Source organism: Pseudorca crassidens, chromosome 8 (assembly GCF_039906515.1).
Source record: "Pseudorca crassidens isolate mPseCra1 chromosome 8, mPseCra1.hap1, whole genome shotgun sequence".
NCBI classification, from domain to species: Eukaryota; Metazoa; Chordata; class Mammalia; order Artiodactyla; family Delphinidae; genus Pseudorca; species Pseudorca crassidens.
Window position 1 is genome coordinate 34,354,507 of NC_090303.1, and position 288,358 is coordinate 34,642,864.

Sequence of the window (288,358 nt, forward strand, 5' to 3'; positions counted from 1 at the left end):
TTTCAGCCCATCACTAAACTGATCAACAGCTGAATACACAGATTCACTGGTTATTTTATGTGTACTTTAAAAAAATCATGAAAAATATTTTTATTGCTTTCTATATCAGCACCATTTTATAAAAAGAAGACACTTGGTTTCTAATACTTTTCATATCCTCCTTCACAGAAACAAATCTCGTACTATCTTATTGTTGCTTCCAATGAAACACAGCTGTCTTTTATTAGAGATGTTTAGCTTACTGACTGTATATAGGTGGAATTTTACATGCTTAACAGAAGATTTTAATACAGTTTTAGCTCCTGCTTGAGATAAATCAAACTCAAACTGACAAATAAGCAACTGTGTCTGCAAGTGGGGGCTGTCTAATTTAAAACTCCAAGAAGCTGAGAAAGCCTTCAATCTCAGGTTGCACAAAATACACATTTTATTCAGCAAGACATGATAGATACTTTATTGCAGTCGTTCTTTTTTGAATTCACTAGATGCAACTGAGACTAATCTAAAGCTACAGTTTATTAATAAAATTAGCCAGAAATAGAGAAAGAATAACTAGTAATATAAGTAGTATCATTTATCAATTGCTTTAGAAATTTTATGTAAACATCTTCCAATCTTAAATGCCTTACTTGGTTCCCTTGTTTTCATATTTCTGTTCTATTATACTTGGTGCCAAGCTCTTTTTTTTGTACAGTCCAAACATTTTCCTGATTATTACTGTGCATGATTGTGAATAAATGCAAAGCAGTTTAAGATTATGCAGGGGGAAATGGCTGATGCACGCATTACACTTCATAGACCTAACTTATTACCATTCTGCTGCTTGATGAAAAATTCAGAGCATTTGTTGCAATAGCTTCGTTCTTCAATGGAGTTATTCTTTTTTTTGCCTTTCCAGATTAATTACCTGTAGTAATACTGTGCCCTTCTTGTTGTCTACAGATGTATTAATCCCTATGATAACCTGTTTTACACTCTTTTTTAAAAAAAAAATCACTGGTAAAAATTTCTGCTTGATCAAAATTGGTAAAAATAAAATATTTGGTAACCAACATAGTAATAACTGATTTAGGCAAAAATTATCAGTAAATGTTACAGCCTCTGGGCAAAAGTTAGTTGGGGAATAGGACCTAAGTATGTCCTCTTGGTTTACATATTAGTTAGCAAAGGGGATGGCATCTTTAAGTAGAGACAGTTGCAGACACCTCCTTAGGAAAGTAGTAAAGTTAGCATCACCAATAATGAGATAAACTGGCATTGTGTTACATGGGGTCATATGTTTGAGAAGGACAACACCATGTAGACAGTACTCCTGACAGAAATGCACAACCTGAATCTAATCATGAGGAAACAATCAAACACAAATTCAGGGATGTTATACAAAACAACTGGCCTGTTATTTTCAAAATGTCATGAAAAAAACAAAAGGATTGATGGGCTGGTCCTGATTAAAAGAGACTAAAGAGACGCAATAACTAAGCACAATATGTAATTCTGGATTGATGCTGAGATAGGAAAAAGGGTATTTTGTTCTAGTTTTTTGTTTTTCTCTAAAGAACATTATTAGAACTATTGGAAAAATCTGAATATGGACTGTATATTAGGTAATTTGTGTTGTATTAATATTAAATTTCCTGAATTTTATAATTAAGCTGTATTAAATGAAATTAATACATGAGGCTGTAAGGACATATATGCTTCAAGTATTTAGGGGTGAAGAGTCATGACATCTTCAACTTACTCTCAAATAATTCAGCATGATTAGGTAGATAGAGATAGATAGATGATAATTATGCATATTCATAAAGAGATAAAAATGTGAGAAAACACTGATAAATCTAGGTGAAATGTACACGGGTGTTCTAGAATTCAGTAAAGTTTCTATAATTTTTCTGAATGTTTGAAATTTTTCAAAATTAAAAAGTAAAATAAGAATTTCTGCAAGTCATATCACAATGACAAAAGCATCAATATTCTTGGGGGAAAAAAAGGAGGAAATCAAGGTTTAAAAAATTAAGCATTCCACAATCTAGTGGACTTATTACCTTCCTTCAACATTGAACTATATTGTCAATGTGCTTGTTTTTCTGTAAGCGTTTAAGAATTTTCCATTTGTTCAGTCTGGTATATACGTCTATCAGTCTAAAGTAAGGTACCTTCTTAACTGCTGAAGTTTCTCATTTACTTTTGCCATAGTTAGCCAGTTATAGATTGTACTTTAGAGTCACAAACTTGAACACTGGAGACACTTTTCAAATTTTTTTTCTTGCTTACAACTCAGCTTAACTTTTTTAAAAAAACCTTTTTCTCTCATGGAGAAAGTACTGCTGCTTAAATACAAAAATAAAGTTTGGTTATCAGTTTTATGTCTTTACAGAATCTTCTTTTACCCCCACCCATGCATCTCTCAATTCCAATTGCGTGTGTGTATGTCAGTTTCTATCTATTTAAAGGGAAGCCGTTGATATATTGCTATATTCTTGATCCGTTGATATATTCCTGGTCTGCTTCCTCCATCCTAATCTTCACTTTGACCTAAGTTTCTGAAGAAAAACACCTTTAATAATTCTACTTCTTTACTCTTCTACTCAAGTCTAACTCCTTGTCACTTCTTTGCTAACTTTTCTGTGAATCCTTATAAATTACGTTAATCATGAAAAGCAAATATTTCATTCCGGAAAAATCTCTGTTATTTTCTTCTTTTGCATTTTGGGGTCAATAAAGAATGGATGAGAAATATGCAAAGAGAATCGCAATATGCTCTCTTCCCAAGAGCCAATTATTATACTAGAATGTTTTACTTGATAAAGGCAAAAGGAAAGGACTTCAGTTTCAGCTGGATTCATTATAAAGATGGAAACTGCCCCAAACAGTAATACTCATGCAGTTAGGAAATGGAACAAATGACCAGTAGACGCCAAAGTAAAGTGTAGTCCCCTACACTTTTCTATAAACTCCAACCTCCAACCAGTGATGTTTGAAAAGAGATCCCCTAATCCTTAGCACCATAATGTAAAAGCTTTCTCATTATACTGAGAGGAGGTCATGCTCCCTAGATCTAAAAAAAAAAAAAAAAAAGTGCTTTTCAAATTCTCAATGTTAATTTTTCTGTTGTTAAAAGAGATAATGACATAATCCATGAAAGCTACTAGCACGGTATCTGGCACATGACCAACACCCTGTAAATGTTAGATAGTATTAATTTTTGTTATTTTTCACGCTGTCTACCCTCAGAAGCATTTTTCTTTCTATCCCCTTGCATTTTTGATAGCTCAAGCTCCAAAAGCAGAGAAATCTATATAGTCCTGATATTCAGCAAGTATCATTTACCAAACTTGGAGCCATAACTTGAATTTTCCACGGCTGTATCAACGAGCTGCGTAACCAGTCACCCAAAACGTGCAATTTCAGCAAACTTAGTGACCTTTTAGCACGTTGGCAGCTCTTTTAGGGGCCAAGACATGCTGGGCAAAGAGTTAACTGTTCTTTATCTTCAATCTCCCCAGTCAGTAAAAAATTGTCAGAGTAATAAATAGCTTCAGGATAAAGATCAAATCAAAGTGTGACTGTAAGTCCTTTGTTAAGAACTCTAAAATTTTTAAGGACATTTATAGTAGATATTCTCAGACCAAAAAAAAAAAACAATGACTTTCAAAATTCTTCAGGGTGCTTCCCCAGCAGCCTGACACACCCAAGTAAAAAAGAAAACTGTCTCTGTAAGAATTGTGAATGTGGCTTCTAGACCTGAATCAGATTCATAGGAAACTCTCAAAATGTTGAAGTCAATTACACTGATCAAAGCACAGCAATCCTGGGTTGAAAGAGACCACGTCAGCTCAAACTAAAAAGAGCCTCTGGGCCCCTAAAACTCCATAAGAATGAAGAAGGCTGAGGACGATATTCAGCTGCATACACAATCCTTTTTTTTTTTTAATAAATTTATTTATTTTTGGCTGTGTTGGGTCTTCGTTGTTGTGCACGAGCTTTCTCTAGTTGTGGCGAGCGGGGGCTACTCTTCATTGCAGTGTGCGTGCTTCTCATCGCGGTGGCTTCTCTTGTTGCGGAGCACGGGCTCTAGGTGCGCGGGCTTCAGTAGTTGTGGCACGTGGGCTCAGTAGTTGTGGCTCGCGGGCTCTAGAGTGCAGGCTCAGTAGTTGTGGTGCATGGGCTTAGTTGCTCCACAGCATGTGGGATCTTCCTGGACCAGGGTTCGAACCCGTGTCCCCTGCATTGATAGGTGGATTCCTAACCACTGCGCCACCAGGGAAGTCCCACACAATCTAATTTTTATAAATAAGGTATGACATCTCAGAGGTCAGAGTAAAGAACTGTGAAGAACAATGGACTAGGGTACCACTCCCCGAGAGCTGTAAACAAAACAACAGACTGGAGAAACACTCCCAGGAAGCTGAGTCTCAGCCTAATCAAGGAAAATCTCCTGATCCTGGAGTACAGGGGATCTGGCAGCACACGCCTGGCAGGATTTCAGAATTTCTATGGACCAGTGACTGCTATATGTCCACCATTCTTCCCCTTTCAAATGGTTCTCTCTAGTGTAGTTATCATATTCTTGTCTTAACACTGTATGTTGTAACTTATCTTTTTAGTGTAACGAGATAAAGAAGAGCTGCATCCAAAAACTTACTTCAGACATCATTATATATCAAGAGATCCTGGACTTTGAGCCTGATGTTGTGACTAGATGAAATTTAGGGGGTTTTAGGAGGGAGGAAATGTATTTTGCCTATGGAAGGGATATAAATCATCATGACAGGGGCCTTCTATGGTAGGTTATGGCAGTAAGACTCTAACTGTTCACACTTGCCTGTATCCATACCTTAGTTAGTTAGTCCTCTCCCACACACCGGACTTGGCCAAGTGACTTGTATCAGCCAATGAGACAGTAGCAAAATGGACAGCACAGAGCCTCGAAAAGTACTCAGACATAAGGGCTTGCCTATTTTGGCTTCTCTTAGAACCACCATGTGAACAAGCATAGACTAGCCTGCTAGCTGATGAAAGATACATGACCTTCAATTGCCTTGATTACCCCAGCCAATAGCCAGTAACCCCTAGAAACAGAGCCAACTATATGACCAACAGCTGACCACAGACACATACATGAAACTAGACAAGAACCGCGCAGTGGAGCCCATCCAAATTGCCGGCCAACAAATGGCAAGCTAAATAAATAAACAGTTTTTGTTTTAAACCACTAAATTTGTGGTGCAGAATAACATGGCAAAGAATAATGTTCTAGTTCACATCCAGCAAATTACAGTCTGCAGGCCAAGTCTAGCCTGCTCCCTGTTTTGGTACAGCCTACAAATGACGAATGGTTTTTACATTTGTAAATGGTTGATAAAATCAAAAGAAGAATATATTTCAAGACATGTAACAGTTTGGGAAACTCACACTTTAGTGTCCATAATTAAATTTTATTGGAATGCAGCCACACCCATTTGTTTATCATTATCTCTGGCTTCTTTTGCACTGCAACAGCAAAGTTAAATAGACAGAGACTATATTGCCCGTGTTGAGGAAGAATGTCACCTGCCATATCAGTAAACAAAGGATGTTGCAGCCATCAAGCCCTCAGCCACTGCAGCCACCCCCAACGGTGCACCCTGAGAGGATTCAGGGTAAATAAAAGGAGGATACCCGGTCCTAAATAGTTAACGTGCATATCAAAGGAAGGATTTCAATGAGCCCAGACTCTTGCATCTTCCCAGGCATAAAAAAATGCTAAATTCACTATCTTGTGGTATCTGTTTTTCTTCAAATCTTCTTCAAAAGATTAACAGTAATCTTTTGCTGTTCTGACTACCTGTTTTGTCTTGTTTTGTTTTGTTTTTGCAAAAACTCCTGTATATCCTGGCTCCTCCCTTACCTCTTGGGAACAGTCCCTCAGAGCTAGCTGAGAGGCTGTCTCCCAGGCTTAAGTCCTCAGTATGTCCACTGAATAAAACATAATTCTCAACTTTTAGGTTGCACTTCTTTTTTTCCACTAGATAACTGCAAGCCTAAAATATTCACTATCTGGCCCTCTACAGAAAAAGTTTGATGACCCCTGTTTTAGCTATAGTTCAGTTGTTTACACATGGTCAAAAATAGCGCCGACAAAGTTTGGCATTAAGAAGGAAGGTGACTGTTCCATGTCTTGGCAGCCCAGGCACAAGCTTCAGGCTACCATCCACACCCACAGGACACCACCCATAAGTGGAGTTCAGTGAGATCCTATTAGAAGAGCAAGGGTACACCACAAATGACCAGGACCCTTCAGCAGTAAGTGAAATTAGAAGGAGAAAAGGAAACAAGGCACAAGTGACCTAAGAGACCCTGAGAGGAATCTGTGTTTGCTGTCACAGCTTTTTTCACCTCCTTACAATATAGCTGAAGCAACACAACTAGCAACAAAACTCCAACTTTAGCAATTCAACACAGTTATTTACTGTGAGAGAAAACCTAAGTTTACATCAAAAAAAAGCAAGCAACTAAGATTTCTAAATATTATAATAAATTATAAATTTATAATAAATACATTTATAATTTATAATAAATTATAAATATTCTACAAGTACAGACATGGTGAAAGAGAGGACAGTGCATTGGAAACAAATGCCTAATGTAACTTTTATGGCCTTACCCTTATTATTTCCATGGTAGTATCTTTGCTTACTCATTTTCCCTCATGTTCTTTTTCCCTGGCTCTTCCTTTTGATTGCCCCAACAAAAGAAAACTGGTAATTGAAACTCATTAAACTTGAGTTTGACCACCGATGAAGAAACCAGAAAAGTTACCAGTGGGTGCTCTAACTATATCCCTTCATAACTTCACTAGTAACTGATGATCCACTATTTTACGTATGGAAAACAGAGCCAGAAAGAAAGAACAGGCAGACATAAAATAAGAGAAAGAAAAACAGGAGGGAAATGAGAAAGAAAGGACAAAAACTAAAAAACAAACCCAGGAACCTATTCTGACCTCTTTACATGTGCTAAGAAATCGACATAGAAAGGAATTCCAGCTATCAGGAGGACAAGAACATTGTTCTCCACATTCCCTATTTTGGGAACTGCCTCCGATCTACAAGTACAATAGAATGGCTACAAATTAGGACCAAACTCACCAGGGACTTTGAAGCATATTGGTCACTTAGGTTCCTGAGACATCCTGTGAGTTGGTACAGAACATCTGAAAAAAAAAAAAAGAGTGATAAGCTTCTGACTGAAATTCCTACAACATTTGCCTTATTTTTTTTTTTTTTTTTTGCGGTACGCAGGCCTCTCACTCTTGTGGCCTCTCCCGTTGCAGAGCACAGGCTCTGGACGTGCAGGCTCAGCGGCCATGGCTCACGAGCCCAGCTACTCCGCGGTATGTGGGATCTTCCCGGACCGGGGCGCGAACCTGTGTCCCCTGCACTGGCAGGCGGACTCTCAACCACTGCGTCACCAGGAAAGCCCTACCTTACTTTAAATTAGAGTTTTTGCTTATTTCTAATGACAGACCACGGTAGGAGGGTGGGAGGAGCAGTCTGCCTGGATGCCTGTAATCAGGAGACACATTCGTAGCAAATTCAAAAAAAAAATAAAAGTGAAAAAAAAATCTGCTTTTTATTATCACCCGGCACAGAAAATTCTAAATGATTCTAAATAAATGATAAAATATTCCTTCCTACCCAAGCAAACTGTATTCTACTTCTTAGTATACCACTGCTTATTTTACCCAAAACTCTAAAAGGTTCCCACTCTTTTCATAGCCACTGACACTTTAAAGCCAGCCTCACACATACATCCAAAATTGTAAACAAACATAAACACTCCAAAAGCATGGACCAACAACTGAATTTTACTAGAGGTTTTCTGGGGTGGCTGAGAAAGGAGTTACATAATAGATGACACAACAAATGTTTAAAACTCTTTCCCTCCTACCCCTGATCCCTTTTATCTTTCTTTGAAATCCCTCAGATTATCCTCCCTTTTCCTATCACCTGAAACTCCTTCCTTTTTCTCCTCAAACTCCAATCTCCCTTTAGTGTCTCTGTCCTTTTCTTATTTAAAGACATTTATCCAATTTATATCTTCACCCATTAGCCCCTCCACAAAACAAATAATAAACATGTTCCTGGGATACTCTTTCCTTCTTAGCCTAAAAAAGCACGAGGTAGGAAGTGGTTGTAAATAACTAATACTAATCTAAACCATCTAGTTGATAAAATAACAATGTGTGACTACATTTTAAAAAATGTATAGGGTAAACTGCAACAGCTGTTTAAATACATCACAGGACTTCCCTGGTGGCGCAGTGATTAAGAATCCGCCTGCCAATGCAGGGGAAATGGGTTCGAGTCCAGGTCCCAGAAGATCCCACATGCCGCGGAACAGCTAAGACCGTGCACCACAACTACTGAGCCTGTGCTCTAGAGCCCGTGAGCCACAACTACTGAGCCCACGTGCCACAACTACTGAAGCCCACACACCTAGACCCCGTGCTCCACAACAAAGAGAGGCCACTGAAATGAGAAGCCCGTGCACTGCAACAGAGAGTAGCCCCACTTGCCGCAACTAGAGAAAGCCCGCACACAGCAACGAAGACCCAACGCAGCCAAAAATAAATAAATAAATAAATAAATTTATAAAAAATAATAAATAATTAAATAAATACATACATTACAGAAAAACATAGAAGTAATAAAGTATGAATGGGAAGTATTTTCTAAGGGTATTTTTAAAATTTATATTACACCTTCTGCTATGAAGATAACATATATTTTACCCAAATTAGTTTGGCATTTGTGGTTTTCAATTTAATAACATCTATAATATCAAGGGAAAACTCCTGATAAATTGAAAGAAGACTTGCATTTTGACATTATATAAACCATCTAAAATGCGTGCCACAGACTGTGTTTTTCTATATTCTCCCTCTTTGTAAAGTTGCTTATAGTGAAATTCTTCAATAGTGAAGTGGAGTAAATGGTCTAAATTGCTTCAGCACAGCTCAGCAAGGTTTCATTACAATTACTGAAGTATACTTTTACCTACAAGCATGTGCAGTATTAAGTGATATACTTGTCATGCACCACATGGGTGAAAAGTACTTATACTGAAATGCTCCCTTTCTCCTCTCCCAGAGTACAAGAATGGGAAATAAAACTGGGTTCCCTTCCCAAGGGTTAAAATGACCAGAAAACTCTTCAGGATGAAGTTTAGCTTCTCCCTGATAATGCTTCCTTCCCCCCGCAAACCCCTACTCAGCATCAGGCTAAAAGAAAAGAGAAAAAAAAAAAAGAATTAAAAAGTCCGTTTTGTCAGGTTTTCATCATCACGTGGTCTATTTTCAAGATAGAAAAGAAAACATCAATTCTAGACTGTAGAGGTAGTAGCTGACCCATTTGGAAATGTGTTATCCCTTGTAGTATATGCTAAATACAATTCTCCTAAGGTGCCATACATGCTTATCTATGTTATCTTAGAATAGATGCTAAAATTATCAAATCCAAGTGATCTGCCAAAAGATAAATCTAACCCAGAACCCCAGTCTTTTATATATGAAAGGCCTAAAAATATGTTCCTGCTCTGTAGACTTTTCGTCAACCAACAATCAGAAATACATTACTGGGAGACCTTCAGGATGGCGGAGGAGTAACATGTGGAGATCACCTTCCTCCCCACAAATACATCAGAAATACATCTACATGTGGAAAAGCTCCTACAGAACACCTACTGAATGCTGGCAGAAGAACTCAGACTTCGCAAAACACAAGAAACTCACCACGTACCTGGGTAGGGCAAAAGAAAAAGCAGAGTAAAAAGAATAGGGACGGGACCTGCACCTTGGAGAGGGAGCTGTGAAGGAGGAAAAGTTTCCACACACTACAGGGCCCTTTCTGGGCAGAGACTGCAGGTGGCAGAGGGGGGAAGCTTCGGAGACACAGAGGAGAACGCCGCCACAGGGGTGTGGAGGGCAAAGAGGAAAGATTCCCCAACAGACGATCAATACTGACCAGCACTCACCAGCCTGAGAGGCTTGTCTGCTCACCCGCCAGGGTGAGTGGGGTCTGAGAGCTGAGGCTCGGGCTTCGGAGGTCAGATCCCAGGGAGAGAACTGGGGTTGGCTGCGTGAACACACCCTGAAGGGGGCTAGTGTGCCACAGCTAGCCAGGAGGGAGTCCAGGAAAAAGTCTGGAACTGCCGAAGAGGCAAGAGACCATTGTTATGGGGTGCACAAGAAGAGGGGATTCAGAGCACCGCCTAAACGAGCTCCAGAGATGGGTGTGAGCCGCGGCTATCAGCGTGGACCCCAGAGACTGATATGAGACGCTAAGGCTGCGACTGCAGCCACCAAGAAGGCTGTGTGCAAGTGCAGGTCACTATTCACACATCCCTTCCTGGGAGCCTGTGCAACCCGCCACTGCCAGGGACCCGTGATCCAGGGACAGCTTCCCCAGGAGAACGCATGGCATGCCTCAGGGTGGTGCAACGTCACACTGGCCTCTGTAGCCGCAGGCTCACCCAGCATTCTGTACCCCTCCCTCCCCCCAGCCTGAGTGAGCCAGAGCCACCTAATCAGCTGCTCCTTTAACCCTGTCCTGTCTAGCGGGGGGAAGAGACGCCCTCAGGTGACCTACACGCAGAGACAGGGCCAAATCCAAAGCTGAACCACGGGAGCTGTGCGAACAAAGTAAAGGAAAGCTCTCCCAGCAGCCTCAGGAGCAGCAGATTAAATCTCCACAATCAACTTGATGTACACTGCATCTCTGGAATACCTAAATAGACAACAAATCATCCCAAAATTGAGGCAATACACTTTGGGAGCAACTGTGCACTTGGGGTTTGCTTTCTGCATCTAATTTGTTTCTGGTTTTATGTTTCTCTTAGTTTCATATTTAGAGTTTATTACCATTGGTAGATTTGTTTATTGATTTGGTTGCTCTCTTCCATTTTTCTTTTTTTAATATATAGATTTTTTTTTTCCTTTTTCTCTTTTTGTGAGTGTGTATGCGTATGCTTCTTTGTGAGATATTGCCTGCATAGCTTCGCTTTTACCATTTGTCCAAGGATTCTGTCTGTCCTTTTTTTTTTTTTTTTAGTATAGTTTTTAGTGCTTCTTATCATTGGTGAATTTGTTTTTTCTGGTTTGGTTGCTCTCTTCTTCCTTTCTTTCTTTTTTTTTTTTTCTTTTTTCATTACTTTTCAACTTTTTTAACTTCTTAATAATTTTTTTTTATTTTAATGATTTTACTTTTTCTTTCCTTCCTTCTTTTTTTCTCCCTTTTCTTCTGAGCCGTCGGGCTGACAGAATCTTGGTGCTCCAGCCAGGTGTAAGGCCTGTGCCTCTGAACTGGGAGAGCCCAGTTCAGGACATTCGTCCAACACAGACCTCCCGATTCCACGTAATATCAAACGGCAAAAGCTCTCCCAGAGATCTCCAACTCAACGCTAACATCCAGCTCCACTCAACGAGCAAAAAGCTACAGTGCTGGACACCCTGTGCCAAACAACTAGCAAGACAGGAATGCAACCCCACCTATTAGCAGAGAGGCTGCCTAACATCATAATAAGGTCCCAGACACCCCAAAACACACCACCAGACGCATTTCTGCCCACCAGAAAGACAAGATCCAGCCTCATCCACCAGAACACAGGCACCAGTCCTATCCACAAGGAAGCCTGCACAACCCATTCAACCAACCTTATCCACTGGGACTAGACACCAAAAATAAAGGAAACTACGAACTTGCAGCCTGCGAAAAGGAGACCCACAAACACAGTAAGTTAAGCAAAATGAGAAGACAGAGAAACAAACAGCAGATGAAGGAGCAAGGTAAAAATACACCAGACCAAACAAATGAAGAGGATATAGGCAATCTACGCGAAAAAGAATTCAGGGTAATGATAGTAAAGTTGATCTAAAATGTTGGAAATGGAATACAGAAAACACAAGAAATGTGTAACAAGGACCTAGAAGAACTAAAGAGCAAAAAAAGAATGATGAACAACACAATAAATGAAATTTAAAATTCTCTAAAGGAATCAATAGCACAATAACTGAGGCAGAAAAACCAATAAGTTACCTAGAGGATAAAACAGTGGAAGTAACTACCCCAGAGCAGAATAAAGAAAAAAGAATGAAAAGAATTGAGGACAGTATCAGAGACCTCTGAGACAACATTAAACAAACGAATATTCAAATTATAGGGGTCTCAGAAGAAGAACAGAGAAAGAAAGGGACTGAGAAAATATTTGAAGACATTATAGTTAAAAACTTACCTAATATGGGAAAGGAAATAATCAAGTCCATGAAGCGCAGAGACACTCATACAGGATAAATTCAAGGAGAAACACGCCAAGACACATATTAATCAAACTTTCAAAAATTAAATACAAAGAAAAAATATTAAAAGCAGCAAGGGAAAAAAAACATACCAGGGAATCCCCATAAGGTTAACAGCTGATCTTTCAACAGAAACTCTGCAAGCCAGAAAGGAGTGGTGGGACATATTTAAAGTAATGAAAGGGAAAAACCTACAACCAAGATTACTCTAGCCAGCAAGGATCTCATTCAGATTCATGGAAAAATTAAAAACTTTACAGACAAGCAAAAGCTAAGAGAATTCAGCACCACCAAACCAGCTTTACAACAAATGCTAAAGGAACTTCTCTAGGCAGGAAACACAAGAGAAGGAAAAGACCTACAATAACAAACCCAAAACACTGAAGAAAATGGTAATAGGAACATACATATCAATAACTACTTAAATGTAAATGGATTAAATGCTCCCACCAAAAAACACAGACTGGCTGAATGGATACAAAAACAAGACATGTATATATGCTGTCTACAAGAGACCCACTTCAGACCTAGGGACACATACAGACTGAAAGTGAGAGGATGGAAAAAGATATTCCATGCAAATGGAGATCACAAGAAAGCTGGAGTAGCAATTCTCATATCAGACAAAATAGACTTTAAAATAAAGACTATTACAAAAGACAAAGAAGGACACTACATAATGATCAAGGGATCAATCCAAGAAGAAGATATAACCATTGTAAATATTTATGCACCCAACATAGGAGCACCTCAATACATGAGGCAAATGCTAACAGCCATAAAATGGGAAATCGACAGTAACACAACCATAGTAGGGGAATTTAACACCCCACGTTCACCAACGGACACACCATCCAAAATGAAAATAAATAAGGAAACACAAGCTTTAAATGATACATTAAACAAGATGGACTTAATTGATATTTATAGGACATTCCGGGCTTCCCTGGTGGCACAGTGGTTGAGAGTCCGCCTGCCGATGCAGGGGACACGGGTTCGTGCCCTGGTCCGGGAAGATCCCACATGCCGCGGAGCAGCTGGGCCCATGAGCCATGGCTGCTGAGCCTGCGCATCCGGAGCCTGTGCTGCGCAATGGGAGAGGCAACAACAGTGAGAGGCCCGCATACCACAAAAAAAAAAAAAATATATATATATATATATATATATGTGTATATATATATATATATATATATAGGACATTCTATCCAAAAACAACAGAATACACTTTCTTCTCAAGTACTCATGGCACATTCTCCAGGATAGATCATACCTTGGGTCACAAATCAAGCCATGATAAATTTAAGAAAATTGAAATCGTATCCAGTATCTTTTCCAACCACAATGCTATGAGACTAGATATCAATTACAGGAAAAAATCTGTAAAAAATAAAAATACATGGAGGCTAAACAATACACTACTTAATAACCAAGAGATCATTGAAGAAATCAAAAAAATACCTAGAAAGAAATGAAAGTGTAAACACGACGACCCAAAACCTATGGGATGCAGCAAAAGCCATTCTAAGAGGGAAATTTATAGCAATAAAATCCTACCTCAAGAAACAAGAAATATCTCAAATAAAAAACCTAAATTTACACCAAAAGCAATTAGAGAAAGAATATCAAAAAACTGCTAAAGTTAGAAGAAGGAAAGAAATCATAAAGATCAAATCAGAAATAAATGAAAAAGTAATGAAGGAAACGATAGCAAATATCAATAAAACTAAAAGGTGGTTCTTTGAGAAGATAAATGAAATTGATAAACAATTAACCAGACTCATCAAAAAAAAAGGGAGAGGGCTTCCCTGGTGGCACAGTGGTTGAGAGTCCACCTGCCGATGCAGGGGACAGGGGTTCCTGCCCCGGTCCGGGAGGATCCCACATGCCACGGAACGGCTGGGCCCGTGAGCCATGGCCGCTGAGCCTGTGCGTCCAGAGCCTGTGCTCCACAACAGGAGGGGCCACAGCAGTGAGAGGCCGGCATACTGCAACAAAAAAAAAAAAAAAAAAAAGGGAGAAGGCTCAAATCAATAGAATTAGACAGAAAAAAGGAGAAGCAACAACTGACACTGCAGAAATACAAAGCATCAGGAGAGATTACTACAAGCAACATTATGCCAATAAAATGGACAACCTGAAGAAATGGAAAAATTCTTAGAAATGCACAACATTCCAAGACTGGAAGAAATAGAAAACATAAACAGACCAATCACAAGCACTAGAATTCAAACTGTGATTAAAAATCTTCCAACAAACAAAAGCCCAGGACCAGATGGCTTCACAGATGAATACTATCATATATTTAGAGAAGAGTTAACACCTATCCTTCTCAAACTCTTCCAAAATATAGCAGAGGGAGGAACACTCCCAAACTCATTCTACGAGGCCACCATCACCCTGATACCAAAACCAAACAAAGATGTCACAAAGACAGAAAACCACAGGCCAATATCACTGATGAACACAGATGCAAAAACCCTCAACAGAGTCCAACAGCACATTAAAAGGATCATACAGCATGATCAAGTGGGGTTTATCCCAAGAATGCAAAGATTCTTCAATATACACAAATCAATCAATGTGACATACCATATTAACAAAGAGAAGGAGAAAAATCATATGATCATCTCAATAGATGCAGAAAAGCTTTTGACAGAATTTAACACCCATTTATGATAAAAACACTATAGATAATAGGCATAGAGGCAACTTACCTCAACATAATAAAGGCCATATATGACAAACCCACAGCCAACATTCTTCTCTATGGTGAAAAAACAAACGATTTCCTCTAAGATCAGGAACAAGACAAGGTTGTCCACTCTCACCACTATTATTCAACATAGTTTTAGAAGTTTTAGCTACAGAAATCAGAGAAGAAAAACAAATAAAAGGAATCCAAATCAGAAAAGAAGTAAAGCTGTCACTGTTTGCAAATAAGATGATATTATACATAGAGAATCTAAAGATACTACCAGAAAACTACCAGAGCTAATCAATAAATTTGGTAAAGTAGCAGGATACAAACTTAATGCACAGAAATCTCTGGCATTCCTATACACAAATGATGAAAAACCTAAAAGAGAAATTAAGGAAACACTCCCATTTACCACTGCAATAAAAAGAATAAAATATCTAGGAATAAACCTACCTAAGGAGACAAAAGACCTGTATGCAGAAAATTATAAGACACCGATGAAAGAAATTAAAGATGATATAAATAAATGGAGAGATATACCACATTCTTGGATTAGAAGAATCAACACTGTGAAAATAACTCCACTACCCAAAGCCATCTATAGATTCAATGCAATCCCTATCAAACTACCACTGGCACTTTTCACAGAGCTTGAACAAAAAATTGCACAATTTGTATGGAAACACAAAAGACCCCGAACAGTCAAAGCAATCTTGAGAAAGAAAAATGGAGCTAGAGGAATCAGGCTTCCAAACTTCAGAGTATTCTACAAAGCTACAGTAAACGAGTCAGTATGGTACTAGCACAAAAACAAAAATATGGATCAATGGAACAGGATAGAAAGCCCAGAGAAACACCCATGCACATATGGTCACCTTATCTTTGATAAAGGAGGCAAGAATATACAATGGAGAAAAGACAACCTCTTCAATAAGTGGTGCTGGGAAAACTGGACAGCTACATGTAAAGGAATTAAATTAGAACACTCCCTAACACCATACACAAAAATAAACTCAAATTGGATTAAAGATCTAAATGTAAGGCCAGACACTATCAAACTCTTAGAGGAAAACATAGGCAGAACTCTCTATGACATAAATCACCGCAAGATCCTTTTTGACCCACTTCCTAAAGAAATGGAAATAAAAACACAAATAAACAAATGGGACCTAATGAAACTTGAAAGCTTTTGCAGAGCAAAGGAAACCATAAACAAGACGAAAAGACAACCCTCAGAATGGGAGAAAAGATTTGCAAATGAAGCAACTGACAAAGGATTAATCTCCAAAATTTACATTCAGCTCAATATCAAAAAAACAAACAACCCAATCCAAAAATGGGCAGAAGACCTAAATAGACATTTCTCCAAAGAAGATATACAGAATGCCAACAAACACATGAAAAGATGCTCAACATCACTAATTATCAGAGACATGCAAATGAAAACTACAATGAGGTATCACTTCACACTGGTCAGAATGGCCATCATCAAAAAATCTGCAAACCATAAATGCTGGAGAGAGTGTGGCGAAAAGTCAACCCTCTCGCACTGTTGGTGGGAATGTAAATTGATACAGCCACTATGGAGAACAGTATGGAGGTTCCTTAAAAAACTAAAGATTGAACTACCATATGACTCAGCAATCCCACTACCGGGCATATACCCTGAGAAAACCATAATTCAAAAAGAGTCATTTCCCACAATGTTCACTGCAGTTCTATTTACAAGAGCCAAGACAAGGAAGCAACCTAAGTGTCCATCAACAGATGAATGGATAAAGAAGATGTGGCACATATATACAATGGAATATTACTCAGCCATAAAAAGAAACGAAATTGAGTTATTTGTAGTGAGGTGGATGGACCTAGAGTCTGTCATACAGAGTGAAGTAAGTCAGAAAGAGCAAAACAAATACTTTATGCTAACACATATATATGGAATCTACAGGAAAAAAAAAATGGTTCTGAAGAACCTAGGGGCAGGACAGGAATAAAGATGCAGACATAGAGAATGGACTTGAGGACATGAGAAGGGGGAAGGGTAAGCTGGGTCGAAGTGAGAGAGTGGCATGGACATATATACACTACCAAATGTAAAACAGATAACTAGTGGGAAACAGCCACATAGTACAGGGAGATCAGCTCGGTGCTTTGTGACCACCTAGAGGGGTGGGATAGGGAGGGTGGGAGGGAGGGAGACGCAAGAGGGAAGAGATATGGGAACATATGTATATGTATAACTGATTCACTTTGTTATAAAGCAGAAACTAACACACAATTGTAAAGCAATTATACTCTAATAAAGGTGTTAAAAAAAATGAAATACATTATTTTCCACACAATAATATGCATGGAAGATACTACAGAATATCCTTAAGGTTCTAGAATGTTGGTTCTCAAACTATTTGGATAGCACAGTGCAACAGTAAGAAATGTTCAAGCATGAAACTCTAATAGTCAATATTTACTTATTTTTAAATTATATACATGTACTATATTATCTAAATATACATCTAAAACACAAAAATTGAAAATTTTTTGTAAAAAGCTAATGAAGCACACAATATTTTAAAGTATTTTATTGGTCATTTGTATTTCTATAAAATATGGTTCTCACTAAAAACATAATATTAAGTTATTAATATAATAATACACTTCAATTGTTTCACAAATTTTAGTTTAACACCTGATGACAGAATTTTAAAGCCTGCTTCTAAGTTGTTTCTTTTATTTATTTATTTTTAATTCTTATAAATATTTATTATAGATAACACTGCTAACATTTCATGCATTTCCTTCCGGTCCTTTCTCTCTGTAATTTTTTTTTTTTAAAACATCTTTATTGGAGTATAATTGCTTTACAATGATGTGTTAGTTTCTGCTTTGTAACAAAGTGAATCAGTTATACATATACATACGGCCCCATATCTCTTCCCTCTTGCGTCTCCCTCCCTCCCACCGTCCCCATCCCACCCCTCTAGGTGGTCACAAAGCACTGAGCTGACCTCCCTGTGCTACGCGGCTGCTTCCCACTAGCTATCTATTTTACATTTGGTAGTGTATATATGTCCATGCCACTCTCTCACTTTGTGACAGCTTACCCTTCCCCCTCCCCATATCCTCAAGTCCATTCTCTAGTACCTCTGTGACTTTATTCCCATCTCACCCCTAGGTTCTTCATGACCATTTTTTTCTTAGATTCCATATATATGTGTTAGCATACGGTATTTGTTTTTCTCTTTCTGACTTACTTCACTCTGTATGACAGGCTCTAGGTCCATCCACCTCACTACAAATAACTCAATTTCGTTTCTTTTTATGGCTAAGTAATATTCCATTGTATATATGTGCCACATCTTCTTTATCCATTCATCTGTTGATGGATACTTAGGTTGCTTCCACGTCCTGGCTATTGTAAATAGAGCTGCAATGAACATTTTGGTACATGTCTCTTTTTGAATTATGGTTTTCTCAGGGTATATGCCCAGTAGTGGGATTGCTGGGTCATATGGTAGTTCCATTTTTAGTTTTTTAAGGAACCTCCATACTGTTCTCCATAGTGGCTGTATCAATTTACATTCCCACCAGCAGTGCAAGAGGGTTCCCTTTTCCCCACAGTTTCTCCAGCATTTATTGTTTGTAGATTTTTTGATGACAGCCATTCTGACCGGTGTGAGATGATATCTCATTGTAGTTTTGATTTGCATTTCTCTAATGATTAATGATGTTGAGCATTCTTTCATGTGTTTGTTGGCAATCTGTACATCTTCTTTGGAGAAATGTCTATTTAGGTCTTCTGCCCATTTTTGGATTGGGTTGTTTGTTTTTTTTGATATTGGGCTGCATGAGCTGCTTGCAAATTTTGGAGATTAATCCTTTGTCAGTTGCTTCATTTGCAAATCTTTTCTCCCATTCTGAGGGTTGTCTTTTCGTCTTGTTTATGGTTTACTTTGCTGTGCAAAAGCTTTCAAGTTTCATTAGGTCCCATTTGTTTATTTTTGTTTTTATTTCCATTTCTCTAGGAGGTGGGTCAAAAAGGATCTTGCGGTGATTTATGTCATAGAGTGTTCTGCCTATGTTTTCCTCTAAGAGTTTGATAGTGTCTGGCCTTACATTTAGGTCTTTAATCCATTTTGAGTTTATTTTTCTGTACAGTGTTAGGCAGTGTTCTAATTTCATTCTTTACATGTAGCTGTCCAGTCTTCCCAGCACCACTTATTGAAGACGCTGTCTTTTCTCCATTGTATATTCTTGCCTCCTTCACAATGATAAGGTGACCATATGTGCATGGGTGTTTCTCTGGGCTTTCTATCCTGTTCCATTGACCTATATTTCTGTTTTTGTGCCAATACCATACTGTCTTGATTACTGTAGCTTTGTAGAATACTCTGAAGTTTGGAAGCCTGATTCCTCCAGCTCTCTTTTTCGTTCTCAAGATTGCTTTGGCTATTCGGGGTCTTTTGTGTTTCCATACAAATTGTGAAATTTTTTGTTCTAGTTCTGTGAAAAATGCCAGTGGTAGTTTGATAGGGATTGCATTGAATCTGTAGATTGCTTTGGGTAGTGGAGTCATTTTCACAGTGTTGATTCTTCCAATCCAAGAACATGGTATAGCTCTCCATCTATTTGTATCATCTTTAATTTCTTTCATCAGTGTCTTATAATTTTCTGCATACAGGTCTTTTGTCTCTTTATGTAGGTTTATCAGCTGTTTCCTTTAATACGTGGTTTTTATAAGTGAAAAAGATTTCTCATAAATATATGTATTTCCCAAATGGAAGAAGTGCCAACATTTGGTTGCTCTTACTAAATCATGATGCTCATTTTTCAATGCCACCCAAAAATTTTACGGTTTTTGGTGAAATTCAGCTAATAAATTTCCAGTTGTTACAAACGAATCACAAATGTATTCAAACACACAAAACCTAAGTTGGAAGATTTTTAAATGGATTTTTTAAAATTTTCTAAGTTCTTACATGCCAAAATAATCATTTTTTAGGTACCAAACACATCATTTTATGCAATACCATATGACAGTAGAAACATTACCCACTATTTTGTTTTAAAATACTCCTTTTTGAGGCCTTCCCTGGCAGTCCAGTGGTTAAGGCTCCGCATTTCCACTGCAGGGGGTTCGGGTTCAATCCCTGGTCAGGGAACTAAGAGCCCACATGCCTCACAGCATGGCCAAAAAAAAAAACCACCTCCTTTTTAAGAAAAGAAAATAATTTTCTCACTAATTATGAAAACCGTCTCTGTTTTGTTGGTACAGAGTAAATGTGTTCAGTGGGTATATGTTAATTTTCTATTAGGTCGGAGTCTACTCATAGTTACTTATCACAGAAAGGTTAGCAAACTTGGAACCTTGTATTTTGTAAAAGAAATATGCACTATTCATCTTTAAATTTGACAGCTCCTCCACGTGTTTTATCTCAAAATAACCACTGAACTTCTGTGAGGCATAAGAGATGCCCATGGTCACTTCCCACCTCAGTACTAAACATTATGAGGATTCTATTATTTAGGATAGTACACTATAATCCATATATCTGCTTAGGAGGGACACACAAACGGCAATATTCCGAGAAAACTGAAAGACAACAGCAACTTCTCCCTGCATTAGAAGTTCCCCTGTATTCGAAGAAAAGCATGCCCTCTGAATCACGACTACCCAATATACAGGGTATAGTTAAGCTTAATTTCTTTATAATTTTGTAGACTAGGGAAATATATAAAGAAAAATTCTAAAATTTTCTGCATACTTAGAAATAAATAACTTTCTTGAGCAACCCCTGGGTGTTCTTCAGAGTAATGGTTCCAAGCAGTGACTCTGAAAGTACTACCTGCAATTTGAATTATTCCAGGATCTTGTCAAAATAGCAAATCTCTAGGCCTCATCCAAACCTACTAGGTCAGAAACTCTGTGGAAGATGCCAAGTTATGTATTAGCATTAGTAACAAGCAGGTTGTTTTAGTTACTTGTTGCTGTATAACCAGTCATCCCAAAACATAGTGGCTTAAAATAATTATTTTTTTCTTACAATTCTGTGGATTGGCAGGACTTGTGATCCACATGGTATCAGATTTCATTTATACAACTGCATTCATCTGGGAACTGTACCAGCCTGAATTATCCTCAGAGGTCTCATGTAGTATGGTGCTGACCAAGGATGGGGCACCCCAGTCCTCCTCTTTCCCATGGTCCCTCATGGTATCTCTCTTTCCCATGGTCCCTCATCATTCACTAGGCTAGCCTGAGCTTCCTGACATGGTAGCTGGTTTCTAAGACCATGGAAGCAGAAATCTCTTAAGGGCTTGCTCCAGAACTTACTTAGACTCTTCTGCTGCATTCTATTAGTCAATGCAAGTCACATGGCCTGCCCAGATTCAGGTGGAAGGGCAACAAGATTCCACCTTTTTTTTTTTTTTGCGGTACGCGGGCCTGTCACTGTTGTGGCCTCTCCAGTTGCGGAGCACAGGCTCCGGACGCGCAGGCTCAGCGGCCATGGCTCACGGGCCCAGCTGCTCCACGGCATGTGGGATCTTCCCGGAGCAGGGCATGAACCCGTGTCCCCTGCATCGGCCGGCGGACTCTCAACCACTGTGCCACCAGGGAAGCCCCAAGACTCCACCTTTTGATGGAAGGAGCAGTATGCATGTATAGAGATAGGAAGAACTGTTGGTGGCCACCACTGGAGACAAGCTCTTACACAGATGATCTCACAGTTAAAATTTGAGAGCAGCTCTTATAAGGTGATAAATCTAGCCGAGACTGTTAGATTTAAAGTAAGAGCAGTTTTCAGCATTCATAATAAGTTGTTACATAACTTTTGCATCAAACTAGCCGTTACTGATAAGAGTAAAAACCCATATCAAAAAATATATACACGTATAGATATATCAAAATATATATACGTAATATAAAATATTCTTCTTTTCCATGATGCTAAATTATATGGTAATAATTAGTTTTTTAACCATTCTTTCCTAAGACATTGGTCTTATCCTTGCAAACAAATAAATTGTAAATAAATAGACTAAAATTTATTAATGAAAGAAAAAACAAACTATTTCAATGCCATTGTTTTACCTTAACCAAACCAGCCATATGATTGGTAAATCTGTCAGCTGTCCTCTGTGAAAAACCCTACCATTTATGGCCAAATAGCAGCTGAAATTCTACCATGAGAGGGTTAAGCTCACTGGTGGTTTTTTCAGAGGGAGGCCAGGCTGGCACTGGATAAGAACAGAAAGCAACAGAGATGGTCCTCCAAATCACCAAGGGTTAACCCAGTTTCCAAGTACAGGAGATACTTGGTTTCAAAGATTTCATTCAAAGTTTCCATTAGAGATCTTGAGACCCATGGCTTGTAGAGATGTGTCATTTTCCTAAATCGTGAATTTGAATCACATAATTATATAAAGGAGTATTAAAGATTGAGCCTGTATTATCAAAAAGACAAGAAATAACAAGAATTGGAGAGAATGTGGAGAAAAAGGGAACCATCATACACTGTTGGTAGAAACGTAAATTGGTACAACTACGATGGAAAACAATATGGAGATTCCTCAAAAAATTAAGAATAGAACTACCATACGATCCAGCTATTCCACTTCTGTGTATTTATCCGAAGAATATAAAAACACTAATTAAAAAAGATTTATGCACCCCTATGTTCACTGCAGCATTATTTACAATAGCCAAGTTATGGAAACAACCTAAGTGAAGACATGATATATAATACAATGGAATATTACTCAGCCATAAAAAGATGAAATATTGCCATTTGCAATGATATGGATAGACCTTGGGGGTACTATGCTAAGTGAAATAAGTCAGAGAAAGAAAGACAAATACCCATGATTTCACTCATATGTGGAATGTTTAAAAATAATAAATGAACAAACAAAACAAAATAAAAACAAACACAAATATACAGAGAACAGATTGGTAGTCATCAAAGGAAAGAGGGGCTGACAGAGGGCGAAATAGATAATGGAGGTCAACTGTTGTGACGGATGGAAACTAGACTTCGGTGGTGAGCATGCTGTAGTACATACAGAAGTTGAACTATACTGTTGTATACATAAAACTTATAAAGCAACGTTACCTCAACTTAAAAAAAAAAAAAAAAGACTGAGCCTGGCTGATTGTCCGGAATCTGCTCTCAATTAGGATTTGTTGCCCTCTACTTGTCATGAATGAATTTTCTAGGAAGAAATTATATGCTTCAAGTCAGATGTCAAAAACTAAAGACCCATAGGCCAGATACAACGACATGTATTTAGTTTGGTCTAAACTTTTTTTTAGAACTAGAATTAGTGGCAACTTTACATTAAAAAATAAAAACATAGCACTTCAAAATTTTTTTAAAACATCATGGGAACTTGCAATACTGGACTCACATTTCCGCATGGCAACACAAGACTGGAGCTGATTATAGCCCACCCCCTACAGACAGGGCATGTGCATTCCAGCTTGCCATTGTCCCTACTGCTCCCTATGAACTTACTCTGGAATGCTTCCTTCATTTACATTATCTACCTGACCTTTGGAAGTAATTTAGTTTTTTACCCCCATAGTGGTTTTTAAAAATTCAGGGATTTTAAAGTGACTAGAAGATGTCATTTGTAAAGACTTTTGAATATAAAAGATCTACTCTATTTAAGACCAGACTTTTCTGATATACATCCTAGTACATATTTAATATACAATACATGTAGTACAAATTGAAACTTTTTCTTTGTTCTTGTCACAAAAAAAAAAAGCTAATTTCACTTATTTAGAGTAATAGACTTTTTAGGGAAAAAATCAAGCTAATAACCCCTTTTTATGTAGTATCATTTTTTTCCAGTTGAAGAGATGAAAGGGGGAAAAAATACCCTGAAATTATGCAAAGGGCAAAAAGAGAGAAATGCAACATATGTGGAGTTTTTTCTATAAAACAACCAACCTACTTACAGGTCATTATCATTATAAAATCTAAAAAAATAACCCAGGAATTTGTCCACTTCTGTGATAGTTAACTTAAATATCTGGGTGCCCAAATATTTGGTTAAACATTATTTGGAGGTGTCTGTGAGAGCGTCTTTGGATGAGATAAGAATTTAATTTGGTAGACTGAGTAAAGCAGATTGCCCTTCCCAATCCAATCCATTTAAGTCCTAAACAGAACAAAAGGTGGATTAAGAGAGAATTTGCTCTCTCTGCCTGATTATCTTCAAATTGGGACAGTGGAGTTTTCTCCCCCTGCCTTCAGACTCAGACTTGGACTAGAACTTACACCACTGGCTCTCCTGATTCTCAGGCCTTTGGACTCAGACTGGAATTATACCATCCGCTCTCCTGGGCCTCCAGCTTGCGGACTACAGATCCTGGGGCAGATCCTGGAACTTCTCAGCCTCCATAACTGTGTGAGCCTATTCCTTATAATTTTAGATGTGTGTGTGTGTATATACATACATATATATACATACAAACATATATGCATATGATCTCCTTTGGTTCTCTTTCTCTGGAAAACCCTAATACAACTTAATATTTAATATCACCCCTACTGGCATTAATATGACTTCTGTGCTTACCAGAATTGTCTTTCTAACATAAAATTAACTTTTTAATCTAAAGGATAGAAATAGCAGAAAAAGCACTCAAATTGGAGTAATCAGAAGACCCGGATTCAAATCTCAGCTCTACCAGTTACTGTCGGCAAGACGTGGCAAATCAATTTACCTCCACGGATCTTCTTTATTAGTGGCAGGGCACAGCTAGGGACTCAATATTTAACGTCCAACTAATTCTTATGTTTTAAGATTTTATAGTGTATTGTTCTAAATAGAAACTTTCTCCCAGTCTGACTTGTGTGTGAATCTCCAAACCACAGGTTTCACTGACATCTTTGAGGAACTGAATGCAGTTACTGATCTCTTCTGATGTCCTCAAAGAGAGCTCTCTCAGTAAGTTAGTGTTTGTATTAGAAAGAGGCATTGTATTTTAAAGATACAGCACAAAGCACTGGCATTAGCATAGAATAACATTAAACTCTAGTACAAGATTTGAAAAGCCTAGTGGGGTAGAGGTTCCAGTGACTCTTAGCTAGAATAACCAGCTTGATAGGACTGAAGAGTCATTTGGCTACACGTGATTTTTACACATCTGTCAACTAAATAAGAGCTCCAAATGAAAAATCTGGCACCTAGAAACATTATGAGAATTTGTGAGTCCCCCTGGAGAATTCTGGGTCCATAAACCAATGAATAGATTACTATGACACATAGAGTATTTTCATCTGTGACAGATAGAATCTTGCTCTGGTATTCTCTGTGTCATGTTGTAGAAAACTATACTCACTGTCCTCAAACCAGCTTTAGAAAATGTTGAAAGATGAGCGACAACATTAAACATGGAAGCCCATCTGTGAAGACCTAAATCCCCAATCTTTTAATACCACTAACTTCGATCTTTGAGTTACTCCACTGACTCCAGCCCTAATGTAAGTACTTTACATTTCAAATCATTTCAACAGTTAAGATCTCATTCATCCTTCCAAAAAATCTGTGACATAGTAAGTGTTACTAGGAAGAAAACCAAGATTCACTGATTTTGTGACTTACCTAAAGGCCCACAGAGGATAAAGATGCTTCTATCCAAATCCAGGTATTCTTTCACCAAGTAATAAAATGTTTTTAATCCATAAAATGAGAATATAGCAACTCAAGTTTTGGATTTCATTTATCCATTCAGAAAATATGTTATTTATAAGTTGGATGGACCAAAACACGGGTATATAAAAAGAGGATTTATGTGTCTCTAGAAGACAAAGATTACAAGGGAAATATGTAATGTTCTTTGGAAATTACATTAGTATCAAGTGCTGCAGAAGCACCCCTAAATGTGGCAGTACCAACAAAACTGCACCCCAGGCTTTGGGAACACTTCTTAGGGAATTTTTTGAGGTCTCTCTAAAAATTGTCAAGGAATTACTTACAAGATAACAATAACATATACAAGTGCCTGAAATGCTATCACATATTTTCTTATCTATTTTTGGACACAGATCTATATGGATATATTATGTTAGCCTTTTGGAAAGCACGGTGTATAAGTCTAAGGTTTAATGAAAACAGACTGATGTCTCTCCTTTTTATCGATATTTGAATTAACGAGGTGTTTGAAATGTTGTCTACCTTCTACCGTGTCCAAACCCTGGGTCAGTGACCTGCCTTGAAAGCCAAGCTCCCTGGGTCTGTGACCAAAGAGAGAAACCTGTCTCCCTGGATGAGATCAAACTGCCACCAGATACAGCCTCTCTCAGACCCCACACTGCTCAGTAGCTCTATCTACCACTCCTGTGTTCTCTTCACAGCATTTTGTAGCTGTGGTTTTGATCATCATAGAGAAATATTAGAGCTGGCAACTACAACATTCATGACCTAGGAGAAGGTTAGAGCTGGGTGGAGAGAGTTAGCTTCTCAGTGTCTAGAGAACCCTGATTTCATTGTGCAGGGGAGTGTTTAACTGAACGGTGACATCTTTTTAGAAAGTCTCTGGAAGTGTGCTCAGTGCTCCTTGAAGATGGGTAAAAACTCTGTAAAAGTTTGAATATTCTGTAGGAGCAAATTACTAGCATTTTAGAGTAGAAAATTTACATTTGTCAAGAGGAATTTTCTATGGATTTTATATTCTTTCTTGGAAATGCTTCCACAAAGAGATAATGTACGGAAGACCCATTTTTTCAAGTTTAAGTTTTTAAGTTAAATAACAATTGAAAATAAAATCTTCCCATTGGCAATATTGGGATCTTGATTTTAGTCCTTTTGCCAACTTAACAATTATTGATACAGCTTAGCAATGACATACAGCTAATAGCAAAGTGCTTATGGTGTTACCCTCATCTCCTCGCCTCCCTCCCGCTAAAGAGCAAGATAACATGTTTCCCAAGCTAATGGTCCCAATATGGGACTGATTTTTTTTCACTTTTTATTTTTCAATAATTATAGAACCACAGGAAGTTACAAACATAATATAGCCAGGTTCCATGTACTGTTGACCCATTTTCCCTCAAAGGTAACATCCTACATAACTATGATAAATATCAAAACCAGAAAACTGACACTGGTACAATAAACAACCTTGTTCAGATTTTACCAGTTTTGACAGGCAGTCTCCTCTGTGTGAGATTCTATACCATTGTACCACATGCAGATTTACATAACTACCACACAGTCAAGGTACAGAACTGTTTCATCACCACAAGGATCCCAAGTGGTACCTTTTATAATCACACCCATGTTTCTCCCTCCCAGGCACTGTCCCTAACCCCTAACAACAACTAAATCTATTTTCCATCTCTATAATTTTGTTATTTTGATAATATTATATAAATAATTACTTCAGTACATAACCATTTGTTTGTAAATTTTTTCATTCAACATAATTATCATGAAGCCCCCCCCCAAGTTATGCATGTATTTCAACAGTTGATTTCTTTTTGTTACTGAGTAATTTTCCATGGTATGGATGCAACACAGTTTTGTTTCGTTTTGTTTAACATCTTTACTGGAGTATAATTGCTTTACACTGTTGTGTTGGTTTCAGCTGCATAACAAAGTGAATCAACTATATGTGTATATATATCCCCATACCCCCTCCCTCTTGTGCCCCCCTCCCACCCTCCCTCACAGTTTGTTTAATCAGTCATTCATCCATAGAAAGATATATGGGTCATTTCCAGTTTTTGGCTATTACTGTTGCTAGGAACAGTCACATAGATATTTTAATATGGACATAAGTTTTCTTTTCTCTGGGATAAATGCCCAGGAGTGTCATTTCTGGGTTGCATGGTAAGAGAATGTTTACATTTCTAAGTAACTGCCAAAATATATCCCAGGGTGACTGAACTGCTTTTCATTCCCACTGGCAATGCATGAGTGATTCAGTTTATCAGCATCCTTCCCAGGATTTGGTGTTATCACTTTTTTATTATTTTAGCCATTATGATTCCGACTGGATTGTTTCCTTTTTTTTTTTTTTACTGTTGAGTTTTGAGAGTTCTTTATGAGATATATGGTTTACAAATGTTTCCTTTCAGCCTGTAGCTTGCCTGTTCATCCTCTTAAAAGGATCATTCCTTGAGCAAAAGATTTTGAGGAAGCCCAATTTATTAATTTTTTTCTTATACGAATTGTGCTTTTGATGCCATGTCTAAGAACACTTCATCTAGTGCTAGGTCCTAAAGATTTTCTCCTACGTTTTCTTCTAAATGCTTACACATATACCATACCCTACGTACTAACACTTATCCAAATTCATATCCCATGTACTTAGGGTCTCAGCAGAAACAAATGACACACTTGAACAGATAATTGGAAAAAAGCTTAATAAAGTGATCATTTATGGGTATAGAAGGAGAAAAGAAAAATCAACAAGGGTGAAGCACCCAGAAAGTAGCAACAGTGGGACACTGTTACCACCCCTAGTCCTAATGAGGCAAGAGGGAAAGCAGGTACTAGGACCCAGAAGGAGCAGCTGTAGCTCAGAAAGTCCCCACAGCAGGAGCTGTGGCCTGCCTGTCAACCCAGCAGGGCGGGAGTTACCTGCTGTCACTAGAGGCCAAAGAAGCTAGTTCATGCAGTCCATAAAGGGCATGGTATCAAGACAAGTTGGATTTTAGAAAAGGTATCAGAATTCCTACATTTAGGTTCTTAAGGTACAAACATAAATAAAAGCAAGCAAGAGGCAGAAAGAAAGGAGAAATCAGAAATTCCAATCAATTTGTTAGACTCTTCGGATCACATCAATGCTGCATGTATTCACTGCATTTAAAATAAAGTATAAGTGACATAAGAAATGCTTACTCCAAAAGCAAAGCAAGAACTGCAAGCTTCACTGAAGCTATTTACTATCAACTGTTTTTCTTTTCTCCAAAAGCAAGCAACTCTCAGCAAGGTTGAGTAATGGCATTGCTTTCCCCAGCCTACAGGCACTTTCTGGACTGTCAGGCAGTAATTAACTTGAGTGGGGGTGGGGGAATAGGCAGAGGTTGCTAGGAAGGAAAGTGAGCCAGTGGATGGCAGATGGTTATCATCTAGGCATTTTGTCCACGTGGAGGGGGATCCTTGCCAAGAGACAAGGGGGTGTTAGAAAACAAGCAGCAGGATAGTCCTGAAAACTACAACCAATGGAGGAGGGCGTAACTGTGCCCACTGCAAGGTCTTAAGGTCATTTGGGGACACAGAGTTCCAGATCTAAGAGCAGCCTATAAGACTCTCTGTCCTGATCAGGAGAGGGGTCTGCAGAACCCTGTGCTGGGCTGGTGACCACTGCACCACCAACACTACACACCCACACCCTGGGCCCCACCTTGACCTGAAGGGGGATCTGAGGCTGTTTACTTTATACCTCTTTTAGTTTATATTGGTCTGGAAAATGGAGAGCTTGAGCAAATCAAATGTGACAGCTGAGAAAAGCAAGAATGGAGCACTGGATAAGAATTTGTTTTATTCATTTATTAAATACTTATTTATCAGGTTCCTACTAAGTGCCACATACTGTTTTGGGTACTAGGGATACAGTGTTAAGTAAGTAAGGTCCAGCTTCCATGGAGCTTACATTCTAGTAGGGAATGCCATCAAAGAAAAAAAAAAAAGATAACAGAGAGAATTTCCAGAGTGACAAATGCTATGAAGAAAATAAAACAGAGTAACTTGATCATAACTGGGAGTGAGAGATGGGAGGACTGCCATGCAAAAGACCTTTCTGAGAAGATGATTCGAGTTGAGATGGGATGAGCTACTGATGGGATGAGTTACTGATGGGATGGAGTGAGTTCCGCAGGGGAAAATCTGGGAGAAATGCAAACAGCTGATGCAAAGTAGCTGCAGCAGGCACAATCTTGCTCCATTTAAGAAATAGAAAGAAGGTGGTCAGGCTGGAGCAGAGTAAGCCAAGACGAAATCATACAAGATGAAATGAGAAAGGTAGGAGGCTGATACCAGATCTTACCAGCAGAAGGGCTGGAAGTGCTCCTAGCTCCATCTCAAACCTCAGCTGCAACACTCAGCCTAGCTGCTGATCAAGTGCAACCCACTGATAATAATGTCCTGTAGCTTCTGACAATTATCACAACCAAGTTGATTAATTTGTAGTCAAGAGCCACCTGAACCAAGACCATCATGCCCTATTACCCTTAAGCTACTCAGTATAAAAAGATAGTGCAGACCCTTGAGGATGAGTCGACACAGGTTTGCTACAAGACCACTCGACATTTGCCAGGCACTGGTGTCGATCATGTTCCCTCTATGTTCACCCACTGGAGCCTGTCCCATTTCATAATTACAGGGGCTCTACTTCAAAATTTGCCTCCATCCTAACCATCTATCCAGAACCGGGATTCAATAAGAATATACTCTGAATGCTGCTCTTAAGAAACTTTACCTTAAGACTTAGCTTTTGCTGGGAACTTCTCCCACTGTGATTGAAGGGTATGAAACTCACCAGCTGTGGACAGCAGATGTGCTGGCATCATGTTGTCACGTTAATCCCCTCTCAAGGTATTCATTCCAGGGAGACACAGGGACACAGAACCACCTGATGCACCACTTCAAGAGTTCTCTGGTGGTGGTTTCTTGACCAGGCTTCCCGAGGACAGCACAAAAGCAGACTAGAAAGGAAGAACTATGTCTTCCTTGACTGCCTTCACTGCTTAATGTAGTCACAAGACTATCACAACCATAGAGGTGTTTCTCAAATACCTACTCTTTTTTTTTTTTTTTTTGCGATATGCGGGCCTCTCACTGTTGTGGCCCCTCCCGTTGCTCCGCGGCATGTGGGATCTTCCCGGACTGGGGAACGAACCCGTGTCCCCTGCATCGGCAGGCGGACTCTCAACCACTGTGCCACCAGGGAAGCCCTCAAATACCTACTCTTCTAATTGGCTAAAAAATCGCGGAGAGTTCTGGTTCCACATAAAAGGAATTTGGAAGTTACCACTTGGTGCTAACAACATGTAAAAAGCTGAAGAGACTGAAAATTCAACAATTCTTCTTGGATCCATAAGAGAGAGGAGGACACAGGTCAAACTGCCACCCCCAAGACTGGAGACACAGACTGGCAAATACAGACGGTCACGGCGTCCTGGAGCGGAGACTCACAAGCAGAAACCGCGGTGGGAAGCAGTGCTGGGGGCGGAAAGCCTGAACTGTTAATTAATGAACTGCTGGAAGCTCAGTATGGAAAAGTCTGAGATTTTAAAACTTCAGGGGGCACTCAGAAGCAGAATTCCCACAACATTGTGACTTACCTTCACGAGCTCCACCAGGTTTCCAAAGTAAATAACGGAGAAAAGTCCCCTCATGCTTCTGACAGGAGAAGGGGAAAAGCAACCATTTTTAAATACGTGCCTGCGCTCAGGAAAAACTAGTTAACCAGCCCCTAAAGTGTTGGAGTATTATCAGAGCCTTACTGACCTGGGGGAAGAAAAATACACAACTCCAGCCCGCTCTAGCTATACTGTCCCACTTAAGGGGACAGAAAAAAAAAAAAAAAAAAAACAACTGAGAAACTCTTGTAAAGTTCACAGTACAGAGGCACAAGCTCACTAAAAGACTAAGACCTAAAAAAAAACCAAAAAGACTAAGACCTAATCACAGGATTATAGAATCCTTCCTCTCCCCCAATACCTCATCACCACATTACTAAATACTTATTTATTGCAGTTCCTTTTACCTGATACATATGTCTGGCTATCAAGAAAAAATTACATGGCATACCAAAAGGCAAAAAACACAATTTGAAGAGACACAGCAAGCACCCTACCCAGACACGGCAGGGATATCAGACTGGGAATTTAAAACAACTGTGATTAATAAACTAAGGACTCTAATGGGTAAAGAAGACAGCATGCAAGGACAGGCAAAGGAAGCAGAAAAAGGGAAATCTTAAGAAAGATCCTATCTTTCTTAATCTTAAGAAAGATCCTAGAGAAAAAAAAAAACAAACTGTGTAACAGAAGTGAAGAATACCTTTGATGGGCTTATTAGTAGACTGGATATGGCTGAATGGCTGAGGAAGAAATCTCTGAGCTAGAGGATATATCAATAGAGTCCTCAAAAACTGAAGCAAAGAGAACAAAAACTGAAAGAAAAAAAGAACAGAATATCCAAGGACTGTGGGACAACTACAAAAGGTGTAACGTATGTGAAATGGGATTATCAGAAGAGAGAAAAAGAACAAAGAAATATTTGAGAATATAACTGAGAATTTCCCCAAATTAACGTCAGATACCATACCACAGCTCCAAGAAGCTCAGAGAACACCAAGCAGGATAAGTTCCCAAAAAAACTACACCTAGTCATATCATTTTCAAACTACAGAAAATCAAAGATAAAGTCATGAAAGAAGCCAGACTCTTATCAGTAGAGGAACAAAGATAAGAATTACATCCAACTTCTCAGAAACCATGTAAGGAAGAAGAAAGTGGAGTGAAATACTTGATGTGTTAAGAGAAAAAATCACCAACCCAGAATTCTGCACCCTGTAAAATTACCTTCAAAAGTGAAACGAAATAAAGATTTTCTCAGACAAAAAAAAAATTGAAGTAATTTGTTGCCAACAGACCTGCCTTTCAAGAAATGTTAAAAGAAGTTCTTTAGAGAGAAGGAAAATAATATGTCAAAAACTTGCATCTACATAAAGAAAGGGAGAGCATCAAAGAAAGAACAAGTAAAGGTAAAATTAAAACTTTTCTTATTCTTTATTGATCTAACAGATAACAATATGTTCACAAAAACAATACCAACAACGTACTTGATTATGTGTGCTTATGTATATATCCACATGCAAAATATTTAATCTGGACAGACCTTATACCCTTCACAATAATTAACTCAACATGGATCACAGACCTAAAAATATAAACTCCTATACTACAAATAGATATAAAACTATAAAACTCTTAGAAGGTAACACAGGAGAAAACCTAGATGACTGTTTAGATACAATACCAAAAGTATGATCCATGAAAGAAACAATTAATAAGCTGACCTCATTAAAATTAAAAACTTCTCCTGTGGAAGTTAATGTCCAGAGAATGAAAAGATAAGTCACAGAGTGGGAGAAAACTTTTGCAAAAAACAACTGATAAAGGACAGTTACCCAAATATATATAGAACTTTTAAAACTCCACAATAAGAAAACAAACAACCCAGTTAAAAAATGGCCAAAGACCTTGGCAAACACCTAACCAAAGAAGATATACAGGTGGCAAATAAGCATATGAAAAAATGTTCCACATGATATGTCATCAGGGAAATACAAATTAAAACAACAGTAAGATACTACTACATTCTTATTAAAATGGCCAAATCCAGAAAACTAACAACACCAAATGTTGGTGAGGATGTGGAGCAACAGGAACTGTCATTCATTGCTGGTGGAAATACAAAATGGTATAGCTACTTTGGAAGACTGTTTGGTACTTGTTTATAAGACTAGACGTACTCTTATGATACAATCCAGCAATTGTGCTCCTTGGTATTTACCCAAATAAATTGAAAACTCATGTCCTCACAAAAACCTGCACATGAATGTTTATAGCATCTTTATTCATAATTGCCAAAACTTGGAAGCAACCCAGATATCCTTTAATAGGTGAACGGATGCATAAACTATGGTACATCTAGATAATGGAATATTATTCAGCACTGAAAAACATGAGCTATCAAGCCATGAAAAGTCATGGAAAAATCTTAAATGCATATTACGAAGTGAAAGAAACCAGTCTGAAAAGGCTACATACTGTCTGATTCCAACTATATGACATTCTTGAAAAGGCAAAACTATGGAGACAGTAAAAAGTTCAGTGATTTCCAGGAGTTGGAAGGGAGAGGGAGATGAATAGTTGGAACACAGAGGATTTTTAAGCAGTGAAAATATTCCATATGATACCATAATGATGTATACATATCATTAAAATTTGTCCAAACCCATAGATTGTACAATGCCAAGAGTGGATTGTAACATAAACTATGGACTTTGGGTAATTACAATGTGTTAATGTAAGTTCATCAGTTGTAACAAACATGCCACTTTGGTGGGGGATATTGATAATGAAGGAGGCTATGAATGTGGTGAGCAGGAGGCATACGAGAAGTCTCTGTACCTTCCTCTCAATTTTGCTGTGAACCTTAAAAAAAAGTTCTAAAAAATAAAGTCTTAATTCTTTAAAAAATCTAGGAAAAACAGTAATGTTACATAGACACACATGTCCATTGGTATTATGGTCCCAAATAAAGAAATTTTCTGTGGATTCCTACAGTTGTCAGCTATTAGTGGAATTCCTCCCATCTCTGCCCCAAAGCTCCACTGTTACTGAAGGATTGTGTTTAAGAGTTACCTCTTTGCTGCTGTCTCAATGCTTTTGTAGGACATTAAAATATCATAAGTATTTATGAATTGGCTTCCATTAAAGTATTTGGCACTATTCTTTAAGCAAATTTCTCCTGTTGTTTAAAAAAAAAATAGCGTTCTCACCTCTACAATCAGCAATTATACATATTTATAATTTTGAATATTTCTGCCAATCTGCGATCTAAATTATAAGGACTAGAAATAGGCTCATGAGAGAAAATTACGTGATTAGTAACGAGTCTAATAATATTTTTTAAAATTCAAAACTACAGTAATCTCTAGCACTGAATATTTGCTACATGTTCATGGAAATAAAAAGACCTATACAATCTAATATAATCAAAATACACTTCAAGATTAAAATCTTCATTTAAATGATCCATGTTGCCTGACCTTCCTTCATGAAAGTTCAAGGCTTTTTGTGGAAAAGCCTTTCTTAGAACGCCCCAAATTGAATAGCCACAATTGAATGGCAATTTTCTACCTTCCACTAGGAGTCAGGTTGGCCTGCCTTTTTCAGATGTCATCAGTTTATCTGGCTAAAACTCATGCCTCTCCTGATTGCCCCTTCCTACACCATGAAAATGTCAAATCAAAGCCACTTTTCAAGGAAATGTCCTTCTTGGGAGAGGTTGGCCCGGTCCCTTCCCTCCTGATGTGCAGGACCATCACTTCTCAGGAAGAAAGATAGAAAGGGATATGAGAGGGAAAAAGAAATTCCTTGACCAAGGCCTATAAGTAGACAGGAAAATTTTCTCTTTTCTTAGTAATTCAGAGATCCTGACTGGCATCACCTCCCAGGACTCCAAATGCTTCCTTTCTTGTTATAATCCTCTTAAGTTCTTTTTTTCCATTCCCCCTGTTATTCTGTCAGTGTTTCTCACTCATTCTCTGCTGGGCTTGGTGCCCCTCCTCCACCCTGCAAGCCTCACCCAGGGACAGGGAAAGAGGCCTGGGAGGCTTTCAAGTTTATGACCCATTATAGGTGAATGCTGGGAGGTGTTGGCAGGGCTGCGGAACTAATCAGTTTTCTTAACACTAAGGACAGTAGGGGTAGGGTTTGTAGATGGCTAAATGTCACAGCTTATTTTAATTGTAAGAAATAAAGAAAATCAGTTTTATGAATCATTGATCGGTGCTTTGAACGACAACAAAAACAAATCCCCAAAATCACCCACCAGAGCAGACCAATTAAGAAATGGGAAAAAAAAAACTCAAAAGAAAATTCTTCGCTTAGTGAACAAAACTAAAGGTAAGGTAAATCAGTGCTACTGCAGAAAGTTTAAATGAAACAAAGAGACATGCTCCATGTTCAGATGAGCCTCATGAAACCTACACCAAGATTCCATATTCAGAGTTAATCACAAAACCACAGAATTTGGATTAAGCTACTGTGAAAGGTAAAATACAAAGAAACAGGATAGAGAAATTTTAATCAGGAACAAAGATTACCATAATCCCCAAATGGGCTTACTTTTGAAAGAAGAGACATTTGTAGAGGACAAACATTCTTAAAACAATAGGAGTGGTGTATAAAATTAACCCAAGTAAGATCTAGGTTACTGTTTCCGTGACTAAGGAGAGGTACTTTCTAAAAGCAACACATTTTTCCATAACTTTATCTACTCATCTGTTCAGCTTGGTCCAACTTTTCTAAGATTAGAATGTGAGTTTTTGGAAGCAAGTGTTTCTTCATGCTTCAAGTCTTCTAATATGCAGGGATTACCTAATTAACAAAAACTTAAGTTATTCACTCTCTTAATACTCTCTTATATTCTTGGACACTCTAAAGGTATGATTGTTACTGTAAAGTTCCTCTTCCATTCGTTTTTCCTAGAGATTGAGAGAAAATTCCACATAAAGAGTGCAAAAATGAAAATCACAGGCAATTATAAGAAGTAATTATTGTTCGACAACAATCACATCATTCAACAATGATAATAGAGCATATTATAAGAAAAAAATGAATTGGTTATTTTAAAAATAAATGGCTTTTTTTTCCTTTTCCCAAGAAGAGGCAAAATGTTTACAGGTTTCTTCTCACTCACTAGAACAGGCACACAGCCACAGGACAAACAAGCTCCTTTTGTTGGGAGATCTGTCTATGGAATTGTTTCTTCTCCAAAGGGTTTCTTCTCCAAAGAACATTCTAAACAATTATGAGAATCTTGGATGAAAAAGACAGTACCACAGTAAACAAAAGTAAATTTTAAAGAAGATTTTTCTGAAAGAGTAAGACCAAATTGTAAGAAATAAACATAATTTTGGGAAACTAGTGTATTAACAATATAGGAAATTTTATGAGTTCAGTACAGGAAGGTAAAACTGCATAAATATATAGATTATGATAATGAAAGCAAAGGGTTTAGCTATATTATTCATTTCTGTGACAAAGTCTGTTATATTTATCATCATATTTTAGTCACCTTTGCAGAGCACATGGAACTCTCCAGGATAGACTGGAAAAGTGAACTGGAAAGGTCAAGAACAAAATGTCTGTATGTGGAGTTCAACTCTTTCTTAAGCCAATTCACATAATATCCTATAAAGAATATAACACTTTCACTTGTGTGATAATAATACTATAATAATAACAATCTTGCATTGGTACTAGGCTTCACACTTTCCAAAGTGCTTTTATATTCATTATAGTTTCTTGATATCCCCAAGTAGTAAGTATTTATCTTTGGCCCCTGAGGAAAAATGTATTCTTCATCCAGAACATTCCTGGGCGGGCTTCCCTGGTGGCGCAGTGGTTGGGAGTCCGCCTGCCGATGCAGGGGACGCGGGTTCGTGCCCCGGTCCGGGAGGATCCCACATGCCGTGGAGCAGCTGGGCCTGTAGGCCATGGCCGCTGAGCCTGTGCGTCCGGAGCCTGTGCTCCGCAGTGGGAGAGGCCACAACAGTGAGAGGCCCACGTACCGCAAAAAAAAAAAAAAAAAGATTCCTGGGCTATCTGGCTTTGCTTGAGAAAACTCGGCCCACATCAGTGAGTACTTTACTCCCAAGCATGAGTTTTGTTCTCCACATAGCATGATAAAATAGCAAACCAATGGACTATGAAAGCAGGTTTGAGTTGCTATGAATGAGTGAAAGAAAAAGTTTATTGAAATAACAAATTATTTATCTTGGAGATATAATTCTGCAAATCAACAAAATAATATATTTGGGGAAACTGCTAGCAATCTACCAAAATCTGTTTTCCTTCTATTTCTGGGCATATGACTATGGAGCTAGACATTTCCCAGCATCCCTTGTGGTTAGGTGTAGCCTCACAATGTGAGGAGAAAGATAAATGCCACTTGGCCTGAGCCTTAGGACACTGGGCATGTTTCCTCATGTCTTCTTTTCCTTTTCCAGTTGAAGGGAACTGGTTAGGAGGCAATCCCACTTTGATCAAGCAGATGGCAATAATGCCCTAAGGGATGCTTGTGCAAGCTGAAGAAAGGTACTTGGGTCCCTGAATGATCTTATGGAGCCAAGCTGCCCTGAACTGTTCTCCTTGTTATATACAAGAGAGAAAAATAAACTTCTATGTTCTTTAAGCCATTGTATTTAGCATCTGTTTGTTATAACAGCTTGACTTTAGCTAATATATTTCCCTTGAAGACTCAGATTTTTCTCATGATAATGAATGTCATATATTTGTGAGGACACAGGTAATGGATAGAGGATACAGGCCATAACTGTTAAATGGGGCAAAGTTCACACATCCACACTGGTATCCAATTATGATCAATGCTAACCAATTAAGTTAACCGTCCAAGAATCCTTACAAATATTAGTAATATTAATAAATGAATTTTGGTCTTAAGCAATTAAACACACAGTTTATTAAAGGAAACTAGGAAGCAAAGGGAATAAAAAGCCATCAGCGTTTCACACACAAAAAGATTTGGACCTTGTCTGAAACTTAACATCTGATAAGTGTTGCCAGAGTTAAATATTCAATCTTGGGATGTTTACAACGAGCTCCTTGTTTATCCAAAAAGTAGTCTGGGAAAATGTAAAGCATACTTTATATCTTACGTCTGACATTCATGTACTTATTGAGGTAATTTTCAGCCTCATTCATTTATTGCTGGCTCTGCAACCCTGCAAATGACAACCCTGATTTTGTGACATAGCAAGTCTTTGAGACCACTCATCCCCTAGAAATGTTTACATTTACTCGTGAAATGTTTACTTGCTTGTGAAATCTGCTTCTAGTTACTGGGGAAAGGGAAATGCTATGAATTTTTTAAGCAGAGAGGGGCTTTTGCATTAAAAAATTAATAGAAATTTAAAAGCAAAAGATTCTACCATGTCAGTCTACCTCATAAATAATAACTAATATTTACTGAGTGCTTATTATGTGTGAGGCACTATTCTAAATATTTTACATGTATTAATTCATTTTTCCTCACAACAATCTTGCAAGTAAGTGGCAGAGCTAAGATCCAGCTGAGACAGTCTGGCCTCTCTGACTACAACCCTCCTCTGTCTCGTTGGGGCTAGAAGACTAAAAAGAACAGTAATTAGTAACATGTTGTTATATACTACAGAATGTATATTATTAAACTGAATCCTCACGGCTCCATGAGGTAGAAGATATTATATCTGTTTCACAGATTAGGAAACATTAAAGAATTCCATCACTTGCCCAACATTACAGAACAAGAAATTAGCAGACTAAGGGCATAGGATTTGAACCTAAATTTTCTAATCCTAGTCCATCCTCTTTCATTTCAACAAGTTGTCAGAATTTTATTTGTCCAAAATATAAATAAGGTCTGATAATAACTTTGGTTTTGTTGTTTCCTATTGCATTCCCAGCACACAGCACAGTTCCTGGCACACAGTAGGGATTAAATATTGAATGCATAAATGCATGAAGTAGGCCTTGAAGGTTGAGTAAATTTTGGTTTACCCTGTCAGGTTTGGAGTCAGGGGCTCAGGGGTCATATTTAAACAAAACCAAACCACCACCACCCTTACAGAAGGACCTTGGCTGTATGTGTGGAGGCTCTTTGCCTTCTGAGCATTGGGAAAAAAGCCCTAGGGATATACCCAAAAGAAATGGAAACATATGTCCTCACAAAAACTTGTACTTGAATGTTCAGAGCAGCATTATTCACATTAGCCAAAAGGTGGGAACAACCCAAATGTCCACCGACTGCTGTGTTGACAAACAAAATATCATATATCCATACAATGGAATATTATTCATTCATGAAGATGAATGAAGTACTGGTACACGCTACAATAGAGATAAACCTTGGAAACATTATGCTAAGTGAAAGAAGCCAGTCACAAAGGCTACATGTCATATGATTCCATTAATATAAAATGTCCAAAACAGGCAAATCTATAGAGACAGAAAGTAGTAACTGTGATGGGCTGGGGTGAGGAAGAGATGGGAAGTTTGGGAAGTGACAGCTAAAGGGCATGAGTTTTCTTTTGGGGGTAATAAAAATGTTCTAAAATTTACTGTGGTGATCGTTGCACAACCCTATGAATATACTAAAAAACATTGAATTGTACACTTTAAATAGGTGAATATTATGGTATGTGAGCTACAGCTCAGTAAAGCTGTTATATATATTTTTAAAAAAAAGAGTTGATTAGGAAAGTCCTGGAAAATAGTAGAAACAATCCATTTCTCCCTTCCTTTCTTCCTTCCTTCCATCCTTCCTTCCTTTCTTGCTTGCTTGCTTTTCTACCATCCTGTAAGAGAGCCCTTTTCTGAAGAAATGCCCGATTTGTTTTCCTTTATTTTATAAACTCTTGTAAATCTGGTTTTCTCTGACCTCTCTCTGACAGCTTCTAAATCCCAGGGAGTTAGTTTCCTTGGTGGAATGATTTTTAATTGCAAGTTCTCTGTTGACTTTCAGTGGGTTCTTTGGTATTTGACAGTAGAGTCTGATGGTTTTGGCATTGGCCAATTCTTTCTCCCAGGTATCAACCAAACAAGTCTATGTATATCACAAAAGAATATAGTTCATGTTTACATGCAGCTTTTTAGGAAAAAACTTACTGCAATCCAGTCCTTTCTGTTTTCTCTGGAGTCATTTAAACAGCTATTTTGAGTATCAATTCACTATAAGAACATTGATCATGTATAGATTATATGTCACCCACTGTGTTATGCTCTAAGATTATAAACGTAAGGTCTCTTCCATAAAGATATCTCAATTTAGAAAAGAAAGTAATCATGAACTAACTCTACATGCCATAAGAGAAATTCAGTGCAAGAACCCAGGAGATAGGGCTGGCAGTCTTCAGACAATGAAGGGGCAGGATGGGAGAAGGAAGAAGCAAGGTGAGGAGGGTGTCAACAAGTAGGGCCTTAAGGGATACGCAGGATTCCACTAAGCAAGAGAGGAAGTGAAGCATTCCAACAAGTGAAGAGCATAGGCCAAGGGCTTGGGGTTGTTGGTATGTTCCAATACAAGGCAACATAGGTTACCAATGGTCCAGTGACCTCAACCACCCTCTTCTGTGCGTATATACCCTGTCCATATTCTACCCCTCTCAGTCTCATCCAGGTTGCCAAGGCCTTTCCTTCTACCCCATATCCAACAGTTCAAAAAGAGAACACAATAAGTGGATCCATGCTCTGCTTCATATATTCCTCATTTTCATGTACCCATAATTCCATTTAAAAGGAATTCCATTTCTGCCATCTGTCTAGCTCCAGAGTAGAGGAATCAGAGATGGAAAAACTTAACTCCAATACTTTGCCATTCAGATCATAGGCTTTATAAGGGTCCCATAAAAGCTCATTACCAGAGAGACATTTGGCATGGGGCACAAATTGGCATAGAAAGGATGCTGGAAACCTATAAAGGCAAGCTGAGGCAGCTCTAATATCACGCTGGAGCAGTGGTCTAGGATCACCGCCTCTGCTTACGCCCCATTGTACTGTTCAGATAGTGATGGCATATACTGACCTCAATTCTGCAGCAGCCATGTTTTCCAAGAGCGTTCTTCAACATCATCAGGGCAATGAAATTGAGTTACCTAAGGTTCTGAGGCCTTCATCTCTGATTCTTTGGTAAACTTGTTGGTACTAATTCCACTTGCACTCCCCAAAAGATCCTACCCTCGCTTAAGCAAAACCATTTCCCTATTTATTTTGGTAAAGTTGGGGATGCCTAGTTTAGACCCTATATCTGAGCACCTTCTTAGCAGCTATACCACTGGATCAGATGGTAGATGTTTAACCAATAACTAACCTCATATAGTTTAGATTCTTAAAATGTAACAGTGATTGAATATTAATACAAAACCAATAATTACAAGTATTAATATTAAATGGATAATCTAGGAAGATTCTTTAATTCAACTTATTAATTTTTCTTATACTCTGTAAAAATGAACTTAATTCAAATATGCAAAATAATTATTTTTCCAGTCATACCCCAATCACATTATTTATCATTCCTTCTATAGAAATCATCATGTATTGAAGTCAAAGATTTATGGAATCTCTTTAAAAAATAAATAATTCATTGAATGCAGGAGCTGAAGTACTGTAAACTTTATGAAAATCACCTGTACCGATCTTTCTTCTTGCTCATTCTAGTTGAGATACTTTTAGTCCTTTAACAGTTTTATGGAATCATGCTGCATCAATGGGGGGATAAAGAGTCAAAAATGGAAGGTACAAAAATGCATTTAAGAGGAGAGAAATGATTTATAAGATCATGCTAAATTGGTAGTGAGAGTGATAGATAAATGATATTTATTCAAAGATTAAATAACAAATTAATAAATGGACTATTTTAAATTTAAAAATTAAAAATTGCAGAATAAATTGGGCTCAGTTTTTTGTGTCCTGATTTGTTTTTTAAAGATATTTCAAGTTCAGTGATAAGAGCATGACGCAAAATATGTAAGTCAAAGTCAACTGACCACATAAACTGGCTTCCTGCTGCCTTGCAGACATAAAAGGGTTAAGATGGACTGTGATGAACTAGTACATTACATTTGAAATAACGATATTGTGGTTAATGTGAAACCACAATGTTCACTGACTTCTATAGGTCACTTTATAAATTCAAAATATTGGTCTCTCAGCAAGAGGTAGATGGTATAGTGAAAATAGATCAACACTCCCTCTGTGTCACTGGATGAGGCAGGAAGCTGCGATATTCTCCTCCAAAGGTCTTATGAATTATTTGGCTGGGATTGCAAAATCATACCCAGGGATCTGGCAGTAATTTAAGAAGGACTATACAGTGGGACCAGGCTGAATTTTCTGAAAGATGGTTTTTTGATCCTGAGATATGCTCAGTCACTTTAATTTAGTATCTATGTCTTGGAATTTGATTGTTGTGGTTGTTGTCACTTCATTATAAATGAGAAAGGTATTCAGTCATGCTGAATGAGGATATTTATATGTAAATAGAAGATGTTTTGCTTTGAAAATATCACTATTTCTGGGACTGAAGTGTATATGATTTTCCAAGTGCTACGGTAGCCATTTAAGAAAAAAAGGAAGAAAAAAAGAAGTCAAGATTTTAAAAGAACCAAAGACACTATGTATTTTGAATATTAATTTCATTCCATTTTATGTCTAATATTTAGTGTTCAAAAAAAAACAGACTTAGAAGCAGTCTACCTTACACAAATGATTCCATATGTTCATCCAAACCATTATTTTACAATGATAATGTTGAAGAGATATATGTTCATCAAAATATTTCACTGAGCATATCTTGTCCACAAACCCAGTGTTTTAATTGTTTTTTTTCCAAAACAACATGATGAACCCTGTCTAATGTTGCTTGATCTTCTACAACCTAACCAAAAGTGATAGAGGTTAAAAATAATATGAATAAGAATTATTAGACCCAGATAAAAAATTACATTAGAGTTCATTCCAAAAATTTCAGACCTCAATTTCATCATGTTTGATGTTCATTTAATTCATTTGAGTATTCATTTAGGATTTTCTACGTGCAAGGCAAGATAACATATGCTGGGAGGGAAATAAAGAAGCCTAAGATACTGTCATTGCTCTCAAAGAACTTTCAAACCAATGAGGGAGACATACATACAAAGTTCTAGGAGATGACTAATTTTAGCCTCTTAGTAACTCAGCAAACACCATCTTTGACTCTCGTACTTATATGTGTCATTTAGACCTCAAGTTGATTCCAGATCTACTTTCAAGGGGAACAAGTATTTCAAATTTTGCATCAAATATTCTTTCTTTAAGAGTTGTCTCATGAAGGGACTTCCCTGGCAGTCTAGTGGTTAAGACTCGGTGCGTCCACTGCAGGGGGCATAGGTTCAATCCCTGGTCTGGGAAGTAAGGTCCCGTGTGCCACAAGGCATGGCCAAAAAAAATAAAGGTCAAAGAGTTGTCCATGAAAAATTCTGTTTTCAAAAATTCGTAAAGCTTAAAACCACAATGAGATATTAACTCATGCCTGTTAGAATGGTCATGATTAAAAAGGCAAGAGATAACAAATGCTGGCATGGATATGCAGGAAAGGAAACCCTTGTGCACTATTGTGGGATTATTAACTTATACATCCACTATGGAAAACAGTATGGAGGTTCCTCAAAAAATTAAAAATAGAACTACCATATGATCCAGCAATTCCACTTCTGGGAATATATCCAAAGGAAATAAAAGCACTAACTCAAAAAGATAACTGTGTCCCCATGTTCATAGAAGCATTATTTACAATAACCAAGACACAGAAACAACCTACGGATTCATCAATGGATGAATGGATAAAGAAGTTGTGATATTGATATTACTCAGCCATAAAAAACAAGGAAGTTCTACCATTTGCAACAACATTGATGAATCTTGAAGGCATTATGCAAAATGAAATAAGTCAGACAGAGAAAGACAAATACTGTGTGATCGCATTTATATGTGGAACCTATAAAACAAAAAACCAAACACCAAACTCATAGGAAAAGAGATTAGATTTGTAGTTACCAAAAGTGGGGGTGGAGGGATGGAGAATTGGAGAAAGGTGGTCAAAAGGTATAAACGTCCACTTACAAGATAAATAAATACTAGGGATATAATGTGCAACATGGTGACGGCAGTTAACAAAGGGGTATGATATATGGGAAAGTTGTTAAGAGTAGGTCCTAAGCATTGTCATCACAGGGAGATTTTTTTTTTTTAATCTATGTGAGATGATGGATGTTAACTAGACCTATCGTGGTAATCATTTCACAATATATGTAAATCAAACCATCATGTTGTACACCTTAAACTTATACAGTGATATACTCAATTATTTCTCAATAAAACTGGAAAAAACACTAAGCAGATATTTAGAAAATTATGCTTGCTGATTAAAGCTTTAAAAAAATTATATAATTAGTAAAAACTGTTAAAGAGAAAAAATTCTTAAAGAGATGTAAAATATCTATTATCAAAATATAAGTAAGCAAATGATCATTTTTGTAGCTGAAATTTTAGCATTAAAATGTTGGGATTTGGGGGGCTTCCCTGGTGGCGCAGTGGTTGAGAGTCCACCTGCTGATGCAGGGGACGTGGGTTCGAGCCCCGGTCCGGGAGGATCCCACATGCCGCGGAGCGGCTGGGCCCGTGAGCCATGGCCGCTGAGCCTGCGCGTCCGGAGCCTGTGCTCCGCAACGGGAGAGGCCACAACAGTGAGAAGCCCGCGTACCACAAAAAAAAAAAAAATGTTGGGATTTTTATGGAATGTATGGTTAAAATATACATATGATTCAATAAAAATATTCCACACTATTCTTACTTGCAAAAAAATTACTTTTGTATTTTCAGAGTCACAACAATCCATTACTTTTGTTTATATAATAGAGAAAAAGCAATATTTGTCATACTCTTAATTATTAGGTACTCCATACTATATAAAATAACATTTAAACACACACTTTTGGGAATGATGTTACTAACCTATTCACAATTTTTGAGGCTCTGTATAAATTTTCGCTTGGTGCTATGATATACTTGTGGATGCAAGTTCAAATAAAAATATGAAAGGACTCCTGGGAAATAACCACCAGACAAGTGAAATTCAACAAGTTCCCAATATCCCAATTAATATATCCCCGAGACTTACTTATAAAATCTCACAGTAACTGCAATTTCAGGGACGGAAGGACAGTAGGAAGGTCTCCATCTGTAGATCCAGTCTCTGGAAATGAGGCAAATACCAAAGTGAGACGTGCTGGAGAAAGGGCACAATCCTCTGATCAACCACAATAGAGGGAAGATACAGAAGAAGTGCTAGCAACCTCTGCCTACTTGTATTCTCTGCAAAAATTCATGCCCAGCAAGGATAGAGCAAACAGTAAAGCCAAACAGTCTGCTTTAGGTACTTAGAATGGTTTATTCTTCACAACTGTATGAAATTAATACTACTATGCTCTCCTTTCACAGATAAGGGAACTGCACATAGAGAGTTAAGTAATTCACCCAAGATGACCGTGAACAAGAGCCAACATTCACATCACTGTACTCTTAGCCAGTACACTCCACCTTAAATTTTTGGATGATATATCAGCCATTGTGGTCACACTACACCTATCTGTAACACTCCAATATCAGGAAGTCACAAGGACAATGGACAGACCAGGGCAACACAAACAAGCTAATGCAAGTCATTAGAGGATCATTATGGAAATCCCATATTCCTCCTATTTATAGAGACACTGAAAATGTGGAGTCAGAGGTAGTATAATGTAGCGATGGAGCACAGAATTTGTAGTCATGTTTGTCAAGTGCCTCCATGAGCTGGACCCCAGAAAACTAATCCCAGTCTGCTATTCACTTGAAAATTGGTATCCAAAGCCAACAAGCCAAGAGCCTTACAAACTAGAGGCCCATTCATTAAGATTAAGATTGAGATTAGAATATTGACCCTCATAGTAGAGGATCCGAGAGAAACTGGGGGGCTTGGGGCAGGGGGGCAGGTAGTCAAAAGGGCTATTGCCAGAAAGGAGCGGGAAATGTCATGGCCCTTTCCCTGAGAAAAGTTTTTTTAAAGGGTAATGCCAATGCAATGTACCTGGGGTCACTTCTCAGAGAGAGGAGGACAAGTTCCAGAGGAGCGGTCCTGTGCTCCCAGAAAGTCTAGGAGGGACTGGCCTAAACCAGGTCTGACTTTCTCTGGATACACCTAGGTGCTAGTATTCTGGGAAACTTGTTCACATTTGCATTACGTCCTTGACAGCATTGTGCTGCAAATGCATACAGACAGATCTCCCTACTGGACTGCTTGAGGGTAAGAACCATACCTTTTCCACTGTGGATGCCCAGCCCCAAGCAGTGTGTCTATCATACAGTGAGCACTCCATAATTATTGAATGAATAAATGTACAAATAAACCAATCAAAGTAATAAATGGGGAAAAGCCTTACTGACCCTGCAGCAACCAAGGGTAGCCCTACAGCTCTTTAGGATTCAAAAATGTTATCCAATTTGTGGCACAAAGTTATCACTAACTGCATATTCAAGTTTTGAAACATTCTTTTATTAGCTATTCAGCAGCACTTATGATAGTGCGAAAATGATGAAATCAAAATGAATTAAGGCATATAAAGTATTATACTATAACAGAACAAAGTGCCTTTTTAAAGATATAAACTATATAGCCTATAAAAATTATATACCCTCTTCAAACCTCAGTTTTCTCATCTGTCAAATGGGGATAATAAATTACTCAAAGGTTTAATTGCATTTTATACATATAGCAATTTAAGCTTGACAAATGAAAGTCATAGATAATTATAATTAATATTAAATTTACTCCCTCAGAACATCAGAAACTAGTTACCTGTTCTTGCATAACATATAATTAAGACACAGTAAGAAATTAATTCAGTTGTACATCATACAATGGTCCATAATTCATGTGCTTATAAAAATAGATGTAGAGCTTCCCTGGTGGCGCAGTGGTTGGGGGTCCTCCTGCCGGTGCAGGGGACGCGGGTTCATGCCCCGGTCCGGGAGGATCCCACAGGCTGCGGAGCGGCTGGGCCCATGGGCCATGGCCGCTGGTCCTGCGCGTCCAGAGCCTGTGCTCCGCAGCGGGAGGGGCCGCAGCGGTGAGAAGCCCGCGTACAGCAAAAAAAAAAAAAAAAGATGTAGCTAGAGATAAAGAGACAACTATCTAACAGGCCAAGTTAAAAAGCATCTAGTTACCCAGTGGTAGAAGACAATGCATATTAATAGAGCTGTTAGAGAATATTCTGTTTTCTAGGAAGAAAGAAAAAGGGAAAGGAAAGGAAGAGTAAAAGCAGTTAGGAGTAAGTAATGCCTGTGATGTTCCAAACACTTTGCTAAGTAATATACTTCCTTTCATTTAATCCTCACAACTGCCCTATGAGATAGATACTCTTATCATCCGATTTTTAGAGAAGAAACTGATGCTTAGAGAAGTAAAACTACTAGCCCGAGATCACATAATCAGATCACATAATCAACCCAGGAACGTTGACTCCATTGTACTTCACCACTAAGAAATCAAAGAGGTGCAATAAAAACTGCAAGTAAATTATCTCCTTCATTGTTATAACCTGTTTCTTTTTTTAATTGTTTGATTAGAACTCTGAGCCCATTGAACTGAGTTTTTGAGGCCTTTAACTTTGCATTCCCAAAAATAACAACCTGAAAAGAATATTTTGAGTTGGGAAGGCTTAAAAACAAAATCACACATATACATGTTAACTGCTTTGGAAGTGAAAGATTAGTTTGAGGGTGTTTCTTCAAGCCACATGTTTGGGGTTTTTTTAAAGGTATTTCTTGAAATTAATTTTAATTTTTCTCTATGTAATACATGTACATGGTGTACAAATCAAATACTATTAAAAAGCCTTCCCTATCCCATTCCCACTTCTGTCCACCATCCCCCCAACAAAATGCTACAGCCCAAAGAAACCACTTTTAGTAATTAAGTACCTATTTTCAAATTGTAAGTATATAAAATTTTTTCGTATCACCTATTGATTTTCTAACATGGATGATATGAATGATGATTGAGATCTCTTATACCACCTCACCTCCCTTCCAAAAAAATACACATTTATCTCCCCCATCCACCCAATATAATTACCTCAAAAATTTTATTTAGATCAATAATTGATATTTACTCTATTACAACTACATAAATATCGTTTACTATTGAGCCAAGTGGTATTTTCTTATTATGTTTCCTCTCTCATTAAGCTTTTTTGTTTTTCCTGTAGGTATTAATTTCATTGATTTCACATTGATTTAGTTTTCTATGTGCTTATGGCTATTTTTTCCCCAAAGGCTATAACATTTGTCAAATGTTCATCAATTTTTCTAAAGGTTTATGCACATCAAATAACCCATTACTTCTGTATTTTTTCTTGAAATCCTCCCTCCCATAGCTTCCTGTTTCAATACAGATTGGTGGCTCTCTCTAAACCTAATTACCCATTTGTCACTCTTTCCTTCACCTATTTTCTTTGGTTGGATTGTTTCCTGGATTCCATGACTATTTTTTTCTTGGTTTACTTTCTGGTTCTACTTTGCTCTCTCATGTTCTTCCATTATTATTTTGATAGGTTTCTGAAGAGAAGACAAGAAATAATACATGTTCAATGTGCTATATTTAACTAGAAGTCCCTAAATCTCATTTACTTCAGAAACTATTCACATCGAGGTAGCTTTTGATAATGGAATTAGATTTGTTGTCTTTATTCATTAAAAAGAAACCAACATGATGAGTATAGGTGCAATTTAAAATAATCATCATCACCAGTAGTTAACTGACTAGATTAAGTATATAATTTGATTGTTATGACTACCTGCTATACAGCTGTATAGCTTCCCAGTGGCCTTTAGTTAGGTGAAGGGAGGATAAAAGTATTTCATGCTACTTTTCAGAGTCTATATGAGGGATTTAAACATATTTGGATAAAGGCAAACTCTAGTCAACTTTATTCTTTTGAGTACAATTTTTCTCCTTCAATACATAAAGCTTTTGTCGCAATTGGTGGCTGTTTCCTCTGCTGAAGAAATATGGCAGAATCAACTTCACCATCATGAAAAGTAGAAAAATCAACCTCATCATGACTAGAAAAGAACTTAGTGCCAAATGCATGCACAAAATAGTTATAATTTTAGATTAGATTTTCAATAAAAATTATTAAGTAGGGATTTAGACAGTAAATAGGAATGTAAAGAGGTAAAAAACTAAACACATCAAGGTAAAGGAATAAATACAGTCCACATTCTTTGACTCTGGGGTTAGATATATTCCAGAATTTAAAATTTTTCACATTTTAGAAAAGTTAATTTTCTACATACTACATAATAACAGAAACTGATGCGGCAGTCTGTAATCAACAATATTTCTACATTAAATTGTATAAACAGTGACACAAAGTGGAAACAAAAAACCAAAACAGCCTCACATCCATTCAAGTAAGGTTTTAGTGCCAAACTTACAAACTTTCCACTTTCAAAATTAAATGCAAATAAGAAATTGTAAACTATGATTAAAGGAGAGACAAAATTAGGATTACCAGTAGACCGCCCAAAAACACCTCAGAGGATTAACTGGAAAATTATAATAAGAATTTATAAAGGAGTTTTTAAGAATTATTATAAAGAATTTATAAGAATTTTTTTAAAAGATAAAGATCAAGAGTACAAGAGTAGGTTTCTACAGATAAAGTTCTGAGAGAGGATTCCTTTCCCTGTAACTATCAATGGAGAAATATTCAACTTCGACTTTTTTCCCTAATACAATAATAACAACATTAGGCTGAATTTATTGTACATGTGTCAGGGGAGGGGTATGATGAAAGAGAGCTGAAATAACTATTATTTAAACATATCTACAACGTGCTTCCAGGTACATGGTATTATATAAGGAAAGAACAATGCCTTTTAAGAGTTTAAAATCTAAAACAACACATTAGAACAGATAAAATTAATAGATATATAGAGAGAACATTACATCTTTTTTTTTTTTTTTTTTTTTTTGTGGTACGCGGGCTTCTCACTGTTGTGGCCTCTCCCATTGAGGGGCACAGGCTCCGGATGTGCAGGCTCAGTGGCCATGGCTCACGGGCCCAGCCGCTCCGCAGCATGTAGGATCTTCCCGGACCAAGGCACGGACCCATGTCCCCTGCATCAGCAGGCAGACTCTCAACCACTGCGCCACCAGGGAAGCCCTAGAACATTACATCTAAAAGGAGCAGAATACACATTCTTTTCAAGTGCACACAGAACATTCTCCAATATAGATCACATGATAGGCCATAAAACAACTCTCAGTAAATTTAAGAAGACCGAAATCATATCAAGCATCTTTTCTGAACACAACAGTTTGAGACTAGAAATCAACTACAAGAAAAAAACTGCAAAAAACACAACACATGGAGACTAAACAATATGCTTCTAAACAATGAATGGATCACTAAAGAAATCAAAAAAAAAAAAAACCTGGAGACAAATGAAAATGGGAACACAATAATCCGAAATTTATGGGACAGAGCAAAAGCAGTTCTAAGAGGAAAGTTTATAAGTGATACAAGCCTACCTCTGGAAATCAGAAAAATGTCAAATAAACAACCTATGCTAATACCTAAGATGATACAAACAAATGGAAAGATACACCATATTCATAGATTGGAAGAACTAATATTGTTCAAATGGCCATACCACCAAAAGTAATCTACAGATTCAATGCTGTCCCTATCAAAATACCAATGGCATTTTTCACAGAACTAGAACAAATTCTAAAATTTGTATGGAAACAAAAAAGACCCTGAATAGCCAAAATAATCTTGAGAAAGAAGAATTTGCTCCCTGATTTCAAACTATAGTACAAAGCTACAGTAACCAAAACCATATAATACTGGCACAAAAACAGACATAGATTGAGAGAACAGAATAGAGAGCCCAGAAACAAACCCACACTTCTATGGTCATTTAATCTACAACAAAGGGAGCAAGAATATACAGTGGGGAAAAGACAGCCCCTTCAATAAATGGTGCTGGGAAACCTGGACAGCTACACACAAAAGAATCAAACTAAACTATTTTCTCATACCACACAAAAAGAACTCAAAACAGATTAAAGACTTAAATGTAAGACATGAAACCATAAAACTCCTAGCAGAAAACACAGGCAGTATGCTCTTTGACATTAGTCTTAGCAATATTTTTTTTACATCTGTCTCCTCAGGGAAGGAAAACAAATGCAAAAATAAACAAATAGGACTACATCAAACTAAAAAGCTTTGCACAGTGAAGGATACTATCAAGAAAATGAAAAGATGGCCTATTGAATGGTAGAAGATCCCTACAAATAATATATTTGATAAGGGGTTGATATCCAAAACATACAAAGAACTCATATAACTCAACATCAAAAAAGAAACAAATTTTAAAAATGGGCAGAGGACCCAAATAGACATTTTTTCAAAGAAGACATACAGATGGCCAATACACACAGGAAAAGATGCTCAACATCACTAATCATCAGGGAAATGCAAATCAAAACCACAATGAGATATCACACCTGTCAAAATGGCTATCATCAAAAAGACGACAAATAACAAGGGTTGGTGAGATAAGGGAACCCTTGTGCACTGTTGGTGGGATTATATATTGGTGCAGCCACTATAGAAAAGAGTGTGGAATTTCCTAAAAAAAAATAAAAATAGAACTACCATAGGATCCAGAAATTCCACTTCTGGGTATTTTCCCAAAGAAAACAAAAACACTAATATGAAAAGATATGTGTACCCCTATGTTCACTGCAGTATATTTAAAATAGCCAAGATATGGAAGCAACCTAAAGTGTCCATCAATAGGTGAAGGGATGAAGAAGATGTGGTATATTTATACACAATGGAATATTACTCAGCCATAAAAAAGAATGAAATCTTGCCATTTGTGACAATATGAATGGACCTAGAGTGTATCATACTAAGTGAAATAAGACGAAGACAAATACAGTATGATTTCACTTACATGTAGAATCTGAAAAAACGAACAAACATAAGAAAACAGAAACAGATTCATAGATATAGAGAACAAACAGGTAATTGCCAGAAGGGAGAGGGATGGGAGATAAGTGAAAGAGGTGAAGGAAATTAAGAAGTACAAACTTCCAGTTGAAAACTAAATGAGTTATGGGGATGAACTGTATAGCATGGGGAATATAGTCAATAATATAGTAATAGCTTTTTGTTTGTTTTTTTTTTTTTTTTGCGGTAAGCGGGCCTCTCACTGTTGCGGCCTCTCCCGTTGCGGAGCACAGGCTCCGGACACGCAGGCTCAGCGGCCATGGCTCACGGGCCCAGCCCCTCCGCGGCATGTGGGATCTTCCAGGACCGGGGCACGAACCCGTGTCCCCTGCATCGGCAGGCAGACTCTCAATCACTGCGCCACCAGGGAAGCCCAGTAATAGCTTTTTTATGGCGACGGATGGTAATTAGACCTATCATGGTGATCATTCTGTAATGTACAGAAATAAAGAACCAACATGTTGTACACCTGCAACTAACATATTATTGTAGGCCAGTCACACTTCCGTTTAAAAAAAAAAAGAGTTTAAAATCTAAGGCAACAGTTTTAACACAAATGGAGTCATTTAGTGCAGGATATTAAGGTCATTAAATGAGAAAAGTGTCTAAACTACAGGGCTCTGAATCCTGTTTACTTTGGCCCCATTCTGAATTTATGTAACTTACCCTACCTGCTTCTCTCCTGTAGATATTTGGGATTGTCAGCTCTAACTGAAGACCTGCAGGAAAGACCTGGAGAGGAGCTGCCAAACTCCTCAAGTAAGCTCTTGAGCATACTCCAAACAGTCCACCCTTGAGTCCATGGTTTCCTACCTCAGCTGTAAATTAGAATCATCTGTCAAAACTCTTTGGAGGAGTTTTCAAAATTCCAATCCCCAGGCCACATTCCAGACGAATTAAATCAACCTCTGAGTGTCAGGCCCAGACATCAAGATTTCTGACACCTTCTCAAGAGAGTATGACAGTACAGCCAAGGTTAAAAACAACTGAGACTCAAGGGAGAAAGCAAAGGATGTGATGGCCATGCTTCAAGATTATGCATTCAAGTTCATAGCAATTGAGCAAGGACTATCAGATAGCACCCTCGCAGATGCCTTATTACAATGCTTCCTGGGGATTTGGGTAGAACATAATAGAGTAATTAAGGCAATTTTCTGATTTCTCTGCTGTTGAACATTTAACAGTTTAGAATAGAAACGAAGCTGAAAGAAAAAGAACAGGCAAACCTAAGAGTTACTTGAAGCTGAAGTCCGGATGCAGTCACAGCTAGCTTTAGGTTAAATGACTCCCATCTTGCTAAAATCTACAGTACAGTTGTAATAGCTGACAGACTGATCTTCCAAATAACAAAAAGTCTTCTCATTTTTTCTCAACAATTAAAAAGAAGTAATAAAGTTCTTTTCTTTTTCTTATTTAGTGTTTTATTTAGTTTTAATTCTAGTTACTCTGCTCAAATCTCTGGGTATGTATTCGTGTGTGTAGAAATCTCATATTCTTGGTTATTTATGTCACTAAGTCTCTGGAAGGTAAGTAGCTGGGCATGGTATTCTTTGGCAAAATACTCTTAGGTCTAGAAAATAATTTTGAATTTCTAAATGGAAAATATCTTCAGAATTCATGTATTTCTCCCACAATTTGTATTTAGAGTCTTCCTAGGAACTTGGTGTGCTGTTTGTTGGCTCTGAAGTCTGTGTCATTGGAACTGCCCCAAACCCACCTGTAGAGTGATCTAAATTTCTGGGGCAAGAAATTAGAATTACTACTTTTCCATCAAAAATTTGGGGATGATTAAAAACTAATTCAAACACACAACCACACACCAGCCAAGGAAAAAGAAAGTGCAAATGAACTTTGATTTTGTCTCCACCAATTCCATTCAACTCAAAGCTGCAGAGTTTAGCCAGAACGAGCCCAGTCACCAACCGATAGAAAAATCATTTGATTCTCTATATTCAAGTTCCTCTGACAAATCCAAGCCATTAATTCCGAATTAGTAGAATTTGCTACTTCCAAACACAAAAGACTCTTTGCTTATGTCCACATGTCTTATGTGGGAAGTCAACAGATTAGTCCTTATTTGGAAGGAAACCTAACCTGAACCTTGTCCTTTCCTCTTCCATTCACTAACTATTCCTGGCTATGCAAACACACGAATGTGCATGGTAGAACATAAATTATGGCTAACAGTTTGACATCATTGTTTTATTAACAAACACAACTCAAAGCAAAATAATTAAATAGGGACACATAGTAAAATAAACATTCCAATGACCTTTTAGACTGAAAAGTTCTGCTCTACAAATAAAGGGGAGAACAATACAATTACAGGATAGTACTTGTACAGAAGTACTGAATATGCGATAAACCCTTGACCAGCCAGCCAGTCATCTCATCTCTTCCATCACAGAAAAGGTTGAAAAGAACAGGACAGCTGTAGTGTCCTGACTTTGAGACTCACTGGTGAATGGAATGACAGATGTAGAGCAGTGTCCCAAAGTGGGCAGGACCTCACCCCTGACAAACAAAACAGAATGACAGTCTCGGAGCCCCATTTACTTCAATGAAAAAAAAAATTTAAGCCAGCTGTCTTTTTTATGTATACAAGATACTGGTACAAGGTAGTATTTACAGATTAAGTCTCAGAACACCATTTTACCCGATAATCCAAGCAAAACACCAACAATTAGTTTTTCCCTAACTCATTATTACCTTTTAATTATATGTGTGTGTATATATATACACATATGTATATATTATATGCTACAGCTCCATCTATAGCTTTATCACATGTGTCAAATAATAAGGGCAGCTCTAGATGTGTCTTAGGTTTACCCAAAAAAAAATCTGAAAAATGAAAATTTTAATCTTCAGAATGTTCCACATCTGTTACATGTATCTTCTTATAATCCACCAAAGACCCTTAGGTTTTGTCTTCTTGAAACTCCCTACTGACCCAAAGCAATGATTTGTACAACTCATTAAACACATATTCAATTCTCTACCATATGTTGTGCTGGTGACTTCCTGCACTTTTCCTCTCCTACTCAGTGACTGTAAATATCTTGAAATCAGGTGTCTATTGATTATTTTTTTTGTTTTGGGGGATTTTTTTCCCTACAGTAGGTGCTCCGTAAAAAGGGCTATTTCAGATACCTTATCTCATTGGAGCCTCAGAGCCATCTTGTGGAGTTGGCAGGGCAAGTAATAGCCCTAATTTAGAAATGAAAAACCTGAGGCTCAAGCAGGTTAAGTGATATGTCATCTAACCTAATACAGAGAATCAGTGGGGAAACTGGAAATAGAAACCAGTTTTCCCAATTTATAAGTCAGTATTCATTATACGTATAGCTTCTCCAATGTATGGACAAGTGTATCAATTGTAAAAGTACTTTTATTCTCAATTTCTTTACGTTAACTAGTACTAAGAAATTTCCCAGGGACAGAGACAATAACCATTACTAGTTGTCAAAAAACATGTTTTATAATTTAGGTCGTACATTTCTGAAGCTTAAATTCTGATTAAAATTATTCATTCTGCAGTTCTTGGCTTAATAGGATTAACACAACCATCAGCACTTTTGCTTTGCCTTGACAAATAGCTTTAGAAGATAAAGACTTTATTGAAATATAGTAGAGAGACATGTTTAAAAATGTGAGCTATTTACATAAGAATAAAAGAAAACATTAAATTACATTTAAATAGTTAAAGTAACAGTGATTCTAACCCAAGGAGGTAATGGTATGTATAAAATTTAAAGTTCCCGCTAATTCTTACATAAAGCTGTATGAATTTCACATCTGAAAAACTGCAAAAATTCATCAACATTTATTTGTAAGATGGCTTTAAGGTCCACGCAGTTAGAAGTTGACTTTCCATAGAAGAGAGAATGATGCTAATGAGTGAATATTAAGTATAAGGCACTAACACTACAGAGGTAAATATGTAATTATATACATTTCCAAAAGTGGGATAAATCACACATTAAGTTATACCATAATTCAAGCACTTGTAAGAGGCAAGAAGATGTACTTGATAGCCTTTGGATAATTACTTTTAATTAACATGCCTATATTATAAAAGATATAAGAATATTTTAAATTAGGAATGTAAAAATATTCAATACAAGAAAAATATGGATCTTTAAAGCTAGGGGAGGGCAACCATTGGAAAGAGGAGTGGGTTTACTTCTTCTGCTTACCCATAAAGGCCAAGTCTAGACATTCATAATTACACCAATTAATTGGCCATTTTGGCTAAATTATGTAAATTGTCTGCATACACTTCTCAAAGTACATAACTGCCAATGCTATTTTCAGTTTGGTCAAGTCTACACTAGCTAGCAAAATGAAGTGGATAATTAAGACAATTATTCTGCAAATTATATCAAACATTAATTAAGGTAAAAGCAGATTAAATTTGCAGGGGAGAGGGGCTTGGATTGGAATATAAATGTTCGTCTCGTGTTCCATAGCATGTCAAAAAGGTCTTCTGTTTCTTGAATTGTTTTTGAAATCTGATTTCAAAATACTTAGTATATATTGTTTCTATAATAATTCTTTAATCAGGTTCTTAAATTCCCAAGACACCTAGGTAATACAATAGTATTTTAGATTGTTTATGCCAGCATTGGCTTAAATCTCATTTCCTAAGTTCACAGACAACACTGATAAAATTTATGGACATTCTGAACTCAAAAATAAAGTCAATAGAAAGCTTTTTAAAAATCAACAATAAGAATATATTCTATATAGGCATTATAGGTAGACAAAAGAATGTCCTTTACCAGAAGTGTGCTGAAGCATTTAAGAGTGAAGTGCAATGATGTTCATAATTTAAATGGGTAGAGACAGAACTATGTGCATGTACATGAATATACAAACAAGAAAACAATTTTATTCCATATCTACCTATTTAGGTACAGTATGTTGACACCTATCTATCTATCTATCTCTCTATCTATCTATCTATCTAAAGGGAGAGAGAGAGGGAGAGAACCTAAGCAATTGTCACAAAATGTTAACAATGTTAACCTAGATGAAAGGAATATGGGTGTTCACTGAAATGTTTCATTGTACTATTATTTCAACTTTTCTGTAGGTCTGAAATTTTTCAAAATAAAAAGTTTGGGGAAATATACACTTTAAGCTTCACATTAAATAACTAATAAATATTCAGTACCCATCAAACCCCCACGAATATGATACCCTGAGATCGAACATTCGGCAGTACCTCATTTCTTAAAACCATACTGTGAAATCTATACTAAAGATTCTTTCCAATAGACCTTAAGTGAGCACTTTAAAATATTCCCAAGGTTTCCCATGCAGGGTATAGTTAAAGAGCATTCCACTTGAGATCTTTGCCTGAAAGGCCCTATAGAATTGCAAAGTATCATTATTAAGCAAATGTTCCTGGGCCCTTGGGTGGTTCACTTAAAACACATTTCACTGTATTGAATATTCAGTGCCAAAAGCACACTGTTCACTGTTAAGATTTGCAATTTAAACCCAGTTGGGAGAAGTAAAAGGTTCTTGTAATTTGCCTATACTGTATTGCACTGATGTAGTGGCTTTCATTGATAATTAAGTTCCAAAAATATGAGTTAGAGTGTGTGAACAATGGAGGAAAGCTAACCTTTCTATTATAGCTTTAGCTCTTGACTTCTTGTATTTAAGATTACAGATGCTCCATTAAATCGATTTTGTGTTTAATCTCCTCTTTAAAAACAGTGAATGCAAGTCCCCAACTTTCTTCCCTTTGAGAGAACCCAAGTATTTGACAATGAAACCTACAAGGCTCAAACCAGATGATTAACACCGCCCACTGGGGATAAGAAAACTTTAGCATGTCTCTTTTTCGGGAGTTTTCCTCAACTAACGCTCACTGGATTGGAATGTCAAAATACATTTCACACTAGATTTTCAAATAAATTTTTTGGCGGAATCAGATTTGAGAGTGCAGGGGGTGCATTTAAAATGATAAGATTAATTATGTTCCCTTTAAATACATAGATATGCTTTTAAAAAACAACAGAGAAATTTTCAACAGTAATGTGGCTTTTTAAAAAAGTTTCTTTCCAATATCTTTTCTGCTTACCTAGTTCTTGTGCCCTGTTTTAACACTTTCAGGTCCCTCAGTAAAATATAAAACAAAAATATGGAGAATATAGGACGGAAAAAAATCAAAAATTTAGAAAGAAAAGCAGACAGGAGATTGTCTTTATACCAAAAGGGAATTACTTGATTCCCTTTTGAATTTGTGCTGGAGAGGCAGGACCCATCTCTCTGGTTCAGGCTTTCAGTGTGGGGAAATGACCAGCTGAACTATGGCGTTCACATCTATGCAGCCTCACTTTCTCAAGCACCACTGGCGCTAGGATTACACTGCAGCATTTGGTCAGTCTCGAATTTAGAGCTTCTGGCAAGAAAATCCCATTCATACTCGATATACAGCTTACCTTCAGGAGGTAAGACTGCCTTGGCAGTGAGAACACAAGCAATGCATTTGGGAATCCCTGTGGAAGATCCTCTCCCCACTTCTACGGGAAGAGTGGTGAGGAAGGAATGGTGTAGCAGTGATTCTCAAGTGCGGTACCCGAATCTGCAGCTCAGCATCACGTGGGAACTACTTGGAAATGCAAATTAGCCGTCCCCACCCCAGACCTACTTAAGCAGAAGCTCTGGCGATGGGGCCCAGCAATCTGCGTTTAACTAGCCCTTTGGGTGATTCTGATGTATTATCGCTGACAGAGAAACGAGAATATAAATTTTCCAAAGGAGCTTTTACATCCAGTCGGGTCAAAACCTGGAGGGGGAGACGAGGGGAGCAGGAGGTTCAACCACCGCCCGGGTGGGATGGGTCCCAGGCCCCCTGACCTGTCCGCGACCCCTCCCGCACCCCTGCGGCCCCAGCGGCGGGGGGTGGGCACCCCGCCCCGGCCTCACCGCCCACCTCTCTCCGCCCCTAGGCCGCGCCGGCCGCCCAGCAGGAGTCAGGTCGACGGCCAGGGCGCGGCGGGCCCCTCCCGCGGCCGCGCGTGCCGGCCGCAACCCCCTTCCGCCCGGCCTGCCCCTTTGTCCGCCCCGAGGGCGGCACCTTCCCGCCCGCGGGGTGTGCGAACCCTCGGGGGGTGGGAGAGGAGGAGGGACCGGGGAGGGAAAGAGGAGGAGCGGGGCGGGCGGCTGAGTGCCAGGGTAAGGAGCCGCCGCCTCACACCCGACTCCCGTCCCGTCCGGCCCGCGGAAAGAGGCTTCTGTGGACGGCCCGGGAGTCCCCGCGAAATGACCGTCGCGGGGCGGGATGGTGCCTCCCCCTTGGCGGGAGCCGACACAGCCTTCCAGGCCGGGAAGCCGCGGAGGCCGGCGGCGTCCGAGCCGGGCCGAGCGCGGAGCCGGCGGCGGCGCTCGGCGGGAGAGCGCGGCTAAGCGGAGGGGAGGGCCGGAGGGTGGGGCGGGGCGGGGCTGGGCCGGGCCGCGGCGGAGCCCTGCGCCCGCGCCTCCGCCTCCCGCTCCGGCTGCCGCCGCAGCCCGGACCGCGCGGGCGGGCGGGGACGCGTGTGCCCCCCGGCGGGCGGCCTGCGCCCGGGGCCAGAAGGTGCGAGGCGGCGCGGGCCTGCGCGCTAGGCCGGCAGTGGCTGGCGCGCGGGTCCCGGGACGGCCGGCAAACGCGGTGGGGGCGGGGGCGAGGGGAGAAAAGAAGGGGGAGTGCAGATTCTGTGACTGCTGGGTGCCGGTCTGTCAGAGATTCCGGCTCCAGGCTCCGGAAGACTGCCGGGAAGGCCGACGACCCCTCGTTTGCAAGGTCTTCCTGACCGCCTCCCAGACAACCGTCGCTCATTTCTTCCCCACTGCGACGGGTGGGGAAAGTTGTCCACTACTCACCTTTTATCCTAGAGTCCCCAAGGACGGGATACTAAGCTGACTTCTTGGGGAGCTTCAGCTGCGGAAAAACGCTGGGCGGTTGCCACCTTTGCAGGCGGATGTGAGGGGGAGCGTCTCCTCTTCCTTCTAATCCCCCTACCCCACCCCTCGGCTACAGTCTTGGGTTTTTCCTTGCCTGTCTCCCGAACTCTTAGATAGCCACAGCACAGAGAAGGGACATGAAACCAAAAGTACCCTCTGGAGGGCAAAACACCCCGAGGATACGTGCAAGCCGAGAGCGGGAGCACCTTTGCGGTTGCCCGGACAATTAATCGCGGGAACGCAGGGATCTTCGCGGCTTCCTGTGGCTACGGCGGTCTCCGCGAGTCTTGCCCCTGCGCAAAGCGTGGTGGCTGGCGACGCATTACGTGATATCCGCGAGGTTCTCCCCTCCAGCTGAGTTATGAACTTGCACAGATCAGGCCTTTTTAAAGTCAACAATTAAAGTTGACTTTAATTTCCTCCCGCAGATTTCTAAACCTACAATTTTCCTACTTATTTCTGACCGTTCTGGAATTTCTGTTCTTAAATCTTAGGTACCTAAGGGGAAGGAAATTCGAATCACCGAAGCTTACGAGAAAGAACAGTTTTGGTCAATACTCAGCTGGTCAACCAACAGCAAATCGCCTAATAAAACAAGTTGTGCATATCTGTCTAAGGTTTATTTTGAAACTTTACGTATATCAATTGGCCTATTTTCAGTTCAATCTGCTAAAATCTGTTGAAACACTGAAATTGAGCAAAACACTCTTTTTAATGCCATAATACCAGTCAGTCAATAAAATCGATAGTGCGGGTGTCTTTTAGCAACAACAAACAATGCTTCTTTTGCTTTGACTTTGGCTTTTATTAGTTTGCTACAAGAGTTCCAATTGATAAGTATGCCAGAATTGCAGAAATCAGTTTTGTCTTCCTTTTGTTCTCTGAAGCTTCTTCTTGAACCAGAGCAGAAAACGTTTTGAAGTGGATTCCTTAGTTCTTCCAACATTTTTATACAGAAAGCTTCAAATAAACTGACCTTCGACAGTACTAGTCAAATCGTTTCAATTTGCAGCAACTGTTTTTTCCAGCTTCACGGTGGTGAGGCTGAGGTGAGGCGGGGGTTATGCCTCTGTTAGGATAGGTGTCATCTTGAAAAAACTACTTGAAGTACCACCTACAGAAAAATGAGAACGTTCTGCCGTTAATAGCTGCCCTTTTGAAGGTAATGGCCATTCCATTTCAGGGCTGTAAATGTAGAGTGTAGACTCCAAAGTAGTGGGCTTTGGTCCTTCCAATGTTTGCTTTCTTCAGTGTTGATCAAAGAGCTATGTGTTTGCCTTATGAGGCCCCTTTGGAAAATGTTTTTAGAGCAATTACAGACATGACAATAATTAGTTCAGCTTATTTATCTCACCTTAAGAAACTGCAAAAAATTTGAGAAAGAAACCTTTAAATAAAGACAACGGGGAAGGAAAAAAGGACTATATTGCCTATTGCGGGTTAAGTGCAGACATTTCAAGAGGAAAAAGTTGGAACCTCACTCTCCCACTCTCTAAACCCTGCAGTCCTGGTCTTGTTTTGAATTAAAATGGGGCAGCAGCCTTCCTTGGTGGCCAGCAGGGTCCTTGTTATTTAAGAGAGAGAATCTTCACAGCGACGTTGGGGGAGGGGTGGTGCTAAGTGTTAGGGAGAAACCGAGCTGCAAAATGCAATTCCGTGAGTCGGTTACGTTCCGGTGAGGCGATTGTGGAAAATTGCGTTCTCAGTATCTGAGCAAACTATTACTTTTCCAGAATCCATAAGCAAGAATCAAGGTTTTATTTCCTCTTGAAAAGTAACCTCTGCTGAGTACAGAAGTCGTTACTTGTCAAGCCTTCAATGAAAACGTGCCACCTCCTTTAGTCGAGATGGGCGTTTCTGTCTGGATTTGGAAGGGGGACCGCGCGGGTAAGGTAGACGCCCTTGAACTCAAGTGTTTAGCGCATCATGTCACGAATTTCCTAGAATTGCTGTAGATATTTTATTTCCAACACCTTCTAGAGTGCGGGCGGTATCTGCTAAGTGGGTCCCCCTCTCTGTAGGCTTGTATCCATCCTTCCCGCTAACCCTGCAGCCCTGAGCTCCTGGAAATGAGCCTGAGGTGGCTAGCGCCTGTCTGAAGAGGGAGGAGGACTGCATAGACGTGATGCCGTAAGCAGCAGTAACCCAATTTGTAGGCTGCGTTGACGAAATTAATCACTGAGGTTCCTTCCGTTTCCATCTAGAACTCTCCAGTCACAAGCCAAACCGTCTCTGTCTTCTCAGAAGGAGGACACTGGGCATGTGAGGCTGTTTGGGCCAAGACCACTGGGAAGTCCTGCAAAAATTCACTGAAAACAGGCATGAAAGGTGCTCACACATGACCTGGGCGATGCGTAGGGAGGAGCGGGGTATGGGGGTGTGGCGGCGCTAACCCCAATCCACTAGGGTCTGCGGGGGCGGGACTCACCCCGACGGCTGTGCGGGACCAAGCTACTCCAGGGTTCACAAGACACCCTTTGCAGTGACCAATGCAGACGTCCAGTTCGATTACCATGGAAGCTCTGCAGGCCGATTCAACTTGACCCAAACGCATAACCCATCTCTTTCACAAGGGAAAGAGGGACCCGTGACTCCCTTCACTTTGACGGCACTGGAACGCGTAGAGCTGTGAGCAACAGCTTGTGTGTGTGTGTGTGTGTGTGTGTGTGTGTGTGTAGGTGTTGGCGCACATATTCGATTTCCAAACATCTTTGAATCTGTTTTCTCCTTTGTGACTTACAAACCCAGTAAATTCCAAAGAGCTTGATGGTGTTATCAGACACCTAAATGCACGGTCAGCTTTCCTCCAAAATTGGGTTTTCTGTTTACTCTTCAAAAATCTTTTAGAAATGTGTGAACTCACCATATGAATCCCCCTATAGGAATCACTCAGTCAAGAGAAATGAGTTACATATATAAAATGACTGAGGTAGATTTTTAAATAAAAAGTTAAAGTGAGGCACACAAAAAATATTCCAATATACTGTACAACCTCATTCAGAAAAGCAGATATCTTTCACGTCCCCACAAGCATTCTTTGCCCTAGTGTCCTCAGAGTGACTTCTGATATCCCCACTTCTTCAAAAAAAAAAAAAAAAAAAGTTAGAGAAAGCCTGTACCCAAGTTTTGGGTGGGATTCAATATACTAAGCAAAATATGCTCAACAGATGATAGTAGAGATGAAGCCAGAAAACAACTCCAGCTATTTAAACTGCCAAATGAGACATAAAGCTGCATTGTAAAAATCATCTGGAAAACAGGTTTTCCCATTGAAGTCGCTATGTGTTAATTACTGTGAGCTGGAAGACTGGAGATCGAACGCCTGGAAGCCGACTTTCACCCCGCATACGTAAACGGAAAAAGTGCTGAACCGCAGCCAGAGGGCTTCTGCTCGGACTCATTGCCATGCATGCCTGGACATTAATATGTGTTCATGGAGGGCTCGTACAGTACGAGGTGTTATTTCCTTATAAAGAAACACCAGGTCTCGCTTTCCATTCTTCTTACAAAATTATTCGCATTATTTATGCTACATTGAGCGATCTAATTTCTTCGTGATAGTCAGCTAATTGCTCTGGCAGGTAATTAGAAGCGGTTTACAACGCAAAGGGCTTTTGCATTGCCCCTCGGATTATTAAGTTGCGCTGTAAATTATACCATATTTGCTGGGGAAAAATTCTTTTGAGCAAGTTCTGTTCCTGCGATCCGAGATGAAATCGGCTCCCCACCCCAGCTCCCCCTCATACACACCCCTCCCTAGCCACCCCCACTGCCACCACACCCCCTGCTTTTCCTGGACTCAGAGTCGAATGATTCTAAAGCACGCGATTTTGTTCGTGTTCACTGGGCCGAAATAACGTGGCCATTATGGCCTGAAATGGGCCAGGTTTGAAGCGAGCTTCCTGCGCGCCTGCAATATCCAGCAGGCATGTGGGAAAAGAACGGCTTAAATGGGGACATCTGTTCAGTGCTGCTCATCTTACTCTTAGAGCCAGGTCAGGTTAAGAGAATAACCTGTTCGCCACCTTTTTTTTTTTTTTTTGTTAATAAGACTATTAGAAAAAAAAAGCGAGCACACACACAAACAACACTAATTGAGCTGCCGTAGAAGCAAAGAATCAGACACACAAAGGTAGCAGCTGAGTTACAAGAGGAACTGTAAAAAATAACCATTGGGCTATTTCAGTGAAAATCTACAGGGCTGCGAGGAAAAAAAAAGAAAGAAAGAAAAGAAAATTGAATCTGTGAGTTTAGAAATGCTCTCTACAAAAATGGTTTTACATTAAGAGATTTTAAGAACTCAACAAAGACTGGTTTATTTTCAGGTTTTCATTTTCATAAAATTGATCTGAAGGTAAACGTCAATGGAAAAAAATTTTCTTACGCTTTCAAGTACTCTGAGGCCTCAACTTTTTGTTATTGGTGTTTTTTGGTCTGTGTTATCTCTGAGACAAACCCCAAGTGGGGGCATCCTAGTTTGTCCCCTGATTTTAGAAAAGCGAAATGTATCCCCTTTCACAAATATCACCCATTTGTAAACCTCGTACAATGATGTGAACACATGTGCAGTTAAACCTAGAGACCCGGTGCAGCTCCTAGATTATTTGTAATTAAACACAATTCCCAGAGTAACATTTATCTTCCCGAAACTGCGATTGCAATTGTCACCCGTCTGGTGGAGACGACGGGGTAATCTGGGAGCATTACCTCCTCTAGTAATAGAACAGAATGAAAAGAAATCAATATTGTTGAGGATAAGAATTTAGTAGTTTTTAAGTCTGCGTGTTAGCTGTGAGAAAGTGATATATAATACCAAAAGAGAAAACAGCCGAAACAAATCCACTCTAGGAAAAAATCAGGGACAAACTTGTCTGAATGTCTAAGCCTCTCTCTTTCTCTCTCCTGCCTTGCACAACAAGAATACACACACACACACACACACACACACACCACCCCCAAATGAGCAAACTCTCTTTTCCCTACATGTGTTTCCTTCATTTACGTGATGAAAGAGAAATATGAAGTGCTGTAGAATTAATTATCAATTTCATCTGTGGGCTGTCAGGGAGATGAATACGACATATACCATAGAGTACACGTCTGCCTGTAGACCTAGCACACGATCATATCAACATACTATGATGATATGAACATTATGCATGCATACAACAAATAAGGAATTATGATTTTTCTTCCTTTACTATAGGAAGAAATACCAATTTGGCTAAATATCTTCATATTTTTCCTATCTATGAATTTACCAATACATTCATATGATTGATATACTGGAAAACTCTCCCTTGTCTTTCTGAATATAGGCAATTTGAATGCCCTAGCTAAAGGGAATCAAAGGATGTAATATCCTAAGTTAGATGAGTCTCTTTCAATTAAAACGTCCCTAACTTTTGAATGTTTCGAAGCGTCAGAGAAAAAGAATAAATATTAAGCAGTGTGATGGTGGGGGGGGATCGAGTCAATTAAGAAATAATGTGCTTTCTCAAGCAGTCCTATTTATTTAAAAAGAGTCACCAAGGCAAGGCTTTGCATCCAGCCGGAGATCCTATGCAAGTAGATCAAGAGTCACTACTGCTTCGCTGTGGTCAACAAATGCATCCAATTAAGCAGTACCAGGAAAGTAAGGACTCGGCTGTAAACGTGGCCGGATAGTTTGAAACCGAATAGCCTCACTAATAGGGGCTATTGTTCAGTATGGAAGTTCCCATTTTCCAATCAGGAAAATACAGCCCTCTCTGGGCTCTGGCTGACTGATCCCTTCCCACCTACAGCTCAACAATCTGCCACCAGCGAGGGGCTTTTATTACCTCCCTTCCCAGGAAATGTTAGGCAACTTCCTAGTAAAGCTGCCCGAAAGCAGGAATGGACAGCAAAAGGGCACTCCTCAGGAATCCACAGGTCCATGCCTGGCCAGATTTTCTTTTCAGCAGGAAAGAAACTTTGACTAGAGAGCTCCGGGCGAGGAGACACCCCCAACCTGGCCCAGACCGCTCCTCCCCGCAGCCGCCGGCGGCGCTCGGCTCTCTCCCCACCCTACTTCAGGCTTTATTTAATAGCCAACGAGTCCGCGCACGAGGTCCCCGCACAGTGTCCAGGGATTGGGGGCTGTCTCCCTATTTGGGGAGAGGCACCCACCAGGGCACCTGGGTCTTCAGCGGGCACTGGCCGGTCAGCTTCCAGAGCTTGCGCGTCCCTGCCAACGCTCAGGAAAGCCAAATGCGAAGAGCCCGGTTTAAACGTACCCAGCAGAGACAGGCGCCTATATAGTTCATGTGTACTTTTTTTTTTTTCTATTAGGCTTTTTCAGCGCTGTGTATTTACCAGACCACACTTAATACGTTCAAAACCTTATTTGGTGTAGATGTGTGGCCGGGCACTTGAAAGCCTGGATAACTTTGATGTTTTCAACTATAAATCCCCACTTGTACTTAATGGTTACAAATGGTTTTATTTACTTGTCGTTCTATCTACACATTTTAATCTATTTAACCAAACAGCAGAGGCATATTTCATTCCCCACTCCCCGAAAAGGAAAAGCAGGGATCGAGGCCTCTAATTTTTTTTGGACCTTCCATTTCTTTGGTTGTGAAAGCGTAAGAGCTCCAGATTGCAGCATTGATTAGTCTTCAAACCCGGCTGCAAAAAAGCTCCCCTTCTCCACTCCATCTAAGGAGATGTTGATGTATATTGTAGCTGCAAGGTGTTAGATATACTTGAGCAAGTTGTCCCCAGGATGTAAATTAGGTCCCAAAAGCTGTTGTCCAAATCGAAGAAACAGAGAAATTAATCTGGGAGACTATCCATCATCACCGGTAATAAAGAGAGCGACATGGATGAGACAGATGATATGATTAAGGGGCTGTGGTCGTTTTAATTAACTTTTTGCTGTCCTGTAATGATCAAACTGGTCACCAGACCCGGTCAATAAGCATGTTAATATCAAACAAATAAAACCAGGGATGATTAAAAACCTCCTGGTTTATTAAATTTGAAATTCAAATGAAATTTATGCTGCAGATGCATACAGAATGCTAATAGATTTTAGCTTTATTGAAAGTGGATCTCACAGGTTTGCAAGAAACAGCAGAATATCCATCTACCCCTCTCCCTGCCAGCACTTAAACTTCATATGGGGTGGGGAAACTTTTAATTAATGTTAGAAAGGCTGCACTTCCTGTCTTTCTTCCCCTTCCAAACCTCCATATTATTATGGTATAATACTCAAGAGCAGTGATCAATATCACCAAAAGTAAACTGAACTGGATGTGCCATGAAATGCTTTGCTGGACAGGCTCTATCTACAATGGATTACAGATGTTCCCTCCTGTGGGCGATTCAAAAATAATAGAGTCACTTCTGCAAAGTGGAGAAAGAGCTGCTATTAAGACCAGTTTCACTGAAACCAGAAGCAAGATTATTGTTGTTTTAATTTTTGGTCAATTATATAATTCTCTTTGTCTTTCCTTTTAAATTCTGCTGTCTTATGCCTTATGACAAACACTAACCACTTCTTTTGGGGTGGGGGGGTAGGAGGAGAAAAAACCTTTGACACTACTACTATAAAATAAACACCTAACTTAAAAATGGGAAAAAATGGAATACACATATACATGAAAACATAAATATATTTTTCCATAATGAAGAAAGATGCACGTGCAAACCTTTGTGAAAATCTGCTGCGAGCCAACCTTACGCAAACTGAGAAATCCAGTGTGTTCATTAAATCCATACCAACACTGTGATCCATTGTTATAGGCAGAATTACATGATTCTAAAGTGAATTTATATAAATGAAATCTTAGAGGTAGATACTCAAAATTGTAATCACATGATGCTGTTTTTCTAATTCCTAGCATTTTTAAGGAAACAGTGGTTAATGCCTCTGTTTACTCTCAGAATCAGTATTTAACTTTTCAATAGTCCTGCCACACTTCCTACCAGAGATAGGAGGATAAAAAGATAAAATAAATAACTATTCATAGAAGAGAGTCTTCCCTCAAACCTTTTTTTCTCCACCTTTGAGGATGATGGTATTGATTAGAATTAAACCCCAAATTTGAACAACTGTATATTAGGTTCTTAAAATGAATATCATTATAGAAGGAGACCAAAGCAATGAAGTTAATTCTCTTTTATTTGTTAAACAGAGTTCCCTCCTTTCCCCCACCCCTTCCTCCTTCTGGGCTGGCCTGTCACGCCTTCTCAACACGCTAAAATCATTCAGAGTGGCTTGCAGGGAGAAACACGACATTTATGGTAAGCGTCAGCCTTCAGAGAAAGAAAGCAGTTCATTAATTTACTTCACACTTACTTCAAAGTATGAGAGTGTACCTTACCCCCTTAATCAATAGATATATATGATATACAGTCAATATCCCAACACTGTTAAAAAGGGGTCAGAAACACACTCTCATACCACAAACATCAGCCTCAACTCTGCTCCATGAAACAAATGCTACAACCTGACTTTGGAGTTCAGTAAACCCCAGGAGGATTTTTTTTTTTTTTTTTGACATCTCCAGAAGCTGTGACGTACTTGAGGAAGGTTCAAAAACAATAATAAAATTAACATGTTTCTCCAGTCAAAACAAAACACTTCTCTCAGCTAGTATCATTTTAATCAACTCCGACTTAAAATTAGATTTCTGGGAGCATTTGCAACTGCTTCAAAATGTGAATTACTTTTTTTAAACATATGAATATTCAATAGGGCTCCAAGGGCTGTGGACTTTTTGTTACACTGGTATGGTGCTTTCTGTAGTTTATGATGTTTCCTTGTGGTGGCAGTGAAATTGTAATTACATTTCTGAAGGCAACTAATAACACAAATGGCAAGCAAGTTCTAAAACCCACCAAATTTGAACTGTCTATTGACATGCATACACACTCATAGATATCCGGCCCAAACGCCATTAGACACAGACGCCTCCATACATGTGGTCCACGATTTGTCAACAGCTTGTTTCTATTCTCAGATAAATAAAACTCAAAGATTTCAGTCAAAATCCTGATTTTTTTTCTCAGAAAGAGGCGGCGGGATTTCCTGCGAAAACTCCTAAATACCATAAAACGCTCAATTTCTCACCCCCAGAAAAAACAATACTCTCCCACCCCCTTCTCTATCTAATCCTTTTGTATTGAAATTTACTCATCGCCACGGGACAAACACACCCTCTCCCCTAGAGTGAGACTTGCACTTCCAAAGCCGAATCCCACCTCAGAAGAAAAAACAAAAAGCTACCGCAGCAAAGTAACAACTCTTTGACGCAGGCGCACACAAGCCCTAACTCTCTTAAAAAAATACCCCTCAGCCTCCCTAAATTTCTACCCTTCGGCTGTAGAGCCAGGAAAGGAGAGGAAGGTATTAATACGATTTTCTTTTAAAATGTAGTGATAGTATCCATGAAATTAAGGGGGGAAAAATCACTCAACATTTGAGCTACAGGAAACCAGAGGAAGTTGGCGACAGTGATAGCGTTTGTGAATATTTATTTATTCAGCCTCACTCAACTTCGCAGTTTCACTCTTCAAATCACCATGTCTCTCTTTTACGTATGTGCACTTCACTGCACTGTTCCTGTTCTCCACCCCCAGTTCTGTGGCACAGACACACACAAGCAAACACGATTCCCCCTTCTCTCTCACACAAACATTCACACAGCCTTCGTCTCTCCCACATCAAGCGGACACACACTCATCCACCCTCCCCCTCTTTTCACACACTCATATTCACACTCCTTCCTCTCCCACAACACCAAACACACTGAGACACCACCTCCCCCGTCCACGCACACTTTACTGCACTGTCCCTCTTCTCTCCCGAGGTTTGTCACTCACAGTTACACTACACTCACACCCTTCCCCTCAACACTTTACTGGTCCGTCCCTCTTACCCCCCGTTGTCACACATGCAGCTAAACTGTCACTCACAACCCCCTCTCCCTCTCTGCACTGTCCCTCCCCTCCCCCCGTCACTGTTACACTGCTATACTCTTGCCCCCAACCTCCCCCCATCCCATCCCTCAGTCTGCAGTGTCTTCTTCTCAGCTTGGTCACACTTGTACACAGTTACACTGTTATACACACACACAACCGCTTTGCAACACACACACAGTAACCCGCGCCGCTCCCGCTCCAAACACCACCCCCCCACACCCCCCCGAGGCGGCCGGCGGCGGCGCCGATGACCTCACGGCGCGCGCGCGGCGCGGCCCGGCGAGGCCGCAGATTGGCTGGCCGCGCCTCCGCGGCACTTCAAAGCCGGAGAGGGAGCTACAATTGTGGTGGAATGGGCGGAACTGATCATTGTATTGCACACCTCTAAAAAAAACACTGCCTCTGATTTATCAATATAAAAAAGATCCTCTGAGAGGAGGAGGGCACTTTTGTGTGATGGCAACTTCACTTCTAGGGGTGAGTCTCAGGATTTTCTCTTGCTGGTTTAATTAGTTTCCTTTTATTGCCGATCGGAGGGGGTTAAAGTCGCCCCGGCCAGGCCACGGGCTATCAGTCTCTATTGAGAGCTTTTTTTCCCCCCTTTAAATACAAGTGAGTTTGGAGAAAAGAAAGAGGGGGAGAGGGGGGCAGAGTCACTTTTTTCAGAGCAGGAAAAGGTTCGAAGGGCATTTAGACAAGCCACCTCGCAGCGCCCGGCCTCTCCCCGCCTGGGAGACGTGCGCCCAGCCCATTTTACGTGCGACGATTTCGAGGGTAAAGAGAGCAAGTTTTTCCTCCTGGGCAAACTGCAGATTTTCCCTCTTCCCCTTAGAAAATTCCGCAGCCCGCCTTGTCTTGCAGGTACGTTGAACCCGTCTCTCTTTCTCTTTTTTACTATTGTAGACTTTTTTTTTTTTTTTTTAAAGAAAATCAGGAAGAGCGAGCCAGCCCTATAGTTTGACGTCTTTTGGCCTGGGAGAAACAACCCAGGATGGGTTTGTGGGGACCGGAACAGGATTTTCAAAGCTCTTCTGTGGATTACAGGGGTAGCGCTCTTAAAAGCAATCCAATGGTTTTTCCCCAGGCTTCTCCGCAAAGGAATCTTCCTTCCTCCCCAATCTGGACTTTTTGCTTGCTTGTTTGTTTCGAAGTGCCTGGGGCCTTGTGTGCGCAAGAGTGTTGTTTTAGCTGAGAATACTTGTCAAACTCTTCTTTAGCATGGCGCTTTGCTCCCGAATCAGACGCCGGCAGCCAAACTTGTCCCCTCCCGTAGAGTAGAAAGCAGCCGGGCGCCGGGGCTGTTGGGGGAGCCAGGTGAGTTGGTGGCGCCGCGCCGCAGCGAGAAATGGGGTGCAGTGGGGCGTTTTGGAGGCTACCGGAGGACTAATGCACATTTCCTTCCTCCCTCCCCCACTGGCCCTTTGCCCACCTCCCCTCCCCCACCCCGTCTCCTCTCCTCCTTCTCTCAGGAAGAACCGAGGTTGGGATCGACTCCTTTGGCCATGCTTGCTGCTACCTGTAATAAGATCGGCAGCCCCAGCCCGTCTCCCTCCTCCCTCTCGGACAGCTCAACTTCCTTCGGCAAAGGCTTCCACCCCTGGAAACGTTCCTCGTCCTCCTCCTCCGGCAGCTGCAACGTAGTGGGCTCCAGTCTCTCGAGCTTCGGCGTGTCGGGCCCCTCCAGGAACGGCGGCTCGTCCTCGGCCGCGGCGGCTGCCGCGGCGGCGGCGGCTGCGGCTGCGGCCCTGGTGACCGACTCGTTCAGTTGCGGCGGCTCGCCGGGCTCTAGCGCCTTCTCCCTAACCTCCAGCAGCGCTGCCGCCGCTGCCGCGGCAGCCGCCGCCGCCGCCTCGAGCTCTCCCTTCGCAAACGACTACTCGGTGTTCCAGGCCCCTGGCGTATCGGGGGGCGGCGGCGGCGGCGGGGGCGGCGGCGGCGGCGGCTCCTCCGCGCACTCGCAGGACGGCTCCCACCAGCCAGTGTTCATCTCCAAGGTGCACACCTCTGTGGACGGGCTGCAGGGCATCTACCCGCGCGTGGGCATGGCGCACCCATACGAGTCGTGGTTCAAGCCCTCGCACCCCGGCCTGGGCGCCGCCGGCGACGTGGGCTCGGCCGGCGCCTCCAGCTGGTGGGACGTGGGCGCGGGCTGGATCGACGTGCAGAACCCGAACGGCGCGGCGGCGCTGCCCGGCTCGCTGCACCCCGCCGCCGGGGGGCTCCAAACCTCGCTGCACTCGCCGCTCGGAGGCTACAACTCGGATTACTCAGGCCTGAGCCACTCAGCCTTCAGCAGCGGCGCCTCTTCACACCTGCTTAGCCCCGCCGGGCAGCACCTCATGGATGGCTTCAAGCCGGTGCTGCCCGGCTCCTACCCGGACTCGGCCCCGTCGCCGCTGGCCGGAGCTGGGGGCTCCATGCTGAGCGCGGGGCCGTCTGCGCCGCTGGGGGGCTCCCCGCGTTCTTCCGCCCGCCGCTACTCCGGCCGCGCCACCTGCGACTGCCCCAACTGCCAGGAGGCGGAGCGGCTGGGTCCGGCCGGGGCGAGCCTGCGGCGCAAGGGCCTGCACAGCTGCCACATCCCGGGCTGCGGCAAGGTGTACGGCAAGACGTCGCACCTCAAGGCGCACCTGCGCTGGCACACGGGCGAGCGGCCCTTCGTGTGCAACTGGCTCTTCTGCGGCAAGCGCTTCACGCGCTCCGACGAGCTGCAGCGGCACCTGCGGACCCACACCGGCGAGAAGCGCTTCGCCTGCCCTGTCTGCAACAAGCGCTTCATGCGCAGCGACCACCTCAGCAAGCACGTGAAGACGCACAGCGGCGGCGGCGGTGGCTCGGCGGGGTCAGGCAGCGGCGGCAAGAAGGGCAGCGACACCGACAGCGAGCACAGCGCCGCGGGCAGCCCGCCTTGCCACTCCCCGGAGCTGCTGCAGCCCCCCGAGCCTGGGCACCGCAACGGCCTGGAGTGACGCGAACCCCGCCCCTGCCCCTCTCGCCTTCCCCCTCCCACCTTGGTCCGCTTGGGCCCTGTGGGTCCTGGCCTCAGTTCCAGCCTCTCTACACTGCACCCTGCTCACTCTCTCTGTCTCTTTCTGCCCGTGTCCCTCTCTCTTTTAACTCCCTCTGTGACAACTTTGTAAAGGGAATGTGGACATGTAAGTAACACGCGTGGCTCTCCTGGGCCCTGGCTGTCTCTCTCCACCGGGTGACACTGTCGGAGCCCAGTACAGCCCAAGCCAGCGCCTTGCCGGGCCTTTAATTTTGGTCCTCTCCTCCTCGTCCTCCCTCCGTCATCCCCAGCTTTGACGGGCACATCTTTTAGAGGAAAGCGGCCACTGGAGGTAGAGCTGGACCGATCCAGTGCCTGGGAGACCGGGGGCCTCCGCACGTGCGGTAACAACTAGGCTGAGCAAGGTTGAGCAGCGCCGTGGGGAAGGCGAGGCAGTAGGCCCACCCATGGCCTCCCCCCGCCCCCCCCCCCCCCCGGGCTAGCGACTTGGTACCAGAACCTCAGTCTTGGGCGTCTAGGCTGCGGAGCGCCCTGCCCTGCCGCTGCGCGCCGCTGCCTGTCCTACGCTGAGCCGTCGGGAGCCCATCTGGCGGCACCGAGACCAGAGTTTCCTAGTTTAGCTCTCCGACGACAGCTCTGCCTCTTTTTCTTTGTTCCCTGGGGTGGAACCGAAGCAAGTTTTAGCTAAGGGCAGTCTTGGTGAATCGCTGCAGCAGCCTTCCTTTATCTTTATAACTTTTTTTTTTTAATGAAAAAGAAAAAAAAAAAACTAAAGAAAATAAGAAAAACAGCATCCTTCCATTTGGTTTCCCTTCTAGATAGCTTTTCCTCTAGCAGTGAGCAAGTCTTTCTCTCGAAACTTTGCTAATATTGATCCCAAAGTTATTTTGATCACATTAACTTAACTTATGGGTTGGGGTTGGGGGTGGGGGTGAGGGTAGGTGTCTTTTTCTTATGCAAAAATACCCCTTTCCGGTGAGACCAGATTAACTATCTCCGTGTTTGTCCTTTTCTACCTCGTTTTCACCACTCCCGAGCATAATCTCCTTTTTTTTTTTTTTTTTTTTGCTAGTCTAGCCGTCAATTTGTATAGTACCCATTTCTGTAAATTTTTGCAATTCGTTGAAGATTCTTAGGGTTAAACTTTTTTTGTGTGTGTGATTCAAACTTATAAAGAAGTGAAGAAGCTGTCGTTTATTTCAGACGAGGCTGTAGTTTAAATGCCAAAAGGGAAAATAGAAAAAAAAATTGTAAGATATATCTGAACCTAATGGTTTGTACAACTGGAGAATCGTTCTAGATTAGGTATCAATTAACTATAACTCCACCAATGTATGGGTGCGAGGTGCAGTTGTCCAGGAGACGATTTTGTATAGTATTTTTCTTGTACATTACTTCCAGTAAATATTTGAAAATATATTGAAGTAAACTTGATTTTTTTTTTTTTTTTGGTCACAAGAAAATATTAAGAGTTATTCTTGCAGTTCTGATGAGCTGCAGGTTTATTGAACTCACTTCTGGAGGTGCAGAGCCACAAACGCACTTTCCGGGCCTAGTTTTGCTCGAGTATGAATTTAGATAGGTATCAAACTGTAACTAAGACAATATTTGATAAATGTGGGATGACACTTAATTTAATGGAGCATGTACTTATTTGCATTTGCTGGCAGTTCAGGCATAGTTAAAGTGAGAGTTCACCTATATTTCATAATAACTGGGTCTGCCAAAACCCATGTGTTAAATAAATTGTCCAAGTGAATCTCAACTAATTTTGGCCTTTGTGTATTTCCTAAAGGTAATATTGTAAACTGTTAATAAACACTCCTGACACTACATTTAAATGTTTGCAGATTCTGCAAACTAATTGCTCATTGTAATGTTGAAATAATTTGGATATTTCACATTGAAATGAAAAGCCTTTCTCTGGAACATTTTAGACTTGCATTTTAAATGCATGAAATGTAATTGATTTATTTGTAATATTTTAAATGGTATTAATAAACTCAGATAAAAGACTAGGTCAGTTAATTTGTATTTTTTTTCCTTTTTAAACTATGGACATTTGCATTTATCTTCAGTTAAATGTCTAATTTAAACAAAATATAATCCTGTTTGTGGTAATATTTAAATAATTGCCTTTAAGATATTACTTAGATGGAATGCTATATTTGGCAAAGCTGTGTTTTCTCTATTTACCAAGATAAAGACTGTAGTGTCTAAGAAATGTAATTAATTATTTACCAGTAGATTTAGCTCCAAGCATCAGGATTTACTGACCTCTTAAAATTTGTACAAAGTCACCAAACAATCTAAAGAAATTTCTCTGTTCTGCTTCTTCTCACTCTCCAGAAGGATTCAGGTTGTTGGCCATTGATTGCATTTGGTATTTAAAAGGCCACATCTTACACAAGAAGATCAATACATCTAAAATAAAAACATGGGTTTGGGGATAACTTTTGTTGTTAGGGGGTGGAGGAGGTCAGGCTAACAAAAGCTGGTTTTTGGCATTCCATGTCTTAGCTAAAGATTATGTAGAGGTAAATATCAGTAGTAGATTCCTGTTGAAATGAGTTATCTGTTCTTTTAAAGTCTCTAAACAGCCACCAAAGAAAAGGAAGGTTAAACCTTAATCTATCTACTAGGCTACTGTCCATAGGTGTCAATGATGCCAATAAAAAAATATTGTCTTGTTATGTCTAAGTGCATTTAAGCAATGGGTGTTCCTTGAGCCATACTTTGAAACATAAAATACTTTAAATGTTGATTGCTGTTTTATCAAACTATTTCACTATTAGATTAATATTATTATTTTGAAACAAACTGAATAAAAAGTTAGAGTGTTCAGATTCTCATAAGTTTAGCTTCTTTCTTTCTGTTTGCATTCCCCCACCCTAAGTTCAGTCTCGGTGTGCATCTTGAACTAAAAATCTTCCAGTGAAATTTATATAGTCTTTATGATCCATAGAAATGGAAGTGAAAATAGAATGCTATAAATACTGTAAATTCAGAAGAAAAAAAACAATTAGGGATAAAATATTTTAGAATAATGCAGTTTGTGCCCAAGTAGCAGAGTGCCTTAATCCTGTTGCCTATGCTGATGTTTGAGACTTCCAATCCTATGGTTTTAGGCAAGCAAGTTAGCTCTGATTCTTTGCTGTACTATAGCTCTAAATAATGTTTTTAAAAAGTAAAATAGTCTCCTTCGTCACTTTCTTCCTAGGACTCACACACAGAACACAATTAAATGTTGCTTCTTTTTTATTGAAAGTTGCAGAGCTGAGGGATTCGGAGAAAACAGTTCTGAATGAGTTAAATGTAGTGGCAGGTAAGCAGAAAGCAGCTTGGTACATTTATAATATCAGTTGTATTATACACAGAATCACATTTGATTTACGAAGTGGGTGATGACAAGGAGAGATATTGTCTGGAAGAAGATTTCTTTGGGGTGGATGAACGGGGACAGATTTTTCTGTAGCATAGATGTTCAAACTTTCACTTTCTTCCTTTGGCTCCTCCTCTCTGTTCTACCTTTGGTTTATTTTGTATTGTTGGTTATTGAGCAATATTTCTAGATTCATTTTCTGCAGGGTGGGCAGGGTTCCCTTTTGGGGATGAACATCTTTTTGGAGGATAGAGGATGAAGTGCAAAATTGTGGTTTCTTCCTGCTTTATCTGTGCTAAAGCACCTCTTAACAGTGCCTGCAGGCTCACTCAAATGAAGCCAAAGTCTTGGTCTCACTTTGAACCAAGGGACCAGCTTCCAGTCTTACAGATCAAGGTAGAGTTAAACTAGTTGTTGACCCAGAGGTCAGGCCAGCATATATCAGTCCACCCTCTGGAGACTAGAATAGGACTGCAGCTCAGTCCAGCTTTTCCGTTAACCTGTCTCATTTCTTCCCCAAACATGAGTGTTTCTTCCTTATCCTGCTTTTTCCTGTTCTGGTCCAACTTCTTTTTGGATGATGTCTTTTGCTTAGGGACGTGACTGTGATTTGTTAAGGTTGGGCTATCAACAAAAATATTTTAGGCTAAAACTTAATTTAAACAAATGTGATGAGTTTTTCTCATCCCTCTCCTATAACAACTGATATTAGAAAAAGTTCCTGGATGGGTTTGCCCTCCTTCCACTGTCCTCTTAACTCCAATCTTGGTATAACTTCTCAACTGAGGTTCCCGTGGGGACAGAATGCTGAAATTAAAAAAGACAAGCACGTGATGAGACTGGACTCCTGGGCGGACAGATCGATAATCCTGCCATCAACATTTTCATCTCCCCGTGGATCTTTTGGTTTGATTATTGAATGGAATGTTACAGAAGGCCACTGGAGGAATTTTTTAAACAAATATTTTATTTTAGAGGATTAGCTCAAAGGTCAGATGATCTTTTAGGCTGGTAAATTAAGGTAGGAACTTTACAGAAAAAAAGTAGATTTGATTATTCTCTGGTGGCCTAAAATGGTAAAGATGAATATTATTATGAAAGAAGTTCTACATTTTGCTCAATTTTTCATACAAATAGCCTCAAAGAGGGGTTAATTTGATGCAGGTATTTTGAATAAACTGGGGCTTTTAATTTCCTGCTGGCTTTTGCTGCTTCTGTCCAAACAGGCAGGAAATATTATTTCTTCCTACACCCCTAAGAAAAACCCAGGTATGATCAAGTCTCCTCTCTCTCTTTTAAAAATATGGTTTCTATAGTTGTTTGCTTTTTTCCCCCCTTTCTTTAAAAAATGCCCCAGCAGATTAATTCTATCGCTGTCTTTAAAGAAAATCGTATTAAGGGATCAACAGGAGTGAAGTGTACTCATTTTTAAGTTAGGACTGTAGTTCTGGGTGGCATCCTTTGAAGACTTTGCTCGATATACAATTGTTGCTGTTGTTTAAAAAGTAAGATTCAGAATTTGCTTTCGCCCTATTTATTCCCTGCTTCCGGATTAAAGGAAAGCCGATAATTCCTTGCTGTCCTGGGCTCCAGCGGCTGAGGTTTAAGGGGATGCGCGTCAGTGGCCATCTCTTTAGGTTCGCTGTATTCCCTGCGCGCAGAAGTGTTGATTTGCTTGGGGGCGGGGTGGGGTGGGGTGGTGGAATCTATTTCTTTTCGTCCCTGGGCGCGTGTTTAATTTAATTTAATTTTCTGCGGAGTCTCCTGGCGGTGAGGAAGCAGCCTTATACATTTTACTTTGGTTCCTAATGACAGTCGGGGCTTCTAGAGCGCTAGAGACAGCGAGGAGAGCTGGTGGGGCGTGGGGAGTGACTGGGAACAAGAAATAAAGCGCCCGCTCAAAACTGCCGCTTTTCATGGTGTTCTTTCAAGTCCATCTTATTGGGGCTTCTTTTAAGCCCACTCCCTAACTTTACTCCTCAGACAAGCATTTCTTGCTGCGCAGGAGGGAAGGGTGGAGGCGCCCTCTGCATCCCTTGCGGGGTTCGAGGCGGAGGTCTGGTCTGCCCAAAGTTCCCCTCATTCTCTGTTCCATTGAGTTCAAGGGTAGGTTTTGAGCCCAGGAGAATTTCCCAGCCTTTCTAAACGCTACCTCCTCTTTCCTCTCACTTCTGGACGTGCCGGCTGCTCTCAAAATGACCCTCCGAGGCCCCCGGGAAGAGTTCGGAGGAGGCGAGGCGCGTCGTCCGCCCGAGGGTTGCAGTGAAGGGTGGGGCGGCAGTCGGGTCTACCCGCGAGCCCCGGTCCCCTCCCGCAGTCCCCCTCGTGCTGCTGGACAAGCCGCCCTGCGCGGTGCCAGCGCACACAAAGGCGTCGCGGCCGCCTCCGCCCGATGCGCGGACTGCGAGCGCCACCACGTGCCCCGCGACCGCGCTGCAGCGCGCCCGCCGCAGGCGACACCAGCCCGAGCAGCCCGCGCTTCCCGGAGCCTCTCTGGCTCCACAAAACCCACCGTGGGAATCGCCGCGGTGAGCCTCCCCCGCGCTCACCTCCCAGCTCAAAAGACACTCGAGGGGCTTTCCTGGTGGCGCAGTGGTTGAGAGTCCACCTGTCGATGCAGGGGATACGGGTTCGTGCCCCGGTCCCAGAAGATCCCACATGCCGCGGAGCGGCTGGGTCCGTGAGCCATGGCCGCTGAGCCTGCGCGTCCGGAGCCTGTGCTCCGCAACGGGAGAGGCCGCAACAGTGAGAGGCCCGCGTACGGCAAAAAAAAAAAAAAAAAAAAAAAAAAAAGATACTCGGGCCGGATAGGGATGGGGGGATTCCCTTCCCTTCTTTTTCTCTCCGAATCCCCAAGCATCCTTCCTCTGTCCTTGGCCATCCGTGCGCCTGGACCCTGGGGCCTCTGTCTCACCCTATCCGGGGCTGATAGGCCAAGTTCTGCGTCTTGCCGGTGCCACCCGGGCCTGCCGCGGCGTGGACGGGCTGAGGGTGTTCATCCCGAACTTGTTGGATATTTCTCTCCTGACTTTAGCAACGACTGTTCTCTTTTCTTGGCCAAACTACTTTGTTCACTCTCACCCGCCTCCTCCCCCTTTCCTCCCCCGTGGCAGATCAACAAACTGCAGCGTCCTCCGTCGGCAGGAAGTGTTCTTCTTGTCATTTTATTATGGGTTTGCCAGGAACTTGTGCACCTTTTCTCACACTGTTATCTTAAGGGAAGCAGAGTCAAGTCTGATTGGCTGTGATTTTTGATTTCAGGAATCAAAAGAACAGTTTAGCCACTTAAGGGACTATCTAGGGGAGAATCTTACCGATAGGTAGATATAGACATATAATCACTGTACCTGTTGAACAGAACTCAACTTGTCTTTACCAAGTTGTACCTAAATCCCAACAACCTCTCTTGGGCTTTCTTCCCTTCCCTTCTTGCCCCTCCACCCTTCGGGCAGCTGGATATTTGGGGAGCGCTAGCCACATTCTCCAGGCCCCGTATTTTGGTGACATCTGAAGGAAGGGGAGGATGGATCAATCTCTAGGAAAGAGTACCGTACTCCCTTTAAAGATCTTTACTTTGAAAACGTACCTGCCGCTCCCTGGGGGCGGGGGGCTGAGGAACAGAGCCCTCTCCCAGGAAGCCTCTCCCTGCCCCTGACTCTCTTAGGCGCCTCTAGGACTTGGGCCCTTTGGTCTTGAAAGCTCATCGTGCAGGTTTGGATCTATGGGTTCCACTTTGTACTCTCTAGATATGCCAGGGATTCAACTTGGCATGTATTTTTGGTTATGCATGCACCTTCTATACGCGTTTAAGGCACCCTGTGATGCGCTGCAGTATAAGCATCTTCCTTAATACTCAAGAGTTCTCAGAGCTGCACACCTGAGTGTGATATGGCTCCAGCCATTCCTGCCTGTGGTTAAATCCACGGGCTCCATTGACCCCAATCCCAGTAGCAGGGAAGGGAGGGGAATGGCCTATCTGGTCTGCAGTGAGGGCCTCGCGCGCCAAGCCCCTGGAGCCTCCCAGTAGAAGCAGTCTGGCCTCCTGGAGCTGCAGGATATATTTGACACATCCACCTCCGGAGCCTCCATCACCCTCCCCCCTCAAACCAGCCGGTGACGAGACCCCCACCTCCACCCCTCTCTCCAGGGTCCGGAAAGCCGGGAAGCGCTGGAATGTCGCGTTCTCTCACCCTATTGTGCCTAGGTGTTGCAAACCACTGGAGGACAGAGCTTCGGGCTTTGATCTCATGTCCCGGTCATTCTTTAGCACAGAGGGGTGAGTTTAAATTAAATTTCTTTCTCTGCTGATAAGTTCTAATGGGCCTCAGAAGGTGAATAATTATGCAGTAACATTTCATGGGTTGTTGGAGTGGGAATTCCCACTGCGCTGTCACCAGGAACAGCATTTCCCCTGTACCTCAATGGTAAATGAAGCTTCACAAGTAAGCTACAAGCGTCTTTCAAAATCTACGAGTGGATAATCCTTCCCTGCCCTCACCTTTCTTGCCCCTGCAAAGCAGTTTGGTGTCACTTTTTAAATTTAAGTTTTATTCGTGGCTTAAAAGTACTTTAAAAATCTCTACTAAAGGATCTTATGTCTGAGTGTAAAAAATTTTTGCTTTGATGATTAAATATGCATTCCTATCAAGACAAAGTACACATTGATGAAAGCGGAGGCCGCATTTTCCTGGAAAAAGGCAGACAAGACACCTGGGATTTGCCACCAAATACCTGGACTTAGTCTTGCTATCTCTCTTCACTTATTTTAGTGAATTAGTGCTTTTTTGCTTGCTTTCTGAGAAAAAGGGTCAAGACCTGGAACTGCTACAATCAGTGTTCTGAACCTACCTGGTTTGCAGTTCAGAAATGTACTTTCTGTGGGGGAGGGGGAGGCTAAAAACCATAATGCATTGCTGCTTCATTCAAAATAGCCATCTACCTATTTGAGACTGTGGGCTTCTTTAAGATTTTGATTTATAGTTACTTTCCCCCTAAGATAGATAAGAAACAGCATCAACAGTTTGAATATTTAAATGGATCACGACATTTTGACAGACATTTTAAAATCAGACTCTTAGCTTAAATCAAAGAAATCTAAATTTGTAATTTAAAAGCACAGGGGAACTCTTTATGGTTTTCTTCTTTAAAGAAAATCCTTTATACATCAGTGTTTCATTGCTTAGCATTTTCCTTGTTTACTTTTCTTCCCTTTAAATTTCTTCCTTTAAATGAATTGAGCTCCCACAAGTTTTAAGATTTCTAAATCAACACATAGAAACTGGAGCCTGCTTATCAAGTTTTCACTCCTCTCTTGGCAACTAATTTGAAAGGGCCCAAACAATGAGTTGATTTACATTATGCTCATTTCACCCTGTACTCCATGTGAATGTTGGAAAAAACCCTCAATACTTTATCTAGGGTTATCTTTACAGCTTTGAGGCGACCGATCCTTCCAGCTTTAAGTTTTTTAGCCACTCCATTTTAAGCACTGAAATAGAAGAAAGAAAGTAGATGTCGTGCCCTCCGCCTCCCCCAGAGTTCAGGTGATTGTCTAGTTCAACTGAAAATAAGGGATTTGTACTGCCCAATTTTGCACCCAATTTAATGTCCCTAATTATTCAGGTACCCTATCATCAGGTTTCCCATCATTTCAGGAAGTTTTGTGCTCATTCTTCTTCAATGCTTCGTTTCTCTCTTACATACCTGTCCCTTATTTTTTTGTTTGTTTTGTTGTTTTTATAAGCACTTTCCCCTTTCAATTAAACAAACAATGGCCTTTGTAAGGGAGGGGGAACCTAGTAGGTAGAAATGAATTTAAGTTATTCACATTGATTTAGTGAATGAATATTATCAAGTTATACATACTCTAACAGAATTTGACTATAGATATATGAAGTCTCAATGTAAGAGAAAATAATCATTTTTATAACATTAAATTCTATTTCTCCCAAACTTTAAGAAAATAAGGTTCTTGTAGGTGACAATTCAATAGCCTTTGTACTATGAGGCAAACTAAGTTTTGCTCTTTCTCCCAGTAAATATTTGCTCTTTCTCCCAGTAAAAAAAAAAACAAACCTGTAGTGGTTAAGTAGAGGACTGTACACATATATTTCCTATACCCTCAATAGTGACATATTTTAGTTTATTATCACAATTGAATGTTATAATTGTAATGAATAGGAAGCAGTAAAACCACCTTGTAAATATTTTGGCAACAGAACATTATATATTCTTCAGTTGCATACACTTTGTAGAAAGCATATGATATAATTTATTTAGTATATGGTGTAATGATTAAATTTGAACATACTTTGCTTAGTGACATGTTCATTTGAATGTTTTAATATGTATACCCAGGAAAATCAGAATCAGTGAAGTGTTCCATTCTTAAAATTCACCTGTTGTTTTGTAGAGAAAATTTTAGTTTCAAAAGAGGGGTATAATAGTGATCCCTGTTGTAGAGGAATGGCATTTATGTCTGTAAAGTGGTTTAGAATGACTTATTACTTTATACTCCAAAAGAAGTAGCAATTTTACTTCATTGTTTTAAAGTAAAGTTTTCATTTTGGAATAATTTTAGATTTACAGAAAAGTTGTAAAAATAGTATAGTGAGCTCTAGTAGTTTTCTCTGTTATTAACATCTTACATTATGATGGTATATTTGTCAAACCCAGGAAATCTATATTGGTATATAATTTTTTAAAATAAAGAATTAAAGGCAACAAGTGTTGCACTGCACATCAGTCAGTGGTAGACTGCAGCTTAGGAAAATGCTGACTTCTTTTTGCTCAACTTCTTATATAGCCAACTTGCCTATGCAGAGGCTATGTACTACATTAGCAAGTTATGTAGAAAGCTATTCCTCAGGAAGGTTTTTAAACTATAGTGTCTTAGAATAAAAAGTTTTTTATTTCTTTCATAGTTAATTAAAATCTAAGAAAATATATCTAGTTCAGTTTTCATTTTTTACTTTATGTATGGAAGCATCAGATTAAATTTTGAATGGTTGACAGTTTCACTTAAAATTATCAAAAATTTATTCTTAGCAATGTTCTACTTGTAGCCTAGACCTATTTTTTGTTCTACAATTTAAAATGACTTATTTACTCATTATTGTACTACAAAATACGAATAATCTAATGTTTCTATTTATTTCCTCCATATTTTTGAAGTTAAATTTTAGGATCATTTTTACTAAGGAACTGAGTTTGTCAGAATATAGAAAGCTTTAAAACTTAATGGTTGAGTCTTTTTTTTTTTTTTTTTTTTTAAGCACAAATAAATGTGTCTCTACACTCCATGGAGCAATACACTTGCATGGGTCTTTGTCTTGTTTAAGTGAGATTATAAGGAGTTTCAGAAAAAAGGAAAGTATCCTTTATTTAAAATGTATTTTCACTCTACATAGAGTTGTTGGATAAAACACAGGAAACGCAGTTATATTTGAATTTTAGATAAACAACAAATAATTTTTTTTAGCACGAGTATGCCCCATGCAATATTTGGGATGTAATTATACTAAACGTGATTTGATGTTTTTTTTAAAAATTCAGATTTAACTGGACGTCCTGATTTTTCATTTTTTTTTCATTTTTGAATGAAATTCATGTATCTATAAGGACAAATTTAAAAATAGAAGACAATATACAAACAAAGTAACTCATGCCTGTTCATGAACATGCTAAGGATAGCGTGCTGTACTATTTAAAAGGGAAATGCAAGACATAATGAAGTTAAAAGTTACTTGTTACCTGTAGGGTGAAAATATAAAATTGATTTTCCTATCACTCTTTTCTGTTTCTTATTTTTCAGCTTGTTTGGCTTCCATCTGGGCTTTACACTTTTAGAATGCTAGTACTACCTTGCCATACTAAGAAACTACATTCATCTAGCTTTCAAGAAAGTAATATTATACTGATGTGTGCACTCTTCTTTTTAATATTAATGCTATAAAAAAGGAGGTATCTAAAAAATCACCCTAATTCATTAGTTTCATGCAGTTAGGACCCTATACTGAAGTTTTGCTTTTGCAAATTCGATTCCGTAGATACTTTACACTACCCCCGGTTTAATTGCTCTTACTTAAACTGCATAAATGTGGATTCCTATATTTCCAGAAGTCATGTATAAGTTGTAGTAGCAGTACTGCATATGAAATTCAGTTGCCAGGTATTCCATCGATTACAACTAAATAACCAGAAGTTAAAGTTGTCTGTACCAGGAGAGTTTGTTTTTCCTTCTGTGCAAGTAGTGCTATTTAGGACATAAAGGTAATAGCCACTTATTATTTTTTTTATAGGGTTTTTTTTTTAAATATTAAAGTTTTGGTCTTTTTTTTTTTAATAAGTAATTCAGTGAGGAAGGCAGAATAATTCTTTATTTTATTTATTTATTTTTGGCTGTGTTGGGTCTTCGTTTCTGTGCGAGGGCTTTCTCCAGTTGCGGCAAGCGGGGCCACTCTTCCTCGCGGTGCGCGGGCCTCTTCACTATCGCGGCTTCTCTTGTTGAGGAGCACAGGCTCCAGACACGCAGGCTCAGTAGTTGTGGTTCACGGGGCTAGTTGCTCCGCGGCATGTGGGATCCTGCCAGACCAGGGCTTGAACCCGTGTCCCCTGCATTGGCAGGCAGATTCTCAACCACTGCACCACCAGGGAAGCCCATAGCCACTTATTTATTCATGACATTTTCTCAAGAAGCAATCCATTAACCTAATGTAAGAGTTTTCTTTCTTGCGATTCATTTATACTATTAATTTAATTTTTCTAACAATTTCCTATCTTTTGATAATTATTGTTTGTGATTATCCCCAGAAATAATGAGTAAAATTCTGTGTAGCTTAGACACGATACAGGCTAATAAAAAGTGAGGGGGAGAATGAACCTGGCATCTGAGGTTTATCCATCTTGCTTTCACACAGCTCAAAGGGTAAGTAAAAACAATATTTACAGGCCATGTATGCCAATCAGGTAGATCATTAAGAACAATACAGGCAGTCTTTTATCCATAAACAGGGAATTTATCAAAAACCCAGGCTTTAAAGGTAGCTGCTTTTACCAGGCAATACACCTATTACTGTAAGTGTCCAGAAGAAATGGGTAAGTGGGAGGTGTAGGAAAATTTACTTTGGAGGCTGCCTTGATGGTAGCACTCCCTGAAAATTAAATTGTAAGCAAGTTTCCACAAACTGCCCTACTTTTTTTCCCCACTTTACTTTGTTTTATAAAACTAATTAGATATTCATTTGGATTAATAAATATTTTTTAAAATGTAATTACCTCTGTGAATTTTGAGGGAGGCCTTCACATACAAATGCAAATTTGTCAACTCATAATACCTCCATCCTAATCCAAAGATTTTCCATTTCAACAGAAGTTTTCAACTTCATTTTTTTGGAGACTCTTAGATGCTCACTGAAGATACCCTAGAAAGTACAAGGAATTGTGAAGAAGCAGAGAAAACAAATACCTTAAAGCTACTTCTGAGAAACAAAAATTATGTCTTATAATCTTTGTTCCAAGTGACTTTTTTCTTACATGTATGTACAAGAGTATAACCTACTTTTTTCCCATTAATATTAAAATAAATTCCCCCCACTATTAAAAATTATCTGCAAACACAATTTTAAATGGTATGGACCTCATATATCAAAATTTTACTACTTCCCCAATATGGGGCATTTAGCTGTTTCCAAATGATTGAACATCCTTTTGCATGACTTTTTGTTCTAATTTCTGATTATTTCCTTAGGATACTAAAAGAGGAGGGAATTCTTGAGGGATAAGAACATTTTAAAGGCTCTAGATAGGGATGACCAGATTACTGTCCCTGTAGCAGTTTATACTTCAGGAAACAGCTGTTGAAAGAACCAGCCTTAAGTGCACTGAATTCTTTGTTCACTTAATAAGGAAAAAATGAATCTCATTATTGCTTTAAGTTGTATATTTTAGATCCCTAACCTTTTCTTCCACATCTTTATTTGCTATTTTTATTCCCTCTTTTGTGAATTGTCCTTCCATGGTTATGACCTTTTGAATGAGGGTCCACTTGGTTGCAAAATCAAGCAGATGATCTGGGCCAATGGAGAACATTGTGGGGAAAGAGAGTGCTGGCTCTGGAAGCAGAAACTCCTTTTAAGGCTTTGCACCATACAGTTCCAGTAAACTGAAACCTGCAGATCAGTTTCCATTTGTTAGTACCAGATTAATTACAGTAAGTGGGCAAAATGGAACATAATATGTGTTATCATTTTACAAAAGAATTTTGGGAAACAATCTGTTGTATTTCCCAACTGAGAGTGGACACCACTGTCACATGGTACTAAATATAGATTCACTTGAACATGTTAGCTGTAACTGGTTGAAAAGTTAAAAAAAAAAAGATTTCAATCAATGAGTCTACAGGATACCCCCCGAAAATGACATGATTTTTATAGTTTACTTTTTTAACTGAATTAGCCAGATGTTTTGGCCCCTGGCTGCACGAAGCCACAGAATTGACCTTTAAAGAGAGGTAATTCATTCATGGCCACCATACATAATGAGTCTGATTTGAATCAGCTGTCTTAGCGGGACAAAAAGATCTGTTTTAAAATGTTGATATTTTATGACTGTTGGAGAAGTAACGTCCAAGAGTAAAGTTACGTCTACTTAATCACTAATTAATTCTAAGTTTCTTAAAAAGGTTTTCATAATTCTACATAAGTTATTCTTTAACAAGCTTGAAGTAATACCTGCATGACATATTCATTAGCCCTTGAAAGGAATGCTTAAATGCAGCCACTAAAGAGGCTGTCACTCTTGAATTGTTGGGAAAAGAGAAGGAAGAAGGGGGTAAGTAGATTGGACATATACCGTATCTCTAATATAGCCTCAGCTTGTAGTAGAGTAAACTGTATCTCATAGTGATTTTTTTTTTTTTTTTTGCGGTACGCGGGCCTCACTGCTGTGGCCTCTGCCGTTGCGGAACACAGGCTCCGGACGCGCAGGCTCAGCGGCCATGGCTCACGGGCCCAGCCGCTCCGCGGCATGTGGGATGTTCCCAGACCGGGGCACGAACCCGTGTCCCCTGCATCGGCAGGCGGACTCTCAACCACTGCGCCACCAGGGAAGCCCCATAGTGATATTTTAAATGATACATTTGCTGCTGTTCAAAAAATTTTAAAAACAAGTCAACAGCCTACTTTGTGTTCAGTACTTTGGGTTAAAAATAACCCTTAAGCATGATCGTGAATCACAGTCATAATTGGAGAACTTACTTAAAATTGTAAAACAGAAGTAAAATATTTCTTGTGTCCTTTCTTTAAGGAAAAAATGATCATTTGAAAAAAATAAAAAATCACCCCATCATTCTGACCTTATGACTCTATTTAAAAATTTAATAATATGTACGCATTATAGCATTATAATTTTAAAATGCTCAAACTGTGTTAAAATAACTTAAACCTTGGTCTGTGAGTCTATATGTATTTACTTGGAATTAAGCCCAATCTATTTTGATCTAAAATTGTTACAAGGGGACAGAGGTTAATTTAGTTTGTCCTCCAAATAAAGTTACTTGATTATTAAGTAAATTTAAATATTCTATTGCGTATAACAAACTAATAGAGCTCACTGATGTTGCTAAATAGACTTTTGTAAAAGTAACTGCTCTTTCTTCTTTTAACTATATATAGGAAATTCTGAATACACCAAAAAAAAAAAAAAAGGATACAAGAGCCTGTGCCTTTTAAAAACTATACTACAGCAAAGAAAATAGGTGAACACTTATTGGACTTCATTAATTATTCTATCCATGCTCAGGTTTACAACTTTTATTTATGAATCCTATATTTAAAGTGGCTGGTTTTGGAGATAGTTTTTTTGTTTTTGTTTTTTAATTCTGGTCTAGAACAATGGTTCTCAATTTTGTTGTTGTTAATAAACCCCTTTGAGAATTTGATGCAGGCTATAGACCTTAATTTAAGAATATGTTAATCTCAAATCAACACCTCTCTGACACCTATAAATAGACTTAAGATTTAGAGCTAGAGGTGTACTTTTGAGTCCTTAGTTTGTATGCTCTACTAAAATGTTACACATTTTAGAAGAATTTTACCTGAGTAAATCAAAGAAAGTGTCTTTTATCTTTGGCTTTGTAATCTACCTTGGTAAAAATGAATGTGGAGAAAGGAGAAAGGTTAACTCTTTTCTGACGAGACTGGAGTTTCTCTGAAGATTCCAATATTCACTTAAGGAGCAACTTGAAATACAAAACATCAGCGAAGAACCACGGGATTGTTGTCCTTCACATTTCAGAAGTTAATGATTAACATTTTGTGATGTTTTGTACTTCTCTTGCTTATTCTGTGTATGCTGGGTTCCGAATGTTTTGTCTAGGTTAATGTCATAGACCTTCCATCAGTATGGAAATATATGGAATTTTATAGTTTTTATAGTCCATCATTAAATATCCCTTTTAAAATAATTTTATTACTGAAGCAGTATTTATTGTACAGTATTTGGAAAGTTGTTCTTATGAACAGGAGCCTCAGTATAGTTGAGCAAACCTGAACCACTTTTGATGGCTCCACCTTAGCCAATACATTACCCAGTGCATATGTTACTACGTTTTTTTTTTTTTTAGTTGCAACATTTGTAAATCTGTCTTAGTTTTTGTATAACATAGCTATCAAGATCTTTTTTATCTTACGCAAAGAGAGGAATGATGCATCAGCAAGTGGGCTGCAAATGGAACAAAAGAGTTATGATAAACACCCTGAAAATAAGATAGCAGGGGTGAGTCAACAGTGAGAGAAACAATCTATGTAGATCTCAGGGTCTAATCTTCCTCTACACTTGTGAGTGTGTGTGTCTGAAGGTAGAGTAAACTGAACACTTGTGGGGAAAATGTGCTATTGCCAGAGCAGCTATATTTCTAACCCTTCCGAATTGTAATCGGGTTGTGTACGAGAATTTTTTTCAGTGTGGGTGGGCAGAAAATAAAATCCAGCTTCACATCAGAAATTTAACCAAAGAGGAACCGTGCACCTTTGTATGTCTGCAGTGTAAGGGGGAGGCACAGTGCAAGTTGTTTTCTATGTAAATAATTCAAAAGTTCTACTTTACCACCTCCAGTTCCATCTTAGAGGGCTAATGGGTTAGTTGAGTGTGGGTTATAGAGTCAGATTTTCTGAGCTGAATCCTCATTCTGTCACTTCCTTGGTGTTTGACCTTGGGAAGATTCCTTAATTACTCTGTGCCTCAGTTTCCCCATTTGGTAAAATTTGACTAAAAGAATGAATCTTACCGTCAGTAAGTTAATGCCTATAAGGCTCAATTGTAGTGCCTGATAGATGAGTGCTCAGTGTGAACTTAATTTTATAAGTTCTATATAAAAACTATATATTGGATATAAAAACTAGAACTTATGAATCTAGCTTATTTTATATTATTGATCTTATTATTGCTACTACTACTGACAGGAACATTTCATTTTATAATAGAAAGCATTCTCTGTTACTTTGGAGGTTTTTTTTTTCCCTGTCTCCCTCCGTGGGAGCCCTGTCGACCTTGCTCTTATTTGGTGACCCCCTCTTGCTCCTGTTTTCCTTTGGTGTCCTGTACATACCATCCTGTGAGAGCCAGGCTTTTTGGCTTATATGTTGCTCTTAACCTATCTCTTCTCAAGGGATTTAGCCCTAGGAAACTGGGGACTAAAGGAATTTATGAAACTAATGTAGGCAAAGGTGTAATTCTGCTTTACCTGGGGCCATGGAAGTAAGAATTTTACATTTAAATTTGTACACCTTTTTTAGGTTTTCTGAGGATTTGATGGTAGAATATTTTTTCCTTCCAATCCTAAGCTGATTGCTTGAGTGTATTTCATTCTTTATTGTTTGAGTATTTTCAAATAGGTTTTTCTTCTTTCTCTAGTTCATTCTTTCTCTTGCTCTCTCTCTTTTTTGCTTTACAATTGTCCAGAATGTTCTGGTAATTTAACAACTTCAACTCTTTTCCTAGAATCTCTTCTTGACTTTCAACTGGAAAGAAAATATTTTAGCCATGTATTACATTACTGGATTGTAGTAAAGTTGATGATCAAACAAAATACCTCCATTCAATAGCAAATTTTACTTGGCTTATAAAGAATAGCATTCCATCATTTACTACATCTACAAAAACACAGATCAGTTTACAAGACCATTCTTTCCCTCAGTTTAATAATGCAGCAGTGATTGCATTCATTTACAGAATTTCACACCTAATTGTCTAACTTTTGCTTTTCTGAAATCTCAATAAACAGATCCTCAAGCAGTTTAAAAAGTAAAACATTTTAGAAGGATTAAATTGGACCTTGATAATTACGTATAAATCATTAAGAAAACATGCCTAACAAACTCAATTACATTGGTGATGCTTTTCAGCATATTTCCATAGACATTATAATCACAGATACCATGCTTTTGTCTAAGAAGTGTGACTCTTTCAAAAATTTTTTAGCTTGGAATTCTCATATTTCTACAATTTTACCAGGGTAAAACGTGTCCAAATCCACAACACTTATACATGTAAGTAAGCACAAAAGGAAAAACATATCTCGTAACTTGGGCTGAATTCAATCTTGTTTCAGCAGTGTGGATGTAGAGAATATTTTTAGGGTGTGGCTTGTTAATTTTATTAGACTACGTAACTGCTGGCAAAACTTTACTTTGATCCTCACATTGATATACTCCTGTGAGCAATGACTATACTCTCAGTTTGGCTAGCCATCTTCCTGAATAAATTGTGGACAGAAGTACTTGGTGCTATGATGGAGACTGTGGGCTCTGGAGTTAGATAACGCTGTGAATACCAAAGCCCAGGCCTCAGCAAATTACTTAATTCCCTTAAGCTTCAGTTTTCTTCTCTTTAAAGAAAGATAATGTTAATATTTGTCATTATAGGGTTGATATAAGGACTAAAGAGACAATGTACATAAAGTGCTTATCCCATGCCTATGTGAAAAATTTCACACAAAAAAAATAGCTCTGATTAGAAGCAGTAGTTTAAAATGGTTTTAGGAAAATTCAAAAGTATACTGAGTCAGAAGTGTGTGAAAGCTCATATATTTACAGTATTAAGGATGCTATTTTTACTTGCTAATGCATAAAGCATTTTAGTGGAAAGAGAAAAAGGTTAAGAAAGTAGAACTTAGTATAAACTTCTATTTAATAAATCTAGTCTCAGGATAAAAGCAAATACCAGCAACAGCAGAATCCAGTAGCAAAAGTGAAGGGAGAAAGACAAACACATTCCAAATCCTTGCCTAGCAATGAGGATGGGTAGCATGTTGCAGTGGAAATAGCACAGGGCTTGGAGGCAAGATTTGTGAGTTTTTGCTCTCTCATCAACATATAACGATGATGTTCGATTGGATGTTTTCAGGGTTCTTTTTTAGCTTTTATTCAGTGGAAATCTAAGAAAAATTGTCTTTTCTTTTCAATGGAATAAAAGTTTGAATGCTTTGTAGTAAGCTGGGCCTCCCAAAGATAGCCACATGTCAAAAGGGTCTTTGCAGATGTGATTAAGAATCTTGAGATGGGAAAATTATCCTGGATTCCCTACGTGGGCCCAATGTAATCGCATGGGTCCTTATAAGAGTAAGAGAGGAAGGACAAAAGCAGAGAGAGATGGATGGAGGTATGATGAAGGAATCAGATATCCTCAGGATGCACGCTGAGGAACGTGGGAAAAGAACAAGGAATAGATTTTTCTCTAGAGCCCTCAGAGACTGATTTTAGACTTTTGTCCTCTAGAACTGTAGGATAATAAATGTGTGTTGTTTTAATCCACTAAGTTTGTGGTAATTTGTTATAGCAGCAATAGAAAAGTAATACAGGCTTTATCAGTGTGGTTTTGCTAAAAGGTGGCAAGCTGTGTTACTTGAGGTACTATGTAGATATTTGATGATCCATGCATTTTTTTTTTTTAATAATTATGGCTTTTAAATGAGCTTTTTAATTTCTGTTTTATTACTTTCAATTTTCCCAGTTTCTTCCCTTCATCAGTTCTTATAAGTGAACTTTCCAGTCAGCCTATGATTCCACTTCAGTAGCCCTCTGGGAATAAGAGCTCAAATTAGAACAATGAATACACAGGTGGACACTAACAGGAAATATTTTCATATAATAGGTCATATGCAAAGCACGCTATACATACGATGAAACTGACACATTGAGTAGGCTAAAAACCAGGTTATTAGCTATGACCTAAGTTGACTTAACATAAAAACACACCACAGCTTGTTTTAAGGAATGATAAGATATAAGGTAGGTTGGTTGGGCTAGTTATAAAAGAGGTGTGACATAGTGGCTTATTTCTTTTTGTTAATATCTGTGCCTTATCCTTGCTACATTGGTTCAGTTTCACTGGTACCCTCATTGGTGTTTCAATTATTTTAAGACTCAGTGAACAGCCCTCCTTTCCAGGAAGGAAAGGTGGTGCAAAGGACAAGATGTGGTGATGGCTGAGAGCTACTACAACATACTAACATTTAAAGGATGACTCCGATGGATCCTGACCTCCCTGGTCTGCTGCCTTCACTATATTTAGGGCTTTCCAGGCCAGGTATTTAGAGGTTCTCCTGTACCCACCCCACTGCCCACCTTCCCCTGCTCACACCATCCCCCCTCCACTGGTGCTTCCTTTTTGTCTCCTGTAACATATCCAAGCCCAAAGGTCAAGTAGAAGCAGAGGGCAAGAGTGCTTGGACAAGTTTGGACTGAGGTCAGCCTAAATGAGTATTAGGCTATGAATCATGACGGCAGAAGTCAGTGTTTTCCTGAGACCAGGAAGTCCTCAAGACTAGTGAATGCCTAGTAAGATAGATAGAAGTCTTGTGGGAAGTTAGGCCCACAAGGATCTAAAAGGGATTTGGCAAGGTACACTCAAGTGCCAAATTATTTCAAAATTAAATAAATGAAACCAACTCAATCACTATGATAAAAGACCATAATTAATTAAATTAAAATTGAAGTTAGTTAAAGTAAAATTAAAATTGCGTGTGAGTGGAATGAAAACATTTTTATGGACTTAGGCTAGCCTAGAATAAAAGCTAACCATCCAATGGGTCACCAGTGATGGATAATACCCGTGACAAAGGGATGGCAATATGTGACTGTTGAAGCAAAAACCATTTGCAGCTCACCAGCTCATCCTTTCAGTAAAATGTAAGCCTCATTTCTGTATCAATAAAGCATACCTGCTATGAGAGACGTCCTTCTGAGCTGAGTCACCTAGTATTTATTTAATATCTACAATATCTAAGGCACTATAAGAAGATAATGCTGAATCAGCTAAATGTGCTGATTTGGTGCCCTGAATAATGCAGCATTCATTACTTACAGCCCTTACGTAAATATCAAGTTGGGAACTATAAACCTAAACATATTATTATTTAATAATTAATTTATAAGAGCTTTAAGGAGTGATTTAAAATTTAAAACCTAGACTTAAATCTGCTAAAGTACCTTTTCATTTCATTTTTTTTAAGATAAAAATCTCAGTTCCTAACTTAGCTTCTTTTCCAGTTATAGAATACCCCGATTTAAGAAAAAGTATACGGATTAAAAAGTCAGACTTACAAAACTGATAAGGTATGTGCAAATGGTAGTTCATTTTGAAAAAATTTCTACAAGTATTCCTAAAATCCTGACCTCACTGAAGTAATTCCATAGCTGGCTGGAATAATTTTGGGGATGGGGTGCCTTGGTTCTATTAAAACTAGTGTTTTAAATAAAATGATATATTTTAAAACCATTTTAAGAACAGTACAGCAACTTTAAACTTTTAAACTGCGGCAGTCCCTAAAAGCAGCTGGTCTCTACTTATTTTCTGCCTTCATCAGCTGATAACCCCACAGATCCTTGTAGACTCTCTGGGACCCTAATTCTCAGCATGGTTGCTTGTTCCCATGAAGGCAGTGACTTTAAGAGAATGCTGATGTGGAGCATCCTTTAAAATCTTTTGAAATAAAAATGCAAATAAAAAATTAGACAGGGCTATTAATTAGAAAGGAAAGTGTTTCTCTGACATCTGTAGGTATGACGGTAGGATTGCTATGGATAGGCTCAAGGGGAAAGTAGGCATTGCAGGTATTTGCTAATCTAGGAGGCATTACAGACTTGGGCCTGGGCTGCTCCTGTTCTGAGGAATTAAGCATATCCATAACATATTGCCCTTTCCCTCCTTCCCATCCTACTCTGGAAAGAGAAAACACCAAGGGCTCTATATCCACACATAGCAAAGGGGCCACAGGCTTTCAGTGCCAATGCTTTTAAACAATAATCTGGTTCTCAATCCCCTAAGCCTATTTTTATTTTGCATTTTCTAAAAAGTGGCATAAGACAAAAATGGTTTTAATTTTTTTCACAAGATTTCAGATTACTGGCAGAGGGTACTTTAGAGAGGCTGGCTGTAAGTATCACTGTAAATGGAAGAAAATACAATTAAGGATGGAGATAAATCATTAGATGAAATGACATATTTAAGTAAATGGAAAACATGATTCAGTTTACCAATATTGTTATTTACACAGAATTTTTAAATCATACATATATTACATAAAATACATATAAAGTTTAAACAAATTACTTGATTGAATAATAATAGAGAAAGGCATTTAAAAATTTTCACCCGTAATAAACGTAGCTCTTATTTTAAGTAACTAAGTGTTCATACACGGGTAAGCTTGTGACTTATTCTGCCTAACCGAAAGCTTGGAATAATAGAATCTTCAGAATGGATCATGTAAGGCATTTCACTTACTGAAGTGGAAGATAACTACTTAATTCTGCCAGAAATTTTACACTGTAATCCTATCCCCCTGACAAAGGAATATAATGGAATTTTGGGAAACAGTGGATATTCACTGAAAGAAGCATTGAGAGATATTATGAGAACGTCCTATGGTCTGGAGTGAAGGACTACCTCAAAGTACTCTAATTTGCTACAAAATTTGGGAAGTTCCAAATTAAAATCATTCTCCCTGCAATGCCACAGGCCCAACTACATCTTACTCTCTCTTTGCTAAAATCTTTTAATTTAGTTAACTGGGTAATTTTTCCCTCTGGGAATATATTCCCAATTTCATAGTGGAAGTTTAAAGGAAAATATTCACTTTGCAGCAAATTGCTTTATAAGCAAATGTGCTTTTTATAAAGTGAAGGATACAGGGATTATCTCACTTAAATGAATTTAGTAATTTTTGTTTCCTTTTAAAAATCTGAAGGGGGGCTTCCCTGGTGGCGCAGTTGTTGCGAGTCCGCCTGCCGAGGCAAGGGACACCGGTTCGTGCCCCGGTCCAGGAGGATCCCACATGCCGCGGAACGGCTGGGTCCGTGAGCCATGGCCGTGGGGCCTGCGCGTCCGGAGACTGTGCTCCGCAGCGGGAGAGGCCACAACATTGAGAGGCCCGCGTACTGCAAAAAAAAAAAAAAAAATCTGAAGGGAAGATGGTGTGTAAACAGAACATGTCTGTACTTGAATAGCATGATTCTATTGATACATGCAGTAAAGGAGATCAAAGCATGCCAAATAATTATTAAGTAATTCCTAATTCCTACTAATTATTCTTTGCATTACACAAAGATCAAAATATGGGTTAACTCCAACAGCATCACTGCACTGACTGTGCATTTACTAATTTAAAATGTATGTCTCGATTTCTCAGGAGCTCTTGATGAGTTCCTTGTTCCTTTATTTTTCCACTGTGCAGAACCACTATCAGATCTGCATTCTGTATCGTGGAGAGTCTGTGAGCCACAACTAGGCATGTCCTCCCCTTACTGGCCTTATCAAGGGCATGCTGAACCACCTGGAAGAGAGAAGGACCTGTGATTGCTACCTTGGGTTAAATGCTAATAAACTTGCACAAGTCAAATTAATTAAGGTAATCTAATAACATTCATTGTGTATTTGCTTATCTCCAAGGAAACTACCCTACTTTGTGAAATACCCTACTCAATAGAAATCTAGAAAAAGTAATTATAGACACATTAAGTAATACTTTTAATTTGAAGAGCTTTCATGACAATGAATAAAAATTAGGTGGTTATTTGTGTGTAAGTAAGTGGTTCCGAAGTCAAAGCTGGAAAGTAGTATTTCCATACCCAAGTGGAATTGTCTAATTTACTTACTTCGTTTCTTCTCACAGTTTTATTTTTTTATTTGTTTGTGTTGGGTTTTTTTTTCTTTTTTTTTAATATTTAGTTGTAAAACTGTCCTGGCTAAAACAGCATCTCAGCTACAATGAGGTTATAATGCTATATAAGAAGAAATGAGGGAATTCCCTGGTGGTCCAGTGGTTAGGACTCTGCACTTCCACTGCAGGGGGCATGGGTTCAGTCCCTGGTTGGGGAACTAAGATGCTGCATGCCATGAAGCACGGCCAAAAAACAAACGACGACAAAAAAGAAATGAAAGTGGAGGGTGAAAACCAATATTTGCTGAGTATATAAAACATTCCAATGATGGATATTTCATTTAAATTCTTTCAGTAACTCTGTGAGGATTATTTTCATTTCCCTGATGAGTAAACCAAGATTTGAAAAGTCCAGGTCCCTGGACCTAGGCCACACTGCTAGTAACTGATGAATCCAGGATTACAGCCCAAATATGTCTGGTTCCAAAAGTCCCATTTTTTTCTTTCATAACACACTGTTTCCTTGGAAATAAAGAATGACAATCATCTACAAATAGCAATTGTGTGGTGATTAATCACACGGGATCTTAGGTCAGACACCATCTATTAAAATTTAGGGAAGTTTCTTAACTTTTCTAAGCCTTGGTGTGCTGATCTGTAAAATGAGCATAAAATAAGCTAATTCATCAAGTTGTTGTGAGGATTGAGATAGTAGTATATAATAAGCACTTGATAAATATGAAAGATTATAATTCATTCAACCAACATTCATTTAACAAATAAGAACATGCTATATGCAAGAACTATTAGGGGACAAGGACATAGTAAAATTAAACATCTGAAGCACCTTGCAGTGTAGGTTTATTGTTACATGTCTGTTCGCCCCCTTGTTTCCTTCTCAAACAGAGCTAATAGTCTATAGAAGGTAGAGTAGCAGGCTCCAACATTGCAGGGTAGATCACTCTTTTATATATGTAGATTGCCTTATTATTTTGTTTGGTATCATTAAAATAATAATAAAACAGGAAAGTAATTTTCATTGGGCTTTTTCCTTGAGTGGAGAAACATTTCAAGAATTGGGTCCCTTTTGATAATGAGACCAATTCAAATGAGAAAACCTTTCTAAAACATGAGATGCCCTGTGTCCCAACTCTCTCCCACCTCCCCACCAGCCTCTAACCTTTTTATAAAGGCCAAAACTTTAATTACAACTGGTGACCCTATGACTACAATTCTCTCCAGGCCTTTCTTCCCCAAACTGAGCTTCATTTCTTCCACAATACTCCACTCTCATACTTCATATTACATCCTGAGATGAAAGAAGAGGCTGTTACCTTTTCACTCTCATTATCAAGGGCTGAAGTGGCCTCATCCAACAACAAAATTTTTGGTTTTCGGAGAAGAGCCCTTGCAATAGCTAGTCTTTGTTTCTGGCCACCAGAAAGCTGTGTTCCTTTCAGTCCAACTTGTGTGTTGTATTTCTATTACAGGAACGTGTAATTAAGAAAGCAAGGCTTGGTTATTTAAATTAACATGGCGACTGTGGGCGAGAGCCATCTAAATATTTCAAATTTTGCTACTCTCTAAAATTTGTGTCCCAACAAGTACTAAAATCTATTCTTGGGCTTTGTTGCTAATAAATGCTAAACCAGCAGTAAACACTACCATCTCATTTACATATCTAATCTGATCACAAACAGTAGACCTTTGCCATTGTGCTTCTACAAAGGAATTGTTCAAATTAAAGCATAAGAAAAAAAATTATTAGGGAAAAAAAGTTCCCAGTAAGCACAAATCTTTCCCCATTAAGTTAAATTGTCTTCTGTTTTCAGATCAAAATGATTTAAAGTATCATTTTAAAGGAAATCATTGGGTTCTGTAACTTTGACTTTCACCAACCCTCTATGGGCACATCTCTCCAGATGCCATGATGCCCTTCTCAGAGGTCCAGGTATCATCCTAGCAGTAAGTTAGGCTGACATCTTGAGACAGTCCATTCACCTTTTCAGGCCATGATAGTGACATTTAGCACTTCACAATGTTTCTACACTCTCCTATATACTAATGACCCCTTTTTCAGTATTACCCTCCATGGAAGGGTAAAGGAAGTTTTTCACTTATCCTGAAGCCATCCTAAATCACAATGGATCAGCAAGCAGGCTCCCACTTGCTTTCTAGGTTGTCCTGTTAACTCTGCTTCCCTCCAAGGTTTCACACTGCTTTCTAGTAGCCCTTGCCAGTTGTCTGAGAAATACATGCCATTGGTACCCCGACAAGGATGTGTGGATGGATGAGCTCCACTGGGAAAGTGAGTCCAAGTGTACAGCCTTCTAAAGGTGGATCCTTTAAAGGTAGCAGCATTATAGAGAAGATGCAGCACACGACTGATGTGCTATTTATCTTAGTGCCCTGGAGAAGCCTGATTCAATTGCTTTCCCTCCATACCTGGCTGCCTTTAGGAGGTGCCTTTCCAGCAGAGTGGGTTTCCAGACAGCCTATGATATAACTTTATAACAAATGTGTCTGCTTCATGTCAAAGTTCATTTTTCAACTTAAAATGCTCAGTTGCTTACTTTATATCAAACAATGGGTATCTGAATTACTAACGCCCAGTAAAAGCATCCTTTCTGAAGTGAATGCTCTACGAAGAAAACAGACTTTAGCTAGCTCCTCTGTGATTTTTATCTGGGACTGCTAGCACGCTGGGTCTCTTCCTCCTAAAATGCATTTTATTAAAATTGGAATCATAGGGCAACAGATAATCAGGTAAAACTCTGTAGTTCATTTCCACACACTGCAAAGTTCCCATCTCATTAGGGAATTCAATCTTAAGCCAAAAATTGAGAGAGGATTGGGTGGGAATGATAATGGGCTTGTAGCTCTTTCTGCCAGTCCAGCTTAAATTGTATGTGGATTCCTCTATTATAGCTGAAGAAGATACAATACTAGCTTAGAAATCACTTTGCATCTCTTGGCCTTCTCTGGCTTGCAGGGAGATGTAAGTCTCAAGAATGAATTGGTTGAAAATACAGTTCAGATGTTTTTGCCCATCATTAAGCAGAACAGATTATAAATGTGACTATACACGTTGTCTCAATAGCAACCCCAAAACATTTTCAGACACTTAAACTGAAGGCTTTTGTTTGTTTTTAATGAAGAACTATAGGATTTCATTCCTTCCTGTTTAAACTGAAAAGCTAAATTTTCTGGCAAACACTGGGATAGTGAGTGCCCTGAAATCACCTGTTTTATGAGACACTGAAGGGGCAATGGCTGTTCAATGTGAACCTGGGTCTAAATACCAGTTGGATCCTGGAGGGAACATCAGAAAGAGTCTAGTCCTAAACCAACTGCATTCTGGAGATCCCTGCAGGCCCTGGAAAGGAGTTTCAGTGTGGTTCCAGCGGGAGACATCATGTGGCTTGACTGAGAGCTGCCACCCTGTGAAATTGTGGCCGCTAGGGGACATCTACACCTGCTATGTTTCTCCGAGGATCCTCAAGACCAAGTCAGTGTTATGCCAACTCGTCTTCCAGGCTGATATTTCCAAATGCCTGCAGGTTATCTCCATGGCACATACCATAGATGTGTTACCCTTAGCATGCTCTGAGTTGATGCTCTGCTATTCACCCTCCTGCCTTGATCTGCCAGATAGGTCCATAATCCTTTATCTGAAACCCACAGGGCTATATTTGTTTAAGAAGTCTATTTTTTTTTTTTTACTTTAGAAGAAAATATACTGTAAATTGTACATACTATATATTATTTATATTTAATATGTGATATATATTATTTAACACCCCCAGAAAGGGCTGGGTAGCAACCAGTAATCAAATATATGAATATTTCTGTAGAAATATTTGACAATTCATTCTAAGTAGGACTAATAAAGATTTCATAAAGCCTCACATCATTTTGGCCACCCAACAAATTGATATCAAACACATGGTCTTTGTGCGTGGAGGGGAGAGGAGGGCATGGAGTTTAAGAACTTTTGGAAATTGGAGCTGGGGGAAAGAAAATGCGGACCTGAATTTCTCTCATCTAGACTGTTGTAATGTACCAGGACTTGCCCCTTTCATGCAGTGTATGCCATTGCCACAGAGACCACAGAGCCTCTTGAATGAGCAAACAAAAGGCTGAGCTGCAAATGCAATTATTTTCTTTAAAAATTTGATCATGTCAGTTCTCGGCCTAAAAATGTCTAGCGGTTTCCCATTTCCAAACGTAGCCTGGTAAATCAGAACCTTCGCATTTAGTCCATGTGCATATTTTGTTTGGCTTCTTCTTCTCAATTCCCCAGTTTATGCTTTATGCTCAGAATTTTAAATTTATTTTCCCCAAAATACCTAAAACCCTTTCACATATACGTGTTTCTTCATGAGCTTATTCTGCCTCCTAAGAATGGTGTTGTCCCCTCTCTGCCTAGTGAACTACTCATTCTTCAAAACCCAGTTGAAAGCAACATCCTCTGTGTGGTTTTCTCTGAGCTCCAGTGACACCATCGAGAACATGAAGGCCAAGATCGAGGATAAAGAAGGCATCCCCCCTGATCAGCAGAGGCTCATCTTTGCAGGCAAACAGCTGGAAGATGGCCGCACTCCTTCTGATTACAGCATCCAGAAAGAGTCGACCCTGCACCTGGTCCTCCGTCTGAGGGGTGGCTGTTAATTATTCAGTCTTGCATTCATAATGCCCAATGATGGCATCACTCTGCACTCTAGCCATTTGCCCCAATTTAAGATTAGAAGTTATCAGTTTTAGTAATAGCTGAACCTGTTCAAAATGTTAATAAAGGTTTTTTTGCATGGTTAAAAAAAAAAAAAAAGGAGACTTTGTCATTCCTTCTTCTGTACTCTCACCATATGCTCTGTGTGTTTTCATTCCAGCAAGCTGCCCAGTGTATTATGTACTTTCTTGCTCACTTTCTACAGACAACCTTAAGGTAAGTCCTGACAATCCACTTTTATGACATCTTTTACATCCTTTTCCTTGTTTTACTTCACTTTATAATTATTAATTCAGGCCTTCATAACTTAACCCTGGAAGTAGCTCCTAAGTGATCTCCCAAATTCCCTATCTTCTCTTCACTCCAAATGGTCATTTTCATTGCTGCTAGACTAGTAGTTCCACTGTCCTATTCCAGAATGATATTTTGGCACCAGATTTCTCTATGGTTGTATATATTTTAGGGGTAACAGTGATATGAAGGTAAACTAAAGTTAAAAACACTGAGAAACAAGCTATTCTTTCTTTTGGAAATAACATCATGTTGATTCTCAAAGTTTATTGTAAAAAGGACACTGAATCTCTGCAGTATGTAGTTTTGGGTAAATCTGAGAAATAGTACAATGAAAAGAATGAAAGATAATAAGCAATTTAAGGACAAAAGTCAAATGGTACAAATATAAAATGGATAGCATTTTACCATGTATAAATTAAAGAAAAAAACCTATCAGGAGTATGTGGATAATAATCTGACCCTGAATCAATAACGCAATGAATGCCTTAGTAAAAAAAGGGAAACACATAGGGTCACAATATTGATAAAAATATGTTACTCCTTCTATTATAGGTAGTAATGAAGAAACTTACTGGAGTTAGGGAAATTGTATTAAAGGCCCATTTATAGTTAGAGGCATCAATTAGTATGGACAGGAGATGGTGAGGGAAGATCTAGCAGTATAAAAGAAAGTATGGTGACCAGTATCCTCCCCCAAAGAACAGGGCACTAGATTAGTTGTTTGATATAATGCTTACTAAACTTTGGCATTTCCTTTTAAAGTGAGCTAGAAAATCACATTATAAAAGTTGTTTCCAATCAAAAGTAGGTATCTATATTTTTATTTTATCTATGTGTATATGTAGGTTTAAACAGATATTGCAAGAATTTTAAGCTGCAGTTACAGTGTCTCTATGCACTACTTCTGGATTTGTATCAATGCTTGCTATGCTAAAGGCTTCTCTACAGTTAGCCAAGATTTTTAACTTTTCTGAGATTTTGTGTCAGCCATCACAGCCAATACAGAGAGGTCACAAAAATGGCAGGCATTTACTTAACATTTGAGTGGGAAAAGGAGGCCCTAAACAAGTCAATAAGCACCAGGGTAATTTTAGACTGCGATGAGTGCCCTGAAGACTATGTGATAGGCTATAAGGGCTGGTGGGGACTCTTTCAAATAAGGTGGCCAAGGAAGGCCTCTGCAAGAGTGACATCTGAAAGATCTTGAAAGTTAAGGAGCTGCCTCTTCAAAGAGCCAGAGGAAGGGAGGCCCCAGCTGAAGAAATGGCAAATGTAAATGTCCTGTGGTAGGGAAGAACTTGGCCAACTGATGAGACAGAAAGAAGCCAGTGTTGCTGGAGCAGAGGGAGCACATGATGTGCAAGGCGCTGGAGAGGCAAGCAGGGCCAGATCATTGAAGGCCTTGCCAGCCACATAAGGAGTTTTGACTTCATTCTTCGTGCAAAGGGATGCCATTAGGAGGTTTTAAGCAGGGAGGGGTATGATTTACTTTATGTTTTTAAAAGATCCTTCCAGTTGCTCTGAGGCAGAATTAGAAAGGGGCAAGACTGGAAGCAGGAAAATAGATTAAGAGGCTACTAAGGTTGTCCAGAGGGGGATGATGGTGGTGTAGACATGGCAGAGTATAAATGAATAGAAGGTGTAGAATCAAAATATGAAAATTAATTCCGTGAATATTAATACAGTTTGGTCTTGGAAAAAATAGTCACACAAAAATCTCAAATTTTGCTTTTTATATCTAACTTTACATTAGATGCTAGCAATAACTACATTGTATAATCCATGGAGCACATAAAAATAACCACTTAGGCCCAATAAAATACTTGGGCTTACTTGACAGCTTTGTAGTTCAAGATTTCAGACATTTTCTTACCTCAGGGAGACTCTCAATAAAAGAGTGGATATTCGCGGCATTTGCTACTTCTTTTATCTCATTCAATGGCACGACATGGCTGTTATCACCATAGGCAATGTTCTCAGCAACGCTACAGTTGAATAGCACAGGCTCTGGAGAAACGATTGCTATTTGGGAACGGAGCCACTGTACGTTCAATTCCTTTGCATCCACACCATCAAAGAGCTGCCAAAAGCAGAACGGAAAATGGTATGTGAAGATCCAACAACTGTATCATGTTACGGTTCACTGTATTCAAACATATACAAATCATAACAAGAAGGTTAGGAATTCAAGTTGTTTCATAGTATAATGTTACCCAAGGAAGGTTCATAAATCATATGTTGTATAGAAACAGACAGCATGTAACTGACTAAAGTACCGACTCCTAAACTTACTTGACATTTCTAGGAATGGCTATATATTCTAGAGACCTGCTCAGAGTCTAGGATAAACGTCTGGTGCTCTGTACTGAAGTCAGATGAAAAAATACCAACCTCCACTGCAACAGGACCCCACTTTATTAAAGCCTGGTGAGAGAGTAGGTGCAGAATGATACAGTAGTCCACATGCAGCAATAAGTCATTTTGTACAAAGCCATGTTTATTCACATGGACGTATAACAAAATTCAAGTGACATTTGATGAGCATACCTATTATGTGATGGGGACTCTTCAGACACTGGGGAAACAGTAATAAACAAGACAAAGCTCTTACCCTCCTGTAGCTTATATTCTGGTGGAGAGAGGCAGGCAATAAGCACACAAACAACTCAATAACATCAGAAAAAGAAAGTGTCATGAAGACAAGATAATGGGATAGAGGGTGACTAAGGATGTGGTGAGGATTTGGGAAGGGGGCGACGGGATGCATTATATTCTATCTAAGGAAGTAGCATTTAGACTGAGACATGAATGATGAGAAGACATTGGCAAAGAAGTTAGAGTAAGAACATTCGAAGCAGGGGAATAGCAAGAACAAATGTCCACAGTGTGTTTAAAGGACATAAAGAAGCCAGTGAGACTGACACACAGTGCATAACGAGCTAGGAAGGATAGGAGAGGAGTTTGGAGAGAGAGGCAGGGGCCAGATCATGAACGACCTTGATTTGATGGTATGGACTCTGGTTTATTGTAGCTGTGGTGGGAACTCATTGGAAAGTTTAAAGGAGGGAGTGTGCTATGCTATGTGCAAATAGGTGAATGTCGCCTGATTTTCATACTCATTGTTAACTCATTGTTTTCTCTTGTAACAAGGCAGCCATTTTGGACTGTTCCATTTTTCAAAGAGTCTTTGAGACTCTGTGATGGGGAAAAGACTGTAAATTGCAGCAGAAGGATGACTAACATGACAATTTTTGACTTTTATGGACTTATGGTTTTTTGTGGCAGTAGGAGAAGGCAGAACAGGAAATTGTCTTTGTGTGTGTGTAATTTGGTGGTGGTTGTGGGGAGAGAATAATTGAAAATCTGAATACAAGTTAAAGTAAGAAAAGTGCCAGGTGAGAAAAACAGTCCTTGGAGTTCAAAGGAGGGAGAGGTTGCATTTTTTTGAGATCAGGATGCAGAACTTAACGGAGCTGATTCAAAGAAGCTCTAATCATGTCTAAGGTTTTGAGAGTTGGGAGGTGGAGACGGCCAGAGTGAATAGCAGGAAGCCTGAACCAGGGAGGCAGAACAGAGTGACAAAAGAGCCCAGATGTTGATATTACACCCATCTTCCAACACCTGTATTCTAAGAGAATTCCATGGCTTATAAGATCAAAATTTCTGCTCTATAATGGTTGAAGAATCTTTGGAGCTTTGATCTTAGCCTCAAAGTCCTATCCATCATTTCTTTTATTGGTTTGCTTATCCTCTTAGTTAAGGCATAGAGTTTTTTTTTTCTTTTTTTAACTACTGCACTGTTTGCCCTCCCCAAATCAGCGAGGATGCTTAAGCCCAAGGGAATGTTTAAGAATAGCCCCACTAACCCCCAGATAAGTTGTATTTGAATTCAGTCTTACTACTTGTCCTTTCACTGGGTCATAAAATCTCTGTAGAAGTTGGACAGAAGTGCTTTTCCCACAGCCACTGCTCCCAACAAATGCTACAGTCTTCCCTTTCTCAATGCTGAGGGATAAACTGTGAAGGATTAGAACATCTGGGCGGCATGGATAGAAGAAAGAGACTTTTCGGAACTCTATATTCCCTTCACATGTGTCCTGTGAAAGAAAGTTGGCAGTGTTTAGAGGATGACTTAGAAAGGCTGTAACAAATTATAGCACATTGGCTGAGTGCTTTCTGAAAATTGTGCATGTTTCCACAACCATTTTAATTTTATTATTTTTTAAATAAATTTATTTATTTTTGGCTGCATTGGGTCTTTGTTGCTGCGCATGGGCTTTCTCTAGTTGCGGCGAGGTGGGGCTGCTCTTAGTTGCGGTGTGCAGGCTTCTCATTGTGGTGGCGTTTCTTGTTGCGGGCCCTAGAGTGAGCGGGCTTCAGTAGTTGTGGTACATGGACTCAGTAGTTGTGGCTCGAGGGGGTCTAGAGCAGAGGCTCAGTAGTTGCTGCGCACGGGCTTAGTTGCTCCGCGGCATCTGGGATCTTCCCGGACCAGGGCTCGAACCCGTGTCTCCTGCATTGGCAGGAGGATTCTTAACCACTGCGCCACCAGGGAAGTCCAACCATTTTAATTTTAAACATCGTATTCCTTTCTATAGAGTTGCTGACTGCATATTTGTTTCTGTCACTTCTGTTGAGATTTTTATATCTGTAGTTCTTGTCTTCACTACGGGACTTCACCAAGTTCCTAAAATCACTAGTTTCCTTTGGCTTCAGTACCCAGTCACAGTGCAATCTGTAAATTAGCTGTTTGACCAGCTGCTCTAAATAAATACATTTTTTAAAAATTAGTTTGTGCTTTATAGACATTTATTGCTTAATTCAGCATAGCTGGGGTCCTCATCAACTGTACATATAAATGTTTTTCTTTTTGTTTTTTTTTTTGCGGTACGCGGGCCTCTCACTGTTGTGGCCTCTCCCGTTGCGAGGCACAGGCTCCGGACGTGCAGGCTCAGCGGCCATGGCTCACGGGCCTAGCCACTCTGCGGCATGTGGGATCTTCCCGGACCGGGGCATGAACCCGTGCCCCCTGCATCGGCAGGCGGACTCTCAACCACTGCGCCACCAGGGAAGCCCCTATAAATGTTATTTTTGTAGGTTGGACCATGTTTTACAGTTAGTATACATTGTATTTTGAATTCAGATTTATGTTAATGGATCATTTTTTGGCAGTGACACTTGCCTAAAAGTTTATCTTTCTCTCTATGCTTCTTTCTCTTTAGTGGTTGGTAATTTGTAAACCAATACTTATGTACACCAGGGATGTTTATAAAAGACTTTCCAGAATGATCAGTAAATGATGATTAACTTTCCATTTATATATTTGGTTCATAAGATTTTAGCTTCTTTTGAACTTCATTTTTGCCCTCAATCAACTGCATTTTAAGTAGTCAGGTTTAATAGTCATGCTCAGCATATTCCAAGCCCAGTATATAGGTAGGAGGCGGGGGTAGGTGGAGGGGAGGAGTACCAAAAACTGTTTGACAATGAAATTATTCTGTTGTCAAAGGAAAGAAATGTTAACATATGGTTAAGAGGTCTAGAATTAGAAAAAATATATCCTGGAAGGATATATGCCAAAATATTAAGTTATAGTAGTAGCTTATTTTAAGCTTATTCAATGCTTTTTGTTTTGCCCACTACAACACATGAATATTATTTGTGAAAAAAAAGTTTTTAAAATAACCTCAGGATACTGCAGAATAATGAGAGTGCAATTATTTCTGTGTATGCTCTGGTGCCTTTTGGAAAGGCATAGAGAGATGTTCTAAATTTCTAGACTTAATACGTTTAAAAATTTATTCCTACTATTTTAAACATTTTGTTATGGAATATTTCAAACTTCTATAAAAGTAGAGAGAATAATATGTAACAGACTGCTATATGCCTATCTCCCAGCTTCAATAACTATCAATATTTGCCAATTTTGTTTTATCAGACTTTAACTTTTTTAAAGCATAGGGACTGATATTTATAAGTATTCATATATTAAATAAAATAAAGATTAAATAACAATTTTGTAGTCTTTATAAGGAACATTTCCACATTCTATGTCTGGTATACAGTTCTATGAGGACATTTATCAATGAGATGCTCAATTCCTCTATTGTAATGTTTAGAAAGAAATGAGTAGTAATATTATTAAATATCTAAATTCTAAGATTAAAAAAGTTTCCTACATACTTTACTTTCCAAAAGACAAGTATAAAATCTTATTTTGACAATAATGTATCTTAGAATATTCTATTTTGAGAATTTCATGATCTTTTTGTTTCTAACAACCAGGATTCCTTCTAATAATTATGAAGTTCTAGTGATAATGTACTATTTTAAGCTATCGTACATATAAATCTACTGTTAAAATTCTAGAGGGAAATACTTTTAAATGAAAATTTTCTTTTAAGTATATACCTAATAGCTATTCTTTTAAATTTAAAATGTCTAGAAAAATTGAATATATGTTTAATGTATAAGACTACTACTGAGAGGCTTATTTTGAAATTATACAATCTTCCTATTGCTTCCCTTTTAATATTCACAGTCTTTTAGAGTTTGTGACTAAATATGTGCATGTGTTTTAATATTTAATAATTTAATAAATATAGTTCCCTTTTTCTCTCTTTTGTTTGCAGATATATTTCCCATGAAAAATGGCATCTGAAGTTGCAGGGCACTATTTACTTTGCATATGTTACCAGAGGCAAAAAATGAATAAATCCTAATGCAAATCTTTATCCCAGACTAAAACTTTTGCAGTCTAAGTAAAATGAAATATATAAATCAATCATTTGTTCCAGAATATTCTCACGGCATCAGGCAAATAAATAAACTAGAAGCACATATTTTTAAATATAAAGTCTGTACATTTTAGTAACAGAGGTGAAAATTTGATTAAGACCCCCTTTCTCCCTTTGTAGCCGTAACAATTATTTATACAAGCTTTTAATTCTTTATAGCACTCTCTTTTGCAGTTATCAGATAATGCCTTCATTTAAGTCTCTATTTAGAGAGCATGCATATAGACAATTAATAATAAGTGGACATTTGAAATCAGAGTTGTGCTTACGGGTTTTTTCCATTCTTGACTATAGCTGTCTATAGTTGGTTTCTTTTCCAACAAAGCAAACAGATGTGCAGCCCCAGATTTGGCTCTCGAATATTCAGGTGCCAAAACAAGTGTTTCTCCAATGGCCATAGCTCCATATGCAATTGCAGTAAAAACTCTATCAAAATATAAAGCATTTGAATCTCAATTAGGTCTGTTTTCAAACAAGAGCTGTAAAAGCGAAGGAAAAATCAGGCACTGGAATATAATCTTTTGGCCCAGACAATACTATCAATGCTGAAGGCCTAACAATGATATCTCTTTTGTAATTTTCTACCACATAGTGATCATCCCTTGCCTTGTACACCAAAATAACCTTTGGAGCTCAGGTAATCTTAAAAATTTCTTTTCCAATTAGAAAGATAGCTCAAAGGCTCTAACTAATGAATATAAAACTTCTTAGCCTCCTTGATATAAGGCTCATTTGCTTGGAGATTTAACAGAGAATTCAACTAACAATAGGAAGAATGTGTCACCAGTAGTGAGATCTGAATTTACACAGTAGATATGAATGTTTTTTTTCTTTTTTTGCATATAATGTAGTTAGAACAGATAACTGATGTCAGATGATTGGTTATCTGTCTGAAGTGCTACATGATTTAAAGAGAGCAAAGCATGGAGATTGTACTTTGTTAAGGTCTTCAAAACAATATCTGACTAAAATGTACCTTAGCCAGGCTGGAAGAAGAGCTTTGATCTTTGGTCTGCTATAGATTATGATCTCAGTCTTAAAATATGTTAATTATAAAATGGTAAGTGTGCAAATGATGTTTGGAAGCACACAGATTGTTCACAGAAATGTGGCATATCATGTGGCCATTGTTAAATATTTTCCTCTCATTTCCTTTTTCATTTCAGCCATGAAAACATATTACTAGAATGAAAAATAATGCATCTCAGTGGCAGAGCTAAAGGTATAATTCCGTTTCACTGGCAATATTTAAACATTAGGCAGTAAAAAGACATCACAGAACCCAGTTGTTTGTTTGCTCTGCTGGATCACAGCAAGGTAAACACACTGGTCTCCTTGTGAATTTCTTCAGAGATGGGACCTACTAAGCGCTGGATTTTGATGCAATCTCTTCAGTGACACAGACCTCAGATCTTGAATCTTGTTGTCTTTACAAATGTCAAACACAGTATAAAATATAAAACCAGTTTACTGGGATGTGAGACGCTAAAATTTTGTAGCCACTAGTTCTGTGATGTCAGGCAGTTTTAGTACTAATATTTAGTAAAATTATTTAGAGCTCAAAATGCCATTCAAAATACTTAATACTCAGCTATAAATATCAGAAGTGGTTATTGAATTTAGGTTACACATCAGAGGTTTTTTTTTTTTTAATGCAAGGAAAAAAAACCAGGCTGAATCAGACTCCAGCCTCAGTCTGATCCAAGAGTCAGCAGGTAAGATGGGAAGAGAATTGGATTATGAGTCAGGAGACCTGGATTCTAGTCCCACAGGGATGGAGGCTTCTCAGAACAACTAAGAAAATACCATTTTCCTCTGATTTGAGATGTGCCAAAATATCTACCTGTCGTAAAATTTGTGTCATTAAAAGTCAATTTAATCATTTGGCCTAAATGTACAAAGGCTGATGTCTTTGTTAGGTCTCCCATAAAATGAAATTTACTGAGAAGGGTAGAAGGGAGAACTTGTTTCTGTGAGAGGTAAATGATCCAAAGGATGCACAATAGAGCAAGAAGAAAAGTTTTAGTAGAGAAGGGAGAGTACCAGCTAAAAGCCCTGATGCTGTCTTTATTGTGTATATGTTGAGGGGAGGCTAAGTGGGATGGGGGTTGACGTTGATGAGGATTACATTGAGGAACCTAACTTTGTGGTGATGGGACTATCTGGGGGTTGAGTCAGGGACATCAATCTCCTTTATACTTTTTCCCCAGGTGGGTTCTTTATAAAGAGGCCAAAGCTGGTCTGCTATAGAATCTGTCCTAACCTAGTCTGGCCCAATTAGATAGAGTGAACTAAGTTGCATTTCACTTCCACTTAGAAAGTATTTATTGCACAATAACCAGTGCTCTAACTCCATGAGAGAGTTAAACCAGATCCTTCAAATTGGTCCAACCTCCTGGAGGCATCTGAGCCAAGAGCTTACTCCAGAGAAATGTTCAGGCCGACTTCCCATGCCAATGTCGGTCTTGGGAATTTCACCCATTTGGGATATACAAAGAGGAATGATTTGCTATAATGATGAATGTTTTAAAGTCACTAATAACACATTTGTCAAAGTATTAACCTATCATAAATGCTTATATAGCCCCTTCATGCCCAAATAAGATTACAAGAAACATTCCACCGTTCAGAAATGATTTTCACGTTGAAACAATTCTTGAACCATAAATATGTAAAGCAGGAATTCAAAAACCTAAAATTTAACTTCTACAACTTTCTTAATTTAAATTGTCCATGGAAGAAGAAATCTTATCTATAGTTTATCCTTATATGGATTTACACTGAGTTTATACTGCTTTACTGAATTTATAGCAAAAACCTCCAGGTTGGCTGGGGTTGAGGAAAGAGAATATTGAGCAGGAAGAGGTCTGGAGAGGGTTTTCACGTGCTAGGCTTCTTCTTTCCTAGTTTTATGGATTCTTCATGGGTTCATGGGGCCGTTGTCACTGCACCATTGCTACAATGATCCTTCCAAGCATTTTCAAGCAGTGGGGAAATCCCCTTGCCCATCATTGCTGCTGAAATAGAATTAGAATTTTTTTTTAAATAAATGTATTTATTTTATTTATTTATTTTTGGCTGCATTGGGTCTTCACTGCTGCACGTGGGCTTTCTCTAGTTGCAGCGAGCAGGGGCTACTACTCTTCATTGTGGTATGCGGTCTTCTCATTGCTGTGGCTTCTCTTGTTGCGGAGCATGGGCTCTAGGCGTGCGGGCTTCATTAGTCGTGGCTCGCAGGCTCTAGAGCACAGGCTCAGTAGTTGCGGTACACGGGCTTAGTTCCTCCGCGGCATGTGGGATCTTCCCGGACCAGGGCTCGAACCCGTGTCTCCTGCATTGGCAGGCGGATTCTTAACCACCACGCCACCAGAGAAGCCCGAATTAGAACTTTTAAAGGATCTTTTGGCTGGGAACAACGTAAAAAAGCATAGAAATGAATAATCCTAATTTTAATACAATTGATCCAAATAGAAATACCCAGCATAGTTACTGGTTCAGGTCTATTTGTCTCCCCTTAACTCTGCTCCCATATCCAGCTTGTATACCTTTGGTGACTTATTCTAAGAGGAAATATACTGGGCAGTTCAGAGACTGGACTCTGAAGCCAGATCACTGGGACTACATTCAAACTCCATCATTTATTTGCTAGTTCTGTGACCCTGTGCATGTTCTTTGTGCTTCTGCTTCCTTACTGACAATTGGAGATAACAAGACCATCTACATCTTATGGGGTTGTTGTGAGAATTAAATACATTAATAATATGAAGTGTTTAGTATAGTGCTCATTAAGTGTTTAAGTTATTGTTATTCCTCTCATAGAACTGAAAGTTAATGGGACACTTTCTGTTGGAAAGTAAGTTCTCACATTTCTATGGATGTAGATTAGCATAGCAGGTCACACCACAACTTCTGAAGTCCCCACTCAGTAAGTTTCTTTTTTTTGATTGGAAGATAGAGTATCTTTCCTCACAGGGGTGGCTATTACAATTATTCCCATACTCATACTCTTTTCCCCTAACATCCATATAACAGTACAAAGATCCTTTTCTTTTCACCATAAATCCCTTTCTCAACAGAAGGGAGAGAGAAAATATACAACTTATATTTATTTGGTACTTTGGGTTTTACAGAATGTTTTTGTATACATGTTACCATTTGATCACCTAGGAGTAAGGCACACACATCACTTTTTAATAAATAAGGAGACTCTTTATCTCAGAGAAATAAGTAATTTGCCCAGAATCACATAGCTATGAAACTGTAGGACTGGAACTTGAACCTCCTTGTTAACTGTTTTCCCTTACACAGTGCTCCTTCTAGTGGAAAGCTGACCTGAACTGTCTCTCCCTGCATGTTGGGGTTTGTTACCACTTGTTTCCCATTTTAGAATCTTCAGAGGACCCTAGATAGCAAATCCCCCTTGATTTGTCTCCTTTAGATCCCTTCAATGGTTGATCCCTCTATCTGGTCTCCTTATCTTTTCCTCCTAACCTCTGCATAATCTCTGGGGAGGAGCCTGGCAGCAGCTGGGTGGCTGCCATGGCAACGAACACAAAGAAGACTTTCCTGTTTTCCTTGTTTTGGCTAACTAAGGTTGTTTTCCTAATTATGTTAACACAGTTCCATGGCTGCCTGGCCTACCAGAGCAAAGATGATGGTGGAGACCTAGCTTGCTTTCTATCCCTTTTTATTCCAAGCTGTTAACCTACTATTAATATTCACTGAAAACCCACCTATTGTTCTTTTGGCCAATAACCACATTAAATATTCAAAGTTCAATATGATTTCCTGTCAAGAACTGCATTTGGATTTTTGGAGGACTAGGCCACAACACATAAGCTGCTTGGCTCTCTGCTTATCAGGCAGTTTTCAAAGCTGTGGCTTTTATAATTACTGTACTGAAGGCTGTCATGACTTGATTCTTTCTTACCCATCTGCTCTACTTAGCTTCCTGCTAATATGCGTAGCAAAGAAGGAAGAAACAGAGAGAGGAAAGTTCTGACGTGGGAGTATGGAGAATAACAGAAACCTCTGCTGGAACACTAATGGTTTCTGGACTATACTGCAAAGGCAAGTTAGCTAGAAACTAACCTAAAGGCACTAAAATTCAGATGGGAGAAAATAAATTTATGTTGTATTTCTCAAAGTCTGTACATTTAGACTGAAGTAAATCCAAGGTGTTGCCAGGGCTAACAGAAGCAGAAGGGGAGATTTTTACTACACGTATGTGTATGAGAACGTAAGAAAGAGATTTTCTGAATGCCTATGCATTGGCTGCAAGGCAGCAGAGGGAAAATGTCACCACCTTTTAAAAAATGCTCATTTCAGAGAAACTTCTACAATAATAGAGATGGATGGAGACAGTTTCTACCATAAGAAATGTATGTTGCCTATTTTTTTAGAAGAAAAAGCTAAGGTTTTGGTTAAGTAGCTTTGCTGATAACTTAACTTTATGAGCACATCAAGGGATTCTGCTGTTAAAACTCCCGTTGTGCATCTCCTTCTATAAGGCACACTGTCATTTCTGAAAGAGAGACAGCTTATCCATCCTGGTAGCTATAAATCATGAAAATACATTCACATTTTATACAGTGAATAAAGCATCTTTATTTTATACAATAAACTAAAATATGACTTCCCCAGTTCTTATATAATTCTAGAAAAGTTTCTGGTAATGGCCAAAAGAAAACCCTGAGGTTTCAAGTAGCTGTGGAGAGCAGCCTGGAATTCAGTCCCTATGCTCATATTTCTTAAAGAGTGATCTTCAGATCCTGTGCCTCAGAACAGTCTGGGATGTTTGGTAAAATGTAGTTTCCTGGCCCTACACCAAATCTACAGATCTCTGGGTTAGATCTGTAGGGTGAGCTCCAGGTATCTGCATGTTTAACCAGCTCCTCGATTGATGAGTTGGGAAACCATTGATTTAGAGAATGGCACAAAGTTCTTTTCATGTAAGGAGGGTTCTAGTAGGAGAGAGTTTTCTTTGTAAAATCTTCCATTCAATTAGCTGATTATATAGAAAGCTGTCTCTGTCCTTAGATTCTGGAAGGCACAGAGTCCTTTAGGCCAGGTGTAGTTTAGTGTGTCTAAAGGGACACTTGTGATATGTTTATGGTAGCTGGGGACCACTTTGGGTCTCTAAGAAAACTGAAGATTTTGCTATTGAAGACAAATCTCATCTGTTCACATTTTGCACAGCCCCATACCCATATTTCCCAGAGCCTCTCTTCTTTGTCCATACTATAAAAGTATGGGTATCCTTACTTTGTTTGTAGTCTGGTTGAATGAAACTCAAATCAAAAATGATACTCGTGGTCCAAGCTCAGATAGCTCCTTGTTTCTTCCTTCCCTCAGGGCACTAGGAAATACCAGTGTGATTACTGTTCATTAATCGTTGCTCTCATGTTAACAGTCCTACATATGTTCTGACAGCTAAAATTCTTACGTCTCCAGAAATGACCCTTTTCAATGAACTTAATGAAAAAAAAATTCAGGATATATGGTAGTCCAGCAGGAGGAGGAATTTTTGTATGGGGGCCTTTTGATTCTCCTATATTTTAGGGTCATAAACTAATATTAAGCAAGTTACTTGTTCCATTTATGGTAAGAATCAGCCCAGCTCTGGATATTTAAATGTTTGGAAAACTATACAAGAATTTTTAAAAAAACAATAATTTTATAGAAAGGTTCTATGAAAGTTTGTCACAGAATTAGTAATCATAATTAATAAAAATAAATGTCAACTAAGCAAAGCCCCTAGCATCTTGAGTCATGAACTTGAATCTGTGCTCTGCCACTTGCTGATTAACTGACTTTCGGCAAGTTAGGTAACTTCCTTGAGTGTTAATTTTCCCCATCTGTACAATGGGAATCATAGTATTTCACAGGGTAGTGGAGAAGATTAAGCAGAAAATGTATTACAAATCCTTAATACTAAGTAAGGACTCAATCAAGTTTGGTGTTATAGTGATTATCATATGAAACAGAATTGTTGGCAGCCTTGAGAGGCCCCATTCAAGAAATGTCCTGCCTGATGTCATTTGCAGCCATGATAGTGATTGCATGATTTTGAAGTTGTATCATTCTTTAACTAAGAAAATTCTTTGCTTAGTTTTAATCTAAACAAATCTCAGTATGGAGAAGTAGACTCCCAGCTACAAACATTCTACTTTTCTATAAATGGCTGTCTTTGACTTACATCCAGTCCTTATGCCAGAGCACTTGGATGTAGAAGGGAAGAAAAAGAGAAGAATCTGTAAAAAACAGGAGTGATGTGGAAAAGTTGAATCTGGGAATACATTTCCAGGAATGACTGGACTGCTTAATTATGCACCACTCCAAGTCTCTCCCTTTATTTTTGGTTCAGTCTTTTATTCAGTGAATATTTATTGCGTGCCTATGATGTTCCAAGCTCTTGTTTTTGGCTCTAGGGAAACATCAGTGACCAAAACAGGCTAAGCTCTGCTCTGACTGAGCTTACAGTCTATGCACTCAATAAATCTGGAAACAAAAAAGATAATTTCACATAGTGGTAAGTGCTGTACACAAACTAAACCATGGTAATGGGATAGAGAGTGATGAGGAGAAGGGCTAAGAGGACTACTTTGAGCCATCAGCAAAAGTCCCTCTGAGGAGTGGACTTGGGAGCAGAGGCTTGGATGGTGAGACAGAGGCAGCCCAGTAAAGAACTGAATGATTATTCCAGACAGAGGAAAGAGCAAGTGCAAAAACACTGAGAGTTCCAGGGACAGAAATGCAAGTAGGGGTCTGATGTGCAGATCACAAAAAAAGACAATGGTAGATGAGGTTAGAAAGGAAGGCAGAGGCCCCAATGTGTAGAGCTTTCAGGTCAGAGTAAGGAATTTGGTTTTATTCAAATTTCAATGGGAATTCATTACAGTATTTTAGTAAATTGATGGAATTGGATTTGTGTTTTAAAAGATTAGCCTAGCTACTGTGTGGAGAATGGATTACAGGGAAGCAAGAGAGTGAGTACTGGGACATCAGTGAGCAGGTAGTTGCAGTGGTCCAGTCAAGACAGGCAAAGAGATAAAATGGAAGGTAACATGGGTAGAGATGGTAAGAAGTATTTTGGAGTTACAGCTGTTAAGACTTGGTGCTGCATGTGGTGGGTGAAGGCAAGAGAAGAAATAAGGGATGACTCTTAGATTTTTGGGCCGAGCAACTGCATAGATGGTGGTGCTGTTTATTAAGATGGAGAAGTCTTGGAGAAGAGACACTTTGGGAAGGAAAAACTTCAAATTGTGTTCTGGACACATTAAGATATGATTAGATGCCTAAGTGGAGATGTCCAGTAGGTAGTTGGATAAGCATGTGGTATTTAGGAGTGGGGTCAGAGTTGGAAATACACAGAAGGGAGTCATCAAGATACAGGTAATATTTAAAAAACCATTAGATTGGATGAAATTACCAATTAGAGTGTGTGGATGAAAAGCACTGAGAACTCTAAAGCCCCCCAACACGTGGAGGCCCAGCAGAAAATCAGGAGCCCGTAAAGGAAATAGAGGAGGAAGGGCCAATAACAAAGGAGAAAAAGCCTAGAGAAGAAAATGTTTCAGGAAGGAGAGTATAAAATGCTGCTGAGAGGTCAAGTTAAATGAGATGGGAAAACCGGACACTGGATGGGTCATGGGTGGGCAAGATGGAGGTCAGTGGTGACCTTGATAATGAGTCTTTCTAGTGGAATGGTGGGAATCAAGGCTTGACTGGAATGAGTTTAGGAGAGGTTGGAGATGAAAAGGTGTAGATAACAAGAATAGGCTACTCTAGAATTTGTTTTGCTGCAAAGGAGAACAGAGACATTGAAAGTAGGCAGAAGGGGACTTAAGGTCATGGGAGAGATTTCTTTCTTTTTCTTATGACAGGTGATTATAAAGCAAAGAAACAGTAGTGACAGAAACTGATGTGAAGAGATGATTGCAGGAACCTACTGCAGACGAGGACCTTAGTTCTTGCATGGAGATGGCAGCATGGTGAGTCAGTGGTACCCTAGTGAGTTTGGTGATGGGAAAATGAGGTGATTCTCTCTTGATTGCTTTGTTACACTATCTTCAGCTAAATCCATTAGAAAGTAACTGGGATTATAATTGCTTTTATAAATGAAAATTCTTCTGTGAGAATTGATAAAATCATCAGACATCCTACATTAGTATAAATATATTTAATTGGCTTGCTCTCTACTAATACCAAGGAACAGTTATATGAAGGAATGGGACACTGGGAATTTAAAGATGGCTGCAGAAAGTTTAGAGCAACGTAAGGAAGACATGTTCTGAGTTTCAAACGATTGGCTTGCAAGCAAACTTTTGGAATACAATCAAATTTTAAGCTTGTGATTGCCTGCATTTCATAAGAACCAAAGAAACAACTTGCTAATTTAGTGCAGGCTGGTGAACTGAATGAAGTAATTTAGGTGATTCTACATTTGGTTTCTTGCTAATTTATCTCTGTAAACTAGTCTGTGTAATCAGAATGAAGTCCAAGGCTAAATGTCATAATTGTGATTTATATGTTCACACGGACAGTACTGCACACTGTTTTAGAGGGTAGGAAAACATGGTAGAACAGGGAGCCTAAAATTCCTGTTGACATTTTACATACAGATATTCCATTTTATAAGAAAATCTGCTTCATGAAACCTCTAAGTGGCCTCACAGATTCAAAAATATTAGGTTGGTGAACTGTGGATGCTTTCCTTCTGAGTGCCTAGCAAAGAAACTTCCTGGGAACTCAGTTAATGTTTGATAGATAAACAAACAAACAAACAAACAAACACATGAAGAGGAACTGAAAATTATTCCAAGTTATTCTGAAATTATTTGGCTTCAAATGACTTTTGGTCATTTCTTCAAATTGAATATATCCTCAAAGTACAAATATGTGCCACCAATAAGGATATTCAAAAGAATGTGTCTGAGTGTTGAGAGGTAAATCCCAAAGAGGAGTTCCCGACATTTTTTGCCAAATGGAAGTATCCTTGAAACAGGTGTAACCTCCCAAGTCATTATATTGAAGAGGCTGATCCTTGCTTTGATGTGTATGTTTTGGTGGGCTTCTTAAAAAGAAAATAACGTTACTTTTTGGAGTCAAATATTGTATGGATTTCTCTAGCTCTAAACATTTAGCAGTGACATTTATGATACAGATTAGTAACAATCTGACATTTTAGGGAGACTTAAGAAGCTCAGAATTAATACCCAAGATAAATTTTTCTAATTTCAGAATTTGAATTTAGGTGTTTCTGTGAAGTAAAGAAATTCATAACTATGTGAACAGAGTTCCAAATAGAAGCACCAACAAATGCTTTGGGAAGAGGCAGCCTCATTGGGATGCCATGATCAATTCTCAATGTGACTTTTCTGAAGAGAAATACTCATTTACATGTGTTTCTCTTGGAGTATTTGCTTAGCAAGGAACTTACCTCACTGATTTACAGTCACACTTGATAAAGCCATCTCCACCTTGGAAGACAATGGATAACAAGAAGGCTTTTTTTTTTTTTTTTTTTTGCGGGACGCGGGCCTCTCACTGCTGCGGCCTCTCCCGTTGCGGAGTACAGGCTCCGGACGCGCAGGCTCAGCGGCCATGGCTCACAGGCCCAGCCGCTCCGCGGCATGTGGGATCTTCCCGGACCAGGGCACAAACCCGTGTCCCCTGCATCGGCAGGCGGACTCTCAACCACTGCACCACCAGGGAAGCCCAAGATGGCATATTTTACCCCTACATTCCCAGGTCTAGTAAACTGAAGTAGGAAGCAATTCATCTGGGAGTTTAACTCAGAGTACCTGTTATATCAGTATTTTACCAGCTTGACTGCACTTATATCAATAGATATTAAATAACAAAAAATTTTAAAATTTCCCCAACATGTCTTTTGCACATATATGATTTAAATGATAATACACTCTAAACTAGACATCTTTCTGGTTAATTTAAGTACATAACCCATTTACAGGGTTTATATATTTGTCCAACTTACCTGAACATGCCCTCTGGGGTCATTCGTCCTGCTTGAATTAAATAAGTTCCAAATCGAAAACACGCCGCATAGGCAAAATATACAAAGGCATGGCTGAATGCGTAACAGATTCCAATGATCTGTGCTTTCTTCAAGGTATTTCTGAAATGCACAAAATTTACTAGATAATGGGGCATGAGGTATAGTAAGGTCCTTTAAATAAACGTAGAGTAATGAGTACAGAAGGTAAAACATGTTATCATTTGGGGGTATACACTTTTTCTAATTATTAAAGAGAAAATGACTTTTTTTTTCTTTTTTACTTTTTTTTTTTTTTTTTGCGGTACGCGGGCCTCTCACTGTTGTGGCCTCTCCCGTTGCGGAGCACAGGCTCCGGACGCGCAGGCTCAGCGGCCATGGCTCACGGGCCCAGCCGCTCCCGCGGCATGTGGGATCTTCCGGGACCGGGGCACGAACCCGTGTCCCCTGCATCGGCAGGCAGACTCTCAACCACTGCACCACCAGGGAAGCCCCGAGAAAATGACTTTTTAACTACTGAGAATTATTATAGAGAAAACAATAAATGTAATGATTTTCTCTATAGGTATATGCTCTATAGTTCAATGTAACAAAGCTGCCTCTATGTATTTTCAAATGAATGGACAAGGTCTGTGAAAGGATAGTTACTGAAAGAGTTAAAGAGATTTGGTTTAAAAATATTTTCTATCCTAATGTTGCACTAATAGAATAGTGGGAATTAAATGGCGGTACCAACCACAAGCGTGAGTGTAAAAGAGTACAAAGCTATCTTTCTGATAAAGTAATACAAAGAGTATCACTAAGTAAATGTGGTAAGGAGGACTAGTTTAAAATTAAAAGAATTGATCACATTTGTTGTGCATATATTCATTTTAAAATGTGAACTCTTTATAGAGATTCAATATAAAGGGCTAAGCAATATTATTTTCTTTCTTAAATATGTTATTTCCTCAATCATGTTTCATGGAAATAAGAAAAATATGCACACTTTGTTATAGTTCATGGCAATGTGGGAGGACCTAAAACATATATTCTAAATGTGCTTGCTCTCAATCCTCTTTCTAGTTTCCTCTTGGTGGAGTCATATAAGGAATTACGCTATGCCATTACTAGGAAAGATTCCAGAGCAAATGAGTTGGCAGGCAAACCACTGGAGTCACCCAGGAGTGCTGCCTTTATAGGAACAAACTATAGTTAACACAGTCAGTATGAATCTACAATCACCTGTGCTGAGTCTGAAGCGTCTCCTCATACATTTGCCTGATGGCTTTTTCTCTTGTTAATGACACTGTAGTGCATATATTCTCCACAGTTTCGGTTGCTATATTATAAAACAAGATAATAAAATAGAGAAATAAAATTAGTAATGGCTGAACTTCTGGTTGTGAGTTACAGTCACAACAGGGACATATTAAGTACATTAAGTCAATAAGTTTTTCTGATGAGTTTTCTTAGCTTCTTGTTTTTCCTTCCCCAAAATAAGACAGGAAAATAATATATTAGGATAATAAGCTCAAGGAAAATTCCTTTTGAAAAGATTTCGTCCACTGGTCTAAATTTAGCCCTCTTTAAGTCTTCATTGAGTTTCTATTTAAACTAGTTCCATAAGCAGAGAGATCAAACATTAGTGAGCATTATGTCCGTATGTAATTATGCAAAGGAGCTGTCCTATGAATTATGAGCTGATTTAAGAAGAAGACAGAAGAGAGAATCAAGTAAATAATTATTTTATTCTAGCACAGAAATGCAAATAGCAACCAAAGTTCTCAGAAACACTGCTGTAAAGTAACATGGAGTGTGGCTTTTGAATTCTGTATAAGATATTGTATAGCTGTTTTTCATGTTGATGTCTGTGAACTTAAAAAGATATTTAGGTCAAATGTAATGCTTCTTCATAGTTATATAGTTTTCAAAAAGAAGGGGGATCAAAAATGGAGGAGACTTTTGGCGCAGAATAACTTCTTGGACATGAGAACACATGTTGACTTGAAAGAGAAACTTTTTGCTTCCACATTCTCTTTCCAGGCTGGCAGAGTGGACTGTGGGACAGATGAAGACCTAGGTGGATACCCAAGGTTGTTTGAAGGAGAACTTGGGTTACGGGAGAGAACTGATATGTAGACCATGGTCAGGACACCTGGATTCTGCTCTAAATTCTCATAATTTCAAAATGAACTCAAAGAAATCTCCATCTGTAACATTTTGTAGTGCATGAGGAAAATCGATGAGAATGCTGAAATCTTGAGGAAAACAAAAAGAAATGAATGAAAAAGTCTTGTGATCATTTTTCACAATAAAGAAAGGACTGAAAGCAGAACCTTAGAAAATAGTCCTTTTTTAAAAACTAATATGGTCATTTTATTTATTTTTTACTAATATGGTCATTTAAAACCTGAAAAATAAAACACTTGATGATTTTTCCAAATCTACACATGCAACCAAAGAAGGACCAATATGTTTTATTGGTCCATATTCTAAGTTTTGGTGTTTGGTAAAGTGACTGATTGAAAAGCTAGTGGGAAAGGACACATTGCTTATTTGATTGCAGTTATTGATTGTATACTCTGAGGTTACTTTAATAATACAAAAAGGAAAAAAATCAAATGGCACATAAGCAACTAAAGCTCATGACATAAAAATTAAGATGAATAAAATATAATTAATTATGGCCAGATTAACTTGGAAATTGTGATAATTTGCTCACACGGAGGGCTGAACAACTTTTCTGTGTTTCTGAAGCAAATATATGCTATGTAGTTCAGTCTGTACTGCTCAAGCAGACATTCCAAGGGTCCTTATCTAGTGCAAGAAAGGTGGAAAAGTCCAAGGGTCATGAAAACCAGATTTCTATGAGTCCTGTGCTTGGTTGGATCCCTATTCATGAATATTCATGCTATTTATAATATGATACAATCACTGTGATACAGACCATAATGATATTAAAATCATCTTTATATTCAGGCCTTTCACCAATGTGATATAGATCTTTGAAACTATATCATGAGAGGAGTTGGGGCTGGGTGACCAAGAGAAGACTTGGCATTTACATGATGCGGCTTCATAGCGTCACGAGAAGCAGGTTTTGGACCTCAATCAAGATGAAAGGCAAGAAGAGAAGGATAGAAGGCCACCAAAAAAAAAAAAAAAAAAAGAACTCCTTACCATCTAAGGTGTAGGCAGCAGCCTGCGAAAGTAATGCACTGCCTGCCACTGGAGAAAAGGGTGGATAAAAGATGGATATATGCTCAACAGGGATGTTGTACAAGAGATTTCTACTTTGGGTGAGTGGCTGGATCAAATGACATCTCTTTCAACTTTTAGATATTATGGTACTACATTACTAATGTTTCTCTAAATCACTACTACAATGATTATCTTTATGAATATGATTGATTCTGAGAAACTTATATATGTCAAAAAATTTTCCAAGTAAATACATTGTTCATTTTGATCATTTTAAAAATGGTCCTTGTCTCTAAAGCTTTGTTTTAGGCACTACCAATATCAGTACCTTGCCTTGAATTTAGTAACTATTATATTTCCTCTTTATTTTGAAAAATAAAATACCCAGAATTATTCAAGACATTCAATTATTCAATAATCAGAGAATGTAGAATCACAATGTTAACAAATTCCCCCACGATTTGGTAACAGTAATAATGGCTGACATTACTGAGTGCTTACTGTTTTCCAGATACTATTGCATATACTAATAAGACTAAGTGTTTTCTGTAATAGTCATAAAGATCTCTAAGGGGATACTATTTTATTTCCACTTTACAGAGGAAGAAACTGAAGTCCAGAAAGGTTGATGTAACTTGCTCAGATCACACATTTGTTAGTGGTAGAATGTGGATTCTAATTCAGCCAGTTTGACTCCAGAGCCTATGCTCTAAATTATGCACCCTATTGCTATGACATTATCTACACCCCATCTTAAACTGATCTGTATGAATTTCAATACATATACATCACTTTACAGATTCCTAAGAAAGGAAGTTATGTATTGTAAGGATAGGAGCTCTTATTGATTTTCTCTTAAAAGGTTATGATGGGAACAACAGTCTTTATTTTACCTTTCCAGCATGCTTAAGTTCTTGCTTATCCTTGTTGGCAAATCCAGTCATTGCTGCCATTTCAATCATTCCTGTCAGAGCAAGTACCGGAGCAATACTCAGAATCAAGAGTGTCATCTCCCATCCATATATGAAGGAAATGATAACTGAAAGTCCCATGTTAGTTACATTTTGTGTTAAGACACCAACCCTTGAACCTGTTGCCTATAATCAGACATATTTTGGAAAAAAGTCAGCTAATTTTAAATTTACAAGAATTGCTATTATAGTTTCTTGCAAAATAAGATAAGCTTTCTTTTTTAGGATTTATACATAGATTTTTATTTTGAATTTATACTTAGAGATTAAATAATAGTTATACTTTAAAAATGTCCACTACTAAGGAGTCATTATGTTTTATTTGTCTATATTATGTCTGATATTGTCCTTTGACATGTTCCTATTATTTTTGAATATGTTCTTACTTTCTGGCACAAAAAGATTTTCCAGGCCCTACACCTGAAATCTGTCATTTCTCCAAGGAGTTCCAGTTCCTGTTAGTGGAGAATGTTATTTAGGACTTACTATATGAAGAAAAAAAATTTTTTAATTAAAAAAATCAATATATGGTGCTAGTTGTACTCATTATCAGTGGAATGTTAGTAGATAGAACTGGGGAGTGTGTGTGTGTGTGTGTGTGTGTGTGTGTGTGTGTGTGTGTATGTGTGTGTGCATAGATGCAAGCACATATTGAAATCTACATTTACTTCTCTATTTACATTTCTTGAAATCCATGAGTTCATACCAATACCTCCAGTTCCAATCCAAAAACACAAGGTTATTTCCAGCTTTCTCCCTTCTAATATTTGTTATCCCCTTCTTCAACAGTGAGAAACCTGGCTCCCATTTTCTTTAACAGAGTTCCTTGATCAATCTCTCTGCTATCATGCAGATCGTGACCAATCTGCTATCATGACCCCTGTCTCTCCCCTGCATGCATACCCTCCTCACTCTTCTCTGGCTTGGCTTTCCCACATGAGGCTGCTGCCTCACATGGATGCCCAACTTACCATATGTGGGCTCCAAAACCAACCCTGCCCCTTCCCCTTACACTGAAAAAGGGCCGGTACTTTTTAGTCACTACACTGTAGTAGTGCTGAATGGAATGATTGAGGATATTCATTGAAGTATATACTTTGGATATGATATCTTGCGGTCCCTTTTCTGCACTTCATAACTTGGTTTCACTCAGCAAAGGTCTAAAGAGGCAATATCAAGACAGAAAAGGAGTTGGAAACATCATGGTATGAGGTAACTTAAAAGAAATTTGGAAAAAAATCTTAAATTAAGTAGAAATATCTTCATAACTGCTTTACGAGAACTGCATGTCTTATGAATTAACTTTCAGTGGGACACATGTTAAGTAATAAACTGAAATGTTAAATTCCTTTATGCTGTGATGAAAATATGAAACACCTATTTACCTAGAAACACAGCTATAATCAACCAAGATATCAATTCACATTTTCAAACATATGTTTTGCTCTGATCATGAAAACATGGCCATTGGAAAAGGTCTAAATAATGTTAAAAATTACATCCTTCCAGACATAAATACATACACACATTCAGATTAGGATTATTGTGTGTATTCAGCTTTGTATCCTGCTTTTATCTCTTTACATTATACAGCAAGCTTTTTCCTGGGTCACTAAATAGTCTTCAAAAAATATCTAGTAGATTGCTTCCAATTTTTCACTATTGAAAGCAAAGATGTAATGAACATCTTTGTGCAAAATATTTGTGCTCATCTTTTATTTCCTAATGTTAAATTCCTAGCCTGGAGTTATATGTTAAAGGGTATATACTCTTACATTCTTCATAGATATTGTCAAATTGCTTCTCTACAAGGTGATATCAATATTCACTGAAGTATCCCCCAAATTAGTATCATCATTAAAATAACAATAAAAAGCCCTCTTTCTCCACAGGGCTCTGACTTATTCCTAAAAAACTTTTGTGGTTTTAGTTTCAAGACTGCATCTGATAATGATCCACTATTTTCCCATTTTTTTCACTGAACTATCAAAGAAAACCCCCAAAAAGTAAAAACAAATAACAATAACAAACACCAAACAAACCACTAAATACTGAAAACTCAGACAGGTAACCCATTTTACATGCTTTAGGGCGTTATACACTAACTCTAAGCTATGAGGCTGAAATAAAAATGTCATTTGGTACTAATGCTTGCTTACACTCTGCCTCTTGAGAGTTTAAGGATGATGCAGAGATAAATGATGCCGTATATTATGGACTGAATGGTTCTACACCCCCCACCCAAATTCATATGTTGAGGTCCTGAATCCCAGTTCCTCAGAATGTGACTGTATTTGGAGATAAGGTCTTTAAAGAGGTAATTAGATTAAAATGAGGTTTTGAGGGTGAGCCCTACTCCAATATGACTGGTGTCCTTATAAGAAAAGGAAATTTGGTTGCAGACATGCTTGCATAGAGAAAAACAATGTGAGTACACAACACGAAGAAAACTATAAGTCAAGGTGAGAGGACTCAGAATGAAACCAACCATGCCAACACCTTGATCTTGGTCTTCTAAGCTCTAGAACCATGAAGAAATAAATTTCTGTTGTTTAAGCCACTCAGTCTGTGGTACTTCGTTATGGCAGCCCTTACAAACCAATATACTGTACTTGCTCCTCTCCTCCCACCCTCACCATGAGTTTCAAAGTTATATAGGTCAGATAGCTGGATGAAGAGGCTGTGGAACTTAAGTACTTGTACTGTTGAAGGTCCCACCCCACATCAGATTAACTATGGAATGCTCCTACAGCCACATAAACATATATATTTTTTGCTGTAAAATAGAAGTATTTTTAAAAATTACAATCAAGTTTTGTTAAGAATAAGATAGTCACTGTTCTTTTAATGTAAAATTTATCTAAATATTACTAAGAAATTACTTGCCATCAATTACTTGATAGCTATGTTTTTAGGCCTTTATACATTCATTAATTTCCACTTTGTACTTTCTTATTTTGAGGTCAATGACTTTTCCTTTTTCAGATCTCAGTTTTTGGCACGATATCTATATTAACAAAAGTGGAAAACATATCCAGGGAACAGTTATTCTTTTCTGTTTGGGTATTTCCTATTAGGTGGCCATAATATAGTTCCTTTTTTCACCACCTTCCTCTGTTTTTATCCTATTTACTTTAAGATTACAGCTCTTTACAGGAAATCAAAAGAAAATGAAGTCAAAAGGTGAAAAATAGGAAAAGTAAAGACAGAAAGCATGCTGAGGATTGTAGTTTTTGAGTATAAAATTATGCGGCGTGTTGGAAAAAGAGGTAGAGGGAATTATCAGAGGCACATCAGATGAACATTTGATAGTCACTTAAAATTAGTCTAAGGAGTATGCAAACCAACCTCATGTCTAAAAACATACAAGTGTAAACTTGCCAAATTTTTAATGGAATGGTCTTGTATTTGAGCTTTTTGTTTGGGACATAAGAACTTTCTATAAAGTGACTTGCACTTGCATAACCTTGCTTATTCAATAAGCTTGATTTATTCACTCTTGTACTAATCTGCTTCTTGAAAGTAAGATCATATACCTTTCTAAATGGCATTTTAGTTTAAGCTACCAGAAACTTACTGAAATATTCAGTCAACTCAGCCATGGACAGGCCACAAACCCTGCCTTTTGGTGATGGTAGTAGGATAAGAAGGATCTGAATATATCTTTCCTGTTCCAGGAAGAATTAACAGAAAACAACAGACATCTGGCCTTGAGAAATACTACAAGAACTAAAAGACAATTTAAAATTGCCTTAAAGACCTAGAGAAATAGTGTAGCTCTGGAAAGAATTTAGAACTGCAATCAGAGGAAATTTAATTAAACTTCTTTAGATTCTTTATCAACGTGCATGAAGATAGAATTTTTCCTTGGAAATCAAGAGCAGAAAGTCATAATTAAATAGTTCTACAGATAACAATTATTTATGGAGTATCTACTATGTCCAAATACTATCCTAAATGTGGGTCATATAACTTTGATAAGAAAGTTCCAGAGGAATGGCTGCCATAAGGAAATAAATGGAAAGATACTCAGTAAGCAATTGTAGAAATAAAATTCTATATAGCAGGATTTCTGCTTCTGGCTAACATGAAGAGAGGGAATGGATTTGTCCTCCCATCTGAAACAAATAAAAAATAGACAAAATATATGAACCAATAGTTTTCAAGATACTAGATCTAAGGCAACCAAGGGTGAAATGGGAAACAAACGAGGTGAGCCCTATGTTTGCCACGGTTTACCCCTTAAAAGAGCTTCCAGGCTTCAGGATAGGAAAGGTAAACTGAGATAGAGCCTAACAGACTCCATAAGTGGAGTAGACAAAGCTGAGTCTGGAGAGGCCAAGGAAGCTAGAGTTTGCAGCACAGAACACTGAAGAAGAGAGAGGTATACAAAAAGAGAAATCTGGATATCTGCAGAGGGTCCTCCTTGAGTATTCAACTGAAAAATGCATGTGTGAGGGCTAGTCATACCAGTCATACCAAGACCATACGCTTGGTCATACCAGCCTGACTGAATAACCTCATGATTCACTGGTCATAGGGTAGAGTATATTGAAGGGTCTTGCCTCAGTTGTTGGCTCCAGTCCTGCTTAATAAATCTTAAAATCGAGACCCCCCGCAAGATCAAACTGTTCCCAAGTAACTTAACTGCATCCCAGAACAAAACAAGAATATTTCTAGAAATACAAAAATATTCAGCACCCCAAAATGCTAAATTCACAATGTGTGGCATCTACACAAAAATTACTAGGTATGACAAAAAGCACCAAAAACGACCCATAATGAGCATAAAAATCAATCAGTTGAAACTCACCCAGACAGACAATGACATTAAAAGTTATTATCATTGTATAACATACATTCAAAAAGTTAAGAGATAATGAAAATAAATGAAAACGACCCACATAAAAATTCTACAAATTCAAATGTCAGTATCCATAAAAAAAGTTTTATTGTAACACAGCCATGCCTCTTTGTTTACCTATTGACTATAGCTGTCTTAGGACTATAATGATGGAGTTGAGGGGTTGCTAGAGAAACCATATGTGCCGCTCTCCTTGCTTTGTACTGCTGCTCACTGTGATGACATTGTATATAATTTGGCAGCATGTTGAGTGCCCTGTGTGTTGCTGTACTGTGATATTTCATCCTAGTTTTAAAAATTACCATTGTATGCCCATTATCTAAAGACAAGAAAGGAAGAGAAAAGTGGACTTTGGATGTCCTGCTTTTAAGGAAGGCACAATGGACTGTGGATCACTTTGTGTTCTAATTAGATGTCACAGTGCTGTGTTTATTATGCCATGAGACTATACAGTCTTAAAAATATACAAAACAGGTCGACATTAGCAGACTAAGCACGCATCACAAAATTCCTATTTCACAGGAAAGTAACATTTATAAAAATTAGAAATGGGAAACAAATGGAATGGAAATAACACAGAATGGAATAACAGCAGAATTTCTTCATAAAACTAAAAAGTGAAAACAAGGCTGAATCTAAAGTAAGTTTCTGAGTGGCTCATTTATTAGCTAAGCAAAGAAAGTCACTCACAGATAGTGAGTTAATTAAATCATGTTTGACTGCAACAGTGGAAGAAATCTGTTCAGAAAGCATAAACTAATATCAGATGACTAGCGTTTTGATGAGAAGAACTGCTCAAAAAGTTGAGAAAAACGACAGCAATATCAATTATCAACTGAAAACCAACATAGGTCATTTTGAGTAGTTTTCCCTGGCTCTTGATGGGTTGACATATGTTACTGATACTGCTCAACTGTTGGCTTTTTTGAGGAGTAGATACTGAGTTTGAAGTGACTTTAAAATTAGCTGCTATGAATAGTCTGTGTGGAACAACTGAAGGTGAGAATATTTTCAAAGAAGTTGAGAGATAAACTAGATGAGTATAACCTGAAGTGTAATCTGCTAAGATGTATTATAACTGATGGTGGCAAAAATATTTGTAGAGCAGAAAAAACAAAAAGGTTTAGTTGGACAAATTACAAAGTTTGTGAAAATGTAAGGTGTTTAAGGCCTATTGTTATTCACCCTATTATTCATTAGCAAGTATGTTGTGGAAAATAAATGAATTTATCACACATTATTGGACCAGTGGCGAAGTTCATTTGCTCCTGTAGACCTTACTATCTTTATTTCTTTTTTTGTCAAAAGTGGAAGCTGAATTTCTTGACTTGTCTTCCCAGACAACAGTTTGAGGGCTTAGCAGTGGTAAAGTTTCACTGCAAAGTTTTGAGTTCAGGGCTGAGATTGAAATTTTTTTTTTTTATAGGAAGGACCACCTTTAACCACTATGGTTTTGGATATTAGCTTTTGCTGTAGACTTGATAATGTCTCAATTAATTCAACCTAAAATTGTAATGCAAAACAGCAATTATATGCCAACCTTATACTGTGGTAAAGTGATTTCAAAGACTACTCACATTGTTTGAATTATAAGTAATGTTAAGCTGTTTTATACACTTTCCATGTCAAAAAGTTAAACCAAAAGGTGAGGTCACCATTGTCCATGTAATGATACCCTAGCTCTACCTAATCAATTCACTGGGCTCTAGGAATTAATAAAGGAAATTTTTATTTCTTGGGGCAATGTAACTGTAGTTCTGATGAGAATTCTCGGAACTAACATTGTGTCTGTCGGTATATCAAGTGTACACTGTGGCATCAGTCACACACTTTCATGTGGACAAAAGTGAGGTAAGACTTCTGGTTGATGAAAAGGGGTTGCTAAAATATACAGAAATAATACTTTGTAACTTTGTGAAATTCAGTCTCCCAAAGAATTTAAAATGGCTTTATACCTTTAATAAAACTACATACTACACAGAAAATAGTCTGTTGACAGATGTACTGGCAGTAAGCCATTGCCTTGGGCTGAAATAATACCAGTTAAATTGGTTGTATTCAATCAACTATTTCAGGAATCATTTTGTCCTATAACCTTATTTCACTAACATGTTTTTCTCATGACTCTCAAAGTATCAGAACATCTAAAAATAGCCAGGAATTTATATTTTTGGTAATTAGTAAGGGCTTCAGAATAAAATTTACTGTTATTAAAGGGTTAGTTTATAAACATTCATCCTAATACATTTGATAAAATAACATGTAACTGAAATTACATGATGAAGAAACTGAGATGGAAATATCTTAAGTTGATATGATAGGATATATGACCCCAAATTATTGTTTACTGATTCATCTCTAGTGTGGTGTGTCTTTGTGATAAAAGAAATAGTGGACAACTAGGATTAGTAAATAATCTTCCTTCGATAGAAAGAGAATCCATTCAAGTTAGATATGAATCTACCTATATATGGCAAAGCAAGGGTTTATGTGAATTATATGCCAGTAGACACAGTCTTATTCTTGGAATCCTTCTTTGGTTGCTATGCTTTCCAAATTCTTCAACTTTAAATGTGCCATCAGTATTCCACCCATCTAGTGTTTAGCTACTACTTCTTATTTAATGAAAATGATTTGACTTGCCCAGAAGTTATCATGAGACCAACATTTACTAACTGAAACAGGAAATTTTCAAATGATTCAAATAGTATTAGTCAAAGGCTTATAAGGAATCACACTGACAAATATTCCCATTAATTTTTCTTGATGAGAGACAACATTATGTATTAGAAACAACTAATGGGTATTTGGAGGGTAATGTTCGTCTTTAGCACTAATTTGTTCTTTTCATTTAAGTAAATACTGAAAGAGATGTCTCACGTATCCAGTATAGCTTATAGTAAGAATACTTATTTCACTGGATTCTTAAAAGATCTGAATGATGATAGGTAGTAAGAGAAAAACGTGCACACAGCAAAGGAAAAAAAACCAAGTTTTGTAGAATGGGGATTCAAAGGGAATTATAGGGATTGATACTTCTGCCAAAAGTAGTGAACCATTGAATTTCTAAACACAGATGTTGTTATTTATCTGATTCTATTGTGCTATGGAAGATTAATGCTATGCTCATTAGTTAACTATTAAGTGAAATTTTATCCATCATTTTCTTCCCACTTATACAAGTACAATCCAGCTCCTCAGCCTTACTTTAAAATTTAAATACTATCTAGTGAAATTTAGAGTCTTGTTTTCAAAATTATCAAAAAAAGTTTTAGGAAGAGATGAAGATGATGCCCCCTTTCCTCTTGAGCTCTTTCTACATCATAAAATTAGTTTTCCAAACCAATACAGAAGCATGTGAATATTCATAATTGTAACCAACTTGTTTTATTCTCTAGTAATATAAATCTATCCTTATATGTATATATTGAACAAAGAAGTCTTGCAAAAGTTACAAAAATTAGAATTGTGGCCATGTCCTGTGGAAATAGCTTCCAAAAGAAAATACAATTTTGAAGAGCTGTTTCAGTTGACAATTTGTTGCTCTGGTAGCAATGCTGTAATCAACATTTCAGTATTTCTAACCAACAAAAAAATACTTTTAAGATTTTTCTGTCATTCAGAGGTGCATCATTGACTTTCCTTTTCTCCCACATGAATGATAAGGAAAAAGGAAAGTCTATAATTCTTGTAGAGTTCTTATTTTAACAGAGATCAAAAACTTTACCTCACTTAAAAGTGGGAAATCTTGTTTTGCATTCCTTTTCTCAATTATAGTAGAAATCCTGCTTGTAATATACAGGTTAATTTTATTAAAATAATTGGAAGAAAACTAATAAATTACCCTTCATCTCTTCCACACTACTCTACTGCCCATAAATATTTAAGTGTCACTTTGACGTACATTATGCTCGTCATTTCTGTCATTGATTTTGAATATGGTTCATAAACATGAATTTTATTTATATGTATTGTGACCAGTCATGATCACACATATCTCTTTAACTTGATCTGTATAACAACTAGCACAGAACCACTTCCAGATGCATATGAATTTAACATGTTACATATTATGCTAAATAAGATTTTATTTTCTGGGGGGAAGGAACAACTAAACTTCATTCTTTTATTAAAACTTCTAAGTTATGTGTGTGTGTTTTCATTTTGTTACTTTTTCTTATCTTACTATTTAATTCTGAGCTCTTTTCTCTAACTCATTCTTGGTATCTTCTTTAGTCCTCTGGTTATCCTATTACATGTCCTAAATCTCCTTTATTTTTGGTTAAAAATGTCCAGAACAGAAAGGCTTCTTTATATCTTTCACTGCGAGCTCCCTGTTAGCCCTGAGACAAATCTGGTCTCCTTAATGATGTGGGTCATCTCAGCATAGCTCACATATATGCACAAACACATGTGTGTACACGCATGCATGCATACCATATACATACACCATTTAAAAATAAAAGCAGGGACTTTCCTGGTGGCACAGTGGTTAAGAATCTGCCGGCCAATTCAGGGGACATGGGTTCGAACCCTGATCCGGGAAGATCCCACATGCTGTGGAGCAACTAAGCCCCTGGGCCACGACTACTGAGCCTGCGCTCTGGAGCCCGCCCCCCACAGCTACTGAAGCCCGCGAGCCTAAAGCCCATGCTCCGCAATAAGAGAAGGCACCGAAATTAGAAGCCCACGCACCCCAATGAAGAGTAGCCCCCGCTCTCCACAACCAGAGAAAGCCCGCGCACAGCAACGAAGACCCAACGCAGCCAAAAATAAATAAATAAATAAATTAAAGATAAAAGCAATATACATACTCCTTGAATTTGTGCTGTATCTATGGCTAATATTGTTGTCAAGGCTCCTGTGCTGTTTTCCTTATCATCAAACCAGGAGATATCCTAGAGAAAAAAAGGAATTAACATATGGTCATCAAAAAGATCCTTTTCTGACTTGCGATTTTGCTACATTAACTTAGAAGCCATTTGCCTGCCTCCTTACTCACAGGCGCTTAATTCTTGTAAAAACTATGGATCAAATAACTTTTGTTTCTTACTTCACAAAGATCTATATTTAGATACAAACTGAAGAACTTAAGCCCAACAGCTTGGACTCATTACCATGCTGCAATATTATATAATAATCAATGTTTAAAATGGTCATTTTGAACCACAAAATAATTTGTAATTTTACTCCACAATTTGTGGAGAGCAGATTTTACCTAAAAAGTAAAGTAATGCACAACACAGTTTAGAAATATTTCCAAACCTTTCTGTCTAAACATATAAATGATAAAAAATAAGTCTGTCGCCTTCTCTACAGGACCCAGATAGGTGAGATTTTCCCTGACACTTCATATTGCCCCTTAGATCTTATAAGTACTGGGCCTTGTGGGAAGCTAAAGATGCAGAAAGGCTGCTGTAAAAACCCTGCAGCCAAAAAGCATGCAATTTGAAGGAGACAGGTCAAAAATACAAGCAATAGGGCTTCCCTGGTGGCGCAGTGGTTGTGAGTCCGCCTGCCGATGCAGGGGACACGGGTTTGTGCCCCAGTCCGGGAGGATCCCACATGCCGCGGAGTGGCTGGGCCCGTGAGCCATGGCCGCCGAGCCTGCGCGTCCGGAGCCTGTGCTCTGCAATGGGAGAGGCCACGACAGTGAGAGGCCCGCATACCACAAAAAAAAAAAAAAAAAAAAAAAAAACAAGCAATAAAAGCCTAACGTTATAACCAATTTCATTTTCAACAGCAAATAGAGATAGCACTTCTTAGCACCTCTCAACTTGAGGAATGCTGATTTCCTTTTATTAGTTATTGACTGTTTCCTCCCATGCACTCAAACCAGTTATATCTCTTGTGGATTAAACTACATGCAGACTGTCTCCAAAAAAATGACTGATTTTTAGTGAGTGAAGAGCAAAAGAACTGTTGGCTTACTACAACCCAGCCAGGGCCCTGATGCCCACGTTACACATTTTTGCCAACTAAGGAAACAAAAGCAAGAGAGATAGAAGGCTGTGCATTAATCATGCTGTTGTGTGAGAAGAAAGCCCCCGTGGAGGAATACGGCAGCGGCCAGGGGGATTACAACCCTGGCATGACATCACTACTCTTTAAACCCCTGGATTGGGAAGGTGTCCCAAAGAGTTTAGGGTCCTAGACACACAAAGGGCATCTTATAGAGATCATGATACGCACTACACAGTAGCCACTTTGAGAATACAACCCGAGTCAAGAGCCTAACATACCATGAACACACATCAGCAATGACAGTAACTACAGCACTCTTGATCTAGAAGACATTACCTGTTTTTTTATTGTATACTAAAATATATATATATATTTTTTACATTGCATAATTCTTTCTATATTTCAACATGACATGGAATACACAAAGAATTTCTAGAAACAATATAAAGTAAAAATATAGAAAAAGAATTTATCACTTACTATTACATTCCTGATTCTATAGTATAGTAATTGCTATAATACGCAAGGCAAAGGATACATATATGACTAGTCTTAGTCTTTCTCTGATGTTCAGTCAGCAAGATATCCAAAACTGCTTTTCAACAAGTCAGCAATTATGCACTCTAGAGATTGTTTTCCATCATAGGCATTATATGCTAAAACACTTAGCAGAGTTTCTGGAGCACAGCTGGTATTGAGTAAAAATTAGCTTGCTTCTTCTCTTCCTGATGGTAAAATGATTATAAGCTAGGCTAGCAGGTTTTCTGATACTAGTAAATCCATTTTTTTCCTGCCAATAATTCTATTAGAAATAAAAAATTACAGTAGCACTATCATAAGTGCGTGGTATGTCTTTTCTCATTTAATCATCACAACTCTATGAGATGGATACTGACTATCCATATTTTATATATGAGGAAACAGAGGTACTGAGAGATTAAGTAACTTGCCCAAGGCCACATAGCTGGAAAGAACTGAGGCCAGGATTTAAACCTAGGCAATCAGATGCCAGAGTTTTTAATCAACTATCCTGTTCTGCCTCCCATCTAACTGAAACGTTACAGCTGAGTTTCCTGACATGTTTTTCCTGCTTCAGGATTTGTTACCTCAAATCCTTTTGGAAGTAGCTTTTTGAGATTCCTTAGTGATCTCCACTAATGCCATCATCTTATGATTTAGTGACCCTCCACAGAAGCCCTAGCCAATCCAATTTAGAGAGAAATAGGCAAAAAAAACCTTCATATCTTTTAAAAAACCTAATAGATTTATAGGTCAATATTTATCATTAAGAAATATAAATTTAGCTTTAAACACAATAAGCAATGGATTATTTATAACCACTGAAGTCAGCGACAATTAGAACATTCTTTTCAACTGGAGGGATCTCAAGTCATCAAATAAAATAGAGATTTTATACCTACAAAAAGACCACACCTGATTCCATAAATACCTCTATTTCAACTGAGGTTTCAAAATGGTTATAAAAAGCACTGCAAGTTTCAGCATGATTTCTAAGACTTAAAATATCTTATCTTAGGGGAAAAAAAAACAGGTAATAGGAGTTAGGGCGAAACTGTACATTAGGAACTTCCCATACTACAGAGAAAAGTGAAATTCGTTAAGACATTTATTGAGAAAAGGCCAAATACATTACTCTTTTCTTTCAATTTAAGAAAGCAAATAAGCAAAAAGAGTGCTAAAGAATGAAGAGGTAAAACAAATGGTAAGCTGAAAGGGGCTCAGGTGAATTTATGGGAGAATTTAATAACATCTGCTGAATAGCACAGAGTTTCTGTCTGTCTTTCTATGTGTTTTGAAGAAGAGTTTATGGTTTACAGATTGCTGTATTCTTATGGGCAGAAGCTACTTAATCCAAGAATGTTACTGTCCTACTGTTCACGTGGCTAATGCTAGGCAACGGAGTAAGATCCAGTATCAGCCATCAGGATATTTGATTAACAATATTCACTGGTTTAACTGGCTTGTGGTCTTGGGACTCCTCCACCAAAAGCATCCTGTAATCCTCTAGAAAGAAAGTTCAAAGTAATGATCGGAAAAGTTAAAGTTTATACTCTTTAAGACATTCAGGAAACATTTTCAAAAGTTCCTGAAAATTGAAAATAAATGTCCTTGAATGTATAAAAACATAAATACACAAAAACCAAAAATGACCAAAATTGTCGTGTGAAACATAGTATTAGTTAATTAAAATCCCACCTAATTTCATCAAAGATTTGAGGTAGACATAAATTGTTCATAAAAAAAACCCCAAAAGCTTAATGGGGTACAAGCTTAATGTGAGCGAGACAAGATGTGCAGTCATTAAATCATTTTATGACCCTTCAAGTAGATTTTTGTTTTTCTGGATTAAGGAGTGTCTGCAGTTGTCTCTGACAGGACCTTTTTGAGAGAAGAAGTTAGGCACCAACTGCTTCAGAGCATTAAGTTGCTATGGGAAACGTCCCACTCGCTTCATTTTATATCTTGTTGTCCTCTAAGAGCACATAAAGGTGGAGGAGTTTTGTTACTCAGCAGTCCTTTGAGCACTACTGCTAAAAGTCACAAGATGTAAAAACTGGTTTTGACAACTCGGCTGGAGTGACAGTAACTCTACTTTTGAAAAGAAATGACCCTGGCAGGAAGCTATTTGCCCCTACACGGTGAGCTCTGGTGACAGAAAGTGTGGCAAAGGGCTTCAAATGATTACTGGCTTTCAGGGTAACCCAATACACCTTGGCCTTCTGAAAGAATTTTAGAGGTGCCAGTCTGAGACATTCCTGTCATTTGCCCCCAAGACTCACTTTTCAAGATTACTATTTGATACACCTAGTTTTAGTTATTTCACAGTTGTGAATGATCAGCTGTGGCAAGCCAACCTGCCAGCTAGACTGATGTTATCTGAATTCAGAGAATGGCTGCCTTCAGAAGTCAGCAATGAAAAAACTTAAACTGTGCAGATGGATGAGAACTATAGAAATTAACTCCTTTTTAAACATGTTTCCCAAGATACTGTAGTTCTTAACACTCCTTTTCAGTTTTAATTTAGCCTCCATTCTGATTCTAGAACAACTACATTATACATTAAAAGAGATTTGTCAAGATAAGTGCAAGGAACAGGGAGTGGACTCTAAACCTTGTTTTCTATAAACTGCATTTTTGAACATAACAATTTTGGACTTGCTTCTGTTAGAAAATACAGTACAATAATTCTAATACAGTTGCTGCTTGGTACACAAAAAAGGATGCTTTTAAATGATCAAAGGAAAGCTTATGTCAAGAAATTGATGTGAAGAAAAACTAAAAGCTAGAATATTTTAAAACACATTTAAAATAAAATAAGAAAAAAGCCCAACTAAACACTGACCTGATATAACATGGCTTTAAATGCCAAGTATCTTAATCTCATGGTTAAAATTTCCCCTGCTCTGCCATAAAATAATCCCTGGAAAAGAAACAAACAAACAAAAATCTACATTTATTTTTAACTGTCTGATTTATTTCTTTGGAACATTCAGTTACTATATTTACATATTTGTATTTTATTTAGTTACTATTTTTAACTCAAATAGGATGACATAAAACAGTAATCACGTACATATTTGTTTAATTCATTAAAAGTTTACCTGAATGAAATAACTGACAAAGCAAATAATACCCAAAATTACAAATATCATGGAATAAATTTCTGCATCATGCTTTAATGTGGTTTTATCATCATTTTCAAACATCTGAAAAAGAATAGATTTTTTTAATCAGGTGATTGGAGGAGAATATATTATAAAAGAAGGAGAAAAAACTAAAATGTCTATTCATCAGGATTTTAAAAATGAATTTCAGCACAGTAATTTCCACACATTTCTGGGGAAAAAATGCACCATTATACTATCCTTTACATTCATTACATAAAAAAAAATTCACTACTTCAATAAAAAAAAATAATTCACTCTTAATTCTCTCACTTAAGCTATGTAAATACAGGATCAGACAAATGAGTCCTCTATCTGCTATTAATATCACCACATATTTTCAAAGAAACTATTGAAATTAGTTTTCTGATTGAGTTATTATTTCTAATAACTTCTCATAACTCAGGTTTCTTGATATTCGTCTATTCAGAGTACTACCTGCAATATGAGACCTTTATAAATTTCTCCAGAAATTGTTCCTAAAATTAGTAGTTATACATATACTGGCATCTATGTTGACACAGTGTAGCAACAGTCCAGGAGACTGAAGACTTAAGGTGGCTCTAATAAGATCCATGAATTCATCAGCTCTCCTGGGTTCCCCAGCACAATCCCAAACTCTCATTATTTCCTCTCTCTGAGCTGGCTGGTAATAAAAAATGGCCATTGTTCAGACCAGTTGAAAGAAAGAGTGGTCGTATTTGTCTCTTTTATTACTTCAGTGCTTTGGAATGCTGATACAGCACTGGAGTCAGAATTAGAAAACAAAGCAATTTCTTTACTGATTGCCCAGTCAACAAGGTCCAGCCAAACACTTCACAATAGAGGCTGGCTTATCCCCTGAGAACATTAGTTAAACTTTCTATCATGGATCCCACACTAGGGGTGACCTACTACACGTCCCAATTTTCCCCTTGCTCGGTCAAAGTATACCAAGTCTGTTCTCTCAGGTTACACATTGTTTAAAATTGTTAAAAATATTAGCAAATAAATTTTACTTACAGTTACAATTTTTGCAAAGATGATGGAAAATACTGGATGAACAGTTCCATTTAGAACAGAAGCCAATATCCCCAGAACCACAGAAGGCCATTCAGACTTGTTTAATTTAAAAATTTTTTAAAGAGAAACTTCAGGAAGACTTGTCTATAAATAAAATACCTTGGTTATAACCCCAGTTTGAGAGCATAATGGAACCTAGAGAAGTTAGCCAATCTTGAATAAATCTATAATGTAAAATGTCAAATATAATAGGTAACAGAGTAGAAAGTAGAATTTTTCTTAGAAAAATTTTACTGCCCATATTACTGATAAAGATCTCAAAACAAAATAAATTTTACACAAAAGTGACTATTTGTGCAACTTATCACCTTTTGGCATTTCACTCAGCCACTATCATTAAAAAAGTACAAATTAACCCACATGTTCTGAGAGCTAAGATTCACAAAAGAAATGACAGGCATATTTTCCTTTACACCTGTTAAACTGGATTGCACATCATGCTCTAGCATAGGACAAAATCTAGATAGGAACTAAGCAGAGACAAAGATAAAAGTTTTTCTAGCATTTTAAGCTTGAAAATTTTGTAGCTTTGTGACTTATTTATGGAAATATTTTTCTAATATCTTGGTTAAAAGCTTGTTTTGGGGTTCCTATTTATAAGTTAAGTGTTGCAATATCTGAACATATTATTTACAATCACCAAGCCTCAGTTTCCTTATATTTTTGAGGAAGGTATCAGTTCCTATCTTACAGGATTTAAAATAAAAATTTTATTTTATATTGGAGGATAGTTGATTTACAATGTTGTGTTAGTTTCAGGTGTACAGCAAAGTGATTCAGTTATGCATATAACCATTCTTTTTCAGATTCTTTTCCCAAATAGGTTATTACAGAATATTGAGTAGAGTTCCCTGTGCTATACAGTAGGTCCTTGTTGATTATCTATTTTATGTGTAGCAGTGAGTATATGAGTATATGATCCCAAACTCCTAATTTATCCCTCACCGCCCAGCTTTCCCCTTTGGTAACTGTAAGTTTGTGAGTCTGTTTCTATTTTGTAAATAAGTTCATTTGTATCACTCTTTTAGATTCCACATATAAGTGATATCATATGATATTTGTATTTCTCTGTCTGATTTACTTCACTTAGTAAAATAATCTCTAGGTACATCCATGTTGCTGCAAGTGGCATTATTTCATTCCTTTTTACGGCTGAGTAGAGGATTGTTTTTATTTTTTTATTTTATTTTATTAAATTTATTTATTTATTTTTGGCTGCATTGGGTCTTCGTTGCTGCGTGTGGGCTTTCTCTAGTTGTGGTGAGTGGGGGCTACTCTTCACTGCGGTGTGTGGGCTTCTCATTGCTATGGCTTCTCTCATTGCAGAGCAACGGCTCTAGGTGCGTGGGCTTCAGTGATTGTGGCTCGTGGGCTCTAGAGCACAGGCTCAGTAGTTGTGGTGCATGGGCTTAGTTGCTCCACAGCATGTGGGATCTTCCCTGACCAGGGTTTGAACCCATGTCCCCTGCATTGGCAGGTGGATTTTTAACCACTGAGCCACCAGGGAAGCCTGAGGATTGTTTTTAGAATTAAGCTTAACTCAGTATTTGAAAACAGTAAGTACCCAATAAATGTTAGCTGTTGCTGATGTTATTATAAAAGGAAGGATAATATTATGCAAAATCCCAGATCTTATACAGAGAAAGAACACTGCAAGTAGCTCTGGTATCTGCCAGTCTTTCCTGGGATCCATGGAGGGTGCTATGGGGAGGTAGTGGTCACAATAATCAGAGGATAAATAACACAATGGTGAATTCCCCTTACTCTTGTCTGGAATATGTAGAGGATTTATTTCAGAAACTTAAAAAATCTTATGAATAATTTTGTAGTGAGTAATTATTTTGAATAGGAAAGTAGACAGCGAACTACTAGGCATTTCATATGTTAAAACTTCCTCATGGCATTCACTCTTGAAGTAATGGCGTTTATGAACCTAATAACCAGAGAAAGACGTCAGGAAAGACTATAAAATAGTTTATAATTCTTGCTTTAATTTTAGTCTGGCAACTATAATAGAAACTCCATTGTTTGAACAAAAGAACTTTTAAAATTCTAAAGCCTTTAAAGTCTATTTTCAGGATTGGCTAAACCTGGGGTTACTTAATAATTTGATTACCTATTATCTTTCTTTCTGAAGTTTTCTGAAGATTAACATCATAAAGAGCCTTATTTTTCAGTTAGGTCACTGTCCAACAGAATATACAGAAATTTTAAAAGTTCCATTCCAACTCTTTGTGGAGCACTAAATACAGATTTTCTTTTTTGTCAAATTCTTTATAAAATTACCTCATTTTGTAAGGAAACTAAGGCTTAGCATGTCCTAGGAACAATACCAGTAAATTACAGAGCCAGTAAATGTAGGAGGGCTGTCTTGCTCCTACAGAATAATCTACCCTTTTGCCTCTAAAAATATAAAACAGATGGAAAAAAATGGGTATTACTTAAATAAAGTTATGATAGAAAAGAATAAAATGAAATAGGATCAAAACAAAATGAAAATTTTTAGTAAAATCATGAAGGACTCTGTGCTACCTAACTGTGTTACAGGTTATAGCATGTTTTAACAGAATTTGATATAAAAATATATGAAATTAGAGGCATTTTGTAAAGAGATATGAAAACATTTAAAAAAGCTAAACAAATCTCTTAAAGATTTAAAAATTTAATCTGATATATTTTAGAGCTTTATTGCGTTATAATTTTCATGCAATAAGCTGCACATATTTAAAATGTACCATTTGAAAAGTTTAGACATAACTACACACCCATGAAACCTTCACCACAGTCAACATAGTGAACATATCCATTACCCCTGTAAGTTTTCTCCTGCTTTTGTATTCCGTTTCTTCTATACCTCTCAGCTGCCAGTGCTCTTCCACTAAAACCACTCATGTGTTTTCTGTCACTATAGATTGTTTTGCAATTTCTAGAGTTTTCTTTTAATAAATGGAATCACATAGTATGTGCTCTTTTCGTCTGGATTCTTTTGCTCAACATAATTACTTTGAGATTTACTCATTCTGTTGCATGAATTAATATTTCATTCATTTTCATTGCTGAGTAGTATTCCATTGTATGGATATACCAAAATTTATCTGTTGACATAAGTTTGGGTCATTCCAAGTTTGGGGCTATTACAAATAAAGCTACTATAAATACCCACATACAAGACTTTGTGTGAACATATGCTTTCATTTCTCTTGGGTAAAAACCTAGAAAAGGAGTGGCTGGATCATAGTAGGTATATGTTTAACTTTTTAAGAAACTGCTAAATGATTTTCTGAAGTGGGATTACTAATTTTTTATTCCCACCAACAAAATGTGGAGTTCTAGATGCTCCACATCATCACCAATACTTGGTACAGTCTTTTTAGATATAACCATTCTAACAGATGTATCATGACATCTCGGTTATGATTTAATTTGCATTTCTCTAATGCCTAATGATTTTAGGCACCTTTTTGTGTGCTCATCTCCCATATGCATATCTTCTTTGGCAAATGTCTATTAAAATCTTCTGCCCATTTTTCAATTGGGTTATTGGTATTTTTATTACTGTGCTTTGGGAGTTCTTTGTATATTCTGGACACAGTCCTTTATCACATATGTGACACAAATATTTTCTTCCAGTTTATGGCCTATGTTTTCATTTCTTAAAAAGTTTTACAGGGAATTCCCTGGCGGTCCAGTGGTTAGGACTCAGCGCTTTCACAGCTGGAGTCCAGGTTCGATACCTGGTCAGGGAACTAAGATCCATGTGGTGCAGCCAAAAAAAGGAAGTTTTACAAATAGCAATTTTATGGATTTTGGTGAAGTCTAATTTATCAATTTTTTTCTTTTATGAATTGTGTTTTTGGTGTTTATAGCAAGGAAATCTTTGCTTAATTCAAAGTAATAAAGGTTTTCTACTGTATTTTCTTATGAAAAGTTTCTAACGTTAGGTTCTTCAGTAAGGTCTGTATTCCATTTATAGTTAATTTTCATCTGTGCTTTGAGGTATGGATTGAGGATGAGTCTTTTGAATAGATATGTAATTCTTTCAGCATCATTTCTTAAAAGGACTATACATTCTCTGTTGAACTGCCTTTGCCACTTTCGTCTAAACAGTTGACCATATGTGTGTGGGTCTATTTCTTGACACTCTATTCTGCTCTATTGATCTATTTGTCTATTTTTGTTCCAATAGCACATTATTTCGATTACTATAGCTTTGTATTAAAAATTGGAATTAGGAATTATAAATCCTACAACTTTGTTCTTTTTAAAAGTTGTTTTATCCATTTTATCCTTTTGAATTTCCATCTAGAATCAGATTGTCAAATTTAACAAAAAAGCCTGCTAAGATGTTTATTGGGATTGCCTTGAACATATAGACCAATTTGGGGAGAACTGACATCTTAATAATATTGAATTTTTTTATTCACATACATGGTATTTCTCTCTATTTAGGTCTGCTTCCATTTTTCTTAGTAATATTTTATATATTTCAGTGTGGGGTCTTATAATCTTTATCAAATTTATACCCAAGTATTTAATATTTTTGATACTACTGTACATGACACTGTTTTGAATTTCATTTTCCTACTTTTTGTTTTTAGATTATAGAATTAGAGTTGATTTTTATATATTGATCACATATTCTGATCAGTTGTCAGCCAAACTCAGTTGTCAGTTGTAGTACCTTTTTTTGGTGTGACACCATAGTACCTTTTCTTGTGGATTCCATAGAATGATAATCATGTTGTAATTATGTTGTTTGTGAATAAAGACAGTTTTATATCTTTCTTTTCTATATGGATGCCTTTTATTTTCTGGTCCTATTGCACAGGCTGGAACTTTCAGTTGAGTAGAAGTGGTGAAAGTGTACATACTTGCCTCATTCCTGATCTTTCACCATTTAGTATATTGTCAGCTGTAGATTTTTGGTTGATTCCCTCTATCAGGTTGAGAGAATTTCTTTAAATTCCTAGTTTCCTGAGAGTTATCAGGAATGGATGGTGCATTTTGCCAAATGAGCTTTTTGCTTTGATTGAGATGATTGGATAGTTTTTTCTTTTATATTTTTAGTAAGGGAAATTACATTAATTTCTGAACTTTAAACCAAGCTTGCATTCCTTGGATAAACCCTACTTTGTGATGATGTATTATTCTTTTCATACATTGTTGGTTAGATTTGCTAAAATTTTGTTAACAATTTTTCCATCTGTGTTCATAAAGGATATTTGTCTATAATTTTCTTTTCTTGTAATAGCTCTAATTTTGATATCAGAGTAATGTTGTGCTCAGAATGGAATGTTCTTCCTCTTCAATTTTCTACTTCATAGAATTCACAAGTAAAGCCACCTGGGCCTTCAGTTTTCTTTATGAAAAAGGTTTTAACTTCAAATTCAATTTCTTTTTAATTGATATAAGATTATTCAAGCTATTATTTTATTCTTGAGTAGGCTTTGGTAGTTTGTGTCCTTCAAAGAATTTGTCCATTTCATTGGAGTTGTAGGATTAGTTTCCATAAGATTACTTTATTATTCTTTTAATAGCTATAGAATCTGTAGTGATATCACCACTCTCATTCTTAATATTGGTAATTTGTGTCTTCTCTCTTTTCATTTGCTCAGTCAGTCCAGAGCTTTTCAGTTTATTGATGTTCTCAAAGAAGCAGATTTGGATTTCATTGATGTTTCTTCTTTATAATTATTTTCTTCCTTTTAGTTTCTTTTTTTTTTTCTTGCGGTATGCGGGCCTCTCACTGTTGTGGCCTCTCCCGTTGCGGAGCACAGGCTCTGGACATGCAGGCTCAGCGGCCATGGCTCACGGGCCCAGCCGCTCCGCGGCATGTGGGATCTTCCCGAACCGGGACACGAACCCGTGTCCCCTGCATCAGCAGGCGGACTCTCAACCACTGCGCCACCAGGGAAGCACCCTTCTAGTTTCTTAAAGGGGAAGTTTATTCATTTGAGATCTTTCTTTTTAATATAATATAGGTGTTTAGTAGTATAAATTTCTTCCTCAGTACCACTTTAATCTTCATACCACATGTTTTGATTATGTTTGGTTTTTATTTTCATTCAGTTCAAAATACTTTTGAATTTCTCTTTTGATATCTTCTTTGATTGTGTATTATTGAGAAGTGAGTTATTTAGCTTCCAAATATTTCAAGATTTCCCAGGCCACTTTTATTCTTGATTTCTGATTTAATTCTATTTTGGTCAGGTAATATACTTTGCATTACTTGAAATTTTTAAAGTTTGTTGAGACTTGTGTTATGATCTATCTTGGTAAATGTTTCTGGTACATTTGAAAAGAATGTGTATTTTTCTGTTGATAGGTGGATTCTTGCATAAATGTCTGTTAGTTGGTTGTCAGCTTGGTTGTTGTCAAGTTAGTTGACAGTGCTATTAAAGTCATCTCTATCCCAGTTGAATTTTTATCTACCTATTCCATCAATATTTAAGAGAGGGTATTAAAATCTGTGAATATAATTGTGAATTTGTCTGTTTCTTTTTTCAGTTCTTGATAGGTGGATCCTTTTATAATTTTCAAATAACCTTCTTTATCCCGGGTAACTTTTTTGCTCTGGAATATACTTTGACTGCCACTAACATCACAGTCTACCTTCAAGTAATATAATAGTATATACCATTTAAGAAACTTGAATAGAATACTTCCATTTCCAGTCTTTTGGCTATTGTTTTTATACATTTTTACCTTTACCCCACACTATAATGCTTTTTTTCTTTAAAGTAGATTATTTAAAAAACATTATTGATACTCTTCATTCCTTTGTATAGGTAGAACATTTTTTTTTTTTTGCGGTACGCAGGCCTCTCACCGCTGCGGCCTCTCCCGCTGTGGAGCACAGGCTCCGGATGCGCAGGCTCAGCGGCCATGGCACACAGGCCCAGCTGCTCTGCGGCATGTGGTATCCTCCCAGACCGGGGCACGAACCCGTGTCTCCCGCATCAGCAGGCTGACCCTCAACCACTGCGCCACCAGGGAAGCCCCTAGATAGAACATTTTGATACTCTTCATTCCTTTGTGTAGATTCAGATTTCCACCTGGTACCATTTTCTTTTGCCTGAAGGACTTCCTTTAACATTTCTTGTAGTCTGCACTACATCTACAGGTGATGAATTGTTTTAGCCTTCTTTTACCTAAAAATTCTGCATGTTGCCTTCATTTTTGAAAGGTATTTTTCTGCAGGTAGTATTCTGAGTTTTTTTCCTTTCATTACTTTAAAGATATTGCTCTATTGTCTTATGGTTTGCATTGTTTCTAATGAGAACTCTGTGATATTTCTTGTTTTTTCCTTTATACAAATTGTGATGATTTTCTCTGGATGCTTTATAATTTTTCTCCTTATCACTGTTTTTAAGCAATTTGACTATGGTGTGCCTTGGCGTAGTGTTCCTTGTGTTTCTTGCGCTTGGAATCTATTGAGCTTCTTAGATCTGTGGGTTTTCAGTTTTCATCAAATTTGGAAAATTTTTTTCATTATTTGTTCAAATGATTTTTGGTTCCCTTTCTCCTTTGGGAACATATAAAATATAGTTATAATAATTGTTTAATGTTCCTACTATTTCTATCAAGTGTGTCATTTCTGGGTCTATTTCTATTGATTGATTTTTTTTCTTCATTTTGGGTACTATTTTCCTGCTGTTTTTCTTGCCTGGAGATTTTTGATTAGATGCCAGACATTGTAAATTTTACTCATTGGTTATTTTTGAATTCTTATACATATTATTGAACCTTGTTCTGGAACACATTTAAATTACTTGGAAACAGTTTGATACTTTTGAAATTTGCTGTTGGGTCTTGTTTGCTGGGCTCAGAGCTGAGTTTAGTCTGGGAATAATTTTCCTACGCTGAGTTAATACTTTTCTTAAGATTCAACTAAATTCCCCATGAATTTAGAGATTCCTCACTTTGGTTGGTTTAATAAGAACTATTCCTGGCCCTTTGTGAGCTCCAAGAATTTTTCCTTCTTATACTTTCCTTTGCCTTTGTCAGTTTTCTCAGTAAATGCATTAATTAGTACTCAGATGAAGAGTCAAGGGAGAACCTCTGCATATTTGTGGAACTCTCTCTCTGAGCTGCTCTCTTCCCTCTACTTCTTTGCTCTGAAGACTGCCTACTTTGGCCTCTTGGGCTCTGCCTAGGTTCCCGTTCCAGCTCTTAGGCCTATAACTTGACAGTAACCTGGGTCAATGATAAGATTCATTTCATTTGTTTCCCTTTTCTCAGGGATCACTGTCTTGTTATGCCTGATGTCCAATGTTAGAAGACTGTTTCACATACTTTTTTCTAGTTTATTAGGTGTGTCAAGCGGGAAGGTAAATCTTGTCCCTGTTAACCTATCTTGGCTGGAAGTAGAAATCTCTAATTTCATCTGGTTTCCACAGCAATTGACGTAAATGATCTATTCCTCTTTTTGTAGTACTTTTCTTAGTTGGCTTCTATGATGCCACACAATCTTAGCTTTCTTTTTATTTTCCAGCCATTCTTTAGGTGTCCTGTTCTGGCTACTGCTTTTCTACCTGAATTTAAATTTTGCAGTATCCTGGGTCTCAATCTCCTGTCCTAGTTGCTCCTCCATCTATTCTTTCTCCTTAGACTGCTTTAGTCAGGCATATCAGTCCATTTGTTTTCACCACTATCATCTCTTCTCTGCTCTGCTCTCCCTGATCCCACTTTGGCTCCCAAGTGCCATTCTCCACACAGCAGCCACATCAAGCAACTCAGTTCATGCACTCTTCTGAATAAGACCCTCTCATGCAACAGGTTTTTTAAGTAGATTAAACATTTTTTTTTAATTTGAGTATAGCTGATTTACAATGTTGTGTTAGTTTCAGGTGTATAGCAAAGTGAATCAGTTCTACATATACCTATATCTACTCTTTTTTAGATTCCTTTCCCATGTGGGTCATTAGAGTTCTTAACCTGTTTGTGTCATGGACCCCTTCAGAAAACTGATGAAGTCTATGGAATCCTTCCTAGAAGAATTTATAACAATGTACCAAATAACACATCTCAAAGAAAGCCAATTATATTGAGATATAATATTTAAAATGTTTAACAAAAAATTCAAAGCTGATATCTGATATCAGTTATGTGCTTCATTATTGGCACATTAAATAACAAGATCTAATAGTGATGAATATAAAGATATTCTGGGGAATTCCCTGGTGGATTAGGGCTCTGTGCTTCCACTTCAGGGAGGATGGGTTAGATTCCTGGTTGGGGAACTTAGATCCCGCATACTGCATGGCATGGCCAAAAAAAAAATAAAAAAAGATATTCTAAGATATCTGTAATAACTATAATGTGATATAAATATTTCTGTGATTTTCATTGGCGACATCGCAGGCCCTGGTAATACTAATGTAGTCTGTTATTTATATTCATAATTAAAGTAAATTAAATTTCTATCAAGTATAGGTAGAAAAAATAGTTGTGATTTTTTTTTGCCCATTCAGGTTAATTCCTGTGAGTCATGAACCACTGGTTAAAAACCCCCAATGACATTCTGTTACAGTAAGAATAGAATCCAAAATTGTTTTTATGTCCTACAAGGTGCTACATGATCTGGTCCCTGAGTATCTCATACACTTCTCTGCTCACCTCTCTCCTCCTTAGTCACTGTGGCTCCCAATTCCAGGCCCTTATGTTTGCTGATTCCCCTGTTCAAAATAATACCAGCTCTGTCCTGGTTACTGATTTTTTGCTTCTCAGGTCCAAATTCATCCTTTTGTCTGATAAACTTTTCTCTTTTACCACTTGGTAAGATGTCAAGCTCCGTCAGTAGAGGCTGCTGGAAAGACATTGTAGGAGGGGATTATTCTTCCTGCTCTTACCGGTAGCTTACTGGGAAAGCTCCTGCAAGATGAACTTTTTTCTCCGCTGTTTTGCCTGAACAGTTTTTTCAGAGTTGGGTGCCTGTAGAGTGCAATTTTCTTCTGTGTTTGGCCATCAAGCGCTTTCTCCAGCTCTTGGCTTACCCATTAGAAGTGTAGCCATGGGGCCCAGACAGCACAGGCTTATGTTTCAGCCAGGTCGCTGATGTCTGCACCTCTTATACACAGAACTGCACTTGACTCCTGCAGAAGGCAACCTCTCCAGCCCCTGGTTTCAGCAGTGCCCAGTAGCTTCTCCTGGCACCTAGTGGGTTTTGAAGCTCAGAACCTCCCTGTGGAAGGTCTCCCTTGGCACCTTGGAGGACAGATTTCAAGCAAGCTCCACCAGTGAGGTACCTGGGCATCTTCTCTGCTATCCAGTGAGCCAAAGCTGTGCCCTTTGCAGTAAGGCCTGTATCTCCACTTCAGTTTCGGGCAATAATGAATGCTCTTCCTTGGGTCTCTTTTCACCCCAGGGGTGGTAGTTGGTACTTTTTATTATGACCTCTGAATTCTTTAGAGTTCTCTTAATTTCCACTAGCCAATTCCTATTACTCCAATTCCCTACTGATTCATTACACTAAACTTTCTCTGTTCAAATCATTGTGTGGTTTCTGTCTTCTGACTCAACCCAGACTAATATAACCTCCCATTAACTATTCTAAAATCCTGTTTCACATTTTTCATTTCGTTATTCACTTTTAAAATTTTTTTTTTTTTTTGCGGTACTAGGGCCTCTCACTGTTGTGGCCTCTCCCGTTGCAGAGCACAGGCTCCGGACGCGCAGGCTCAGCGGCCATGGCTCACGGGCCTAACCGCTCCGCGGCATGTGGGATCTTCCCGGACCGGGGCACGAACCCGCGTCCCCTGCATCGGCAGGTGGACTCTCAACCGCTGCGCCACCAGGGAAGCCCTCGTTATTCATTTTTATAGTCCCTTCATTTCCTTGTTCACTTTTCACTGCAATACCACAGGCTGAAAGAACCCTTTACAAATATGGCCATGGAGCTGGTGCTTGGCTTGTTTCAGTTCTTGGTTGTTAATACTATCTTTCCAGGCTCTCAGCTTTGTACTCGGTATAGCTCCAGGCACTGGTAACCAAGTTTGTAGCCTCCTGTTAAGAGTAGGTCCATGACTGTAGCACAGCTCTCCACTTTGTACTTTTGCTCTATTTCTGGTTGGTAGGGATCTTGTTTTGGAGCCTGGGTATATCTAATTGGCTTTTCTCTTTTTATGTTTTATGTATCACTCCTGTGTGTATGGAGCAGAGCAGTTGTATCAGAGTGTAAATTTACCCTACCATTTTCTCCAAAGTCTGGGAAATTGCTTTTTAATTTTATGAATTTCATCTTTCTTAGGTTTTGAAAATCCACTTTATAGACCTAGTGAATTTGCAGACTTTGAGGTAGATTTTCACTTTGTTTGCAGCAATTACGGTGGTAGGTCCAACAGCTATTAATAGATGTTTTCACACAGTGTTTTTACAATATGGTACAAACCCTTTTACTGTATTCTTATACTCAGGCCTTTTGCCATATGGCAAATTATCTATGCTATTATTTACTTAATATTTTTCTTTGCATGTTTATGTAAATGATTATTATTATTATTAGTTTTTGGCTTTCAAATGCATTTTATTTATTTATTTTTTTATACTTAGGTTTTTTTTTTTACATCTTTACTAGAGTATAATTGCTTTACAATGGTGTGTTAGTTTCTGCTTTATAACAAAGTGAATCAGTTATACATATACATATGTTCCCATATCTCTTCCCTCTTGCGTCTCCCTCCCTCCCACCCTCCCTATTCCACCCCTCCAGGCGGTCACAAAGCACCAAGCTGATCTCCCTGTGCTATGCAGCTGCTTCCCACTAGCTATCTACCTTACGTTTGGTAGTGTATATTTTAAAGAAAATTAATAGATAAGAAAAAATATAGGGGCTTCCCTGGTGGCACAGTGGTTGAGAGTCCGCCTGCCGATGGGGACACGGGTTCGTGCCCCGGTCCGGGAAGATCCCACATGCCACGGAGCGGCTGGGCCCGTGAGCCATGGCCGCTGAGCCTGCGCGTCCGGAGCCTGTGCTCCGCAACGGGAGAGGCCACAACAGTGAGAGGCCTGCGTACCGCCAAAAAAAAATTATATATATGTATATATATATATATATATATGTTATATATATATATATATGTTATATATATATAAGTGTGTGTGAATGCTATGTATGACCACGTACCTAAATGGAAAGTACTGAATCTAGAATTAAAAGCAGTAGACTGGCAATGCCAGAGAAGGGCAGAGGAGGAGGTTTGGGGCAGATAATCCCAGGGCTTCAGGCTGATAATTGGCAGATGAGACCGAGAAGAGTGGGTAGGAAGATGGTGGGAATAGTTAATGGGCGGTCAACCTCAAGTATCTGTCAGACCCAAGGAGAAGAAGGGAATTCCAGTTTGGGAGGAAATAGTGGACCAAAGAGAGGAGTGGGATGATGTGGAAACTGGTGGTTAGGAAGACAGAAGCTAATATTCAGGGGCTGGATGAGAGATTTCATGGTGTCTGAAGTTAGTTAGTTAGATAGTTGGTAACATGATAGTTGGTAACAAGTTACCAACATGTTGGTAACTTGTGATAGTTGAACCATTACCTCTTTATTTTGGATGGATTCCTCAGACTTGTCAGTAAAGTCTGACTTGATGCTCTTCATAGAGCACAGAGGAATTGAGCTGATATCTTTTTCAGTAGAGTATGCCATTGAGTTCATCTGTTCATCAGCATTTTTAATATCCTAAATGAAGAATATACATGTTACCACTAGAAGAATGCCTTAAAAATTCAAAGCAACTTTATTAAGCATCCCTCTAAAATTGTACTGCTTCTGTTATTGAAAGTGGTGTATTCCTGAGCAGTTCTTGCTAACGTTTTCGGACTCGATACAGAGACAGTAAGTCCAACTCATACTAAAATGTTAGTGAGTAACAATAGCTTTTATTGTGCCTTTTCCCCCAAAGACCTGTACAATTAACTAGAGAAAACAATGTCTTAATTCAAAACAATTATTCCACTAGCAAGGACGGATCTTAGTAAAAGGAATTTGTGAGGGAGATGACTCAAATATACCCTCTCTCTGATCCCTCTTCCCAGCCTTCTGTGGAGCTTACAAATTGATAACATATAGCAAGGCAGTTAAATGTGAGGTTGGTCCTGGGCCTGAGATAGATCTCAGGAGACAATAACATTTTCCAGGCTTGCCACTGCTGCCCATTCCAATCTGACCAAAAAGCAAAATTGGTGGGTCCACCTCCAAAAGAATGAGAAATTCCGAAGCCATCAAGTTAACCTTAAAGCTGCTTAAATCATAGAATAGGATAAAGTTCTAAACCAGATTGCTCTAAGTCTAGTTTTTTTTTTTCTTGTTACTCCAAGAAATAAGACCAGTTTCAGTGAAATAAAGGAGTTACGTATTCTCTGCTTATCTGAATGTGGTGCGACTAAATTTGTGACTTCCTCGTGAAGAGATGGGAGGAGGGGAGAAGACAGAAATGAAGAGGCCAGTTGGGGTGATGGTGGCCCTGACCATGGTGGGGAGTAGAGATGGAAAGACTTAGATAATTTTGGGTGCAAGGGAGAGTATGTACACGGAAGGTTTCCCAGGGACACTGTGATTCTTTAACAAGAGTAACAACTGTTAATCAGGCATTTCAAACTAACATGAACTTTAACCAGCTATCCTAATATCTTTAATCAGATATTCCTTTATGCTATCACTTTCTTTTTTTCAGTAAATTTCTCTACCGAGAAAGAAATTTTTTATTTGGCATTTTTTCAGGAGCTATTTACTTTGTGCCAAGTTTAAAATAAAATTTTTACTTCTCATAATAAAATTTTCTAAAGAGGTGTTTTAACAGATCAAAGACAATTCCTTTTCCTGAGAAGGCTGCTAGACAAAATAAGAATGACAAGAAGTTTTGGTATGTATGTGTCTCTACCAGTTTTTATTTCACTTTTGTATGAAAACTCACTAAAGGAAGCTCACAGACTCACTATGTCTGTAAATAATTATGTACATCCTAGATAAATAATTACAGCATTGAATCTGTACCTGATTACAGCAATAACCATGGTTTGAACTTTCTTTAAAAGTTTGATTGGATAACAAACGCTAATGCTAAGAATGGTAATATAATAAAATTTATTATGCTAACAATAATTCTAGGTACTTTACATAATTGAACTCATTTACTACTCAATGTAATTAATTAATATGTTATTATTTTCCTCACTTTACAGTTTAGAAAACTGAGGCACAGAGAATTTCAACAACTTACCCACAGTCCTAAAACTATTAAATGGCAGAGTAAGGATTTCAACTTGCTGTGTCTCCAGAGCTTGTGACTGTAACCATTTTCCTATGCTGCTTTTTGGGATTGATTTTCTTAGCAGCATTAACTTTGTAATACTTATGAAAATCATGAATTGTCATAAATTAATTCATTTGGACACTATAGGCAATAGTGGCAAATAAATGCATCCAGAGTTTCAGAAATGTGGTACTGTTTATGTAGATATCACGTATGTTATGTTTACTATATATTTCCCAGAATATTAGAGCTGTTCATTGAGTATTAATATTTAAAATTGTATTATTATATCAGAATGAAAATTATTTTAGGTAATCAGAGAGTACTAATCCATTTTGAATATGGTATTTTAAATTTTTATACACTTATACCACAAACACTCCATTTTTGTTTTCCTTATGTTGTGGAACTCTTTCACCTAACACCTAAAAATGGAGTTTTAATTTAGTTATAATGAAAAATAAAGAAGTGTTGCTTCAAAGAAAGATCTGAGTGTAGTAGTTTTTTAAAATCTCAAAGTAGTGTTAATTTGACCACAGTTATTTCCTTTTATTGTTACAACTATTAGTTTGAAGATACTGAACTTAATAACTTCATAAATTATTAATTCTACTGTGGAATGAAAATCATGAAAATTCAACTGGCAAATAACATGTACATTTTATTTTTAAAGAAAAATATAGCCTAATATAAAATAAAATCGGAATCAAGCGTTTTTAAATCAATATAAGATTACATTTTCAAACTTTTAATTTTTTTTTATTATCATTGCTTTAGAGGATGTGTTTAAAAATCCTTCATTCTAGAATTGTGGAGAAAGCTGGGGTTTGAAATTCTAAGTTTGATGAGATGGAGACTCATAACTTTCTAAATTTCCTAATTTGTGAAATAATAATATTGATATCAAAAATATAATCAGAAAGTTGAAGAAGTAAAATAAACCAAAAAAGGTTGATATTAGTTGTCTGCAGAAGACCCCTTGGAAAGAAGGCTGCCTTCCAGACCAAGAGATGAAGGCAGAATGAAGAAGACAGCTAGAGCCTAATCACTATCACTTACGTTAATGCACCCTAATGGAAGAACCATGTGAAATTCAGTAGGCTGGGTCATATGCATGCAAACATGTGGATCCTCAAAAACAGGAGTTTGTCAGTGTGCCTCCAGGATTATCGTGCCTCCTCTTCATTGCCTAATATGAGCTTTCTGGTCTCCCTGTGAGAATTTGATGTATACACGGTATGGATATATGTGTGCATCCTTTCATTCAGCAGATAGATTTTGAGTGTGCCAAGCACTGGGGTAGGTGCTTCCGACACAGGAAGTCTCAGCCTTTTCATAATCTGACCTTCATTATCCAAATTTTCCATTATTCCCCCAACACTCATTACTCATGGCAGGCTGGTCTCCTTTCTGTTTAGTTACAAACCAAGTTCCTTATTACTTCCACATTACCTAGATTTCTCCTCCTTTTCCACCTCTTACCTTTATAATTTTTAAAATTTTATTTATCTATTTTTGGCTGCATTGGGTCTTCATTGCTGCGCACGGGCTTTCTCTAGTTGTGGCGAGTGGGGGCTACTCTTTGTTACGGTGCATGGGCTTCTCATTGTGGTGGCTTCTCTTGTTGTGGAGCATGGGCTCTAGGAGCACAGGCCTCAGTAATTGCAGCATGCAGGCTCAGTAGTTGTGGCGCACGGGCTTAGTTGCTCCACAGCATGTGGGATCTTCCCAGACCAGGGATTGAACCCGTGTCCCCTGCATTGGCAGGCGGATTCTTAACCACTGCGCCACCAGGGAAATCCCCCTCCTACCTTCTTGCCTTCAAGATTTCTTCATGAATACTTCCATGGGTAATCTAGTTCCCTATATCCCCATCAATCTTGCTTCTTATTTCTACAACTTGTAACATCTGTATGCATGATTCTGCATTTTGCCTCTGTAGCTAAGTTTTAAGTCTTTAAGTAGGGATTGTGTGTTATATTTCTTTGTGTTTTAACAAAAAGATCACGGAATATAGAGTTAGATTGCTCTGGATCTGCCACATACAAGATTTGAAGCCTATTTGTAGTGTGCCTGGCAAATATTAGGTACTATGTAACAATTAGTTCTTTAACTTTCATCATTGTCTAGCACAATGCTGAGGATATTAGACTCACTGAATTTCTTCACTAAGGAACTATAAATAAACCTTGGTTGCCTTGTGAAACCTAAGATTATAATTCAAGACTTCTATTTTCTAGCATGGCGTGATTTCTGAAAAGTCAAAAAAAATCTGCAAACATACATTATGTCATGTAAACATTACCTGTGACATTGCAAGTGAATAATATAGACCCTGTTTTGCCATTTCCACCACCATCCCATCTTTTATAGTCACAATCATATCTACACTTCGAATAGTGGAAAGCCGGTGAGCTACCACAATTGTAGTCCGACCTTCACTTGCCTATAAAACAATAAGCAAAGAAAATAAATATAAATTAGCAGAAATAACAAACTCTGAATATTCAAGAAAACTTCTTATAGTATTATTTGAGTATCAAAGAATCTTACCTCTGGATATAGAAGTTTGAAAACTTTGATTAGGGAGGCCAATAGAAATTAAAATAAAAAGGCAGGAAGTTAGGTTCCAAACTGGTGGATTTATAAAACCATAGTATCTTAGAACTAGAAAGGAAACTAAAGACCATTTAATCTGAGCCACCTAACAACCGCCTGGCTATTAGTAACTAAAAATAACTAAGTTTAAGTAACTTAAACTTAGTATTTCTTATTTTTTCATCTCTAAAATGGGGTACAGATTCAAGATAATATGTTTTTGACTTTTTAACAAATATTATATATCAATACATACGGAAAAGTACACATAAGTGTACAGATAATGCACTTTCACAAACCAATTACATCCAGATGCATAGTACCCCGATTACAAAACAGATCATTACCAGCACCCTGAAACCCTCTTCAAGCTCTCTTCTAATCACTGTTACCACTCACCTACACCAACGGTAACCACCCTCCTAACTTCTAACAGCTTAGATTTATTTTGTTCAGTTATTTTCTTTTATATAAATGGAATTATACAGTACATACCCTTCTATGTCCAGGCATTTTTGTTTAACATTATGTTTTTGAGATTCATCCATTTTGTTTTATATCATTGGAGATCATTCTTATTGCTGAATAGTATTGCATTGTGTGAAGATACCACAATTTATTTTCCATTCTACTGGTCATTGACATTTGGGTAGTTTCAGGGTTTTCCTATTATGAATAGATTCCTACACATATTTACTTGGTGAACATATGTCCCCAATTCTAGTAGATGTATACCTAGGAGGGGAATTATTGAGTCATATGCTCAGCTATTTTAGATTCTGCCAAACAGCTTTTCAAAGTGGTTGTCCCAGTTTATAAATGTTTTCCAACAGTGAAAGAGAGTTACGTTTACTCTATATTCTCACCAACACTTGGTATTTTCTTTGTCTGGCAGGTGAATACTATCATATTGTGGCTTTTATTTGCACTTTCCTGGTGACTGATAAAATTGAAAAACTTTTCATATCGTTAGTGGCAATTTGGATATTCTCTCCTGTGAACTGTATGTTTTTGTTTGTTTTTCTATTGGAACTATCTTTTTCTTGTCAATTTTCAGAAGTTGTTTATATATTCTATATATGAGGACTTTGTCAGATACTATGTATTACAATTATTTTTCCCCCTCTATACTGTTGTTTTCGCTCTCAATGGTGTCTTTTGATGAATAAAATTTAAAATTTTAATGAAGTCCAATTTATCAACTTTTCTCTAATAATTTATATTGTGTCATGTTTAAGAAATCTTTATCTACTCCAACGTCACATGAATGTTTTTCTATCTTTTACAATCTTTATCATTTTGCCTTTCATATTTAGATCTATAATTCATCTGGAATTGACTTTTGTGTGTGGTGTCAAGTAGGAGTCAATGGACATTTCCCTATGTAGTTAACCAATTGTCCCAGCAGAATTTTTTGGAAAAAAAAATCCTTTCTCCATTGCACTACAGAGAAGTTTTTGTTATTAAATCAGGTGACCATTATTTTGGGTCTGTTTCTGTATTCTGTATATTGTTCTACTATTCAGTTTGTCTATAGGTCTTTATATATACTAATCTAAGTCTTCTAGCTTTATTGCTACTCTACAAGATTGTCTTAACTATTCCTAAGGTAATATATTTTTTGTAAATGCTTAGCACAATAACCGATACGTTTGGCATGCTACAGGCACGCTAAAAATTTCTGGATATTCAAGGACTGACAGTTAATATTATTACAATTATTATTACTGCTATTTATTTTTATCATTCTCATATTTTATCCTTATCTATTACAGAGAAGGAAATTGGAGCTCAGAAAACTTTAGAAGCTTGCTCAAGGCTTCAGCCAGTCATGGGAAAGACTGGTATACTAGAATCTGGTATGATGTTCTCTGTTCTCTAAAAAGGGTCTCTCCATTGCAGTAGTTGATGAAGGAGATAAGTATTTCTTTCAAACTCCTCTATTCCAAATCTATAAGAGAAGGAAACTTGAAAACAATAGTTATTAAGATTAAATAACACTGTGGAAACAGATTTATGATATAATGTTATATGGAAAAAATACAGGAAAAAAAGTTGCATCATGTTATAACTAAGTTAAAAAAAAAAAACTATCCATAGAAAAAGACACCTATATAGTAATGTAGCAAAATACTAAGAGTGCCTATATTTAACTATTGGGCCTATGTGTTGTATTCTTCTTGTTTCAATTTTCTCAATTTTATTTAATGTATATGTATTTCATTTTTGTTTAAAAGAAAGCTAAAACAATTTGGAAAAATATATTCCATTTTTAATAGCTTTTGTTTTTATGAGTAATATCTATATGCTCATGAGCAAAAAGTAGGTGCTATTATGAAAAACTGAAAATACACTGTTTTGATTAAAGGCCTTTTTAACTATTATATTTACAGCACCTTATTTAAAATAAAAAAAGGATGAAAGTTATATTCTGATATATTTGGCTAATATTAAGGTGATCATCTAAAGTATCATCAAAAGAAGGACATTCTTGAGTGGGACAAAAGGGGCAAACTGGAAATTTTTCAGGACAACTGGGAGACGTAATTATAACTTAAAATCATTTGAATTTATGGTCTAGGGTCAGGAAAGTTAAAGAGAAATCATATATACCACTCAGGTTCCAAATAGCAGTAGAGAAATGCTTACTACGTATATCGAATATTCTACCTGGGCATTAATTTTAAAAAATACCCAGGGAAATAGGACTGGGAATGAAGACACTATAACTTATCAAACCTAGGTTTCTGCATTAAGCAAATATTGTTACTAAGTTTGGCTCTTGAAACAGACTTATCTGTAAATATCATATATATGTATGCACACATATATTTATGTCAGGAATACATGCACATATATAAACATATTCAATATATGTATAGACATATACATACTTGATGTGTATGCATGCGCATTTTGCATGCACATTTTGTACTCAAGCCAACCAACATGCATGTGCATTTTGTACTCAGCCAACCAACAACCAAGAATGTTATAATTTGGGTTAGTAATGAGGAATGATGCCTAAAGTTCATAGGAGGGGCTAGGTCACTGTATCACAGTCATCTAAAGTTCCTCCTAGTTGTGGTGGCAGTAAAGAGATCACTGGCAGAACCAGCTTCATGGGTGTGTGAACTATGCAGTTGCTCAGGGCCCCATGCTTAGAAGGGTCCCACTCTTGGTTTAATGCTCTGCTGTTGCCATCTTGTAATTCTTAATAATTTTTGAGCAGGAGGGCCCATATTTTCATTTTCACTAGGGCCCTACAATCATGTAGCTGGCCCTGATCATTGTTAAAGGTAAAAAGGTTTCCATGTGGGTGTACCTAGCTGGTTTGTCTCAAGCATAGATATTAAGAGAGCTCTTTAAACAGGTAGATAAAAAGAAAAAAAAAGAAAATTTAACATCTATCCAAGGTAGGATTCCTTTTTGTCACGACCTCAATAACATTCTAATAATCAGACTGTAATTATTATTCAAAGCATCTAAATTTGTATTACAGTTAACCTACATCTCCTGTCACATAGAGTAGATAGAATAGATAGTTACTTCTGCCCTCAGCAGCCCTACCTGTGTTTCAGACCTCTTTTTTAAAAATACAAGATAATGAGACAATATGACTGGCACCAAATTCCCCTTGATTTTTTTAGTCTGAAAGCAGATCATCACACTGCATGAATAGCTAAGCAAACAACAGACTAGGAATGGAGTCCACTGTTTCAAGTAAAACTCACAATACAGTAACTCTGACATATATAATGATGGACATAACTGTTATTGTATTACATGCTAATTAAGTACAAATGGTAAGCAATCTCATATATAGACCATAAAGAGTACCATGTTTATAGAGGAAATCTTAATTTTCAATAATTTTTTGATCACTTCTGTTCTCTGGAGTCACAGTTTCTAGGTTTGAGTCTTGTTTCTGCCATTTTTGGGGGTCTGCAATCTTAGACTAGTTGCTTAACTTCCCTGAGTCTTAGTTTCCTCATTTGTTAAACGGGGAAAATTATGCTACCTATATTTTAGGGTTATTGCACAGATTAATATCCTTGGCACCATGCCTCAAACATGGAAAGTTTGCAGTAAATAATAGCTTTCATACTATTAACTGTCTTCAGGCTGCAGACCCTTGACTATTTACTGAGAGCAAGCCCAAAGATAAGTCAAGGTCTTTAACTTTGAGAGAGCTAATAAGGGGGGCAGAAAAATAATTACAACGTAAAGTAATAAATCTGTAATTGAAGTTATATAAAAATACCACAGGAGAGCAGAAGTGATTAACTGTCTAGTTGAATGAAGATTGTCAAATAGATGATTTTGAGTAGGGTCTTAATGAAAGAATAGAAGTTTGCCAGGGAGAAAAAGATGAGGGGTAATTATGATAGAGGCTATAGCAAATCAGGCAGTTGGGCTTAAAAGGGCATGCATTCAACAGGTGAATGGATAGGTGCACATATACAATGGAATATTACTCAGCCATAAAAAAGAATGAAATAATGCTATTTGCAGCAACATGGATGGATCTAAAGATTATCAAACTACGTGAAATAAGCCAGACAGAGAAAGATAAATATCATATGATATCACTTACATGTGGAATCTAAAAACTGATACAAATGAACTTATTTACAAAACAGAAACAGACTCACAGAAATAGAAAACAAACTTATGGTTACCAAAGGGTAAAGGGGGGGGAAGGGATAAATTAGGAGTTTGGGATTAGCAGATACAAACTATTATATATAAAATAGATAAACAACCAGATCCTACTGTATAGCACAGGAAACAATATTCAACATCTTGTAATAAACTATAATGGAAAAGAATCTGAAAAAGAAAAAAAAAAATATATATATATACACACACACACACACACACACACATACATATATCTGAATCACTTTGCTGTACACCAGAAACTAACACAACATTGTAAACTAACTATACTTCAATTAAAAAAAAGGGCATGGATTTGTGAAGAATATTGAGGTTCACATGTAGCAGAGTTGTTTGAAGAATGGAAGGTCATGGAGCTAGGAATAGAATTTAGGGCTAGTTAACGTAAAGCAATTTTAAAGAGTGTTTCTTCTGTACGGAACAGAATTTACGGGAAGTTTCTGAACAGGGGAAAGGTGTATATAAATGAAATTTGTTCTTTACAAATTATCCATCACTCTGTATTTACATATGGTTTCAGGACTTTTAAGGTCTTTCTAAACCCTTAGATTCTATTTTTTCCATACAAGTTATTTTATCATGTTTTTGAGATTTGAGTGGTTACAAAATAATCAAGGTAAAAATGTTGATGCTGTGGTAAATAGCTACAGACATAATAGTTTGAACTGTCTTTATTGCTTTTTTTCTCTTTTTACTCCTTAAGACAACTTAATTTATATATATATATATGATTAATTATTAACTACTGATGGCAAAAATAATTATTACTTTTGAAAATATCTTACATTTTAAAGAATGTTAGACTTTAAAAGGTTCTATAACTAACAGTTCTCTGTTTGGTTTTGCTCACACTGTCCCATGAGCTGATTTGGAAAGTATGCTTATTTTCCTCTAAGAGATAGAGAAACTGAGGCTCAGGAAGTTATGTAATGGATGTCAGTCCACATAGCAGGCAGTTGGTAATGCTGAAACGCACACTCAGGTCGTTTGAATGCTTTAAGTCCACAAACCCCGCTGCATCTCTGTGAGATGTCTTCCTGTTAATGTGACTAAAGCCCTTTGCATTGACTGCTTCTTATACCCTACAAGTTTTCTTTTCCTGTACCTTACACCAGCACTAAGTGTAGGCTTTTCATTCGGCCTACTCTTTTTGTACACTTCTGTAAACAGTTTTACACATGAACAAAGTAGAACTATTTAAACTCCTTGTGTTGAAATGCAGGTAATGATGAAAATTACTGATCCTTAATAGTGATCTTACAATACTGAGCATGCATACCAAAGAGCTATTTTCAATTCTATAATATATACTTCATTTAAATAATATTTATAAACTCTACTCTCTAATAGTTTATACTGTATGGTTTTAAAAATGGGTGATTTCTGAATTTTGTGAAATATAAGAAGTAAATATATTGGGAAAGGAGAATACCAAGGCAGTGCCTCAAAAAATGAACAGTCAACTGTATAAAATAAAAGACAGAATTTTCCTTTGAACCAAGATAGAGTATCATGGATAAGATTTATTCTCCCACCTGAAACCAACAAAACAACTGGAAAAATGGTTTTCAAAACACTGAATATTTATTAGGCAATGAAGCACAGTGACCCCTTGAAACACAGAAGGTGAGTACTACAATTGCCCCAGTTTATTTCCTTGAAAGAATTTTCAGGGTGCAGTGTGTGGAGGAGGAATGCAAGTGGAGTTGGTTGACTTGCTGAGTTAAGGAGGTGGGGTTAAGGGTCTGGGAAGACCAAGACTGCAAGAGTTCACAGAGAACAGTGCTAGAGAGGAAAAAAATGCAGAGAGAACTTGGGAAATCTTTAGAGGATCCCTCTCATGTATTCAATGGAGAACTGACTGTAGAAGAATGTGGAAACTACTCAAGGCTAGAGAAGGAGGCACCTGAAAGGATTAGAGGGTATCATACCTGTTCCAACCAGCATGACTGCGAAACTTTATAATTCACGGGGGCATTGGGTAGAGTACTCAAAAGAGTCCTGCCTCCATAGTGGAGAATACTTTGCTTTAGACTAAAAATAGCTCTGGTCTAGCCTAACAAAAATTAAAAGTAAAGAAAAAATGTCAACTTGTTTCTAAGTAAAAGCTGCATCTCTCAGCAAAAGTCAAGAATATTTCTAAGAATATAAAAATAACCAGAATCCTACAAGGTAAAATTCACAATTTTTTTTTTTTTTTTTTTTTTTGCGGTACGCGGGCCTCTCACTGTTGTGGTCTCTCCCGTTGTGGAGCACAGGCTCCGGACGCGCAGGCTCAGCGGCCATGGCTCACGGGCCCAGCCGCCCCACGGCATGTGGGATCCTCCCGGACTGGGGCACGAACCCGTGTCCCCTCCATCGGCAGGCGGACTCTAAACCACTGTGCCACCAGGGAAGCCCAATTCGCAATTTTTGACACCCAATAAAAAATGGCCAGGCATGCAAAAAAGCTAGAAAATACAACTAATAACAAGGAGAAAAATCAATTAATGGAGCCTGCTCCAGAACTAACACAGATGTAAAATTTAGCAGACAAGGACATTAAAGAAATAAATAGCACTGGAAATGGTAAATACATGGGAAATTATATAATTTTTTCCTTATTATTTAAATCTCTTTAAAAATAAATGATTTAAGTAAAAAAAAAAAAGAAAACAACAACAGTGAAAACAATGTAGCATTGGGTTTATAATACATGTATAACTTTATAACACATGTATATTACTATTAGATAATTAGATAATTATAATAATAATAGTTTGAAGGCCAGAAATGGAGGAATGGAAGTATACTAATGTAAGTCCTTTTTACTGTATGAGAGGTGATGTAATATCATTTGAAGGTAGATGGTGATAAGTTAAAGGTATATACTATAAACCCTAAACCCATCACTGAAATAACAAAGAGTTATAGCTAATAAACTTACAAAAGAGACGAAAAGGAATCATAAAAAGTACTCAGGTAATCCAAGTGAAGGGAGAACATGAGGAAAACAGGAGCAACGGCAGAAAAATAGCAAAGATGATCTATTTAAATTAATTCATATCAATAATCACATTAAATGTAAATGGTCTAAATACTCCAATTAAGTCAAGGATTGTCAGACTGAATACAAAGCCAAGAACCAACTGTATGCCACCTACAAGAAACACATTTTTTAAATAAAGACACAAATAGGTCTACATTAAAAGGATGGAAAAAGACATACCATCATAACTCTAAGTAAAAGAGAGCTGGGGTGGGCTATATGAGTATCAGAAAAAGAAGACTCAGGAGCAAAGGACATAACCAGAGTAGAGAAGTTTACTTCATAATGATAGAGGGATCAATTTATCAAGAGGACCTGACAATCCTGAATGTTTATGCCCATCATAACAGAGATCCAAAATACATGACACCAAAATGGATACAACTGCAAGGACAAATCCAATCTACAATAATAGTTGGAGAATTCAATACCCCTCTCTCAATAATTTATAGAACAAGTACACAGAGAATCTATAAGGATAAGGAAGACTTGAATAACACTATTAACTGACTTCACATAATTGATATTCATAGAACACTTCGCCCAACAACAGCAAATGCACATCATTTCCAAGTCTACATAGAATATTTACCAAGATAGACCATATTCTGTGTCATAAAGCAAGTCTTAATAAATTTTTAAAAATTCAAGTCATACAAAGTATGTTCTCTGACCACAAAATTGTTAAATTAGAATTCAATATAGAAACATCTCTGGAAAATCCCAAAATGCTTGGAAACCAAATAACACTTCTCAAGTAAATTACCTCAGATTCAACCTAAGAAAACAAAGAGGGAAGAGCAAGTTAAATTTAAAGTAAGCAGAACAAAGGAAATAATAAAGATCCAAGCAGAAATCAATTATATATAAAGAAGGAAAATAAGCCATAGAGACATCAGTATAACAGAGAGTCCAAAGATAGACCCATACATATGTGGACAAACTGATTTTCTACAAATGTGTAAAGGCAGTTCCGTGCAGAAAAACAGTCCTTTCAACAAATATTGCTGGAACAACTGCAATGTGCAAACAAAATAAAACAAAACAACAACAAAACAAACTTCTCACCATACAAAACACCATGAACAGAAATTAACACAAAATTTATCATAAACCTAAATGTAAAACTAAAACTATAATACTGCTAGAAGAAAACATAGGGGAAAATATTTGTGATTTTGGATTTGGCAAAGATTTCTCAAGCAGAACACTAAAAGCTTGATTTACAAAAGAAAAAAATGATAAATTGAACTTCTTCAAAATCAAAGTCTTCTGTTCTTTGGAAGATCCTTGTAAGAGGATGGAAAGACAAGTCCCAGATGAGAAGAAATATTTTCCAATCAGTTATCTGATAAAATCCTTATATCCAGAATGTAAAGAATATATAAAGAACTCTCAAAACTCAAAGACAAGAAAACAAAAGACCACTCAAAAAATGGTATGAGGATAACATGTGAACAGACACTTTAACAAAGAAGAGATATGGATGGTCAATAAGCACATAAAAATGCTCAACATCATTAGTCATCGGGATAACTCAGATTAAAAGAAAAATAAGACACCACTACATATTTCTAAAATCAAAATTTCTGGATATATCAAGTATTGACAAGTATGTGGAGTAGCTGGAATTCTCATATATTATAGGAACGTAAAAGGAAAATAGTTTTGCACTTAATTAAAAAGTTAAACATACTCCTATCATAAGATTCACCCATTCAAATCCTAGGTATTTACCCAAGAGAAATAAAAGCTCATGTCCACAGAAAGACTTACACGTGAATGTTCAGAGCAGCCTTACCTATAATATTTAAAACCTGCAAACAAACCAAATAACTCAAGTGGGCATCAATACCAATAGCTCAAACTGTGGTATATCCATATAATGGAATACCATTCATCAACAAAAAAGGAAGGAACTACTAATACATTCCACAACATGCACGAGTCTCAAAACAATTATGCTTAGTGAAAGGAGCCAGACAGAACAGGATACATACTGTCCGATTTCATTTACATAAAGCTCTAGAAAATACACACTAGTCTATAGTGGCAGTAAACAAATCAGTGGCTGTTAAGAGTCAGGGAAGAAGCATTGGGAAGGTTGGGATGCAGTGATTACAAAAAGCATGTAAAAATTTTTGGGAGTGATTGGTTGACAAGCTTGACTGTGGTGATGGCTTCACAGGTATACATATATGCCCAAACTTTTCCAATTGTATACTTTAGTATGTGCAGTTTATTGTAAGTCAATTAAACCTCAAAAAAGCTGTTAAGAAAAAGAAAGTCAAACAAAAGAAACATCAGTACACAGCAACCCAGCTGGCCATGCTTGAAGTTCTGCAAGAATCCCCAATGAGACTGAGACATTTTAATGAATGTTATGTAAATATAATGAAAAAGCGGATTGAGGAGCAATTAACTGCATTGTAGGTAGGAAGATTTCTTTTTCTTAACTTCAGCAAGGTCTGATAATGGACATATGTGAGTTTCTATAGATGATATTTATGTGTAACATACTCTGCGGTAGAAGAGAGGTCTAAGTACTGCAATGCTTAGTGCTTCCTTTATTTTTCATATTGCCAAACACAGACATTTTATTAAACTGATGAGTGGATAATACTTGGGGAATGATTTTTTATTTGCTTTTTGTTTTCCTCAGTCTCTTATTTACTTTTATGTGGTAATTCTAAGCCTTGCTTATATAAAAACATTCTTATGAATGGTATGAAAAATTAGTAAAAAATGTAGTTAGCTTTTTCATTTTAGTTTTTTTAAATAAAATTTTTATTTTAGAATAATTTTAGACTTATAAAAAATTTGCAAAGGTAGTACAATATCCATGTACCCTGCACATAGTATACTCCAGGGTCAACATCTGAGATTTCTATAGTGCTTTTGTCACAACTAACAAAATAATATAAAACTAATTATTAACTAGACTCCAAACTTTATTCAGGTATCCTTAATTTTTATCTATTATCCTTTTTCTGTTCCAGAATCCTCTCCAGAATACCACATTGCATTTAGTCATTATGTCTCCTTAGGCTCCTCTTGGCTGGGACAATTTTTCAGATAGCTCTTATTTTTGAGGTACTAGACAGTTTTGAGGAATACCTGTCACATACCTGATAGAAGGTCCCTCAGTTTGGGTTTGTCTGATGTGCCTAGTTTTTAGGGGTAAGACATTCAGCCTATACTGATTCCCTTTCTCTCATTCAAACTTGAAGTTTGAATTCTATTTTGGGTCTTGGAGACCCTAGGACTTAATTACAGTGCCTTAAAAGATAATGTTAAGAACACTGTTGTTGAGTGTGAATGCATTAGAAGAACTATCACTGCAAAAGTGAAAACACCCAGATACCCAGGCTCCCGGCCCATATCTCTCCCATTGATTCAATTACATTTCCTTGAGGTTACAAATATTATTTCCTAAAAGCAAACAGAGCTCAAACCTTATTGATGAAACTATGTTACCAATTAGCTCAATGGTTTTCACAGTACTAGCAAACATTTCTTAAAACAAATTAATGCATATGAAGTTTAATTTAAAACTATAAAAGGGCACATATAACACATCATACTCAAAGGAGAATGTGGGGAGAGAGAATGCTGTAAAATGAAACAATTAGGAGACTGCAACTAGAAAAGGTCAAGAATGGTGTGCAGCCTCTTGTGACAGAATCAGAATCACAAGGTTTCCTGGTGCAGGTTTGTACTATTCCAGCCCTTCTCGTCTTCAAAGAGGGGCTCACAGGCATTTTTATACACATATATTCTCATATTTCTTCACTTATTAGGCATTACACATGGTGCAGGTTTACTTATTTTGCGAAAGTTCATACTGTTGTCTGACACCTGAAAACAGACAATAAGTGATGACCATTTCTACATTTGTGCCTTAGTGTGCATTGATGTTCCCCAGATGGGAACGGCCTGAGCTTACCCATTTGTATCATCTTTATGCTGCCAGGCTCCTGGCCTAAACTACAAACATTTGAATAAAGTCTATGTTATGTTACAAGTTAATTTGTTATATCATGAATTAGTGTCTGAGTATATGAAATAAATTACAGAAATACCTAGCACTTTAAAAGGGAAAAACTGCTCCAAAGGCCTATCAAATGAGCCTACAAGTACCATACACACTTAAGGTACTATAAAGTATACTACAAGAATACAACTTCACTACATCATATGTGTGACCTAAAACTTGATATAATAGCCATAGGGGAGAAAACAATTTCCAAACTAATCATTTCAGACTTAAAACAGAGAAGAGATTTTGGAAGCCAAGGCCTCTTAGAAAACTGATCAAAGAAATTAGAGCATATGCTTTGTCTTTTAGCAAGAATTACTGTAAAGATAAGGAAGGTAGTGCAATCCATTCCACTGTTTTCCTCAGATGCCTAGGTGTGATAGATTTTCAATATGTCTTTGTTGCTATTATTTCTTCTAGAAAGTACCAATTTGAAAGGATTTCCTAGCATCTCCTCTCCTCCTTCACAGTTTATACAAAGCTAAAAGCCACACAATTAGTTATATGACCAAAGAAAGGTCAACAGGAAGATCTGTACTTGACACTGCTGGCATTTTCAGATTACTTCACAATTCCATGCACAACCATAAATCATCAGGTAATTAGCTTGGATTTTGAAATAGAGGGTGCTTTAAAACATTCCTCCCAGAATTGCTAGGGCAGAGATAAGGGCCTGAGGAGACCAGCTAGCTTCTCACCATTGGTGGCCATGGGCCTTGAATAAGTGTGGGCAACAGGAAAAGAAAGGAGAACAATGCAAAGCTGTGAGCATTTGAGAGGGCCTGCATTTGACTGCTGGGTCAGTTAACAGGAGTAATATACTCTCTGGAGAAGGCTGGAAACACAGAGTTCTAGTGTCTCACAGAAAGCATAAGGTGGGAAACCTATGGGACCACAAGTTCCCACTGACTGCCTCCTAGAAAATTGCCTCAGGTGGACTTGGGGCCCACTGATAACATTTGCTCCATGATGCAGTCCTATGGTCTTCAAACTCTTTTTTTTTAAGATGAAAAATCCTTTCATCAAATGAAAGCACATGTGGAAACTGGATATATGTAAATAAACCATACAGGTTAATGAGTAACTCCTCTATATGAATTGTTGATGGCGGGGGTGGGGGGAGGTGCAGCCCTACCTGCTCATCTACCTCACCTCCCCACCTTCTTTCATACCTCAAGAGGCTCCTGGAAAACCGTAGTACCCAATACTTCAAAAATACAGTCTGACAAATCTCTCACTACTCTTTAACAAATTTCCACATCTTTTAGCTACCAAATTTTAACTGATCATCTACTACAAGAAAGTCTCTATGGTAGTTATATGGGGAATACAGGGTTTTTGGTGTCTTAACTACATCATTATGATGTTGAAAGCCAATTGGCCTGGCATTCTTCTGGGTCAATATTGGTACCGTAGCTGAACAATATGGAATTACTGTCACATCACTATGCCTGTCTGAGAATGCTTTCTCTTTTGTAAAACATGGTGACAAAAAGAAAAATTTCAGGCACTTAGAAGCTATATTTAATAAGGGACTCACTTCTTCACCAATCTCTTCCTTTCAACTTGCATGTGAATATGTATGCATGCTTAGGTTAAGACCCTTTAGAAAAGAAAACACATTCAAAATCTAAACTCTTTGCTGAGTTGAAGCCATGTGTACTACCTAATTAGGAACTTGGAATAGTACACTATAGTACAATGTTTTCTTTTTATAGCCTGGAATCTCTTCATTCTCACTTCTAAAAAACTTAACAAACAACTGAAGATAATAAAATTATTTATAGTCACTTAATACCATTTTCCTTCTCTTAAATTTATTAAAAAGCTACTATTTGTGAAGAAGTTTACAACAAAAAGCAAATGATGAAGTAAACAGTGAATAAAAAAACACTACAATAATTAGCTCATCTTTCTTCTAGGAGGCAATACTGTCTTACCTAGCTCAGAGTGCTGACCAATAAACAATACATTAAAGATGTCTTATTTGGTAAGAGTTAGGATAATCAATATTTTATATAGGAGTTTTCCTTATTTTTGGGGGAGGACAAAGCTTAGGAATAATTTAAATTCACAGAAATCACTAAGATAAGTATCCGTATCATGGGAAAATACCTTGCTGTATATTTTTAAGTTTTTTTCCTATGTTTTTTAAAGACTTTGAAATGTCCTGCTAAGTAATAATGATTTAAATTCATTTGTGGAAGAAAAATTTACTAGCTATATATACAATAGGGTCAAAATAAGCAGCTTAAGGGGACAAAAACAAGTCTATTACAGTCCTACATAGCAGCTTCAATTTGGGGTACAGTTTGAGTTTCTTTTCTAAGAAGGCAGTGTGGTTTTGTATAGAAAATAGTTGTTCTTTTTTTAATGCTGGTAAAGTACAGATAACATGAAATTTACCATTCTAACCATTAAAACTATTTTTTATTGACATATACCTGACCTACAATATTGTATTAGTTTCAGTTGTACAACATAGTGATTCAATATTTTTATAGATTATACTCCATATAAAGCTATTATAAAATATTGGCTATATTTGCTGTGCTGTCATTCTAACCATTTTTAAGGGTAGGGTCCTCCTGGATCTGAGAGGTCAATTCCTTCTGTGTCACTATCCTTTTATGCTCAGGCTTAGATCATTCTTTTTTTGTGTGGTAAAATAACATAACATAAAATTTTAAAGTAATTTTAACATTTTTAAGTGTACTTTAGTGGTTTCATGTATATTCACATTGTTGTGTAACCATCACCACTCTCAATCTCCAGAACTTTTTCTTCATCCTATACTGAAACTCTGTACCCTTTAAACCATAACTGCTGATTTTCCCTTCCCTTAGCCCCTGGTAACCTCTATTCTACTTTCTGTGTATGAATTTTACTATTCTAGGTATCTCATATAAGTGTAATCATACAATATTTGTCTTTTTGTGTCTGTCTTATTTCAGTTAGCATATGTCTTCTAGGGTCATCCATGTTGTAGCATGCGTCAGAACTTCCTTCTGTTTTAAGACTGAGTACTATTCCATTGTATGTACATACCACATTTTGTTCATCCGTTCATCTGTCAATGGACATGCGTTGTTTCTACCTTTCAGCTATTGTGAATGATGCTACTGTGAACCTTGGTATACACACATATCTGTTTGAGTCTGTCCTTTCAGTTTTTTTGATTACATGTCCAGAAGTGGAGTTGCTGGATCATATAAGTAAGTCTATAAGAGGCTAGTTTAAGAGCGATCTGGTTTCAAATTTAGCTTCAAACCCTAGCAGGTGTATAATCTTGAGGCAATATACCATGGTGGTTATATGAATGAGCTACAGGGCTGACTGTCTGGGTCTAGGTTCTGACTTCATTGCTTCCTATCTACTACTCAATCTCCGTGCTTCAGTTTGCACATCTGTAAAATAGGAGAATACATGTACGAATCGCATTGGGTTCTTATAAGGATTAGTTATTATTGTTCATTTGTTCCTTTATTACACCTAAAATAACGACTTATGAATGGCTTCAGGGGGTCTGTGAACCCCTCAATATTATATATACATCTTTCTGTACAAGTGCACTTTTAGATTTTTCGGAAGAGTTACAGTGGTTTATTTTTCCCTTTCTTAGTCAGATTCTCAATGGGACCCTGATCTATCAAAGGGGGAGAAGTGCTATCCTAAAAGAAGTTAGTGGCCTATAATTTAACACCAAGTCTTATAAATGTGAGCTTGATTAAGCAAGCTTGTAAAATGTCCCATGATGCTTTGGGATGAGGTATTCTCTGTGTTGCCTTTGTTCTCCTGGCTAAATTCCAGCCAAGGAAATCCCCTTGCAGCAATCCCTTGTCTGTTCCCAACTATTATAGTATTGCTACAAATGGTAAAAAAGAAAAAATCTAAAAAATTCCCAATTCCATATATAAAGAGAAAGTAAGATATCTGACAGACACACCAAAAGTGTGAGTGTGTGTGTGTGTATGTATAATAATTAACCTAACTTCAGCTTTGGAAAACCACTTCTTGGGCTTAATATAATAAGGTAACCCACAGCCTAATGTAATATACCAATTTACTTATTAATTCTCCAAGTAGTATAAACATAATGTAAGGCGCCTCAGAGGAAGACAAACAATGCACCACATGAGAAAGAGAAGTGATGATAAAGAAAAGCCTATGAGGGCTGCAAAAAAGCAGCTCAGTCTCTTCAAAGCATAAAGCTGTGATGGAAACCCATCTTTCATAATTAGCAAAGGGTCTTTTTAAAGGTACTCCATTAATGTGGTGTAGCTGAATCTCCCTTAATAATAATTATTCCTTAGATTTGCATACTACTTTTAACATTTCAAAGAGATTTTACAGGCTTTATCCTAAAATCGGTGTGGGCTTCCTCTGCTTCCCCAGGGGCCTGCAGGTGTTCACTGCCACGACTCCTCATGGTAGGGTAACCTGGAAGCCTGCTGCATTGGCATGCTGGGTCTAAACAAGTAGCAGAGTGGAACTCCATAGCTTGCAGTATAGATCTTTATCCACTAATCCTAAGTCCTCCTCTTGAACAAGATTAGTGAAGCAAAACTAGATTGCAGCAAGCCTAAACTAAGTCCAGAAAAGAGCACTTCAGGTCTTGGAACTATTCTGTATCACACTCATCCAGATACTATTCAACAAATATTTATTGGCTGTCTAATAGTGGCCAGGCATTGTTCTAACGCTGGGTATGCTGCAGTTAACCAATTAATGCCTTTGACAACAAAGAGTAGATATTCCAGTGGAGGAAGGGAGATAACAAAATAAACAAATACATATATAGTATGTTAGCTGATGAAAAGTGTTAAGGTATGTTTAAGGGGCAGCCAATGTGGGGTAGAGTGGTAGGGTGTCAGGTTCCAGGAGGAGCTTGGTACCCAACTCCATAGAACCTTGTAGCTACTGTAAGGAATTTGGTTTTTACTTAGCGTAAGAAGTGAGATAAGGAGGCATTGAAGGATTTGAAGCAGAAGCACGACATGATCAAATTTACATTTTAATAACATCGTCTGGCTGTGGTGTTGAGAACAGATTGAAGTGGGCATGAGAGACAGCTATTGCAATAATCCAAGTGAGAACAAGAGTGATATTTCCCTCATGCCCCTTTTCAATCAAAACCCACCCCCTGCCCCAGTAAACTATTGATCTGATTTTTTTTATCACTATAGATTAGTTCTACTGGTTTTGGAGTTTCATATAAAAGGAAGACAATGAGGTAATGGAGAGGAGGGGCTGGGAGGATATCTGAAGGCTGGCTCTGGAGGGAGGTGGATGCAGCATTTACCAGTAAGAAATAATACATTTTATTGTTCCCTCTTTGTTGGTTAGTGGTTTACATGGTATTTTGAGCTATAAAACAATCTGTCAACTGCTGTGGGTTAGGCCATGTCATGCCACAGCGTCTGAGAGTTTTTAGACAGATGAGCAGAAACAAGACATGTTGAATGCCCTACCCTCCTTAGGTGGGGACCTCTTTAAAGACTCAGTTCTGCAACCACCATCTGTGTAGTGGGTGTACGGGACTGTCATGGCACTAGAGTGTTCATTTCCTTGCCTGTATTTTAACTCTCCTCTTCACCACAAGTCAATTATATACTGAAGCATATGTATTTCATGAGTTTACTGCACTACTTGTCACCTCATTTGCTACCATTTACCCTCACTCCATAAAAGATCAGCAAAGTCTATTTAAAGCAGTTTCACACCCATACAGCTCTACAATGTTAATTTAATTACACTCTTTAAAAACTGGAAAACAATAACATAATTGAATTTTAAAAATATATACTTGGAATAATAGCTTACAAACATTTTGTATTCTTTTCTTTTCACTTATGATATAGATTTCATTTCTACCAGTAGGAAAAAAATATTTATTAGTTTATCATGTCACTAAGCAACTGTTTATTTTAAAAGTCTGAACAAGTTTTGATTGCCTGAAGTGATTAACATATTGGATGAAAAGACAATGGGTACAACATTTAACCTCTAAACAACTTCACAGCCTATTACAGTATTTTAAAAAAAATTTATATATGTATATCAATTATATCTCAATAAAACTAGAAAAACTGTAATTTGAGATGGTTAAGTGTAATCATTTTTCAGTACGTTCAAGCCCTAAGTAACTAAACATCACCGTTAATAAACACAATTTGAGTGTATTCTATAAATAGAGCCCTGTCCTAGTTACTAAGTATAAAAAAATGAATAAAGTATGAGACATGCTTTTGAGGGAATCATCGTTTCTTCTCCACCAAAATGAACCAAATTGGCAAAGTGTCCACAATGAAAATGGATTTTCATATCACTTGCTTATTTTATGAAAATAAGAAATATCATGAGCAACATGTGGCACTCTCATCATTTGAGATGGAAACAACGGTAAAAACTTATAAAATCTGATCTGTAAGTTGATAATAGTAACTAATAGATTTTTCAATAAGCAGTGGGCAGTCTGGCTGCCAGTATCCATTTCTGGTCACACAAAATCAGTGTTTAAAAAGAAGAGCCTGTAATTTTCTTACAGAGAAAAACACAACCCATTTTCAGACAAGCACAAAGTAAAAAGTTCCATTAAGCCTTCTGAAGAGTTTGAAGGTTATGATTTAAAAGAGTGTTCGGCCACTGAAAAAACTATTCTGTGGCTTTTCATATCACCAAAGGGCCAAAGAATTGGCCCTTTACCATACTGCACTGCATCAGGGAGGGTAGTATCACCAGGGAGGGTGATACTACCCTCCCTGATGCAGTGCAGTATGGTAAAGGGCCAATTCTGCATTGTGGCCATGAAGCATGTGTAATAGCTTGCAATGAGCAGGAAGTCAGTGCGAGGGCCCCAGGGCTGTTGAAGGAGGATGGTTCAAGGTCAAGGCAAACCACACTGTATGCTTCTCCACTTGAAGTGAAATTAAGTTAAAATGAGTACTCTAGGGTTGCCCAAAGAGGAAAAAATGGCCAGAGAAGAAAATCCCACGGGTGTATATGGAAGAGACAAAGGGTGGATGCGATTATAATTCTGATAGTGGTAGAGGTGTGGAATTACTCTGGGGAGGTGGGAAGTGCAGACCTGTTGGAATGGAGGTATATATGGGATGTTTGCTTGGATATGAGCCTCATATATATTTTTAACACTAAGTATAGCATCTTGTTCTTTCTTCCAAATCACTGCATCCATACCTTAAGGAGGGCTCTGAAATTAATAAATAATCCGCTATGGAGCCATACTTTCTTGTATTTAAAAATAATGCTGAAAGAAGAATATGAAAATAATAAATGAATCTTCTCACTTACCTTCTCCAGTGTGGCTTGAACCATTGATTCGCTTTCTGTATCTAGGGCAGAAATAGCCTCATCTAAGATCAGAATCTTCGGGTTTCGAACTAAAGCTCGAGCAATCGCGATTCTCTGTTTCTGTCCTCCACTCATTTGAGCTCCTTTTTCCCCTACCAAGGTATTAAATTTCTAATGAAAAATAGGAAAGAAAACAGAAACAGAAGGCAGCATGGTTAGATGATTAGAATAGGAAATGGCAATCACAGTTGTGTTTTAATGCCATTTTAATCTCTACTTCAGCCTGGCTGGTATTGACTTATCATTTGTTCTTTGTAAAAACAAACAACTATTTTAAAAGAGTGTAGTGAAGAGAAGCCCTAAGAAAAATTTGGCTAGGACTAAAAGACATGAGAACATAGGATAATCAAGGATTTTAAGGAAGATTAATAATAATCTGAACCGATTTTCAAAGTTTTAAAGACATTTTTTGAATGCACTGGTATCTTTAAAAGAAACACTATCTGGACTCTGTTGAATTGATCTATTTGTTTTTCTTTCACCAATACTGTACTGCCTTGATTACTGTAGCTTTATAATAAGTCTTGGAAAGTTGGATAGTGTAGTCTTTTAACTTTGTTCTTCTTCAACATCGTGTTGGCTATTCTTGGTCTTTTGCCTTTCCACATAAACTTGAGAATCAGTCTGTTGATATTCACAAAATAACTTGCTGGGATTTCGATTCAGATTGCATAGACTCTATAGATCAAGTTGGAAGAACTGACGTTTTGACAATATTGAGTCTTCCTTTCCATGAATATGGACTATCTCTCCATTTATTTAATTCTTTGATTTTATTTGTCAGAGTTTTGTAGTTTTCTTTATATAAATCTTGTATGTATCTTGTTCGATTTATACCTAAGTATTTCATTTCTTAGAATCCTAATATAAATGGTATTGTGTTTTTAATGTCCAATTCTACTTGTTCATTGTTGGTATATAGAAAAGTGACTTTTGTATATTAATCTTGTATACTGCAGCCTTGATATAATTGCATTGTGTACTTTTTGGTCTGTTTTCTTTTATCTAGCATAATATTTTTGAGATTCATCCATGTTGTGTGTATGAGTAATTCACTCCTATTTATTCACAATGTGCATCTATCTTGGGTTGCCAGATTTAGCAAAAACAAAAACACACCAAGAACCATGGAGCTCAGTTAATTTTGATTTTCAGGTAAATAATGGAATACTTTTTTAGTATATTTCATACAATACTTGGGATATACTCATACTAAAAATTATTATTTATCTGAGATTCAAATTTTACTGAAAATTCTGTATTTCATCTGGCAACCCTATATAAATCACAATTTGTTTATACATTCAGCTGCTGATGAACATTTGGGTTATTTCCACTTTTTGAATATTATGAACAAAGCTGTTATGAACATTCATGTACATGATATTCTTGTAGTCATATTTTCATTTCTTTTGGAAAAATATGTAGGAATAGAATGCTGAGTCATAAGTGTTATGTTTAACATTATAGTAAACTGTCAAATTTCTTTCTAAAATGATTGTACCAACTTCACTTTATTCAGAATGAAAGAGAGATCCAACTGCTTTATATCCTAACCAGAAGTTACCATTGTTATTCCTTTTAATTCTGGCCATTCTATTGAATGTGAAATGGTATCTCATTGTGGTTTTACTTAGGATTTCCCTGATGACTAATAATGTTGAATATTTTTCATGTATATTTTCTCATTTGATTATTTTTTGGTGAAATGTCTGTTCAAGTTTTTGTCCAGTTTTTATTTTATTTTATTTTTTGGTCTAATTACCATTTTGCAAAGTTCTTTATATATTCTGGGTGCACATCCTTTGTCAGGTCTGTGTATTGAATATTATCTTTCACTCTGTGTCTTGCCTTTTTATTTTCTAAATGGTATCTTTTAAAAGGTTTTAATTTCAATAAAGCCCAGTTTATCATTTTTTTAACTAGTAAGTGCTTTTCCCAGAATTTTTTGCCTACCTTAAGGTCACAAAGATTTTCTCCTAAGTTTTTATTTCTGAAGTTTTATGGCTTAAGTTTTTACAATTGGTCTAAGATTCATGGCAAATTATACGTGTATATAGTATGAGGTAAGGGCCACATTTCTTTTTTTTTTTTTCCCATATGGATATCCAATTTTTCCAACACCATTTGTTGAAAAGACTTTCCTTTCTCCGATTGAATTACATTGACCTTGTCAAAAATCAATTGACTAGGTATGTGTGGGTCTATTTCTAGACTCTCTATTGTGTTCCACTGACCTAAAAGTCCATTGTTATGTCATTACCACTGTCTTAATTGCTGTCTTAAAATTAGCTATTGTAGGTCTTCCAGCTTTGTTGTTCTTTTATCAAAATTGTTTTGTCTATTTTTGGTCCTTTAAATTTCCAAATAAATTTTGTAATCAGCATGTTGATTTCTGCACATGCAAAAAGACTGCTGGGATTTTGATTGAAATAGCATTAAACTTATAGATCAATTTGGGGAGAATCCATGCCTTTAAAAATATTCAATCTCTAAATCAACGAATAAGGTACATCCTATTTATTTAGGTATTCTTTATTTTTTATTTTTTTAAACATCTTTATTGGAGTATAACTGCTTTACAATGGTGTGTTAGTTTCTGCTTTATAACAAAGTGAATCAGTTATACATATACATATGTTCCCATATCTCTTCCCTCTTGCATCTCCCTCCCTCCCACCCTCCCTATCCCACCCCTCTAGGTGGTCACAAAGCACCCAGCTGATCTCCCTGTGCTACGCAGCTGCTTCCCACTAGCTATGTATTTTACGTTTGGTAGTGTATATATGTCCATGCCACTCTCTCACTTTATCACAGCTTACCCTTCCCCCTCCCCATATCCTCAAGTCCATTCTCTAGTAGGTCTGTGTCTTCTCGTCTTACCCCTAGTTTCTTCATGACCTTTTTTTTTCTTTCTTTTTTTTTTAGATTCCATATATATGTTTTAGCATATAGTATTTGTTTTTCTCTTTCTGACTTAGTTCACTCTGTATGACAGACTCTAGGTCCATCCACCTCACTATAAATAACTCAATTTCGTTTCTTTTTATGGCTGAGTAATATTCCATTGTATATATGTGCCACATCTTCTTTCTCCATTCATCTGTCGATGGACACTTAGGTTGCTTCCATGTCCTAGCTATTGTAAATAGAGCTGCAATGAACATTTTGGTACATGTCTCTTCTTGAATTGTGGTTTTCTCAGGGTATATGCCCAGCAGTGGGATTGCTGGGTCGTATGGTAGTTCTATTTGTAGTTTTTTAAGGAACGTCCATACTGTTCTCCATAGTGGCTGTACCAATTTACATTCCCACCAACAGTGAGAGAGGGTTCCCTTTTCTCCACACCGTCTCCAGCATTTATTGTTTGTAGATTTTTCTCCCTTTTCTTCCTTCTCCCTTTTTTTCTTGATGCATCTGGTTAATGGTTTATCAATTTTCTTTATCTTCTCAAAGAACGAGCTTTTAGTTTTATTGATCTTTGCTAATGTTTCCTTCATTTCTTTTTCATTTATTTCTGACCTGATCTTTATGATTTCTTTCCTTCTCCTAACTTCGGGGGTTTTTTGTTCTTCTTTCTCTAATTGCTTTAGGTGTAAGGTTAGTTTGTTTATTTGAGATGTTTCTTGTTTCTTGAGGTAGGATTGTATTGCTATAAACTTCCCTCTTAGAACTGCTCTGCTGCATCCCATAGGTTTTGGGTCACCGTGTTTTCACTGTCATTTGTTTCTAGGTATTTTTTGATTTCCTCTTTGATTTCTTCGGTGATCTCTTGGTTATTAAGTAGTGTATTGTTTAGCCTCCATGTTTTGTATTTTTTACAGATTTTTTCCTGTAATTGATATCTAGTCTCATAGCATTGTGGTCGGAAAAGATACTTGATACGCTTTCAATTTTCTTAATTTTACCAAGGCTTGATTTGTGACCCAAGTTATGATCTATCCTGGAGAATGTTCCATGAGCACTTGAGAAGAAAGTGTATCCTGTTGTTTTTGGATGGAATGTCCTACAAATATCAATTAAGTACATCTTGTTTAATGTATCATTTAAAGCTTGTGTTTCCTTACTTATTTTCATTTTGGATGATCTGTCCATTGGTGAACGTGGGGTGTTAAAGTCCCCTACTATGATTGTGTTACTGTCCATTTCCCCTTTTATGGCTGTTAACATTTGCCTTATGTATTGAGGGGCTCCTATGTTGGGTGCATAAATATTTACAATTATTATATCTTCTTCTTGGATCAATCCCTTGATCATTATGTAGTGTCCTTCTTTGTCTCTTGTAATAGTCTTTATTTTAAAGTGTATTTTTTCTGATGTGAGAATTGCTACTCCAGCTTTCTTTTGATTTCCATTTGCATGGAATATTTTTTCCATCCCCTCACTTTCAGTCTGTTTGTGTCCCTAGGTCTGAAGTGGGTCTCTTGTAGACAGCATCTATACAGGTCTTGTTTGTGCATCCATTCAGCCAGTCTATGTCTTTTGGTTGGAGCATTTAATCTATTTACATTTAACGTAATTATCAATATGTATGTTCCTATGACCATTTTCTTAATTGTTTTGGGTTTGTTATTGTAGGTCTTTTCCTTCTCTTGTGTTTCCTGCCTAGAGAAGTTCCTTTAGCATTTGTTGTAAAGCTGGTTTGGTGGTGCTGATTTCTCTTAGCTTTTGCTTGTCTGTAAAGGTTTTAATTTCTCCATTGAATCTGAATGAGATCGCTGGCTACAGTAATCTTGGTTGTAGGTTTTTCCCTTTCATCACTTTAAATATGTCCTGCCAGTCCCTTCTGGCTTTCAGAGTTTCTGCTGAAAGATCAGCCGTTAACCTTATGGGGATTCTCTAGTATGTTATTTGTTGCTCTTCCCTGGCAGCTTTTAATATTTTTTCTTTGTATTTAATTTTTGATAGTTTGATTAATATGTATTTTGGTGTGTTTCCCCTTTGATTTATCTTGTATGGGACTCTCTGTGCTTCCTGGACTTGACTATTTCCTTTCCCATATTAGGGAAGTTTTCAACTATAATCTCTTCAAATATTTTCTCAGTCCCTTTCTTTTTCTCTTCCTCTTCTGGGATCCCTATAATTCGAATGTTGGTGCATTTAATGTTGTCCCAGAGGTCTCTGAGACTGTCCTCAGTTCTTTTCATTCTTTCCTCTTTATTCTGCTCTGCAGTAGTTATTTCCACTATTTTATCTTCCAGGTCACTTATCCGTTTTTCTGCCTCAGTTATTCTGCTATTGATCCCTTCTAGAGAATTTTTAATTTCATTTATTGTCTTGTTCATCATTGTTTGTTTGCTCTTTGGTTCTTCTAGGTTCTTGTTAAACGTTTCTTGTATTTTCTCTATTCGATTTCCAAGATTTTGGATCATCTTTACTATCATTATTCTGAATTCTTTTTCAGGGAGACTGCGTATTTCCTCTTCATTTGTTAGGTCTGGTGGGTTTTTACCTTGCTCCTTCATCTGCGGTGGGTTTTTCTGTCTTCTCATTTTGCTTAACTTACTGTGTTTGGGGTCTCCTTTTCACAGGCTGCAGGTTCATAGTTCCCGTTGTTTTTGGTGTCTGTCCCCAGTGGCTAAGGTTGGTTCAGTGGGCTGTGTAGGCTTCCTGGTGGAAGGGACTAGTGCTTGTGTTCTGGTGGATGAGGCTGGATCTTGTCTTTCTGATAGACAGGTCCACGTCTGGTGGTGTGTTTTGGGGTGTCTGCGGCCTTATTATGATTTTAGGCAGCCTCTCTACTAATGGATGGGGTGTGTTCCTGTCTTGCTAGTTGTTTGGCATAGGATGTCCTGCACTGTATCTTGCTGGTCGTTGAGTGAAGCTGGGTCTTGGCGTTGAGATGGAGATCTCTGGGAGATTTTCACCACTTGATATTACTTGGAGCTGGGAGGTCTCTTGTGGACCAGTGTCCTGAACTTGGCTCTCCACCTCAGAGGCATAGCCCTGATGCCTGCCTGGAGCACCAAGAGCCTTTCATCCACACAGCTCAGAATAAAAGGAGAAAAAGTAGAAAGAAGGAAAGAAGATAAAATAAAATAAAGTACAATAAAATAAAGTTATTAAAGTAAAACAGAAAAAATAATTATTAAGAAAAAAATTTTAGAAAGTAAAAAAGCCCCCAAAGAACAGACAGAACCCTAGGACCAATGGTAAAAGCAAAGCTGTACAGACAAAATCACACACAGAAGCATACACATACACACTCACAAAAGGAGAAAAAGGGGGGAAAAATATATATATCTTTGCTCCCAAAGTCCACCTCCTCAATTTGGGATGATTCGTTGTCTCTTCAGGTATTCCACAGATGCAGGGTACATCAAGTTGATTGTGGAGATTTAATCTGCTGCTCCTGAGGCTGCTGGGAGAGAGTTCCCTTTCTCTTCTTTGTTCGCACAGCTCCCCGGGGCTCAGCTTTGGATTTGGCCCCACCTCTGCGTGTAGGTCGCCCGAGGGTGTCTGTTCCAGCTCAGACAGGATGGGGTTAAAGGAGCAGCTGATTCCGCGGCTCTGGCTAACTCAGGACGGGGGGTGGGGGGTGGGGGGGAAGGGAGGGGCACGGTGGCGGGGCAAGCCTGCGGCCCGCAGAGGCCAGCGTGACGTTGCACCAGCCTGAGGCGCGCCGTGCATTCTCCCAGGGAAGTTGTCCCTGGATCCCGGGACCCTGGCAGTGGCGGGCTGCACAGGCTCCCGGGAGGTGAGGTGTGGATAGTGACCTGTGCTCGCACACAGGCTTCTTGGTGGCGGCAGCAGCAGCCTTAGCGTCTGATGCCCGTCTCTAGGGTCTGCGCTGATAGCTGCGGCTCGTGCCCATCTCTGGAGCTCCTTTAAGTGGCGCTCTGAATCCCCTCCCCTTGAGCACCAGGAAACAAAGAGGCAAGAACAAGTCTCTTGCCTCTTCTGCAGCTTCAGACTTTCTCCCAGACTCCCCCCCGGCTAGCCGTGTTGCACTAGCCCCTTCAGGCTGTGTTCACGCTGCCAGTCCTCTCCCTGGGATCCAACCGAAGCCCGAGCCTCAGCTCCCAGCCCTCGCCCGCCCCTGCGGGTGAGCAGACAAGCCTCTCAGGCTGGTGAGTGCTGGTCGGCACTGGTCCTCTGTGCAGGAATCTTTCCGCTTTGCCCTCCGCACCCCTGTTGCTGTGCTCTCCTCTGTGGCTCCGAAGCTTCCCCACTCCGCCACCTGGAGTCTCCGCCCATGAAGGGGCTTCCTAGTGTGTGGAAACCTTTCCTCCTTCTCAGCTCCCTCCCACTCGTGCAGGTCCTGTCCCTATTCTTTTGTCTGTTTTTTCTTTTTTCTTTTGCCCTACCTAGGTATTTGGGGAGTTTCTTGCCTTTTGGGAAGTCTGAGGTCTTCTGCCAACATTCAGTAGGTGTTCTGTAGGAGCTGTTCCACATGTAGATGTATTTCTGATGTATTTGTGGAGAGGAAGGTGCTCTCCGCGTCTTACTCTTCTGGCATCTTGAAGCTCCTCTCTATTTAGGTATTTAATTTCTCTCAGCAATGTTCTACCTTTTTTACATAGAAGATTTACAGATCTTTCATTATTCTACTTTATATTTTTTGTTGCTATTGTGAATGCCATTTTTAATTTTATTGGTAGTTGTTGCTACTATTTAGAGATCTAGTTTATTTTTTTCATAGTTATAGGTCTTACTAAAGTTATCTATCTACTTCTCTTTGAGTGAGTCTTGGTAGTTTGTGTCTTTCAAGGAAAAGAACTTCATCTAAGTTAGCAAATTTATAGGCATATTTTTGTTCATTAGTATTCCTGTATTAACCTTTTAATGTATTCGGGATTAATAGTGATGTACCTTCTTTAATCCCTGATATTGGTAATTTCTCTTCTCTTTTTCATTTCTTCATCAGGCTTCCTACAGTTTTACTGATTTTATTGATCTTTTAAGGAAACAGCTTTTGGTTTCAATGACTGTTTCTAATGTTTTTCTGGTTTTGATTTCACTGATTTCTGCTCTAGTCTATTATTTCTCTTGTACTTGCTTTGGGTTTGATTTGCTCTTCTTACTCTAGTTTCTCAAGGTGGAAACTTAGTTTACAGATTTTAGATCTTTTTCTTTCTAAAGTAAGCACATAATGCTGTAAGTTTCTCTTAAAGCAGTGCTTTAACTGTACGTGGACGCTTGAACAATGTAGGTGTTAGGGGCACCAACCCCCGTGCAGTTAAAAACCAAGTATAACTTTACAGTCAGTCCTCTGTGTCCACATCCTTGAATTCAACCAGCTGTGGGTCGTGTAGTACTACAGTATGTATTTATTGAAAAAGCAATCCACGTATAAGTGAACACATACAGTTCAAACTCATGTTGTTCAAGGATCAACTGTATGCCACAAATACTGATATCTTGCATTTTCATTTACTTCAAAATAGTTTTTTATTTTCATTGAAACTTCCTCTTTCTGCCATAGGTTATGTAGAAGTAGGTTCTTTAATTTTCAAATATTTGTGGATTTTCCAGATATATTTCTGTTATCGATTTCTACATTTTAATTCTGTTATGGCCCAAGAACATACTTTACATGTTTCCTTTGAAATTATAAGTTTTTTCTTCCAATGGTAAACTCGATAGCTAATGGGAAGCAGCCACATAGCACAGGGAGATCAGCTCCGTGCTTTGTGTCCACCTAGACGGGTGGGAAGGAGACTCAAGAGGGAGGAGATATGGGGATATATGTATATGTACACTTGATTCAGTTTGTTATAAAGCAGAAACTAACACACCATTGTAAAGCAATTACACTCCAATAAAGATGTTAAAAACAAAAAAAGAATATTGTTTAGCTCAGTGAACAGTCCATGTGCACTTGAGAGAAATGTTTTCTGCTGTTATTGGGTGGAGTGTTCTATAAATATCAGTTAGATCTAGTTGGTTGATAATATTGTTCAGGTCATCTATATCCTTAGTGATTTTTTGCCTGCTTGTTCTATCAAGTACTAAAGCCTTCAGCTAAAAATGTGGATTTGTCTCTTTCTCCTTTCAGATGTACCAGTTTTTCTTCTTGCATTTTGAAGTTTTTCTTAAGTGCATCAACATTTAGTTGTTGTTTTTTTTTTTTGCCTATGGATCATAGTTTCCTGTTTCTTTGCACATCTAGGTATTGTAGAAGATGTACTGAATTCTGTGCATGAATGTTGAAGAGACTCTGAATTCTGTTTTCTTAAGAAAATGTTGATTTTTATCCTCATAGGCAATTCAAATATTGACTGATCATCTTGAAGTATGTAATCTTGGTTTTATGCTTTGTTGGGGTTAATCTATAGAAAGTCTCAAAACTTGGCAGGACCCAACATCCAAGTTCTATCTCCTTTAGGGATCTTGTCATGGCTTGGTTTTAGGATTTGTTAGAGCAGGTCTAGAGTCAGCCTTACTCTAAGGTGTGGTCTTTACTCCTAAGGTGTGACTTTTTTTGGTGTCTCAGCTATATGCCTGAGGTATTAAAAATGGTGTTAATGTGACCTCTCCACTCTGGCTGGGTTGTGTTTTCAACATCTCCACTATACTGCTTGACTTCTATCTCGGCTCTACTCTCGGCTTTGTAGCAGCTGCTCTGTGGTAAGCCACGGGTAATCTTATCCTCAGAGAAGGATTCCAAAGGGATGTCTACATGGACTTCTGCCCCCTACCTCATGTCCACAGCTCTCTCATTTTGCCTCTCCAGTTGTTTAAGCTGCCCTGAAATTCTACCTCTGCCTTTTAGCTCAGTGGGACTGCCATGTTCTCTCTGGTTTCCATTTTACAGAAATATGGTCAGAAATTTGTTCCCAGGAAGCATGCTGAAAATTCATGGACTTTCTTAATGAGTTTCCTTTCTCTCAGGAATCACAGTTTTGTGATATCTCTTATCCAGTGCTTGGAAACAATTGTCCTATGTCTCATATATTTTGGCCAGTTTTATGGGTGTTTATGGGAAAAGGCTAGCAAGTATCAGTTAATCCTAATATATTAATTCAAAAATATGTGTATATCATAGAAGGAGTAATGGTATTTATTTCTGAGTATAGTTTTCCCTAAATTTTCACCTATACGAATTAACCACTTCTGTAACTTTTATTTATTATTATGCTCATTCTTATTTCCCTGGTTAACCATGGCTGTGGAATTTAGTTTCTATCATAATAACCCAGCATCTTTAATTTGTTCTTTGGATTATATCTTTAGGATTTACTATTAGATTTATAGCAAGTGACATCTTTGTGTAAATATTGGACTTTTAGTAAAAGCAAGTCATAACTTATAGGGAATGACTTAAGAGGCACCAGAAAACTTTCTAATTCCAGGTGGGAAACTGAAGATCATTGGTGTTTTGAGGAAAGGAAGTCACTGAAAATGTCAAAAGGTCGAAGAAAGGAAGTCTTTGTTTTCCCAAACCACACGGCAAAGAATGACCTCAAGCCTTTAATGTTTTCTGTCCTAATTATGACCCTAAATAATGGGGATAGGTGGTAATGAATGGCAAACATAAGTTTTTATGAAATAAACAAAAGAGAACAAAATTATTATGACCTATGGAGTGTAGTTTGTAAAATATATCCATTAAAACAAACTTTTTTTGTTATGGTTGCCTTCTGGGATGTTGGAATTTTATTTGTGTTTTTAATTTCAAATCTCATCCTTTCATATTTCACGAGGTTTTCCCCACAACAATTTCAGAGGATGCCGATGAACAAATACTTTGATAAATAGAAATATTTTTAGAGCTCTCTATCAATTTTAAATAGCCATTAGGATCCTATATGTCCTAATACCCAAAATTATAGTTTACTGTATCTCTTTCCAACTATCATTTCACATGTCTTGTCCAATATTAGCTCCATGTACTTCTAAAGTCAATGGTATTTTTCCTTTGCCTTATCACAGAACCGATCTGAGCACTGTGTGTGACATTCCCACACTTAGCCACAAGATGGCGTTGCAAACCAACATTTTTGCAGATACATGATCTCCCTCAGCTTGCACTGATGATTTTGTTTCATATTTCTTTGTTATATTTTAACATATCCCTTATTTTTTTCTTTTCCATTTGCAGTGAGAACCAGTAAGAACTAAACAGATTAAAAATTGGACCTTTCAAGGATGTATTTCTTCTTTTGGTTGTTACCATGCTCTCTCATTTTCAGATGTGTCACCTAGGACAATGCAAAAATTAATCACACTCCCCCTACTCTGTAGATGTTATTGTTATTTAACTTATTTTGGAATATTTCAGTGCCTTACACTTAAGCTAAGGATATAGGCTACATAGTGTACTTACCATGGGGAACTGCATTATAAAATCATAAGCATTTGCTTCCTTTGCTGCTTTCTCAATGTCTTCATCAGTCACGCCATCTCGCCCATATCTAATATTGTTATTAATGGTTGTCCCCAAAAAAACAGGCTCTTGGCTGACTACTCCAAATGTTCTCGATAATGCTGCACATTTAAAGTTCTGATGTCGTTACCATCCACTGTGATCTGTGAATCCAAAGGAATGAATCACGTTGTGATGCCTTTCACTGCATTGGGTTAGAGTCCTTTTTACTACTGCAGAACATAAGCTGAGAAGCAGGTTATTTCAGGAAACAATGACTGACTATATTTTGATAAAATATTTATAGCATGTATAATGCCAATAGACTTTTTCTGGTAGTTGGGAATTAATAAAACCTAAAAAAAATGACTTAAAATTTGGCCAAACTACCTGAATATCTTTACTCTACGATCCACAAATTAGGTATTATGAGGATATATACTCTAGGAGCCACAAATATTATCATGTAAACACATGTAAAAAACTGCAGTTTTGTTATTTTAAGACTGATGTGACCTTTGCACGTTTTTTCCAGGAAACATCCTTTCTTCCCTTCAACAGCCCACTCCTCTGCAAAAGGTAAAAGTGCATTCTATTCACTGCTATAAGTAATATTAAATGAACATTGTCTTCTCCATACATAGTACCATTACCTATTATCCCAACATACTCCAATGACAGAAGCCAAGGTTTGATAATTATAACTCTGGTATTTCACACCAACTGGTATTCTGTCTGGGCATGGATATTCTATGCAACTGGTTTATGTAAGGAATGCTAATCCAGTAATTTATTTATTCAATATTAGCATGGATACATGAGTCTAGTAAACTACAAATGAAGACTTAAGAAATCAAACTTAAGTTTTAGAAGAGTAGATTTTCTTTTAAAAATTACAGTTGAAAAACTGAATAGAAGCATTAAGAATTATGCTTCTGTGACTATCATAGTCTTGTACTCTATGCTGTTTACAAGGGTGAGAAAGTTAAGTGCAACATATGGATGACAGAAAAAAATGAGACAGTATATTTTCTACAGATATTATTCTTTTGGGATGTTTTGAGAAACTGAAATTCTTGATAAGTTCTGCGTACTACAAATTACTATTTTATTTTTCTCTATAGCATTTATTATCTTCTAACATATTATATAATTTACTTATTTTATTTATTGTCTGTCTCTACTTATTAGAATGTAAACTTGATGAGGGAAGAGAGGTTTTTATGCTTTGTTCACCAATGTATTCCCAGCACCTAGAAGAATGTCTGGCACTTTGTAGGTGCTCAATAAATATTTGTTGAATGGATGAATATGCAGTAAAGAAAACAATATGGTTTCTCTCCCATTTCCACTGTTAAAAATTAAAAGTTGACACAGGTGTAAGCTCTCTGTAATAGGTGGAATTTCCAAATCTTGTCGTGTGGACTGTGTGTGATCTTGCTAGGTGCACTTACAAAGTTGTCATCAGGATCACATAACCTCTGCAAAAGTTGGACTGCTGTATTCTTCCCATTGCCGTTGAGGCCAACCAAGGCTACTGTCTCTCAAGACTTAATTCTGAGATTCAGACATTTCAGAATCTATTTGGAAAGTATGGGGAAAAAATTCCATAAAACTAGGATAAGAATATGATTTACCTATCTTCAGAAATGTAATGTATAATTATAAACAGGAAAAAATTCTCTGGCACTTAAAAACAAATTTAGATCTTATTACGTTTTTTTTCATGTATGTGTATAATAACTTACAAAATTTTGGAGAAAAACGCTAATCATCTCTCTATATAAAGAGGAGATCTAAATTGAGTACTTAAAGATTAATTAACTAGACACAGGAATCGTTTTTTCATATTTTCAACCAAAATAATTTATGTGAATTTCATGACTACGAAGTTAGTGAAAGTTGTATCTTCTAACTTGCAACAATTGAATGAAATCTTGCCAGATATCCCTGTGCGCTATTTAAGGAAGTTCTTTCTTAGAATATATGTAACATTGTTGCAAAACAGACTCCAAACTAAAACAATTGGCAGACTTCTTAGCGACTCCCACGAATAGGATTTCACCACTAGAAAGCCTCTTTTTCTAGCGGTGGATCTCACAGGGACATTTCAACTTAGGGGGAGTACTTCTACAATTTTCTCAATAACTGAGGGTTGTTACCAGCATTTAGTGTCCCAGGGACCTGCAATATGAGAGAAACCTCACAAAAATTACCTTCCCAAAATGACAACAGTAATCCTGTTGAGAAACTCTCACCTATCTTTGCTTACATTTTCCCAAAACATGGGAATATCCCCTTGGATTCTTTCACTTTGATCTCCTCATTTGTAAAGAAAGAGACTCTGTAAACAAACCAAATGTAAAACCTTCAAAGGGCCAAGCAAAGAAAAATTCTCTAAAGGAGGTGACAAATCAGGGACCCCCAGTGAGAGTACCTCCTCTCCCACCTGCACTTTTACTCTAGAATTCGCATCTGTTCTTTCTTTGGAAGAATCTGTGTTTTGTTTATTTAAAGTGGGTGGACTTTCGGGGGGGGGGTAATTATTTATTTTTCAATTTAACAAAAAAGCGTATGTTTCAAATGTTCATTTAAAAAATACTTGTTTAAAACCCATACAATGTAACGACAGAGTCGGTGCTTAAGTCTTCAGGAAGCCAACCCAAATGTAGTTGCAAAATGGAATTAAAATGCTCTATTTATGTTAAGAAAAATGATAGAAGACAACACTATTCCAATAATGGTAATTAAGTAACAAAAATTTTTAAAAATAAAGAGCTTTGAAAAAAAGAATTTCAATCAAAGACTTACAGAAAAATAAGGAAGTAGGAGTAGGTATATATTTTCTTGATGCAAATTATGCAGGAGATATTTGGACACTTTAAAAGACATTGAAGGTTGATGGCATCAGTAATTTTACCAATTTCACTTAAAATCATGTCATCCTTTTTCTATAAAGCAGGTGTTTTATTAGGAAGTACTCTTTGCAATCTTTAACAGTAACTACCTTTTTAGATAAATACACTAATAAGATGAAAGGATGAAGACAATAGAAGAGACAGACACATTTTTACAAGAATTTGTCAAAGGCTGAATGATAGAGGGAGAAGGATGCACTTTATGCTGAGTGTGTGTGTGCCTGTGTAAAAGTGAGAGAGAAAGAAACTGAGGCAAAAATGCTGGTGTAGTAAAAGTCCTAGGAAAGGGATAATGGAAAGACACAATATATGCACAATTCTCCCAGGTTAGAAACTTTAGAAAGTTCAAATAGGTTATCTATGCTGAGTGGGAAAACATCCAGGGACCACCAGTAGGTGGCAACATCAATCCAAGACACTTTTGCTGTGCTCCCAAATCCAGAGTGAAGGAATTCCAGGAGGTCAAAAATGCTTTAGTCAGTTCAATATAGAGAGGAGGCTGCAAAATGTAACTAGCTCTCCTAGAGTTATTTGTCCATTACGAATCTATCCTTCCCTCTTTCCTTCCTCTCTCTCTTCCTCCCTCCCTCTCTATCTCTGTCTCTGTCTCTCTCTGTCTCTCTCTCTCTCTCCCCTCAAGTCTCTAAACAAAGTAGCCAAATCTTGGTCAAAGTGATCCTAAACAATCTCATATGAGGAGATCCTAGCCAGTGGAAGGTAATTAGAAAACTGTACATTTCCATAATTAAATTTTACTTACTTTGATAGATGGTCTTGATGGATAACTGAAAGAAACATTTTTAAATTCCACATTTCCTACTATGCATTCCAATTTATAGCCTGTTGTTGAAAACTTATCTATAGCAGTTTTCTTGGAAAAACAAAGAGGACATTATAAATCTTAGAGAAACTAGGCTGACATGCTCTATATTCTAAAAGTAGTTTAAAGATGGGTTTTCTTTTACAGTGTTCTCCTTTCTGCTTTAGAAGTGCATTGAGTTAGATATGAAGGTTTCAATAAAACACAATCTCCTTGTTGAAGAGTTAAAATAATCTGTCTTTCCATAGCCAACTGGGCAACATGGATTTTGCCCATCTTTTTAAGTGTAATGAAAGTGCCTGTTTTTTGGTTTCCTTCTTGCAGTAATGATAGTTATCTTTCAAGGCAGTTAGGAGTCTTACCTTAACAATAATGTGGAAAATATTAAAGGCGGCTCCTCTGGCTATAGTGAAGGTTTCAAAGCTAGGGGCTGCTGCTCCAATGCAATAACTACTATGGATTACACTAATAAAAACCTACAGGAAAAAAAATAATATTTATCCGTCACAGTTATATAAGAGGGACAACAGAATGAAGTGTATACTTGGTTGAGACTCAGGTATATCAGAGAAATTAGGTAGGAAAGAATGGAAGATGCTGCCAAATGTAAAGGAAATATTAGTTAATCCAAGTGCAGCTGGCCTTTTCCTAATGTTGAACGACTTCTAATTGTCCCCTAATCTTGTCGTTATTACCTGTTGGGAAGCTGAGCAGAAAAATCTGCTTACTGAGGAGTGCTGAACATACATGAACCTGGGTGGGTAAGGAGGTGAGCTGTACTTCCCTGCATGCTGGTTAACTCCTTAACTTTAAAGAAAAGGATATTATAGATTTCATTGTCTTAGAGATGCTGTACTATTTTTTCCCAAACTTTTCTGAATTCATATATTAGTGGACACCTGTTCATTTTCAGACAGACACATCTCTGCCAAAAGTCAAATAAGCAAAGAACCCCACAGGCTAAGTGCTATTTTCCCTGTCTTATAGATGAGGAAGCTAAAGCTTAGCAAGTCATACACCTATAGTCACACATAAATTGAGGAGGAAAAATGTGCTAAAAATTCCTCATGCTCAAGTTTCATTTATCAGAAATAAATGAATAAGCTTAAAGACTTAAAAATGAAAGTCTCAAGTTCAAAAGATGACTTTAGTTGACAGAAAAGAAATCTACATACAATGGGAAGGCCAAATGAGAACTAAAGTATACAGACCAGATCAATTTAGTTCAGCAAGACAAATGGTTCTTAATCCTGAGCCAATCTGTTTATTATTGAAACTTGGGAGCATAACTGAAAAAATTACAATTTAACGTATAACCATTAAGAGTTTAAAAAACTCTAAATTGATGTTGGACAGAGCTGTGTATAGTCTGTTTTTAACATTACTGTATGCTGAAAGGACAGAGGAAGAGCAGGAAATTCCAATCTACAGAATATTTCCAGAAGAAAACATTTAGCAAGGTGAATGTAGAGCGCTCTCTTATTTCAGCAAGATGGAAAGGAAGCAGTCTCACTACAGGCTGGTCTTTTTGACTTCTGGATTAAGACAACTCTATCTCCCAGTGGAGAATTCAATTATGATTCTTTTAAAAACATCATGCTTTTAGAAGACACTAAGCATGCAGGATGAGTAAATCCTGCCAATGTATAACTATAATTTAAAGGTGTATACAAATCATTTGAAGGAAACAAATATTTGTTTATTAAAAACACTCATCTTCAAACATTCAGTCATTCAGAGAGAAATTTTTAATAAATTCTAGGTAAGAAAATATTATCCAGGCCAGTTACCTTTGTTCTCAAATAAGACTTACAGCAAGGAGAGTTCCGATGGTATAATCAGGTTCTCCACTAAGAATCAAGGAGGTTCCATACCAAAAAGCAAGTCCGTAGGTTCCATTCATAAAGAAGTACACAGCACCAAGAGAGAGTTTCGAAGCTATAGCTTTTTTCATGCCAACATTCTTTGCATCTTTTAGATTCTGAGTATACCTTAAAAAGACAAAACACAATATAATAGCCTTGGGGGAAAATAAAACCAAGCAGATATTATCATAATTAAAGGAACAGACCTTTGAATTTCTTTTTCCTGGGCCCCAAAGGCTATGACTGTTCAGATTGATAACAAGACTTCTGCTACAGCCCCAGCTTTGGAATAAGCATTTAATTCCTTACTGGACAATGAGATAACTATCTGTAATAAACAAAGACCACAGTTAACCAAAGAATAACCTGGGATGGACAAATATCATATGATATCACATATATGTGGAATCTAAAAAAAGGCAACAAATGAACTTATCTACAAAACAGAAGTAGAGTTACAGATAAAAAATAAACTTATGGTTACCAAGGGGGAAGGGGAAGGGAGGGATAAATTGGAAGATTGGGAATGACACATACACACTACTATATATAAAATAGATAACTAATGAGGACCTGCTGTATAGCACAGGGAATACTACTCAATACTCTGTAATGGCCTATATGGGAAAAGAAGCTAAAAAAGAGTGGATATATGTATAACAGATTCATGTTGCTTTACACCTGAAACTAACACAACATTGTAAATTATACCCCAGTAAAAAATTAAAGTGTGACTGATTATCAGAAAAAAAAAAAAAGAATAACCTGGGGTAGTAACAAGGTGCAGAGAATTCAATTCAGGTAGAATCTAGAATAACAAAATTTTACTATTGAAAAGGTACTTATCACTTATTCTAACACCATCAGTTTGCAAATGAGGAAACCAATGGTCACGGGTATTGACTTTTTAAAGCCTCACCACAGTGAACAAGCTTAGCTTAACGTAACCTAGAGTCTAAATCTCTATTTTTCCTTCTAATAGAGCTTCACTGTTTTTTCTCTGTGCTTTTAAAAGCTTAGAAAATGAGTATCTATATTAATACAATTTAGAAAAATTTGATTTGGAGAAGGATATTAGGGCCACAGTTCTTCTTATGTGCACCCTGGAAATCAGTGTGCCTGATGTGACTTGATTTGATTTGTTATTATGTAAAAAACAAGACTTCCAGAGAGTATGAGTCACAGAGTTGTGGCACGAAGAGGAATATGACTCCTGAAACTAATACTACATAATGCAGCCTGCCTAGTAAACACTGTATCGCCACATAGTAAAATGTGAGATTTTAGAGAGAGAGAGAGAGAGAGAGAGAGGAGACTATCATTCTTGGTGATATTAGTCAGGTTTACCAGATTTATCAAAAATTTTAATACAGAATGTGCCTTTTTCTTTATTATACACCCCACTTACTATTCCTTTAATTGGTAAAGGATTTAATTTAGTAATTAGCATAAGAATTCAATGAAAGGAAGAAAGGAAATTGTCTTCAGAGTTGTGAGTCTGTAACTACAGCTTGCTCATATAACAAATCTATCCATTTTCAAAATACATTCCACATAATTGGAACTAATTTTATGTAAGACATGCACAGATGTTTGTTAAAGCAGAAGGTAGTATAAACTGAGTAATACTCATTATTTACTGATTTCACTTAATAAAGACAGCTATCACTGGAGGGGAAGCTGCACATAGCACAAAACCTTGTACATAGCCAGTATTCAATATGTGTTTGCCCAATTAAATTGAACTGAAGGATGCTAGAAACCATCCAGCCTGGCTTCTTTAGTCATTTAGATAATTTTGACTTTACTTGCTTCCTACTTGCAATTAGTTAACAACAATAGCAGGCTTTAGTTTCCTCACTGCTGTCCTTTTAAATTTCATTGTCCACTTCACTTCTTGGGCAGTTAAGGCTCTGATTTTAGTAACATATTGTGGGTAATCTTCCTACTGAGGGGTCCTCATTTCAAATAAGCTGGGGATGAAGATTTTGGCAAGGGTTACAAGGTCAACACTAGAAGTCACACTAAATAAAGATCTGCTGTCTATACACCCAAGTCTATTGTGAAGGAATTATTCAAACACAGAATATTTTTGTTGCTGAAAATTCTTATTTGGTTGAATTTGTATGTTGCTAGCAAATAAACTCAGCGAATTTTATGGCTTTGACTTCCATAAAGAACAACTGGTTTTGAAAATTTTTTAACTCCAAAAAAACCCCCAAACAAAACAAAACTCCATCTCTTAAGAATACACTGCGCCTCCAATCTAGGAAATGGGTATACACATTGGTAGAACTATATTGGCAGAGATATATATATTTTGCCTTGCACAAAGAGCATTGGTTTCAAAACCAGACTGTAAATAGATTAATATCTTGTAAAGAGATTAAGATTAATACAGTATAGCAGTGCTAAAAATATAATTTAAATGTAAATACAAAGTTTGTTTTAAAAAATTGAAACAGATTTACATACTACATAAAAATATACATTAGCAGACATTTTAAATGTTAATTCAGAGCTTTATAAAAATATAAACTTGAAATGGCTGACATAAAGTAGTCACATAATAGCTCAGGTGTTTACTGTTTTAGGATTGTCTCATTCTGTTCTAGTGAAATGAATTGAAACACATTTATCTGGGAATTTAGACAACACAAGGCTTTCCCAGCATTCAATGTATAACAGCATAAAGCTTTATCCATGCTATTATTTGAAACTGCATTAGGTTCTAAATGAAGTGGAATGTTTTAAAATGTTAGTAAGGTATTAAAACCAAACCTCACTGTAGCCAAATAACTTGAAGATAGAAAGGTAGTTAATATTCCTTCCTACTTTGGGACACAGGAAAAAAAAATAGAAATGCCTTCTTTTTTATACAAACTCAGTAAAATATCTAGTTCACATTCCTGCTTCCAGTTAACACTACATTAGTCATCTTGCCTACCCTAGAAAACATGGCTGCTGAAGCAATTATAAGAGGTGATGTGGACAGAGTCACCAGGGTGAGTTTCCAGCCCTTCACCAAACCAATCGCCAGGCCAGCCGAAAAAGTAGACATGTTTTGAAACAACAGAGCAATCTTGTCTCCAATACCATCATTGATTTTGTTGATGTCACTGAAACAAGAAAATAAATGCAGTTAAGTCATTTATACATCATATATGAGAACAAAGTTGATAAAATGCATATCCATCCTCTTACTCAGTCATGCGAGTATTAAGTTCACCGATGCCACAACTGTCAAACCAGCTGGTGTCCTGAGACAAAATTGAATGAAAAAACTGTTTTTGAATTCTCTTGGTCTGTCGAGCTGCAGTCATAACCCCAAAGGAAATCTGTATGTAGCCAAAAACCAAGGCAGTAACTCCTATTCCAACATAATACAGGATCAACCTGAAAAAAAGATTATTGGAAATTTTAGTGAGACTGAAGCACAACTTTTTTCCCTTGTTAACAAAAAAATGAAATCTGTCATAATATTTGATTAAGAGTATTTGGGCTAAAGCCTATAAGATAACTAAAAATAAACCACCATGAGAAAGACTGAAGTATGCTGATGTAGGAATCTAGGTAACCCTTGTAAGATGTTTAGAGTATGTCTCTCTTATACTATTAGCAAAGATTAGCATTTCAAAACATATTCGCTACTTATAGCTTCTGTCCATATTTTTAATACTTTCATTTGAAAATGTTACATTGATGTAATTATGATAGCTGTATGTGGAAAAGGAGGGTAAAGAAATGATAGTAGTCAAAAGCATTTTATAAAACTCTTTAAATACATATACTTAAAATCCAAAATTCAACTTAAGGAATTTACCCTAAGGAAATATGTACAAAGATTAATCTAAATGACTGTTCATTATAGCATTAATTATAATATATAAAATTGAAAACATTCTAAATAGCTACCAGTAGGAGACCAGATAAGAAATGTAGTCATTTCATACCAAAATCTATGGAATGCAGCAAATGCGATACTAAGGGGTACTAAGGGGAAGTAGGCCTATAAACAAGAAAAATCTCAAATAAACAATCTAGCTTAACACCTAAAGGAACTAGAAAAAGAAAACAAATGAAGCCCAAAGTCTGTAGAAGGAAGGAAATAATAAAAATCAGAGCAGAAATAAATGAAATAAAGACTAAAAAGACAATGGAAAAGATCAATGAAAAACTAAGAGCTGGTTCTTTGAAAAGATAAACGAAATGGACAGACCTTTAGCTAGACTCACTAAGAAAAAAGAGAAGGCTCAGATAAACAAAATCAGAAACAAAAGAGGAGAAATCACAAGATACCACAGAAATACAAAGGATTATAAGAGAATATAATGAACAGCTATTTGCCAACAAATTGGACAACCTAGAAGAAATGGATAAATTCTTAGAATCAGGCAACCTTTCAAATAAACAAATGGGACTACACCAAACTAAAAAGTTTTGCACAACAAAGGAAATTATCAACAAAATGAAAAGATGACCTATTGAACGGAGGAAGATATCTGCAAGTCATATATCCAATAAAGGGTTAACATCCAAAATATATAAAGAATTCATAAAAATCAACAACAAAAAAACAAACAACCCAACTAAAAAATAGGCAGAGGATCTCAGTAGACATTTTTCCAGAGAATGCATACAGATGGCCAAGAGACACATGAAAAGATGTTCAACATCACTAATCATCAGGGAAATGTAAATCAAAACCACAATGAGGGCTTCCCTGGTGGCGCAGTGGTTGAGAGTCTGCCTGCCGATGCAGGGGACACGGGTTCGTGCCCTGGTCCGGGAAGATCCCACATGCCGCGGAGTGGCTGGGCCTGTGAGCCATGGCCACTGAGCCTGCGCGTCCAGAGACCGTGCTCCGCAACGGGAGAGGCCACAACAGTGAGAGGCCCGCGTACCGCCAAAAAAAAAAAAAAAAAAAAACCCACAATGAGATATCACCTCACTTCCATCAGAATGGCTATTATACAAAGACAAGAAATAACAAGTGTTGGCGAGGTTGTGGAGAAAAGGGAACCCTTGTGCACTGCTGGTGGGAATTTAAATTGGTGAAACCACTATGGAAAACAGTATGGAGATTCCTCAAAAAATTAAGAATAGAACTATCATATGATCCAGCTATTCCAATCTGGGTATTTACCTGAAGAAGTCAAAACCACTAATTTGAAAAGATATATGCACCTCTACATTCATTACAGCATTATTTACATCCAAAAATATATAAAGCCAAGATATGAAAACAATCTAAGTGCCCACTGATGGATGAATGGCTAAAGAAGATGTGGTATACACACACACACACACACACACACACACACACACACACACACACACACACAGTGGAATACTACTCAGCCATAAAAAAGAAAAAATCTTTCCATCTGCAGCAACATGGATGGACCTTGAGGATATTATGCTAAGTGAAATAAGTCAGATGGGGATAGACAAATACTGCATGATTTCACTCATATATGGAATATTTTTAAAAAGCAAAATAAATGAACAAACAAAGCAAAAATAAAACTAACACATAGATACAGAGAACAGAGTAGTGATTACCAGAGGGGAAGGGAATGGGAAGAGGGTGAAATGGGTGAAGGGGGTCAACTGTGTGGTGATGAACGGAAACTAAACTTTTGGTGGTGAGTATGCTGTAGTATATACAGAAGTTGAATTATAATGTTCCATTATAATTATAATGAAACTTATATAACGTTATAAACCAATGTTACTTCAGTTAAAAAGAAAAAGAAATGTAATCATTTAATAAACCTATACTGGGTGTCCACTAGTATGAAGTTCTAGAAATAAATACAGTCAAGAGCAAGATAAGAAGTCCCTATTCATGAAGAGTTTACATTCCTGTGTGAGGAGACAGACAACACACAAAGAAAAAGAATTTTAGGTTGTTTTATGTGGAAAGTAAACAGGGTGATAAGTCATGGAATAACTGGTGGGTAAAGGTGAGTTGGGAGAGCTAGTGAAGATAAAAAGAGTGATTAAGAAAAATTTCTTTGAGGAAATGATATTATGGCTGGGATCCAAAAGGAGAAATGGAGCCAGCCATAAAAACGCAAGAAGAGCATTCCAGGGACAGAGAACAGCAAGTAATAAGGTCAGAGGCAGGAAAGAGCTTAGCTTGTTCCCAGAAGAAAAAAAGTCCAAAGAGTTATGAAATTATGAGGCTGGAGAATTTGGCATATCATAGGGCTCTTAGCTATGGTGCGTTGTACAGGTTTTCTTCCAAGAGAAACAGAAGACCATTTAAGCGTAGAATGTTCTTATCTATTCAACTTTTAAAAATATTAGTCTGGGTCCTCTGTGGAGAATGGATGGAGGTTACAACAAAGCAAAACAGACAGTTTACTTAGGAGGTTATTGCAGTGGTCAAGGTGAGAAGGATGGAGGCTTGGATGTAGATGGTAGAAGCTGATTGCCAAGAAGCAGACACATTCTAGATATATTTTGGAAATACAACAACAAACAAGAATTGCTAATGTAATGGATGTGAGGAATGCAGGAAGGGAAGAAAGTAAGGATAACTCCTTAGATTTTGTTTTCAGCAACTAAGTGAATGGGGTGCCATTTACAGATGTGGGAGACTGAGACAGGGACAGATTTGCAGGAGATATCAAGTGTTTTGATTAAGACATAAGTCTGACATGCATATTAAACATCAAAGCGGTTATCAAGTAAGAAGTTGAAAATGAGAGACTGAAGTGCTGGAGAGGGGTATAGGCTGGAGATGGAAATTTGAAAGTCACCAGCTTACAGGTGGCAATGAAAACAAAGTATTGGCTGAGATCATCCACAGAGACACAGAATAAAGTATAGATAAAAAAGAGGACAAAGGACTGAGCTCAGGGACTCTCCAAACATGGTAGAGTTTAAGATGAAGGCAAAGAGCCAGTAAAGAAAGCTGAGAAGTGGCCAATGAGGTAGTTGGAAATCCAGGAGAGTAAAGTACCAAGAAAAGCACAGAGGACCATACACTTGAGTCTCATTATTCCCAGATTCTGTGTTGGCAAATGTGCCTGCTCAATGAAATTTATTTGTAATCAAAAATCAATTTTTTTTGTTTTCATTGTTATTTATGGACATGTGTAGAGTGGCAAAAATTTTGAGTTACCCAACACAGGTACTCCCAGCTCAGGCTGAACAAGGCAACACTCTGCTTTTTTGTTTGTGCCCTCATACTGTAAACAAGTGTCATTTTTGTCATCTAGGTAGTGGCAAGTTTTTCTAATTTTTGTGCCTTTTGTTGATGTTTTCACTGTTTAAAACGACTCTCAAGAAGCATGCTGAAATGCTGTCTAGTGTTCCTAAGTCCAAGGAAGCAGTGATGTGCCCTATGGCACATGAAAATACATGTGTTAGTTAAGCGTCGTTCAGACATGAGTTATAGTGCTGTTGACCGTGACTTCAATGATAATCGATTGATGAAAATGTTGTGACTGGAGGTTCACAGAAACCAGGAAGCAATGGTTCAGTATTTGCTTATTCAGTGTTCATGATGACTTTAATAGAACATAATTATTACAATAACAATAATTGACTGTTTTCTAATAAGAGGGACTGTTCAAGGACAGCATAGAACACTATAGGTTTAATAGAAATCTTACTGAACTTTTTTTAATGTTGTGGGGAAAATGTTTGCAATATTGTAAGAGAAAACTGGGTTAAAGATCAAATGCAAAGGAGAAAATAAAGACTTGTACACCGAAAACTACAAAATATTGTTGGCAGAAATTAAGGAAGATCTGAATAAATGAATTGGAAGACTCAATGTTGTTAAGATGACAATCTGCCCAAATTAATCTATAGATTCAATTAATCCCTGTCAAAATCCCAGCAGGCTATTTTGCAGAATTTGAAGAGTAATCCCAAAATATGTGTAGAAATATATGTGGAAATGAAATGTCTAAAAAGAAGATTGAAGTTGGGGGACTTTCATTTCCTGATTTTTAAAAATTTATTTATTTATTTATTTAAACTCTAAAACTATAGTAATCAAGGCAGTGTGATACCAGCATAAGGATAGACTGTCAATAAATGCAACAAAAATGAGAGAACAGAAGCTAGCCCTTACATTTATGGGCATGTGATTTTTAGCAAAGGTGCCAAGGCAATTCAATGTAGAAAAAATAGTTTTTTCAAGAAACAGTCTTGGGACAAATGAAAAAAAGAAGTGCAAAGAAGAAGTGAGGCCCTTACCTCACAACAGTCACAAAAATGAACTCAAAATGGATCATAGACCTAAGTGTCTGAGCTAAAATGTTGAAATTCTAGAAGAAAATGTAGACGAGAATCTTCACGATCCTATGCAAAGAATTCTTAAATCCAAAAGGAAAATCCATAAAATAAACACCTGGTAAACTGTACCTAATCAAAATTTAAAACTTTTCTGTTTCAAAAGAAATCTTTAAGAAACTGAAAAGACTAGCCACACATTAGGAGAAAATATATGCCAATCATATATCTTACAAAGAACTTGTATCTAGAATTTACAAAGAACTTTCAGAATTCAACATTAAGACAAACAACACAATAAAATAGGCAAAATATCTGAATATGCGCTTCACCAAAGAAATATATGAATGCTTAAAAAGTAAATAAAAAAATGCTCATTAGGGAAATGCAAATTAAAGTCACAATACGATACCACGTCATACCTACACAATAGCTATAATAAAAAAGACAATAACAAGTGTTGGTGAAGATGTGGAGAAACTGGAACACTTACACATTGTGGTGGGAAAGTAAAATGATATATCCACTTTGGAAAACAGTTTGGCAGTTTCTTAAAAGGTAAACATAAACTTACCATGTGACCCAGCAATTCTACTCCTAGGTATCTAACCAAGAGAAATAAAAACATATGTCCACACAAAGATTTATATATCAATGTTCATAGATTCATTATTTTTAAATAGCAAAGAAATGGGAACACTCCAGAAATCCATCATCTGGTGAACAGATAAACAAAATATGATATATCCTTGCAATGGATTACTATTAAGCAATAAAAAGGAATAAACTACTGATTTACATCATAACATGGATGAACCTCGAAATCATTACATTTAATAAAAGAAGCCAGGTGCAAAACCCTACATGTATGTTTCCAAGCACACGTAATGTCTAAAAAATGCAAAGCTTTAAAGATAGCAGATAAGAAGTTGCTTGGGTCTGGGGTGGAAATGGGGATTGATTGCAAAGGAGGAATCTTATTTTCAGAATAATTGTTTGATAAGTAAGACAAAGGCACAGACAACATTAAAACATTAAAATTACAGAAAACCATAAGTCATTGTATTTGGAAAATAGGTAAAATAAAATTTTTCAGTTCTTGATTATTATAGATGTAAGAGGTATTATCTTATCCCCACCAAAAAAGTTATATAAAACAAGGTTTCCCAGAAATGTGTTCATCAAAACACTAGCTCAGCAGGATGTTTAGTTTCCATAGTCAAACAGGTTTGGAAAGCTTTGATTAAATTTAGCCTTAAGTATGCTTATCTGTCCTAAGTGTATCCAAAGAGGCTGTCATATACAGTGTTTTCTGAACCATTTTGACTATGGAACCCTCCTTCACCATATACCTCAAATATTTCCAAAACAGTACACTGGTTTGAGAAACAACAGCATAACAAATACAACATTATAAATGTTAAGAATGTTTCCTTATAAGTTTAGTAATCTCTTAATAACCATACATAGATTACATAGACATACCTTATTCTCCCTTTTATTATCTGTTTTTAAGATAGATGCCCCTATTTTTAAAAGTTCCAAACATTTTTGTAAGAAACTCATACTTAATGATTGTAACATCAGAACCCTGCTTTAATATTGTAAGACTAGAATTCAGTAGAAGAAAGTTCCTGGATCCTAATCAGGAATTTTTAAAAGATGCAACATAAATACACTTTATGTAAAAAGTGCTAAAAAATAGAAAATTTCCCTCAAAGAAAGTTGAGACTACAGCAAAGCACAACTTGAGGCAGCATTATTCACACTGTAGTCCAGAGCAGCACTGTCCAATAGAATGTTCTGTGATGAAGAAAATGTTCCATATTTGTGCTGTACAATATGGCAGCCAGCCATATGTGACTTGAGCACTTGGCAAGTGACTGAGAATGAGAAACTGAATTTTAAATTTTATCTAATTTTAATTAATTGAAGATTAAGTAGTCACATGAGGCTGTGGCTAACAGTGTGGAAGGTCAAGAATTATGGCCCAGAGGGTGTCACTACAATGTGATGGATGTCTCTTGGGGTTGCGTAGGATGGAGGCTTCATTTTTTGGGGAAAAGATTAAGAGATCACTTAGGTCTGATAAGACTCTGTTAGTTTCAGTGAGACACTACTGAAATCCAGCGAATATACTCAGTAAGTTTGCACAAACTCAACACATGTGACAGAGGAAAGCATATTGCTTAACATACAAGCCTACAAAAACAAAATGTCCCTATAAATTATCTATTTCAGACTTTACAATTAGTAGTCTGAATACAACTTTACTATAATAGTCTGAATAATTAGTCTCCAAAATTAGCCTGAGTAAAACTTTACTCTTTTTATTTATTTTTTTATTTTACTATTTGTTGCACACATCTTCCTGGCTTTTAAAGTTTACAGAAGTGGCATTTTTTCTGTAAGTTTTGTAAGAAAAAAATTTTAAAAAGGAAAAAGTAGTAACTTAACCTCTAGGTTATGTACCTTCAGTCCTAGGAAACAAAATTTATATAAAAATGCAAATCCCAAAACAACATTTCTATTGATGTCAATTTTGTCAAAACTGAAAGCATATGAACTTATATACCTTTCAAGTAGGAGAAAAAATTATAGTTACACAATTATAATTGTGTAATTATATTTTCTATACCAAACAAAAGAAGAGGACATGTTTGCTTTACTCATTTATATGCAATATTAATGATCAGACAAACATTTCAGTTTTCTTCCTTATAAATATTGAATAAAGCAGCATGCAATGAATATGATATTAACATTTCATTTGGACTTACACAATCATATCTTCATTCATCTTCTCTTGAGACTGAGTACAGTTCCAATAATTTGCTGTAAAAAAGTTTTTTTAATTATAAAGGAAATTAATAAACTTATAATTGGCCATGATGTCTTTTATACATAGCCCTCCAAACCAAATATGGTCCCTTCTCAAGAAAATGGACTTAATGACTACACACTGGTTAATGATCATCTTATTTTCTATTCTTTAACCTAAAATTTGAAATTGTTCTCTCTGGTCTCAAGAAGCACACATGCAACATGAAAAATTATAAGGAAATATTAACCATGTAGCTCATAAGTGGAAAGAATTCTTTAGGACATCTCTGATTTCAGGTAACAGGTACGTAAGTAATAGTAATAGAATTTTCCTTTCCTGTCAAAATTATGCATTTAGAATTCAGTTTGAGATACTCCAGGGAGTAATTTAGAAAGTCCAAGAAAAGCAAGAACACAAATGAAAGTTGTAGAGGTAGGAGTCACAAGAAAAATTTAAAAGAAGCTCATCGAAATTTGTTGGGTATAACAAGGATAGCAACATCATAAAATGGTATTTAAATAATCCTTGGTTTACCAGTTTGCCATGTAAACTTTTCTATATATATTCTAGCAAAATCTACTTCATACATTAATTAGTATACCAAGGTTGTAATTTTACCAGAAGCACAAAACAGTGGTTGATATCAACTATCATAATTTTCTTTCTTAAATAGCCATAATAAACATTTGTAATAAATTGCAGACAACATGTTCTTCGTATCTTACATAACCACAGTATCATCACATATGATGATGTCTATGATCTTTATTTATGTGCAAACAATCATTTTTCCTTTATTCCATTTTTGGAATTGTGGCAGGAAGCACTTTTAAAGCAGCTTATTACAAATATCAGAATTGACATAGAAGTATTGACATAGAATTGACATATAAAACTCAGTAGAAAGTTTTAATGAAATTTAACTGAGTTAATAAAGAGAATACATATTGTTTCTAAAAGTAGTTCCTACAGTCACACTAAAATGACATAATGTCATTTTGGAGATTATATTAATAGACGTAGAATGTGCGAAAGTTCGGTGCTGGCATAAAAATGGGCCTGTGATCAATATGATAGTTACTATTCATATTTTCAATGGTAGGAGCAAAAAAATCTTCCTCTATTATTCTTTAGAAAACAAATGCTAGAAGGTTGATGACATATGCCTTAATATCTCCACTTCTCTTTAATAATATGTTATACCAGTAATATCCATACATTTATCTAAATCTTTATCAACCTCTTTATGTGTTCATTACATTTGAAAAAACACACAATGAAACTCGAGAAACATGGAGAAGGCTTAAACAAAAACAAAATTAAAATTCAGTAATATCAGTCAGGTATGTATTGACTATTCTATCTAAAACTGACAAAGCAATTAATTATAGAGCAAACCTAACCAAAGGAGTACTCCTAAACAGACTGCCTTAGGTTGCTAGGTTTATTCTTTCTCCCTCCTGCCCTCCTTCCCTCCCTCCCTCCTTCCCTTTCTTCACTCACTCATTCACAGAGAGAGAGAGAGAGAGAGAGAGAGAGAGAGAGAGAGAGAGAGACATATTTGGCAATCAATAAATATCTGCTCAATGAATTGGCAGTTCCATTTGTTTAACAAAGTGGCATCGTTACCTTCTGTCATTAAAATATCAAAAAATTAATAACTGTGTAGACAGGAAGACACATGGAAGATGGAAGCTATGGATTTATTCACGTAAACAAGACTAGGGCATTTGAAAAATTAGGCTTTGGGTGGGAAATAAGAGGGTATGAATTAGTATTTAAAGTCAAATAGGGGGCTTCCCTGGTGGCGCAGTGGTTGAGAGTCCACCAGTGGTTGAGATGCAGGGGACACGGGTTCATGCCCGGGTCCGGGAAGATCCCACATGCCGCGGAGCTGCTGGGCCCGTAAGCCATGGCCGCTGAGCCTGCGCGTCCCGAGCCTGTGCTCTGCAGTGGGAGAGGTCATAACAGTGAGAGGCCCGCGTACCGCAAAAAAAGAAAAGAAGTCAGATAGGGCACAGATGGTCTCCAGCCTGCCAACTCACCTTACAGATTTTGGACTTGCCAGCTTCCATAATTGTGTGAACCAATTTCTTAAAATCTGTCTCTCTCTTCCTCTCTCTCTACATAAACACACACACACACACACACACACAAACACACATTGTATTGGTTCTGTTTCTTTGAAGAATTTTGACAAATACAGATTTTGGTTCTTTGGTCCCTGGCAATACAGAAGAATAAATGACTTAAATGTTATATAGATATTGTTTGACAAGAAAATAATCTGTATTATGAGTTTAATGTTTGTTTTATTTAATGCTTTTGAGTCCCTAGCAATATAGAAAAGTAAATATTGTACTCACTTGTGTTGGTTTTGACTAGACATCCACTGATAAGGCTGTCACTCATTTCTCCTAAAATCAGTGACATTACAGGAAGACAGGCCCCATTTACTAGTGATGCTAGTAATCCTAGGATCATGAGTGTGATGTCCAGTCCATCAGCAAAGTGAAACTGAGGAAAACAAATAAAACATGGTAGCATGACAGCTGTTAAAAACAAACACCAAAAACCAACCTACAGTTTTTGCCATCAAGTAAATGTTATTTTACAAATTAAGAGGCCAAATAAATGTATAAGATCATGGATAAGTATTTATATATTAAGTAAAAAAAAGCCCCTGATCTTTAGGATTTACAATGTACTCTGGAGAAACTATTGACAAATAAGGTAGAAAAATCAGTACAAATTGTAGATCTGTGACACAAGTCAGGTCAGTTGTGCATATAAATCAGAAACTTCCTTCCATTTGGTTGATTCTTAAATAAATTATGATATTTGAAAAGTCTGTAATGACAATATCTTGGCTTAATGAAATATCTTGCCTTATGAAAGTTGATCTTCAAATTTTCAGTGCCCTAGGTGTATCAACGTAACATCAATGACACAACTAAGTGCAGAGAACAGTAACTATCTAGTAAAAATTAGTTCACCAAATGTAATGAATCATATTTTTCATCCTTATTTTAAATTCCTCAAATTTTTTGTATCCAGGACAACATCTATCCTGTAAGTAAGGGTCTATGATAATTTTAAGGTTGTTTGGAATGAGAAAGGAATGCCTGAAAGTCAAATAGTAAACGCTTTGTATTCTATGCTATAATGGGTCCCTACAGCACTATTCCAAAACCAAAACATGAACAAAACTTGAAAAAGTGGATTACTTATCTTACTGAGAGAGGTCAAGATAAAACATATAAGGTATTGAAATAAAATTAGATTTGAATAGCAGCAAAAGGAACTTAGTACATATTTTATGAATGGATATTGAGAAAATTTCATGTTTTTCCATTCACTCATGCAATAGCTAATAAATATTTATGGAGTAACTGCCATAGCATTGTACTCAGTACTACAGACCATAAAAAGGTATCTGCTCCTCCACCTTCCCCTAGAATAGTGTGTTATCTCCTTGATAAAGCTTGTCATGCTCTGCTACTTTCCAAGTTTTTAAATTTTTGACTTTTGAAAAAACAGGCACTGCTGCCTATGTATTTCTAATGACAATGACAACCAGGCTGACATAGAGATTAGGGTCAGTGGAGGTGATGTTTTAGGAACACGTCTGAAAATGTTCCTTGAACATAGTCCCAAAGAATTGTGCTGCCACACTTTTTGATGCATAGGATTTATAAAATATTTATGTAATTTTTTTTATTTTAAAAGGATTTATAACATTTTAAAAATAATAAAAGCAACTCATTTCAATGTATTATCATTGGAAAGTACTGAAATGTAAACATACAATAGCAAGAGTCACTCATAATTCCCCACTACTGAGAAATAACCTCTGATAACATTTATGCAGCACACACACACACACACACACTTGCCTGCGCACACATACACACATATACATGCTTTTTTGGGCAAAATTGGATCATTGTATGGATATTATGTTATTTTTATTATCTCTTATTGTGCAACTTATGGGTTATTTATATATATTGATATTTTTCCTATTGGAAATAATAGTTTGATGAATTCTTTTCTTAAAATTCCCCTTTTCCCCAAATAGATGTAAATTATCAAACAAAAACAATCATTCTATGCACTCCTGACAATTCTCTAAAATTTTCTGATACATAGACATATTTTCTAACTAATTTCACTAACTTTCTCAATAGGTCCAACAACTTGCTGTCTTACTTTGGGCAGTTCTTGCAGTTTTCTGGAAAACAAATGTTTACAATGGAAGGATTACCATGTGAATATAATTTGCAAAAATTTTTAATTAAAATTGTGTTGAAGTGTCAAATTTCACTCATTGGTAACCAGTTTATATCAACACTGACATTTTAAAAGCAAACTTAATGACAGACTACAAAGATTTTTAGTATAATCACTGGGAAAGTTTAAGTCATCACTGGTTGTCTCTACATTATTTAGGTAACAACTGAAGACACACATCTGGAGTAGAATTTTTTTTTTATTGTGATAAAAGACACATAACATAGAACTTACCATCTTAACTATTTTTAAGTGTGTAGTTCAGTGGTATTAAGTACAATCGCACCGTTGTGCTACCTTCACCATCACCCACCCATAGAACTCTCATCTTGCCAAACTGAAACTCTATACCCATTAAATAACTCCTCCCCCATAGCCATTGGCAATCACCATTGTACTTTCTGTCTCTAGGAATCTGACTTCTATAGGTACTTCATTTTAGTGGAATCATACAGTATTTTGTTTTTTTTCTGAAGGGCTTATCTTGCTTAGCATAATGTCTTCAAGTTTTATCCATGTTGTAGCACATGTCAGAATTTTCCTCCTTTTTAAGGCTGAATACTATTCCATTGTGTGTGTGTATATATATATCCCACACTTTGTTCATTCATTCACCAGCAATGAACACTTAGGTTTCTTCTACTTTTTGGCTATTGTGAATAACGCTGCTATGAATATGGGTATACAAATATCTCTCTAAGTCCTTGTTTTCAATTCTTTTGTATCCAAGAGTAGAAAAGCTGGATCATGTGGTAATTCTATTTTTAATTTCTTGAGGAATCACCGTACTGTTTTCCATAGTAGCTGCATCATTTTACATTCCCACCAACCCTGCACAAGTGTTCCAATTTCTCTATATCCTCAACAACACTTCGTATTTTCTGTTTTATTTTATTACTATTTTTTTAATAGTAGCCTTCCTAATGGGTATGAGGTGGTAGATTAGAATTTTCAAACCCTTTGTAACAAATTACTCAAGAGCAACTGAGAGGTTTAAATGAAAGAAGTTCTATTAAACACACATTAAACAAATGTACTGAGAATTTTGTCCCCCATTGAAAATTTCATTTCTTAGCTCACATTTCAAGGAGTTCCAGATGAAGAATGTAAATTTTTGTCCATTGATTTCAGAGAAATCTGTAATCTGTCAATTACACACACACACACACACACACACACACATAAGATTATGAAACTTTAAAAGAAGGGTGGAGGGGATCAGATTAAATTTTCCAAGAGAGACGTCACAGAAGGATGAACTTCCAAGTCTTTTCTTCAGCTTTATAACATATTGTTCTGGTGGCTTTGATAAATGACAAGTCACTTAATTTTATTCCATCTGAAGTTAATAATTTACTTATGTATTGGGCCAGCTTTCTCTGAGATGATTCATAGATGACAAAAAAATATTCCTTCAAGATTATAAAGGCTACAACCCTTTCTCCCTACCCAGATGTGGATTTTAAAGCTTAAGACCTAGTAAGTTATCTTGTTTTGATAAATTTTGTTTCAGGAATATTAAATAACTAGTGATCTAGAGGGGTTCACTACCGTTTTACAGTTTATACATCAAAATGTAACACAATTATTATGGTAAAAGTGGAAATTAAAGATTTTAAATCATTTCCATTTTAAATCTCTAAATTAATGAATTATAGGTGTAGGAAATTTTATAACACACATACGAACACACACACAGACACTATTTACTGAAAAAATAATCAGAATCCAATATTTTGTTATGTACCACATGGAATGAAGGATTCATGGAGAATTAAAATATAAATATTCAAGTATTTTCTCTCTATATGCTGGTAGACTATAAGAAATTCAGAAGAATAAATATCTGAAGTAAATACTAAATCAGTAAATCCTGTAGCTATTACACTTCCTAAATTTACTATTAAGCCACTTATAACACTGATTATGTTGAAGTCCAGCAAAATGCAAACAGCCCTGCTATTTTTGGAAAAAAACTATAAACATTTTTGCTACAGTTGAGAAAAGGGTAAGGTGTATTTGAAGTTGCAGAACAGTTTTTGTAGAATTTAGGCAAAGCTTACCTATTTCTCTGATAATTTTCTTGCATTTCTTCAACTCTTTCAGAATTTGCCATCTTATTTACAATGTAACTCTTCTAAAATAAAATATTAACAAGTATATCATGATGATGTGAATTTTTATCACTTAGTCGATATAAAGCATTCTTTACATCCCTAACAGCTTCTAAAAAAGCATGCTTCTGAATTTCACTCTGCCCCCACCACCCCCAACTCCAAATAAAGTTTCTGGTTACCAAACTCACCAACTCAGAGTTTTTTATGAATTTATAACTTCTTTGCTTAACTCTGGGCTTAGATTTGGAGCTAATAAAATTCTAGAAATGGAATAAAAGGAGGAAATCCAGACTCCATGAACAATGCATGTTTTCCCAGAATGTTAAGATTTTATTCCTACTCTGACCCTGATTTTATTGTTACTGATGAAAATCTTTAAATTAACTATTGCTTAGTTTTCTCTGTAAAAAAACTGATGCAGTAGTTTCTGTTAGCCAGCAGCTTGAAGGACTAAGGTTTTTAGTTCACCAAATATAAGGCAGTTAGAGCTTCTATCATATATGAATTAACCGCTCTTAAAAATTAGAATAGTAAAAAACCTCATTATTAAAATTATATTAAACATAATGTATTATTCCTTTAGATGATACTTTAGGATCTTAGCTTGTCTTAAGTTGCAATTATCAATATAAACTATCATTTCATTGCAAATATGCAGAGATGTTTTTGCCTCAATCTGATTTGTTAGACCATGTAACATATTACCTATATTAGGATGATTATAACAAATACAAATTTAAACTCTAGAGTGAAATTAGTAATTAATTAAATACTTCCTAAGCCTCTGTAAAAACCTGTAAAATACACTTTCAAATAGTATGTTTCTCCATGAAGAAATGATCACAATGAGTCAGAAATGGTTTTAGCACTTGAGAAGGAAGACATGATACATATACATTGGCATATGCTTCCTGTTTTGGAAACCAATGGTCATAACTTCATACAAGAAATCTTCATAATTGCTGTACTGATGTTATACCATCTCCAGTTATTTAACGTATATGTAAGTAATTAAACTCTATCAATCATTACACTTTATAGAAATTAACAGGTATATAATAAAACTCATAAATTCATAAAAAGGAACCAAAACAATTTAGGCCTACCTTGGTAAGTGCATGATCTCTTCATTTACACCAAAATCATGTGTAATTTCCCCCCTCAACAAATAACTAACTGCTCTTTCAGAACCGTGTTTTGCTAAGCTTATTTTCTGATCACGCCTTAATATCTGATTACAACAATGGTGAATTTCCAGGTAAAGCACACTGTGTTCTTGTCATACTGTACTTGGGTAACAAAGTGAGCAAAGAAAATTCATTGGGCCAAATAACACTTCTTTTTAGAATTAAAATTTTTTTTTTAGTTCGCTACAATTTAGATTTATTTATTTTTAGTTCTCAGATGGCTTTTCTTTTTAAAAATTTTTTTATCGTTATTTTTTATATCTTTATTGGAGTATAATTGCTTTACAATGTTGTTAGTTTCTGTTGTACAACAAAGTGAATAAGCTATAAGTATACATATATCCCTATATCCCCTCCCTCTTGAGCCTCCCTCCCATCCTCCCTATCCCACCCTTTTAGGTCGTCACAAAGCATCTAGCTGATCTCTCTGTGCTATGCAGCAGCTTCCCACTAGCCAACCATTTTACATTTGGTAGTGTATATATGTCAATGCTACTCTCTCATGTTGTCCCAGCTTCTCCTTCCCCTTGTCCTCAAGCCCGTTCTCTACGTCTGTGTCTTTTTTCCTGCCCTGCCACTAGGTTCATCAGTACTGTTTTTTTTAGATCTTTTGACCTACCTCCTAGAGTAATGGAAATAAAATAAAAAATAAACAAATGGGACCTAATGAAACTTAAAAGCTTTTGCACAGCAGAGGAAACCATAAACAAGACCAAAAGACAACCCTCAGAATGGGAGAAAATATTTGCAAATGAAGCAACTGACAAAGGATTAATCTGCAAAATATACAAGCAGCTCACACAGCTCAATATCAAAAAAACAAACAACCCAATCCAAAAATGGGCGGAAGACCTAAATAGACATTTCTCCAAAGAAGACATACAGATTGCCAACAAACACATGAAAAGATGCTCAACATCAATAATCATTAGAGAAATGCAAATCAAAACCACAATGAGATATCACCTCACACTGGTCAGAATGGCCATCATTAAAAAATCTATAAACAATAAATGTTGGAGAAGGTGTGGAGAAAAGGGAACCCTCCTGCACTGTTGGTGGGAATGTAAATTGATATAGCCACCTTGGAGAACAATATGGAGGTTCCTTAAAAAACTAAAAATACAGCTACCATATGACCCAGCAATCCCAATACTGGGCATATAGCCTGAGAAAACCATAGTTCAAAAAGATTCATGTACCACTATGTTCATTGCAGCACTATTTACAATTGCCAGGACATGGAAGTGACCTAAGTGTCCATCGAGAGATGAATGGATAAAGAAGATGTGGCACATATATACAATGGAATATTACTCAGCCATAAAAAGGAGTGAAATTGAGTTATTTGTAATGAGGTGGATGGACTTAGAATCTGTCATACAGAGTGAAGTAAGTCAGAAAGAGAAAAACAAATACCATGTGCTAATGCACATATATGAAATCTAAAAAAACACTCTTTTTAAAGATGGGTAGTGTCTATATACCCAGTTTTCTATTGTTTAGCCCCATAATATTTTTTAGTTAGCTGAGTTAGTAATTATAATAAGTAAAATAAATCTTTTCAATGTCAATGGCACATTTGCACAACAAATATTCATTGACTAATCCTATATGAAAAGCATTCATTTAATTATCTCACTGTCGTTACCTGTAAATAATCACCTCCTTCTCTGATTTCCTTCTGAACTTTGCTCAAAGCTGTATTATGTTCATTGAAGCATTCTGACTTGTATTACAATTCATAGTTACCCTATTAGATTATATTTATTTACCTATTCCTTCATGAATTCATTGAAACAAATTTTGAGCTTATATGATGTGGCTGCTAGTTTATAAAAATAAAAAGATATTTTCCCATCTCCTAAGGAACTCACACACAGTTTTTCTCTGTACTGCAGCCTCACTACTCAGTGTGGTCCCAAGACCAGCAGAATCAGCAACACCTGGGACCTTGTATAATTTATTCATTCATTTATTTATTTATTTATTTTGCGGTATGCAGGCCTCTCACTGCTGTGGCTTCTCCCGTTGCGGAGCACAGGCTCCAGACGTGCAGGCCCAGCGGCCATGGCTCACGGGCCCAGCCGCTCCGCAGCATGTGGGATTCTCCCGGACCGGGGCACGAACCTGCGTCCCCTGCATCAGCAGGTGGACCCCCAACCACTGCGCCACCAGGGAAGCCCCCTTGTATAATTTAAATTAAAAAGAAAATTGTGGTAAATCCTGTTCCATTGATTTAAATATCTGTTTTTATGCCAGTACCATAATGTTTTGATTGCTGTAGCTTTGTAGTATAGTCTGAAGTCAGGGAGCATGATTCCTCTGGCTCCACTCTTCTTTCTCAAGATTATTTTGGCTCTTCAAGGTCTTTTGTGTTTCCATAGAAATTAAAAGAACTTTTTTTCTGATACTGTGAAAAATGCCATTGGTAATTTGATAGGGGTTGCATTGCATCTGTAGATTGCTTTCGGCAGTACGGTCATTTTAACAATGTTGATTCTTCTAATCCAAGAATACGGAATATCCTTCCATCTGTTTGTGTCATCTTTGATTTCTTTCATCAGCATCTATAGTTTTCAGGTCTTTTGCTTCCTTAGGTAGGTTTATTCCTAGGTTTTTTTTTTTTTATGTGGTGGCAAATTGGATTGTTTTCTTAATTTCTTTCTTTTTTTAAATTGAAGTATAGTTGATTTACAATGCTGTGTTAGTTTCAGACGTACAGCAAAGTGACTCAGTTACACATATGTATATATTAGACTCTTTTCCCTTGTAGGTTATTACAGAATATTGAGTAGAGTTCCCTGTGTTATACAGTAGGTCCTTGTTGGTTAACTATTTTATATATAGTAGTGTGTATATGTTAATCCCCAACTCTTAATTTATCCCTCCCCCACCCTTTCCCTTTGGTAACCATAAGTTTGTTTTCTGTCTGTGGGTCTATTTCTGTTTTGTATATAAGTTCAATTGTATCATTTAATTTAAGATTCCACATATTAATTATATATTTCTCTGTCTGACTTACTTCACTTACTATGATAACCGCTGGGTCCATCCATGTTGCTGCAAATTGCATTATTTCATTCTCTTTTTTATGGCTGAGTAATATTCCAGTGTATAAGATGTGATATAGTTAATTTTTCTTTCTGATCTTTGTTGTTTGTGTATAAAAATGCAACAGATTTCTGTGTATTAATTTTGTATCCTGAAACTTTACCAAATTCGTTGATGACTGTAGTATCAATAGTTTTCTGGTAGTATTTTAGGATTTTCTATGTATGGTGTCATATCATCTGTGAACAGGGACAGTTTTACTTCTTTTCCAAGTTTTGATTCCTTTTATTCCCTTTTCTTCTCTGATTGCTGTGGCTAGGACTTCCAAATGTATGTTGAATAAAAGTGGCCAGAATGGGCATGCTTATAGAAAGCCCAGAAATAAACCCACAGACTTATGGTCAATTAATCTATGACAAAGGAGGCAAGAATATACAATGGAGAAAAGACAGTATGTTCAATAAGTGGTGCTGGGAAAACTGGCAGCTACATGTAAAGGAATGAAATTAGAACATTCTCTAACACCACATACAAAAATAAACTCAAAATGGATTGAAGACCTAAATGTTATGACCAGATACTCTAACACTCCTAGAGGAAAACATAGGCAGAACACTCTTTGACATAAATTTCAGCAATATTTTTTTTGGATCCCTCTCCTAAAATAATGGAAATAAAAACAAAAATAAACAAATGAGACCAAATTAAATGGAAAAGCTTTCGCTCAGCAAAGGAAACCATAAACAAAACAGACAACCTGTGGTCTGGGAGAAAATATTTGCAAACAATGCTACTGGCAACGGATTAATTTCCAAAATATACAAACATACAGTTCATACAGCTTAACATAAAAAAACAAACAACGCAATCAAAAAATGGGCAGAAGACATAAAAAGACATTTCTCCAAAGAAGACATACAGATGGTCAATATGCACATAAAAAGATGCTTAATATTGCTAATTATTAGAGAAATGCAAATGAACACTACAATGAGGCATCACCTCACAACAGTCAGAATAGCCACCATTAAAAAGTCTACAAATAATAAATGCTGGAGAGGTTATGGAGAAAAAGAAACCCTCCTTCACTGTTGGTGGAAATATAAATTGGTACAGCCACTATGGAGGACAGTATGGTGGTTTCTTAAAAAACTAAAAATAGAGCTACCATATGGTCCAGCAATCCCTTGCCTGGGCATGTATCCAGAGAAAACCATAATTCAAAAAAATACATGCACTCCAATGTTCATTGAAGCACTATTTACAATAGCCAGGACATGGAAGCAACCTAAACGTCCATCGACAGAGCAATGGATAAAGAAGATGTGGTAGATATATACAATCGAATATTACTCAGCCATAAAAAGCCGAAATTGGGTCATTTGTAGAGACGTGGATGGACCTAGAGACTGTCATTACAGAGTGAAGTAAGTCAGAAAGAGAAAAGCAAATATCATATATTAATGCATATATGTGGAATCTTGAAAAATGGTATAGATGATCTTATTTGCAAAGCAGAAGTAGAGATACAGGCGGAGAGAACAAATATATGGATATCAAGGGGGAAAGGGGGGGTGCAAGGAATTGGGAGATTGGGATTGACATATATACACTATTGATACTATGTATAAAATAGGTAACTAATGAGAACCTACTGTATAACACAGGGAACTGTACTCGATGCTCTGTAGTGACCTAAATGGGAAGGAAGTCCAAAAAAGAGGGGACACATGTATACGTATAGCTGATTCACTTTGCTGCAGTAGAAACTAACACAACATTGTAAAGCAACTATACTCCAATAAAATTAAAAAAAAAAACAAGCTCCAATTGTTTACATATCCTCTAATATTTATATTTTGTCTTACTGCATTTCCTCAAATGCTGTTATCTTCTTCCCTCCACATGTCTACCTAGATTGCAGAGTTGAGAATTATATATAAGAGCTCCAAAGTTATATATATCTGATGTGATGGTTTATTTTATGTGTCAGTTTGGCTAGGCAACGACACCCAGTTTTTTGATTAAACACCAATCTAAAGGGTGTTGTGAAGGTATTTTTTTAGTTGTGATTGACATTTAAGTTGGTAGATTTTGAGTATAGCAGATTACCCTTCATAACGTGGGTGGGCATCATCTAATCTGTTAAAGCCCTAAGAGAGAAGACTGAGGTCCTCTAAAAAGGAAATAATTCTACTTCAAGGACTGTCTTCAGACTCAAAACTTCAACTTCTTGCTAGAATTTCTAGCCTCCTAGCTTGCCCTGAGGATTTTGGGCTTGCCAGCCACCACATTCATGTGAGCCAATTTTTAAAAATCAGTGCTCCCCATTTCCAATCTCTGTCTCTCTAGATAGACAGATACAGATAGATATAGATATAGACAAAAATACGTTTTTCTGGAGAATCCTGACTATCACACCCAGCAAGACAGAAGTTATGTGATGAATAGTACATAGAGTGACTATTCCAGCATCTACAAAGAACATTATGACCTAAATGGCTTTACCACAGATGAGAAGGGCCCTGAGGTTAGTCTTTGGAGGGTGGTTAAGATGTCAATAAATGGAGATTTGTGGAGGAGGAACAAGAACATAATTTCAGGAATGCAAAGGTGAATTATTTCACAAGAGGCATGAGATCGGTCTGGTTAGAATGAACAGTTCATGCCAAAATCAAGAAAGAGATAAGGTAGATAAGATTGTAGAAGGCACTGCCCAATTTTTCAGGCAATTATTATAATTTTCTGAGAATGAGAGTGACAGGGCCATTGATATTTGATATATTTAATCTGATGTCAAGGGTTGACTGTAAGGACTTGGGAAAAGACAAGATTTAGGCAGACCCATTATGGTCTAGTTTGATAGCAGTAAGAAAGTCATATTTGAGAGATATTTTTAAGGAAAGGTTGACAAGATACAGATTCAGAGGACAAGAAAGAAGGAATCAAAAATAAAAGTTCAATGACTAAACTTCAGAGACTGGGAATAAAAGAGTAGGAAAGATGGAAATGGGGAAGTGAGGAGAGGAAGCTGGTTTGGGGGAAAAAGTGACATTCTGTTTAAAAATTAAAGTTTGGGTTTATATTAGAGTGTCCAAGTGAACAAATCTGCCATACAGATGGAAATGTGGCACTGATAATTAGGAAAATTGCCAAGCTAGATATATACTTGTAATAGTCATCTGCAGAGAAGGAATAATTAAAATTTTGAGAATAAACTTGCTTTAATACTCTGACAATGTTATATAAAAGCACAGGTGAAGTGGTGTAGTAGAGATGTCGAGTTTTGCTTCTAGGGCAGTGCTGTCCAATAAAGGTTTCTGCAAAAATGGAGATATTCTCTACATTGTCCAGGATGGTACTCACTAGGCATGTGTAGCTATTGAGCACTTGTAATGTGGCTGTTAAGGGAACTGAATTTCTAGTTTTATATAATTTAATTAATTTAAATTAAAAAGCCACACATGGCTAGTCACTCTCATGTTGGAAAGCACATTGCTAGAGTCAAACTACCTAACGTCAAATTCTGGATTCCCCACACATATAACTTTGGGCAAGCTATTTAATTCTTACTACAGCACTAAGCACAATGTCTACAACTCAATAATATCTCTCTTCCTTTTTGAATTATGTCACTACTTGCTTAATTTTGTCAGTTTAGGACAAATAAGCCATATCAATTACCATAAGATGTCAGTGTAACATCATGATTTAAAAAAAAGAGGTGAAGGCAGAGTTAGATATCAAAATGGTGAAGTAGGAGCTTTCTACCATCTTCCATCCAAAAAACACTGATTTAGACAATCACTCACAGACAAGAGTGCCTTTGGAGATGTCTGGGGGTAGTCCAGCGGAAAAGTTCCTTTCACTGTTGGAGCAAAAATCTGAGATTGAATGGATTGAAGGGGGTAAGAGGAATAGTTTAACTTTCTCAGCTATGCAGGAGGGTGTTAAAGATACCAATTCCTTTCTTGCCCCATCTAGAACACTGAGGTGTGCTGCATGACTAAGGGACAGGGAGTAGCTGGGATAATAGGAGTCAGAGCTCAGAATGGAACATATCGAAGGGATGCAGATCCTACTAGCCATATGGCAGACTCCATCAAGAAGCCAGCTCTTAGTCTGCTTCAGATACCTTGCCTACAGATCTCCCCAGTTGGCCCGTGGGTACCCCCAACATTCCGCATGCTTCACCCACACTCTACTAACTCCCAACTCTGTGGCTGGCTCCCCGTGTACACGCCTGAGGATGGTGGAAGCAAGGCTTTGCAAATAGCTCGGGAGCATGTATGCACATGTGTAGAAAGCTGACCCAAGTTTACAGGACTGGGAAAAAGCACACAAAACTGAGAAGTGCCCTAGGAAAATAAAGAAAATGAGAAGCTGTCAGAACCTGGTCTGGCTTTGCAGGATCAAGAGAAGGCATACAGTCTTAAGAATTTCCCTCCCAGAGGGAGTAAGAAGTGTGGAGTAGACATACCAACAGAAAAGCTCTAAGAAAACCTCAGAATCCCTAACAGGGCTGATGGAGTACATTTCTCTCCTGAAGTCAGTCAGTAAAGACTAGAAGAGGTGGCTGCTTCTTCAAATGCAAAGACAGCAATGTAAGACTTCAAGAAATATAAAAAATCAAGGAAACTGGACACTACCAAAGGCTAATTACCAAGGCTAATTTTCCAGTAAGTGATCCCAAAGAAATGGAGGTCTGAGATTTGCCTGATAAAGAATTCCAAATAACTGTTTTAAGGAAGCTCAGTGAGCTACTAGAAAACAGAAAGACAATTCAACAAAATGAGGGATACAATACATGAACAAATGAGAAGTATAAAAGAAACAAAAATCATAAAAAGAGAACCAAACTAATTCTGGAGATGAAGAATGCAATGAATGGAAAAAATGAAATAGAAACTGTCAGCAGCCTATCAATAAAGCAGAAGGAAGAATCTATGAAGTAGAATACAGGTCATTTGAAATTACCAGCCAGAGGATAACAAAGAAAAATTGAAAATAAAATGATAAATGAAAAAGAGTGAAGAAGGTGAAGAAGGCTTACATGAACTATAGGATACTATCAAGAGAAATAATCTATGTGTTATTAGAGTCATAGAAGGAGAAGAGAGGGAGAAAGGGGTAGAAAGCTTATTTTAAGAAATAATGACTGTGAATCTCCCAAATCTGGGGAGAGACTGGACATTCTAGTTCATGAGGCATATAAGTTTACAAGCAATTTCAACTCAAAATGATCTTCTCCAAGACATATTATGATAAAATTGTCTAAAATCAAAGACAGAGAATTTTAAAAGCAGCAAGACAAAAGAAATTCCTCATGTATAAGGGAACCCTCTCATAAGGCTAACAGCAGATTTTTCAGCAGAAACCTTGCAGGCCAGGAGAAAGTGGGATGATATATTCAAAGCACTGAAAGAAGAAAACTGCCAATCAAGAATACCTTGGCAAACCTGTCATTCATAAATGAAGGAGAGATAAAGACTGTCCCAGACAAACAAAAGCTGAGGGAATTCATCACCACAAGACCTGCCTATGCTGACAGGAGTTCTTAAAGTTGAAATAAAAGGACATTAATTAGTAACATGTAAATATATAAAAATATAAAAACCACAGGTAAAGTTAAGTATATAGTCAAATTCAGAATAATAGTCCAACACTGTAATATGGTGGCACTACTTAACTCTAAGTATAGAGGTTAAAGGACAAAAGTATTAAAATAACCATAGCTACAATAATTAGTTAATGGATATGCAATAAAAAGAGTTAAATTATTACATTAGAACATAAAAGGGGGGGGAAGGAATAAAAGGGTAGAGTTTCTAGATGTGATCAAAGTTAGGTTGTTATCAGCTTAAAATAACTGGCAAAAGATGTTTTAAATAACCCTCATGGTAACGAGAGAGTAAAAACCTACAGTAGATACACAATAGATAAAGAGAAGGGAATTAAAGCATACCACTATGATAATCATGAATTCACAAAGGAAGCTAGCAAGAGAGGAAGAGAGAAGCAATGGAAGTACAAAATAGCCAGAAAACAATAAGATCGCATTAGTAAGTCCTCACCTATCAATAATTACTAAATTGTAAACAGATTAAATTCTCCAATCAAAAGGCATAAAGTAGCTGACAGAATAAAAAAACAACGCAAGACCCAAGTATATGCCTACAAGAGATTCACTTCACCTTTAAGGACACACATAGGTGCAAAGTGAAGGGATGGAAAAGATATTCCATGCAAATGGAAATCAAAAGAGAACAGGGTTAGCCACATTTACATCAGACAAAATGGACTTTAAGTAAAAATTGTAACAAGAGACAAAGAAGGCAATCATTATATAATGATAAAGAGGTCAATTCATCAAGAGGATATAACAATTGTAAATAAGTATACACCTAACATTGGAGCACCTAAACATATTAAGCAAATACTAACAGATCTAAAGGGAGAAACAGAGAACAATATAATAATAGTAGGGAACTTCAGTATTTCACTTTCAACAGTGTATAGATAATCCAGACAGAAAATTAATATGGAGATATTGGACTAGAATTTTACTTTAGACCAAATGAACCTATCAGACATATACAGAACATTCCATCTGACAGCAGCAGAATACACATTCTTCTCAAGCATGCACGGAACTTTCTCCAGGATATATCATATGTTAGCTCACAAAACAAGTCTTAGAAAATTTAAGAAGATTGAAATACCAAGTATCTTTTTGGACCATAATAGTATGAAACTAGAAATCAATAATGGAAGAAAACTTGAAAATTCACAAATATGTGGAAATTAAGACAACATACCCCTAAACAAACATTGAATCAAAGAAGAAATCAAAAGGGAAATTTAAAAAGTCTTGAAAGAAATGAAAATGGAAACACAACATACCAAAATTTATAGGATGTAGCAAAAGTAGTTCTAAGAGAGAAGATTATAACGATAAATGCCTACACTAAGAAAATGAAAAATCTCAAATAAACAACCTAACTGTACACTTCAAGGAACTAGAAAAAGAACTATGCCTAAAGCTAGCAGAATGAAGGAAATAAGAAAGATCAGAATGTAAATAAATGACATTGAGACTAGAAAAACAACAGAGAAAAAGAAACTAAGGGCTGATTTTTTAAAAAGATAAACAAAATTGGGACTTCCCTGGTGGTCCAGTGGTTAAGACTCTGCAGTTCCACTGCAGGGGGCGTGGGTTCGATCCCCCGTCAGGGAAACTAAGATCCCGCATGCCGCGCAGCGTGGCCAAAGAAATAAATAAACAATAAAGATAAACAAAACTGACAAACCATTAGGTAGACTAACTGAGAAAAAGAGAGGAAAGACTCAGATAAATAAAATCAGAAATGAAAGGAGTTATTACAATCAATAACACAAAATACAAAAGATCATAAGAGTGTACTATGAAAAATTACATACCAACAAACTAGATAACCTAGGACAAATGGACAAATTCCTAGAAAGAGATGCAATCTATCAAGATTCATGACAACTAATCAAGAATCATGAAGAAGTAGAAGATCTGAACAGACCAATACTAAGTAAGAATATTCAATCAGTAATCAAAAACCTCCCAAGAAAGAAAAGGCCAGGAACACATGGTTTCCCTGTAAATTTTACCAAGCACTTAGAGAAGAATTAATGCCAATCCTTCTCATACTCTTCCAAAATTTGAAGAGTAGGGAACCCACCCAAACTCATTTTACAAAACCAGCATTACCCTGATACTAAAGCCAGTATGGAGGTTGCTCAAAATATTAAATGTAGAACTGCCATAATGATTCAGCAATCCCACTTTTGGGTAGATATACAAAGGAAATAAAAACAGCATATTGAAGAGATATCTGCACCTCATGTTTATTAGAGCATTACTCACAATAGCCAAAATATGGAAACAACTTAAGTGTCCATCAATGGATAAATGGATAAACAAGATGTGGGATATGTATACAATGGAATATTTTCCTCCATGGAAAAGGAGGAAATCTTGCTATTTTTAACAACATGGATGGATCCATTATGCCAAGTGAGATAAGTCAGACAAAGACAAATACTGCATGATCTTACTTATATAGGCATGTCTCGTTTTACTGCATTTAGCTTTATTGCACTTTGCAGATACTGAGTTTTTTACAAATTAAAGTTTTGTTGCAATCCTGTGTTGAGCAAGTCTATCAGTGCCATTTTTTTCCAAGAGCATTTGCTCACTTCATGTCTCTGTTTCACATTTGGTAATTCTTGTGATATTTCAAACCTTTTCATTATTATTGTATTTTGTTATGGTGACCTATGATCAGTTATATCTGATCATAGTATTGTAAAAATATTACAACTTGCTGAAGGCCCAGATGATGGTTAGCATTCTTAGTAATAAAGGATTATTTAATTAAGGTATGTACATGTTTTTAAAGACATAATACCATAGCATGTTTAATAGACTGTAGTACCGTGTAAACATAACTTTCATAACTTTTGGGAAACCAAAAATTTGTGTGACTTGCTTTATTGCAGTGGTCTGGAACCAAACCTGCAATATCTCTGAGGCATGCTGTATGTGAAATCTAAAAAAGCTAATTCATAGAAACAGAGTAGTATGGCTATTTACAAGGGCTGGGAAGTGGGAGAAATGGGGAGATGGAGGTGATAGACAAAGGGTACAAATTTGTGGTTAGAAGATAAATAAGTTCTGAAGATCTAATGCACAGTAGTGTGACAATAGTCAACAATCATGTATTATATGCTTTAAAGTTGCTAAGAGATTAGATCTTAAATGTTCTCACACAAAATGAATTATGAATTATAATTATGTATATATATAATTATATATTATAATTATATATCTATTATATATTATTATATATATTATTATATTATATTATATTATATTTTTATTATATATTATATATATTATTATATATATTATAATATTATATATAATATATTTATATATTATATATATAATTTATATATTATATATAATTATTATATATATTATATATAATATATAATATATATTATATATAAAATATATAAAATATAATATATATTATATATATTATATATATAATATAATATATATTATATATATTTATATATATAATATATATAATATATATATAATATATATAATATATAAATACATATATATAATATATTTAAAATAAATAAAATATATATTATATATATTTATATATATAATATATATATTATATATATATTTTTATATATATATTATATATATTACTTATATATATAAAATATATACATATATATTATATATAATATATATAATATATATTATATATATAATTTATATATTTATATTTAATATTTATATTATAATATTATATAATATATAATATATAAATATAAATATTTATAATAAATAAATAAATAAATAATAAATAAATAAATAAAAATAATATAATATTTATAATATTATAATATTATAATAATTTATATATATATATTTTATATATATATTATATATATTATTTATATATATAATATATATAATATATTATATATAATATATTATATATAATATACATATAATATATATATAATTTATATTATATATAAATATATATTATTTATATATATTATATATATATTTAAAATAAAATAAAATATATATAAAATATATATATTATATATAATATATTATATATATATTATATATAATATATATAATATATATAATATAATATATAATATATATAATATATAATATATATAATAATATATAATAATATATAATATATATTATATTATATATATTAATTATATATTATATATATTAAATTATATATAATATATATTATATAATATATATAATATAATATTATATATATATTATATTATTATATTATATTATTATATATATTATATATATAATTATATATATAATTATATATATTATATATATATAATATAATTATGAATTATAATTATGTCATGTGCTAGAGGTGTTAGCTAATGCTACAGTGGTAATCATATTGCAATATATAAAGGTATCAAATCAACATGTTGTACACCTTAAACTTACACAATGCTGTATGTCAATTATATCTCAATTAAAAAAAGATAAGAGTTAACAAAGTAAGAAATTTGACTGAATGTTAAAAGAAGAGAAGGTACTTTAGCTAGATAGATTTAGGAAAACTATTAAAAACAATTATTACATTATTTTAAAGATAGAGTACAATAGAAATAAAATGGTATTATTCTTTTAATCTTTATAGAATTATTGGATACTAACATTCATCCTAATACTAAACGATGTCACCAATATAGGACATATTTTTTAACTTTTAAAATATATTTGAGCCATGAGTTCTTTCAGGAAAAAAAAGCCCCATTCTCCATAACTTATGAGAAAGAATTAAGAGCAGAATATCAGCTTCCCATCTCAAATATTCCTGAGGGTGAAAAAGCTCCAAAGTCATATACAATTTTCAGATCTAACAAAGAATATAAAAACTATGGAGAAGAGGGAAAAAAAGTATTGTGGGAAAATATCTTTGTCTTTTACTTAGAAAAATATCTACTCAGTAAGGCAGATGTGCTCTGTAATAACTGTAGGAGCTGTTAGCAGCTACAGTGTTTGGAAAATTATGGTTCTTCACTGTCATGTTAGACTTTTAAATTTTCACTGCTATAGTCAATAAAAATTTTTTAGAGTTATTCTTTTATACTGGAAGTTTGATATTTGATATTCAGCAAAATATCAACTTTATGACAACCTTTGGCACTGGTACAAAGTATAAAATTATGTGTGTATATATACAGATATATATTCAAAACACTTCTAATATTATGGGAGCATAACACAGTAGGAAGTTTTGTGAGAAAATTCCTTTGTGAGAAAGTTCCTTTTAGTGACACCATGGTCACTTAATGGCCTGCAGTATCAACCAAATTCTCAGTAGGCTTTGCTTACCACATTTCCTCTGAATTCTAACCCTTGTTCCTCTAAAATCCATGGGAATAGATTGGTCAGTTTACTTTGGTTTGAGCCTAAATGAATGCTTTAAAGTGACTCTTTAAAGAAACCCATTAAAAAATCCTCCCACTCTGGAAGTGTTTTGCCAAGACTAACTCAAAGCCACAAAAGATTTAGGGTTGGTTCCAAACTGGAACCTGTAAGAACTGTGTGGGCCTTTAACTCAGCAAAAACTCCATGTTTAACAGAAACTCAGAATATCAAACATCAGAGTAAAAGGTAATTTTCCAGATCCCAAACATTTGGTATAAAGCCATGGAACTCTACGAGGGAATTCTCCAAGTGAAAGTCTTTCTTTTGAGTAAAATGAAAGGATCGCAGTGATCCCTGGAGACGAGACAAGGTCTCGGACAGGGCAGAAATCTGACCCTGCCATGGAGTCATTTTGTGATCTGGGCCTAGCTACATAGTTTCCTCATGTTTACTCTGTTTCCTAATAAAGTAAGTGGTTATAATACCGACTAATAATTCTTCCATTAGCTATCTGTTCACATTAATAAAAAATTTATTGCTTTACTCTTTGTTAGTAACAGTAATAACCGTTCCTATACATTAGCAGTACCTGTAGCATGTGTGGGCGGCTGGTTTCTTATATACTAGCTCTATTCTGAGCATTACTCTGCTATACACTGTACAAAATATTTTATGGAGGCGTCAATAAATATTAGATATTATTATTGCTATTATGAAAATTATCTTATTTAATCATTGCTTTATTAGTCTCATTTTTATAAGAAGCTATCGAGGCTTAGAAGACTTAAATACCATTGTCAAGTTAACACAACTATTAAAGTGGCAGAGCCAAATTTGTCTACTCCAAACCTATGCTCTTAACCACTACTACTCTGCCATTCTACAGATTGGAAATTCACCTTGAGCTCTGAAGTTTTAAGAAGCATTCGGGGGCACACTAATTCCTTGGCTTCAAAAGGCAAAAGAAACTCCTACTCTCTCAACCACTTTGAGGCTCATTTTTTCCCACTAAACCTATGATCAAATGATCATGGCAGTAGACTAAGATTAAACTTCATTTTAAAACTGGAACAATAATCTGTACCCTCTACCTCACATGCACATTGTGAGGATATAATTGAATGATGTGTTTGAAAGAGCTCTGGAAACCATACAACAATTTCTTTACAAATGTATAAAACATCAATCGGTTGTATTGTCTCCACTCCTATCCTTGTTCTTTGCTGGGTACTGGGTTAAATGCATTATATACAAATGCTCCTTTAATCCTCATCACAATTTTGTGAAGTGGCATTATAATTCCATATAAAAAATGAGGAAGCAGATTCAAAGTGTTTAACTTGGTCTGACTTGGATAGTCAGTAAGTGACTGAGCTGGAAATTTTACCCATTTATGTCTGGATCAGATGAGGTGGTATCAGTAACATAACTATATCTAGGTATCTAGATCTACCTACCTATAAATGTATATATACTATATACATGAACTTAATATTATCAACCCGATGTTTAGAGAGAAGCTGCTACTAGGAGATACTTTAGAACCCAAAAGCTGGCAGCTGACTGCATACATGGCTCAACAACGAGTCTTCCAAAGCAGGCAAAGCAGGCTAGTGGTTTCCCTGTGACTATTACATTGTGATTCTTGGAACACCTGTGTCAGAATACAGACTTCTTGATAAAAATGCAGATTCTTGACCCTCTCTTCAGACTTTTGAATTAGAATCTCTGGAGAGTATGGCCCATGAATACACACTTTTAATAAGCTCTACAAGTGATTTTATTTAAATTAGAGTTTGAGGTCCATTGCATAAAGGAATGGGCCCACCTGGCTCTACCCCTGGCTGTTTTTATATACAGAACTTTTTTCAAGTTCCTCTTCTAAATGGAGGAAAAATAACTTCTCTGGGACAATGATGTTTTTATTTCATAATATGAATTATGAAATGTTACATTAATGTAGCTCTTGTGTGTAGCTCTTGTGTGTAGCTCAGCCAGGCATTTATAAATATATTTTGTCCACATCCAGGCCATGAACTCCATTCTCATTTAAACATCAACTAAAAGAAAATGCATAATTTGTCGCAAGATTAATTTCCTCCAGGGGAGGAAACACTAGCTAGTCACATGTGAGGGTCACTTGCTTCTTAATAGCTCCTTCCTAAATAAATTACAAGATAAACCACCAGTTCTGAATGAACAATTAGGGAAGTTGTTAGAAGCAATGCCTTTGCCCTTGAGTTTTGTAAAAATTTCTGAAATCACTTCTAATCTACAAAAGGGAAAATTATTTTTCCTTAGGTGACTCACAGTATTTTATTCATATCAAAAAGAGATTATAGAGATTATTAGACCACTAATCCAACTCAATAAACTTTATTACTGAGTTTTTCCTAAAGAATATGGAAGTGATTCATTCCAAAATAGTCTCAGTGGGGTTGAATTTTCCTCTCTTGAAGTCTTACTTAAAATGTTTCACAAGGAAACCTCTGAATATTGTAGAAAATATTAGATTAATAATACATTTACTACTAGAAGCTATTTTGCTGAATAGTTAATAGGATTAGGATGTATTTTTAAATGTACCCAGGATTTATTTTAATCAGATATGGTAAGACATATAGACACAGAAATGACTTTCATGAAGGAAGAAGTTCATACCCACAGATCCCTAGAAACATGAAGCATACTTCTCCATCAGTGCCACCCAAGAAAGCACCAGAGTTGGAAAGCAGGCAGAGGAAGCAGAGGAAACTGTGTGCAAGAGCCTTTACTGTAGTTTCTGTGAAAAAGGCAAGGCAAAGCAGGATAAGCAGGCTTAGAATTGGCCAGTGTGAATAATTTCAGTGGACTCTGGGGTGTAGGGGCTGTCTCTAGTTGTCTTGGCACCTTACCTTCCTTGTGGTGATTAGGGCAGGATAGTGGCTTGCTCAGCATGTGATAGCCTAATAAAGGAGATGGCTAAAGGTATGGGCTCTGGATTTTATATGGCTTGCATATAAAAGGAGTACTCCAGGATGAATTGTCTGCTATCTCTAGGAATTAGCTAACCATAGGACGGGTAGTCCCTCTAGGGTCAATAAGGCCCCAAGGTGTCAAAGCATCAGAAAATAAAGAAAATAAAAATACATGACTAACATAGAAGTTCTTGTGCTACTGCTATAAAACAAGACAAATTCTTGTATTCATATATTAGATGTACTTGTAGCATATGTGGGTGGGTGGTTTTCTATATACTAACTCTATTCTTAGGTAATCTGTTAATGTACTACTACTTCTCCAGGAGTTATAGGGCACTTTTTAAAAACAATAGCTTTAAATTCTTCATAGACTGAGTATTATAGTGACATTTTAAATTTAGAGCAAGAAAAACGTTAAACTTTACAGCAACATTTGGCATCCAGGTCCATCTGTTCTGAAATTCTGTGTGTGACCAAAGAAGTAATAATTGGAGCAGCAAAGAATTGAATATCATGAGTTAAGGATGGAGAAGACCTGCTTGAGAAACTTGTAAATCTAAGGAATGGCTACGTCTCAACAGCTGCCACTACAGGCATGAAGGCGAGGGGAGGAGCTAAGATTGGGTTAGTTTCTTGATGAACGGGATACCTTCTCACACAGAGCTAATGCTATCTAAAGAATCTCTTGAGAAAAGTGGGACTTGGTAAAGGGCTCAGGCGTGGAGTATATCAGAATGTAGACAAAAGGGACAGGAGGGGAGAGTCAGAGAAGCTTAGAAGAAAGGCTCTTTGAGCACGGCATTCCTCCATTTTCCAAACGTCCTCATCTGGTCAGAAAGGTGGTTTTCCTTTTACCTTCCTGGAACACCTACAACAGATTTTATGTTTCTTGGAAGTCTGGCTTCTAGCACCATAGGAACTTCTGTAGGTGACCGAAAGGCCTCAACATCAAAGGCAACAATGGTATGGCATGAATTGTTTTAGCACTGGTAGTCTGAACAAGGTTACCTACCTGGTTTACTTTGCAAATTTTATGTGTTAAAAGTTGAATATTCCTGACATATTAGTTAGGACTCTAGGTTACAAGTGACAGAAATCCAGGGCCAAATAGTTTAAGCAAAAAACAAAGTCTTTGGGTTTGCTGGGACTAGGGACTAGTTTATTTTCCCCAAGTCTCACCCTACGAGTGGATATGGAAGTCTGGTGGGCCAAAGCACTCGTGTTAGAAACCCCAAGGTGCTCACTGGATTAGAATGATCTTACCTGTAGGTTTTCCTGGGTGGTAACAAAGAGGCAGAAGTCTGAAAGGTTTTTTTTTTTTTTAAGTTATAGGGAATAAAGTTTATTTTGGCAGAGAGTGTTAAAATTACAGTTGCATACATTAGTAACATAACTCAACATCCTTAATTTGGTATGTGTGACACATTTTCTTGCTTTCCTGTGTTCTGCTAAATCACCATAACCTAAACTGCTTTATAAAATTGATGTGCTGAAATTTAATTTTACTGTTTTCACCTATGCTCTGATTCCAAACAAAACTTTTCATAAGCTTCTTCTATCTCTGGGTCCATCTCATCTGGAGAAGAAAAATGCTTCCTCATGGATACTGGGATCATGAAAGTCAATCAGGAAGCCCTAATTTTTCTTTTTAAGCTGCCTAATAAATATTTATTGGCCACCTAGTTTGTGTTGCTTATTGAGGGTGTAGTATGTAATAAACGAAGGAGAGCCTTTGTCTTCAAGTTGCTCCAAGGCTAGTAAAGACTATATTAGATGTTAAAATGATAAGAATAAATATTCTTCTTGATCTCAGCAAAGGGTCAAAAATGATAATGAGGAAATAACCTCCCACTGGAGGCATGTTCTGAGTGGGGAACAGGATAACATCTCTTGGACAAGTCTGCTGTTCCAATGAAACTTTCTCTCTCTGGGAATGACCTCAATTTCTCCACTGTTAAAACACCCTGTGTCTATAAGTCTCATAGAGGTCCCTGGATTTTGTAAAGAAAGATACCCCAGCTAGTTTTTTGTTAGCTATCAGATGTTGTTGATTGGCTGATTAAAAAAAAAAATCTTAGTTTAAGGAAGCTCACCCATAAGAATCAATGCCATTAAGTCACTATTCTAATTTGGTAACTCAATCAGCACTGCTGGATCCTGTGGGGAGTTTGGGGTGGAAGGTGAAGGAGAGTCATGATCCAGAGACTGGCATGTCAGATGTACTCTTCTGTGAGGGATGTGATGGCTAACCGATGTAGCCATAGGACAAGATGTGCCCTTATCAAATGATGGGCATCAGTAATACGACTTTTCACAACTACCTTAGGAATGCTTAAAATTATTTTTAAATGACTTTGAGCCATAAAATTGTGAGAGTCACCTCATATCTCTATGCTTTAGCTTGCTCAGTAGCTAAACAAAGGAGTTTCCTGGATGTTACTAAAAACTCTGGGCTCCAAAATTTTATGTTTCTAGGGAGGCTTCAGGGATGCAATGGAATATACATTAGTTTATAGCCATAAGATGTGGGTTTGACAGTAATTTCTACCTGTTTGTTACATCACTTTAGGCCAGTGGTTCTGAACCGGGGGTGATTTTGTGCCGCTCCCCCCTCTTCCTCCTCCAGAGAACATCTGGCAATATCTGAAAACATTTTGTTATAATTGGGGGTGGTAGTTCATCTAGTAGAATCCATGGTTGCTGCTAAACATTAGGCAATTCATAGGACACAGCCCTGCAACAGAAATTATCCAGACCAATAATACTTACGTTTGGAAATACTGATGTAGATAAATCACCTCAATCTTGGCTTCTGCATTTTGATGAATACTGTTTTTGAGGATAGTAAATGAGACAGTTGTGAAAGCACACAGTAAATGACAAAGTGTGGCAACACTTGTGGTCATCAGTCTGAGTGTTGCCTTCACAGTGACAGTGGCAGAAAGGGAAGTCTGGAAGTGGAGCGGAAGCCTCTGGGACACAGCAATGAGGGGAGATCACTGAGATGTTGCCACCTGGCAAATACTACTTGACGATTTTGTTACTCTTTGCTCCCCCACCTTTTGTGGCCTCTTTGATGGAATTTCCTGGAAGGCGTATGTGACACTGATATCTGGGTACTGCTGTGGCTGAGATCCTGTGCTTTGAAGTTAGACAGACTTGAATGTGAATCATGCTTTACCACTTCTATGTGACTCAACTTTTCTGGCACCCAGATTAATATAGGTATAATATTTCCTACTTCATAAGGCTATCTTGAGGCTTCATGTTAAGCAGGAGCCTGTGATCACAGAATAAATAGGTGCTGTCATTACTGTTACTTCTGCACTCAGTGCTATATAGTCACTTTAAGTATCTCTCCCCTTTACTTTTCCACTTTACTTTTTGTCACCCATCTCTTTCCCCAGCTGAGCAAACTTTCATTACGACTTTCTTATGAACAAATCAATACCTGTTCTTCCCTGGTTAACATTAGTCAACTCAATCTGTATTAGACTGAAATACAAAAAATGAAGTTTCTAACAGAAAGTTATATAAGCAATCAATAAAAATTCCCTGCTCCCTGAAAAAAAAGGGGAAGTTATTGACTACAGGTTGCAGAATTTTGTTGTTGAAAAGGATCTATAGCTCAGGTTTTCCTGCCTGGTCTTAACTCAGAATCTCACAGGAGCTTTTAAAAATACAATATCTGGGGCTTCCCTGGTGGCGCAGTGGTTGAGAGTCCGCCTGCCGATGCGGGGGACACAGGTTCGTACCCCGGTCCGGGAAGATCCCACATGCCGCAGAGCGGCTGGGCCCGTGATCCATGGCCACTGAACCTGCACGTCCGGAGCCTGTGCTCCGCAACGGGAGAGGCCACAACAGTGAGAGGCTCGCGTACCACAAAAAACAAACAAACAAAAAAGAAACAATATCTGGAACTCCATCCCAGTCCTGGTGAATCAGAATCTTTGGCTTATATGAGGCCCAGAACTATGCATTTTCTAAAAGCTCTCTGGGTTCTGAGATGCACGGGAACATTTAAAAAATAGAGACAGTAGAGTTCCACATGAGACTTACTTACAGAATCTCTGGAAAAGGATAAAATAACAGACACACACATAAAAATATATCCATAGTCTTACTTGATCTTTACCACAATCCTGAGCTTAGGCTGGAGAGGATTGTTACCGGCAACTTTGGGGTTAAGTCTTAGGACTAAGAGACCACAGGTGATCTGTTTACAGTCACATAATATATTTCAGTATTTGTTCAAAATATTTGCTGACCTTCCCTACTTTGCCCTTCTCTGGAGCTCTACCCCATGAGAGGAGTATACTTACTGTTCTATTGACATCAGGCTTGGCCCTATAACTTGCTTTGATTGAGGAGTGTGAGTGCAAGAGGCCCATGCCACTTCCAAGCAGAAATTTTCAGGCATTTCATTGGTCAATTTATTTTTTCCTTCTGCCACCAGACTACCATGTCCCTGTCAGTGGCTGCTATTACAGTCAAGTTCACAGAATGAAAAAGACTTGGAATGCAGTTGCAGTCACCCTGCAGTGGTCATTAATGTGAGCACAAAAGAGACCTTTGTTTAACCTTATGGGATTTGGGGATGATAATCCTCACTCCCTTCTCCTATAACAGAAAAAAGAGTGAGAATTTGAGCCCAGGTCTTCTGTCCATGACTTGCTGTTTCTGTTATAATTCTCAGCAGGAGAAGAGAGTTATGTCTGATCTAGGTGGAGAGGGGATTATTTGCTCCCTTTGCTAGGGCGGCAACTGGGGGAAGGTGTGTTTTTGGTATGCTCAGTTGGAATTTAGAATAGAGATCTCAAATTTCTTCAAACCCAGAAATTCTATTGTTCTTTGACCCTCCTGAAGAAACATCACTGTCCATTGTTGCTACTTGGGCTAATACAATTTGTGGGGCTGTATAGTTGAGGCTTAACTGTGGCATTAATCTGGGATTGACAGCGAAATAAATCACCATATATAACATCCCTTATATGGAAAAAAGTTTTCCAAGTTCCATATAATAGGTAAAAAGGGTAAACTTTTGAAACAAGTTCTTGTTTTACATTAGGGTTCAGGTAAAGCTCAAATGATATTTTCTAAAAAAAAAACACATACATTTAAAAAGGGTGTTATTCACATTTCGCCCACAGGGGGGCCACACAAGTCAGTACTTAATATTTTTTTTCCCCAATGTTTCTAATATTATTATTTTTTACCTATTTATTGGCGTATAATTGCTTTACAATGTTGTGTTAGTTTCTGCTGTATAACAAAGTGAATCAGCTATACATATACATATGTTCCCATATTTCTTCCCTCTTGCGTCTCCCTCCCTCCCACCCCTCCATCCCACCCCTCTAGGTGGTCACAAAGCACCCAGCTGATCTCCCTGTGCTATGCGGCTGCTTCCCACTAGCCATCTATTTTACATTTGGTAGTGTATATATTTCCATGCCACTCTCTCACTTCATCCCAGTTTACCCTTCCCCCTCCCTGTATCCTCAAGTCCATTCTCTACGTCTGAGTCTTTATTGCTATCCTGAGCCTAGGTTCATCAGAACCACTTTTTTTTTTAAGATTCCATATAAGTACTTAATATTTTCTTGTGATAAACTTGTTTACATATTTATTCCTAGTGCTTTTTTCTCCCTCCAGAAATCCAGGTTGTCTCACAATTTATAACTTGAGCTGAAGAGGATGTTTTTCAAGTTCTCTATATAAAGATAATTTCAGTCTGCTTCAGTTCTTCTAAACCCTTCATTACTATTCAAATTTTGATGTCTATGGTAGATTAAAATTTCTATTTCATTTTCAGAGATTTAAAGTAGTTTTCCCAGACTCATTTTTCTAGAGCTGAAGCCTCTGAAACCAAGAGAGATGAGGTAATTTTAATCAGAATCAAAATCAGTTACTGATGTTCCTAAATTTAAAAACCAGGATTTTGTTTTTAAAAGATGTCAAATTGGAAACATGATGATAATAATTCTTAGCAAAATGTAAATAATAATAATAGTAGCTATCATTTATTGACTACCTACTCCGGACCAGAATTTATTGGTGCATGATTCTATTTAATCCTCTCCAAAGAAGCTTGGCAAGGTATATGTCATCTTCATTGTTTGGGATGAGTCCCAGAGATGTTAGTTGTCATAACTACCACATGACTTTAACGGAAAGATCTGGCATTTGATCCCAAGTCCCTCAGAAGCCAAAGTCCACAAGCTTTCCTCTACACCACAGTGCCTCTCCCATTTGGCTTTGAAATGAGTTTCTACTCTGGCTATCATATTTGTCATCTCAAGTTTCTTCCTCAATTACATATTTTATTTCCAAAATAAATATTTATGCACATAAACGTCTATCTCAACAGGAAGCACAGAATTAAAAATCGCATAATCACCATGAAAGCTTCAAGTGATCTTCCTACGGGAAAGGGAAGTTGTGGTTTGCAAGGAGCACATGCAGGGACCCCTTACCAGAAGTTTGTGGGCCACTGGACCACAGGAGAGCGGGGAAAGCACTGGGAAGGCAGAGATCATAAATTTGCATTTGAAGTCCCTTCATGAGCAAGCGTAATTGATAGGAATCATTTGGGTTCATTACTTAATCTATATCGTTCTCCTTATAAATGCAACTATTAAAAAGTCAGAAGAATCCATGCAAACTTTCAACCACTAGATGTCACTGTTGCTTACGAAATGGAATTGCCCACTCAGGTGAACTCTATAATGTTCATCAAGAGATTAAACACATGTGGCTCCTGACAAGGATCTTGTGTTTTTCTTGGAAGAGACAAGACACACCTAATGTGAATAGTTACAGAGTAGCAAAGGAGTGTGCATTCATTCGTGACTGGTTGCAAATAGTAAGGGTAGAGGTAACAGGAGCTGTAAGATGTGAGAGAAATAAATGTAAACTGGAGTCGCTGTGGAAGTTTCCACAGATGTGTGACTAAGATGATGTTCTAATGATGAGTAAGAGCTGACCAAGGTAGGAAGAGAGCAAGCTGATTCCTACGAGGAGTAGTGACATGAGCACAAGCAAGGAAGTGGAAACAAATACTGACTTCCGGTGAAGGGGAAGATTCCTTTGGGGAAGAGTGGGAGTTGGTTGTGGAGGAGACAGATTGTATAGAAACAGAAATAACAAAGAGGAGGAATTTATTCTCCTTCCTGAATGTGCCTCTAAAAGTTTCTGAGCAGAAGAATGATGTGATGAACATTTCACTGTAGTAAGATGAACTGTTTGGGTACTGGGGTCAGGTACCAACGAAGGATCACGACTTGTCGAGCTGCGTGATTTGGGTTTTCTTCCCCGTGTAATTACTTTATCCCGGTCCTTTCGCCATTTTTCATGTTCCCTTCCCGCCAAATCTCGATCTGGAAAGAGCAGAGATAACCCCTCCCCCGCTTCCCCGCGCCCAACATAAAACTGGCACCTGTCAGTCTTCCTATAGAGCAGGGGCTTCTGCTTGTCTCGTCCCCAGAGACTTACCTTCCTCTGCTTGACCATTTCTGACATAATCTGAATTTGTGCTCTGATGTATTCAGCCAGTCAGCTCCCCTTTAGGAAAAAAAAAAAAAAAATCAAAGCTAGGCTTTCACCTCAGTGAGAGAAACGTCTGCAAGCAAAGGCGCCTCTATTCCACTTGTCCTGAACCAAGTGCGCGACAGTTTCAGGGATTTTCTTTTTTGCCCAAACGTCACCTAATAAAGATCTGAGAACACGAGGGAAAAAAAGAACAAAACAAAACAAAACAAACAACTTTCAGACTTTCAGCTCCTTTACCTAGGTGCTCTGAGGAGAGTGCAGAGGGCGGCCAGCGAGTAGAGAAGGCGGCCTTTCTTGAGCCCCATGCGGCAACCGGTCGGTCCTCCCCTCCGTCCGGCAGGCAGGCGGACCTTGCTGGGGTCGAAGCAGACGTGGAGCCGTTGGCCTTTCGGACTTTCACAAGCCTCTCAGTTTCGCAGGCGACCACTCCGGCATCCTGTCCTCAGGCAGAGAAGCCACGAAACGTGTCGCCAAGGACCAAGATGATGGAGAAGCCACAGGGGAAGACGAGCAGCACGTTCCGGAAGGCCACAAACGCTCGCCGCGTTCACCCTGGGAGCCCGAGCTCCTCTCACAGAGGGCGTGTCCTCAACATCCGGTTCCGCCGCCGGCGTCCGCTTTCCCGCCACAGCGAACTGACGGACGCGGCCGTCGCAGTCCTGAGGTGGCTGGGTTCCTATTCAGCGGTGTGGACCACTGAAGACCCTGGCAGAGGAGTTCACGGTAAGAAGGCCATGTGCTGTTAAACAAAGCGGACGGCAGCGGTGGTGTCCAAGTGGCGGGCTGTGGCAGAAGACGTGTACGCTCAACGCCAGCTCCCGCGCCGTTCCCGCTTGGCTTTCTCTAGTTGAGAATTACGTGGTGCCGAACGCAGTGAATGTACAAGCCTAGCGGCTTAAAGCATGTGAGTGGCTTCTCACTGTCCTCAGGACAGAGGCCCTCCAGGCTCCCCTAGTCCCACAGTTCCAGGCGTCCTGGGTGCTGTGCCTTCTGTCCTGGGGTTCACCAGGCTCCGGCCTGCGAGGCCCCAGCTCATTTTGTTCTGTCTGGAACGCCCTTCCGTCCCTTTCTTCCCCTTCTTACCGCGGACTCCAGGTTAACGCATACTCATTCTGCAGCTTCAGCCCAACTGTCACTTCCCTCAGGGAAGCCTTCCCCACCGTAGCCTTTCTTCGTAGCATTAATGGTGCTTTTCCTTCCTAGCATTTATCTTCTCAATTACGCCCCATATTTGTGTGACTTTGGTAAACCTCTGCCCCTCCTATTAGAATGTAAATTCCTTGGTAACAGGGTTCCTGTCTTCGTTTGCTCACCATTATTTCTAATCTCATCACCGTGGGAGACCGTGGTGAAAACATTGGTGCTCTAGTCTGGGTCTCTCATGATTCCATGGGAGTGGGAGGGGACATGGTTAAGAAACTGAAAATTCAGAGCGAAATTCTTCTAGATAAGAGGGCTCTTATCTTTTTAGCTTCATTCCAAGTTGCCTGAGAAAAGCCACTTTACATTTTATTAACAGGGCATGAAATACCGAGCCACTTGTACTCTGAGCCCTGTAGGGCATAGAAACCTCAGCGTCTTACAACTTCAGGACTAAATGGCGTGGGGCTGTGATTGTTGTTGTACTCCGTAAGTGAGATGAAGCTAAAAGTGTTCAAACCGTTCTGAAGACATTTCCACAAACGATAAAACCCTTCCTGAAATGACTGCAGAATCATTAGGGATTCTTGGTCAAGACGTAGAGATTACTGCCTAGAGAAAGAGAGGCACCCATGGCAGTCTGGGACAAACAGGTTCAAATGGTCTTTTAATTGAAGAGTCAAATTCAAGCCTTTGGACACAATTTTTAGCTGAGTCCTTGTTGCAGACAGTTCATGAATGTGTTATTTGGATTTTGTGCAGAGATGACAGGATCTCCCTGTGCCCAGCTTATTGTGTGGATAGTGAATGACTTAAATTCTTTTCTTGGCTTAATGCTGTTAACCTCCTCCAAGAAAGATACGAGTCAATCAGTGATCTCATCCAGCTAATAGTGTGATTAGATCAGGAATGACAAAATTGTTATGGGAGAGGGCTATATGCATTGTATATTGTTCTTTCATGTTTATAGTTATGTCCAATTGTATATTGAAAAAATGATCACAACCATATTTCCAGTGCCACATGCTCCTCCAAAACCTTGCCATACACCCTCAAGGGTTGAGGTCTTTGCTCTGTTTGAAACTGGATGGTGTTTTGTGGCTGTCTTGACAAAGAGAAGGTGGTAGAAGTGACACTGCATGACTACAAGGCTAAGTCAAAAAACGTGATATGGCTTCTACCTGGTTTACTCTCTCTCAGGATGCTCACCCTTGTAACCCAGCCACCATGTTGTGAAGAAGCTGAAGCCAGAGGGACAGGCCAGGGCTAGGCTGATCAGGCCACAGACTCAGCTGTTGCCATTATCAACTCACATATGAGACAGCCCTCATTGATTCTAGCTCTAGCCTTTAAGCTCTCCCAGATGAAGCCAGGCAGTGCAGAGATAAGCAGTTCCCACAAAGCCCTGTCCAAATTGCAGGTTCGTAAGCAAAATAACTGCTGTTATAAGACACTAAGTTTTCAGGTGGCTTGTTACACAGCAGAAGGTAACTGGAGAAATAGGCCTAAATAGGGAGCAAATCATTCTGTTTAAGCTTGCCTATGTGCTTTTGTTGATTCAATTTCTTGGGCCTGAAATACCCTTTATTTTCTTCCTCTCTCATTTCTTTCACTTGCCTAAACTTCCTGCTTAGCCTTCTTGAATCACCTCAGGTCTTAATGTCTTTAGGAAGTCAGCCATAATCCTAGTCAAATGCCCTGCCTATGTGTGTAAACCTCAGTAACAGTCCTAGCCACATGGGCTATCAGGGTCCATTTAAGTGTCTGATGTCTACATCTTATTGGTGCATTCATCTTTGTATTATTCATCTTTGTATCATTAATCTTTGTACACCCAGGGACTCACATAGTGCCTGGCTCCACCATCTACTACCTGTGTGAACTTAGCCAAATTAATAAGCATATCCAAGACTCCCTTTCCTTATCTGTGAAAGGAGATAAAAGTTCCAACTCATAATGTTTTGTGAGGATTAGAGGGTAAAGTCATCTAAGGTGCTGACGCATAGTAAATGCTACATAAATGTAGCTATTACAGTTATTAGAGTAACCTCAAAATAGGAGAAACAACAGCATTCCAGAACACATATCCAGCAAATGATATTTTGAGATACATTTGTCAGAGTTCTTGACCCCGCTTTCCTGTTCCTCTGTAGGGCAGCGTGGAACCCATTACCTTTTTTCCGTAGTATAATTTTCTTTGTACACCACCCACAGAGGGAGGACATGTGTAGCTTTGAAAGGGAACATCAATTGGATTGATGAATGGATTTTGAAACGTAGAGCCGAGATGAAATTTTTGGAAGCCAAGTGCTTGAGACAGATAAGGTGCTTTAAAGTTCAAGTGCTTGGCTTTGGATATCAGAATCCAAAGTCCTGAGGTAATAAGGCATGGAGATTATGCCAAAATCAAAGAATGTATGATGATGTAAGAGTTAATGAGAGAGACCCAAATCCTGCCCTGTATTCCCTCACTCCCACCTCCCAAGCAGAAGGGAATTGGTTCATCATGTCCCAGGGTTCCAAGGTGTAGCCAGGGGAGACTGGAATACTGTTAGAAGCCCCTTGGTAATCTTGGGGCTGGAGTAGCAGACCAGCCATGGCCTGATGAAGTGCCTGATCTAATAGCTCTGAGGATCTCCTCAGAGTTTTGTGTACCCCAAGGGTGAGAGAAAGGACCCAGTGGAGGTGCAGAAAGAGATCCAATGTAATTGAAAGAACTTGGGGCATAAAAGGAAGACATGGGGAGAGAGAGAGACAGAGAGAGTGTGTGTATGTGTGTGTGTGTGTGTGTGTGTGTTTGCATGTGTTTGCTAGAGGCCATTTAACATCAGCACCTGCCAACCCATGAGAAGCACCTATTGAAGAGATTTACAGCTCAGCAGATACCAGACACTGTAATAGTTACTTTTTTCTTGGTATGATTGGTGTAAATTCCCAGGTGTGGGTAAGTGAGTAATTTGAATACAATTTATTTAGGCAGAAGCTCATTTTTTCTTCAATTACTCCCCCTTTAGAACAGAAGGGGTCCTTTAGTCTTCAAGTGAATGGACAGCATGGTAATGTCCAGCCCGTTGCAGCAGCAGCCCTCTGCGAGCTCAGTGGATTTAAGGCAATCTAGTGACCATTTCCTGTTGATGGCCCTTCCAACAGCATGAATCTCTTAAGTGTGGTTTCCCAACAGTCTTAGCCAGCTGCTCCCCAAGAAACCATTGCACAGGCTTTTGTGGAGGCCAGCGGAAATATCCCTCTCCTGGAGACGTGCTGCTTCGTTAGGACTTGCAGCCCTCAGCAACGTCGACCTTCTTAGCACTGTAATCTGGAAAAGCACATGCTGTTCTCAACGATCTTGGCAACAGGCTTTATGAGAAAATTTTGTGGAAGTTGTCTTTTCCAGTTATAGCTAAACCACCAGGGTCAGTTTCTACTTTGCAGTCAAGATCCACTGATGAATATAGTTGCAAAGCCTGCAGTATCCAGAAATAAAATGCTCTAAACTCTGAATCTTGTGCAATTCAGAAGAGAAACACTATAGGGGAAGTAGTCTAGGGGAGCAGTTCTAAGAGGGGGTATTTATCAGATTGTCTCGTTTATTGTCCTAGCTCCAACAAGTTACCAGCTCTAAGGTCTAGAAAGGTATTTTACTTCTCCGTTCTTCAGTTTTGTTTTCTAGAAAATAGACAAACACTTTCTTGGTGGGATTTTGGGACTAAATGCATACAGAACACAGTGACTGGCATTTTGTGAGTTCTCAATGAATGTTGGCTATTGTTATCATGTTTATTATTATTTCTAGCATTGATGGTGGCAGAAAATGTTGGCTGCCTACCTGTAGACACATCCTGCTTCTCTATCTTCCTTTTAATCTGAGCACTGATTTTGTGTATTTATCTGGGAGCTGTGTGCTGATAAATCTTGACTGAAAACTTCTCACTAATAAGTAGTTCCCCTCTCTTTCTGATGGTATTTCCCCACCTGCTTGAAGGTAGCCATGGCCAGATGACTTGCTGTGGCCAAAGAAATAAGAGAGATGATACTTGTCACCTCAATCATTGACACTCCAGAAAGTCCCAAGAGAGAACAATGGGTACAGAAACCCCTGCCAAAATGTGATAGACATATAGCATGAATGAAAAATAAACTTTTCAGCTTCAAACCACTGAAGTAATTGGAATGTGTTTGTCATCTGTTACCATAGCTTTACTTGGTCCATCCCAACTCATATAGACAAGCTAACTGCATAAAACCTATTTCACTCGTAGATAACTATTTTGTATAGCATACTTATGTCATTTTAAAAGTTCATTTTATTTTCTTCAAAAATTATTTTTACAATCAACTGTTTTTTGTGTAAATTCCTAGAAATTATTAATTCATAGTTGTTTTGTTCATATCATGTCACACTGATTTTAGCTTTTGCATTGTGAGTTTTGTGGCTATTATTTCTAACAAGCTCAATTTGCTTGTGTCAAAATTTGCAGATATAAATTCTGATATGAAGATGTGAGTCTTCTTTAATGTTCTAATCAATAATAAAGTTTTATTAGAAAGGGAGCAGTACATAGAGCAAACTCAGGGACTAGATTGATGGATTCCAAAACTGCCTCTGCCACTGCCAGCTGTGTTACTTGGGATAAGTTTCTTAACTTTCTCTGTTTTACTCCTCTCATCTATTAAAAAACGGGGATAATTTTAGCATCTAACTCATAGGATGTTTTTACAATGTCCCGTGATAAGTCTGTGATTAATCCTATGATGAGAGTTAACACATGCATACCTCATTTTATTGCATTTGCTTTATTGCGCTTCGCAGATAATACATTTTTTACAAGTAGAAGATTTGTGGCAACTCTGTGTTGATCAAGTTTATCAGCACCATTTTTCCAACAGCATTTGCTCACTTCCTGTCTCTGTGTCACATTTTCTAATTCTTGCAATATTTCATATGTTTTCATTATTATATTTGTTATGGTGATCTGTCATCAGTAATCTTCGATCTTACTATTATAATTGTCTTGGCATTTTTTAGCATTAAAGTATTTTTAAATTAGGGTATGTACATTTTTTAGACATAATGCTGTTGCATACTTAATAGATTACAGTATAGTGTAAACATAATTTTTATAATATGTACTGGGAAACCAAAAAATTTGTGTGACTCACTTTACTGCAATATTCACTTTATTGCAGTGGTCTGGAACTGAACTCGCGATATCTCTGAGGTGTGCCTGTAAACTATGCTTTTTTAAAGCTCTCAGAGTAGTACCTGGAACTATAGAAGCCGTATAAGTATTTTTAAGTGAAAAGATATTGAGGCTTAACTACTGTTAACTTTAATTTTTTATTGTTTATTTGTATAAAGTACAGTTGTTACTTGCTGTGCTTTTGTAGCTATATATTCTATCAATAAGATACGTTTTTGTCAGTTTTTAATCTATAAAACATTTTACCGTGAATAGAATATTTATATTGATTATTTCTACTAGTAATATTTATTATAAATTATATAAAATGTTATATTTATTTTTTATTTTTATTTTATTTTATCTTACTTTTGGCTGCATTGGGTTTTTGTTGCTGTGCACGGGCTTTCTCTGGTTATGTCGAGTGGGGGCTACTCTTTGTCGTGGTGCACGGGCTTCTCATTGCAGTGGCTTCTTGTTGCGGAGCATGGGCTCTAGGCGTGTGGGCTTCAGTAGTTGTGGCATGCGGGCTCAGTAGCTGTGGCACATGGGCTCTAGAGCACGGGCTCAGTAGTTGCAGCACGTGGGCCCTAGAGCACGTGGGCTTCAGTAGCTGTGGTATGTGGGCTCAGTAGTTGCAGTGCGCAGGCTCTAGGGCGTGCAGGCTTCAGTAGTTGTGGCACGTGGGCTCAGTAGTTGTGGCATGCAGGCTCAGTAGTTGTGGCTTGTGGGCTCTAGAGTGCAGGCTCAGTAGTTGTGGTGAACAGGCTTAGTTGCTCCGCGGCATGTGGGATCTTCCCAGACCAGGGATTGAACCTGTGTCCTCTGTATTGGCAGGCGGATTCTTAACCACTGCACCACCAGGGAAGTCCTCTGCATCCTCTTTTAAATCATAAACTTCTCAAGGTGAGAGGCGGGGTCTGGTTTCAAGAGGTGTCTCCAGCTTTGAAGATCATGTCTGGCCTTAGTAGACCCCAATACTTCCTGAATGAGCAAATGAGCGAAGTATTATTCTCATTAAACACTCAAAAGGCTGAAGTTGAAACTTCCCTTGTGGCGCAGTGGTTAAGAATCTGCCTGCCAATGCAGGGGACACGGGTTCGAGCCCTGATCCGGGAAAATCCCACATGCTGCGGAGCAACTAAGCCCATGCACCACAAGTACTGAGCCTGAGCTCTAGAGCCTGTAAGCCACAACTACTGAAGCCCACATGCCTAGAGCCTGTGCTCCACAACAAGAGAAACCACCACAATGAGAAGCCCATGCACCGCAACAAAGAGAAGCCCCCACTCAGTGAAACTAGAGAAAGCTTGCGTGCAGCAACAAAGACCCAGAGCAGCCAAAAAAAAAAAAAAAAAAAGCTGAAGTTGTATGAAGTATAGTAATTTCCCCAAAGTCAAACTGCTAATAGGTGGCATAGTTGATGTGACACTCAAAGACTGCTGACTCCCTAAGGATTTTTCCAATACTTTACTTGTCAGGGGTAAGAAGATGAGCTGCAGAATAAGTTACTGCCATTGTGTAATCCCTTATCAGATTTAAGGTCTCAGCAGCTTGGGGCTGACCTAAGGTGGCATATAACTGTGCAAAGTCCCCTGATACATGTTCTAAAGGGGAAAGGGAAGGGAACCTTGAGGTCAAGAGGGGCTTCTAGAGAGTAAGATAACACATGTGTTAGTGAAATGGAGCAGGACCCTATGGTCCTTGCTGCCCCATGTCCTCAGCCTGCCTTTTCTCTGTGGAAAAACTTTAGCCCAAAATAAGTTTAATCAGAGAAGTGAGAAAATGCAGAAACAAAGGAAAACAGTCAAAGGAGACCAAATAATAGTAGTTTAGTCATTAAGCATAGTCAAGGACCTTTAGTTCTTCCTTAAGGGGTATGAATAGTATTCTGAGCCATATCCTGTGAGCTGTCTTATAGATAATGAAACCCCCACCAGGTAGAAGAAGTTAACTACTTGATGACCAGGCTGTAGTCATGACATAAGCTGCCACAGTTCCGAGAAGTGGCCTCAAAGGAATGGAAACAAACGAACCTGGAACTGAAGATTAACTGTACCTAAAACAATCAAGATGATGCTGGTCAGACCACTGAGGACCAATTTCAAGATGACTGCAGAGCTGATTGTATTGTTTCTGCATGTAGCCCCCTCCGTCTGTCTATAAAAGCTCTTGCCCCCTAATTGTCGGGGAAGGGGGAGTCGGCCTTTGGACAGATGTCCACCCTCCCCCCGCAACTGGTTGCTATCATCCAAAATAAAGCAAACTTTCCTTTCCACCAACCTGGCCTCTTTATTGGCTTTTGAGCGGCTAGCAGCCAGACCCCACTTTCGGTTACATTAGGAAATTGTCATATTCTTGAAAACAATGGCACATCTAGGATTTGTAGAATATTGACTCAAAATGTGGTTTAATCTCCTTAGAAGTTAAAGTATTTAAGAATGTGAGATACTTAAGTATTTTATTCTTTGATTATTTTAAGAAACATCTCTGATATCAGATTGCAAGCCCAGTTAACTGGTTAACTGGTTGACCCCAGTTAAATATTCCTGTTGGCTCACGTCTTCCACCCACACCCCCATCCAATTTCCATAGAAAAGGTCTCTTTAATGTCTTTTGTTCATGACATGTCTGTGTCGTTTCTACAATTTTTTGTGGAGTAATAATCATGTTCCTCCTTGTTTTACGAATGAGAATTTTGAATGTGAAAACAAAAGATGAACTTTACTGATGCCTTAGTCTTTATCAACTTGATCAACACAAATGGTTTCTTTATGGTGAGTGGCACAGAAGACCCAAAGTGTCTTGTTTAATAGCTGAAACAACTCTTCAAGTCACTGATTGGTTTTCTTATTTTATTTCCATTTAAAGTTCTCTAAGATAGGCTTCTTTTTTTTTTTGGCTGCTTTGGGTCTTTGTTGCTGTGCAGGGGCTTTCCCTAGTTGTGGCGAGCGGGGGCTACTCTTCCTTGTGGTGCGCAGTCTTCTCATTGCGGTGGCTTCTCCTGCTGCGGAGCACAGGCTCTAGGCCTGTGTACTCAGTAGTTGTGGCTCGCGGGCGCTAGAGCGCAGGCTCAGTAGTTGTGGCGCACAGGCTTAGCCGCTCCGTGGCATGTAGGATCTTCCCAGAGCAGAGCTCGAGCCCATGTTCTTTGCATTGGCAGGCAGATTGTTGACCACTGCGCCACCAGGGAAGTCCCCTAAGATAGGCTTCTTGAAATTTGCCACTTCCCTCAAAATAGAAAACAAGCCAATAGAAGATGTTTCTCAGAAAAGCCAGCCACTAATGTGAGCAAACTCGATTTGAACATATTACTGTAAATTTACTTTGAAGAGTGATCTCATATTTAGCATGGACAACCTCTAAATGCAAAAGGTTGAGGGGATGCTGTTCAGAGAATAGTCTAACTTTTAGAGGAATTTCAGTCCCTTCCTGTTTTGGAGATACATAAAATATGCCAGTAAGTTGTGCTTTTGTTGACTTTGGTTAAAAGTCTGTTTGATGATAAGTATCTTTTCAGTTTCTTGGATGATTCATTTTGAAGTCTGGAATTAAGAAAGCATTGGAAAATATTGAGGAAAGAGAGGCTCACTACTTCTAGCTTTAGGGCATTTGACCTTCATCCCTTCCTTTCTCTTTTTAGGTTAATTTCTTAATCTTTAGGTAATCATATGTTGACAGTGAACATTCACCTCCAAAAAGCAACAGCAGCAGTTGTGAAATGTCTCTTTATGTATAAGTATGTTCATAGCATGGGATCAGAATTAATTTGTTTTAAGATTAGACTAAGCAATATATGGTGTGAACTTCTGTGGGAACAAAAATTCTCAAGATTTCTTACTGAGAAAACCATTTCTGACCATTGCCTTAGATTGCCGTCATTGGTGTTCTAAGGAAGTTACCACTTCTTATTAACAGATATGGGGATCTGTGATGCCCAGCATACACACACACACACACACACAGAACATTAAATTAAGGTAAATTTAAAGTACTAAGAAAAATAAACTTATAAGCATAGTTGTTAAGATACTTACAGGATAAAATCAAGTGTTCTCCAAGACTTAAAGTCATGTCAATTTCTGTTGTTGGTCTAAAATATAGCATTTTTTTGTTACTTGGAAAGGCAAAATATTAAACCATTAGTTCTCATTAGCTCGATAACAAAATTTGTTAGATTAGCTGACCAGTGCAAGGGCCCTGACAAAAAAGAACATGGAGCATATGAGTTTACTTAACTTTTTCTCTGTTGGGGCCTCAGAGAAGCTGAAGGAGAAAGAGTATCTGTGACAGTCTAGATTCTGTAGCTCTGAGAGGGGATTAATGGCTGGGATGAGGAGCCTTGAGTGGAAATTCCAGGAGGGGAGTGGTCAATGCTAATCAGCATTGTGACATTCTTTAACATTGTGCTGAGCTCCAGCCTACAGAGAAGGTACACCTCAAAGGAACAAATGAGACTTGAGTGTATTACTAGGAGTCACTAGAATTGTGTGAGGTCATAGCAACATCCCTGCCATTTTCTCTTTGTCTGTCAGGCAGGTGGAAAAAGCATTGTGAAAAAGCAATTTGAACAAAAACAAAAATGGAGGGATGGTGATGGACTGAGAGAAAGAGGGCTTCCCATATAAAAACAGGAGGTGTTTGCAGTAATCAAAGGGGGTACGGAAAATGTGCTAAGCACTTCTGTAAGTGTTTTTCTCATGAAATCCTTAAGATAAACCATATGAGACGGATCCTATTTTCATCTCCCTGTTATAGAGGAAAACACTGAGGATTAAAGATATTGAGTAACTTTTCCAGGGTCTTTAGTGTCTTTAAAGACATATAAAGACAAATAAAGCTGGTAAGTTGCAGAGCTAGGATTAAAATCTAAGGACGGGCAAGACAGTTTTAATTAAATATTCAGAGGAGGAACATGATTTAAATGGGAGTTAAAAAAAATTTTGTAGCTCTGGAGAGTAGAAATAGTAGAAGTAGGAATGAAAGGGAAGTTAGACAAAAAGGTAGATTTCAGTACATCATTAGGAAGGGCTTTCTGAAGTTTGAATTAATTCAGGGAAAAGGTGTCTTTGTGTAACAGTGAGCTTCCTAATACTAGACACATTAAAGTGGAGATTAGATGACTAAATGTTAGAGAAGCTGTAGAGGAATTTCAGATATGAGTGGGAATGATAAACAGGTGAACTTCAAATCCCTGTGACTGAAAATTACCACCCTTGGAGTTCCTTAACGCCAGCATTCATATGTATTTTTGGGCCTAGAAAGTAAGAGTTTAATCTCAAGTAATTCTGATCTTCCTAAGAGACAAAACAAAAAAGGAAAATGTATCCTCAAGTTGATAAACAGGTAGAAAATGAGTTTATCAGTGCAAGTGAACCTTTTCTTTGCTCTCATCTCAGAGGGCAATTGAATGCAAGTGTCTGTATTTGGTTGCTGGTGTCAATCAACGAAAGAAGTATGGCATAGCAGGGACTTTAAAATGATTTTAAATTATAAATATTGTCAGTCTTGCTTGCATTTGTATCTGTGTGTCATTGATCATCACAATTTTTAATGGACATCCAGGGCCCAGTTTCTGACACATGCTTAGGGTTCCTTGGGCCTGAGAGACATAGTCTTTAAAAATCATGTATTTATCACATATTTATGTTTTCCGAATTGAATCAAATAATAATGATGCCTCATTAGCACTGTCTCTGTATAGCTTTAACAACAAAATGTTAAAATGAATGAATAGTTCTCAATTCAGTTGAGATCTTGAGCTCTTTAAAATCCACAGTGGCACAGTAGTCACAGCAGGTGGAGGATTAAGGGTGCTTCCTGTCCCATAATTATTTGTGAGCTGGATCTGCTCCTTTTTGAATAAGAAAAGACCTCGTCACCCACTCTCTTTGAAAGACTTTTCTTATGTATTTACACAGAAGATTTTGGAGGAATGAGACCTATATAATCAGTGATAGGCTAACTTTATAAGACAAAGACAAAAAAGGAATCATATTTAACACTGCTTGGTTGAACAAAATAAAATAGTGAGCATATGACTTATGGGTTATATATCTTATAGCAATGGACTGTTATCCAGCTAATGGAGAAGTGAAGTAAGTTGAATATGATGTAGATAAGGAGAGTAAAAACATTATTTATTCTAATTTTTTGGCAATTAAATTAAAAAAAATTCCTTATTGATAATGTTCCTAAGGAATAAGAAGACTTTTACCCACAAAAATCTAATGCATATTTATTGGGAGTGAGGCTTACTAATTTAGTTCAATTAAACAAATTAAAAAAAAATTATTCTGCATGAAATCCTCGATTTGACCCTGAAAAAGACATAAAATCGAACATAATATCCAGAACTTCAAGACGTTTACCATCTAGTACAGAATCAATCAAATGAGCCAATAACTCTAATAAAAGGCAGTATATTACACATATTGTAACTGAGGTATAAACAAAGTTCAGCGAGATTCAAAGGAGAGAATGCTCACTTCTGTTTGGGGTTGGAAAAACATACGGCTTCATGGAAGAAATGACATTTGAAAAATAGATGGAATATTTATAGGTGAAAAGAGGGAGAGAGGGCATACCAGGGAGACAAAGGATTAAAAGCAAGATGATAGGCAGGTGAGTCAGTTCTGAGAAAGTGTGCCAGCTAGAGTGGAGTACAGGTATGTAAGGAGGTGAGAAATAGGAAATAATACAGGAGATTCAGGCTGACGCCAAACATGGTGAATTTCCTGTACTAGGCTGACAGGTGTACATTTATTTTCACGGGTGATGAGGTTGTTAAAATGTGTAGAGTTGAGGGATGGTACGGTCATAGGGCTGCCCAGTATTGTGTGCAGATTGTCCACTGAAAATCTTAGAGGGTGCCATTCACAAGATAACTCTGTATATTTCTGTATTTATTATGACCAGTCATTGTAAATATGTTATGACAGGTTTCCTGACAGATAAGTCAAGTCTGTTGAAGATGGGGTGTCTTTTCTGATTTGTACAAAAGCACCAGATGGGCTAGTGGTAGCCTGGGACAGCTGTGCTGTAGGGAGACATATCTTATAGCAGAATATAGGACCAATTGCTTCAAGGAGAGACTGAGGGCTTTGACAATAGTAGACACAAAAATAGGAACTTAGCTTGGTAAAGACAGGCTGATGTAGCATCTAGATGGAAGAAGGACGCATACATGACTTCAAAGACAGATGACAGATAGTGGTGGCAAATAGGAAACAGAAAAGTGAGAAAGGAGGTTTCTTAAGATAGGGGAAAGGGAAGTAGATGGAGGGCAGAGATGAGAGGCTCCATTTTTTTTTTTTTTTGCGGTACGCAGGCCTCTCACTGTTGTGGCCTCTCCCGTTGCGGAGCACAGGCTCCAGACGCGCAGGCTCAGCGGCCATGGCTCACGGGCCCAGCCGCTCTGTGGCATGTGGGATTTTCCCAGACTGGGGCACGAACCCGTGTCCCCCCTGCATTGGCAGGCGGACTCCCAACCACTGTGCCACCAGGGAAGCCCGAGAGGCTCCATTTTGAACATTTTGGAGCCAGAGGTGTTAGCTGAACATCCAGTTGGAAGTGTCAACTGTTAGGTTGAAAAGCTGAAATGTTGGTCTGGAGGGCAAGGCGGGAGTTGGGCTAGAGTCAGCCACATCAAAATGATCTCTGAGATAACAGGAGAGCCTTTACAGAGAGACAAGTGGAATACAACTGGTGTCAGAAGCAATAATCCTTCTTATCACATTTTGCTCTCTAACCCCAAAAGAATTAGGGATAAATCTTGCAAAAGGAGCCTGTTTTCTTAGTACTGTGGTTGTTGGATAATGTGTTTCCTTTCCAATTCCTGCCAACCATCAAACACAGTCAGCATGTCAGCTCTTATATGTAAACATGTAATTTTTTTCATTATAAGATTAGATAGGAGTGTTGGCAGGAGAGGTTTTCTGACCAAAGGTAGAATCACTGATGACTTGGTAATATTTTAATGGAGAAATAGAGGCATAGAAATCAGTTATAAAATCCACTCAACTTGTCACTCAAGAAAGTAAGAAATGGCAAAAAACATACAAAAGTATTTTTCTTTGACCTTCTTATGTACTCTATGTGGCTCCATATTTTTATCTCGGTGTTTTTCAACATGATATATGACAAACCCACAGCTAACATCATACTCACTGGTGAAAAGCTGAAAGCATTTCCTCTAAGATCAGGAATAATAAAAGGATGTCCACTCTTGCCACTTTTATTCAACATAGTTTTGGAAGTCCTAGCCAGAGTAGTCAGAGAAGAAAAAGAAATAAAAGGAATCCAAATTGGAAAAGAAGAAGTAAAACTGTCACTGTTTGCAGATGACATGATACTTACTATACATAGAAAATCCTAAAGATGCTACCAGAAAACTACTAGAGCTCATCAATGAATTTGGTAAAGTTGCAGGATAAAATTAATACACAGAAACATGTTGTATTTCTATACACTAACAATGAAAGGTCAGAAAGAGAAATTAAGGAAACAGTCCCATTTACCATCATATCAAAAAGAATAAAATACCTAGGAACAAACCTACCTAAGGAGGCAAAAGACCTGTACTCTGAGAACTATAAGACTCTGATGAAAGAAATCAAAGATGACACAAACAAATAGAAAGATATACTGTATTCTTGGACTGGAAGAATCAATATTGTGAAAATGACTATACTACCCAAACCAGTTCACAGACTATGCAATTCCTATCAAGTTACCAATGGCATTTTTCACAGACTAGAATAAAAAAAGTTTTAAATTTGTATGGAAACACTAAAGTCCCCAAATGGCGAAAGCAATCTTGAGAAAGAAAAACAGAGCTGGAGGAATCAGGCTCCCTGATTTCAGACTATTCTACAAAGCTGCAGTCATCAAAACAGTATGGTACGGGTACAAAAACAGAAATGTTGATCAATGGAACAGGATAGGAAGTCCAGAAATAAACCCACGCAGATATGGTCAATTAATCTATGGCAAAGGAGACAAGAATATACAATGGAGAAAAGACAGCCTCTTCAATAAGTGGTGCTGGGAAAACTGGATACGTACATGTGAAAGAATGAAATCAGAACATTCGCTAACACCATACACAAAAATAAAGTAAAAATGGATTAAAGACCTAAATGTTAAGACCAGATACTCTGAAACTCCTAGAGGAAAATATAGAACAGCTCTTTGACATAAATTGCAGCAATATCTTTTTGGATCCATCTCCTAGAGTAATGGAAATAGAAACAAAAATAAACAAATGGGAACTAATTAAACTAGAAAGCTTTTGAACAGCAAAGGAAACTATAAACAAAACAAAAAGACAACCTATAGAATGGGAGAAAATATTTGCAAGCGATGTGACTGACAAGGGATTAATCTCCAAAATCTACAAACAGCTCATACAGTTCAATATCAAAAAACAAAAAACAAAATACAAAAAAAACAACCCAATCAAAAAATGGGCAGAAGATCTGAAAAGACATTCTCCAATGAAGACATACACATGGCTCATAGACACACCTAAAGATGCTCAGTATTGCTAATTATTAGAGAAATACATATCAAAACTACAATGAGGTATCACCTCACACCAGTCAGAATGGCCATCATTAAAAATCTACAAATAAATGCTAGAGAGGGTGTGGAGAAAAAGGAATCCTCCTATACTGTTGATGGAAATGTAAATTGGTACAACTACTATGGAGAACAGTATGGAGGTTCCTTAAAAAACTAAAAATAGAGCTACCATATGATCCTGCAATCCCACTCCTGGACATATATCCAGAGAAAATTTGAAAAGATACATGCACCCCAATATTCATAGCAGCCCTGTTTACAATAGCCAAGACATGAAAGCAACCTAAGTGTCCATCGACAGATGACTAGATAAAGAGGATGTGGTGTATATATATATATATATACATATATATATATATATATATATACAATGGAATATCACTCAGCCATGAACAAGAATGAAATAATGCCATTTGCAGCAACATGGATGGACCTAGAGATTATCATACTAAGTGAAGTAAGTCAGCCAGAGAAAGCCGAATATCATATGATATCACTTATATGCAGAATCTTAAGAAAATGATACAAGTGAACTTTCTTACAAAACAGACTCACAGACATAGAAAACAAACATGACTATCAAAGGGGAGAAAAGGAGGGATAAATTACGAGTTTGGGATTAAAATATACACACTAATATATATAAAATAGATAACCAACAAAGACCTACTGTACATCGCAGGGAACTATACTCAATATCTTGTAATAACGTATAATGGAAGAGAATGTAAAAAAAGAATAGATAATATATATGTATATAATTTCAATAAAAATTAAAGAAATCTGGTACTAAAGTTAATTTATGTTTCATCAGGCCAAAAAATTGATGATAAAAGATAGTCCAGAAGTACACTGGGTGGCAGATAAACAATTAGGAGATGAAAATGTTTGCCTTATGTAAGTCTTATGTAGAGAATGAAGGCTTATTTTAATGGCTGTCATGGGCTTGTCTTCTCATGTTTTTAGACTGTCTGGCAGGAATATTTCCTCGTATTAGTGCTCTCATATTTACTTTGTTAGGATGATCTCAGAAGCCAAGAAGACATCAGTGTTCTGAAAGTTAGGTGGAAGTTGACATTTAAATACAATCTATTCTCAACTCATCCTATCCCCTATTTTATGCTGTATTAATGGACACCAGTGTCCAATGTAATCTGGGAGTTATAAAAAATTGGTTCTTCTTTGTCTTCAAGGAAAGTTAAAAAAAAGGGGAGCAACATATAGGTCATCATCACTATTTCCTTGATGTTATCATTTTAAATACTAATATGACATTGCTTTATTTGTTTCCTGAACTTTTCAGGGAGGTAGAAAAATATTGTGTGCCAGTATCTCTAGGTTGATAGAGGAAAATTTGATATTATATCGATCTATTTGAAATTTAACATTCTGATCACCTCACTTGAATGTTCTATTATAGATATTCAGTTCTGTAGCTGATATTCCCATTGAACTAGAATGGCTTTTTTCTTTAATGTAGTAAGTATTTAAGAATGTTATTAGTGTAGTAGAGAGATTAAATGAAATATTTAGTAAGCACTTTAACCTACAAATAGAAATATGTAACTTTTAAAATAATGTTTAATGTAGATCAATATCTGTAAGATAAAATTGTGGAAAAAAATTTGGGCCTTTGTAAACAGTATTTGGGGTGTAAAGTTCATGAATTTGATTGTACATTTAAAAATACAATGGTTGGAAACATCAAATCTGTATAAACAAAGATGTTCTAATGGATATGGTGAACTGGTCTCTCAGATTATATTTAAATTTGAACAATCTCATTTTCTCATCCCTTTAGAAATTGTTCTATATTATTATCCTATAATTTTCTAGATTGAAAAATGTGCCAGATCTTATATTATTGAAAAGGGAATATATTTAGTACATAGCTCTTCATAAATTACACAAAGCTGTGAATTGGGTTGTTTTCCTCATTTCTGTGAATTTACATTAATAGAAACTAAACCAACAAATAAACACGCACATTAATATTCACTTAAATATACCATTTAGCCTCTTAAATTAAAAATAGCTCTTGAGCTGTATTTTGTCAAGAATATATTTATTTAGTTAATGCAGCTTACCCAGCTGGTCTTTATAAATATTTACTGATATCAGTGACAACTGAGAAAATTAGTGTGTGCAAGAATATAATTTTCTTAAGAATTTAAATCAGGTAAAAATTCAGAAGAGAAAATAAATGGCTGTTGAGTGTATTATAGAAATGACTGTAAAATGAACCTGGAAAAGAGAAAATATATCTGGTTTCCAGGGGTCAGAATTAAATTGCCTTTTCATTTAGAATATTAAAAAAAATCTTTTGAAATATTTCTACAATTCTTTTAAATTTCATTTAAAAATACTTAGGGACTTTCCCAGTCCAGAGTAAGTCTGGAGGGCAGAATATTAAAACCTTTTGAGGAAAAGTTTTGCTTTCAGACTTCCCCAAGGATGTGGTGAAATCTCTTGGGAACAGTCTTGCAGAATTATAGAGATGTTGTTCTTCCAAGCTTTCACTTGGCCCTGACAGCCTGCTTTTTGATGTTTTTTTCCTGCTACTGAGTAAAACGTAGAGTAGCTAACCAATCAACTAACCAAACAAACAAACAAAAGCTGCATCTGTAGAAATGTATAATTTGTGAAATTGCCTATAGTGAATGCCTCAAAAATATGGTTTGAAGAGTAAGTGGCTGGTGATGCTGAGAGCAGAAAATAATTACATTCTCCTGTTTTCCCTGGTTGACAGCATATGACCTGAACTATTTGTCCATAGCTCTTCTGTTTTTCTTTAGGAAAAACCACATGTACAATTAACTAGGAGATTAAACTGTGTGCTTGATATGGATTGAATTGTATTCTGCCTAAATTCCTATGCTGAAGTCGTAACCCCCCATTACCTCAGGATATTACTGTATTTGGAGGTAGGGTTTTTAAAGAGGTAATTATGGTTAAGTGAGGCTATTATGGTTAGCCCTAATCCAATCTGACTGGTGTCCTTATAAAAAGAGATTAGGACATACAGAGAGCAACATCAGGGATGCATGTGCACTGAGAAGAGGTCATCAGCAGGCCAAGGAGAGAGACCTTGGGAGAAACCAAACCTGTTGACATCTTGATCTTGGGCTTTCAGCCTCCAGAATTGTGAGTAAAAACACCAGAATGTGGTATTTTGTTATGGCAATCCTAGCAAACTAATACAGTGATAATAATGAAGTAAGTACTAAATCTTTGAAGAGAAAAAGCATTGAGTCATTTAAATCTATTATAAAGGTACACATCCTGACATCTGAACTACAGGCTCCTGTATATATTGGTACTCATGTAACAATTCTGGTTTCCTCTCATGTTATTCTCATTTAACACATATAACTGTTGATACTTGTTTATCTGACCACTTCCTTCGTTCCACCTGGACTGCTTACTGTTTATTCCTTTCAGCCACCTCCAAGTGCATGTTGCAGGAAAACGTCTGTGAAAAAAAACTGGTCATAAAAAAAAAAAAAAAAAAAACTGGTCATGAGTTCTCTCTCCACTTTTAAAAACTTGTAAAAAACACATGACATAAAATTCATCATCTTTACCATTTTTAAGTGTACAGTTCAGTAGTGTTAAGTGTGTTCATATTGTTGTGCAATGGATCTGCAGAAATTTTCATATATGGCTTTTCATATATGACCTTTATTATGTTGATATTATTTCCTTCTATTTCTAGTTTGTTTTAAAATCATAAATAATTGTTTTATTATCATTAATTAAAAAATGATTAAAAATGACTAAAATGATTAAAAAATGATTAAAAATGATTAATTAAAAAAACGATCTCAGTTGATGCAGAAAAAGCCTTTGAATTTTGTCAAAGGCTTTTTCTGCATCAACTGAGATCATTTTTTGTCCTTCATTTTGTTCATGTGGTGATTACATTTGATTGATTTTTGTATGCTGAACCATCTTTGCATTGCAAGAATAAATACCACATTTTTTTTTTGTTTGTTTTTTTGCAGTACACGGGCCTCTCACTGCTGCGGCTTCTCCCGTTGTGGAGCACAGGGTCTGGACACGCAGGCCCAGCGGCCATGGCCCATGGGCCCAGCCACTCTGTGGCATGTGGGATCCTCCCGGAACGGGACACGAACCTGTGTCCCCTGCCTCAGCAGGCAGACTCCCAACCACTGTGCCACCAGGGAAGCCCAAATATCACGTTTTTAATGCACTGTTGAATTTGGTTTGCTAGTATTTTGTTGAGGATTTTTGCATCAGCATTAATCAGAGATAATGGTTTCTAAGTTTTCTTTTTTTGTAGTGTGTTTTCTGGCTTTGGTATCAGGGTAATGCTGACATCATAAAATGAGTTTAGAAGGGTTCCCTCTTCTGTTTTTTGGAAGAGTTTAAGAAGGATTGGTATTAATTCTTCAAATGTTTGGTAGAATTCACCAGTGAATCCATCTGGTCCTGGGTTTTTCCCTTGTTGAGAGGTTTTTGATTAGTGATTCATCCTCCTGACTAGTTATAGGTCTGTTCATATTTTCTATTTCTTCATAATTCAGTCTTGGTACCTTGTATGTTTCTAGAAATTATCCTTTTCTTCTAGATTGTCCAGTTTATTGGTATAATTTTTCATAATAGTCCCTTGTGATCTTTTTTATTTCTGTGGTATTAGTTATAATAATGTCTTCTCTTTTGTTTCTGATTTTAGTTGAGTATTCTTTTTTTCTTTGTTAATCTTAAGTGTTTATCATTTCAATTTATATTTAAGCAAATCCATTTTTTAATAGTTGTGAGAACATGTTACTTAAACCCTGGAAGTTTTCATTTGTTCATCTGTAAAATGAGTGTATCATTACTGTGCCAGGTTGCTGTCTCCTACTTACATTCAACTCTTTACTGTCACATTCTTGGTGCTGAATAAATAGTAGTTAGTATCATTTTAAATTATTTAAGTAAGAGAGAAATTCCTCTCCTCCTGTAGATCACAGATCCTTTTCTCATTCTTTTTCAAAAGAATCATGAACTCTAAGTTCACATGTATTATTAGTATTCACTGCTTAGGAATTTTAAATCTTGGTGCTGTTTTGTCTTATCATTCTTATATAATTCTCCTTTTAATTGTATGGCCCTTCTGTGCACACGTTTAACTCCATAAGGATAAATTACTTTCAGAAGCCTTTCATTTTTCGTTTCTTTATACATGACCATGGGTTGATACCTCACCAGTAGAATTTTTTCTTTAAGTGTTTTTCCAACTGTATTTTCTATTAAGTATAGTAATTTCATGGTCATTCCATATACTATGGGACATTATGTTCATATATAACTCTCCTGTAAATTTAAAGAACTTGAGAAAAGTGAAAGCTTATTCATTCCCTGTATACCTGTTTTTAGTAGATGTGGTTTCAATTTTTAGGATGCAAGTGAATATAAGCTTTTTTTAAAATTCTTTCTGGATTGCTTTTCATGTGTGTTGGTTGGGAATGCTCTTGTTTGATTTACAGCTTGAGTACACATAGCTGAGTTTTAATTTTGATGTAATTAAGCTGTCTGAAAACAATTATAGCCATGGATAATGCATATTAGAATTTTTCTTATTAAATCCCAACCCAAAAGCAGTATTTGGCTTTATAAACAAAGGGAAAATCATTTGATTCCCATGATTGAAAACTATATACAGTGAATTTTATTGGCAATGTTGGTTAATCATTGATTGTCCTACAAATCATGGTGGGTAAAACATTTATCTTTGGAGGGTGAGGAAAGGGAACTGGGTATAGAGTGAGGAAATATAGCATTATTGTACTTTCTTAAAGTTATACAAATATATTGCAAAACTAATAATGAATTTAACAATTCCTACCTTAAACTTTATTTTCTAGCCCAAAGCTATTCAAGGCTAACATTGCAGGCATATGACTTAGAGTCAGATCAGCTTAGATTTGATTTACAGTTTCAACTTCTGCTGTGTCAACAAATAATCCCCAAATTTCAGAGGCTTACTGTAATAAACATTAATTTCTTGTTCGTGTTGCGTGAGGGCTGTGGGTTGGCTGTTGCTTTGTAGGTATCAGCTTCATGTCTCTTCTAATTTCTGGGGCTTTCTCTTCTTATGGTGAAGAGAGGTCAAGGGGGTAGACCACACAAGTACATTGGACCCTCACATCCCATTAACCAAAGCAGGCCACATGACCTAGCCCCAAATCAGTGGGACAGAGAAGTGAACTTGGCCTCTAGGAAAGCATGGCAAGGGTGAGGAGGGAATGACATGAATAATTATTCAATCTACCACAAGAACCTGTCTTGGAAATACTGTGGACCCTTTCTGGGTAATCCCATAATAAGCTCAACTTGTCAGTTCAGACTAGAAAATTATTTCTAAGTCAGAGAATTTTAGAAACAAAAGAATTTCTAAAGTAATGATTCTTTTATTCAAAGTGATATTGTATTTTGAGGCCCCAAAGTAGAAAGATTGAAGTGGGGTGGAAGACCCAATATCCTACTTGCTGACTGCTTCCTCTTCACCACCTTGCTTCCCCTCACTCTGGTTGCTGGCAAACCCTGAGAGGATTTTACAGAACATAATTTGAAAATCACCAGTGCAGAGTTTCTCAGAGCAGGCTTCACAGATGTTTAGGGATGTTAGGTTGTAAAAAATGTAAAATATTCTGTATAGGTTGAACAAAATTAAACAGAACTGCAGGAATTCTCAGAACTTTTACTGTGTTAATGTTCCTTGTGAATTTCCAAGAGGGCTATATAGGTCTCAGTATTGCCCAAACTTATTGTGAAGCAACTTAGTGCTTTGCAATACATTTTATGAACTGCTATGCTAGACAAGTGCTCTTTTATTAAAAAAATTATATGTGAGGCAGAGGCTTGAGATGGAACAATTAGCTGAGTTTTTCTCATCTAGATAGTAGCAGAGATCAGATTAAAATTCTGGTCTCCCCCCTCCCTTTCCTGGAGTCATGTTGCTGAGTTTGTTCCTATGACCAGGACATACTTTCAAAGTGATGTCATGGCTCACAGGGTGTTTTAACCTTTGAGAACAATAGGCCTGGTGAATGCCTCTGTTAGGGTCCAATGAGAAAGAAATTGAAACTGAGTGACCATGAGTAATTGGTTTCACAAAGTGAATGAAGGATTGTATAATCTGATGTGAAGTAACTGTTGGGACAAATGGCTGCATGAGCAAATGCTCAGGGATTTTTTTTTTTCTCCAGTGAATTTAAGGCTCTATTCATTAAGAAAATCACAGATATTGAAAACCGTGATTTTCCATTGTACGCAAACTCTGCTCCTTTCTTTCCCTTTATCTTTTGTTCACAAGTAAATGACTGTTGTGAATCTGTATAACGTATGTCCTAGGTTATTGTTTGAAAAGTTCTTTAAGAGTAATGATACACTACTTAGGGGCTAAATTTGACCCTAATTCTTTTCAAGAGTTTCATCGCTATTATACATTTAGAGGGAATAATCATCATCAATTGTATGTATCTAAGAAAAATCCATGAGGATAGAATGAAGAGAACCTTATCCTTATATAATTACCTGTGATTTAGAAACCCAAAATTTCAAGTGGATTAAGGTATCAAAAATATATTAGTAAATGGGAAATACCCAAAAGAATTAGGATGAACATTTGGAAGAAGTTGTTTCATGTTTCAAAATATCTGCAAAATACAAAAGTAGAGAAAAGAATAGCAAAATGAGTCTCGAGAAAGAGAAATACTTTTTAATTTAACCTAGATTGTTTCATAACTATTGAGTAAATACAACTTCAGATTTTCCTCTATTGTTCTTATAGACTAAGCATCCTGTTCCTTTTATTTTTTACTTGATAGATGAAAGATGCAAGTGTAGTGTTTATAGTTTTATGAGCACTTGCCTTAGACATCAATGATTCAAATTGCAAAAGAGCAAATTTAAAACTTTACAGGTGTGTGTAAATGAAGACCATATGTGAAGATAAAGCTATGATAAGAACACAGATTAAAGGATGACATTGATTTTTAAAATCTGCAGTTAAGGTGAAACTTTATTTTAGGTAAATACAATGACGTCTCATTTCATTAGCTTTTGTGTACCTCTTGAATATTCTCCCATTATTTAAAATAAGTAACATGCTTGGCGACGGCTTACTCACTGATTCACAATTTTGTAAAAGCTGCTCTAAATTTTCCTTTTAAGATTTTGTTCTAGTGTGTCCCATAAAAGATGTCTATTTTCCTGGACTTGATCTTTTTCCCTCTCAGACTAAAAAACCCCAAACAAACCACTTTTAATTGACATTGACATATTATATACAAACAGAAAAGTTAGTACAAATCATAAGTGTATACTTGGTGAAATTTTCACACATTTAACACACCATATAATCTGCACCCCAGGAGGACCCCTTCATATTTCCTTCTATATGCTTACAAACTTTTGTATATAAAAGCAAAATTTGTAGGCCCATTATCCTCCAGTTAGGTCATTCAGAGTTTAGAATTCTTACCCTCCTTTGGGAATTGACAGCATTGTGAATTTGATTGTACATTATACCCAAATAAGTTTGTCTGCTTATTCTGTAAATGCTATTTGAAATTACTCTGATATTTTTACCAGAGCTAGGTGCATCCACTAGCACTCAGAATTCGTCTATCAACTTGGTAGCCTATGATCTTGAACATAGGTGCCTATTTGAGTCTGCCTGTTTGCCCAGATTTTAGCTGTTATATTCAGATTGCATAAATAGTAACCAAGATTAAATATTGATGTTTTAGAAGTAGATACACCTATATATAAGTCGTATATGGGATTTTCTCTTCCCTCCTTATCTTCTGGGTCTCTTATGAAGGGTTAAGTCTTCTCTTACATGAGAGGAAAGGTCTTTAAGAATCCAGCAGTAGTGTGTTTTATTTCATGGCAAAACCAGTCTTTTGAAAGTTGATTTTAGTTGTTTGCCGTTTGTCATTGGACAATAATCCCTCTATAGTAATGTATCTGTATATCTTCTTATATACTACTATTGATACATCTATACAATCACATATATGATATATAATATTAAAGTTTAAATTTATTTAAAATATTCAAAAAGAATTTCTTATGTTTTTCTGTTGCATGTTCTTGGAATACACCTTCCTTAGAAAGATCATTTTTTGGTCTCTTAACCCAAAGTAGTTGGTCACCTGGCCCTATTGTACTTTCTTAGGACAAGCCTTCTGTTCTTTTCCCGTGTAGTACTTACTGCAATATGTAAGAAAAGATTTGAATTTGTTACTTAATGTCAGTAATAGTTTACAGAAGAGACCTATTTTGTTCATGGTGTATCTGTAGTGCTGAACACTATGCTCCTTATGTAGTGCAGATTCAGTAAATATTTTTTCATGAGTGAATGCTTGAACAATACGAGTATTGTCCTTTTAAATAAAGGACACTATAGGTATTGGGCCTCCTCCTTGCATAATGAGAGCCATGTGCCTTGTACTCAACCCTAGGTCCCTTGCTGACCTGAGTTTGAGCTTCAAGTTTCTCTTACTTCCTTCCCTCTGTCTCTGCCCTTGTGTGCCATTCAGAGAACCAGTCTCTGGTTTCTTCTCTCCATTGGATCATCCCATCTGGTATTTGGAGATGGAGGGTTACAGAAGTGCTGAGTGCCCAGAGCCAATTCTGTGAGCAGCTGTGTCCATTTTTGTAAACCGAGAAGCAAGAAGGTTGAACTGCACTGTCCTAAGTCTGTTTCCTGTCATAATATACTTTCAAAACCCTAATAACTCTAGGGCTGAGCATTTGTTCTACTTTTCATAGCCATGGGCTCAGAGACTGGTATTTACCCTTGAGCCCTGGCTAGGTGGCTGAGGTGCTACTCTATGCTGATGGACTTCTCTGGTTTTACCTGTCAGCCTCTCTACCAGAAGTTTGACCACTGCCATCACTGGATTTCCCATGACTGCTCAGCTTGTATTATGGATGATCAATGAATTGAGGTCAGATTCCCAGATGCGAACTGCTTACAAACTGTGGTGCCATAGTCCCTTGGATGCCATGCCTTGGCTGCCAAATTATCATTCTGTTTGTTTTCACAGCTTGGTCTTTCCCTCCTCTAAGCAGTTCCAGATTCAAACTATGTCTTCTTTGTCTACCTCTTGGGCAGCAGGGCTGTGCTAGGTGATGTTCAGAGATATGATATTCATGTTATTCATGTATTGTATTCTTCACCCCTGCCCCCATTCATGATCTATCATATAATAGGAAAGCACTCCAAACTCATTTACACTAAAGTGGAGTTGATTGATATCAGTAAAAAGATCACCATTTCCAGTAGTACCTATTTTTTGCCATGGTTCAGTTTTATACTATTAAGATGGAACTCTAATAGTGGAAATACAAGCTTTTGCTTATAAATGGGCACTTGTTTTTCTGGGCAAGTGGCTCTCTTTGTTATTTCTGAAATGCACTCTGAGGTGACTGCCTCCATGGCCCAGGCTAAGGTGCTCTGTGGTTATGGCATTTGACCTATATTTTAATTTGAGACACCAAAACGGGCCTGTGTTTCCAGATCCCAGTTCCAGAGGAACTGTATTGGCCCAGTATTACCTATTTGCATATGAAAGCAAATCCTCCAGAAGATGGCAATAAAGGTTAAGCGTGTGTGAGCTAGCAGAAACAATGTGCAAGGCATAGAGTCAGGTTTTGCAGCCTCAGGCAGGACATCTTACCTCACTAATCTAATTACGGAGTAGTTATTTAAAGGAAACACTGTATTTATTTATTATTGTTTTTCACATCTTTATCGGATTATAATTGCTTTACAATATTGTGTTAGTTTCTGTTGTACAACGAAGTGAATCAGCTATGTATATATCACCATACATCACCATATCCCCTCCCTCTTGAGCCTCACTCCCACCCTCCCTATACCAACCTTCTAGGTTGTCACAAAGCATTGAGAAACACTGTGTTTAAATTGCTTCATTTGATAATTAAGTTATTAAAAAATAGAATTTTAGGAAATTGCTTAAATAAAATAATTGGTTATATTTGATTTTTTTCTTCCTTAGGGTGATCCTGGAACAGGTCCCCTCTGTTGTTCTGATGACTGTGCCAAGTTTTACAGAAGGCAAATTAATCAGCTTTTGTGAAAAAACACATGCTATCATGTGCTGCTGAGATCAGGGTGAGGGAGGGTTATGGGAGTTGATAAAGTAAATAAGCTCAGGACAAAAATAAATGTACACTATGTAGAGTAAAAAAAAATATTTTGTTTTAGGGGGATGTATTAGCATTACTAACATACTTTTTACAATTATTTAAAGGAAATAATATGGTAGATACTGTCAATTATTTTTTCTAACACCCACTTCCACCCCTTCTCCCTTGGGCACTTCTCTTGAAGTTAAGCATGTGATCTATTTCCAGTTATTTTTTATATTGAGCTGCATGAGCTGTTTGTATATTTCAGAGATTAATCCCTGTTGGTTGCTTTGTTTGCAAATATTTTATCCCATTCTGAGGGTTGTCTTTTTGTTTTGTTTATGGTTTCCTTCGCTGTGCAAAAGCTTTAAGTTTAATTAGATGCCATTTGTTTATTTTTGTTTTTATTTTCATTACTCTAGGAGGTGGATCAAAAAAGACCTTGCTGTGATTTACGTCAAAGAGTATTCTGCCTATGTTTTCCTCTAAGAGTTTTATAGTGTCCGGCCTTACATTTAGGTCTTTAATGTATTTTGAGTTTTTTTTTTTTTTTTTTTTTTGTGGTACGCGGGTCTCTCACTGTTGTGGCCTCTCCAGTTGCGGAGCACAGGCTCCAGACGCGCAGGCTCAGCGGCCATGGCGCACGGGCCCAGCCGCTCTGCGGCATGTGGGATCTTCCTGGACCGGGGCACGAACCCGTGTACCTTGCATCAGCAGGCAGACTCTCAACCACTGCGCCACCAGAGAAGCCCTTGAGTTTATTTTTGTGTATGGTGTTAGGGAGTGTTCTAATTTCATTCTTTTATGTGTAGCTGTCCAGTTTTCCCAACAACACTTATTGAAGAGACTGTCTTTTCTCCATTGTATATTCTTGCCTCCTTTGTCATAGATTAGGTGACCATAGGTGTGTGGGTTTATCTCTGGGCTTTCTATCCTGTTCCATTGACCTATATCTCTGTTTTTGTGCCAGTACCATACTGTTTTGATGAGTGTAGCTTTGTAGTATAGTCTGAAGTCAGGGAGCCTGATTCCTCCAGGTGCGTTTTTCATTCTCAAGATTGCTTTGGCTATTTGGGGTCTTTGGTGTTTCCATACAAATTGTAAAATTTTTTGTTCTAATTCTGTGAAAAGTGCCATTGGTAATTTGGTAGCGATTGCATATTTCCAGTTAATGAAACCTGGGGATGGGGCTGGCTAAAGAACATTAACGTGATGATCAGAACTAAGGAAGTCATCTTGTAACCATGAGTTTACAAACATAAGAAAAAGGCTATGAGTCTAAGATGTGACTCTCATAGTGTTGAGTCATTGAGCCCATGTGTGCAACTGCCCACCTTCAGCAACTTGGTGTATGAGTTCAACGTGCAGTTACTCAGGAATTCTGGTACTCGCAGCCAAAAGCGTGGTTGAATACTATTATATGCTATGAAAGTTAAACTCATTATATTAAATTTCACCCTTATCACATGATGAGCCAAGTATTATGTGTGAATGAGGTAAAGAGATGTATGAATGAGGTACAGAGGTAAAGAGATTTGCTCTTCTGGGATCTTTCCTGCATTAGAGTTGGAATTCAAAATCAAGTTGTCAAATTCTAGCACATAATGCTGATAAATACTCTGATGGAATTCATACAAACTATGTCTGTTTTGGAGTCCAGGTGCAGTAGAACATCCTTCATTAGATTTTTCCTCCCTAAATGGTTCCATGACAAAGTTACCCACATTTATGAAATTTTTACCTTTGAAAACAGAATGTAAAGATTCTCATCTTCAGAAAAAAGCACAGCAAAGAGAATGATGATCTAGATTAGGAATTTGATTTATTTTATGAGTCAGAAAGCACACAGAAATAATTGGTTTGAGTTTACTTAAAATTGCAGGTACATTTTGGAGAAGAGAATTGGTCAGAGCAGCTTAAGAAGCCTGGTAAGCAGAGAACTCATCTTGTTTTATTTAGGTTGTTTTGCTCATAAGCCCCACTAGTTTGTAGTGAAGTCAACTCCTACCCCAGGTGCTTCTTACTGATACAAGTTTGAAAAGCAGAAGGAAGAAGTGGGAATTTGAAATCCGGGGAGATGAATCTAAGAGAATGTGGCACTTTTAGTTTATTCTGCTCGGTAGGTGCCCTCAGTTTTTGCTCCAAGTAAATCACCACCAAATAAATGTTAAAGGCAGCTGCTGCCTTCCTTGGAGATGTAGTAAAGCTTTAAAAAACAGCACAGAAAGTCAAGGCTGTCTCTGACTCTTCTTGGAGTGTTTAATGATTTTCTACTCTGAATAAAAAACAAAAAAACCCTTCATCTGTGCCTAGCAGCTCTTACCATGTTTTCACATTCCCTATTCCAAGGAGTTTTGAATTTTTTTCTTAGTTGGCCATTCTTTTTAAAACTTTGACTTCGGGATTAAATATTACAATTTAAAGATGTGAATTAGTTGGATGATTTAGGCAGGGAGGGTGTAGGATGGGCTGTCAGGAGGTGGGATGGCTCCAGGAATATTTTAGTCCAGAGTTGTTGGTAATAGCATCAGCAGACAATACATTTTAAAAGAAGAATTTTTCAAGTTAAAACCTAATTATCCTTAAAACTGAAGCTAAGAATGAACTAAGCAGTAAAATTTATATACAGTGTTTAAATTTCTTCTTCCACATTATTCATGTGAACATGATGCACAAATGAGGTATCACATTTGATTTGGTTTGGACATTTTTTTTTCTGTCTTGCTTTATTTAAAATTCCTTATTTCCATAAGATGAACATTATAAGTGAATTATCTGCCAAGCCCTTTTAAATTTTTATCTTTATCTGTAATTTAGCTAAATGTAATTTTGTTAAAAACAAAATATTTTAAATAAAATATATATAATGTAATTGCACAAAATAAATAAAAGACTTCCTTACATAACCACACAGAGGGGATTGAAATGAAATGATTATAAATATTGTTTACATAATTCCCAACTAGTAGTTTTTAAAAGCATTCTCTAATTGAAAAAAAAAAAAAACTAAACGAAAAACCCCAAGTAATTGTTAAAATTGAGTCAGAAATAGATAAGAATGACTTTTCTTATTAAACTAAGAAAAATTGACTGAAATACATAATCTCTTTTTAAAGGGAAAGCATGACATACCTTTAAAAATTAATCTTTCAAATTTTGAATTGGTAGAAAAGTTTATATATGTATTTATATATATGTAATTCTAAAGTACAGTAGCAGTTATGGTGAAAATTCCTTGGCTAAATACCCACTGAGCATAGGTTCTTTATTTTTTTCTTGGAAATATTTGAGAACTCATTATAAATAGAGCTTATTAAGCTATACATCATACATATTGTACAATACAGTTGTGATGCAGTCAGTAGATACAGACTCAGTTGTTTTTCTTTATTAACATTTAAGAGAGTCCATTGCAGATACGGAGAAATCAGGTATTGTGGTGGCTGAAATTCTGAAAGTTTAAATAGAAAAGAAAGATTTTATTTAGGTGAAGAAATAAGAGAACTGAGATTCCCACTCATATTTGCTCCTTACAGCCCTATGCCCCCTCTCAGTACTATTGTACATTAGGTTAAATTTCATTCTAGTATTGTATTTGTTTGACTAGAATGCTCTAACTTTAATAAGAGTGTTTATCAAATGTGGTATTTATGCATTTACAAAGTTAAATATTGAGTGTCTTTTACTGAAAGCTGCTGGAATTTCCTGTTTCACCAGTCTCTGTTCAGAGAAGTGGCCATGATGTCTGCATCTTGTATAGTTGTCCTGGAATCAGCCTTAACATGAGTACTTTTATCTTTTGTGACATCTTGCAAGGTTTCCTGAGCAGTCTGTACAGCCATGCAAAGAATATTGTGTTTCTTTTTTTAAATAGATTGCTCCTAGCAGTCCCCTTATTGATTCAATTGTTAATCCCATTTCTCCCATATTGGTGATTTCATTGTAAATTGTCATGGTATGAAGGGTAGGTTTTACTTTAAGCCCTAAGAATGCTTCAGCAGAAGGGAGTCTTCTTTTCCCACAAGTACTGTACTCAAACTTTGAGAAAATACTTGTTCTTTAGCCTTTGCTATGCTACTGGAAGATCTTCACACTGTTAAACTTTGAAAAATGGCAGTAGGCAAATTAACTTTATGAATCTGTGAGATCAGAATTCTACAGACTGTAAATGTGTTTGAATTCATTCATTAAGCCTCCAAGAGAAAAACAAGGACCTTTCTACTTTTCTTCCATGATTATCATATAATAAAAGAGCTCATTACATGTTAATTCTGTTATTTGTATATTCTCCTAGTTACCCATTTCTAGTAGGTAGCTAGGCTGTGTTACCATAGTTAAAGAATTTTTTTTTTTCTGTATAGACATAAGACATTCTATTATGTTTGTTCATAGTTATAAATCTCTGTTGGTACCTAGTGCCTTCGGGGAAATAAAATGGCTCTTTATAACTTCTGGGGGTCCATTGTATTTTTTTTTTTTACATCTTTATTGGAGTATAATTGCCTTACAATGGTGTGTTAGTTTCTTCTTTATAACAAATTGAATCAGCTATACATACACATATGATCCCATATCTCTTCCCTCTTGCATCTCCCTCTCTCTCACCCTCCCTATCCCACCCCTCTAGGTGGTCACAAAGCACCGAGTTGATCTCCCTGTGCTATGGGGCTGCTTCCCACTAGCTATCTATTTTATGGTTGGTAGTGTATATATGTCCATGGCACTCTCTCACTTTGTCACAGCTTACCCTTTCCCCTCCCCGTGTCCTCAAGTCCATTCTGTAGTAGGTCTGTGTCTTTATTCCCGTCTTGCCCCTAGGTTCTTCCTGACATTTTTTTTTCTTAGATTCCATATATATGTGTTAGCATACGGTATTTGTCTTTCTCTTTCTGACTTCACTCTGTATGACAGACTCTAGGTCCATCCACCTCACTAAAAATAACTCAATTTTGTTTCTTTTTATGGCTGAGTAATATTCCATTGTATATTTGTGCCACATCTTCTTTATCCATTCATCTGATGATGGACACTTAGGTTGTTTCCATGTCCTGGCTATTGTAAATAGAGCTGCAGTGAACATTGTGGTGCATGACTCTTTTTGAATCATGGTTTTCTCAGGGTATATGCCCAGTAGTGGGATTGCTGGGTCATATGGTAGTTCTATTTGTAGTTTTTAAATGAACCTCCGTACTGTTCTCCATAGAAGCTGTACTAATTCACATTCCCACCAGCAGTGCAAGAGTGTTCCCTTTTCTCCACACGCTCTCCAGCATTTATTGTTCCTAGATTTTTTGATGATGGCCATTCTGACCGGTGTGAGATGATATCTCATTGTAGTTTTGATTTGCATTTCTCTAATGATTAATGATGTTGAGCATCCTTTCATGTGTTTGTTGGCAATCTGTATATCTTCTTTGGAGAAATGTCTATTTAGGTCTTCTGCCCATTTTTGGATTGGGTTGTTCGTTATTCTGATATTGAGCTGCATGAGCTGCTTGTAAATTTTGGAGATTAATCCTTTGTCAGTTACTTCATTTGCAAATATTTTCTCCCATTCTGAGGGTTGTCTTTTGGTCTTGTTTATGGTTTCGTTTGCTGTGCAAAAGATTTTAAGTTTCATTAGGTCCTATTTGTTTATTTTTGCTTTTATTTCCATTTCTCTAGGAGGTGGGTCAAAAAGGATCTTGCTGTGATGTATGTCATAGAGGGTTCTGCCTATGTTTTCCTCTAAGAGTTTGATAGTTTCTAGCCTTACATTTAGGTCTTTAATCCATTTTGAGCTTATTTTTGTGTATGGTGTTAGGGAGTGATCTAATCTCATACTTTTACATGTACCTATCCAGTTTCCCCAGCACCACTTATTGAAGAGGCTGTCCTTTCTACACTGTACATTCCTGCCTCCTTTATCAAAGGTAAGGTGACCATACGTGCGTGGGTTTATCTCTGGGCTTTCTATCCTGTTCCATTGATCTATATTTCTGTTTTTGTGCCAGTACCATACTGTCTTGATTACTGTAGCTTGGAAGTATAGTCTGAAGTCAGGGAGCTTGATTCCTCCAGCTCCATTTTTCTTTCTCAAGATTGCTTTGGCTATTCAGGGTCTTTTGTGTTTCCATACAAATTGTGAAATTTTTTGTTCTACTTCTGTGAAAAATGCCAATGGTAGTTTGATAGGGATTGCATTGAATCTGTAGATTGCTTTGGGTAGTAGAGTCATTTTCAGAATATTGGATTCTTCCAATCCAAGAACATGATATGTCTCTCCATCTGTTTGTATCATCTTTAATTTCTTTCATCAGTGTCTTATAATTTTCTGCATACAGGTCTTTTGTCTCCTTAGGTAGGTTTATTCTAGATATTTTATTCTTTTTGTTGCAATGGTAAATGGGAGTGTTTTCTTGATTTCACCTTCTGATTTTTCATCATTAGTGTATAGGAATGCCAGAGATTTCTGTACATTAATTTTGTATCCTGCTACTTTACCAAATTCATTGATTAGCTCTAGTAGTTTTCTGGTAGCATCTTTAGGGTTCTCTATGTATAGTATCATGTCATCTGCAAACAGTGACAGCTTTACTTCTTCTTTTCCGATTTGGATTCCTTTTATTTCCTTTTCTTCTCTGATTGCTTGGCTAAAACTTCCAAAACTATGTTGAATAAGAGTGATGAGAGTGGGCAACCATGTCTTGTTCCTGATCTTAGTAGAAATGCTTTCAGTTTTTCACCATTGAGGACGATGTTGGCTGTGGGTTTGTCATAATGGCCTTTATTATGTTGAGGAAAGTTTCCTCTGTGCCTACTTTCTGGAGGGTTTTTATCATAAATGGGTGTTGAATTTTGTCGAAAGCTTTCTCTGCATCTATTGAGATGACCATATGGTTTTTCTCCTTCAATTTGTTAATATGGTGTATCACACTGATTGATTTGCGTATATTGAAGAATCTTTGCATTCCTGGAATAAACCCCACTTGATCATTGTGTATGATCCTCTTAATGTTCTGTTGGATTCTGTTTGCTAGTATTTTGTTGAGGAGTTTTGCATCTATGGTCATCAGTGATATTGGCCTGTAATTTTCTTTCTTTGTGACATTCTTGTCTGGTTTTGGTATCATGGTGATGGTGGCCTCGTAGAATGAGTTTGGGAGTGTTCCTCCCTCTGCTATATTTTGGAAGAGTTTGAGAAGGATAGGTGTTAGCTCTTCTCTAAATGTTTGAAAGAATTTGCCGGTGAAGCCATCTGGTCCTGGACTTTTGTTTGTTGGAAGATTTTTAATCACAGTTTCAATTTCAGTGCTTGTGACTTGTCTGTTCATGTTTTCTATTTCTTCCTGATTCAGTCTTGGCACGTTGTGCATTTCTAAGAATTTGTCCATTTCTTCCAGGTTGTCCATTTTATTGGCATAGAGTTGCTTGTAGTAATCTCTCATGATCTTTTGTTTTTCTGCAGTGTCAGTTGTTACTTCTCCTTTTTCATTTCTAATTCTATTGATTTGAGTCTTCTCCCTTTTTTTCTTGATGAGTCTGGCTAATGGTTTATCAATTTTGTTTGTCTTCTCAAGCAACCAGCTTTTATTTTTATTGATCTTTGCTATCATTTCCTTCATTTCTTTTTCATTTATTTCTGATCTGATCTTTATGATTTCTTTCCTTCTGCTAACTTTGGGTTATTTTTGTTCTTCGTTCTCTTATTGCCTTAGATGCAAGGTTAGGTTGTTTATTCGAGATGTTTCCTGTTTCTTAAGGTAGGATTGTATTGCTATAAACTTCCCTCTTAGAACTGCTTTTGCTGCATCCCACAGGTTTTGGGTCTTCGTGTCTCCATTGTCATTTGTTTCTAGGTATTTTTTGATTTCCTCTTTGATTTCTTCAGTGATCATTTCATTATTAAGTAGTGTATTGTTTTGCCTCCGTGTGTTTGTATTTTTTACAGATGTTTTCCTGTAATTGATATCTAGTCTCACAGAAAAGAAAAGATACTTGATACAATTTCAGTTTTCTTAAATTTACCAAGGCTTGATTTGTGACCCAAGATATGATCTATCCTGGAGAATGTTCCATGAGCACTTGAGAAAAATGTGTATTCTGTTGTTTTTGGATGGAATGTCCTATAAATATCAATTAAGTCCATCTTCTTAAATGTATCATTTAAAGCTTGTGTTTCCTTATTTATTTTCATTTTGGATGATCTCTCCATTGGTGAAAGTGGGGTGTTAAAGTCCCCTACTATGAATGTGTTACTGTCGATTTCCCCTTTTATGGCTGTTAGTATTTGCCGTATGTATTGAGGTGCTCCTATGTTGGGTGCATAAATATTTACAATTGTTATATCTTCTTCTTGGGTTGATCCCTCGATCATTATGTAGTGTCCTTCTTTGTCTCTTGTAATAGTCTTTATTTTAAAGTCTATTTTGTCTGATATGAGAATTGCTACTCCAGCTTTCTTTTGATTTCCATTTGCATGGAATATCTTTTTCCATCCCCTCACTTTCAGTCTGTATGTGTCTCTCGGTCTGAAGTGGGTCTCTTGTAGACAGCATATATATGGGTCTTGTTTTTGTATCCTTCAGCCAGTCAGTGTCTTTTGGTGGGAGCATTTAATCCATTTACATTTAAAGTAATTATGGATATGTATGTTCCTATTCCCATTTTCTTAAATGTTTTGGGTTTGTTATTGTAGGTCTTTTCCTTCTTGTGTTTCTTGCCTAGAGAAGATCCTTTAGCATTTGTTGTAAAGCTGGTTTGGTGGTGCTGAAATCTCTCAGCTTTTGCTTGTCTGTAAAGGTTTTTTAATTTCTCCATCAAATCAGAATGAGATCCTTGCTGGGTAGAGTAATCTTGGTTGTAGGCTTTTCTCCTTCATCACTTTAAATATGTTCTGCCAGTCCCTTCTGGCTTGCAGAGTTTCTGCTGAAAGATCAGCTGTTAACCTTATGGGGATTCCCTTGTGTGTTATTTTTCCCTTGCTGCTTTTAATATGTTTTCTTTGTATTTACTTTTTGACAGTTTGATTAATATTTGTCTTGGCATGTTTCTCATTGGATTTATCCTTTATGGGACTCTCTGTGCTTCCTGGACTTGATTAACTATTTCCTTTCCCATATTAGGGAAGTTTTCAACTATAATCTCTTCAAATATTTTCTCAGTCCCTTTCTTTTTGTATTCTTCTCCAGAACCCCTAAAATTTGAGTGTTGGTGCGTTTAATGTTGTCCCAGAGGTCTCTGAGACTGTCCTCAGTTCTTTTCATTCTTTTTTCTTTATTCTGCTCTACAGTAGTTATTTCCACTATTTTATCTTCCAAGTCACTTATCCGTTCTTCTGCCTCAGTTATTCTGCTATTGATCCCTTCTAGAGTAGTTTTAATTTCATTTATTGTGTTGTTCATTGTTGCTTGTTTCATCTTTAGTTCTTCTATGTCCTGTTAAATGTTTCTTGCATTTTCTCTATTCTATTTCCAAGATTTTGGATCATCTTTACTATCATTATTCTGAATTCTTTTTCAGGTAGACTGCCTATTTCCTCTTCATTTGTTAGGTCTGGTGGGTTTTTATCTTGCTCCTTCATTTGCTGTGTGTTTTTCTGTCTTCTCAGTTTGCTTATCTTACTGTGTTTGGGGTTTCCTTTTTGCAGGCTGCACGTTCTTAGTTCCCGTTGTTTTTGGTGTCTGCCCCCAGTGGCTAAGTTTGGTTCAGTGGGTTGTGTAGGCTTCCTGGTGGAGGGGACTAGTGCCTGTGTTCTGGTGGATGAGGCTGGATCTTGTCTTTCTGGTGGGCAGGTCCACGTCTGGTGGTGTGTTTTGGGGTGTCTGTGGACTTATTATGATTTTAGGCAGCCTCTCTGCTAATGGGTGGGGTTCTGTTCCTGTCTTGCTAGTTGTCTGTCATAGGGTGTCCAGCACTGTAGCTTGGTGATCATTAAGTGAAGCTGGGTCTTGGTGTTGAGATGGAGATGTCTGGGAGGTTTTTGCCATTTGATATTTGTGGAGCTGGGAGTTCTCCTGTGGACCAGTGTCCTGAAGTTGGCTCTCCCACCTCAGAAGCACAGCACTGACTCCTGGCTGCAGCATCAAGAGCCTTTTTTCATCCACACGGCTGAGAATAAAAGGGAGAAAAAGTAGAAAGAAAGAAATAGGATAAAAGAAAATAATATAAAGTAATATAAAATAAAGTTATTAAAATAAAAAATAATTATTAAGAAAAAAAATTTTTTTAATGTAAAAAAAACCAAAAACGGACAGATAGAACCCTAGGACAAATGGTGAAAGCAAAGCTATGCAGACAAAGTCTCACACAGAAGCATACACATACATACTCACAAAAAGAGGAAAAAGGGAAAAAATAATAAATCTTGCTCTCAAAGTCCACCTCCTCAATTTGGGATGATACATTGTCTATTCAGGTATTCCACAGATGCAGGGTACTTCAAGTTGATTGTGGAGACTTAATCCGCTGTTCCTGAGGCTGCTGGGAGAGAGTTCCCTTTCTCTTCTTTTTCTCACAGCTCCAGGGCCTTAGCTTTGGATTTGGCCCTGCCTCTGCGTGTAGTTCGCGGGAGGCGTCTGTTCTTCGCTCAGACAGGTTGGGGTTAAAGGAGCTGCTGATTCGGGGGCTCTGGCTCACTCAGGCCGGGGGGAGGGAGGGGCACTATGCGGGGCAAGCCTGCGGCGGCAGAGGCCACCGTGACGTTACACCAGCCTGAGGCACACCGTGCGTTCTCCCGGGGAAGTTGTCCCTGGATCCTGGGACACTGGCAGTGGCGGGCTGCAGAGGCTCCCCAGGCTCCCCGGAAGGGAGGTGTGGATAGTGACCTGTGCTCGCACACAGGCTTCTTGGTGGCGGCAGCAGCAGACTTCGCGTCTCAAGCCCGTCTCTGGGGTCCGTGCTGTTAACCGCAGCTCGCGCAGGTCTGGAGCTCCTTTAAGCAGCGCTCTTAATCCCTTCTCCTTGCGCACCAGGATACAAAGAGGGAAGAAAACGTTTCTTGCGTCTTCGGCAGCTCCAGAGTTTTCCCCGGCCTCCCTCCCGGCTAGCCGTGGTGCGCTAACCCCTTCAGTCTGTGTTCACGCTGCCAGTCCTCTTCCTAATCTCTGACTAAAGCCCGAGCCTCAGCTCCCAGCCCCGCCTGTCCCAGCCGGTGAGCAGGCAAGCCTCTCGGGCTAGTGAGTGCCGGTCGGCACCGATCCTCTGTGTGGGAATCTCTCCGCTTTGCCCTTTGTGCCCCTATTGCTGTGCTCTCCTCTGCGGCTTTGAAGCTTCCCCCCTCCGCCACCCGCAGTCTCCGCCACGAAGGGGCTTCCTGGTGTGTGGAAACCTTTCCTGCTTCACAGCTCCCTCTCACTGGTGCAGGTCCCGTCCCTATTCTTTCGTCTCTGTCTATTTTTTTTTCTTTTGCCCTACCCAGGTACTTGGGGAGTTAGTTGCCTTTTGGGAGGTCTGAGGTCTTCTGCCAGCGTTCAGTAGGTGTTCTGTAGGAGTTGTTCTACGTGTAGATGTATTTCTGATGTATCTGTGGGGTGGAAGGTGATCTCTGTGTCTTACTCTTCTGCCATCTTCCCCCGGCCCGGTCCATTGTATTTTAAAGAAGATAGAATGTCCAATTTATTTGTAAAGTCTGCTTGTTGAGTTGATGTTGCTAAATAATTGGTGAAATTTGAATATGGGTTGTGAATTAGATAACAGCATCAATGTTAATTTCCTAAAATTGTTCATTGTACTAGAGCTTTGTAAGAAATGTCCTTTTCTCAAGAGATACACACTGAAGTATTAAAGGGGTAATGAAGTACAATGTATAAGGTTTTCTCTCAGTTGGTTCTGGAAATTTTTTTACGTGTACGTGCACATACAAATAAATAGAGAGTGAGAGAGAGAGAATATGCAAATATGGCCAAAAATTAACAATTGGTGAATCTGAGTGAAGGGTACAAGAGTCCTTTGTATAATTCTTGCAACATTTCTGTAAGTTTGAAATTATTTCAGAACAAGAGAGAAAACATGCCTTCAAATTAAGACTTAAGCAAAAGCGAATATATATTTCTGGCCACCATGTGTATTTTATTAATCCATGTATTTTATTTTTGCATTTTTAAAACAATGAGAAAGCATATCTATGACTTTTTAGGACATCTGGAAGCAAGGAAGGGCGAGAGACTTCCATTATGGCTGTGGAGACTGATAGTAGTAGCTACCGGAATTGGAATCTCTGAATGCTTCCTTCCTGTCAGACTGAAAACAAGTACCCCTGGAGAGCTGCCTCTTCAACTCTGCACTGGGGGGAAGGTAGGGGTTTTACTTTTTCTAGTTTCTTCCTTCTAGTAAGAAATCAATTATGTGAATGTGCTAATCAAATTCATTCATACACAATAATAATTTAAAGGAATAAATAAGTGGAACACCTTAAACATGCTATACTCTTCTGAGTAATCAAAAATCTTGATTTTTTTCTAATAAAATATAAAAGTATTGCATTAAATTAGAATTTTGCATGTAATGCTATCAAACACTTTTAGTTGGTTATACATCAATTATTTGAATTCAAAGATAAGATTAACTGTGATTAACTATCTCAGTTTTTCCTAGCCTTTATTGCATGTGATTTTATGCTTTTCAATACAAATAATTTCTTACATGCTTGAATGAATATATTTAATTGTTATGCCTTTGCAAGACTTTCAAAAATTAGGAAAAACATTCCCACCAGACTGTAGGTCGGAAAATAGGACTGTTGTGTTGTTAGCTTGTATAAATTAAGCCAGGTAAAGTCAGGGTTAGTAATCAGTGTTAGACAAATTGGCTAAAATGACATGCAGAGGACTGAAATAACTTCTACAAAGTAAACAAATCTCTACTTGAGTTTACCCTGTAATCTATGGCTTCAAGCCGTAGAATTCTTTATAAGGCTTACAAGGTCTCTTAATTATAGTGAGTTTATAATTAGATGTTATATAGTCATCCTTGGTTATTCCCTGCATTTGTTTATTCTAAACTGCAATTTAAAGGACCCAATGTTTTTTCTGATTGAGAGCGCCAGAATCCAAGCTGCTTTCTAATTTGCAATGACAATATTTTGAGCTTTAATAATATTGTGATTTTATACAATTTACATATTGTAATTTAATAATGTGATATTTTGGTTGTTATGACATCTTACATGTTATGTTTTTAGCAATATGGTTCTGAGTGTTTCCCCATTTATAGAATACATTAAAAAAAGAATCGCTTTGAATATTGATTCATTCGTAAAATCAAAGTATGATACACACATATTACTGGTACTCTCAACTCGTGTTGCAAGAAACCTTGTTAAGTCCTACTTTGTGTGCTAAGAAAAGTGTTGATTCCTCATATCTGTCTGGATGCAGGTCTTCAGGGTTCAATCTTGCCCATATCTCTGTGATTGTTTCCTTATCCTTGGCCACCCCGAATCTTCTTCTGAATGTTGAAACCTAAAGTTCCTATTCTGTGCCCTCCTGTGTCCTCTGAGTAGCCATTGTATGTAACTCTGTTTCTCCTCACTCTTCTTATTTCATTGTTCTTTTTAAATGGGGTTTTCATCTTTACCTCTGTAAGCGAAGCCACAACCTACTCTGGATATATTTTCTATTATTGCTCCATAATGGCAGGTCATGCAGAATTAGGAATTACATAAACAAATTATATAATGAAAAAGAAAAATTAAGAAAAGTTTCCATGGTGCCTTAGGCCAATATCAATGAAGCCATGAACATTTTTTCTTTTATCTGCCTCTTCAGCCTCTTCCTGGCTAATAATCTTTATAGCATTCCCATATTTAATATTTTGAGCAATGCTGTAGTCAGAATCAATGCCAAACTGGGACCTTACACAGTGGCCATTTACCTCTTAATGTCAGCTTTTTTTAAGAATTAAAAAAAAGAGGCCCATTTTATTTAAATAATTATTAAACACAAGCAGTGTTAGCTGAGCCAGGTAGCTGTTGCTATTTGTGGTGGACTTTTGTATCTTGTTTAAAATTCAAATTTGTGTGTGTGTGTGTGGTTTTACAGTTTAATACATATGTATTATGTAACTTATAAATACCATATATTTCTCGAATTAGGTTCTCTTTCATTTCCTGCTTGCTGAACTATTTAAGGAGACTTGGGCATTGTTCATCTTTACTTCCTTGTAAACACCTCTGCCACCTAGTGGACTGTATGAAATTAGTCAGGTTGGCTCAGCAGGTGTGTGATTAAGCACAGATGCTCAAATGTCGAGTATAATTGGAGATGGCTGTAAATCCTGGATTTATATGTTAACCTATACTAAGAAAAATTGAGTAGCCAGCCTGTACTAGGTGAAATATATTGTACCCTGAGATCTCCACACAGAGAGAAAAGTGGCCTCTGCACTTTAAGTAGCTGTTTTGGGTAGCTCTACTGAAATGAGCTGTGAAGGAGGTCTCATAAGAAGTATAAGGAAAGACCCTTAGGACGAGGGGTCAAATGCTTGAAGAAGAAGCTCTGACCCTTGGGCATTGCCAGTGGGGGATAATGGGACTCTATGGAAAGCTGGGATTATCTGGGAAGCCAGCTGTAAAACTTCTGCTTGAAGAGCCAGCCTTTGGGTCATACTTTTATCACAGATGTAATGAAATAAAACTATATCATTACTATTACCAACTTAATAAATAACAATCACTAGTTGAAATTATCATCTGATTTACACGTTCTGTTTTATCTTTGTAACTACACACAGGTTGTTCTAAAAGTTGTTGCCTATTCATAATCTGAGATTAATTATCATAAAAGTGCTGGGAATGGGGGCTTCCCTGGTGGCGCAGTGGTTGAGAGTCCACCTGCCGATGCAGGTGACATGGGTTCCTGACCCGGTCCGGGAAGATCCCACATGCTACGGAGCGGCTGGGCCCGTGAGCCATGGCCGCTGAGCCTGCGTGTCCGGAGCCTGTGCTCCACAACGGGACAGGCCACAACAGTGAGAGGCCCGCGTACTGCAAAAAAAAAAAAAAAAAAAAAGTGCTGGGAATGGAATCCTTGTTATATTCAATGCACTAGTGCTAGCTTCAATTTTGGACATCTTATTTTCAGAAAAATTAGAGAAATTCAGGGATGAATTAAAGAAACAAAACCACTTGTCAGCCTATGAAGGAAATTTAATTGAATTGAGATTATTTTAATCTGGAGATAAAAATTTTAAATTAATTAAGTAATCATCTCCCACTATAGCTATTAGTAATATTGGAAGAGTCCTTATAATTTGGGGGCACATTAGCAGGTGTATTCCCAAGCAGTGTACAACTTCATATTCTCTTCATAATATGCACACCAAAACCACTCTGGAATTGGAGACTGAAGTTTTGCTTTGGAGTTTAGAATTTAAATTTAGGCCATTGGTTTCCTCCAGAATTTCATGTATTTATTTTATTTTATTTATTAAAAATTTTTTTTATTGGAGTATAGTTGATTTACAGTGTTGTTTTAGTTTCTGTTGTACAGCAAGGTGAATCAGTTATACATATACATATATCCACTCTTTTTTAGATTCTTTTCCCATATAGCCCATTACAGAGTATTGATAGAGTTCCCTGTGCTATAATCGTAGGTCCTTATTAGTTATCTATTTTTTTTTTTTTTTTGTGATATGTATGCGGGCCTCTCACTGTTGTGGCCTCTCCTGTTGCGGAGCACAGGCTCCGGACGTGCAGGCTCAGCGGCCATGGCTCATGGGCCTAGCTGCTCCGCAGTATGTGGGATCTTCCTGGACCAGGGCACGAACCCGTGTCCCCTGCATTGGCAGGCGGACTCTCAACCACTGCGCCACCAGGGAAGCCCTAGTTATCTATTTTATATATAGTAGTATGTATATGTCAAACCAAATCTCCCAATTTATCCCTCCCCCTTCCCCCCCCAGTAACCGTAAGTTTGTTTTCCACATCTGTGACTCTATTTCTCTTTTGTAAATAAGTTCATTTGTACCATTTTTTTAGATTCCACATATAAATGATATCATGTGATATTTGTCTTTCTCTGACTTACTTCACTTAGTATGATAATCTCTAGGTCTCCATCCATGTTGCTGCAAATGGCATTATTTTGTTCTTTTTTATGGCTGAGTAATATTCCATTGTATATGTGTACCACATCATCTTTATCCATTCCTCTGTCGATGGACATTTAGGTTGCTTCCATGTCCTGGCTATTGTAAATAGTGCTGCAATGAACATTGGGGTGCATGTATCTTATAAGATATTGATGAAAGAAATCAAAGGTGACACAAAAAGGTGGAAAGCATTATCTTGGATTGGAAGAATCAGTATTGTCAAAATGACTGTATTACCTAAAGCAATCTACAGATTCAATGCAGTCTCTACCAAATTGCCAATAGCATGTTTAACAGAATTGGAACAAAAAAAATTACAATTTGTATGGAAACACAAAAGACCCTGAATAGCCAAAGCAATCTTGAGAAAGAAAAATGGAGCTGGAGGAATCAGGCTCCCTGACTTCAGACTATACTACAAAGCTGTAGTCATCAAAAGAATATGGTACTGGCACAAAAACAGAAACATAGATCAATGAAACAGGTTAGAAAGTCCAGAGAAAAACCCATGCACCTCTGGTCACTTAATCCATGACAAAGTAGGCAAGAATATATGATGGAGAAAAGCCAGTCTCTTCAATAAGTGGTGCTAGGAAAACTGGACAGCTACATGTAAAAGAATGAAATTAGAACACTTCCTAACACCATACACAAAAATAAACTCAAAATGGATTAAAGATCTAAATGTAAGGCTGGATACTCTAAAACTCCTAGAGTAATGAAAGTAAAAACAAAAATAAACAAATGGGACCTAATGAAACTTAAAAGCTTCTGCACGGCAAAGGAAACTATAAAGAAGTCGAAAAGACAACCCTCAGAATGAGAGAAAATATTTGCAAATGAAGCAACTGACAAAGGATTAATCTCCAAAATATACAAGCAGCACATGCATCTCAATATCAAAAAAACAAACCAATCAAAAAATGGGCAGGAGATCTAAATAGACACTTCTCCAAAGAAGACATAACAGATGGCCAAGAGGCACATGAAAAAATGATTAACATCACTAATTATTAGAGAAATGCATATCAAAACTACAATGGGGTATCACCTCACACCAGTCAGAATGGCCATCATCAAAAAATCTACAAAGTAAATGCTGGAGAGGGTGTGGAGAAAAGGGAACCCTCCTGCACTGTTGGTGGGAGTGTAAACTGGTACAGCCACTATGGAGAACAGTATGGAGGTTCCTTAAAAAACTAAGAATAGAGCTACCATATGATCCTGCAATCCCACTTCTGAGCATATATCCGTAGAAGACCATAATTCATGTATTTATTTTAAAGTTGCCTTTCCTAATATAATTTCAGGAAAATTAGGGCTTGCCTAGAATTCTGTTAAAATCTGAGGGAGAAGGAAACCCTTTAATGTGGAAGATGGAACTGGGCAGGAAACAATTGCCTTCTATCTCTTGGGTTTCACCTTCTGGCCCTTTGATCACTGGGATGACCTGTGTAACATTCTCAGGTTCCCTGGATTCCAACCTTGCTCTGGTTCTCTAGTTCTTAACTTGCTTTTGGCCTTTGTTCAGGTTTCCTCCTTGATTCATAACTTGGCTCTTCTAGTGATTTGTCTCAGTTAGACACACCTGAACATTCTGACAGAGTTTGGAAGCAGAAATGTCAATAGAGAAGTAGTCTACTTATCTTTAAAAAGATACTTGCCACTATTTATATAGGTTTTATTTTTAATTATTATATACTTTATTATCATATAGATAATGTATACATTGCTAGAAATCTTAGAAAATACATTTAATTTCAATGCAAATAAACTACTGTAAGTTTATATCACATTGAGAAAAACACTGGTGAAGAGAACTAAAAACCATTTTTCTGGTGCATAAGTACCATTTTTTAAATTTTATTTTTATTTTATTTTTTAAAAAAATATTTTTATTTATGTATTTATTTGGCTGTGCCGGGTCTTAGTTGCGGCATGCGAACTCTTAGTTGCAGCATGTGGGATCTACTTCCCTGACCAGGGATCGAACCCAGAGCCCCCTGCATTGGGAGCGTGGAGCCTAGCCACTGGACCACCAGGGAAGTCCCATAAGTACCATTTTTTAAACAAGAATAGGATCAGCTTATTATTTTTTTTTTCACTTAATGTCATATGCCAGTTTCCCCACGTCATTATATTTTCCTACAATATAAGTCTTCAATGGCTGCAGAATAATGTACTGTGAATGTATGTCATTCATCAGTTCCTTACTTTGGACAAATATAGATTTTAAATATTTTTTTCTATTTTAATAATATTGAGTGAACATCTTTGGTAGACCCATGATATTTCTATAAGATATATTTCTAAAATTAAGTATTTTTGAGATATGCATTCAGAGGTGAACACGTAGGATTAATAATATTTCCAAAGTGTAGCTATTTTCATATTTAAGAGTAAACTTAGGGATTTTGAATTTTTTGTGAGAAAGACCACTCTGTTTTGACAAACTTTGATTATAATCAGAATGAGCAGAAAACTTATTATATGGTTTCTTTTTCCTATTTACATGTAAGTCATGGTTCTGATTTTTATTGTTTTATGCCTTCTTCTTTGCTTTGGTCTTTGTTTACTTTTGGATTTTTGCTTGTGGTCCAAAAAATAAAAATTCTTGAGGCAGAATCTTTTCCTTTGCCAAAATCTGGTGCAAAATTGATGATATATGAAACAATACAGCATGTGAAATATCATGTCGTTTTTATATGGAAAATGTCCCTAGTTTGTTTCATTTGATCATTTTCCTGTAAAAAGTTTACTAAAAGCTTCTCAAGCATATCTGGAATTGAAACAAAAACAGAAACCTCAGCATGCAGAGTAAATGTAAATGTATAGACTTCTTCAACTCTCCCATAAAGGTATGCGGTGTAAAACAAGGTTACAGTTAAAATTATTCCATAGCAAATGTACTGTGCCAGCTCTTGGTGCTAACTCATAAATATTTCCATCCACATACAGTTTCCAAAGCACAGTTTTCCAGTTGCAATTAAACTTCAAGCTGTTGCATATTTTGCAGCTTCAGTAATTTTGCCTGTACACAATTAAAATTTTGAAAATTGTATCTTTAATTTATTATAGTTATAATACTTCTTACAGAAATATGCTTTTAAATCCTAGGTATCATGGTACAGTAGGCTATATTCCATATCTCAAGACCTCCACGTTAATGAAGTGGTAGGTATGCTGTATTCTTCTGTAGGTAAACTCATAGGGGAGAGTCTCAGACACAGTGATTGTAGTAACAAACACTAATAAATTCATTAAAACCAAAGATTAATGTGATGACCTCAACCTTAAAACAGCAGAAGCTCAAACTTTTGGTTCTAAAGAAATGCATACATTTTGACTTCCTAAGTTTCCTGTGGCAACTAAGTTTTTATGATTCTAGTCGTCAAACAACTAGACATTGTGTGAAAATGCTCTGCCTGTCTTCTTTTGTAGTTGTAATTGGTCTTTATTGTTATTTAGTTTATTTTTAACTATCCGTAGTATGTTAACAGTTCTTATTTGTTGAGTGCCCACTATGTTCCAGCATTGGTCATAGATGCTTACTTAATTTAATCCTCACAATAACTGAGCAAATTAATGTTATTTCTGTATTACACATAAGAAAATGGAGGGTCAGAGAAACTGAGTAGCATTGCCAACGGCACACAACTAGAAGCAGCAGAACCAGGGTTCAGACTTAGTTCTGGATGAAATAAGAGAGTAGGTTATTGTCTGAAAGAAATAAGCTACAAAATAAAGTACTAGTAAAGATAATTTGATCTCATTTTTGTTTCCAAATATTTATTTTTTTTCTATAGGAGAACTATAAGTGAAAGATGGCAAAACGAATCCTAAATATATATCAAACCTACACTGAGGCTAATTTTCTTATATTTTTCTGTTGATGCTGGTGAAATCTAAATTTGGAAACAAGAATTACAGCTATAAAGTTAACTGAAAGGTTAAGAAACCTTTCTGGCTATGCCAGTAGTCATTTCAAACAAGTATTTCATATTCCTTCAATAATGTTTTAATGACTATACCATTCTATTCTTTCTTAAAGTTTACTATCATTTGCTTTCCATTAGAAAATCATTTTAAATTAAGAGCTTCTTTAAGATGAAAAGTCCAGAGACTGTGAGAAGTTAATAAATGAGAGAATATTCTTTTGTATTTCACCAACCTGAACCTGAACCTATATCAAGGGTGTATATACATGAAGATTAAAGTATAAACTACCCAACCTTTTACATTTCTTTGCTGTCCTCTTCCATAGCACAGCTGTTACGCAGTGTAGAGAATATACTCTTTTAGCCTCTTCCAAGGCACTTATGTCTCATGAAGTGTGTCCGGTAATAGAAGGTAACTTACATCTATTTGAAGACAGAGTGACAGCTGCTCAGGCCATGATGACTGAAGCTATCTGCCAGCCATATTCACAAGGAACCAGAAAAGCAGTAAGTCTCTATGACAAAGCTCAGGTGAATTCCTACTGCTTGGAACATAGTACCTTATACATTGTTTTTTTAAGTTTTGAATTTCTATCATGATTTTTTTTGCAAATAAATGTCATTATTGCCCACAGAAGGCTCAAAATGTCAAAACGAACTGGTACCAGTGGAAAATTCAACTAGTGACAAGTAGAAGATAAATCATCAAGGAAATGAGTAGTAGCTTTGCTTCAATGCATAGGCGTTTAAGAAGACAGACAGCATTTTAGAGCTGTAGCATTTCTAGCAGACAGTATTTTGCTCTTAGTCATATTGTGGAGGAGAAAGAAAACAAGATTTGGAGTGCGAAGATCTGAGCTTTAAAAGGGTGGAATGAACGACAGGGTGCAAATGTTTTCTGAGGGCTTTGTTGAGTAGTAGGCACTGGGTTAAGGGCTTTAACATTTTATCTGATTAAATCCTCACAACACTGGGGCTCAGTGAGTTTAAGAGATTTGTCATAGGTCAGAGCTAGAAAGCTGCAGAAGTAGAACATAACCATCTGTTAATCCAAACCTGGAGCGCATCTTCTCGCCACTCTTATTATTTAAATATGATTATAATCATATTCAGTTTACCATGGAGAAGGATAAAATCCAATGTTTTTCCTCAGAGTGTCATCTGAACACCACCTGCATCAGAATCATTTGGAAAAAAAAAATCCCCAGTCCCATTCCAGACCTACAGAGCCAGAATCTTGGAGAAAGGTCTGGGATACGGCAATTATAACAAGTCCCATGGCACACTTTATTATGCACATTAAAATTTGAGAGCTGCTGCTTTAGAAGAGGGTACTGAAGGCTGGAAAAACATAAATTGAAAATGATACTTGCACCATTTCACCTTTTAAAGTTATTCAAAACCGAGTGTAACACACAATTTCCTGAGAACGGGAAGCTATTTGAAAGTAAATCAACAGCCCCAACTCCATAAAGGAAGCCTGAGGGAACACATGGATATTCACTGGTAGGCACAGCCAGCCAAAAGCAAGACAAGGAGTCTGTAGCCCAAGATCAACAGAATTCTTGTGTTTTATTCTGGAGTCTAAAAGACTGTCAAGTGTATATTATATTTTTCACACACTTGGGTATAGACATACTTATTTGGATTTGGTTTTATAACCGACTGATGAGCAAGGAAATGCAAATTAAATCATGGAATGGAGGAAAGATTCTGGACTCTCAAGAGAACTACAGATTAGGGATTGAGTGTTTACTGGGTAGATGACCTAATAAAACTTTTGTAGTCTCAGATTTGATTTCTTTAAAATGAAATAACAACAACAACTAATACCTTGTTATGTTGCCATGAGGATTAGAGATAAATCATGTAAAGTACATGACACAAAGCCTGGTACAAAGAAAATAGTTAATGGTAACATGACATCATTATTAGCAACATTCATTAGAGAGTAAATACAAGTGAAATGTGCTCATAACATGTATGGTATTTAAGAGCATAAGCTCTAGTGTATATGATGGTAAAGCAATGAATAGACAGATATACCTGACTTTGAGAATTGTCCAGAGGAAACCAATACATTCTATAAATAATTCTCTCATCATATGTCTTGAAACATTACTGAGAATTTTAATATAGTAACAATATTGTTAACTTTTCTTAGATTTTTATTCCATATAATACTTCATATTTCTGATACATGTATGGAACAAAAATTCTGCCATGTTCCATAGCTACAGTTTGAGCATCTAGCTTTTTTAAAGTTTTGTTCTAAATGTCAGAAGACAATTTAGACTCCAAAAATGTTAGTTTGGTAGCTAAAGTTGTATCTATCAGATATATACTGGACATATTTTAGCCAATTACTCTTGTTCTAAAAATAACTTTGGAAGTTGTATCCACATAACTTAGAAAAATATTTTAACTTAGTGGTATTCCTAATTATCTGTACTTAAGTATTAGTTCTGTACAACTTTGTATGTAACATACCAGTTTTACCAGGGAAAATACATTTTAAGTTGGTCAATAAAGTATCCGTAGCATTTATGCAATCATTGTGTCAACCGATGCCCCATGAAATAAAAATATTGTTTTGTTTTTGCTTGTTGAAGTTGTGATTTTTTTTCTGGGAGGCCTATTAAAATAGGTGTACTTAAACTTTGACTGATTTAGGTGGGGAAAGGAAAATCTTAGGAAAAGAATTTTATTTATAAAGACTTGTTTATTCAGGCTCTTCATATCCGAGTATCTTTTTGTTTGGAATAATTGATGCTGGGAGAGTGATCTCAAAAATCAGGAACTCTCTGACAGTTCTCCCATGGAAATAGATATGGAGAATTATGTATTTATAAGAATAGCTAAAAAAATGTTTGGCTTTGTTAGCTTTTTTACCTGTAGAACCATTCATGTTTCCTATCAGATAGAAATTTATTCTTACTTGTGTTTTGGTACTGATATTTATAAGCCCAGCAGTCCTTGAGAAACTGCAAAGCTCTAATATACTTATCTGTGAAAAATTTTATTGTGTTATAGGTAGTGTTTATAGCCTTATCATATTTCATATTTCTTAGAAATGGATAAAATATGTGGAAATATTTTTTAAACTTCTATTATGATTTCTCCTTTGACCAAGGAGTTAGTTTCTAAATATATGGGCTCTAACTTTCTTTTTGTTATTAATTTCTAAATTACATTCTAGTCACAGAATGGGATTTTGTGTGACACATTTTTTTCAACTTTGGGGAGCTTTTTTATGGCATTATACATCATTGATATTGTAAATGTTCCATGTGTGCTTGAGAAAAATGTATACTCTAATATTTGGGTCCATTTGTTCGGTATTATTTAGTTAGGTTGTTGAAATTTTCTATAGTAAGCTGATTCTTTATCTGCTTGACTTATCAATAGTTGGAAGAGATATGTTCAAATCTCTCATTATGCTTGTGAAATGGTCCAATTATTCCATTAGTACATTTTTCTGTATTGTCAGTTTTTATCAATTTGCCATATTATTAACTTTTTTGCTCTATTATTAATTTTTTTATTATTAATTTTTAAAATAGCTTTCTAGAAATACAATTCATGTATCATACAGTTCACCCACTTAAAGTATAAAATTCAGTGGTTTTTAGTATATTCACAGATATATGTGACAGTTATCATTGTCAATTTTAGAACATTTTCATCATCTCAAAAAGACACCCCGTACCCTTTGCTATCACCTGCCTAGCCCTCATACCCTTCCTTCCTGTCCTAAGGGCTACTAATTTACTTTCTATTTCTATGGGATTCCCTACTCTGAACTTTCATATGAATGAAATCATATAATATGTGGACTTTTACGACTGGCTTCTTTCACTTAGCATAATGTTTTCAAGGTTTATCCATGTTGTAGCATGTACTAGTATTCATTCCTTTTCATGGACAAATAATATTCCATTGACTGAATTTACTACATTTTGGTTATCCATTTGTCCACTGATCAACATCTGGGTTGTTCCTAACCTTTTAGCTATTAGGAACGATGCTGCTATAAACACTCATGTACAATTTTGTGTGTGCATATATGTTTGTATTTCTTGAGTATATACCTAGGAGTAGAACTGCTGGGTGATATGATGACTCTGCGTTTAATTGTTTGAGGAAATGCCAGGCTGTTTTCCAAAATGGTTGCATCATTTTACATTCCCACTATCAGTATATGAGGATTCCAATTTTTCCATATCTTCACCAACACTTGTTATTATCTGACTTTTTGATTTTAGCTATCTTAGTGGGGATGAATTGGTATCTCGCTGTAGTTTTGATTTGCATTTTTCTGATGAATAATGATGTGGAGCATCGTTTGATGTGCCTATTGGCCATTGTCGTATCTTTCTTGGAGAAATGTGTATTTGGATCCTTTGTCTGTTGCTTAAATTAGGTTGTCTTATTGAGTTGTAAGAGTTTTTTTTAATATATTCTAGATATGAGTCCTTTGTCAGATATCTGATTTGCAAAACACACGTTTGTATGTATATATATATTTCTTTATAATTCTGTGGGGTTTTACTTTCTTTTTTGTGTTCTTTAATTTAAGCACAAAAGTTTTTACTTTTGATCAAGTCCAATTTATCTGTTTTTAAGCTCATGTTTTTGATGTCAAAACTAAGAATCCATTGCCAAATCCAAGGTCCTGAAGACTTATCCCATGCTTTCTTCTAAAAGTTTTATATAGTATTAGCTCTTATATTTATGTGTTTGATCCATCTTGAGTTAATTTTTGTGAATGTGTGAGGTAAGTGTCCAGTTTTATTTTTTTGCATATAGCTATTCAGTTGTTCCAGCATCATTTGATGAAAAGACTATTCTTTCACCATTGAATGGTCTTGGTACCCTTGTCAAAAGTCAGTTGACTATAGACACAATGTTTTCATTTCAGTACTCTCAGTTATATTCCATTGATTTATATGTCTATCCTTGTGCCACTCCTACATTGTCTTGGTTACTATTGCTTTGTAGTTAAATTTTGAAATCAGGAAGTATGAGTTTTTCTACTTTGTTATTCTCTTTCAGAGAATTATTTTGATCATCTTTAATTTCTTTCAACAATATTTTTCACTTTTCAGAGTATTCTTCTTGAGTCAATTTTGTTAGAGGGTGTCTTTCCAGGATTTTTTACACTTCCTCTAAGTTATCTAATATGTTGGCATTTAATTATTTATAGTATTCTTTTGTAATTCTTTTTATTTCTATAATGTCAGAAGTAATGTCCCTTCTTTCACTACTGATTTTAGTAATTTGAGTATTCTATTTTTTTTCTAGATCTATATAGCTAAACATTTTCCAACTTTGTTGATCTTTTCAAATAACTAGCTTTTAGTTTCATTAATACTCTCTCTTGTTTCTCTGTTCTCTATTTTATTTGTTTCTGCTCTAATCTTTATTATTTCTTCTGCTTGCTTTAGTTTTAGTTTGCTCTTCTTTTCCAGTGTTTTAAGGAGGAAGACTAGGTTATTGATTTATAATCTTTATTATTTCTTAATTTAGGCATTTATAAATTTCCCTCTAAGTTTTGCTATACTGTGTTTCCATTTTGTTTTCTTCTCAATATATTTTATTATTTCCCTTCTGATTTCTTCTTTGACCCATTTGTTATTGAGGAGTAAATTGTTTAATCTCCAT

At 37.3% G+C, this 288,358-nt stretch overlaps 2 protein-coding genes across 4 annotated transcripts; one reads left to right on the plus strand and one right to left on the minus strand.

Moving 5' to 3' along the window:
• The first annotated feature begins 70,727 nt into the window (after window positions 1-70,727).
• On the plus strand, window positions 70,728-75,402 carry SP8 (Sp8 transcription factor). 3 transcript variants are annotated; one of them, XM_067746185.1, is made up of 3 exons: window positions 70,730-70,851; window positions 71,592-71,688; window positions 71,844-75,402. In XM_067746185.1, the coding sequence occupies exon 3, from the start codon at window positions 71,877-71,879 to the stop codon at window positions 73,341-73,343; it is 1,467 nt and encodes a 488-aa protein (XP_067602286.1). In that variant the 5' UTR covers window positions 70,730-70,851; window positions 71,592-71,688; window positions 71,844-71,876; the 3' UTR covers window positions 73,344-75,402. The 3 variants fall into 3 exon arrangements, with proteins under 3 accessions (XP_067602283.1, XP_067602286.1, XP_067602284.1); XM_067746182.1 differs by lacking the exon at window positions 71,592-71,688 and having other exon boundaries at window positions 70,728-70,851; XM_067746183.1 differs by lacking the exons at window positions 70,730-70,851; window positions 71,592-71,688 and adding an exon at window positions 70,869-71,235.
• A 20,997-nt stretch (window positions 75,403-96,399) lies between these two features.
• On the minus strand, window positions 96,400-209,856 carry ABCB5 (ATP binding cassette subfamily B member 5). The gene is given in 28 exon segments (XM_067745524.1): window positions 96,400-96,597; window positions 98,259-98,405; window positions 103,821-104,027; window positions 105,847-106,044; window positions 109,014-109,170; window positions 119,744-119,884; window positions 120,986-121,086; window positions 123,838-124,041; window positions 133,594-133,677; window positions 138,108-138,185; window positions 138,367-138,471; window positions 139,432-139,575; window positions 152,024-152,164; window positions 156,043-156,183; window positions 175,397-175,567; window positions 186,726-186,871; window positions 186,874-186,928; window positions 188,219-188,344; window positions 190,443-190,553; window positions 190,865-190,978; window positions 192,316-192,493; window positions 192,574-192,695; window positions 195,315-195,486; window positions 195,572-195,763; window positions 203,404-203,458; window positions 205,814-205,964; window positions 207,627-207,681; window positions 209,804-209,856. Coding segments are annotated over 28 exon segments (3,747 nt in total).
• Window positions 209,857-288,358: the final 78,502 nt, after the last annotated feature.

What these genes read in the sequence shown, in the direction of transcription:
- SP8 (XM_067746182.1), top strand. Translation starts at nt 70,831, where the DNA reads ATGGCAACTTCACTTCTAGGG. An exon ending in TGGCAACTTCACTTCTAGGG is followed by an intron (nt 70,852 to 71,843) that starts GTGAGTCTCAGG and finishes TCCTTCTCTCAG; the next exon opens with GAAGAACCGAGGTTGGGATC.